Here is a 288,358-nt window from a genome sequence, read left to right as displayed (position 1 = left end):
GCCACAGCAGAGGGCACAGATGAACCCTGGCCCAGGGCACGGTGAAGACAGACGCAGCCATGTGGCACTGAACCTCCAGCCACTGAAGGAGGGGAGCCGAGGTCTGCGACAACAACCTCCTCAGCAAAGACTGAAGGCGACAAATCCGGGCCTCCGGCAGGAACACCTTTCCCAACACAGAATCGAACACAGCTCCGATGAAGGTCCTCCGAGTGGCAGGCTCCAGGTGGCACTTCAGCAAGTTGATCAAGAACCCGTGTTCCCTGAGCGTAGACATGGTCAAGAGAAGGTGGCAAGACATGATCCCCAGGGACGGAGCCTGAACCATCCAGTCATCGAGATACGGGAACACCGACACCCCCAGGAGATGGAGATGGGCCACCAAGGGAGCCACCACCTTGGTGAACACCCTGGGGTGGACCGAAGACCAAAGGGAAGGACGCAGAATTGCCAGTGCTGGCCCTCCAGGCAGAAGCGCAGAAAAAGCTGATCCCTCACAGCCACCAGGACGTGAAGGTACGCATCCTGGAGGTCCAGAGTGGAGAACACTCAACCGGACTGGATCAGCGGAATAATCCCCTGGAGAGTCTCCATCTTGAACGGGATCTTCTTCACGAACAAGTTCAGACCCCGAAGGTTGATGACCACCCGGAAGCCCCCTGTGATCTTTGGCACCACAAAGATGATGGAGTAGACGCCCAACCCTCTCTCCGCCATCGGAACGGGGACAATCGCAAGCTTGCTGACCAAAGAATGAATGACAAGGCCTGACGGCGGGAGGCATCCCGAGGAGAAGGGGTCACCACCACCCCGGAGGGGGGGAGGAGGTGACAGGAACTCGATCCGGTAGCCCCTCGACAAGACATCCATCACCCATCTGTCGGAGGTCGTCAGGCGCCAAGCAGGAAGGAACTGGCGAAGCCTCCCACCAACCAGAGGCGGACCACCAGCGACAACGTCCCCTAGGCTGGCATAGTCAGGAACGCTGTGAACCAGACCCGGCACCCCTCTGGGACTTCTTCTGAAACTTCCTGGGAAAAGACCGGCCAGTGCCACGCTGACTCCGAAATGAGGACTGCTGAAATCTGGAAGGCTGGCGGAAAGACCTGGCACCAGACAAGGAGGAACCCCTATGGGGCGGAAGATCATGAAAGGACAAAGAATGCTTGCGCTCCTTGAAGACCTTGTGCAGTTTCACCTCCAGTGAGTAACCAAACAGACGGGCACCAGTGAAAGGCAGCCTCAAAGCCATGGAACGCTGGGCCGCGTCTGTCTTCCAATCCCTCAGCAACAGATTGCTACGGGCAGCAACAGAGGAAACACAGGACATAGCAGAAGCCCTCACAGAATCAAAGGCGATGTCCAACAGGAATTCCGCCTGGTGCTCCAGAGACTCCAGCAACTCCGGACAACTGGCACCCTCCTGCATCAAAGAAAACAGGGACTTGAAATCGGTCAGCAGAGACTGGGCAACATATGCCCCATAAACGCCAGAATGAATAGCCAGGTGCGAGGCGGCATAAGATTTCTTCAGGGCAGAATCCACCTTCTTGTCCACGCCGTCCTTCAGAATGTTATCATCCGCCATAGAAGGACGACCCACAAGACTGGCCACAACAGAGTCCACAGGAACGGAATCAGGCAAACTCTCCGCCATATCCTGCAAGGGATAAAGCTTGGACATAAACCTGGGTATAGAAATATGATCAGGGTCCTTCCACTCCTTCAGCAGGACATCAGAGACAAAGGGATGGACCGGCAAGGAAGAGGCAACAGGCTTCCTAAACTGCGGCAAGAGCGAATCCCGAGAGGTACTGGGTGCAGAAACATCTGGAAACCCCATGTTAACCCTCACATGGGAAAGGACGTCAGGCAAGAGATCCCTGGAAATGTACTTGCCCTGAAGCTCAACAGCAGCTGAAGAAGACTCATCAGACTCAGAAGAAGATGAAATATCAGAATAAAGCGCAGCAGAACCAGAAAGACCTGCAGCATCTTTCTTGGACGCCTTGATATCAGAAAGAGTCTCCAGGATAAGGAGCTTAATCCTATCATCATCAACCCCCTTGGCACGCTTCACAGGAGGAGGAGAGGAGTCCCCACTGGAACCCGAGGAAGAGGGAGGCACAGGAGAGGAATGCTTCCTCTTGCGATGGTGTTTGCCTATGACTAATCAACCAAAGCACAAAGCAGGAACAAAGGAAAACACCACAAGAGTACACCCCCCCCCTCCCCCAGAGGACACATATATATATACATATGCAGGGCACACCCCAATTAACCCCCCACAGGGAGGACCGGGATAGGCCAAAAACAACCAAAAACAACCAAGACAGCCCCACAAAACAACCAGGGAGGCAAGTCCTGACCCCCCAGCCAACCAACAGGCTAGGCCGGAGAAGAGGGAGGGACAGGCAAAACAAAAAGAGAGCAGAACAGCCCTCGCGTCATAATAATGCACGACTCACCGAGGCTCCCAGCAAGCGGAAGGTTCACGCAAGAAGCGGGATGCAGGGGTGCCGGAACCGCCCAGGGTCCAGTGGCGGCGGCCCAACCAATATTGCCCCCAACGATCGGAGCGCCCGGAGCCCACCCGGGCGTCCGTCCATACCGAGGTCAGGCAGGAAATGCCCACAGAGCATGCTCGAAACAACGCATCGCGAGAGGAGGCCGGGCTTCCACACAATGAGGAAGCCCGGCCACAGCAAACCGGGAGGACAGAGCCGGCCGTCGGCACACTGCGAGTACCAACGCCGGGCGAAAAGCACCACCCCGGCCCCCATAGCACAGAGGGGCCCGGATGGGGGATGGCGGGGGACGGGGGGAGGCGAGAAATACGGAGAGGAGCGCGTAGAAACCAGCGCTCCTCAATCCAAGCACCACCCCAATAAAAACATCCCGGGCCCCCACAACCACAGAGAGGCCCGGGGGGGGGGGGGGGGAGGGGGTAAGGAACACCCCGGGGAGGAGCGCGCACAAAGCAGACCAGGAACCAGAAGACATCAAGAGCAGGATACCAGGAACGAAGTAGAAGGAGGAAGACCAGAGAAGCCCAGCAGCTCAGGTCAACCAATCCCAGGAGGAGACGGGGAAGCCCAGCAGTCCCACTCCAAAGAATCCCACGACGGTCCATGGGAGCCTCCCAGAGCCCAGCAGAGGAGGATCCACAGGACAAAGATGCAGGTAAGTGCCTGGCACCCACCCCAGCATCTCCCATCAAGTAATCCACCGACAGGAAACAAAACAGGTTGTGCTTCTAGTGGTTGGGTGTAATATAGCACCTGGCAGGAGGGGTGGTGGAGCCTAAAAGCGTTTCCTGTTTTGTTTCCTGTCTGTGGAATACCTCTTGAGTGATGACTAGGTCGAGGACGAGGGACGTAGAGGTAATGGACTTTTTTGAGTTTGGAGTGTTCTTAGAGATTCTATATTCTCTATTCTAAGAACATGATGTTTATTTCTTGCTGCTGAGTAGTAGCAATAAAGGAATTATTGCATAATGTTGGCCTCCGTGTCGTGCCATAAAATCTTCGGCCTTCCTTAGTTACATCATACTTAGAATCCCTAGAAGAGTCAGAATATAGAAATAGAAAGGGATGTGCTGAGAAAACTGGGTTGAATGCCAGATGTGTAGTGTGTTCTGAGAATATTAACTTCAATCAAAACAGAAATGAAAATGGCTTTACAAGACGAACACAGCAGTTATGTCCAAAGTCAGCAGACTTAAGTAGCATTCCTAAGTCACTGTTTGGAGCAGCATACTTAGTCAGTGCTCCGGAACAGACTTATAATTTTAGGGGTCTAGTGAAAAGTAATACAACGTATGTTCTGAAGTAGGATAAAGAAGTAAGCGCTCTTGAAAAGAATAATTGGTATAACTTTATTGCATGATTAATTAAAACCTTTGCAAACAAGTGAAATATTAATTCGCAAGATACAGCTTCTCCTTAAAAAAATGTTAAAAGATTACAAATATGTTGTAGTTCGTTAAAATTGCAAAGGAGTAAAAATGTATAGGTAAAATAGTTCTTCTTAGTAAAAAAGATAAGTCAGCATAGGGCTTGTTCTCATTGGCGGATCCACACCAAGAAATGATATTTGTGGAGTGAACGAGTCAGTGAGCTCACAGCCAGGCCATACTAACTGCTGGGAGCTTAGCAGCCAGGGAGGTATTCATAGGACTTAATCAAAGCGCTAGTAGAGACTGTTGTTAACCTTGGCACAAAGGTACGATAGCCATAGGACAAAGGCCGATGACTTGGGGGTCTTCCCGACTTAGCTTAGCGTTCGCTTCCCTCATAAACCGAACAAGGCTGCAGGAAAGACGGATGTTGCTGCCCTCAAAACAGGCCTTTACCGCTTCCCTACAGGATCGAACCTGACTTGCAATCAGGAGCTGTTTGAGAAACTGTCTCCTTTCCGCTCTCAAGTCGTTGCAGATGCATAGTAGATGTATTATATCTTCGTTTAAATTTCCACACAGTCTGCAGCAGTTGGTAGAGGTTGTGCGTTTCCATGGAGGAAGGTGGGGCTTTGCTGGTAGGATTCCCAACCTCAGATGAAGGAACCGTTCTTTTGTTGATCTTGCGAAACCTGTTCCTAGGTATGGTTGGGGCTTTGTTGACACATAGCTCTGAATTACGAACCAGCCGTGGGATCTCCTACTAAGGGCAGCTTTGTCTTCTGCGAGAGATGTGATCTTTACTGATTTATTTACCAGGACCTTAAAACTTTTCTGGGATGGGCATGAGTCCCATAGGTCCTGTAAAGCTAACAGCTTGATTGCTGATTGGAGGTAGGTCTTCGCTGGGCTTTCATTTCTCTTGGAGATTTCCAACCACAGGTATGAGTTCAATGTGCCTGGCGCGGCCCCCTTTATTTTGAACCAGCAATTGACGTAGGCCCCTTTCCGCGAGATTTCCTGCTTTAGCAGTCCAAATTCTAATCTTATTTGCGCTGGTGAGGTAAATTGCGGAAGATTGAATATTATTCTTAGGGCCTTAGCAACCACAATGTCCAGTGTGACTTCATCTCTACCTCTCATTGCTTCGCTTCCGTAGGTGATGGAGGGAAGGAGGCGCGCTCGAAGCACTTCTAGCAAGGGGAGAAGGCTAGGGCCAGTTATTTTTTGCTTGATGTTTTTTAAAGCAACTGCCAATACAGTTCCTCTGCCTTTAATAGAGGCTTTCTGTTTAGAAAATGAGCCGTTTCTTTCGAATATGATTCCCAAATACTTGTACTCCTCTACCAGGACCAGCAGCCGATTGTTCATTGACCATCGTAGGTAGGGTTTATTTGGACCTTGGTTTAGTACCATTACTTTGGATTTTTCCAGATTTATGGTCAGCCCTTTTTTATCTGCGAAGGTACTTGTGATGTTTATCAGATGCTGGAGACCGATTGGAGTACGGCTAGTAGGAGGTCATCGGCGTACAAGAGGTTCGATAGTGTTAAGCCCCCTTGGTTTGGTGCATGATTGTTACAGTTGTCCAAGTCGGTGGAAAGAATAATGAAACTCGTGTTCTGAAGAATGACAATAAAGCCAGAATTCTAAACAAGAAACATGATGCCAGTGTTCTCAAATGGTATATTATAAATAATACATTTTCAGGAGGGGAGAATACTGAATTCAGAGTTCTAATCAGAATGAATAACTTGGTGTTCTACAATAGGATAAAGAAGTAAATGTTCTAGGTAGGATGAAGATATCAATGGTCTGTAATAAGGTAAAGAAGTCAGTGACCTGTAGCTGGGTAATTAAGTCAGTGTTTGGAAGTGGGTAATGTAGTTAGCGAGTGCTCCTATGGGTTGTATGACGATCCATCGTACTTAATCGCATCGTGGTAATTTACATCGCCGTCACTACATCGCAATTGCAGTCACATCGGCCATTTTAGCATCGCACAATGTTGCAACGCAAATGCGGCCATGCAATAGGATCGTGTGTCACATCGGCGACCTTACATCGCGCGACATGACAACGCGATGGTTTAGCCCGCACGTTCAAATTCGTTATAGCCAATGGGTTGTTCGGGGGTGGGGGGTAAGCCCTGCTGCTAAGAGCTAATACTGTCCTATTACAATGATAGCAGTCCTACTGAGAAGTGATAACACTACCCCGCTGAAAGTGTGACAATCCTGCTGCTAAGAGCTAATACTGTCCTATCACAATGATAGCAGTCCTACTGAGATGTGATAACACTGCCCCGCTGAAAGTGTGACAATCCTGCTGCTAAGAGCTAATACTGTCCTATCACAATGATAGCAGTCCTACTGAGAAGTACTGGCACTGTCCCACTGAAAGCATGGAAGCCCTGCTGCTAAGAGACTGTCCCATTACTATGATCGCAGTCTCCCCGAGAAGTGCCAGCACTGCCCCATTGAAAGCATGGCTGCTCTGTAAAGACATCACATGGTGTTATGGATCCCTTCCATGTATAGGAGTGTCACTGCTGAGAAATGTGGCCGTATAGAGAGTCAAGTGCTGTGCTGCCCACACTGCCCCATTAAACATACGACACGACAGTGCAGGAACGGTCTGGATCAAAGGACAGAGTCTTGGTGATTAAAATCGACATTTCCCAAGTAAAGTGCTGGCATTGGTGTGTTGTGTTCTAGCAAAGTGTGGGTGCGGTCACATTACCAGTGCAGAGGACTTCCTGCGAAGCAGTGACACTGCCCCAAACACAGCATAGCAGTCCTGTTGGGATCACGTGGTGCTCGCCTGTGAAAGGCATATGAACCATCCCTGCTGAGATCACTAGTACTGTCCCAATAAAAAAATAGCAGGTCTGCTGGAAAGGGGGTGGGGGAGGGCTATTGACAAATTAAACAGACAGAAAGGATGAGTAATGTGTTTCTGCTGTCCCGTTCAGGGCACGAGTCGGGGTACCACGCGGGTGGACGGCATCCCCCCACTTATTTCTGAGGGTTTTTCAGGGTGGACGCCGTCCACCCTGCTAAATCAAAACCTGTCCACCATTAAAAAACGGGAGCGCAGCGCGCTTAAAGTAAATAAAGCTTTTCCGCATTTGTCCTTAATTTTAAACGGGCACAGCTTGCCCCCACCTCCCTTCTTGACTCCGATGCTGTATGAAAGCTCAGACCCCCAGCAGCACTGTAGAGGCACAGCGGGATGGCTACCCTCACACCTCCAGCCCTTGATGAGCTGTTAAAAGGTGCTCGAAGGTGACTGAGAGGGAGGGGCTGCAGCTTCGGAGCAGCGACATCTATTCACTTGCAAACAGCCCTGAATGCGTCTTGTATCTGCTATTTAGAGGGGGGCTCACACATTCCATTTCTACCCAGGGCCCCAAACATCCGAGACTTGGCCAGATTACACCCCGGATTACACCCAGGCACCACGTGGTTCTCTTCACATAGCTTAATTACTGTTACTAAATTGTAAGCAAACCTCGGTTCTTCAAACATGCAGGCTATAATGTAAGAAAATAAAGAAATGGCACAATCGCACCCACACTGATTAACAAAGTATGGAGGACAATCAGTTCAATCAGTTCTCAGAGTATCTCCTGTAAGTACTGTACATCACAGTGGGGGGTGGCATTTTGAACAGAGAGCCTGTCTTCTCGTTGTCTTGTGCAGGAGAGGAGCCCAAGATGATACTAGAATACTGCATGCCCACCCCTGTGTTCCCTCTCCTGTGATGGCTCCTGCCCTCCCCTCAGTGATGGCACCTGTCCCCCCATGTTGTGGCTCCAGTCCACCCCCACCTGTGATGGCTCCTGTCCCCCCCCCCTCCCCCCCCCCCTTGGTGGATCCTGTCTCCGCCCTGGGTGGCTTCTATCCCAGTCCTGGAACGGCCCCTGCAGCGAGGGTGAAGTTCTTGATGGGCCTCTTCTCAAAAGGGCTCAGCTCAAAATTAATATGGAAAGGTGGGCGTGTAAGTAAGTGAAGGGATGTGTGAATGGCTGGATGAATTAGTGAAAGGGTGAATGGATGAATGAAAGATTGAATAAATGGATAATGAGAGAGGATAGATGGATTGATGAGTGAGGGGAAGGATGGAGAGAAAATGTAAATAGCTGGATGTATGGGTGGAAGGGTAGCTGGATGATTGATGAGGGGAAAGATGGATGAGGGGAAGGATGAGGGACGGAGGGGAAGGATAAATGGATGAGGGGAAGGATGGATGGATGAAGGGCAGGATAAATGGATGGGATGGATGGATTGGTGAAGGGAAGGATGGATGAAAGGAAGGATGGATGAGGGGAAGGATGAAGGATGGATGAGGGGCAGGATGGATGGATGGATGGGTGAGGGGAAGGATGATGGATGAGGAGAAGGATGGATGGATGGATGGATGGAGGGGAAGGATGGATGGATGAAGGGCAGGATAAATGGATGGATGGGTGAGGGGAAGGATGGATGAAAGGAAGGATGGATGACGGGAAAGGATGGATGATGAGGGGAAGGATGGATGGATGGATGGATGATGAGGGGGTGGGTGAAAGGGTGGATGATGAGGGGAAGGGTGGATGGATGGATGATGAGGGGATGGATGGATGGATGATGAGGGAATGGATGGATGATGAGGGGGTGGGTGAAAGGATGGATGGATGGATGATGAGGGGAAGGATGGATGGATGATGAGGGGAAGGAAGGATGGATGGATGATGAGGGGAAAGGATGGATGGGTGATGAGGGAAAAGGATGGATGGATGATGAGGGGAAGGATGGATGGATGATGAGGGGAAGGACAGATGGATGGATGGATAGATGATGAGGGAAAAGGATGGATGGATGATGAGGGGAAGGATGATGAGGGAAAAGGATGGATGGATGATGAGGGAAAAGGATGGACGGATGATGAGGGGAAGGATGGATGGATGATGAGGGGATGGATGGATGGATGATGAAGGGAAGGACAGATGGATGGATGGATGGATGATGGGTGGGTGAAAGGATGGATGGATGGAGAGTGGGTGAAGGGATGGATGGGTGGGTGAAAGGATGGATGGATGGATGGAGAGTGGGTGAAGGGATGGATGGATGGATAAGTGGGTGAAAGGATGGATGGATGGATGATGAGTGGGTGGGTGGGTGAAAGGATGGATGGATGGATGATGAGTGGGTGGGTGAAAGGATGGATGGATGAGTGGGTGGGTGGATGGTGGATGGGTGAAAGGATGGATCAGTGGATGGGATGGTGGGTGGGTGAAAGGATAGATGAGTGGGTGCGTGGATGGTGGGTGGATGATGGGGGTAGGTGGATGAGTGAAATGATGGATGGATTGATGGATTGATAAGTGCAAGGGTGAATGAATGGACATAAATGTGAAAGGGTGGGTGTAAGGATGGATGAGTGAGTGAAAGGGAGGGTAGATGGACAAAAGGATGAATAGATGTGTGAAGGAGTGAAATGATAGATGGATGAGTGATAGGGGCAATGGATGGATTCATGAGTGGATGAGTAGATGGATGGATGGGTGGGTTGGTGGATGGATGGAATGAAGGCTAAGTGAAAGGGTCGATGGAGAGCGAAAGGGAGGATGGATGGATGACTAAAAGAGTGGATGGGTGGAAGGATTAGTAAGTGAAAGAATGGCTGGATTGGTGAATGGCTGAATGGATGAGTGAATGGATGGATGGGATGAAGAGTGGATGGATAAGTGTACAGATGGATAGGGTGAAAGGGTGGATAGATGGATGGATAATGGAGATGAGTGAAAGGATGGATGAGGGGATGGATGAAGGGATGGATGAGTGAAATGATACATGGAAGGATACATGATGGATAGGTTTGCGAATGGTTGAATACTTTTAGAAATGGCTGGGCTTACTTATATACTATTGCGCGACCTCTGATGTGTCTGTAAAACGTACCTATTGTCCTGAAGTTTTGTCCTAAGTTTTGACCTCCTGTCCTGAATTTGTGTCCTGAATTTTGATCCTTTGTCCTGAATTTTTACACTCACCGTCCTGAATTTGCACCAATGCCAGTTGGTCACCCTAATTCTTTGTGCGGTAGAACCGAGGCTCTTTAACACAGCAGCATGAGAGTGACGAGAGAGAAACCTGGCAGAGTGCTGCCAAAGAGCTCTCCCACTCAGAATATTTCATTATTCAAGTGATCGTGAACAATTAAGGGTAAACTGAGATGTGAAAAACTAAACACAATGCGATGCGGCTGCACGAGACTTGAGGAGTTAATTAAGTATTAGTACTAGCAAGTGTGCTGTAAGTTAAACTAAAACATTTTACATGCACTGTGCGCCTCATGCGTGTAGAATCAGAGTACCACTAGACCCGGCCCTGCCAATTAAGTGCCGGCGCTAAGCAATGGCACAAATTAAGCCCTGCATTGAACAATTGACACCAGGCTACAAAATGTAAGTAGTATGATGGTGTACCCTTGTGTGTTCTTCCGTGTGTCGCTGTTTCCACATGGAATGTTTAATGATGACAGCAACGCCCCCTTCTAGTTTGTGTTGTCGGTCTGAATTGTATAATTTTGTGGAATGGGGAGGAGTAGGATGGCGCTGGATTGTTCATTTAAACATGACTCCATGATGACGTCTGACTTGGCATTACGTATGTCAGTATATTTTTAATTTAGGCTCAATCCTGTCAGTGTTTGGATAATTGCACTACTGGATAGGGGGGCACAAAGTTTTGCAAAGGTTCTGCCCGCTTTCTTCAAGGGGTCCCCACAAAATGACATCATGAGCTAGGCCCACCCCAATTTTATAGTAAGTAGTCTCTGTAAAGGGGGAAACAACCATTACAAATCATGAGTCATAATCGGCCCTTTTTTTAGGAACTATCACAAAAATAAACAGTATTAATACAAAGTAAAGCAATGTTTATATTTTGTTGCACTGAAGTAAATGAAGGCAAATAAGTCAAACTAAAATATACCAAAACTAAATACATTTCCTAAAATAAATAGAAATAAATAAATCTGCTAAAATAAATACAATGGCCAGTTAATATATCTAAAATTTAGGCATTGACCCAAGTTAATGCCCCGGCAGCTCCATTGTCTTCAACCAAGATTCCCAATGTTAGACTAATGTTCTGATTTGTTACCTTTGCTGCAAATTGTAAAGCGTTCTGATATCCTTCAGGATCAAGTTCGCGCTATATAAAACTTTATAAATAAAATAAATAAATCTAGCCACAGCTAGAGAGAGGCAGCTGGGACAAAACTATGTAATACAGAGTCGCTAGTTTACAATAGGTGGGGAGATAACATATAACACTCATCGATAGAATAACGTGAATATGGAGCCCTAGTGTGTGTAATAGTCATTGTCGAGTGTGGGAAGCAGCCTCTCTGGGAACCTGTAATGTATACAAAATCTTGCAGTCAAACTTTCCTGTAGTGTTTTGAAAATGTGTTGATGTCACCTTCGCCAAACTTCATCCACATTTGGGCTGCTAATTCCTCCATACAGGGACCTTAAGTCACAGGCTTAAGTACCAAGCAGCTTCAATTGTTAAATCTTGCATTATATGCAAATGATAGATCTGCCTTACATGTGATGTCACTTCCTGTTGTGATGTCACTTCCTGTCGTGATGTCACTTCCTGTCGTGATGTCACTTCCTGTGACCACGCCTACCTTGGAGAGTCCCCCCACTTCTTTTTTTAGGACTTGTGCCCTGGTCCCGTTAGATGTATAGCACTCGCGCAGAGGGGCACAACAGCCTTTCGGAGAGGTACAGACATTGACCCCACAAATGTAAAGAAGACCTTCTGAAAGGTGCTGTTAATTACTCATATAAAGGACTCCTGTCCTGCTTCGAAGCGCTAGTTCTGTCCCTGCTGCGACCTGCCAACACTGTGGTAATATAGGCACATCTGTCTCACCTAGGCTGGCAGCTCTGTCCCATCAAGAGACGGATCTGCAGGGGCAGCGCCTGACTGCACCTGCCCTGCTTCGAAGCGCTAGTTCTGTTCCTGCTGCGACCTACCACTGCTGTGGTAATATATGCACATCTGTCTCACCTAGGCTGGCAGGTCTGTCCCATCAAGAGACGGCTCAGCAGGGGCAGCGCCTGACTGCACCTGCCCTGCTTCGAAGCGCTAGTTCTACCACTGCCGTGGTAATATATGCACATCTGTCTCTCATAGCAAGATGATAACTCTCGTGTTTAATAATGCAATTTAGCTTAGCTTCAACTTACTGAAATAAACTTAATTGCCATTTTACAATTTCCATTTTATGAAAACAATTCCGCTCGCATATGCGCTGATTAAATGAACTCTTGTGTTTAATAATGCAATTTAGCTTCAATTTACTCTTAAATAAACAAATTCTGAATCTGCTCGCATTATATCATATCTGTTTGCGCTGTAAAGTCTCTTAAATAAACAAATTCTGCTCGCATATGCGCTCCTTAAAAAACACAATTCCCGATTCACGATGCATCCCGATTCACGATGTAATCTTTAACGATGTATAAGGAAATGCGATGCACTTGCATGCGTCCTGATGACATGCGATGTGATGTCGTCTACGATGTAACAGCCGCGATGCAATGTCAGCGCGATGTGATATATCCGTTGTAAGCGGTGCTTCCCGCTCCTACGTGGAGACAAAAACGAAGGGTCTAGAGCAAGATCAAGAGATCTGTGTTGTGAAAGAGAATGAAGAAGTTAGCGTTCTGCAATAGGATTACGAACTGAGAATGAGATTCTGGAAAATAAGGACTCAGTGTTCTCGAATGATATAGAAAAGTTAGTGTTCTGGAATAGGATAAACAAGCAGGTGTTCTACAGTATGATTAAACAAAGTCAGTGTTCTGGAATAGAATGAATAATTCAGTTTTCTACAATAGGATGAAGAAGTAAATGTTGTAGGTAGGATGAAGATATCACTGTTCTCTCGAAGGTTAAAGAAGACAGTGGCCTGTAGCTGTGTAATTAAATCAATGTTTGGAAGAGGGTAATGTAGTTAGTGAGTGTTTCTAAGTGGGGAAAAAACTAAGGTTCCTGGAGTAAGATAAGGAAATCTGTGTTCTGAAAGATAAGGAAGACGTTTGCGTTCTGGAATAGGATAAAGAATCGAGAATGAGACTCTGAAAATTAAGAAATCAGTGTTCTCAAATGGTATTCAAAAATCAGTGTTCTGGAATAGGATAAACAAGCTGGTGTTCTACAGAATGATAAAATAAATGCACTGTTCTGGAATAGGCTATAAAACTCTATAAAACTCAATGTTAAGGGTAGAATGAGTCCACTCATTTATTTATTTATTTATAAAGTTTTATATAGCGCGAACAAGATCCCGAAGGATATCAGAGCGCTTTACAATAAATTGGTAGAGAGGACAACATGAAATAAACATAGTAATTGAGAAAAGGAGACAAACAGGCAAAAAAATGCTGAACAGTAAACAATGGTACAAATATAAGGTAGAATATTATGCAGAGGATGTATATTGTCTCGAAAAGTTAGGGTGTAAGATACCTGGAGACTACCGCTGGAATTGAATTGAGCTATAACTAAAAGGTAAAGTGTACTTTCTGTATACTATGTAAGGGATTCAACAATTCAATGTTAATAATCAGTTTTTTCATCATTTAATCAATCAATGTTTCATCAATCAATTAGTTTAAATAATCCCTTTTAAGGAAAGAAATTAAGCTATATGTACGACTTGTGATGTCTTAAGTCCAGAACATGGTGGTAGATGACACAAGTATGGGTGAGTGAAATTAGCAATTCTGGTACCTGAATTTTGCGTAGTTGACATACTACGCAGTCCATGAACGTGGCAATGTGTTGTAAACTCTCAGAACTTCACTTGGTGAAGAATTTACTCAAAAATACTTTTTTTGTGTGACAATGCTTTCCACAAGAAGTGAGTTTTGGTGAGACACATTTTTCCACGTAACCTACCTATACCCATGCTTTTTCACAAGTTAAAGTTTGTAACCTTCAAAAAGTTGCAAAGTATGCAACGTTTTGAAGAACACTTCACAAAGTTTACAAAATAAAAGTTTAGCAGCTCTGCACGACATGACCAGGCAGATCTCAGCAGGTTTGCTATCCCTTCAGTATTCAGAGGGAGGACATTGCCAAGGGTGGGCTATTGAGAATGTGTCTAATTTTGTAGAGACCTACACGCTCCTGGAAGAGTACCCCTCACGCTGGTCCCCTTTTAGGTCGTCATTGATATATCTCGTGCTCTTCTGGGCCGCAGCACTTGAACACATTGAATTACATTACAAGAGATGCCTGGCACTTTCATGGCAAGAAGTCTTACAGGACTGCACAGGAGTTGCCTGGCACTTTCAGGGCAAGAAGTCTAACAGGACTTGGCGTGCTATGAAGGGATCCCAGGTCACTGGCCTCGCATGCGCTTCCGTAAACTAGTTTGGAGCAGTTGCAAAACAGTAATATTTACAATGCACCAACCCACTCGTAAACCTTGTTCCACTCTGTAAATCAGAGGATGACATCGACATTTACAGATTCCACAAGGCGAGAGTGGTTGAGCAATCCCTGCGGATTTGGGGTTGTGAAAGAGGTGCCTACTCCCCTCGCCCCCCAAGCACACCCACCACACCTGCTGCCTCCTCCCACCAGAGAACTGAGTTCAATGTGGTGATCATATTTTGAAGTCCAATGAGACTGACATGCCCTTTCGTCCTTCTAAGAGAGATTAAAAAGTTCTACTTGATCACCACTGAATATTAAACAGCAGTGTGTACTTCGGTGTGTAGTGTGCACGGCTTCACCGACGGGCATCATTAAACAGTGACTATAATTTAAGAAGAGAATGCTGGGTAGTACGGGGTTCTCGGTGTGTGGTGTGTGTGGATGGTGGGCTTGTCCTATTGGGCCCTCTTACAAACGCGCTTTCATAGGTGAGCTTCAAGGACACCCAGGGGTCATTTAACCGTGTTTTGGTTTGGCCCATTGCGTTCAGTGCGCGCGCACTCCTTAAGAAGTAAGGAAGGCTGCAGGGGCCATAAAGCAGCCCCAACAAGTTGCGCACAGTCCAAGCAAAGAGGATTAAGGCTTTTAATGCTGAATGGTACTACAAGCCCCTCGCCCGCTGCCCCCACCCCGGCTCTGAATGGACGGTGGAGGCTTGTGCTGGGGTCTTAAGGGCAGCGTTTTTGTCCACCTTCCTCCTTTACAAATTCGCAAAGTGCACTCGAGCCGGAGAGGGCAGGGGAAGCGCGCAGGGGGAGGGGGCCCTGCTTCGCCGGATCCCCTCAGATGATTACACTGTGTGAATATTTCATGACTTTGACTGAAGGCTCTTGACAAGCTGTTACGAGGCTGGCGCCCATGTTCTAGTTAAAGAATTGATCCCGAGGTCAGCAGACAACGCCTCATCCCCTCCTCGTCATCATCCCCCGGCTTTGGCCTCCCTCCTCCCGCCATTCCGTGGCCCAACACAACCACTCCACGAACAAAAGGGAGTAATGGGATTTTAAAAGCTGGAGGAAAAGAGGCGACAGGGCCTCTCCCGTCCGGGGCCCCAGCGGGCTAGTTGGCGAGCCCCTGTCTCTGGTCCCCTTATCCTGGAAGGCGGAAACGCGTCTAATGATCTCTTCAGCTGATGGCTTCTGGGAGCTGCTGGGAGACCCTGAGGTGCGTCAAGGCCGGGGCGCTGTCTGTGTGGCACCAAGAAGCCTACAGCCTACAGCCTCCCTTGTGAGGGGCGCAGCTGGTGTCTGAGGGGTACAACGCAGCTCGGTAGGTGCTCGCCAAACCGGGACCCAGCCCAGCTCACTTGGTGCCAACTGCACAGGCAGGACTATGGTGGCTTTACTGCCATGCTAAACGTCAAGGGTAGTGCCATTGTAGAACGTTTAGCAGAAGACGTATGTGCCCCTAATGACACATATATGAAAGTCATGGTATTCTTAATTTAAATAAATAAATTAATAAATAGAGAAAGAAAGAAAGATAGGAAAGAAAGAAAGAAAGAAAGAAAGAAAGAAAGAAAGATAGATAGAAAGAAAGAGAGAAAGAAAGAAAGAAAGAAAGAAAGAAAGAAAGAAAGAAAGAAAGAAAGAAAGAAAGAAAGAAAGAAAGAAAGATAGAAAGAAAGAAAGAAGAAAAGAAAGAAAGAAAGAAAGAAAGAAAGAAAGAAAGAAAGAAAGAAAGAAAGAAAGAAAGAAAGAAAGAAGAAAGAAAGAAAGAAAGAAAGAAAGAAAGAAAGAAAAAAGAAAGAAAGAGAGAAAGAAAGAAAGAAAGAAAGAAAGAGAGAAAGAAAGAAAGAAGATAGAAAGAAAGAAAGATAGAAAGAAAGAAAGAAAGAAAGAAAGAAAGAAAGAAAGAAAGAAAGAAAGAGAGAAAGAAAGAAAGAAAGATAGAAAGAAAGAAAGAAAGAAAGAAAGAAAGAAAGAGAGAAAGAAAGAAAGAAAGAAAGAAAGAGAGAAAGAAAGAAAGAAAGATAGAAAGAAAGAAAGAAAGAAAGAAAGAAAGAAAGAAAGAAAGAAAGAAAGAAAGATAGAAAGAGAGAAAGAAAGAAAGAAAGAAAGAAAGAGAGAAAGAAAGAAAGAAAGATAGAAAGAAAGAAAGATAGAAAGAAAGAAAGAAAGAAAGAAAGAAAGAAAGAAAGAAAGAGAGAAAGAAAGAAAGAAAAGAAAGAAAGAGAGAAAGAAAGAAAGAAAGATAGAAAGAAAGAAAGAAAGAAAGAAAGAGAGAAAGAAAGAAAGAAAGAAAGAAAGAAAGAAAGAAAGAGAGAAAGAAAGAAAGAAAGAAAGAAGAAGAAAGAAAGAAAGAAAGAAAGAAAGAGAGAAAGAAAGAAAGAAAGAAAGAAAGAAAGAAAGAAAGAAAGAAAGATAGATAGATAGATAGATAGATAGATCCCAATGTTTTTCTTCGGAGCCTGCAGCTGGCACAGACGAATACCAGGGTACAATGGGACTGTTGGCATGCACGCGGATCTGTCGTGGAGGACCCCGTCCCAACTCTATTGGCCTTTACCAGGCACCTGCCTCTGAAAAAACGACGGGCCTCTCTTGGAAGCCAGCCTGTCTCTGTTCAAAGTGGAGGCGGATGTAGGAGGATGGCCCAGTGAAGAACATGGCAGCAGAGAACTGTTCCATGTATAGAGAGAGCAGACTGGTCTGAAAGAACTGTAACACTTAGGTCTCAAAATATTTGGCTTGTAAGTCGTCATTTAAAAACATGATAAAGACTCTGCAAAACTCTTCAAAGTGTGTCTCTTTAACTATAAAGTGTATCTCTTTAACATGCGAAAGTGTTTGACTAAGGACACACAATTTGCTCAAACAGAGAAGCCAGGATTGATCCCAGGTTCCCTGGCTTCATTCACGTTGTATAGTTTTTCTTCTAAATGAAGGGGCAGAAGAATTGCATTTGAATTTAGAGGGTGGCCTGAAGAGTAGAAAAGAGAAGCCGCATGCCACACGAAGGTTTGGCTCGTTTTTAGGTTTCGGTCCCAAATCGACATAATGTTTAACCATAGTCAGGCACCTGTCTCGAGCTTGGCTCGACCCTTCAGTGGCTCGCCCACCTGTATTATGAAAACAAATATCCATCAGGGTGGAGAGCCGCACCTGTCTCATCCTGCCGAAGTTGGAATAAAGGAATAATAAAAAAAAGAAACACATACGAAGAAGAGACAGGCTGGCACCAATGAATGGGTGGGAGAGAAATGCCACAGCTACATTCCTTCATAGGAGTGCCAACTATTTCACGAAACCAACACTCTCTTTCCTTCATTCCTTCAATCTTAAAATGTAATGTGTCGTAAAAGAACTGCCCCAGTTTGCTGTCTTCCCTCTCACCTGTATCTCTGCACCCCCACCCTTCCCTGTCAAACATTCAGTCTCCTGTCTCCAGTTGAGCAACATGGGTTTTTTGTAACCCTTTCTCTTTGCCTGGAGCAGTGACGTGGCCCTGCTTTGAACCTTAGACGGCAGTGGTTGTCTCCCCAGGCCCTATCTCGTGAAGTAGCAATCCCTGCTGCTGCCACGGACATACAGTGAGTGACGGGTGTCTAAAAACAACCCTTTGAAAACAGACCAATCAACTACTTTCTAAACTGGGCTCAGGGGCCCTCCTTCATGAAGACAGATCACTCCCTCAAGCCACAGGCGAGGAAACTGACTTCTCCTACTGCTGATTGGCCAGATTAGGTAGATAACTTTGAGTCACTCCCTCCTCTGCCACCCCCAATTTGTACACAAATCTTCTGTTAAAACCTACACCCTGTACTAATTACAGCACCCTAGTTTCTCCCTAGCTAGACACACTCTACAGAAGTTAAACCATTAAGGGCCGGAGTCACAAACTGCACTTTGCAGTAAGTTTTGTACTACACAACTTACTAAAAAGTGATATTCACAAACTGCACTTTTGTAGCAACTTACCGCTTTGTAGTAACTTTCATTGTTTTCGACTATTGTCTACGGTAGGGTGTCGCAGTACCAGTGGTTGGCTATACTGGACATACAAAGTGTAGCTACTACAAAAATGTATGTTACTACACAAGTGCAGTTTGTGAATACTGAAAATTAGTTAACTTATTCGAAAGTGTAAAGTTACTCGAAGGTGTATGTCACCTTTGTGATTCAGGCCCATACAGTGGTACATATAACCTCACTGTTAAGCTATCGGAAAGAGGTCTCAGTCTTGAACTATGCCATAGATACCACAAAGACAAGATCATTCAATTCTTAGCACTTAAATAGCTTTTGTGAGTAATTACTACCTTGCATTTTGTAGCTTGACACAAGTAACAAGAGCTTCCTCAAAGAAAAATTGCATTTGACACACAAATAGCACAAACACAGCAATAGCACTTCAACATCAAGGAAGTAAACATATTTAACCACTTTTTGTTACAATGAACAACATTTAGTGTAAAAAAATGTTCAAAATAAAATATATCTTATGTTGGAATCAGAAGTTATTACACAAGGACAATGGGGTGCTTTCTGAATCAAAGCTGGTTTAAAAATGTAAATAACCTACTGCCATATTCATGAAGTGAAATTGCGCCCGCAATCGCTGCGAAAATGCAATTGCGGGCGCAATTGACGTAATCGGCATTCAACATCAAAATAGCGAATTCGTTAACACATAATAGCGAATTCGCTATAAAAATCGCAGAATCCCGGTAGCCGATCATTAGCGAATCGGAAAATGCGACAAACCACGGATTCTGCGAAATAAATTGCGAATTCGCTAAATAATCGCAATCGCAATCGCCATTCATAAAAAATCGCTAATAGCGAAAAACCCAAAAATCGCTGTTTGCGCGGCGCAAATTAAGGAGAACTCAAAGCAGGTGGTAACCATAAAAGCCATGAAAAAATTACATTTGAAAAACCGTTGGCCAATCAGCAACAGGTTCAGGCCTGACCAAACACACATAAGGACATACAGCAACAGCATTTGGAGTGCCACAATGGCAGGAATGTACATGGTGGTGAGGCGTCGAAGGCTACAGCGAGCAACACAGAGGAGACGCAGGATCCAGGACAGAATTTTCCTCCAGCGGGTCACCTTGCTGGGCCAAACCAGAGAGCAGATATATGCTAAATATAGGCTGAATGGGGAAATGATAATGCAGCTAATACATGACCTTGACCCCCTGATGCAGCACCCAACAAGCCGTACCAATGCGGTGCCTACACATGTGCAGGTATTGTGTAGCCTGCACCTCCTGGCCTCCGGGAGTTTCCAGGGGATAGTAGCGGCTGCTGGGGGGATATCCCAGCCCACCATGTCACGCTGCCTCCACACTTTCGTTGACGCCATGCTCACCCAGCTACAGCGTCACATCAAATTTCCCACGAGCCAACAGGAATTGGACTTGACCAAGCTACAATTCTACAATGTAGCCCATTTTCCCCATGTACTTGGATGTATAGACTGTACCCACGTCGCCATCTGCCCACCAGCTGCCACAGAGTATATGTTCCGCAATAGAAAGTCTTACCACTCCCTCAACATACAGATGGTGTGCAATGCTAAGTCATACATCACTGACATTGTGGCCCAGTACCCAGGGAGTACCCATGACTCCTTCATATTCCGGCACAGCGGCCTCCACTCACGACTGGTCAGGGGAGAGTTCGGTGAAGGACACCTACTTGGTAAGTGCACTTTGTCAACAATGTCACATTGCTATGAAGTAACTGCGCAGCACAGCCAATCACCATCTGCTCCTCTGATTCAGGTGACAGTGGCTACGCCCTCCGTGAATACCTCCTGACCCCTTACTTCAACCCTGCCACACCCCAGCAACAGCGTTACAATGCTGCACACATACGGACAAGGAATTGCATAGAAAGGACATTTGGCCTGCTCAAGAGCAGGTTCCGCATACTGCACAAGACAGGTGGGGCCATGTATTACAGTCCAGCAGTGTGCTGCCGCATTGTGGCTGTCTGCGCAATACTACATAACATGGCAACCAAGCGCCGGATACCTGTTGACATCTCTGGCAGTGAATCTGAAGGGGACGACCGGCCACCTCCACATGTACGTCATGCCCGCGGAGAAGATCCTGCGGAAGGACACAGGCGCCGCAACCACATCACTACAAACTGTTTCTAGTGCACACATACCACTATCACAACACTGCACCCATGCATGACGAATGAAATAATGACATGAGTGTGTATGAAGTATGACCTTTCTTCTTTAATGTTACATCACAATAAATAGGCCGTCAAAAAAAAAATTGTCTGATGGGGAGTGTATTACTCCATACATCCCCATGCTGGGGTAGGTTGCAGGACTCGACTGCATGGCCTCCCTCATATTTTTACAGTCCTCAGCGATGTTGACGACAAGACGCCCCAAGTCGTCTCTCCGCATTCTCAGGGACGGTGTTGGCCCTACTCCCTGATGTTGGCCAGCTGCTGCGGCGAGGTGGAGGCAACGGTGGTAAGGAGGCACTGCTATTGGTCGACGCAGCCTCACTTGCGTCGTCACCACCCTCTGCTTCTTCCCGGCCAGTGGCCTGTCTGCCAAGCACAGCTGCAGTGAGTAGGTCGAGTGACCTGGCCACATCCTGGCAACACTGCACCATTTGTGCCTGCATAGCAAGTGACCGACGTGCCAGCTGAGATGTGGCGTGGCCAACAACATGGTTAGACCTAGTGTAGGCCGATAGGCGGGCCAGTAGTTGGCGGTGGCGTCGACGGGTCATGTCCTGCTGTGAGACAAGCAGCTGGTTGTTCTGTCTCACAGCTGCTGTCATCTGCGCAATATGTTGCCCATTTGCCTGCATCTGTGCAAGCATTGCTGCCATGTGGCGTGCCTGCGTGCGATGCACCGCCAGCATGCGGCGTTCAATGACCAGGCCTGGGTCTGGTGTTTCTAGTGCCCTGTCTTTGCCTGCTGGGGCCTGGCGCTGCTGGCGCCTCTGTGCGATGGTCTGTGACCTGCCAGCTGGTGTGTGCCTCGTCTGCCTCCGAGGCGCTGGTGGTGGAGCCTGTACCACTGCTGTGGCGGCACGGGGTGTTGGTGCTGTAGCTGGTGCTGGCTGCACTGGAGTGGATGCAGGGGTGGCCCTGTCGGCACGGGGTGTTGGTGCTGTAGCTGGTGCTGGCTGCACTGGAGTGGATGCAGGGGTGGCCCTGTCGGCACGGGGTGTTGGTGCTGTGAGTGGTGCTGGCTGCAATGCTGGTTGCTGTGATGTGCCAGGTTGTTGGGAGGACTGTCCCTCACCCTCAGTGTCCTCCGGGCTCTCAGCGATGTGTAGCGCATCACTATCGGTGCTGGCTTGATCACCTGCACCTCTAATGTGAAAGGGTGGATGATTAATGTGATGTGTCTTGCACAGGAAAATTTAACACATGCACGCAGCCTTGCTTTCCCTGACTGGGTTTTGTTTAGACTTAGCAATGAGTGCTCTGGCACTGTTGGGCTGACTGCGGGCTCATGATTACACTACAAGTACCACAATGCAATGGGGCTTTTTTGGTGAGCTTGGTCTGCATATTTGGGGATGTCATGGTGCTAGTTCAGGACGTATGGGCATTGTTAGGGGACTGGGTTGCAGTGGCATGGCACTTACCTTGACTTTGTTGTTGGCCGGGTCGAGAGGAGTCCAGCTGAATGACCCCCACGCAGGTTGCTGGCGCTATGGTCTCCTCTAGCTAGCCGGGCTGATGAGAGGTGTTACCTCAAAACCGGTCCGGTCCTCGGATGCTTGATTCCGTTCTGGGAAGGACATGGCTTTTGTAGTTCGGACTGGACTGCTCCCATGGGGTACAGGGTCAGAGCTGATTTGCATATCGCCATTGTCTAACCCAGGGTGGTGTGGAGTGCAAAAAAATGATGGATTTGGGCCCAGATCTTTGGACTGGGATGAATGTGACATTGATCCACATTCGGTCCATCACCTGTTTTGTTTGCAATTGCCGCCATAAGTGCGCTGGGGATGCCCAGACGTGGGTCCCAGGCACTCCACACCACTGGAGTCAAGCTAGCCGGGCTGATGAGAGGTGTTACCTCGAAACCGGTCCGGTCCTCGGATGCTTGATTCCGTTCTGGGAAGGACATGGCTTTTGTAGTTCGGACTGGACTGTTCCCATGGGGCACAGGGTCAGAGCTGATTTGCATATCGCCATTGTCTAACCCAGGGTGGTGTGGAGTGCAAAAAAATGATGGATTTGGGCCCAGATCTTTGGACTGGGATGAATGTGACATTGATCCACATTCGGTCCATCACCTGTTTTGTTTGCAATGGTCTCCTCAATCATGTTCTCCAATGGGGTGTTAGGTGTGGCTAATGCATCCCCTCCACCGGTGCCCAGTTGGTCCCCAAGCCGCAAAGCAATCCGCTCCTTGGAACGTCTGCGCAGGTCATACCAGCGCTTCTTGATGTCGTCGATGGAGTGCTGGGTGACACCGACAGAATTGACCTTGGCGCGGATGCGCTGCCAGATCCTGCGCTTCTCGGGCTCTGGCACCCTCCGAGAGTCTTTGCCAAACAGCTTCCCATAGTCATTGCACACCCCCTCAATGACATACTCCAATTCAGCTTCGGAAAATTTCATTTTCCTCTTCCTCTCCTGCCCACTGCTCCCTGCTGCATCCTGGGACATCTATCTGTACTTTCCTTCAGGCTGGGGTGCTGCAGGGTCTTGCTTTTGGAGCTCCAAACTTTCCTGCTGCCACTCCCTGGCTCTGTGTTCGGTTTGTGGGTGTGGTGAGCCTACTTCCTGGTTGTGATGTCATCAGTGGGCTCGAAATGCGCCTTCCCGTTTTTGCGATCTCGCAGTTAGCGAGATCGCTAATTGCGATATCGCTATTTGCGATATCGCTATTTCGGCATGGGAAATTGCCGAAACTGCGATTATTTAGCGATTGCGGCTAGATCGCAATCGTCAATTGCGATCGAATGCGAATCGCAATTTTTCCGCGCTTTTTATCATGAATGCCATTTTGCGAGTCTCAAATAGCGATACGCTATTTTTCGCTATTTGCTAATCGCAAAATGGTTGCTTCATGAATCTGGCTGCTAGTCCTGTGTTGACTGTCTTTCTCAAAAACGTAAATAGAAAATACACGAAACATACACAATTCATAGGAACATGAGTTAAAGATAAGTAGAAAAAAATTTGCTGATGGAAGCAATAAAATACTCATTTAGTCACTCTAGGTGTAGTCTGAAGATCCACCACATATATATTAATGCAAGATACATTTGCAACAAAAGGATATCAAAACAGCAAATCTGGGGCGTAGCTAGAGCTTCTGGCGCACGGGGCTATCCCCCAGATTGCCGCCCATTGCAGGTAGGGGGGTGCGGGGGAAAAGGACGGCGACACGATAAAAATATACATTAAAAAATGGAACGACGAATCGGTCAGTGCACACACACCCACACCCCTCTGTGGCATGAATCGTAACCTAGACAAGTTCCTACTGTATAGGTAGCCTGGAGGGAGAGGTACAAATTAAATGTCACTTACTTAGATTAGGGCAGGATAGTGTCAGTCAACCGAACCATCCTGGTCCACTCGTGGTGTCATACTGAAGTTGAAGGCGGCAGCTACTAACTCGAGGACAGTCACAGGATTTAAGGCTGGGGCTTGTGGCAACAGACAGTGCAGTAAGTGCACACAGAGTGGCACAGGCCAGCCAACCAGCCCAGTGCACGTGTGCGTGAGATCAACCAACCAGTGCCAGATAGTAGCAAAGGCGCAACTAGAGCCAAATTTCAAGGGGGGGGGCTAAGAAAAAATTCGAATTCTTCAAGTAATAGGCAGAGTGGAGATGCAGGGGCTCTAAGAAGGGGTAAAAAAACAACAAAGCCTCATTAACAAGCAATGGTCTTTTAAAGACCTGTGAAGTACTCGGCTACAGCTGTGTGTGTGCCAGGGAAGCTGTCACAGCCTGGGCTGCCACACACGACGAGGGCTGAAGCACTTTGAGCCCAATGGAATTTGTGCGCCTGGGACAGTCAGCAGTAGACAGACACTCAGACTGCCTACCAGTTGTGCACAACAGACAACACTGCACACTAGTCACTCTCAAGTGTGGAGGGGTCTCCTAGTCTCCAGTCTCCGACCATGATAATGACCCTCATATCACCGTGTGTGAGACTGTGCGGTACTCAGAGGGAGGGGCTACGGCCTAGCTCAGGCCGCGGGAAACACACTCACCAACCAAGCTCTAGTCATTGGGCAGGCCGCAGCCAGCAGCGCTGACTGCTGAGCACACAGTGCAACTCAAGAAGCCTTATGCACAGGAGGCAGCCAGGCCGCAGGCAAGGGCCAGGCCTGGCGTCGAGGACAAGGCGCGCAGTCTTGTCATGTACAGGTATGCCGAAGGCTCTTTCAGACTAAAGAGAAGTTGTTTCTTGAACTTGTGTGTCGCTTTAATACATTATTTTGCATCACGGGATAGGCATTGGCTCAAAATGACAAAATGTAAATATTAAGCCTCCCACTGCGCCACCCACCCAAAGCCCAGGCAGCACTGTCATGACTGTCAGACAGTTTGTAAAGTGAACTCTATAGATGTCCCCTATGATGCATGTGCGCCGCCACAATTGTCTGGTAAACCACAGTAAGATGTGATGTTGAATAGCACACACCCAGAACTGAAGCCCTTCAAAGTTCAAAGTGGTCTCAGATGTGATACTTACAAAAGTGTGGTATTCGAGGTGCAAACCATTCCTCCCACAATTCGCATGCAAACGAACACTCTCTCGAGCACATAACCGAGCAATGCAGCCGATGATAAATTACTCTGATTTTTCCGAAAACTGCTCTACATTTAAAACTGATGAAAGCATGTAGAGCAGCCATTGTGGCACAGTAGTAATGAAAAGCAAGTGTCTATATTTGTTCGAGACTGCTTTATAGCTCTGATACTTTGATAATAAAAAAGTGGTGCCAAATGAAGGAGATTTTATGAAGATCTGGTTTCTGAAGAAATGCATTAAATTAGTAGTTTCTGAATACAGTGGGGGAAGTGTTCTATCTCGCTGCATTAACATGCTTCGACACGTTGAAGCCACTTTGCATTACATTCTAAGTGATTGCATACATCAGAGCTTGTGCGCGGATTCCGCCGCAGTGGCAGATAAAAAAAAGTCTACTTGTGGGGATATTAAATGTGAATGTACACTGGAACTTTGATACGCAAAATGCAGGAAGGTTCCTCCACCCCACTCCCCGCTCCATTTCCCCCAGCAAGAGCTACAGCCATGTCGCAGACTGTGGGGCGCAGGCCTAGGAGGTTCTAACAATAGCGTAGTAAAGTGATTTGTGTGAGACTGGGCGGGCGGGGGCACTCAGAGGGAGCGGGTGCACCGGGATTGACACTCACCGACAACACCAAGCTCTTCTACTCCACGGCGTCATTGGGCGGGCAGGCAGGCAGCCGCAAGCAACTCTGCAAGTCTTATTCTGCCCAGTCCGGAGCCAATGAACTGCAACTTACTGACCCTGGCTCTGCACGCGCCGCGGGCGGCAGGAAGTCCAGCTGTCTAATAATGATTGGCGGTCAAATTGTTCCTGAAGCAGCTAGAGCTGCCTGCGAGCAGTTACGCCCAAGCCTGCCGGAAGCAGCGCGCCTCGACTCTCCAGTAGACTCCAGGCCAGCCTGAGCCTGGAAACGCAGGATTTGCGCTTGCACTTAAAACACATTTGCCGCGCCGCCCCAAAATAGTGCCGCCTGGAGCGGACCGCCCCCTCGCCCCCCCCTAGCTACACGGGAGCAGCAAATTCTTTCAGTTGATCACAAAGCAGTTATAGTTAGTTACATAAAGACTAAAAATAAAACATAAAGAAACTAGGGTACTAAAGAACAACATTTTTGGTGGTCACACAGTGCTCAAGAGATGTATGTCCGAACCACGCATTCCATTGTACTGAATGTTTTTACATTGATTATGCCTTTACCACACATGCCTTGGTAAAGGCACATCCATGGTAAAGGTTTCACCAGCAAATATAAGTATTTTACAGGTAAAATGCTCATATTTTTCTGGTAAAGGCATGCATGGTAAAAGCATATGATTGGTAAAAAATATACAGGTTGGTACAAACGCTTATTAATGTATTTATATATACATATATATATATATATATATATATATATATATATATATATATATATATATATATATATATATATATATATATATATATATATATTTGCATTATCTACTGGCAGTTGTCAGTAGATACTTATAGGCCTAGGTGCAGTTCGCAGAGTTTGCGGAACTTTGCGATGTGACAAAAAAAGTTCTGAAAATGGTGGAATGCGGCTCAAACTGCAGTTTGTGTTGATCTTCCTGCCGCTCGGGTAGAACTTACCGTTCACGAGCTGGAAAAAAACTCAGTTGGGCTGCGCAGAGTGGAGTTTTCTGCACTCCGCGAGCTCCATGGAGCGTGGAGTGCAGAAATCTCAGCAAGCTCCACGACCAGAGCGGTGTTCACCGCCCAGGCCTAGTTAGGGCCATGTTTCCATAGGAAAAGCATTTTTTGACTTGCCTATAACATTGGCTCAGTTTGACGAATCTTCCCAAAATGTTCCAAAAAGCACACCGGTTATTCTAGTTGTGCATTCAAAGTTTTGGGGCAATCCGTCAGGGGGGGCAAGAAAAAGGGGGGGGGGGGTCAAAAAAAGTATGTTTCCCATGTTAATTCCCATAGAAGTTTTGAACTCGACTACAGCCCGAAAAGCTGAACAGGATTACACCGAATTTGGCAGAAAGGTAGATTTTCGTTCGTAAATCATGCTTTCAGTTATCTGGTGTAAATCCCTTCAGTAGTTGTTGAGAAATTAAAGGAAATCTAAATTTGTATATCTGTGGCTGTGAAATTAGCGGCAATTTCGTGACGAATCGTGAATGCCCTTGCCAACAGGAATGCCGTGATTGGCTGGCCGCAATGCGAGCAGAGAGTTGCGGCCACCCTTTTATTTCATCGGAACGGTCTCCCGGGCTCAAATGAAATAGCAGAAAGTGGCATAAGGGGTCAGGTTGGATGTGCCTAGACCGCATGAGAGGAATATAAGGGTCTTTGTGGAACTCATGATGTGTATATTATGTAAAAAAACAGGTTTTCCCACTCATGATATTTGTGAATTTACTACAATCATCAGTGCGGTCCTCCATGTAAAGTTGTGCCAAATTTGCGAATATCAGAGATAAAATTAAAAAAATACATCACAGACTTATTCGGACACTAAAGCATTCAATTATAACATGCTCGGAGACTCCTGCAGACACTGACAGACCGACTCAGACACTTGCATACCCACACACACTACCAGTCTGAGACCCACATACCCACTCAGAGGCACATGCACCCACTCACATTCCCACTCAGGCACACATGCGCCCACTCACAGACCCTCTCAGGCACTCATACACCCACTCACACTCATTCACCTGTTCACAGACCCAGTTAGGGATTCACACACTCAGAGACCACTCAGACACTCACAGACCCACTTAGAGACTCACACCCACTCACAGATGCACTCACAGACTCATGGACCCACTCATAGACCCACTCAGAAACTCATACATCCACTCACAGACCCACTCAGGCACTCACGCACCCACTTACAGACCCACTCAGAGACTCATGCACCCACTAACACACCCACTCATACACTCATGCACCCACTTACAGACCCACTTGGGCACTCACATACCCACTCACAGACTCACTCAGGCACTCATGAACCCACTCACAGATCCACTCAGATGCACACACCCATTCACAGACCCACTTAGAGACTCATGCGCCCACTTAGACCTACTCAGTGATTCATGCACCCACTCACACACTAAACCAGATCCTCATGCACCCACTCACAGACCCACTCAGACACTCATGCAACCATTGACAGATCCACTTAGAGACTCATGCACCCACTCACATGCCCACTCAAACACTCATGCTCCCACTGACGGACCCACTGAAAGACTCATGCACCCATTCACAGACTCACTCAGGCACTCATGCACCGACTCACAGACCCACCTGACACCCATGCACCCACTCACATACCCACCCACTCATTCACCCACTCACAGACCTACTCAAGCCCTCATGTTCCCACTCACAGACTCACTCAGACACTCATGACCCCACTCACAGACCCACTCAGAAACTCACACACCTACTCATAGATCCATTCAGGCACTCATGAAGCCACTCACAGACCCACACACAAACCCACTTAGACACTCACACACCCAATGAGACACTTATACAGCCACTCCCAGACCCGCACAGACACTCACACACTTTCTCACACACACTCATTGAGACACTCACACTTGCCCACACACCCTTGGAGACACTTATTGGACTCACTCACTTACTCCCTCTCTAAGGTTACAGGTTACAGTTAGAAAACAAAAATAAAAAATGTTTAGAAATTCACTTAAAAAACGAAGGTTACAGGAATGTTAAAGTTATGAAATAGAATCTTAAAAAAAATAGAAACTCACTAAAAAAGCAAAAGGCCACAGGGACGTTATAGTAAGGAAACAGGACACTTTTGCGCACGCGTAAGCCAAGATAACGATAAGGGAAGAATGCATCTAGCAAAAGGCGTACCGCTGCTCGCTCCTGAGACCCCTAGGCCATGGGAGTGAAAGTTTAGAGAAAAGGCGGAACATTCATCCGTCTTTGGCTATTTGCGTGCTTTCATTATTGAAAGCCACACGCAAGGCCAATGGAATGTGTGGGAGGAGGCAGACCCACACGGAGAAGTATCTTGGAAGTCTGGAGTGATTCCAAGAGGCCCTCTCCTAGGACAGCGCATGCACATGCGCACTGCACTAGGCTCTGCCTATAAACCTAAGAAATTCACTCAAAAACAAAGGTTACATGGTCGTTATAGTTAGGCTCAGGTTTCTCTCATACAAAAGCATAGAAATTCAGCAGTTATAGTTACCTGAGGTAACTATAACTTACACCGCCGCAATGCACTGCTTACGATCTCACATATTACATAACTAATGACATGGTCGGTGACATCCCTGATGATATTACTGTTAACATTTCAAATCGCATCACTAATGGCATCACTGATGGTATCATCTACAAAACCACTACCAGACCCACTTATACCCCTATACAACCTCTCATACACCCACTCACACAACTCACATATCCATTCACACACAGACCCATACAAGAACTCACTCCTCCAAAGAGCTACTCACACACCCACTCACTTACTTATACAGCCACTCACACAACCATTCACTCATCCATACAGCCACTCATACAACCAGCCAATCACTCATACAGCCACTCACACAGCCACACACTGACCCATACAGCTACTCACACACAGACGTATTCACCTATACAGCCACTCACTCACTCACTCACTCACTCACTCACTCACTCACTCACTCACTCACTCACTCACTCACTCACTCACTCACTCACTCACCCATATAGCCTTTCAAAGCAGCCACTCACTCACCCAAATGACCACTCACACACTCACTCACATACCTACACAACCACTTACATACCAATTCATACATCCATACAAGCACCCCAACACCTGCTCACTAACCCATACAGACATCCACACGGAGAAACACTCTCCAATACAGTCACTGTCACACACTCACTTAAACAAACACCTACTTACACATCCACTCACTTACTCATATATCCATTCAGACACCCACTCACTCACTCACTCACTCACTCACTCACTCACTCACTCACTCACAGTCACTCACACACTCACTCATCCACCTTACAACCACTCACATAGCCACTCACTCACCCATACATCCACTGACACACTCATTCACTCACCAATACAGCCTCTCAAACAATCACTGACTCACCCATACAGCCACTGGCACATCCTCTCACTTGCCCAAAGAGCTACCTACACCTATACATCCATTCACACACTCAATCACTCTCCCATACACCCCTCAGACACTCACTCACTCAAACAGCCCCTCACACAACCACTCACTCACCCATACAGTCAATCATATAGCCACTGACTCACCCAAACAACTACTCACACACCAACTTATACGCCCATATAGCCACTCAGACACCGCCTGTCACATAGATACATACCGTCACACAGCCACTTATATAATATATGTTAGAAGTAGTGTCACTCATTAGTAGTACACCTAGTGTGCTAATTTAACTTTTGTAGTAGCTTAGTATATATGTTTAATAATCATAAACTGCTAAAAAAGACTTACACTCACTGGACTATGTCATCAGTGATGCCATCAGGGATGTGATATGAGATTTGGCATCAAAGAGGAGGAGTAATGGGCTATTACTACTCGGTACAAGTAGAAGGTCCAGTCACAGCGTGCACAAACGATATGTATTTACAAACATTACTGCGCACGAAATATACAAGCGGAAACAAAAGTAATTTGGTTCCTCCCCACGCCGCACGTTATTTTCGGCATCTTAACAGCGCACACACACTGGTATCACATACCGATTAAGGACATTCTTGTATACCCCTGTGGTTCCCCTTTTTTTGCATTCCGCACGCCTCCCAGTCTCAGTCCTGATATGTACCCGCTCAATATACTGGCATAAGAGATACCGGGAGAGTGTCTATCGCGTTTACCATCTAAGGGAAACGCGGATTCCATTACATACTCACCGAGTCTAAAACGAGGGGCTTTGTTTTTAATACCAAATAACAAGATATATAACGCTACTTACTTTGAGGTCTGGGCCACAATTTTCACACACGCCTTTGCACATTTTACTGCGTGGGCTTCTTTCTAAATATCCTGGTAACCAGTAATATATAAGCCAAACAATTTAGCTTATAACACAGCGCTCCCTGAGGCATTCCTGACGATTGGAATAAACGCCTTTGGGAAGACACTATAAGACTACCTAAGTCACTGTACATTGTTCGCAAGGCACTAAGATCTTTCCCTATACATAGCCTTGCGGTGGAAGATCTACCTGAAGCTTTACCCGCTGGACACTGTTGTTATCTGACTGTTGATAACTTTAGGTGAGTTTTGAATAACTGTGAGCTAACCATACCACTTTGGTATTTTTATTCCTTCTAATTTTAGTTGTTTATCGCGTACCACTCTCACTTAGTTTTCACATTTGAGAGTGCATGTTACACTTGTGCAATGGTGTGGTGACACGCCTGATTTTTACTGGCATGCGAACCGCACAAGGATTACAGTCACTGATGCAATTGTTTTCGATCTGTTTGTGATATGCTCTCCCTCTTTCCTTAACAGGTATTGGCAGTCACAATAGAAGATGGGTAATATAGTATTGTTCTCCCTTCACCCGTTAGTGTTGTAGCCACATGAGCACTTTAGGGTATTAGTGTAGACAGTTTTTTGCACCTTTAGATACTTGCTAAATAGTCATCTGGGTGCTGAAGAATCACTTGTTAATCTTACAGTAGCGAGAAACATGTTGACCGGACTATAACAAATTCTGGAGGATTTCTGGAAACATAACTTTCCATCACTCTCCTCTAGAAAACCGTTTTTAATTAAAGCAGTGGCCCTTCTTAATAAATCATTCCCGGTACCACTAGCTTTATTTTAACTCACTACTCCACGTCTACCCTCCATTTCTGGCCCCATACCCGCACTTCATCCATACGGCTGTTGGAAAAAGATCTCCGCCAAAGAGCCCCTCTATGAGGTGTTGCCCGTTGGGTATTGCACCGCCGACCAAACAAGGAGCAGGCCCAAATGATGAAGCATGACACCTGAAAGGGTGTGTGAGGGCATTAAATCCAACAAAATGGATTCCCAGGGTTACATTGCTGTCACCCTGCCTTAATCATTCGCATCACAGACTGTACCAATCCTTCCTCCCTCTCTCTAGGAACAGCACTGCAATTTTTGTAAATATGTGATATGAGATGTCATCAGTGATGTTACTTACCATGTCATGGGTGATTTATTACCTGAGGTCATAAGCAGTGCATTGCGGTGGCATACGTTATAGTTAGCTCCGGTAACTATAACTGCTGAATATCTATGGTTTTGTAGGAGTGAAATCTATATATTCTTAAAATTCCACAACTCCTCAACCCATACTCACCCTAAACACCCATACCCATCCTAAGCCCTAAAAATGATCTTATCATCCAAAAATCCATACCCACCTTAAAATTACCCTTGCCACCCAAAAAACGTTACCCACCCTAAACCCTAAAATTACCCTTGCACCCAAACACACACACCCATCCAAACTCAAAACATACCCTTGTCACCCAAAACCCCACAATCACCCCAAACTCTAAAATTATCCACTCTTTACAAAAAGTTTCCCACGCTTAATAGTTACCTACTACTTACATTTAAAGCGTATATGCCTTTACCATTCATGCATTACAATGAAATTTGTTGTACAGGCATGCGTGGTAAAGGCATATGCTTTGTAAACTCCTGCGTGGTAAAGGTAATGCATGGTATTGGTAATGCGTGGTAACAACCGCATTGCAATGGCAATGCGTGGTAACGACTGCATTGCCATGGCAATGCATGGAAAAGGCCGCATTGTAATGGCTGCCTCCCGTGCTCAAATGATAAGCATGGGAGAACAGTAAAAATAAAATCACACAAATAAAATAATGGGATATGGCAGTCAACTATTGAGGCATAGAGAGATAAAAGAATATCGCAATCAGAGTCTGTGAAAATATGCAGTCCTATAGACTGTCCATTCAATACTTTATGTCACTGTCTTCACGCCACTGAAATGATGTACAAGGATCTTCATCAGGACCTGGTCAAAACTAGCATAAAAAGCATGGAAGTATAGAAAAATAAAGACTGGTCCTATCAGTGTATTTCATACACTTTTAAAAGTCTGTTGAACTGCTGATTATTCTTTATAATGTGAAGTATACATTACCATACTTTCTCTGTGCTTACTTCAAACTACATGAGTTGAAGGCTTGTCTTTTGTGACCACCTTCACTTGACATTTGAACTAATTTGGACACATTCAGGCAATTTTCTTGTTTAAAAGATGCTGATGGATAAATGTGAAGATCTTCAAGACTAGGCCTGTAGCCATCCTCTCTGGTGGCCATGAAGTTCCAGAACTTTCATAGACGGCTCAGTGAACTCCATCCACAGGTTCGAGTTCGAAAATAGCTTTTACCCACCTTAAATAAGGTCTGCACCCAAAGGCAGAGCCTTTACTTGTCCTGCTGGTTTTCTTCCAGGCAGATGTTGCTTTCTCAGTCCTTAGGGTGTTCTACAACTACCCAGTCTTAAGGAAGAAGTCTGCAGCAGGCAGAGTCTTCTACTCAAAACAGGAGGTTTGTTTCTTAGTTCAGAGTTTCAAGGCAAAACCGTAGGCTCCTCTCTTTGGCCTTTCATCAAGAAGACTGGAAATTCTCTAGCACTTCGTATACAGCCTTCTATCTTATTCTGTTCCATCAGGTCTCTAACAGGAAAGTGCCAGAGCAGCCATTTTAAATCGACCCTTCAGCTGTGATTAGCAATAACCCATAACAAGATCATTCTAACACAGCTCCTGGCTCAGTGAAGTATTTTATGACACCAGGTGCTACCGAGCGTGCATGCTACAGAAATCCAAAATAATTGATCTATGTCTCACATACATTTCCTTCCCTCTTTGCCTAAACTCCTCTCATACCCAGTTTAATCACCAAAGGAGCAAAGAAAAATCTTAGCCCGCTTGGATATGATTTCTCTACCAGCCCAGATTGGTCGACTTAAAGGCAAACACTGTTACCTTTATAAATGTCTCCATGAATTATGTATGACAAAGGCCATTCTTCCTTGCAAGTCTGATTTATTTATTTATTTATTTATAAAATTTCTAGAGCGCACAAATACCTTCTGGTGTCTCGGCGCTAGAGTTCGTTGAGATTGCAGAGAGCTCCTACAGAACTTACTGGTTGAAAAGCCACGTTTTAATGTGCTTCCGAAATATAAGTAGGGAAGAGCTTGATCTAATATTAAGGGGGAGCTCATTCCACAATTTAGAAGCAGCAATTGTGAAGCGTTTATCGCCCCATGTTGCTTTCTTAGTGCGTGGAATATGAAGTAGCTGGGATGCCGCAGAGCGTAAGGAACGATTGGGTTTATAGGGAGTGATGGATTTTTTTAAAAAGTCCGGTCCGGTATTGTTCAATGTTTTATAAATGATGCACAAAGCCTTGAACTTTGTACGGCTTTACACAGAACCACTGAAATCCTCAAAGGTGTCCTTTTGAGATCTGAATATATGGCTTTGGGAGCAAAGTGCCCTGGTACAATGCGCTTGAATCAAACACAACAAAAGATAATCTCATATGTATCTGGCCAGTAAGTTTTACAATAATGTATCTTTTAGTTTAATCAATATGTGCATTTAAAATACATGATTATAATTAGTCCAATTAGTCTGATTTGCTAATTTTAGATGCTCTTAGTATTTATATTTCCAACAAGAATAATTTATTAATCAAATTTCCTAATAAGTAAAGATTTAATGCATCAGCGCACCAGTATATGAGTATATCTCATTTACCACAATAACTTTCGTGTATCAGATGCACTTCATCAGGAGCGTACCCGGTTGGGAACTCTTCTTCCCCATTACACAGGTATCTTTTCACATGTGCGATCTAGAAAGATGAAAAGGATGTTTACTAAAGACAAGTAGTCACAATGGTGATCTAATGGGGGGAGGATTTCTGGTTTATTACAGACTGCAGATCACCATGGCAGCCACATCGCAGTAGTGAAAACTTTTATTAATAACAGTACTAATTGTAGTAAGTACTACTAGCAAGAAGAGTACTCCTTACCACACCACTATTGTGGTGTCCAAAATGAATAAAGTAACTTGCATTGCTCTCATCGAAATGATTACTGATATGAATTAGCAAATCAAATTATAGAATGCATTTAGAATATTGAAATGGTGAATGGAGTTTGAGCAGGTTTGACATTACTGTTTGGGGCTGGTAAAATGATATTGTGTAGTAAGTATCATGTGTGACTTCTGCCCTAACTGAGGCGGTGAGTTAGAGTTTGGCCGAGAGTGTGGTGCATCACAAAGGCAAAGCAGTACCCTCTTTGCCAAACTCACAGTCAGTCCAATTTAAGGCTTGGGGACCTTAGGTATGTCCATGACGGAGCTACTCTGGCTCTGTTCCCAACATACTCCTCCGCCCGCCCGATGTAGTTTGGGCCTTCGAAGGCTAGTCATTTGAACATCCACCCAATTTAGAGTGGGTGGTTGGATGGCTTTTTTCCTGTCTCTCACCACCAGGTAAAACCTGGCAGTGAGGGACAGTAAACATAAGTAAGCATTGGCAAAGCCAATAGGCCTTGCCCATGCAAGATCTATTGGCTTTACCAATATGTTTTAGCCATATTGTACAACAGCATGGCTGCTGTTTAGCATGGCTAAAAGTTAGTGGCGTGGAGTGTCATAAAATGGAGTGTTGCGTGTTATGGAGTGGCGTAAAGTGGTGTGGAGTGGCATAGAGTGGAGTAGAGTAGAGATAAGTGGATGGAATGGAGTGGTGTGTTGAGTGTCATTGAGGGAGTAGAGAGTCGTAGAATGGAAGAGTGTGGAGTAGAGTGTCGTTAAGTTGAGGTGAGTAGAGTTTCATAGAGTGTTGTCGAGTGGAGTGGCATAGCGTGTCAAGGAATGGTGTAGAGCAGAGTGGATTGGCATAGAGGGTGATGTGAAGAGTAGATTAAAGTGTTGTACAGTGCAGTGGCATAAAGTGAAATAGATTGTCATAGAGTGGAGTGGCATAGAGTGAAGTAAAGTGGAATGGCATAGAGTAGAGTGTTGTTGAGTGGTGTAGACTGGATTAGAGTGTCATAGAGTGTAGTAGCATAGAGTGTCGGAGTGGAGTGACGTAGAGTGGAGTAGTGTGTCAGAGAAGAGAGTGAGTAAAGTGGCATGGAGTCGCGTAATGAGAGTTGCTTAGAGCGTCGTAGAGTGGAGCAGTGTCGTAGAGCAGCGTAGAGTGGAGTAGAGTGTTGTGAACTGACATAGAGTGGAGTAGAGCATCATTGAGTGGAGCATTGTGGAGTGGAGTGTAGTATAGTGGCCTAGAGTGAAGTGGCATAAAGTACAAAGTAGATTGGCTTAGAATGCAGTGTCAGAGTGCATTGGCTTTGATTAAGGTGGTGTAGAGCACATTGGCATACAGTGCAGTGACTCAGAGTATAGTGGCATAGAGTAGAATGAAGTACTGCAGCATAGAGTGCAGAGGCATCGAATGAAGTGGTGCAGAGTGGAGTGGTGCAGGGTGGAGTAGAGTGGCATAGACTGCAGTGTCGTAGAGTGAAGTGGCGTATAGTAGATTGTTTCAGAGTGAAGTGGCGTAGAGTGATGCAGGCTAGAGTGCAGTGGTGTAGGGTAGAGTGCAGAGTTGTATACTACAGTGGTGTAGAGTGGAGTGTAGTGGAGTGCAGTGGTGCAGAATATATATTATAGTGAGTGGAGTGAAGCAGAGTAGAATGGCATATCATGTAGTAGCGTAGAATACATTGGTGTAGAGTGCAGTATAGTGGCATAGAATTGAGTCATGCAGGGTAGAGTGCAGTGACAAAGAGTGCAGTGGTGCAGAATAGAGTGGCATAGAATTCAGTGGTGGAGGGGAACATCCATGACAACGCGGTCAAAACACTGAGCTGCCATTACGACGCGTCTTTTACAACGCAAGTTGTTACCACGACTTGCGCTGGAGGGCGCTCTAGACTAAGGAATAGTAGATTTACTATTCCAACACCTTCCCTACTGTACGTAGGCTGGTGCTGGAATAGTAAATCTAACTATTCCTAAGTCCAGCACCCTACAGCGCAAGTCGTGGTAACGACGTGCGTTGTAAAACCTGCGTTGTGATGTACCGCGATCTAAAAGATCGCGTTGTAACATCATACAACCGAGGTGGAGAGTGGAGTGTAGCAGAGACGAGTGTCATAGAGTGCATTGGTGTAGAGTGGTGCAGAGTAGAGTGGAGTAGCGGGCAGTGGCATAGAGTACAGTGGTGCAGAGTAGAATTGAGTGTCATAAAGTGCAGTGATGTAGAGTGCAATTGTGTAGAGTGGTGTAGGGTCCAGTGGTGTAGACTGAAGTGGTGTAGAATGTTGTAGAGTATAGTGGCCTAGAGTGCAGTGGTACAGTGTAGTTGGCATAGAGTGCAGTGGCGTAGAGTTCATTAGTTTTGAGTAAAGTGGGCGTAGAGTGCATTGGTGGGGAGTGCAATGGTTTAGGGTAGAGTGGCGTAGAGCACAGTGGCATAGAGTAGAATGACGTAAAGTAGAAAAGAGTGAAGCAGCATAGAGTGCAGTGGCATAGAGTGCAGTGGCATAGAGTGGAGTTGCACAGAGTGGGTAGAGTGGTGTAGAGAGCAGTTGAATAGAGTACAGTGGTGTAGACTAGATTGTTTCAGAGTAGAGTGAAGTAGAGTGAAGTAGAGTGAACATGTGCAGGTTAGAGTGCAGTGGGATAGAGTAGGGGCACAGAGTGTAGTGGCGTGGAGTAGTATAGAGCAGAGTGCATTGGTGTAGAGAGCAATGACATAGAGTGCAGTGTTGCAGAGTAGAGTGGCATAGAGTTGAGTGTTGCTGAGTGGAATTGTTTAGAGTGGAGTGGAGTGGCCTAGACCGGAGTTATGTAAAGTGCAGCAGCAACCTGTACAGTGATGCATAGTAGAGTAGAGTGGGGTAGAGGGCATTGGCATAGAGTAGAGAAATGCAGAGTAGAGTAGAGAAGCATAGAGTGCAGTGGTGTTGAGTGGTGCATAGTAGAGTGGTGTGGAGAGCAGTGACATAAAGTACAGCGGTTCACAGTAGAATAGAGTAACGTTGAATTCCGTGGCTTAAAGTACAATGGTGTAGAGTGGCGTAAAGTACAGTGTTGCAGAGTAGATTGCAGCACTATTTAAAATGTTTTAAATGTGCCCACACTCGACATTGGTGGCAGGGGCACTTAAAAAGTGATAATATACATTATTCCTATATATTAGGTACCCCCAGGTTCTCTCCTAGGTGTCCCAGTGGTGGGGTAGACATGTATTATAAGCAAGGTCCTTATAAAAGATGTGTTTTATGGACTGGGGATAGAGAAATTGCACATTTTAGTTTCCCCATTGTAGATGCCTATCCCCATAAGATAACACTGTAATAGTTTATGTACGCATAAATATTGTTAGGAATTGAATAACATATCATTCAAAGACTTAGGAGAAGGGTATTGTTAAAACCAACCGTATGCTATTGTTGAATTTATCCTAAATTGCACGGAAAAGAAGTTATAAGACTTTCTTGTCTGTAAACCAAAATTCAGCTTTCCTGCAGTCTTCCCTGATTGGCCAGAGTTAACAGGATTAGCCAGGCTGCTTTGATGAAGTGATAAGTGGCTCACCCGTGGTGAGGCTATCTGCTGGAGAGAGTACTGCTACATAGGAATGGCAGATCATGGGGGAGGAGTTGTAAAGCCTTAGGCATCAAAGATGGAACAGGCAGGGAATGCCAGATCTGCCACCCCTATCCCCTCTGACCCAGCCAGATGGGAGGCTTAAGGGAGGAGCCTGCAGATGTTAGGGGGTGGAGAGATATGCACACGTGCTATACTGAGGGTTGGTTTAGTTAGCTCTTTAGGCTCTTCTGATATTTCAGCTATGATGAATTTTGGCGTAATCGTGTTTTCTGGGAGAAGATTATGGCACACTTTGGAGGAAGTGGTCATTCTCTGGGGTGTTGCATTGCACCTCATTGGATAGGGGTGCTCTCCTGCTTGACCCCAGAGAACACTGAATAAATATGTCAGAGATGAAGAGCCTCTCAAATCTGTTGCTTGAAACTAAGATAAGAGGAAGGATTGCCATGCTGGAATCTTGATTTACACCACCAGACCCTGGATTCTGACTGACTGCACCTGCTGCACCATCTGAAACTATAACACTGTAAATGGACCTTACTTCTAAAGGATTAAAGAATTGACTCCCTGCAAGCTACAAGTTAACAGAGCTTACCTTCCTCATCACCTCCAAGAGTCCCCTGCCTGGAGTGTGTCCAGTGGACCCTTAAGAGTTTCGTCCAGGTGCATTGTGGGAATTGCGGTCCCAACCTTTCAAGGACCATCTTAGAGCTTCCAGACTCTTCGATGGTGTTTTGGACCCTTTGTGTTCTCAAGAGGAACTTCAGAAAGAAGTTTCAGATGTTTGGAGCAGCTTTGGAGAAAAGCTCCATAAGGTGACTGCCTCGGCCGCGAGACCCAACCTGGCCACCACCTTAATTCGCGACTCAGCCCAGATTCCAGGCTCTTCCCGCTGAAGAGCTCTGGAGGTCTGACTTCCAGAGTTTGACCAGAAGCTCCCTGAAAGTGAAGCCGGCGAACCCTCACCGAATCTGGACTGGTGAAGAGCAGCGAGTGCCCTTAGAAGAAAAAGCTCCAGAAAAGTTTCTAAATATTAATGTAAAATTTTGACTGGGGCCTCCCGCTTAGTGTATCCAAGCAGGGCTCCATTGTGGTTGGACTTGAGACTTTGACTTTGTCAAAGTCAATTGTGACGAGATGTCTTTAAGTGGCACCATAGGTTTCTAGGTGCTAGAAAGAGTTTAATCTTTAAAAATTCATATCTACTGTTCCCTACATTGTATTTTTGTAGTTTGGGCGTCATTTTAAAGATAAAAATATTTCCCATTTTTATAAATTGGTATGGGATTTCTATTGTGTGTTGTGTCTTTATTATTTACTGAATTTGTGTTTTTAAATGCATTACATACCTATCTCCTCAGTTAAGCCTGACTGCTCACAGCCAAGCTACCAAAGGTCGAGCATGAAAATAACGTATTGAGACCTATGCTGGACCCTAGACTGTGTTGGTGGCCTTATTGCCAGTGGTAGATGCATATTTACCACTAATAATATACACTTTCCAACAACCTTCAAGAAGCTCACATATTTATAGCTTGCACAGAGAAGGGGGCCCCACTAATGTGTTTCTTCTTATAAAGAGTGGTGCCAGTCCAAAGGAGACTATTAGACGGTCTACACAGGAGTTAAAAGCTGTAACTGATAAGGCCATGCAGGTGTAATACACATGTATTTATCCACCCCCACAAAAACTACAGAGCGAGGTTCCTAAGGTAGTGGACTCTGAGTTTTTGCTGAGTCAGACCTTCTTGAACTAAAATGTGTTCATGGCTCACAACAGATAAGATGCAACATTACATTAGAGATGTCAAAGATCCTGAATGAAATCCTGACTCTAATGACCTTATTAGCCACTGTTTGTGTTTTTTGGGGGACTTTATTTTTTATATAGCGGGAACTCGACCAGAAGATATCAGAGCGCTTTACATGAGCACCAGTTTTTTTACAGATGGACACATTCATTTTTGTTAGGCACGGGGAGATTAAGTGATTTGCCTAGAACCACAGGATGTTGAGAGTCGTTGCAGAGACTCGAAGCCCGTTCCCCAGCTTTGAAGTCCACTGCTCTAGCCGTTAGGCCACATCCTCAAGTGGGTAACTTCTGCATTCACTGGGCTATCAAGAAGCTCCTCACCCAAGAATGAAAGGATATTGACTGATCAAGCTTTCCAAGGGTTTCCTTTACCAAACATTACTTTCTGGAGGTATTTGCTACAGATTTCAGTAAACTCTCTGTTGGTAAGTACGTCAGGCCCCCTCTCCCCGTTCTATTAAACAAGTTAGTATAATGTGTTCTAAAAAAACTAAATATGGAAGATATGATGAAAAGGGTACTACATACCATTACTTTTTCTATTTGAACAGGGGTCTATTTGGCTTCAGTGGTTCACCACCGCCTTACAGAGGTCTTACAGATAGAATGGTAAATGAATTGTATCCATTTGTAGCAACTTCTTTCTCTGAGGATCGTTGCAATGCATCTTCCCTTTGTGATATGTGAATTGCTTGGGCCTGCTGCCATTACTTGCATCAACAACCAGTGCTTTTTGGTCAATGGGCTACAATGCCTTGCTCCCATCAACATTGCTATCTCCCAATATGGCATTTGTCAGCAAGCCATGTGGTTAGGGGGCTGCGTTTGCAGCTAGATCATAGTCCTAGGCCAGCCCTGAACTGTAGCTTCAAAAACATAATAGTGCTGTTCTTCTGGATCTCGGCTACCTGGCTGTTACTTAGCAGCTGTGCTTTTTTATTCTGAAACGAACATGCAATTCTAACATTAACAGGGGTACCAAGGAATCAGCTATGAATTACCAATTGAATTTATCACAGACAATCCAGAACCTTGAGTACTTCTAACTCATTTATCCATGTGTCAAATAAATAGAATAGCCCTTTTGGAAGTAATTTCTCAATGATGAGTTTGTCCTCTTCTCCAGCAATTGCAGGATGGATCGAGCCATCTCCCAGTGCCCAGAGATGAAGATGGTCACAGGGTATATTTTAAATTCCATTGGTGAATTCTGATGAATCCTAAAGTTCAAGGCTGGGAACACTTTTCTCCATCACTGTACATTCAAAATAATAGCCTTAATGTCCAATATTCCTCTCAACACATGAAACATTCTCATGATGTTGGACCTCCACAATGCACTCCCACGCCAATAGAGAGGACTCTACAGTGCTTCCTGAGATATTCAGAGACTAATCGTAAGTACCTGTGTCCCATCCTAACTTTGAAAATCTCTTTTGCCTGATGGCTTTTACATTGGTTTTAGCAATGGCAATTGACTTTCGGCATTTATAATTGGCTAATTTCTGCTTATTGCCTGACAAAGCTTGAAGTAGGCATAGATATATTGTTTATATCCATATGTGTGTTCAGTTTTATGATAGGTTTGGTGAAATAGCACCTCCAACCTGTACAAGGATTGAAATTCTATGGCACCTAGTTTTTTTTAGACTTAGGATGGGTGGTTCTTCATCCTGATAGTTGAATTCCTTTTCTAATGACCTATGTTAGGTCCCTTCTCAAGAAGCTCTTAACGTTGGCAAGGAACACCCTTAGGTGCTCACGGAAGTCACCACTCAGGTGGTGGACATGTTTGCAACCCCTGCTTAATGTTTAGGTTCTGACTTGCCTAGAGGTTGAGGCTAATATCACAATGAGTGAGTGGTGCGTATGGAGAAGTGTTGGCGGCAGAAGTCAAATCACCGGAATTTGGGAGTTGCTTTGTCTCCCCTTAGCCTGGTAGTCATGACAAATACCAGCCTGCATGGTTGGAGAATACCCTCGAAAACCTTTTTGTGAGAAACACCCCAGAGATCAAACTATCAGGAACTTCCCGCAATAGCCTACAATGTAGCCCAGGCAAAGCTGCTGTTGGTGAAGTCACATGTTCTCTCTATTTTAAGTTCTAATAATAAATGGGAGTCTGTTATCCCAGTATAAAAGCCCATCACTAATTTCCTTACTACAGAAGGCTTGTGACATCACCTTTTGACTGGTAATAATGACGTAGCTGCTCAACTGTAATAAGTTATTTCAGTCGAGTTGTGCTTGTCATAATACCTGCTGACAGCAGCCAAGATGAAAGGCAAATCACAAGTCATATTTACAGTTAAAGTTTGAAGAAAGCAGGAAAAACTGACTTTTCATACTTCTGAAAAGACAAGTGATGAGAAGAAAGAAAATATTCAAAGGAATTTGTGGTTTTTTTACACTCTAACGGTCAGTACAGGAAAATAGAATACCTCTGCATTTATCTACACATTGTGAGTCCCATAATTTTTTTAGTCTGACTCATATTAATTTATATTTTTGCAACAAATTACTAATTTATTTTTGATGTATTTAATTTTAAACTAGATTCCGCTTTTATTCTGTTATTGTGTCTGCAACTCTGCTTTCTCTTTCATATGGAAGAGCAGCACACCAAGGAATTAAGCGGTTTGTGGGAAATGTGATAGTGTGAGTGTCTAATATAAGGGATAAAAAAAACCCTCTGCCGTAAAATGTAAGGCTGTTAAAACTCAATTCGCAGTGCCATGGCTTTATGAAGGAACTTAGCCTTAGTTCTCATTCCTCTATGTTCTGCCGGAACTCCTCTGTGACTTCCAATATCTTTAAAATATATGACAGTGGCTACTTTATCTCACATATCTCTAGTGGAGGGAGGATGGGTTAAGCCGAGCCAAGCCAGGTAGTCCCATTCTAAGAGTATTATTCATATGCATTTTGACATTAGTTTGGGTGCCCATTTTTTAGCCCCATTGCCTAAAGAAAGAACACTATGGCCCAGTTTCTATTCTGGGAGATTTTGGGGTGGATGCCCTTTTCTTGCAGGGGGCAGCATGTCTGTTTCATGCCTTTCCACCATGTCCACGGGTCCCAGCAGTACTTAGGATGCACCCTCTTATGGGGTAATTTTAACAGCTTCCTATTGGCCATGACAGACATGGTCTCCCTTGGTTAAAACATCTGTCAGTTAAGGTTCTATTGACTCTGCCTCTGTCCAGACCACTGCTTCTTCACCCCACTCTGCTTGCTAGCTCCAGTTCTGTTCTGTCCTTTTCTGACCATGCATGAGAAAATTAAGCTGGTAGTTTTGAAGAACAAAGCCTGTTCAGTAGTAATGAACATGCAACTCCAAGTCTCAAGGCATCCAACAATAAGCAAAACATAGGCCTGCCATTACAAAGATTTCCCTAAGTAGCATTCATTGAAGGGTCTCCATCCACACAGATCCAGTCCTTCTTCAATTTTAACATTTTTAAAGCAGGGGATAACTTGTCCACGTCAACCAATTGGCATGAATAGGCACCAATCTGTGCCTTTTGTGAATGCTAAATGTAGGTTTTCAAAGAGTGCCTCTCTGACAGCATGATTTTGTAGGCCTGGGAGTAATAATAATAATAAAGCTGGAATAATCAGAGCAATTTGGGTAATTGGTAATTACTCGTTGACACAGAATTACCGATAATAACATGATTAAGCCTGCTCGTATAATTAAGAGTAAATTTGGAGGGGAAATCCTACCTCAATAGCACATTTAGCGAGCAGCTGCTCACGCTGCTGTTGATGTGCTGTTGCATTTATGGCTATTGCGCAAAATGTATCTTCATGCCCATTTTTGACACAAGGGTGCATTTTGCACTAAGAAACTAGAGCTAAATGCCTGGAGTACGTTAGAGGAATCTGCTACCCCAAGTGACATTTAGCAAGCACGAGTGGCTGCTTACGCTGCTATTCATGTTCTGTTGAATTTAGCACTATTTATATCGCGCATTGTATCCTCCCGTCCATTTTGGACGCAAGGAGTCATTTGTACAATAAGGAAATAGCGTTAAATGCAGAATTACTCTTCTCGCTTAATTCTGTGTAATCTTGCAGAATCTTTAGGTAACTCTGCATTAGTATGATATATGGAGTTACGTGAGTTATGCCCATCCCTAGTACTATTCACCATTTAGAAAACTGCAGGGTAAAGGTCAATTTATTAGTGTCTTGATGGGGTGTCTAGTTGGTTTTAAATGTTTTGAAATATCTTATAAGATGCTTGCCAACATCTGGAAGGCATTTCTTCCTCTTTCTAACCAGAAGAGATCTGTGCTGCTTTTTTCACTGTAAGTAGTAACAAGAGTGTACCCAGTATTTTGTATTCTCATCTTTATTGGTTCACATCCTTGTTGAAGCTTGTTCTACTTTTGTGAGAACTCATCTCTTACAATGTTGCCCTGTGTTGTCTTACTCTATACTTCCTTTGTTCCTCTTTGCCTCTCCTTGGTTCTCCCATTTTAGGAAGCAGAATGCATGGAGATTAGCTGTCTCCATAGACCTACTGCTCCTCTTCTATCACGTTATGACATGGCATTCTGCTTTTCGAGAACAATTACTTCAGTTTGAAGAACTGTTGAGAGAAGTACTTTTGTCTTTTTTCAAAATGGTGCTGCCCACTGAAACTTTTTTTTTTGTCAGAGGCTGAATCACATTTCAACTAGGATCAGGGTGTTGTCTTCATCACTCTCCCTCGATCTAGATCCCTTTGGTCTACTTTAGTGGGATCAAGTCATTAGGGTCTTCCTTCTGCACCTCCTTTCAGTTACTAGATTTGAATGATCATCCAGAGGCAAATAAAGGGTCAGATGTTCCATTTCTGACTAAGGCAGAACCAGGCCCTTTAAAAGAGAGGGGAGAAAGGATATTGAGAAGAGTCACAAGGAGTCTCACTTTTAGATATATTTGCAATGTAGCCATTTGGCCATCCTTAATCAAATTTGTCAAATACTGTAGGTGAGCGGTCGCTGATTCGGAGCCAGTGTCATTAAGCACGGTCATACTTGTTAAGGAGTACATGAGAAGTTTGCTGTAGTTGGGGTAGCCTCATAGAGTACGAATGATGGGTACTGATCGTGGCCAGGGAAACTGTGAGTTCCTGTAAAAATGTGATATGTTTCAGAATAATGTGGTTTTCCCTATATCTGAACCTCGCATAACTTTCCCATTCAGGGCTTTGACTGCAACCCCCACTAGGTCTCAGTGTTGTGGTTTGTTATTTGAGAACCTGTATGATAAGACAGACACCATATACTCTTGCTCAGTCTGATATTTCTACTTTTTCTCTCAGGACAAAAACCAAATAGGAAAAGCGGAAACTAGGTGGAAAGCTGAGATGCTTAATTTTAAGTTGACCACCTCACTCCATGTCATTATAGACACTATTTCCAGTCATGGCCTGTTGTGGGTCAGTCTAATGCATCCAATGTGTAATAGTTTTTTTTCTTCCATTGAATTAATTAGACTAACACAACTGATAGTATTGATTTGAAAGCAACATGTTCGGTGCTGGGAACACTGTTAAGATGTGGCATTAGGCGACCATCCTTGTTAGTGTAAAAAACCACAACCTACCTTTGCATAATTTACAAAAAACTCTGAAAACATACGTTATGAAAGAGACAACTCAAAATTACACTCTGATGGGGCTACCCCCACTACCTTCTTGGAAGGACTGAACCGCCTTTCAGCCATTTAGCACTTTCTTTTGTTTTCCACCTATCACTGATTTTCATGCAAGATCTGTGATGGCTGCCATGTGTCACGTTTCGCTCCCTGTGCTCTCGTACCCACCACCAGGGGGCCGCATAGTGGGACTTTCCAGTCTTCTAATAAGCTCCCAGACCCTCCCCTGCATGCATATCCTGATGTCCAGCCATTTGGACACTTACTGGAAATTGACATCCATTCCCAATCCATGCCGGGTTTTGTTAAAGCGAGCCTGCTTATACTTGAAGCCAGCCTATTCTTGCCTGAAACTCCAATACGCAGAATTCCCAGCTCACTGCTTTGTCTCCACCCCTGCAGCCAAGGATGGGTGGAGGAATTCAGCTCACCTGTGGCTGGCTGCTGCTAGCCTGCTCACACCTGATGCATATGATTACTGTGAGCTCTTTTAAGCCCCAGCTCCCTTCAGGCCAAGGTTGGTTGTTGTAGCTGTTTACCGGTGAGACCAATCCTCGTCTCCAATGCTCCCTGAGCTTTTTCTATCCTTGTTTCCAGTGTTTTCTGAGCTTTAGTTATGACTTGTTCCTGACCTGCTGCTGTTTTCCTTGTTCCTGAATTAGCACTGCCTGCAGTGTTACCTTGACCCCTCAGCTTTAGTATTCCTTGTACCTGAGCAGCAGCAGTTTTCCTTGTTCCTGAAATAGCACTGCCTGCAGTGCTACCTTGACTCCTGTGCCCTTGTAATCCTTGTTCTTGAGCTGCAGCAACTTTTCCTTGTCGCTGCAGCAACTTTTCCTTGTCGCTGCAGCAACTTTTCATTGTCCCTGAATTAACTATTCCTTGTACCCGAATTAGCACTGCCTGTAGTTCTACCTTGTTTCCTGAGTTCCTGATCTATAGTTATTCGTTGTTCCTGTTCCTGGGCTTCAGCTATTTCTTGTTCCTGATTTGCACTGCTTGCAGTGCTCTCTTGACTCCTTGACTCCTGAGCTGTAGCTATGTCTGTTTCTTGAACTAGCACTGTCTGTAATGCTACCTTGACTCCAGAGCTCTAGTATTTCCCTGTTCCTGAATTAGCTTGAAGCTTTAGTAATTCCCTGTTCCTGAACACACACTGCCTGCAGTGCTACCTTGACTCTTGAGCCTTAGCTTAATTATTGTTCCTACCCCAGCACTTCCTTCTATGCTATTTTGTTTTCTTGATTCCTTAACCTGCACTATTCTAGTATACCCTTGTAGCTGCCCTTTCTGTTTATCCTTTTCCAGTCCCTGCCTTTCTTCTCATTTCCTTGGTTCCAGTTCTGGTTTTCGGTCTTTCTATTCTGCTGTCTGGCTTCTGTTACCTTGTATGTTTGTTACCTACTTTCTGCCAAGTGTTCCCTGTGATTTCCTTCCTTTCCTGTTAAGCACTCTTCCTTGCTAGCTCCTTGTCTATTGTGCTTGTGTTTAGTTCTACCCCCTTGCTGTTACTGCCTTGCGGGTTCCTGTTTGATCGCCAGGATCCGTGGGCTCAGCTGACTACCTTGGTGGTGGTTCTTGTTCTCTGTGAGTATTGTCTTTGAGTTACACTTATAACATCACCATAGGTATAAGCTCCACAGACCCTGCCTTTGCATGCACATCCTTCATGTGGGTATTTGCCGTCAGTATCTGTAACAGCAATTGTGGGTGAGAAACGTAATGAGCTTCAATCTTACCATGTGGAGCTCCTGAGTGATTTACCCACACTCCGCTTTATTGTTAATGTTGTTTCATATATATCGCACACATTTGTCCTGGGTGTAGTTTTCCTGAATGCTAAATTGCCTTGTGAGTACCCTTCCTTTCTGAGTCTTAGCCATCTTGTTCACTTGTACAGGCTTCCCCTTTGGATCCCTTTTCCTCTTCTGTACTCCTCTGACTTCCTGTGTGATCCTGGGCAGCATTGTACTCCTCTGTGTACGTTTTCTACCCCATTCCCAGTCCTTGCCCAAGTTCCTGACTGTGTTCCTGACATAGTCCCGGACAGACCCTGACACCATGGTCCACCATTTAGCTCAATGAATCAACTATTGACCACGTCTCTGCTCATCAAGTGCTGAGAAGTCACCTTTGGTGAAATGCATAACACTATATATAATAGTCATTTAAGGTGGCAGAGAGCTAATGGCAATAATTTGAACTTGAGGTTGATAGAACGATGGAGGATTTTTGGTTTAAGGTGGCAAAATAAGACCCTTCTACCTATTTGCTATGGTTACTTATGTAACCCAACTAGCATGCAACATTACCAATTTTTGCCTGCAGGTTACATAGACTGTACCCCTATATACTGGACTCTGTATATAAAACTCTTTTCTTAATAAAATCATTTGAATTTTTTAAAAAACAGACCCTCTTCGAAATCCGCCAACTGATACTTTTTGCATGTGGAACGGTTTCACCATTTGTTTTGCAAATCTTTTCAGAAGTTTTTGTTACAGATTTCTAACGTTTTTGGGCAGATTGCTGTGCAATATTCGAGCTGCCAAACTTTCACTTCTACTAACAATTTTGATGGTAGTTTTGCAGATGCAATGTTAGTGAACTGGTGCACAGTTTCACACTCCACAAAAAAAAAAATCACCCACGGCTAGTTAGAAAGCTTAACTCTTTGCAACCCCACTGTCACTATGGGACCTTCTCTCAGTTGGTGGTGCACCAAGACAAGGCATTTCCAAGCATTTGTAAATCAGCAAGTTATAGGGAGATTACGGGTTGCATCACCCTTGGGTTCTAGATCTCAGGAATCGCCACATTCTTTGCGATGATGGTCGCTATGAAGTACACAGGACCTACCAATCTCAACGAATGAGAGCGACGCCATTGCATTCCAAGCAACAGAAAGATTAGCCAATGCTATTGAGTGTGCTGTCCAATGTGCCTCCTAATATTTCACGTGATGGTAGGTCCTAATGCCTGAGATACTGCTTAACACCTTCTGAGCCCATCCAGCATGCTAGTTTACTATTACCACTAACCATGCATGAGCTCCAGCTCTCCCACCTTTGTTTACCTTTTACTCTTGTCCACCTCTGTCTGCCTGGGACTCTTTTTTGAATAATCCATCAATTGTTTTTGACCCATCCACCCTAGTAGACTTTCCTGTGGAGCGCATGAGAATAAGAATAGTTGCATGACACTATATGGAGTTTTGCTTATATCGACTTACAACAATATCACAGCCACTTCATTGACCTATCACTACGTCTTACTCCAGCCAGTCTTACCTTGGATGGTAAGTAGAAGAGAAATTAAGGATAGTAACTGTATACTAGGGCTACTAGAATTGTGTCATTTTACCGCTGCATCAATTTAATACAGTTATGGATTTGCCTCATGATCCATATTCCGCAGATTTGGACAAAACAAGATTTTGTTTCTAGATCAAGCAAATCAAACGTTACTAAAACGCTGCAACATGTGTTGCTGTGCCCTGGTTAACTTTCTGTTCCTTATTGCTGTATTTGGGTGTCACACTGGTACAAATGAAGTAAACCATTTGCCCAGATAGTGTTAACACATCTAAAAACGACAAAATAATGAAGTAATTTTGTCACAAAATGTTGTGCCACACCATACTGCATAAACTGCCTTCTCTTGCCACATGATTTAGTAAACATTCCACATAATTTGTTGCTCCACTCCCGCATAATTCCAGTTGCCCTGCTATATATTTACCTTCGTTTCAACCGATATATTGCATGTGGTTAAGTGACCGAACATAAGAATACCTGTGCTCTCATGGTACGGTGACAGTTTTCCTGCGATGCCATTGTGCCTTCACCGGTCTACAGCGCTGAGAACTACCTTGGCGCTTTATGAATAAGTAATGGTAATGAAACCAGAGCGATTGAAAGCAGCGGGGCTGCAGATGGAAAACAGTTTAAATGAAATAAAGAAAGAGAAAGGAATGGAGACGAGGACTGGGTCCGCGCGCGGCCTCCCAGACGATAGAGTAACTTGGCAAGGCCTGGTGTCGCCGTACAATCTGCGGTGTAACAATTAGCACTTAAGCAGCACTCTCGCTAAACACCCGCAATGAGAGCGCTTCGGAGAGGCGGGGAGGGGAGGCCATGGGTCGATGGAAGGTGGCCACCTAATACTGCATTATTGATGGCCACAGAAGCAGTTGGAGTGCGTTTTCCACCACGAGCAATTAGCCGTCACGAGCTCAGCAGTGATGATGGTACCAGCCCCCCAACCCCTTACCAGTGTCCCCCAAGAGATGCCCCGCGACAGCGTCATTTGTCAGTGCCGCCCTGATGATGGTCACACTGGCGTCGGCGGGAGCGCGGGGAGGGTTCGGGGGCACGGTCCGGGCGTCGAAGATTGGGGGCCTAGAAGGAAGAGGGTAGAGCGTTGCGTCACCTCCCCACAGTAATACTATCCAGTAGACACAGAGTCTGTTGCAAGCGCGGGTGAAATTGATTGCAATGGTTTTCTTCGCAGTGTGGTAAAGAAGTGGCTGTTTTCTCGCCTCAGCTGTCTTCTCTAATCACACAGGAGTGGTAAGTGGAGGAGAGGCCAGAGTACAATGAAAGATGGGGTGGGGAGGGAAGGGCAGCGGAGGTAACTACAGGAAGAGATGCTAAGAAAAAAAGCATTGGCAAAGATCTTGCCTGCGCACAGTGACAGGGAGTAGCTTTAGGGGGTTGTTTGGGGTGTTACACCCCACCTAATAAATGTATTCTCTAGTAAATAGTTGGGTGCAGCAGCTTTCAGTCGGATATGGCGAGGTGTCTGTCAGATTTCACCTACGATGTTTACACGCACACACAAGACAAACACATACACACACAATCTCACTCTCTCCTCTTGTTTTTACAATCCACACTGCTCTCTATCCCTTCCCACTGCCCCTTAGCCCCCTCATGCTCAGCTTCTAAAATAATGCATTTTACAAAGATATGCCCAGCGTAGTTTCAGATTAGAGTGAAATGTCATAGAGCGGAGTGGTGCAGGGTAGAGTGAAGAAGTGCAGGGTAGAGTGCAGTGGCATATAGTAGTAGCGTAGAGTGCACTGGCATAGATAGAGTAGATATCAAGTCCCGGCACACATAAAACATTATTCAAAGTAAATCACTAGATTAATGAAACATTCATAACATATGTAGATGAGTTTAATGTTCTCTTGTAGTAGCTCAAGCCAACAAGTGTTTCGTCGATCAGGAAGAGAGACCCGTGACTTCCTCAGGGCTGTATATATACATCGAAATATGTTATGAGCCTTCTGGCTGGTTCTAATTCCGTCGCAGCCTAATCACGCCTGGGAAAATCCAAAGATCTGTAGTATTATAGTTCTCAGTGTATCAGACACACAATAATTAGTGTCGTGTCCTTTGGTCTGTATTAAGCGAAGTATATGGGTACGTTCGTATTGCGCTGTGTGTGGCAGCATCTATGATTTCTCCGGACACGGCACCTCAGTATGGCCATGTAGATAGAGTAGTACAGAGTAGAGTGCGTTAGCGTAACAAGCAGAAGTATAGACTGCAGTGTTGAAGAGTCGAGTGGCGTAGAGTGGAATGGTGGAGAGTAGAGTGCAGTGGCATTGAGTGCAGTGGCACAGAGTACAGTGGCGCTGGGTAGAGTGGCGTATAGTTGAGTGGTGCAGAATGCAGTGTAAAGTGTCTTAGAGTGCAGCCATGCAGAGTACAATAGAGTGCTGTGACGCCGAGCACAGTGTTCTAGAGTGGTTTGGAGTGCAGTGGCGTAGAATAGAATATTGTACAGTAGAGTGTAGTGGCATAAGTGAATTGGTGCAGATACGCTGGCATAGAGTGCAGTTGCCTAGAGTGCATTGGTTTTGAGTAAAGTATAGTAGAGTGCTATGGCATAGAGTGCAGTGGTTAAGAGTAGAGTGGTTTAGAGCGCATTGGCATACAGTAGAGTGGTTTGAGTAGAGCAGCATAGAGTGGAGCAACATAGATTGCAGTTGTGTAAAGTGTAGTAGCGTAGACTGGAGTGGGTTGGCACAGAGGGGAGTAGAGTGGTGTGGGGTGCAGTGGTGTAGAGTAGACTTTTTCAGAGTACAGTGAAGTGGCAGAGAGTGGAAGGGTGCAGGGTGGATTGTAGTGGTGCAGTGTAGAGTGCAGTGGCATAGAGTCCACAGACGTAGAGTTGAGTGGTACAGAGGTAGGGTGCAGTGGTATAGAGTGCAGTGTTATAGAGTGTAGAGTATAGAGTGCAGTAGAGTGGCGTAGAGTAGAGTGCAGCGGTGCAGAGTAGGATGGCGCAGAGTAGAGTGGATCAGAGTCAAGTGGTATGGAGTTGAGTGGCGTGGAGTGCAGTGTAGAGTGTCATAGGGTGCAGTGGTGGAAGGTGCAATGGCATAGAGTAGAGTGGTGCATAGTGGAGTGGTGCAGAGTAAAGTGGCACAGAGAGCAGTAGTGTAGAGTACCCCCTCCCTCCCGCCCTATTATAACAATTAAATTAGGTGTAAAAACAATTTAAAAGTAAAGGAAACATCTTACCTGAGATGCGGCGCCCGGGGCTCCCTCTTCCGCCTTCATCGCGACTTCAGCATCATAACTGCACATGCGCAAGCATTGCGCATGTGCAGTTTTAATGCTCCCTCTTCCTCCTTCATCATCAAAACTGCGCATGCGCGCGCCCACGCAGGCGTCGTTTTGAGGAAGTCGGGGATGAAAGAGGAAGAAGGAGACCCGGGAAGCCGCATCTCAGGTAAGGCGTTTCCTTTACCTTTAAATTGCTTTTACACCTAATTTAATTGTTATTATAGGCTGGGAGGGAGGCAGTGGCACGTAGGGGGGCTATGCAGAGTGTGCGGAGATTGCCCCCCCTCCGTGGCACTCAGCGTAAACCCACTTCGCACACTATGCCCACCCCTAGTCCCTTGTACAGTGTGTTACCGTAGTCCAGCCGCCTTGTGAATAGGGCTTGAGTGACAGTTTTTATCGTTCTGATGGAGAGCCATTTGAAAATCCTTTGGAGCATGCAGAGTGTGGAAGCAGGTTTAGGAGACTGGGTTGATCTGTCTTTTCATGGTAAGTTTGCCATCCAGGATGATGCTGAGGTTGTGGGCGTTGTCTGTGGGGGTGGGTCCGAGTTTGGCGGGCCACCAAGTGCCGTTCCAAGGGAAGGTATTGTTGCCAAAGATCAACACTTCAGTCTTGTCAATGTTGAGCAAAAGACAGTTGGCCTTCATCCAGTCAGCGACATTCGTGGTGGTGGGGTTTGCTGAGAGCGAAAGGATGAGCTGGGTATCGTCGGGTATCGCCTGCTTCAGATATGATGTTGAGGTTGTGGGTTCTAACGATGTCAGCTAAAGGTGTCAAATTGGGGTTGAAGAGGGTGAGACTGAGGGATGAACCTTGAGGGGCGCCACAGATTGTGCTCTTGGGCTCCAATTTGAAGGGAAGTGGTTGGATTGTCTGAGTTTGTCCCGTGAGGAATGATGCAATCCACCTGTGTGCATCTCCCTGGATCCCAGCCTCCTGATGAGTGTGTGGTAGGATACGGTGTCAAATGCTGCAGAGAGGCCGAGGAGGATCAGGGTCGTCGATTCTCACCTTTCGAGTTGGGAGTGGATGTTGTCAGTGGCGGCTATCAGGGCAGTCTTGGTGCTGTGGTTGGTGTGGAAACAGGATCTGGAAGCGTCTAGCAGGTTGTTTCTCTCCAGTTGTTCGGTGAGCTGCTGACTGATGACCTTGAGGATTTTGGTGGGTAAAGGGAGCAGCGAGGTGGGGTGGGGTGGGGTGGCAGTTCTGGAATTCGCTCGGGTCGGCAAAAGGTTTCATGAGGAGAGGCCTGATTTCTGTATGTTTCCATGCATTGGGAAAGGTTGCAGTGGTGATGGATGTATGGAGGATGGTGGGGAGTTGGATGCTGATATCTTTACTCCCTAGGCTGAAGAGGCGTTGGGCCAGGGGTCTATGGGTGCAACCGAGCGGATGGAGTTCATGATGATTGTGGTGTTCTATATGATTATCTGTTCCCATGCGAGGAGTGGCTGTTTGGGGTAGGCAACAGCTGGACTGAGGATGCTGTGGAGGGTGGCGGGCTGATGCTCAAAGTTCACGTAGATCAGTGGTTCCCAAATGTTTGACTACTGAGGACTCCCATTGAGTCACTACTGGAAGCAGGGAACTGTATTATTTACATTTCAAACATTAAAACAGTAATTCTCAAAAAATATACTAAGTGCACACCAAACAAATACTCAAATTACTAAATAATTTATTATTTATATTGAAAGAATTTGCTAAACTCCAAAACTTTGAATGAGAAGGTTGGAGCTGCATCTCGGCGACTAACTTTACAATGTTTGGTTTTATTTCACAGTACGAGGCTCCAGCTCCTGCCAGGGCTGAACTGGAAACCCAAAGCAGCCCAGTCACCGTAGAGTGCACACCAAGTGCAGTGAGTGAGCCTGACCACTACAAAGAGGGTTTTGCAGGAATCTCCCCCTGAGAAAATTAGGGAACAAATGGGGCATTCTACAACACATTTGTCATTATATATTGAATTGTATTACCTTTTAAAGCATAGTAAATGGTGACCTTACTGTGCACCAGTATATGACAATCTTTTTTAGGGCTCTTCAATTATTCCCTCACTATCACCCTCCAACAGTGCCTCTTAGCTCTCTGTAGCCCCTCCGTCATATGTTTTTAATTTGTTTTATGGCACCTCTCTTACCAATGTAAGGTGTCAGAGCACTTTACATTACGCACATACAGAGACAATGAATCATACATGTGTAAATCAGTGTATAGAAAACTTTACATAAGGCTAAGGGGACTACAATTTGTAGCATTCACATGCCATCCATACTGGTAGGCATTTTGTAAGAGTTCTTGAACTGGAGAAGCACAAACTCAGGATTCAGAACATAATACAGTAGTTAACGTTGACTTTAATAATAAGAATTTATTTCTACCCAAACAAACCTTTTTTAGCAGCATCAGGATAATGAAAGACTGGGGAAAAAACATAATTTAGTAACTTGTACTAAGCAGTTTGCATGCAGCTCTTTGATGGCAGTTCATAGCTCACTGTTTTAGGATAGGATTGTAACTTAAGAACTGCACAGTAACAACAGAATTTCTGTGACAAAAGCAGTTACCCACTGAGCTACGTTCATAAAATATTGCATTTTAAATGCATGGTACACATTCTTTGTAGCAGGCATATTAACCCTCTGCGCTACCTTAGATGAGTCAAAGCAGCCACTGGACAAAACTCCCATCTCTCTCCAGCAGGTACAACAATCACCAGAGGTATGACAACACTTTTATTGTTGCCCAAAAACTGCTGATTATACAAGGAACTTTGTAGAGTTTTTAAAACTGCTGCCTACGTACACCCTGGGAATGTGTCACGGACCCTTGCGGGTCGGCGGACCACAGTTTGGGAACCACTGATGTAGATGGTGGATATTTTGTTGTGGTAGTGATTCGCTAGAGCGTCGCAGAGTTCCTGCGAAGGAGGGATCATGTTCTCTGTGGCTGTTGGTGCAGAAGAATTCTCTGATGATGCTGAAGAGTTCCTTGATGTGGTTGGCACTTGCTTCGATGCAGTGTACTAGGGTATATTTTTGTGTGTATTTAAGTCATTGGTGGTATTTGTTGGGTGCGGACTATAAGGTGGCTAAGTCTGTGGTGTCTCTGCTGGAGCACCATCTTCTCACCTGTTGTTTGCAGCTGCACTTCATTGTCCTGAGTTCTGGAGTGTACCAGCTGGCTTGTTTGGTGGGTCTGTGGGTCTTGGCTGGTTTGATGGGTTTGACTAGGTCGGCGGCGTTGGTGATCCAGGTGGTGAAGTTCTGGACTGCTTGTTCCAGGTTGGTTGCGCGGTCGGGCTGGGTGGTTTTGAGTGCGTCCATCCATTGGGTCTTTGTCACTTTGTTCCAACTGCTGGAGGAGGCATGGGGGGTGTTGGTGGCAGTGCACAGGGATCCTGCGATGGTGAAGTGGGTGATGGAGTAGTTGGTACAGGGGAATTCACTGGCATGGCTGTATCTGACTTTGTAGCTAGACTTGAAGATAGGGTCCAGTGTGTGTTTGCTCTGTGTCGGGGGTCTGAGTGAGGCAGATATTGCCTATACGTTCCAAGTGGTTGGCAGAGTTAGTGTCTATGGGGTCGTCCAGGTGGAAGTTGAGCTCTCAGAGGAAGATGCAGTGCTTGGACTCCATGTTAAGTGGGGCGAAGTACTCTGTAATGGCATTGCAGAGGTTGGTGCATGGTTCTGGGGGTCTGTAGGCAAGGGTGCCTTTAATGGATGTTCTATTGTCGGTGTCTAGTAGATTGGTATAGAATGCAGAAGCATAGAGTGTATTGGTTTTGAGTAAAGTGGTGAAGAGTGCAGTGGCATAGAGTGCAGTGGCATAGAATAGTGACACATAGATCGCAGTGGCAGGGAGTAGAGTGGTACAGAGAAGAGTAGAATGAAGTCAGACAGGGTAGATTGTAGTGGCATAAAATGAAGTGGTGTACAGTGGAATAGTGCAGACTGGAATAGAGTAGCGTAGAGTGCAGTGATGTAGAGTAGATTGTTTCAGAGTAGAGTGAAGTGGTGTAGAGTGCAGTAGCATAGAAAAAACAGTTGTTGATTGAGAGTTGCTGATTAGACGAGAGTGGCTTAGAGTGGATTGGAGTAAAGTGCACAGGCGTAGAGTGGAGCAATGCAGAGTAAAGTGGCATAGAGTGCAGTGGCATAGAGTGCATTGGTGTAGAGTGGTGTAGAGTATAGCACAATGGCATAGATTGCAGTGGTGCAGAGTAGAGTATTGTAGCATTTAGTTGGGGCAAGTGCACAGTTGCAGAGTTGAGTAGTGTAGAGTCGTGCAGAGTGGAATGGAGTGGTGCAGGGTAGAGTGCAGTGGCATAGACTAGAGTGATGCAGATTAGAGTGCCATTGAGTGTAGTGGCATATAGGATATTGACATAAAGTGCCGTAGAAAAGAGTGGTGCACTGGCATAGAATACAGTGGGTTAAAGTGCAGTGGCATAGAGGGAAGTGGCATAGAGTGCAGTGCTCGAGAGTAGACTGCTGTAGAGTGCAGTGGTGTGTAGCAGAGTGGCACAGAATGTATTGGTATGGAGCAGAGTGACATAGAGTAGAGTGGTGCAGAGTAGACTGTCATAGAGATCAGTGGTATAGAGTACAGTGGTGCAGAGTAAAATAGAGTGGTGTAGAGTGCAGTGACCACAAGTATAATGATGTGAGTGCAGTGGCATGGAGGGTTGCAAAGTAGAGTATGATGACGTAGAGTGCCGTGGTGCAGAGTAGACTGGCATAGAATGCAGTGGAATAGAGTGCATTGGTTTTCAGTAAAGTGGTGTAGAGTGCAGTAGTTAAAGTAGAATGCAGTGGCATACTGTAGAGTGGTGCAGAGTAGAGTAGAGTAGGGTGGCGCAGAGTGGAGCGGTGCAGCATGTATTGCAGTAGCATAGAGTGCAGATGCATAAAGCAGAGTGTGGTGGTGCAAAGTGCAGTGGCGTTGAGTGCAGTGACGTAGAGTAGATGCTTTCAGAGTAGAGTGAAGTGGTGCAGAGTAGAATGGTCTACAGTAGAGTGGAGTGTTGCAGAGTATAATGAAGTGGTGCAGGGTAGAGTGCTGTGGTGTAGAGTGGCATAGATTGCAGTGGTGTAGAGTATATTAGAGTGGAGTAGAGTGGATTGGCATATAGTGCACTGGGATAGAGTGGAGTGGTACAGAGTAGAATACATTGGAATAGAGTGCAATGGCATAGAGTGCAGTGGTGCACGCCGGTAGAGTAGAGGGGCATAGAGTGAAATGGCTTAGACTGGAGTAGTGCAGAGTAGAATGCAGTGGTGTGGAGTGGTGCAGAGTAGAGTGGAGTGGGGGAAAGTCGAGTATGCATGGTGTGATAGCACACTGCCATTACAGACAGCACAACTTCAATTGAAATGACCATTGCATTTACAGTGCACAAACGATAATATGTGAAAATGTCATCACTTAGTGCATTGATTTGTTTTGATCGTATAAAAATATTTGTTTACACTACACTTCAGAATTACCAAAACATGCTTCATTTGTGCTTTTCCAATTCTGATATAATCTGAAATATCTGCACAATTCATTTACAGACATTCACTTTTTGTTATGGGCTTCAAAAAAATTGCCCTGTACAGCCTTTCTCCAGCACACCTCCAGTAACTAGCATAATTCTCACATAAATCCTCTCACTTTGAGGTCAGAGAGAGAAAAGTAATCACCAAATTCGACCTCTGTCTTTAAATGCACAGCAAATGGAACAAGATAAGAACAAGATTTAAAGGCTGTTTATAGAAATTGAACACTGGTGAAAGGATACAGTAAAAACTGTATGGGTCACGGAAGGGATGAACTCAAGCTGGACAGCCTAAAACAAATAAAGCCAGCAAATAGGAAGCAAGCAAATGTGAGTTACAAAATGCAAAGCCAATAGTAATCAATGGAAGTAATTCATTCCCAGGGAAGCTTTCCGTATGTTGTCAAGATGTTTTTAGCAAACCATACAGCTAAGCTGTTTGGTAGGTCTCGACCTAAAAAGGGAGAGTGGAAACAAGGTAAGAAAGAGCGTTAGATGGAATTGTTGGAGGACAGTAGGGGAAGTAATTGAAGACAAATTAAAGTGGAGAAGGGATATACATGAGATACGATAGGAGAAAAGAAGTGGAGAAAATGGAGAATGTGTGGAGCAGGGGGTAAATGACGGGAGGTCCTGGCCATGGGAGAACGAGCAGATATGGTGCCCTGGAGGGGATGCCGGGTGATTTGTACGATTAATGTATACCTACCTCAGCACTATTGAATGTTGACTAATTCTGAGAGTAACATGGACCTGACTTGTAAGCCTCACAATTTATGTTCACAGTTTGTTATAAATACAATAAAACTATTTTATAAAAATGGAGAATGTGAAGGTGAGTGGAGAATACAAGAAAAAAAAAAGTAAAGAGGAAGAAAGGGAAAAGAGAAATCGATGCACCGGAGATAGGAACAATGGGATACATAATATAAGTAGGGAAAGTGAAAAGAGGAAGTAAGGAAAGAGATCTCAAGAAGTAATGGAAGCGATGAAAGATGGAAGCAAAGAGGTAAGGCAGAAGAGAGAGGAAAGAAAAACGAATAAAGGAAAGAGAAGACAGGACGCAAGAGAGAGGTAGAAGTGAGGGAAGAAAAAAGGAGAAAGTAAGGCAAGGAAGAAGGTTATGTAAGGGTACAGAGGAAAGAAAGTAAGGTAAGAGCAAAAGGAAAAGTGGAAGTAAGAGAAGAGAATATACAAAGTAAGGAAGAAGAGAAAAAACATGGAAGACAGAAAATAATAGGAAATGGGAAAGTGAAAATGGAAATGGAAAGTAAGGGAAGAAAACAGATCATGTAAGGAGAAGAGAGAGAAGGTAAGAGGAAATAGAATGATCAGTAAAGGAGGAAAAAGCCCAATGTGCTGAACAGAAAGATAGAAGAATCGCTATTTTGGGCCGTTTAGAAATGCTAAACGGCCTTTTGATATGCACAAAGGTCAAATCGGGGTAGCATTTCTACCTGGTAGGAATCCCAAATTGCGACAGCGAGTTAGGAAATCTCAAATAGGGTTTACCTATTTGCGATTCCTAAAGCACATATATAAAGCATTTCCTAAATGCGAATTGGCCATTTTGGAAATGCTATTACCATTGACTCAAAGTCGATGGTAACCATGTGAAAAATTAAAAAATGCATTTTGTAATGTGAAATGTAGCGCACATATGCCAGTAGGGTATATGTGCATTTACATGTGCACTACAAATTGCCTCCAGCGGGGCCTTTAGGCCAGAGGCACCCTTGGGTTTGGATTTCCTAAATTGCAATTTCGTATTAGGAAATCGCAATTTAGGAAAAGCAAAACATTTCCTATTTGGCCCATAAGTGGGAATGTAAGAGAGCTTCCTATTTGTGATTTCCTAATAGCGATTTGAGGAATTGCTATTAGGAAATCGCAAATTTTGTACATATAATTTTGCATTTCCTAAATAGCTATTCCTATGGAATTGCTATCTAGGAAATGCAAAATAATAATTTCATACATCTGGCCCAAATTGTTTACAAAATATTTATGCTTCTAGTGGGTCATAGGTGAGTAGAGATATTGAGCACATTATATATATTTGTGTTTGTGTACAGGACTAACAGTGTTTACAGGTGAAAGTTGATGACTTGCGTACAAGTTTTTTGATTTAAAAAAACAGTTCGTACTGGTGCAATGATTGTATGGAGTAAATACTTAGGGGTCATTAAAGTCCGCCCGCCATTGGGACCGCCTGCCATAAGGGCAGGGGTCCCGTGGGGGGTATTAGGATGCGCCCGCCACTGTGGCGGGCGCATCCTGCATTGTTAGCATTGTGGCGGGCGGTGCTCTCAGCACCGCCCGCCACAATGCTAACAATGCACAAATGCATTTGCATTGACAAAGCGGCAGGCACCGGTCGGTGCCTGCCGCTTTGTTAATGCAAATGCAGGGGGGTACCACAGGTACCCCCGTGTGCACCCCCTACCTCTCCTTCACTCCGGGGGCCCGCAGGGGGCCCCCGAAGGGAAGACCGCATGCCGATGCCGCCACAGAAAGGCATCTGTTCTGGCCCATCCTAATATGGCTGGCGGTGTCTAATAGACACCGCCACCATGTTAGACCTTTTCCACCACGGTCGCAAGGCGACCGGGGCGGAAAAGCGGCGGACGGTCTTTCCGTCCGCCGCAGTCCCTCCACCATACTAATATGGCGGGGGGGATTTAGGTGAGGATGGCGGGCGGATTGCCCCCGCCAGGCCGGCGGTGGCTACCCCCAGCCTGGCGGTGGCAATCCGCCCGCCATCCTAATCGGCCCGTAAGTCTTGTAAGCACCCTTGAGTATTTTAAGGGAATCACCTCAGCATGACAGCTTCTTTACAGGACAGACAACTGTGTACACCAGGTACTTACCATATACATGTGCTTGATAAGCTACTGAAGCTCATCTATCTATAACGTTTTGAGCAGAGTATAAAGGGTGTGGATAGAATGACCTATGGCACCTTCAGGCATTGGGAGTTTACAGCGAGAAGTCTCTCTTTGGAGAGGTTTTGCATAGAGTAAACACTGTTCTTAGGAGATATTGTTTATTAATATGTGGAAAATTCCTCATGAGAATTTGGTTGTCTGTAAACAGTGTGGTACATGGTACACTCTCTGCATAGGGTACACTTTGTTTATACTATCCAGTATTCTTCTCATGTCTGCTTCATTTCTCTCAAGAGGTTTGCTCACCATGAAGGCTTTGATACAGGCTAAAGGCTGTCCATAGTAGGGCATTACTTAAGTAACAGGGCTTGAGTGTATGAGGGAAGTTATTTTTTTCTGAACAGTTGTATACAGATTGAGCACTGTGTGCAGTAGGGGTTACCCATCTATGTGTGGTTGATTGGCACCATGAGCTTGGTTACACACAAAGTATATGGTATAGGCTCAATGTTGCACATAAAAGAAGCTTGCTTCACCGAAAGGTATTGTGTGTGTGATGGCATTGATTATGCTTTATATTATTCTTAGCTATTTGGTACTTTCATACCTCGAATGCCATTCTCTATAGATTAATGTGTATAAAATTAGCTTACATTATATAATCAGTGATGGCATCAATTATGTCATTTGAGATATTATCAGTAATGTCATAACTTATGTCATAGAACAAGTAAAGAGTGACGTAATATGTTAAGTTATAAGTAGTGCATAGTAGGGGAGTAGGTTATAGTTAGCTCTGCATACTATAACTGGTGAATTTCTGAGTTTTTTTTAGATCAAAGCATTACGCTGACAGAAATTTTAACCTAACTATAACATCACTTTAACATCTGGAGGCCGATTCCGATTCGGGAAAAACCGCCCCGAATAGCCGTTCGGAGCGTTTTTCCCGTACGAATCGTACCCTGCAACGTCCCCCGTATGTATGACGAAGTATGATTTGTACCAGGAGCAAGACTCCATACGAGTCGTACAGAGACCGTACAACTCTAATCTCCGTACGATTCTCCCTCGGAACCCGCTGTACGCGACATCTGTACGGTCGCGGCTGGTTTTTATGACCCAGCAAGTACGAATCGTGTCGGGTACGCACCGTACGACCCTTTTTCTACGGGAGCTGAAAACAGCCGTAAAAGCAGAGTTTGCGCCGGAACAGGTACGAACGGCCCCCCGGGTATGGTGCGTACCCCCATGATCGCAGGGGTACGGTGCGTACCCCTGCGATCATGGGGTGTACACACCGTACCCCATGTACGCTGGGTGTACGCACCGTACCCCATGTACGATGGGTACACCCATTGTACATGGGGTACAGTGCGTACACCCCATGATCGCAGGGGTATGCACCGTTCCCCTGCAATCATGGGGTGTACGGACCGTACGGTGTGTATATGTTTGTGTGCTTTTCAGTACGACTCGCTCTTACCTGACGTGGACCATACGAATCGTGTCCTCATACCCCGGTCCGGATCGTACTCGTTGGGTCGTACGGCATGTGTACGAGTCGTACTGCATGTGTACGAGTCGTACGGTTCACTGTTTCAACCTTGCAATACGTACGGATCGCGACGATTCGGACGGATTCACGGAATACGGATCGTACGACACGACTCAGACAGACGGTACGATTCGTACGGAGAGGGCTCTGGATACAAATCGTACGGACGTTTTTTTTCCCGAATCGGAATCAACCCCTTGGTCTTTCAGTGAATTGCTAGGGAGACTCGGATTATGCATTTCTTCTTTATTTTCTGCTCAGCAGCCGAAACATCTTAACTACACAACACTGAAACATAAGATTAAATTCCCAATAGTCTTTTGTTCAAGAAAATAACATTCCACCAATGGCCTTGCTCCGTCCCGCATAAACACCTCATCAAGGAAAAGTACTTCCTCTTTCTTCGCGGCTCAGCAGCCATATAAGTGGGTTTTTTTATGAGCGTCTTTTCTGGGAGATTTGTCTTATTACAGGTACAATGTTTTCCTCTTACTGAGGAGCATGCATCTTAATAGCTCTAGCGGCCTTCCAGGGAAACTTGTCTCTCTCCAATAATTCTGGTAGTTCTGTTCCCAACAGTGAAGGGGTCTAGTTCCTGATTTTTTTTGGAGACGCGTCCCCCATTTCATGGTTTAAGGCATCCCAGCAGCAGTTTTGGCATCCTGTAGTGGCTGGGGGCCACAAGGCTCTTGCCGCATTACCACGGAGTCCAATAGGGCCACCAGAAGATGCGCAGGTGTCCTGAGCAGCACGCTAATCTTGCTGGTGCACTCATCCACTTGGCATAGTTCGGCAGCTTTGGGAGCTAATCGGATGAGCGTGCGGTGACTTGGGGCCTCAGGCTCAGTTTTTTCTTGATGTGCACTTTGACAGCTCCAGTCAGCAGTTGTTGACTGTGGAGTTCCCCTTTGCCTGATTTACAGTCTTCATTGGCATTTTCACTCACTGATTAGCAGCGTAGAGATTTACCATCCAGGGGGGGGCTTTAGGGCGCTGAGACTAGTGTAGCCGCAATGGGTGCTTACCTGGAGAAGGGGCACTGACCTTAGGAGTGATGCTGTGTTTAGCAATTGCTTACGATTTAATTTACGATTTAAAAGCACCTGCTGCTGAGTTCTTTGTGCGTCCAGCTTTTAGGAAGATATTAAAATGTCAAGATAACTCTTGTGATTAATGTTCCTGCAATAGAGAGAGATCAGAGTTTTGTCTAGTGGCAGCAATACAGTAGCATGACATGTTTGCTGACAAGAACGGATCTGTATTTAATGTGGATATCTGAATAGATTAATACAGCCAGCCTTTACTAGCGCTTTAAAACAAATGAAATGTATGTGAGAGAGGGGATGTGGAGAGATGAGGGGCACTTTTGTCAGGTGGTAGTGGGGGATCCGAGGGGGAGGGGTGGAGACAAAAAAGATTGTCGCACCGGGCGCCGCCAGTGCTAAAGCCCGCCCTGTCACCATTAAGCATTGGGAATCGTAAATTCTTTCACTATATATACATATATATATATTTGTATATGAGTGAAAGGGCTCCCAAATTGAGTTTCTTCTCCCAGGAACCACAAAAATGACTCGCACACCAGGGTCCGTGTTGGAATTGCGTTTATTGGCGACGCGTTTTGACCAGACGGTCTTTTTCGATAGCCAGCCACATATAAACACAGTCACCATTTTATACATAAAGCAGTGCTCAAGGGTAGTGGTGGAAACTGAGGTAGGACCACAGAATTAGCAATGACTACAATTCATGAAAACTACACATAGGGTAGAAGACAGACTAAGTAGTACGCGGTCTCATACTTAATACATTGCTGGAATCATGAATTTTTAAGTAAATCAATAATTTAAATTAAAATACATGAACACATTTAACGTGCATTTAAATTTTATCACACTTTTGTTTATGCAGGTCATTTTGATTTTTCATTTGTACAAGGTAACAAAATTAGAATGATACCAGTGATGTTAAAGATAAACACAATGACCATAATGGTGAAGGCCAAGTGGCCTATGATTCCCAGAATCCTCTTAGAGACCATATGTTACTGTCACATAATGTCCATCTTGTTCTGGTTGACCCCTAAGTTTCAATGGTCAAGGGTGAGATGGGAGGTGAGTTTCGAGTCTCGGCCAAGTAGCCAATTCATCCATATATTAATTATGAGTAGCTCAATATTAGTCTAAAGAGAAACTATGTGTCCCCTAAATGGGGATCCTCCACAGTTTAAATATCGGACTACTCCTGTGTTTGGAAGAGCCCCTCCGAAAGGATAGCAAAAATAAAAGAAAAATAAGGGTGAAAAAGGTGCCAAAATGCCTCTTTCGGCACCGTGAATTACAAAAAACGTGAACCCTGTGCTGACTGTGGTTCGCCTAGCCAGGCAAGCACCTGACAGTCAGTTTGGTGTGATTGTGAAAATAAAATTGTGAAGTGAGGACGTGCCTGTGAGGGAGTCGGGAAGAGTCAATTATTCTACTGGCGGTAGTGATGGGATGCTCTCAAGTGTGAGCTTGCCCACGTGTTGGCCAAAAGTGGTTCTGAGGTTGGCGTTAACGCTGGTCTTAGGTCTAAGCTTGGATGTGAAGCTTCCAACTATCTGCCCTGCACCAGAGAGAGCCCTCTCTGGGCGGGGTTGTGAGAAGGATAATGCAAACACAGAAGCTAGGGGAGGGGGATCCGGGCAAACAATGGACAAAGGGGCTGGTGGACAATTGAGGAACAGGTGCAGTGTTAAGGCAGATCTTCCGGCTTAACATAAGGTTCTCAGCCAATATGCACGTATAGTTCCTCATCCTCGTTTAAACCAAAAGGGTTTCTTGAATCCAGACGGATGATGTACCGGGATTCCAGGACACGTAGTTGTTTGAGACTTCTTCCACTATATATACATATATATATATTTGTATATATATATATATCTCCTAACAATGGCCTATTACCAAGAGCAGCAACAGGAGGTAGTGGAGGAAGAGCAGGTACTTTTTTCCCCTCCATGAAGGGATGGTTAACGTCATTGACAGCTCTTTTCAGTGCGTAATCTCATCAGCTCTAGGCGTATTAACCAGTAACATTTGCTGCGAGTGCCAAAAACCAGCAGTCTACCGGCCGTCAAATCTAAGGGTCCATCTTCCTCGGGGGGCTCAAGGGAATTTCGGAGATTTAATGGTAAAAAAGTAGGCCCTTAAGGACACTTCAACCCTCCCCCATCCGACGCATTTGAAAGGCTGCACCTAGCCTTTTTGAAACGACGCGCTGAAGCCCCGGATGACAGTAAGAATGACAATGCTGGGACTACCCCTGTTATGTTACATTATGTTACTAGCATTTAGAAAGCGTGCCTACACCAAACTGTTTCTTGGCGCTAAGTAACAGAACCGTTACACACTGCGCGCTCTTAAAATTATATGCTTGTTGAACAGCCATGTTTTCAAAAGTTGTCTAAATCTAATGTAGCAAAAGGTCATCCTAAAATGAAATGGGGGGAGTTTCAGATCCGGGGGCTAGTACAGAAAAACTGAAGCCGCTAAGTCTTTTTGTTCTTAAAGGAGTGAATAGAGTCAGATGAGTGGATCTCAAGTTACGAGTAGGTGTATATTTTTGGATATGAGTAGAGATAAACACTGAGCTCGTACCATACAGAGATTTAAAAATGATGCATCCAGTCTTGAATACAGTTTGCTGCTTTACCGGCAGCCAATTTAGTTTCCTCATCATGGGTGATGTGGCACTTTCTTGGCTGTTGGTAGATTAATCTGGCTGCCTGATGATGTTTTGTTCTTCCCCTCAGGAGATGATGCTGGAGAAGATTCAGACAGTGCTGAGTCTGGGGATGAACCAGGCCCCAGAAGACCATGGAGGCCGGATGTCAGCCCCAAATGTCCCAGAATCGACTCCGTGGATGGTGGTATTTGATATTCGATGATATTTCCAACCCTGTTCCCCAGATTGGACCCCAGCCACTAAAGTGGTGCAGTATGTGGGCAGTCATATTAGAAAGCCTCTGGAGAAAGATGTTCGGGGAAGGCTTAGAGCAGAATGCTCCAGGCCATCTCTAGCAGGGAAGGAAGTGTATACCCCCGAAATTGACCCCATGATGGCCACATTCATCACCAAACTCATCAAGGACCCGAAGAAGGGCCTTGACTGGTCATGGAAATATTGGCAGGACAAAGTGTTAGGCATTTCGGGACCTCTTTCAAAAATTTTAGACATGGCAGTAAAGGCTCAAGAGTCCAGTAACCATACTGATCCCGATATTCTATCTGGTTGGGCCCAGCGCACCCTGTACTTTCTGGGCAATGTAAAGTGTGCCATCTCAACTGAACATAGAAGATCTCTCCTTCATAAAGAAAGACCCTAAGCTATAGGAATTAGCCACCTCATAAGTAGACCAGCTGGCAGATGGCAGGCTTTTCAGAGACCCATTTATCAAGGAACTTTCGAAATTTGTTACAACCTTTTCCTCCCTTGATAAGGCGCAACAATCAATGAGTAAAGTTTTTGGCCAGAAAATGTTTGGTGAGGCAAGGAGAAGAAGAGGGCATTAAGCATTGGCAATCGTAAATTCTTCCACTATATATACATATATATATTTGTATATATATATCTATATATCTCCTAACAATGGCCTATTACCAAGAGCAGCAACAGGAGGTAGTGGAGGAAGAGCAGGTACTTTTTCCCCTCCATGAAGGGATGGTTAACATCATTGACAGCTCTTTTCAGTGCGTAATCTCACCAGCTCTAGGCCTATTAACCAGTAACAGTTGCTGCGAGTGCCAAAAACCAGCAGTCTACCGGCCGTCAAATCTAAGGGTCCATCTCCCTCGGGGGGCTCAAGGGAATTTCGGAGATTTAATGGTAAAAAAGTAGGCCCTAAAGGACACTACAACCCTCCCCCATCCAACGCATTTGAGAGGCTGCACCTAGCCTTTTTGAAACGACGCGCTGAAGCCCCGGATGACAGTAAGAATGACAATGCTGGGACTACCCCTGTTATGTTACATTATGTTACTAGCATTTAGAAAGCGTGCCTACACCAAACGACACCAAACTGTTTCTTAGCCAGTCCTTCAACTCAACCACCCACAAGCTCCAGACAAAGAGATTCATGGAGTGGCAAGATTAGAAGAGATTTCGAGTAGTCTTTCCCTCTTGTGGTTCCAGACATGGCAGAGGTGCCTTTAAAGGTATCTCCAACGTTCCTGAAGGACCCAACGGTAATGTTGTATAACATTTTAGGACCCTATTGTAATTTTCCCGATTCATGCCCTTGTATAGGTATAAATCACCATATCCTTATATGGGCATAAGAATCATAACCATATTTAGACATAGCTCATGCAGTCCAAATACGTCAGGGCTACTTCTACTAGTTCCGAAAATCTACAACGATTTCTTGGAAAACTCGGCTCAAGCAGCTAGGGACTTCCCCTTGCTCGAAAACTGACTTGTCCAAGAACTCATGGAGTTTTTAAAGAATTGAGACTCTTTGATGACGTTATTATGTCCACCTTTACGTCAAACTCGGTACCTTCAAGGTATAAATATGCCCACACTTGCCATAGCAAACACACGGTGGTTTGGAGCAGTTCAACTATATACCTGCCCGACGCAGCTCGCTACAGCAAGTGCCGAAGGAAGCCGACCCTCCAGCAGACGCACTGAGAGAGACGCTGTCTTTTCTTTTGCCGAGAAATCCAGCTCCAGTGTTTCCAAGCTACCCTTGCGGGTTGTTGGGAAATCGAGTCCTGAGACTGACCTTCTTCATTCTAAACCAAGGTACAGAGCTGATTAGACCCTAAGAGAAATCTGGGACAGATTCTTGGCAAAGAATATTACATTTATGCTACACCTCACTTACTTCTTCCCTCGTACTAAGCTTAGGTTAGGTACATCGGGGTAGGCGTATTTTAGAAGCACCAGTTGAGTACCTTTAGCCTCTGTTATTTATGTATGTATTTATCTATGGTCTAGGCACCATACAATGCTCTTACAGTATTATTTTATTCTACTCTTTTTACTGTATGAATTATATTTAGCAACCAGTTTTACGATTGTAGCAGTTCATTTCTTATGCTTGAGAAAGAAGACTGTTCAATAAATCCTTTAATTGAAAACACCCTTCTCCCTATTTCTCTACCCCTCTGTAGGCGTGGGCGGAAAATCCGTTCCGCTCGCGGATTTTGCGGATTTTCGGGAAATCCGCAATCCGCGAGATTTGCGAATTTCCCGCAAAATCCGCAAATCCGCGAGCAGCGGATTTTGCTCGCACTGCTCGCACTGTTCGCGTGAGTTCGCGCCCCGCGAATAAGTGCAAAATTGCAGAAATACGATCTTAGCAAAACTGAAAGTAACTACTTACCAGGTTCAAAAGTTCAGGCTCATCATTAGTAGCCATTTCCTGGAGTGCTTCCTGAGGGGCCCCTCCAGAGTTCAGTTGCCAGTTGAAACTAGTATGTGACCCTGCTCTGAACCTCAGAATAGTTACACATATGCCACAAAGGTCCTGAATTACAGCTAAGGGAGACAAGCAGGAGCCAGGCTGGAAGTTAAAATCCATTAATCAGCCCCTAATTCATTATTGTCAGTTGGGGCAGGGCAGGTGTTGTAACTAATTTTGCAACAATGAAAGCACTTAGCAAGTGCAAAAGATCACTAATCAGGGCGCACTAAGGAAGCAGGTGCCAGCTAAAAAAATATTCTGTGACACATGAATCAGCCCCAAATTAATTCAGGTCACTTGAGGCAGGGAAGGTGTGCTTTGCTTTGCCGAAAATAATGTACACTGGACAACCAGAGGGTGTGGTGATGAAACAGAGGGTGGCATGGGTGGGCCAGAGGGTGGCATGAGTAGTCAGAGAGTGGCAGTGGTGACAGAGAGTGGCAGTGATGAAGAAGAGTGTCCCAAACAGGCTGGACACGTAGAAACAACAAGTTCGCGAAACTTGCGACCCGACAGGTAAGTTCGCAATTTGCGAAAGTGTACAAAACCCTCGCGAACTGGCAGAAACACGGGCGAACACAAAAAAAAAAAAAATCCGCAAATTCGCGGGAATTCGCGGATTTTGCGGATTGCGAATCCGCAAATCCGCAAAATTCGCGAACGCGAGATCCGCAAAATTCGCTCATGCTTACCCCTCTGATGAAACGAAGCATGCACGATTGACTGAGTGAAACATCTATCTATTGTTTCCACGACTCTGAAGATCAGTTTTATCTTGGGGAAACAAAGTTGTCATGTTTATGCGGTTGTCAGAAACTAAATCCCTTCTTGTGAACTCGAGAAAGTTTCTAGTGACCTCTGAGCTAGCTGGCACTCACAATTAAGTCTAATATATTCCGATAGAGACCTAGTCGCCATAAGTCCTACGTCACATCTATACGATATATGATTCCAATGCGCAGAGCCTATTGGGAATATAGGAACTACACGACAGTAAGAAATACGATTTCTTCCCATGTAAGATGAGGTACAAGCTGAGATTGTTTCTTCACAATTGGAGAGCCCTAACAGGCAATGCTAGTGTTCTTCAGGCAGTACTAGGTTTTAATGTAGATTCTATGGAATACCCTGCCAGTTGAATCATCCCTTAACTTTGACTTTTGCCTGTGAGGCAGTGCAATTGATAGATCAGGAGGTGAGCGTTCTAATGAAGAAAGGGGCTGTATCCTCAACATGCCTTTGATAGAGCGCCATGTTATTTTAAAAATTGTAGGGGTGCATTATAACTGCAAGTAGTCAGCACCCACATATTTAGAGGACTGCATTAATGTGTGATCATTAAAAGTGTAGTGCTAAATTGAGTATATTTCAGTGTGTAGTAGTGTGCTCATATCATTTGTAGACTAATGTAATGCTTTAACCGAGAAAATGCCTTAAGGAGTGTAGGAATTATTGTTCCATGTATAAAATGCTGCATTAGGATTAAACGTGCCCCATAAAAAAAGTTGCACGTGTAGGTTTGCTATTCGTGAATTGAAGTAATGCTTTTATTAAAAGATGCAATGCTTAAGAAATGCAATGAGAAATAATTATTTTAGAATGATTTTGAATGTAATGCTTATGATGATATGATGGAAATGCATTCAAACGTGTAAAGGCCTGGTAACATGTAAAAACTGTACAGACTAAAATGCAGGGTGTTAAAAAAGAAGTTTTTAAGAATCACAGTGAGCAGCGCGATGTAGTGCGATTTAGCAATTAATCAGACAGCTTTAAAATACAATGCCCCCAAAAGGGCAGCACCAAGGATTATGTTTGTACTAGTGCCTGTCTATTTTCTGAACCTCTTGCTGAGGTGCTTGTATGTTCAGTTATTTCTGGCTTTGTAATAAATTTCTAAAATTTTATTTCGTTGTCAGTGGTCCTTTCACATTTTGGGTAAATTGCTCATTTATAAAAATTGTGATGAATTATGAATTTGGTGATCTTTCCTTCACACTTCTTAGCAGACTAACGGTCCAGTCGACTGTGGATTCTAAGGACTGGTAAGGTAAGGAAAATCCAGACAGAATCCTGGTTCCCTCAATTGGTAGCAGCAGAGGATGGTTAGTCTCTAGAGTAAGGGTAGATCTAGATTAGGATAAGAATTTCCCAAGGCCCAAAGAATTCAAGTGATGATTGCCCAGTGGATTACCAGCGGAAGACGGCGGTTCATGGAAACCGACGGAGAGTGATGGTGCAGCGAAAACAGCAGTTTGTAGGAGAGTGAGTATGAACAGGGTTATATGTTGTTAGATTGCGGTGTTTTATGTTGTGATGTCTTGCGGAGTTGGAATGTCTGTTGTGTGAAAAGAGATCAGGCTTTGAGCGGGCGCAGCACGGGAAAATCTTAGGCTCAACGAGTAGCTTATGTGGTTAGGGTGTAGCAGACACCCAGAGTAATTGTCGACCATTGTTAAGGGGTCGTGAGGTACCATAGACTGCCTGCTTTGACCGAGATAGGGGGAGCGAATGTGTGAGTGCGTGGTAACTGGCGCTGGTCGTGGGTTGCTGTATGTGGAACATTGAGCATTTGTAACCTATCAGTTGAGGTGATTGTCTGGTCGTTTCGTGGACAGACAGTTGCCAGTTGAGGTAGACAATTACACAAGACTGTGGACGTACAGTCAGACTGTGGACGTACAGTCAGGGAAGTGATTGCTTGGACGTACAAGCAGTTATTTCAGTGTATGAATGGGACGTGTGCGTGAGTTATAAATGAGTTGTGAAGGAGGGGAACTGCTGCGAGCGGAGGAGAGTGATGTCAGAAGGTGTCGCGTTGCGATAGGGCGGTTGGTGTGGAGCCGCACTGGTATTGATGGATTGTCATCAGGAAGCGAAAGAGCACTGCGAACAGAGAAAACGCTGGTTTCATCATGAAATGTTTTAAAGCTTTACGAGATTCGTTTAGAAAAGATAAGAAGTTAGTTGCTCGGGGAGGAGAAAAGGCTCCGCCCAAGGATACTCCAGCTCATTACATGGCTACGAATGTGGTGTTGCATACCATACTTTGGCTTGAGAACTGGTGTAAAATGACTGAAGGAAATGAGGAGTTGACCTTTCCCCGATATGGAACTTTTAGATTGGAAGTGTTGTATCAGTTAAATCGATTATGGCTTCTTTGCGACCTTTCAATCAATCAATCAGTGAATTTGTAAAGTGCACTATTCACCCGTGAGGATCTCAAGGCGCTGAGGGGAGGGGGTGCTGCTACTGCTCGAAGAGCCAGGTCTTGAGGAGTCTTCTAAAGGTAAGCAGGTCTTGGGTCTGTCACAGGTGGGTAGGGAAGGTGTTCCAGGTCTTGGCGGCGAAGGAGAAGGATCTTCTGCCGGCGGCTGTTCGTTGGATGCGTCGGACGGCGTCGATTGCGAGGCTGGCAGAGCGGAGCTGGCGGGCGGGGGTGTAGAAGTTGAGTCTGTTGTTCAGGTAGGCTGGTCCGGTGTTGTGGAGTGCTTTGTTTGCGTGGGTGAGGAGCTTGAAGGTGATCCTCTTGTTGACGGGGAGCCAGTTCAGGCCTCCTAGGTGGGAGGTGATGTGGCTTTGTCGAGGGATGTTGAGGATCAGGCGGGCGGAGGCGTTCTGGATGCGTTGCAGCCGTCGTAGGTGTCTGGCCGGGATCCCTGCGTAGAGTGCGTTTCCGTGGTCCAACCTGCTGCTGACGAGGGCTTGGGTCACTGTCCTTCTGGTTTCGGTCGAGATCCACTTGTAGATTCTGCAGAGCATGCGGAGGGTGTTGTAGCAGGAGGAGGAGATGGCATTGACCTGCTTTGACATGGAGAGGGAGGAGTCTAGGATGAATCCTAGGTTGCATGCGTGGTCTGTGGGTGTCGGTGTTGTGCTGGGGGCTACTTGTGCGAGGGGGGCCATGTAGACGTTGAATAGGGTGGGCTGAGGGATGAGCCCTGGGGTACACCACAGATGATGTCTGTGGCTTCGGATCGTAAGGGTGGGAGGCGGACTCTCTGGGTTCTGCCAGAGAGGAAGGACGTGGTCCAGTCCAGGGCCTTCTTTTGGATTCCGGCTTCTTGGAGGCGTGTTCTTAGTGTGCGGTGGCAGACCGTGTCGAAGGTCCAGGAGGATGAGGGCTGAGGTCTCGCTGCTGTCCAGTTGGAGCCGGATGTCATCTGTGGCCGCGATGAGGGCTGTCTCGGTGCTGTGGTTTCGTCGGAATCCGGACTGGGATGGGTCTAGGATGTTGTTGTCCTCGAGGTGGCGGGTCAGCTGTATGTTGGTGATTTTCTCAATGACCTTTGCCGAGAAGGGGAGAAGGGAGATGGGCCGGAAGTTCTTGAGGTCCTTGGGGTCCGCCTTGGGCTTCTTGAGGAGGGCGTTTATTTCGGCATCCTTCCAAACTTTCCGGGAATGCCGCTGTGTCGAAGGAGATGTTGATGACCTTCCGTAGTTGGGGTGCGATGGCTGCGACTGCTTTGTTGAAGACGTGGTGTGGGCAGGGGTCTGACGGGGAACCGGAGTGGATGGAGTTCATGACCTTGAGTGTCTTGTCGTCGTTGACGCAGGACCAGGAGGTCAGCTGGATGGTGTAGGGGGTGGTTGGGATGGGTTCTATGGTGGTCGTGGTAGACGAGGTGCTGAAGCTGTCGTGGATGTCAGTGATCTTGCGATGGAAGAAGGTGGCCAGTGAGTCGCACAGATCTTGCGAGGGGGGGATGTCGTTGGTGTTGGCGCTGGGGTTGGAGAGTTCCTTCACTATGTTCAAAAAAGTTCTTTGCTGTCGTGTGCGTTGTTGTCCAGGCGGGCTTTTAAGGAAGTTCTCTTGGCTGTTCTGATGAGGTGGTGATGTCTTCGGATGGCGTCCTTGTGGGCTGCGTGGCTGTCTGGTGTGCGGTCGTGGAGCCAATTATTCTCCAGCTTCCGGCATGTGCGTTTGGAGGTCTGGAGTTCTTCGGTGAACCAGGCAGCTTTCTTGCTGGAGTGGTCGATGGAGGGCTTCTTGAGTGGGGCGAGAGTGTTGGCACAGTCGTCGATCCACTGCCTGAAGTTGCGGGCGGCGATGTCTGGGTCGGTGGGAGGGTTCTGGGCGAGGGTGGAGGTCAGCTGGTCTTCTGTGATTTTGCTCCAGCAGTGGCGAGGCAGCTGTTGGGTGCGGTGGTGCGTTGTTGGTTTCTTATAGGTGAAGTGGATGCAGCGGTGGTCGGTCCAGTGGAGTTCGGTGGTGTGGCTGAAGGTGACATGGGTGCTTGTGGAGATGACGGGGTCGAGCGTGTGGCCGGCGGCGTGTGTGGGTTCGCTAATGAGTTGTCAGAGGCTGAGGTTGGCGAGGTTGTTGATCAGGGTGGCGGACTTGGCGTCGTCGTTGTTCTCGAGGTGGAAGTTCAGGTCCCCGAGGAGGATGTATTCCGTGGAGGCGAGTGTGTGGGTGCTGGCGAGGTCGGCGATGGAGTCGCTGAAGAGGGCCCGTGGTCCGGGAGGTCTGTAGACGCGAGTTCCTCTGAGGGTGGTGTTGAGGTCAGTGTGGATCCGGAACTGAACTTGCTCGGCTGAGTTGAGTGAGTCGTCTGGGAGGGTGTGGACCTGGAGGGTGGACATGTGGACGATGGCTATTCACCTCCAATTCCGTTGGTGCGGTCTTTGCGGGAGATCTTGTATCCGTCCGGGAGTGCTATGGCGATGTCAGGCGTCGAGGAGTCGTTCCACCAGGTCTCGGTCAGGAGGCAACATCTCGGGCGGTGGTGTCGAGCAGGTCCCAGATCTCAACGGTGTGTTTGCGTGTGGAGCTGGTGTTGAGGCGTATGCAGCGAAGGTGGTTGGGTCAGGTCCTTGGAGGTTTGGTGGTTCTGCCGCAGCTGAAGTTGCAGGTGTGGCAGGAGTAGGGCCTGTGGGTGCGTTTCGGGGCGGCTTGGAAGCAGCGGTGGTCTTGGCCGGTGTTGAGAGCGCGGAGGGTGTTGGCGTTGTATCGGAGTCTGTTGTTGTGGAGTGTGCGGGTTCCAGGGGTTCTGGCGCTGGGCGCGGTCCACGCGTGGACAGGCACAGACTGGCTTGTCTCTGGCGTGCCTGCTGAGCGGCCACACAGCGGCCGCCATTTAAGGCGGGGAGGGAGGGCGGGACCGCTGGGAGGCGGGAGTGGGGTGGCGAGGGGGCGGGCCGCAGGGAACTGCGGTGGGAACTGGGCAGGGGTAGCAGAGAACAAAAGGGGGGGAGCGAGGCAGACTATGAGGCGAAGGCAGCAAAACAGAACGATACAGTAAGAAAAGAAAAGCAGCTAGTAGGCTCAACAACATCTTAGCACAGACAACAGTACAGTGAGATTACAGACCACAGAGTACAGGCACAACAGAGGAGATACCTCGACACTGGGCAGTGGCAGGGCACGAACTCACAGCCTGGGAGGCAGCGGCAGCGTGGGAGGCACTTTGCGCACAGGTGGGGCTGTGTGACAGCAGGGGAGCGACCTGGCCTGCGAGCAGGGTCAGGGGTTGCTCCTACTGCCGCGCAGCGGCCGCCATTTAAGGCGGGGAGGGAGGGCGAGACAGCTGAGAGGCGGGAGCGAGGCAAGGAGGGGGCGGGCCGCAGGGACCCACCACGGGAACCGGGCAGGGGTGGCATAGAACAAAGGTGGGGAGGGGGGTAGGGAGGCAGACTACGAGGCGAATGCAGCAAAACCGAACAATACAGTATGAAAAGAAAAGGCACAGCAACACCTTAGCACAGGCAACCGAACAGTGAGATTACGGAGCACAGCGTACAGGCATAACAGAGGAGATACCTTGCCACTGGGCAGTGGCAGGGGACAAACTCACAACCTGGGAGGCAGCGGCAGTGTCAGAGGCACTTGGCGCACAAGTGGAGCTGTGCGGCAGCAGGGGAGCGACCTGGCCTGCGAGTTGGGTCAGGGCCAGGGGTCTCCCTTTGCCTCGGCCGACACAGTTTGAGGCACTACATGCATGGATTAGGGCGGTGCACGAAAGGAACAGGGACAGAAGACAGAAAAGAGTGAAAAGGTCAGTTAGGGCATTCCAAGATGCGAGGTGGGATGCACTGGAGAAGAGATGGAGAGTACAAGCGATTGGGGGGGATAAGTTGTTCCCACTGTTAGTCAAGACAGGGAGTACACAGAAAAAGAATGAAGACGAAGATGACAGTGATAACGGTGATAGCTTGATAGAAAGGCTGCTATCTGAGAGACGACCTCCATACAACCCAAAGTCGAAGGGGGAGAAATATACCCCGACAGAGGGAGTTAGGGAACTGCAAGCTCCACCTAGTATTGAAGTAAATGGGAAACTCTCAACAGGAGGAATGGGACTGCAGGATATGGAAAATTCTGGTTTCAAGACGTTTCCGGAAGCTCTTACGGTACCGGTTACCATTGGTCCCATAATGTCGCCATAGCCATCCCTGACGGCTACAAGATCATCCGGAGGGACTGCGTCAGCCAAGCCGGAGGTGGCATCGCCATCGCTCACAGAAACAACATCCGCATCACGACCAACACCAACAACACCCTCACCGCCGCAGAGCACCTTCACTTCCAGATACACACCGACTCCAAGACCACCCTCAGAGGGACCCTCATCTACAGACCCCCGGGACCACGCTCACATTTCAGCGAAGCCATCACAGACTTCATCAGCCCGCTCGCCCTTGCCTCCTCCGACTACATCCTCCTAGGGGACCTCGAATTACACCTGGAGAACAACAAGGACAACAACACCACCTCCCTACTGGACAACATCGCCAACCTCGGACTCAAGCAACTGGTCAACACCCCCACCCACCACGCCGGCCACACGCTCGACCCCGTCTTCTCCTCCAGCAACCACATCTCCTTCAGCCACACCAGCCAACATCACTGGACCGATCACAGCTGTGTCCACTTCAACTTCAAGAAAGCTGCGACCTACCACCGCCCGAAACAAGCACCCCGAAGATGCTGGAGCAAGATCACCACCGACCAGCTCACCACCTCCTTGAGCCAAAACCCTCCCACCAACACTGCGGACCCCAACGAAGCAGCCCGCAACCTCACACAGTGGATCACCGACTGCGCTGATGCCCTTGCTCCAATGAAGAACCCTCCAAGCAACCCCGACAGCAAGAAAGTCACATGGTTCACCAACGATCTCAAAGACTCCAAAAAATCCTGCCGTGCCCTCGAGAAAGCCTGGCGCCATGACCAATCAACAGAAAACATGACAGCCCTAAAGAACGCCATCCGCGAACACCACCAGCTGATCCACACCACCAAAAGGTCATCTTTCAGAGAACGACAGGACAACAACACCCACAACAGCAAGGAACTCTTCAACATGGTGAAAGAGCTCTCCCAACGCCAGCAACAACGACATCACGCCATCACAAGACCTCTGCAACTCTCTCGCCACTTTCTTCCACCGCAAGATCGCCAACATACACGACAGCTTCAGCGCTCAGAACACATACCCGGCCATCGAACCAATGCCCCCCACCACCACCCTATGCGCCTGTACCCCAGTCAGCACAGAAGACACCACCAACACGATGAACACCATCCACTCGGGCTCCCCAGCCGACCCCTGCCCACACCACATCTTCAACAAAGCCGACTCCATCATCGCACCCCAACTCCGGGACATCATCAACAACTCCTTCGCATCCGCCACTTTCCCGGAGAGCTGGAAGCATGCGGAGATCAACACCCTCCTGAAGAAACCCACCGCAGACCCCACAGACCTCAAGAACATCCACCCCATCTCGCTCCTCCCCTTCCCCGCAAAAGTCATCGAGAAGACCGTTAACAAGCAGCTGACTGCTTTCCTCGAGACACACGGCCCTCTCGACCCATCGCAGTCCGGATTCCGAGCGAACCACAGCACCGAGACCGCCCACATCGCAGCCACCGACGACATCAGGACCCTCTTGACAACGGGGAAACTGCCGCCCTCATCCTCCTCGACCTATCGGCTGCATTCAACACGGTCTGCCACCGTACCCTGACAACCCGCCTCCACCACTCCGGGATCCAAGGAAAGGCCCTGGAATGGATCACCTCATTCCTCTCCGACAGAACCCAAAGAGTCCATCTCCCGCCCTTCCCCGCAGAAGCCACCAAGATCATCTGTGGAGTACCCCAAGGCTCCTCGCTCAGCCCCACCCTCTTCAAAGTCTACATGAGCCCCCTCCCAGCCATCGCACGCAAGCACAACCTCAACATCATCTCCTACGCCGACGACACCCAACTGATCCTCTCCCTCACCAACGACCCCGCGACCGCCAAAGCCAGCTTCCAGGACGGAATGAAAGATGTCGCGGAATGGATGAAGCTCAGCCATCTGAAGCTGAACTCAGACAAGACGAAAGTCCTCATCCTCGGCCGCACCATCTCCGCCTGGGACGACTCCTGGTGGCCCCCTGCCCTGGGCACCCCCCCCCAAGCCCACGGACCACGCACGCAACCTGGGTTTCATCCTTGACTCCTCCCTCATGATGACCAGGCAAGTCAACGCCGTTACATCCTCCTGCTTCAACACCCTCCGAATGCTCCGTAAGATCTTCCGCTGGATCCCCACTGGAACCAGAAAGACGGTCACCCAGGCCCTCGTCACCAGCTGTCTCGACTACGGGAATGCCCTCTACGCTGGGACCACTGCCAAACTACAGAAAAGACTCCAGCGCATACAGAACGCATCTGCACGACTCGCCCTAGACATCCCCCGACACAGCCACATCTCCACCCACCTAAGGGACCTGCACTGGCTCCCCGTGAGCAAGAGGATCACATTCAGACTCCTGACCCACGCACACAAGGCCCTCCACGACGTGGGCCCCGAATACCTCAACAACCGCTTCACATTCTACATGCCCACCCGCCAGCTCTGCTCCGCCAGCCGCGCCCTCGCCACCGTCCCACGTATCCGTAGAGCCACCACCGGAGTAAGATCCTTCGCCTACCTAGCGGCCAAGACCTGGAACACCCTCCCCACCCACCTACGACTAACCCAGGACCATCTCTCCTTCAGGAAGCAGCTCAAGGCCTGGCTCTTTGAGCAGTAGTGCCCCCCCTCCCTCTCCTAGCGCCTTGAGACCCTCGCGGGTGAGTAGCAGGCTCTATAAATGTCACTGATTGATTGATGGATTGACCTTTGTCACCATGTTGGACACTGGAGACGCGAGTGTCCCTTGAATCCTGCAAATCAGTTGCAGCAGGAGGTAGAGAAAGCAAAATGACAAACGACGTGGTCGTGTGTTGAAGCTAAAGTGGTCGTGGAAACCCTATGGTGCAACAGTTATACATATTGTGACATATTGTGACGTTGTTTGTCATTTTGCTTTATTAAGTCATTTATCTTTTCCTGTTTATTTTTCCCTCCTTCCTTTCTTGTATATAATTTTAGCCCTGATGAGTCACATCTCCTTCACGGTGTGACGAAACACGTGTCGGCTGGCTACCTCCTCACTGTACTGTCAATTGTTTGACTTATAAAAAACGTTTTCACAAGAAATTTGAATCTTACGCTTCTTTTTCAACCTTTTACTCTGCATAAGTAGATAACGTAGTCCGCACAATCGGACCATCAACCAAACGTGCGTGTGCACAGGATTCATTCTCAGTACAGTTGGTCTAGACCTGCCGAGATCACATTCAGGGGCCTCTTTTCCGAAGGGTTTGTGTTCCCCTGTCCTGTCTTGCACCGCGTGCTTACTGCACACCATTCTCAGCTACAGTATCATACTGCTTAGAGCGCCACTACTTCCTACTCCCCAACACAAACCCAGTCTCCAACCGGAATTTTGTGCAGGAATTGTGCAGGATTAAAAATATTGTTATTCCATGTTCTCCAGTTTTAGCGAATCCATCTGTGATACTGTTTCAAATCCCATGTGAAGCGGAGTGGTTCACTGTGATTGATCTTTGCCAAGCTTTCTTCTCGATACCTTTGCATGAAGAGAGCCAATTTGTTTTTGCGTTCAAGCTGGAAAGCCGTGTCTTAACATGGTGTCCTATCCCTCATGGGTATACAGAGAGCCCATTGATCTTTAATCAGATCTTGAAAAAGAATCGTGAGAGTCTTGTACTGCCGCAGAACTCTGTTCTCGTACAGTGTATAGACGACCTCCTTGTTGCGTCAGAGACTGAGGATGCATGCAGGATTGATACCATCGCCTTATTGAATCACTTAGCAGAGAACGGACACAAGGTGTCGCCAAATAATCAACAGTACTGCTTGAATGAGGTGCAGTATCTAGGACATCGGATAGAAAAAGGCAAGAGGAAGGTGTCACCTGATAGGATGAAGGCAATTATGAATATGAGGGTGCCTTCTACACAGAGAGAAGTCAGGTTGTTCCTAGGAATGGTTGGCTACTGTCGTCAGTGGATTGCCAACTTTTCATTGAAGGCGAAACCCTTGCAGAGACTGACGCACAAGGATGTAAGTGATCTGGTACCATGGGACAATGACTGTATGATGGAATTCTTGGAGTTGTGAGAGGACCTTTGTCATGCTCCGGCACTGGGGATGCCTGACTACAACAAACCTTTTTCGTTATTCTGCTGTGAACGAGAAGGTTGTTCACTATCAGTCTTAGTTCAGGATCATGGAAGTGTCCGTAGACCAGTTGCTTACTTTTCAGCTACTTTATACCCAGTAGCTTCGGCGTTGCCCGGATGTCTCAAGTCTGTTGCTGCAACAGGTGTCAGCATTGAGAGGTGTGAAAGTATTGTCATGGGTCATACATTAATGGTTTACGTTCCACACTCGGTTGAACTGTTGATGACCAGGACCAAGACATAGCACCTGACCAATCATAGGCTCACACGCTACGAGCAAGTTATTCTTGCTGCGGAGAATGTGACCCTTAGAAGATGCTCTGTTTTGAATCCTGCCACACTGATGCCGTTGCCAAACACACTTAATGAAGATTGTGCGGACCAGGATTGTCCTGAAGTGACTGGGCTTTGCACCAAACTGAGACCTGATATTGTTGATGAATCATTGCCTGACCCTGATGAGATTTTCTTTGTTGATGGTTCATGTATTAATGACAGTGTTGGTCACTTGAGAGCACCATTTGCTGTATGCAACATTACGGGAGTGGTTGAAGCTGCGTGCCTGGAAGGAGTATACTCCACTCAGGTAGCTGAGATCATTACGTTGACTCGTGCCTGTTTGGCAGCAGACCAGATCCGTGTAACAATTAACACTGACAGGCCAATATGGGTTTGGTGTGGTTCATGATTTCGGACAGTTATGGTCACAGCGAGGTTACATGACATCATCTGGATCACCCATACGGAATGGTGAATTTGTGAGGTTGCTTTTAGAAGCCTTACAACGCCCAAAAGAGAGTGCTGTTTTTAAGTGCTCAGCTCATCGGAAGGGTACAGACTTTGTGTCGCTGGGCAACTGCTATGCGGATGAGGTTGCACGTTTCTGTGCTGAAAACGTTACTTCTTTACTGAGAGATACATAGGGGAGAGCCAAAAAAGAACCGAGTTCAACATGATGTTGGCCATAGCAGATACTTTGGACAAACTCAAGTGCCTGCAGGAACAGGTTTCAGAACAGGAGAAAAGTGTGTGGATTAGGTCAGGCTGTGTGAAAGGAGACGTGGACATTTGGGTTTAAAGTGATGGGAGCGCAGTGTTGCCAGATGACTTGTTGAATCCGATGGCAAGACAGATACATGGTGCGGTACACCTGGGAAGAGATGCGATGGGGCGGGTGTTCAGACAAACGTGGTACAATCCACGATTTCGTGCAGTGGCTGAAGCTGTGTGTCAGAGTTGTGTTACTTGTCAACAAATGAATGCAGGAAAGAAGACTATGGTTACGATGAGTCACATTGGGAGGTCTGGAGGGCCTTTCAATAGGATGCAGTTGGACTTCATTGAAATGCCCAAGTGCAACGGGCTGAGGTACATCTTGGTGGTGGCATGTGTGTGTTCTCAAGATGGGTGGAGGCTTACCCTACATGTAGGTGTGACACATTCACAGTGGCTAAGTTACTGTTGAGGGAACTCATACCTCGTTTTGGGATTCCAGCCTATTTGGAATCGGACAGAGGAGCAAACTTCCATAGTGAGATAATGAAAATGCTTTGCACAGCACTGAACTGAATGTTGATCAGAGACTCCATTGTAGTTATCGTCCAGAGGCTTCTGGGATAGTGGAGCAGATCAATGGGACTCTGAAAGCTCGAATGGCGAAGGTGTGTTCATCTACATTCCTGAAGTGGCCTGATGCTTTGCCTCTCATGTTGATGAGTATGCGCAGTACCCCAGACAGGAGAACAGGTCTTTCGCCTCATGAAGTGTTGATGGGAAGGGCTATGATATTACTAACAGTGCCATTGACAGCCTTGATAAGCATAAAAGATTATCTGATTCTTGATTATTGCAAGCGACTCGCAGATGTCATCCGTTCTGTGTCCCGTCAGGTGCAGGCTGCTGTGGTTCCAGCTTCAAGTGATCTCTGTCACGACTTGAGTCCAGGGGACTGGGTGCTGGTTCGGAAGCACATGAGGAAGAGCTGCTTGGATGCTCGTTGGAGAGGCCTTACCAGGTTATACTGGCAACGAGCATTGCAGTGCAGTGTGGAGGGCTGCCAAACTGGGTCCATGCTTCTCACACCCGTCGAGTTTCAGCACCCTTGGAAGAAACAGCTCCTCTCCCAAATGAAAATCCAGCTGAACTGGCTGGGCCACAGGAGGGGACAAGCCAAGCTGTGAGGGTGACTGATGAGGCTGGTTGCTCACCAAATCTGGCTGAGGAGGGTCACAACAACAGCGACACCGAAACTGCATCAGAAGGGGGAAATTGCTGTGAAGGTGATCCAGAATTGGACACAGTAGAAGAGAGTTGTGAGCAGGGTGAGCAGAGAGAAAGCAGGAGGAGCAGAAGAGCACTGGCCTTTGAGACAAAGGCGGCTAAATCTGAGACTGGTCTGTAAGAGAGATCTTGTTCCGGTGTCTGAAAACTCTGAGTCAGACGAAGGCGAAAAAGGGCAAGCTCATGGAGGTCTAAGGAGATCTAGACGAACAAGGGTACCTTGTCAAAGGTACATGACTCCAGAGTGGCATACATTGCGACTGATGCCAGAAATACTGAGATCGGGGAGACTGAGGGTAGTGAAAGTGGTTAGCACCAGTCCTAACGTGAAACTGGATGTGGTGTTGCTGGTGCCAGGACTTGAAATAGAAGGAGTACTGATCCTTGCAGTCCCAAATCCAGCGTTGCTGAGCAGAATTCGTGATTTGATTCTGAATAGATTGATATTTCCTATGTTTGGAGCTGAAGTGCCATCTCATGAATCTATTGTTCTTCGTCTTGAACTTTTGCAACATGTTCTAGAAGCTGTTGGAGCGAATCTTATTTTGGACTGAAGAGACTTTGTTGTAAATAAGTTGAAATAAGATAACATAGGTCCGAGTGGAAGAAGAAGACATTTAGGGGCTTCCCACAGAGGACAGAGAAGGGTTAAGATTGTCTTTGCATGGTGTAAATTAGGAACTGAAATCAAAGGGGGATTTCCAGCTTTCAGAAGTGTGCTTCGAGTTGGTTCACAAGCAACTGGAGAAGGAGAAAAGAGACCCTGAACGTTTGTTGCTGAACCGAGACTTTGAAATATTTCTGAGACCATGGAGGCTGAAACCCAAATAGAAGGTCCAGATGTATAGTGGGTACACTTGCAGGAGGAGTGATACTCTTCATAATTCTAGTAGTTGTAGTTTCATATTTAGCACCACATGCACAGGAAGTGGAGGTACAGGGGATACCTACACCTACTACTCCTAGCAAGAAAGAGGTCAAAATAGGAGACGAAAGAGCTTTGCTCCTAGAAGAGAGTCGTAGGTTTCACTTAGATCTTTCTAGAAGTGACTTTAAACTTAATGCTTATGCAAAATTGATGTATGAGTATATTGATGCAATGGATGCGAAAGATTGTTATGTGTGTATGCAGTTACCTGCTTCAGTGGATGAGGGTTTTAGATATCATCATCTTCCATTGACGTATTCATGTGGCTTGTTGCTTAGCATTTTCTATGGACGAAATCACTTTGAGTATTTCTTTTTGAATTATGATGCAGTGCTGCCTGAAGTACCAGCTTATAAGCATTTGAATATGTATGCCTATTATAAATCAGAAGATAGACTTAGAACATATTTCAAATCTACTTTAGAGTTAGATACAGCTTATGCTCATCGCCACAATTTGACGTGCATGTTGTCAGATGTAGAAAAGAAGTTCATAGATCAAGTAGAAGATAGATACAGAAAACAAAAACAGTTGCGAGATTCAGGAGAAGGTAAAGTTGATTGGACGGATGAAGAGAAGTTGCACAAATCGAAGGGGAGTTATGGTCCGATAGCTCTGGATGAAGTGCAAAAGGGGAAGTTGTGTATAAGGCGTCGCCAAACGTATTATGAGAATGTTGCAGTGGGAGAGACCACGGAGTGGTTCCGTCACGGCGCGTCTATCCCACCTCCGCGGCGTCAATTCCGCACCTGCGCAGCCGTTTTATTGAGCGGGTGGGGCCGTGACGGAACCACTCCGTCACAAGCACAGCGCGCCGTGGCTCGTGTCGGAGTGGTTCCGTCACAGCATGGCGGTGCGGCGTGGACCCCCCTCCCCCCCAGCGCCGCAGCGGAATTTCCATAGCGGCCAAGGGGTTAAAGGATTCAGCTAAGAGTTTTTTGCAAAGTACAGTACAGATAATTCCGACTGTGTATTTTGTTTGTGGGAGGAATACCTCTGTGAGATTGCCTGTGAAATGGTATGAAACATGTTATTTAGCGATCATTTTCCCTAAGATTTATCATGACGAATATTTGGAGCTTTTAGAAGGGGGACAACATGGAAGAGTGAGGCGAGGTGCCAGTGCAGCCGCAGTTGTTGAGATATTTTTTGGAGCAATTATACCAGGATTGGGAGTGATTTTGAATGATGTGAAGATAAGATGATTGGCGACTGTTGTGGATGAGTTGTCGATGAATACAGCTAAATCATTGGTGTTGATGGAAGGAGAGATGTTATCGATAAGGACCATGATTTTGCAAAATCGCCTTGCTTTAGATGTCCTTTTGGCCAAAGAGGGAGGAGTCTGTAAACTTGTGAAGGTCCAGGAATGTTGCACATATATTCCAGACAACAGCAAGGATCTGGAAAGATATATCAGAACATTACCATGATCCATCATAAGATTGAAGATTTGACTGAAGAAGGTGTGTGGGAAAAAGTTGGCAAAGAATTTACTAAAGTAGTAGGTTGGTTTGCGAGCTTGGGAAAAGTGTTCCTTGGCTATGTTTTGAAACCTCTTGTTATTGTTGTGGCATGTGTGATCGGATTGTGGGGTTTGATTAGAGCTGGCAAGTGGTATAAATCCAATAGGCTTGAGAGATCGCTGAGAGTGCAAGAGAGGCGAATGGAGAGACTGCAGGACAGTCAATATCAGGATCTTGAGAACATGGAGTTGCTCAGGAGAGGAAGAATGACAAAAAGTTCTGTTTCAGTCGGTTCTCCCCCAAGGATGGTATAGTTTGGTGATGACACAGATCATCAAAGGGGGGGACTGATAGAGTGCCATGTTATTTAAAAAATTGTAGGGGTGCATTATAACTGCAAGTAGTCAGAACCCACATATTTAGAGGACTCCATTAATGTGTAATCATCAGAAGTGGAGTACTAAATCGAGTATGTTTCACTTTGTAGTACTGTGCTCATATCATTTGTAGACTAATATAATGCTTTAACCCAGAAAATGCCTTAATTACTGTAGGAATTATTGTTTCACGTATAAAATGCTGCTTTAGGATTAAACGTGCTCCATATTAAAGTTCTACGAATTATGAATTTGGTGATCTTCCCTTCACACTTCTTAGCAGACTAACGATCCAGCCGACCGTGGATTCTAAGGACTGGTAAGGTAAGGAAAATCCAGACAGAATCTTGGCTCCTTCAATTTCATCCCAGTGGTTTCCTCAGCACACTATTTCTGGTAGAGAGGAATGATAAAGTATTTTGACCAGTCATAAATCTGAGGCAGTTCAACAAATGGGTGGTCTATTGTCATTTCAAAATGGAACGGATTGACTTTCTCAGGGATGTCCTAAAACTGCATGCCTGGATAAACTCTTAGACCTTCAAGATGCCTACCTAAGTGTTTGGATTTTATCTCCCCACCGCTAGTTTCTCTAATTCACTTGGGGGATCAGATCTATGCTTTCATGTGCCTTCCATTTGGCCTCTCCTCAACAACTTGGTGCTTCACCAAGATCATGCCACCAGCCATGGAAAGGCTGCATGCAAGAGGGGTCCGCCTTATTGTCTATCTCGATGATATTTTATTCATGCATCAAGACCAATATTGTCTAAGGGATCAATTACAGATGACACGTTCCTTATTTCAGAGTCTAGGGTTTGTCAACAATGAGCAGAAGTCAATCCTGCTTAAAGGATAGTATTTTTGGTGTTTGTAATCGATTAAGTTCAACAATCTCTGAGATTGCCACAGAAAAAAGATGGCTCTGATTTTCAGAGAATTACAGAGGACTTTGAGGAAGGAGAAGGTTTCCTGCAACATCTGTCCAGAATGGTAGGACTTTTGGCTTCTTCCATCCAGACCATTTTTCTGGGACCCATAGATTACAGGAGCTTGCAAACAATAAATGCCATGCACCGCATAAAAGGACTCTCATACACAAAGATTTCCCTCAACCTAGAAGCCAGGGAGGAGATTCTATGGTGGTTAGAACACATGCAAACCTAGAATGGGAGAGCCATCTTCGGCTCCTTGTAATAGAATCGGACACAAGCCAACTAGGTTTGGGAGCCAGATGTGGGGTTGCTATCACAGGAGGACTTTGGTCTGGAACAGAAGAATCTTTACACATCAACAGTCTGGAACTCCTGGCAAGATCATTTTTAGTCAAGAGCCTGATTTCAAACAAGGTGTCCTGTTCCATTCTGCTGAAGATGTGTAGTATGGCTTGAGGCCTGCTTTGCCTGCATGTTATGTTAGCATGGCTTATTAGATGTTTAACGCCATTTAACCTTTTGCTGCTTTTGCACACAACACTGCACAGCTGTTTTTGTAAGTTAGCCTTCACAAAGGTCTACACATCAGACAAGGTTTGTTTTCGACATCTCCAGACTTACATCATACCCCTAGTCTGAACAGTGAGTGCTGAAGCCGTCAAGTTTATCAAAACATGTTAGCTGTTTTTCGACATGTTTGAGTAAAGCTTTCTAAACACAACATTTTGGCAGCTGTGAGCCAAGTTAGATTCTGCTGCCTTTATTATTTCACACTTGCCATGATTTCACACACTTTGAAGATTTCCGTTTCCAGGGATGCAGAGGGCCTATGCTGATCCAGATGTAATTTACTCTTACTGAGCGGAAAGGTAACGGAGTCGCCCACACAAGCCTAAGAGACCTTCTATAGTTTATAATACAAAGTTCCTATATAGGGAGGGTGTTAAAACTAGGCGCTATAGGACCTGTTTTCACCATCATTGTAATATGATTTCTCCTTTTGTATTTTATGGAATTGTAACCGTGTTGACCATATTATTTTTAATCATATGTCTGCTTATGTTGGCTCAAATACTGCACATGAGATCACGTCGTAAAAATAAATATTTTAACCTTACTGTGTCTCTTATTTACTCCTGTTGTGGACTGGTATGAGAGTATAACAAAAGAGTGTCCGACGAGGATGATGCAACCACAATACTTATTGAGGAAAACGTTCGAAATGCCATCACCCTGAAACTAGGGTGGCTCAGTAGAATTCATGATTGAGGCCTACGAATCATATTGAACAGAGGTATTTTATTCATGGGTTACATTTCCAGCAGCAAATGCAAGAACAAAAACATCTTACTACTACATACGTATGAGGACATTGAAGTTTTGCTCACTTACTAGGAGCATTTGTACTGGTTTAAAGGCGCCCTCCTCCATACAAGAAATCATCAGTCATTAGATGTGATACCAGATGTAATAAGACAAATACAGAATGAGTGTGGAGCAGAACCTGCTCTGAACTTAGGGATAAAACTACTAGGTAATTATGCACAGGTATCAGCTATACTATTAGCAAATATTAAAGGTGAGGCAGCATCAGTGGAAATCCACCAACGCCGAAGGGAGTTCAGACCTTTACAACAGGAACAAGACCTACCAAAAATAGTTGAAACTGCGTATGCTGAACTAGGCAGGGATAGTTTGGGTAGAAAAGCATTAAAACCACAGCTGATGGGTAGTCCTGAAAAGGCCACCTTAAAGCAGACACCTGCTTCGTCAAAGAAGCGGAACAATAACAAGAAAACAAAAAGGTAAAGACAGCGGATCTCAATCCAGAGGTAGGTCTCCTCAACAGGAGCCTACAGAAAGGAGGTACAATTTTAGGAATAGAGACAATATTAGAAAACCTGATAGCTATCAGGATACTGATACAGGTTCCTTTCATTCCTTTCAGGGTTCAACGCGAAACTCGGACAGACAGACAAGAACAGTGTACAAAGTCTAGAGACAAGCACCACACTCAAGATTATACTTTCAAAAAAGAAGATAAACCAAAACCAAAGCTACAGTTCAAAAAGAAGAAAGTTACAGGTCTAAAGGTCAGACATGGCCAGAAATCTGAGGACTTAACTAATGAACAGGGAATGGGCTCTGACGATGCTAGACAGTGCAGCAAAAGTAACAATAACTCGTCAGAACCTGCTGGAATTTCTGGTGACAGCGAACTAAAATGATTATATCACGGTGGAAACACCTGGTAAGCGTCCCACTTAAGTTATATGAAATATAACACTCCAAATGGAGGGGGACAAGCCCAGGATAATGAGATGTATCTTTTTGGAGAACCTGACGTTTGGCTATGACATTTTTCTATCTGAACAAGATTGGCTGCCAGCATTCGTCATGGACTGCCCTCGGGGAGAAACAGTAATTTTGCGAGCATTTTCCGACCCTGTTCCCAAATATCTAAAATATACATATGCACAGGAGTGGGCGGTAGTCCTGGTCCCAGATTTATACAAAACCATGTTGGATGGGATGAGTATTTAACCCACCACATAATTCCATTAATAGATACTCCGACTGCACAGAGGCAGTATCCAATAAAGCAAGAAGCTGAAAAACCGGTCAGGGAGATCTTAGATCAACTTGAGTACCAAGAAGTAATTGAAATTTGCACCTCTCAAATGAATTACACTTTGTTTCTGGTATCAAATCCTGACAATTCATATTGCTTAGTTTTGGATTACAGACATTTAAAAACTTGCACTAAGACATTTGCTGTTCAGAATTAATGAATAACATTATGCGGAAAAAATACAAAACAACACTCGATATCTCAAATAGATTTTTTGGCCAAAATATAGCGCCTGAAAGCCGGTACTTAACCGCATTCTTTGCGTTAGGCTCCCAGGGTCAATTTTGTCAACTCCCCTAGGGGTTTAAGAACAGCCTGATGTTGTTTTCAGCCAGAGTAACTGAATCACTTCAAAATTTGTATGAAGAGGCATTGTCCTATGTGGATGATATTTGGATGATGACCCAGAGGAACACTTGAACAGAGTAAATACCATAATTTGGGGGTTTGCCTTGAGGGATACTAATTCAACTTTAAAAAATCAAAGATAGCCCACCTCAATGTCCTTTTGATGAGATATGAGCTTTCAAGTGAAGAAAAAAGCTTGGCAGCTAACTTTTTAGAAAAATGTGCACTCTCCAACCTCCGAAATCATTAAAAAACTTACAATCAATCCTGGGATTACTGAACTTGGCAGAACATACATTTTGGATTACACAGAAAGAGAAAAACCTTTCCACGATTTAATAAAACCTGACTTTTCAGTTAGACAATGGACACAGGAACACACAGATATCCTGCGTTCCCTACAAGCTGGTACGATAGCTTTAAAACTCTCACAGAAACGCGCAAATGTACGCAACTTAGTGATCTGCTTAGTTGCGGGTCAATCAGGATAAACCTACCTAACATATAATGAAGGTGAAACGTACCAATAGCATACACATCACATTTGTACACAAATGCTGAAATGTGTTTTGTATCAACGGAAACAATTCTGACTGCAGTACAGACTGTTGTAGTAAGAGAAAGAGCACTGACTCAAGGGAAGCAAATAACCCCAGTACCAGCCTTAGAGGCTGCTACGAAGGCAAGCGTTCCCAACGCAAAAGCATTACATCCGAAATGGATACAATGGGCTCACTACAACAGATGTAGAATATAGGTACGACCCAAGTCTGAAGACACAAGCATTTCTGCAATACGAACAAGAATATCCTCTACCAAATTAAATTATGCCTCTGGATCAGTATGAATATATAATTTACACTGACGGTTCTACTCAGGCGGCCATAGGAAGTAAGCAGCAATACAGCACTGCATGCGCAATCGTTAAAGGGCACATGCAGGATGGAAAATGTCATCACATACCTCTTTGCCGCATTGTCCCCGGGCTGCCCTCCTCCTCTTCCTCACCATTCAGATACTACTTAAGAAAACTGTGCATGCGCGGGCTTGCGCCGGTCTGCCCTCCTCCTCTTCCTTGCCATTCGGATACTGCTTAAGAACACTGCACATGCACGCGCGCAGGCGCAGTTTTCTTAAGCAGTATCCGAATGGCGAGAAAGAGGGAAGACCGGGGACACCACAGTAAAGAGGTAAGTGGTTTTTAATTGTGTTTAAATTACTGCTAACGTATATCTTACATAGGGGGATGGCGGCGTGCGGCGTAGCAGAGCAACGTGGAGTGCCACGGAGTTTATTGCCAACTCCATGGCACTCCGCTTAGCCCCGATATCCAAACTACGCCCAGGGTTAGTGTTTATTTGGACCACTGCGGCCCCTTACAAACAGATGGGGCTTACAAGTACATCATGGCTGCAGTGGATTTCTGCTCTAGATTCCCATGGGTGTGACCCCAGCACTTGGCTGACGCTAGAGCTGTTATAAAAGATTTACGAATCTTCATAGGGACATACACAATTGGCACATTACATTCTGACAGTGGCTTACAAGGAAGCCATGGGAGTTTTGGGTGTAGCATTACAGTACTCCTCTTCGTACCATCCAGAGGGAAATTCTGTTGTGGAGAGAAAAAAATGGGACTTAAAGCAGTCTTTAACAGCTAGAGTATTAGGCTTGTGTGTGAGTTGGGTAAAACATCTGTATGGGGTACAAAGAGCATTGACTAAACATGCCAAAAAGTTCTCTAGAGGGTGTCACTCCTTATGAGGTCCTATTTGAGATGAGAATGTGGGTACCTGATCTTGATCCTCAAGGCACAGTGGCGGATGAAAAACCTTTTGACATCCATAAACGTTAGGCTGTTTTACAGGAGCTAAATGAATCCAGGTCACTACAAAGCAATGTCCAGGTAAGGCGAACCGCCACTGGGGAAGTCAAGTCTGTCACAGCAAGACCTGTCTGGGTCCCTTAAGTCGGGGACCTGCTCAGAGAAAAAATAGCGGACAAAAAAATAATTTGAGCCTTCATACAGAAAGCCTGTACCTGTCCTGGCAGTTGAAGGAACAAGAACTGTACTTCTGCCTTCTCTTGCCCTTAAAAGGGAGAACAGATTTGTCTAAATTGACCTAATCAAACCACACATTGCGGCTGATACTGAGTAGTAGGCTGCGTGGACTCCGGAGTAACAGACACCCTCCTCTCGCTACTATATAAGAAATTCAAACAGAAAGACTCATCACGTTTGAAGAGTCACCTGTACGAAATGATGGGCTATGCAACAATGCCATGGAACCCGTTCCTCTTGAAACTGAAGTTCAAACACAGAACTTAAAGGAAAGACAAATTTCAATTCAACCAAACAAAGATATCTACATCAACATGCCTCAACAAGAGAAAGCTACAGTTTCCAGAAGACCTGGCGAAATACCGAAAATTGATCGAACTGCATCTGCTATTTCATTGACTTTGATACTTTTTCTTTGGATCGAAGTGAACCTGAAACGTTGTCAACCCAAAAATCTGCGAATTAAAGATTTTTTGAACCTTGGTATCACCTTGCGTGGAACTCTAGGTAATTACGGGGATACTTTTCTTTCTTTTCTTAATAGGCTTAACTGTCTTAGTATGCCTATAAATAGAACTTACCTTCGAGAAAGCTCTGCAGCACAAAAAGTGAATGTGATTCTGAAACTGCATCTATTATCACATCGTGAAAAAAGAGACCTGTCATCAGTGAACATTACAGCAGTTCCTATACCTGATGGTATAGTGTGGGACAAGGTTGATTACGATATATTTGGTCCAACCAAACTTTTAGAAATACCACATTTATTTAAAATGTCATTAAGTGATATTTTTAACTCCATTACATTTTCAGATGATTGGCAAACAATCGATCAATCAGTCAATCAGGACATTTATAAAGCGCACTACATACCCGATAGGGTCTCAAGGCGCTGCGGGGAGGATGCCACTCATCGAAGTGCCAGGTCTTGAGGAGTCTTCTGAAGGCCAGTAGGTCTGCCGTAGGTTGGTGGGGAGGGTGTTCCAGGTCTTGGCAGTGAGGTAGGAGAAGGATCTGCCGCCAGCAGTCATTCTTCGGCTGAAACTATAAATAATATGTTGTTTGATTTAGAAAAATCTGCTGCCTTTTCTAATAGTGAAATGTTTGAAGACACATAAAGTGTTGAAACGATGTATTGCTATCAACATTATGGTCATCCTTTTCTGCATAAATCTGCTAATCCCAGAAATGTTTTCACATACCACCAATAAGAACATTGCCCAATATCGTTGAAAAGCAGTTCAAAGACATTTGCACAGAAATGTTCATATTTTCGTATATTGCCGGCTGCAGTTGCCACAGATATAAGCCACCCCTGGGCTGCTCCTCTGCAGGGGCGGTATGTGCCTCGTGCTGTCGTGTAGCTTCTATAAAACTGTACAGGATCGGCTTGTTTGGACAGCATACACTGTAGGATTGGTGTCAGACTGATTCTGTGCACCCCCACCGGGTATGTTGGCCTTCTGTATCAGCTAGCTCACAGTGCCACTAGAATCTTCTCTTACCAAGGAGAGAATAATTCTTGGCAACCATCGAACATGACAACCCTCATCCCTCAGGACCGTGGAAACAATATACTACCTTTCTCTCAGTCACTCGTGCTTAGCTTACTATGTCTCAGAGAGATAAACAGAATAAACAGGCTGGGCGTTTTCAATAAGTATTTATTGAACAGTTGTTATTCTGGGGTAGAACAGATGAGCTGCAACAACCATTAGACAGTATAAAATATAAATGATTAGAAGTACTATGAAAGGTAAATGGATGGTAGAGCTCTACCATCTTGCAATAATCATGAATATATACAAGTATATAAAATACATGATAAAAAGTTGTGCACTCCTACGATGCCTCCCTAACTAGATGTACCTAAGTGCACCTGGCATGTGTGTAGGTGTTAAGCCAAGAGTCCCTCTAGGATAAAGTTAACCCCATTACCTAAAGTGAGAGACTGTGGGATACTGTCCTGGTCTCGAGTTGGACACCCAGCAAGGGATGTTTTAGATCACTGCAGCTGGAGTGTCTGCATGCAGGAACCTCAGCGTCTCTGGTCAGTGTGTCTGCCAGGAAGTCTTGTGTCATCTGTCTGTCTTAGCAAGATGTGATGCATATATAACCATAGGTCTCCCCAGGGGTCCTACCTAGCTGTATTACTGTGTCAGCCTAAGGATGACATCAGGCATGAACTTTATATGTAGATTTTGTAAAGGAGATGGTAGTCCTGCTGTGCTTCAGAGAATTCTCATGCATAATGTATGAGATTTCGAACTAGAGAAAACCAGCATTCTGAATGCAGTGTAATATCTAGGTAAAAGGTCAGTCCTTGTAAACCATGACAAGTGTAATGTAGGGAGAGAATATAGGTGAAGGGTAATGAGTTTACTGAGTCCTATATTATGGTACCTATATGGAATATAAGACTACTGTAGGTTCAGTGGCTTGTTAGGCAAACGTAGGGTAATTACAAACACAACTGGGTGGGCCTTATATAGACCTACTACTGTTGAAACTGTGAATCCTGAGGATATTCCTTGGGTAAATATACTTTCATACAAGGTTTCACCTCATTGATCTACAAGTGTAGATTCTGTAGATTATTATTATTATTGTTATTATTAGCGGGTTTGTAAAGCGCTGGAATCGACTGCACAAGGGAGTATCTCTGCGCTGTTGGAGCCTTCTTAAATGGTAATTGTGCATACGAAAGACCAAGACAAAAAAGCATAAAGAGAGAAAAGAAGAATATCAGAGAGAAAAAGGTAAACACAGAGGGTCTAAGCAGATGAAAGCCTCAAAACAAAAAAATTCAGATCAGCCCTGGAACAAGAAAGTTTTCAATTTACTTCTAAAGCTGAAATGGTTCGCACATTGTCTGAGGGAAAGGGGAAGATCATTCCAGAGCGTAGGACCAATGACAGACAGCGCCTTGCCTCCCTGTCTTGCCTTTTTTATCCTAGGCACCTTCAAAAGCAACTGATTGCTAGATCGTAGACACCTCATAGGAGCATATGAAACAAACTTTTCTGCTAAATAGGAGGGCCCTAAACCATTGATTCCTTTATGGACAATACAGCAGACCTTAAATGTAATCCTCTGACGGATAGACAGCCAGTGGAGCTTGGTCAAAAGGGGCTTTGAAGGGGTTCTGGGAGGAGCATTTAAGACCAGTCTGGCAGCAGCGTTCTGCACTACTTGAAGTCTATCTAGTACTCCTTCGTTGACAGATGCTAAAAGGCCATTACAGTAGTCAATGCGACTTAATGCCAGCGCCTGCACCAGGGTCTTTTTAGTGGAGTCAGGCAGAAGAGGAAATACCTTACGAAGAAGGCCAATCATGTGAAAACAGGTCCCAACTATGTGATTTCCCTGCTGTTTAAATGTTAATTCCTGCTCCAACCGTACACCAAGGTTTTTGATCACAAGTTTTGGCTCCGTAATGGGCCTAACTCGGTGGGCCACCAATCAGGGGCCCATAGTAGCTTGGCCTCACCGAAAAGCATAAGTTCTGTTTTAGTAACATTACACTGGAGGAAATTTGACGACATCCAGCACGACACTGCTTTCATCCCTTCAGAGAAAGATCGTTTCACCTCTGTAGTTAGAGTAGTAAAAGGGAAAAGCAGTTGAGTGTTGTCAGCATATGAGACTGGACTGAAGCCAAATGCTCTCATGATCTTAGCAAGGGGGGCCACATAGATGTTAAAAAGAGTGGGGCTCAAACAGGAGCCCTGTGGCACCCCCTTAGAGATCATGGCCTCAGAAGAATAAAAGTCCCCCATACTGACACGCTGAGAGCGTTCAGAGAGGAAACTCTTCAACCAGTCCAGTGCAATGTCCTCCAGTCCACTCTCAGCAAGGCGATCGATAAGAATAGAATGAGATACCGTATCGAATGCTGCCGATAAATCCAGCAGCACCAGGACAGCCGAAACTCCCCTGTCCTGGTACATGCGGAGGTCGTCAGTTATCGACAGCAAAGCAGATTCGGTACTATAGTTCGGCCTAAAGCCAGACTGAGAGGGATCCAAACTTCCAGATTGTTCCAGGAAGTTGGAAAGATGTTTGTTCACATGCTTTTCGATTAACTTACCCAAAAAGGGGAGCAAAGAGATAGGACGTAGGTTGGCAAGATCAGTCCAAGGTACGGAGAGATTTTTTCTAATAGGCCTAACCAAGGCCTTTTTCCATTCTCTTGGTACACACCCTGTGTCTAACGAGAGGTCCACCAATCTCAAAATTTCAGGACTCAAAACTTTGCCAACTACACCCATAATACGTCCTGGAATTAAATCGGACGGACTACCACTTTTGATAAGGTCAATCAACTTTTCCACCTCCAGCAAGGTTATATTAGGGAAGCTAGAGAGGGTGATCTGACGGGTGCTTCTATTAGCCTTGGGGAAAACAGTACATGGGTCAATAAGTGCGTTTGACACCACGATTTTGCTGTAGATGTTTTCAATCTTCTCGGTGAAGGGTATCAGTATGGTAACCTCACATCCAAATCTGATTGGACCCCATTGACCTATTGTTATAGGATCTGTGGATCATAGGTCTATTGCTAGGCTAACTTCACTTCCACATTTGACTAGACCTCATTGTCTCACTACCAGAGGTTCTCTGGCTTGTGAGGCTACAGCTAAGATAATCACACTTTCACCTGATGAGCCATATAGGCCTACTGCTGTCAGTTCTGTGGATGGTACGGCGTTTGCTAGGTTAATTACACTTCAACACCTTGATGAGCCTTTTAAATTCATCACTGAAGATCTTAGCTTGTAAGGATACAGCCATGATAATTACACTCACATTTGTGTGGAGCATTTACAAACCTACTGTGGACTACAGGGTTCAATTTGGTGTCATCAGAACAGCAACACCATTGCCTGTGGGTGGGCTTCATTGTCCTGCCACTGTAGGTTATTTCTCTTTTAAGCCTCTCTCTATGGTAAAAATATCTCCACTTCTGGGTGGGCTTCATAAGGCCTACTATTATAGGATACATGGCTATGTAGGTAACCCTAGGATAGTGACACATTCACCACAGAGTGGGCTTCACATTCTTACAACTGTTGGCTCTGTGGCTCCATTGGATATTCTCAGGATCGCTGCCACACAATCACTGGTTGGACCCTTAGACCCACTACTGAGGGCTCTGTGGTGACCCCATAATATAGCTATATCTCCAGATCTGTATTGACTTCATATGTTCTGGGGTTTAATAATGACCCCCTGGATTTCGTTTTAATTTAATATATTTTACGTTAGGCTCTTTTAATACATGGGACACACCAGAAAAGTCCAAACCTTGTGATTGTGATAACTTTTCAATACAGGACACGCAACACTTCATGATGTTTTGTGATCATTATGCAGAAACCAGGAAAAAATATTTGCTGCCGATCCTGAGAGAGGTCGGTTTTCTCCAGGTGAGGCCCACTCTCCTGTTTCTGTAACTCCTATCTAGCGCACGTGTCACTTTCCATGTAGCAAGCTATTTGGTTGCATGTGCCTGTATTAACAAGAAGCGATGTAGGTTAAGGGGTACACCTTTTAGTACATGATTTAATTGCACATTGGTTATTCCTGTTTTTAAAATGAAATACTTAGAAAGTTTTTTAATTATGCTAATTTTAACTCTTGTGTAATTTATATTTATTCTGTATTTGTATTCGAGGTTCTGCTGCTGTTTTTACCCTGTGATGTATTTGTATCTATGTCTTTTTTTGATTTCTAATAAAATAAATAAATAAAAGTATTTTGACTGATTGACTGACTGACCCCCTGGATAGCAAACAACACTACACTTTAACCTAGTGGGCTTTTTATAGTAACTTGTATGAAGAAATACCACCAGTAAACACTCACCCCCAACAGAAGCCATGTAACGACAGGCAAGCCCCACAACATTGGTGAGCAGATTACCAACAAAATGTCACAACGAAAGAAGAATCAAACTGTCTCTCACTCCTACCAGCTCACATCCTGCTACATTTATCACATCCCTCCTACTGCAATATTACCATCCCTCCAACAATCTCACTTCTCAGCATTCTCCTACCCATAACCCCATCAAACCTCTACTTCTTAGGAGGAACTCGATGAATTGGCTCAACAGTATACCTGAAGAGCCTGCCACAGCTTCCAGAACAAACCCAGGAACAGTCTACCTACCAAGGACCATCCGTCATATAATACAGGGATAATATTGCAAATACCTCTGTCTCTCAGGAAACCCTTGCACTGTTTCTTCTGATTTGTATTTGAATCGTCTATGCCAGGCATTGCATAGTGGGCGAAAACACACAATGTTCTGTAGTGTGGCAGAAGAAATCAATAGTGGCTGAAATTATTTCAAGTATTTCTCCGATCCATTTTTTCGTCTTTTTTAGTGCCCAAAGAACGATCATCAAGATTATGGATAAGCTTCTACTATTGGACGTTACATGGTTACATTGATCTGTGCTGTGTCAAGCATGATGGGAGATCTGTTTGTCACACTGACTCGGAGCATCTACCCAGGTACACATGCAGGTCCTCCAAACATCCAGTACATTAGTTTCCATGGGCCTTTAACTTGGTAGCAATAGCCAGTAAAGTGAAAGCAAACCTATCAATACTCTTGTCCATTTAAAACACCATGGGCCAGACTTGCCAGTTTCTCACGCTCTGCAGTGTTGCAGCCGCAAATGCTGCGCTGGGTCAGAAGGAGAGAGCAGGAGAGCACCACATTTACAGAAATATGGTACTCTCCTCCCCTCTCCCTAACAACAGCGCAGAAATGTGCCGCCATGTGCCACGGACACACCTTTGTACGTGTGCCGCACAGTGCAGCACACATGCAAAGTCAGATAAAAAATAAAAGCATTTCTCCTTCATAGAGGCTGTCTGTATTGGGCGCTATTTTCTGACTCTCGACTAAACCTTTGTCTACTTTTTTAAGTAAATAGAGATTAGCATCAGAAACCTTGGGTGGTTTCTTGGGAAAAACAGGTTTTATGCTGGAAAGTAAATAGGTGAAAAAAGATTTAGCGTCGTTTTGCATCACTTTTGTGACACACACACAGCAATAAATCTTAATACATGTCTTACTGTGCGCCCCCCTAAGAACATTTAATTTACTCTGTGTGTCCCTGAGTGTTTCCTAAAAGGCATTTAATAATTCTCTGTGGCACTGTGCGCTCTTATGTATTCATTTTAATAACTCTGCATCCATGTATACCCCATAACACTCACTTCAATAACCCATTTATCATACTTTATGTGGCTTGGGTAATCAATTTCAATCACGCTTTAGAAATTTCAGATATGTTGTTATATTTTAGAATGGATTGTTTGCTTTGAGATGGCTGGTAGAGAACAGGCTTCACATTCTCAGGTACATGCATCATTGGAGCCGTTTGCGATTCCTTAATTGCGAAAATTGAGGAATCGCAATTAAGGAATCGCAAACGGCAATGCATCAAAAAATCGCAACTTTTTAAGCGATTCCTTATTTTTCCTTAATTGCGATTCACATTTTGCGAATCACAATTAAGGAAAACCTTCCCATTGATTCCTATGGGTCAAAAGGCCCATAGGAATTAATGGAAAGGCATTAACATTTTGCGATTTTCATTTTGCGAATCGCAATTTGTTAATGCATTTCAAGGGTGCTGAGGGGGGTCCAAAGGACCCCTCCTGCACCCTTGAAATGTTATTGTAAGTGCAAGTTACACACACACATGTCCAAAGGACATGTGTGTGTGTAACATGACACTTTCAAAAATGCATTTTTGAGCATATTTGAAAGATTTCGCAAATTAACACGAGGTTCAACCTCGTGTTCATTTGCTCCCCCTAATTGCGAATTCGCAATTTTTTAAACATTCTTGCATTGCATTTAAGGAATCGCAAAAATGCCATTCCTTAAATGCAAAAAATAGCGATTTCTTGTACTTTTGCATTGATGCATCCCAAAGAGTGATTTTGGAATCGCAAACGGCCGAATTTTCCGATTCGCACAGTTTGCGACTCCAAAATCGCTTGATGCATGTGGCTGTCTGTGTCTAAAGCAGCCATTTTAATGAGTCATTTGCCAATAGAAGGTAAGGCATTCACTATCATACCTGTGTGCCCCATTTACCCTTTCTCTCTATCTCAGTGTCTCCTTCAGTACTTCCCCTTTCTTTCTGCCTCCTGTCTCCATCAGTACTTTCCTGTCTCAATTTCAGTCACCTGTGCTGTCTCCCTGTGTTGCCCCTGTGCCTTTATCACTCTACCTCTGTATCTCAAAGTATACCTCCCTGGATCCATTTCAGTCATTCTCTGTGCTGCTTCGTGTCAATGTCTGCTCATTTAATTCTGCCACTTGTCTCCATGTGCGTCTCCCTCTATCCATTTCCATCACTCCCTCTGCTTACTTGTGCGCCCCAAAAATTGATTTTACTCACCCTCATTATTTCACTGTGTCCCTCCCTCATCTCATTTCATTCACCCTTAGCGCTTCCTTGTGAGCCCCCACCCTGGCTATGAATGGTGTATTAGGCACAGTGGCACTGACCCAGATGTTTGAGGGGCCAATTGAATCCCAATTATTGTTTCATATCCAACTAAGGCCCAAAAAACACATTTCCCTGGCTTGTATTAGTGCTTTGGCTCCATGCTTCCACATGTGCACCTTCCTCTATCCAATTCAATCACACTCTGTAATTCCTTGTGTGATTCCTATCTCCCCATTTAAAAAAAACTCAATCTCTTCCCATCAGCCTCTATCCCTTCCAATCATCAGTACTTCCCTGCTTCAATTTTAGTCACGTGTTTCAATTCCGAAACTCAGTGCAATGAAACACAGCTGCAAAATATTAGAAAGAAGATGGTGCACCAGCAGAGGTGACACTGACCGAGCCACCTTTAATTCAGCCCTCAACAATTACCACCATCAACTCAAGGGCAATAAAAAAGCAATAACTGCATTGAGGCTCGAGCCAACCACACCGAGGAACTCCTCAAAATCATCTGGGAATTTGCCTGCTCTACGGCCAACGAAAATTCGATCCATCCCTCACAGGAACTCTGCGACACTCTAGCAAATCAATTCCACAACAAGATTTTCCCCATCTACAGAAATTTCGACCCACAACCCACTGACCTCCTCAGCCTTCTAGATCCTATGGAAACCGCCCGACCACCACTTCACCATGTGGAAGCAGCTCAACACACCAGACACCACAGTCATAATGAGCTCCATCTACTCAGGAGCACCCACCGACCCTTGCTTCCACCGCCTCTTCAACCTCGGAAGCAACAAGATCAGCCACCAACTCACCACCATCCTCAATATATCCATCGCCGAAGCCACCTTCCCCGATGCTTGGAAACACGCTGAGGTCAGGCCACTCCTCAAGAAACCCTCCGCAGACCCCAGTGACCTCTAGAACTACCCCCCAACTCCCTGCTCTCATTTCCCGCCAAGGTCCTGGAAAAGGCTATCAACCTGATATCACTGATCACCAGGAGAGACATAACCTGCTAGACCCCCAATCGTGTTTCAGAGCCAACCAAGGCACCAAGCCCGCCCTGATCACCTTCACAGACGACATCCACACCCAACTCGACAGAGGCGATTCGGCCGCCCTGATCCTTCTCGACCTGTGTGCAACCTTCAACAACCTCTCCCACCACACACTCATAAAGAGACTAGACTAGATGGAAATCAAAGGAGAAGCACTCAGATGGATGGCATCATTCCTCACGGTGCGCATACAGAGAATCCATCTCCCCCTTCACCTCACAACCCAAGAGCACCATCTGCAATTTCTCTGAAGGTGCATCCCTCAGTCCCACCCTCTTCAACATCTACATTACATCCCAAGTCGATATCTTCAGATCCCATGAAATCATATGAATGCCAATGACAGCCAGCTCGTCCTCTCGCTCTCAGCAGACCCCACCACAACGAAGACAAACTTTCACAACTGCATGAAGAACAGCGCGGCCTGAATGAAGGACAACTGCCTGAAGCGGAAGACGGACAAGACAAAAGTTTTGATCTTTGGAAACAATGCTCACCTCTGGAATTACACCTGGAACTAGGATCCACTCCCAAACCTTAAGACCAGTGGCGGCTCCTCCACTAAGGACAGGAGCGGCGCCGCACTGCTTCAACTGCCTGCTGAATACAAAAAATACATTGATAATAACGTTCATTATGATAATTTTGTTTTGTGTTTTCAGCTTGAAGCTAAAGCCCGGCGGGCATGGCTGGGCTCCCAGTGTCACAGGGGGAGGAGAGGTGACAGCACCTAAAGTGTGCATGATGCTTTGGCCGGCCATCTCGGGCTGGCCAAAGCATCATGGTCGCTGTGCATGTTCTCCACTCAGACTGCATTACAGCCTGGGTGGAGAACATGCACAGCCTGCCAGCCCCTGTCTGAGTGCTGAACAATGGTGCTCAGACCAATCACAACGCAGCTGTAAGGCAGCGTTGTGATTGGTCAGGGGATTATGGTAGGCAGGATGCTTCCTGCGGAGTGCATGAGGATATGGGAAAAGAAGAGGTGGAGCACGCAATCGGCAGTATAAAGGTAATTGCTATTTTGCTTTTGTATTTTTTCCCCCTCCCTGTATCCCCTCCCCCATTTCCCCCACCTCACCACCCCTGTCGGTAGCAGCCGCTACTGCTAAAGACCACACCAGCAACCTCTGCATCATTTTGGACACCAAGCTCACCATGAAACGACAGATCAACACAGTCTCTTTGGCCTGCTTCCATACGCTATTCATGCTCCAAATAATCTTCAAATGGCTCCCCAAAAGCACTAGGAAAACAGTCACGAAGGCCCTAATCACCAGCCCTATGGACTCCAGCAAGGCACTGTATGTAGGTACCACCAGCAAACTCATGAGAAGGCTCCAGATGATACAGAACTCAGCAGCCAGATTGATCCTCAACGTGACCCAAAGGACCCACATCACCTTGCACCTGAGAGACGTCCACTGGCTCCACATCCAGAAAGATGCCAATTCAAGGAGTGCGCTGCCATCGGATCAGTGACTCACATCTACAGTGGCGATCCATAAGGAAGGGAAACCACCAGAGCAATGCGATTCCTACCGCCCTATTTCTCTGCTCAATACTGAGGTCAAGACACTGGCTAAACTCCTGACCTCCCAACTAGTCCAAATAATATCTACATTAGGTCACCCAGGCCAATCCGGCTTCATGCCAGGTTGAAATACTGCACTACTGCACTTAACCGGCGCCGCCTACATGGGGTGCTAGGCAGAGTAGACACCATATGGGAAGATGCAGCGATACTGTCCCTAGACACCCGTAAAGCCTTTAATACAGTAAAGTGGCCATATCTATTCGCTGTCCTGGAAAGACTAGGATATGGACCTGAAATATTTTCCCTGGCTCTGATTGTTGTACACCTCTGGTGCAGGTGGCGGTAAATGGCCACACATCGTGTTCATTCCTTCTTAGTCGGGGTACGCGACAGGGCTGCCCGCTGACCCGGTTAATTTTGCTTTAATTCTCGAAACACTTGCGACGTGGGTTAGAGGGGACCCGTTGATCCAATGGACAGCTGACTGGGAGGACCGATTATTTCTGTATGCTGATGACGTGCTACTATATGTTACAGCATCTTGTTCCTCCATCAATAGGATTATTAACATCTTCACCAATTTTGGCAAATACTCTGGGTATAAGATCAATTGGTCCAAATCCACGGTTTACATATTACATGGTCCGGCCCCTGTTCTACCAACAGAATGTGAGGTAGTTGTTGTGACAGAGGGCTTTCGATACCTCAGGATGTCCGTAACCACAGAGACTGACCTCTTCAATATCCATAATTTGTTAAAACCCCTGCAACGATTCCAAAGAGAAGTGAAACATTGGAAATCACTACCGCTCTCCTTACTTGGGTGAGCAGCTCTCTTTCAAATGATGTATCAAAAGGAGTGGGGAAACCCAATATACCCTTGGATGTTTGAGCGATAAAGCTAGAGATAAGTTAAAAAGTGCCTACAAGGGATTTCATATTTAAACTTTGTTCAATAGTTGTATCTAGAAAGACCATTTACTGTTCAACCCTGATTAGTGGTGAACTATTGATTAATCAAACAAAAGAAGGGAACAGAAATAATTATTTTTCAGGTGGACAATTGTCTCATAAACATTAATTGGGTAACACGAGGTAGACTTTTCTTCAGAAAAACATATATTTAATATATACACAAATACGAACAAGGGAAGTACAATTAGAATCAACCAAACATAATGCTAGAGGTGTCAAAAATTAACCTGCTGTGCAACTATGCATACATCTTTTCCATCAATTAACTAAGAAAAACGATCTGAGAAAACAGAAAACGGTTCCTTAAGATCAACAAATGTGTGAAGAAATATATGTTCCAGTTGATGTTTCGGCCTGTGTTGGCAATAAGATCATCAGACCATCTTCAGGATGTAGGGTTGATTGTGAAACCAAAAGAAATCCTTCTATAATTTCTTTAAAAGGAGTTGAACCCAGAAGACTCAAGGTACTTGGACGCGTACTCCGTCCGGTTTGGGAAATATCTCATGCGACCAGTTTACATGCACGTATTTAGTTAAACCATGCAAGCAACAGCTAACGGCCAAAGCGACTTATCCAGTGGGATTTTGACTCCTGAACAATATCCTTTATTTGTGCAACATACAAAGTTCCAGTCAGGCTTTCAGTTCCACACGGACGGAGTACGCATCCAAGTGCCTTGATTCTGAGCTTCTGCTTCCACAATTGACAACATCACGGCCCTAGCTATCCTGTCATCAAGCAGTTCAAAGAAGTCAGCTTTCCCTCTTTTGCTGCATTATAGACTATAGTGCCGCCTTCGACAAAGTGTCTCTTAACACTCTTTGGAGGAAATTAGACAAGTGGGGGATACAAGGGAGTCAGCTCGGAGCCCTAATTTCCTTGCATAAGAACACATGGGTGTGTGTTATAACAGGCCCTATATCTGTCTCTGCAAAAATCTCTACATCAGACGGTGTACAGCAAGGAGATACCTGTAGCATAGCAGTCTGATTCCGCCACAATTGGGTCATGCAATATCGAATCTGCACATTTTACAATATGCTGATGACATCGTCATATTAGACCGGGCAAATCTAGCCTTCAACCAGCCCTGCGTAAGCTTGATGAATACAACAAAGCTAACGCCATTAAAATCAATCAGGACTAGACTAAGATCCTGACTTTTGGCCGCTGCAAAAAAAAGAAAATTCTAACATGAAACATCGGGTCTGCAAAGATTAAATCTACAACAAAGTACAACTATTTGGGGATATGGTTTAGTGGGTCTTCCGGACCATTACTCCACTTAGCTGCCCTGTAAAAGAGAGCCGGGGCCATAACATACAGCCTGACCCGACTCAATCAGTCCCTGAGCAGTCCCTGAGCAGATCCTATTCTGAAGGTGATTAAAGCCACCCTGATTCCCGCCCTAAGCTATGAGCATCAGACCTTTCCTGATGCATGTACAGCCAGTCTTGACCATGCCCAGATTACTACTTACAATAAAATCTTTCGACTTCCGAAATATATGCATAGGGCAAGACTACGACTGGAGTTGGGCCTTACAAGACAATCTCTCTCCTGTGAGGCAGACACCCTGAAGTATTACATAAGGTTATTAAAAGTCGCAGATAACACCCTTAAAGCCCGTCTACAAGAAACCTTTGCTAGTTCTGGGAACCCATGGAACCGACAAATTGTAAAGGCCATAAGATCCCTACAAATTGAGGAATCATCACTAACAGCAGACTCTGTTCCCTACACAGTCTGGAAAAGGGTTATAAATGAGCAGGCGAGACAAATCTCATTCCAGATGGAACGCCGGACCTTACAATTTTCTACTATTCTGCTCCCTTTGAACGATTTGTACCTCCCAGGGCTTCCGCAACCATATCTCTCTGACATTTTAAACGCATAGACCCACAGAAACATTATGTTTATGGGTCTTCTAGGCCTGCGATCCACTGGTTCTAACCATTGGGCTCCATGTGGTGAGGAGGGGACTGGTAGAATGTGCAATAACAGGTCTGAATCATGGCTATATATTCTGTGCTGATCTTCTGCCTTGGATGCCCCTAGAAGAGTACTTTTAAAGCCATTATATTTAAAAAGGGGCATTAATACATGCTTGGATGCATCTGTTCTCTGTTTTACACGATCAGATAGTCAAATGCTTGGAAGGTCAGGAAAATATTTGAGAACCTTGCAAAATCTATTCTCTCCTCCCATTGCTTCTTCTCACTTGGTCTCCATTTCTCAAAAACTTATCACAGACTATTTTGCACCACGTCTCATGTTTCCCCACTTCACTGAGTCAGAATGTTATTTTATCTTCGATTCTCATGTTTTTACCAGGGATTATGGCTATTGTATAAGATTGCCTTGTCTGAATAATGTGTTTCAAACGTGATGGTCTGCTCCGCCCTGCTTTTAAAGATGTAAAGATGTATCTGAGGCATTTCCATTGCAAACAGCAAACAACGCATTTCCAACGCAAACAGGCAGTTTCTCAACAGAAGCGGTTGCGAGTATACGGGATCACTCGCAATGAGAACCCTGACCCCCCTGCGTTGAGAAATCTCACCGGGAGGTTTATTTTCCATGCTTGCGCTCGCCTACTCGATGTTGACGTAGTGGCGTAGTGTAACAGCATACTGTGGAGTGGTGTAGGGTGGAGTGTTCTACAGTGGAGCGCTGTACAGTACAATAGCATAGAGTGGAGTGGCAGAGAGTGGAGTAGCATAGAGTGGGGAGGTGTAGAGTGGAGTAGCATAGAGTGGAGTGGCATACAGAGAAGTAGCTTATAGTGTAGTGAAGTAGACTGGAATAACATTGAGTGTTACTGGCAAACAGTGTAGTGACGTACAGTGGAGTGGTATGCAGTGGAACAGTACAGTAGAGTGGCATTGAATGGGTGTCATACCCTCTAATAGGACAGAGTGAAGTAGGGTAAAGGGGATCTGGTACATTGGAGTGGCGTAGAATGGAGTGATGTACAGTGTAAAATCGTATAGTGGATTGTTGTAGAGGGGAGTATCATACAGTGCAGTGGAATAGACTAGATTGCCATAGAGTGGAGTGGTGTAGATGGCATAAAATAGAAAAGCTTACAGTAGAGTGTCGTGCAGTGAAATTGAGTGCAGTGGAATTGTGTATTGGAGTATAATGTAGTAGGGTACAGTGGAGTGGCATTTAGCGGAATAGCGTACAGTTGACTGGCATAGAATGGAGTGTCATATAGTGGGATAGGGTAGAGTGTAGTAGGGTAGAGTGGCTTGGTGTAAACTGGAGTGGCATACAGCGGAGGGGCATAGAATGGAATGGCATACAGCGGCAGGGAGTAGAATGGAGTGATGTGCAGTGAAATGATGTACAGTGGAATAGCGTATATTAGAGTGGCAGAGAGGAGTGGCATTGAGTTAAATAGAATACAGTGGCATGCCGTACAGTGAAGCTGCAAAAATTGAGTGCTGTAAAGTGTAATGGTTTAAAGTGTAGTAGCTTACAATGGAGGGGCAAAGACTGGAATGTTGTACAGTTGAGCAGCATATAGTAGAATGCATAGTGCAGTGGTTTCACTGGGGCATGTTAGAGTGGAGTGGTGTACAGTGGAATAGGACAGAGTAGAGTGGTGTATAGTGGACTGGTGTAGAGTGGAGTGAGGTACAGTGTAGTGGCATACATTGAAATAGCATAGGGTGGAGTAGTGTAGAGTGGCATGCAGTTTAATACTGTACACAGGAGTGGGCTAGAGTGGGGTGGCGTAGAGTGGAGATGCGTAGAGTGTAATAGCATTGAGTGGAGTGTTGTACAGTGGACTAACATAGAGTAGAGTAGCATAAATTGTAGTGAGGTACAGTGTAATGGCACACAGTGGAATAGCATAGACAGGAGTGGCATAGAGTGGAGTGGTGTACAGTCTAGTGTTATAGAGTGAAATACCACATTACAAACACTGCCTAACCTGCCGTGAGGGGAACGGCCAACTTGGTTTGCTAAACTTACCCCTGCTCAGCTCCAGAACCGCGCCGTGAGGGAAACGGCCAGCGCACACACCGCCATCCACCCGGTGCAGCAGCAGCTGGGGAACTACATCACCCAGCTGCCCCGGGGGTGGACGCGGCGGGCGTGACGACGGACACGCGCCAGGAGGCGCTTCATTAGCAGGGAACGCCTCTCGCCCCGTGAGTCGCGCGCGGGAGAAGCCCGGGAAAAGGGCGGGCCCTCTACAGCCCTCATCGGCACGAGTAGGCCAGGCTAGGCCACCTCCCTAAAATTCATCATGGTGCACCAGGGATCAGCTCCAGTCAGTTTATCGTGAGTGGTGGTGTTAATGCCTTTGTTTGTCCGCCTCCTAAGTCCTAGTTATCCAGACGGGGGTCGGTAAGTAGGCTGTATAGCTGCTACCGAATCGCCCAGAAGCTTGGAAAAAGGAGGGGGCCTTCGTTGATAAGTTGTTAGCAGATAAACACCTCTACGAATCAGGAAACGAGTCCGCTGGATATCTGCACAAGGCCTTGAAGTAAGACTTTTGTTTTAATTTTGAGAGTAATACCTTGTTACTTTATTGAGCTGTGGGTGTAAGACTATCGCACACCTTTGTATAATTATGACTAAAAGAAATCATCACATGGCATCTGAAACACCAAAGAACACTATGGAAAACTACCTTGTTCAAGTGGTTAACAAAATAAACAGTGAGCGCAGACAATCGTTGGGTCTGTCCCAATCACCTATTCTCCCTCCCATGAGCCCACCCACTTCCTCGCAAACTAATGAGTCTCTGCTATTAGACTCTAACAATGATGCCCATGAAACAGCTTCCCCAGTAAACGCCAATATTGATACCAGTGCAGCCAATGTGGCGGACATTGAGCCACAAGCGGACAATGACTTAGATGCACAGGTTGTCATTGAGGTTGAAGAAAATGATGAAAAAGAAGAAGTGGAGGACGAACCACCTGTAAAGCAGTCCTCAAGGGCAGTTTGAGCCTGTCGCAGACTACAAAGCAAACGTGGGGGGGCACGTTCAGGAAAAAACAAGGTTACTTCACCGCTAAAGTCAAAAAGTACTTGCCAGAACAATGAGGAGAACAATCTGAGGGAAACATTGGATGAGGACCTAATGTCAAGAATAGCGGAGCTGTTAGAAATAAAAATTCAGACAATTATTAAGCCACTTATTAGCAAGATTGATAAACTCTCTGCAGAGATAAAGAAATTGGGAGGTACACAAAATGTATTAGCAGATGCGATAGGTAATGTTTTAAGTAATGTTAATAAGGGCTGTGACTGCCCAAAGGAAGATAATGAATCTGGGGTAACATCAGATGCTACCCCTCCAGGGCCAACTCTTCCAGAATGCCCACAAACTGGCCATATTACCAATGACTTGCCACTAGAAGCCCCAACTGTTCAACTAATTGATCCACCACATGTCACAGTGCCCCCTAGTTTTGAAGAGAATTCGACACAATTTGTAGTTGAAGCATCACCGCTGGTGTTAGTGCTAGCCAATACACCAACCCTACCACCGGGTTAAACCGAGTCAGCCTCGTCACTAATAAGCAAGGCACTATACTGGCTGTCAAATAATATGCGGATAGCACAGGGGGGTGAACAACGGCTGGCTGACTAAATTAAAATGGCAAGGAGGGTTGGATGGATAGGAAATAAGCAAAAAAAATGGAAGGGCGAATGTGTGATATTAAACTTTTCAACCCCAGCTGCTCTTCCTGATATTCTATCCAATATTCTTCCACCACAAAGAAGAAGTAGTTCTATAATCCCCCTTACATTAGAATTCTTTTATAATGAGTCGCAAAAAGCCAATAATCATAAGCCCCTGAAGCCAGCTTGGTTAGCGAGAGATAATGGATGGGGTGGGGGACATACAACGTTTGACACAAACTATGCTTCTAAAAACAGGGCAGGTCCATGGCAAGTCAACCAACACAACACTCCTCGTCATATTACTCCAGGGCAAAACTGGAACCTAATGGGTAGACGAGGGCCTGGTATACTAGCTAACAATTGTGGGACCTTAGGTAATGGCAATTATAATGGAGGATGGCCAGGTATGCAGCACAATTTATTGTATCCTAATACCCCAGCACCTATAGGCAATGGCAACTATAATGGAGGATGGCTGGGTACTCACCAGAATCCACCCTTTCCTATTACCCCTGCACCTAGATGGAATGCTCCTGCAAATGGTTGGGGTTTTGGGGCCCCATCCTACAATTGGGGAGTCAGCACCTCAAATAGGTTTGAGGCCCTAGCTGGTTTAGCTGATTGCGATTGACTTGATGGAGAGGCTTCGACAATGTTATGTAGCATAAATCACACATACCCTGGTTTGCATCCTGAAGTTGCATCAAAGCAGATTGCACTTGTTAAAAACTCCCAACAGCTACTGCATTCTGCTGACATAATGGCACGAACACCACATTCAGATATAAATGGGTCAACTACACTACACCAGGTAACAGAGAAACTAGGTGTTCTAGGAACCACAAAAATCATCTGTTGGAACATTGCAGGTCTGAAAAAAAATCTTTCAGACCCAGCCTGGCATGACTATCTGGATAGTGGGGACTTAATTTTGTTCCAGGAAACCTGGGGGCTCGAGAATTACTTTAAGGTTGATTATAGATCTTTTTTCATCCCCGCAGTAAATACAAATGGGGGAAGACCCTCTGGCGGCCTAACAATTTGGGTGAAAATTACTGGAGGCCTGTCCTTTAAGCAAATTGATACAAACAATCCCGACCTCTCATTACTTGAGCTAAAAAACACTAAGGGTTGTAGCATTTACGTGATCAATATCTATAGTAGACCACATCGATCATGTAAAGAATCAACAGTTGTAACCCACCTGAGTAATATTGTGGCGGGGTTTGATCAAAATGCAAAAATGATTATAGGTGGTGATTTTAACAGAGGTTTTGAACCCATAATAGGTTTAGAAGACATCTATAAGGATGAGGACAGTGCCAACAATATCCCTTTAGTTGACACAAATTATAAAGCACCTTGTACAGTGAGTGCCTTACAACTATTGAATTTGACTCTAGAGTCAGGCCTACGTGCTTGCAATGGGCGGTTGCCATCAGACTGCCCCAGCAAACCAACATTTACCAGAGGGGCAAACCCCAGCCATTTAAATTATTTGTTAGTTTCTCTGAATTTATGGCCCATGACCATCGACCTTACGGTGGATGATCGCACGGAAAGCGACCACTATCCTTTGACCTTAGTTGTCCAGACCCAGATTTTTAAAACCCTTGACAAAAGCGTTAATAGTACAGTTTCCTTGCCACAGGACCCTCTAGTGGCAAACAACCGTAGATCCCTGAAGTGGCCAGTGGTACTAGACAACACAAAAATCATTAGCCAAATCTATAATGCATTTGTGAGGCATATGTCTTCTCTCTTAGGAAATAGTACTGTCATCCAAAATCCTTGTCTGATAGAATCCCATGAACATCTAATTAACCAACTTGGCGAGATCCTGACTAGGGCGGTAAAAAGATCATATAATGCCCAAAAGAACAAACAAACAGGGATCACCTGGTACAACCAGGAATGCCGGAAAGCTAAAACAGACCTAATTACAGCGGTCAGGGGGGATTCAGCGGATATTGTGAGAATTAAGAGAGCCCAGTATAAAAGAACTTTATTAATGGCCAAAAAAGAGTGGGACGAAAGGGTTTGGTCAGATTTGTTGGACGCATGTAAGTGTAAAGACCAGACCTCCTTCTGGAGCCTCATTGCTAGAGGCACCAGAGGGGCGACTGAATGCAAAGACAAATTCTTAGAGGAGAAAACATGGGTCGAGCACTTTACCTCGTTATACTCCTGCGAAAGCTCAGGCGAGATTGAAGGCTGGGATAGTTTGCAGGCTCCTTTGGCAGCGCATGACACACCTCTTGTCTTCTCCTTGACAGAAACAATTCTAGCAATCAAGGCAGTCAAGCCAGGGAAAGCGCCAGGCCCTGACAAAATACCAGGTGATCTTTGGAAACACGAGAACTATATTTGGGCCCCTTATATCAATTTATTATCTAATGATATTGCTCGAGGAGCTCCTGTTCCGGAAACCTGGAAGGGGGCGGAGATTGTAACACTGTTCAAGAAGGGTGATAGGTCAAATCCTTCGCATTATCGGCCTATCAGCCTAATTGACGTGTTGCAAAAAGTTTTTGCCCGACAAGTTCTTAGTCGGCTCTCCTCTTGGATTGAAGAACACTCTATCTATACAAAATACCAGGCAGGTTTTAGATCAAAGATAAGCACTGTAGACCAGGTTTTTTGATTTTTATGTTTAGTCTGGAAATATACGATCATAAGAAGTTCCCACATATACGTGGCTTTTGTTGATTTGAAGGCAGCTTTTGATATGGTTCCAAGGGTAGCCCTATGGAAAACATTAAATAAGATGGGCGTCCCTGGGAATATCCTTCAAATTTTAATCAGACTCCACGAGAATAATTACGCACGAGTTAGATGGGGACCAAATGGAGAAGTCAGTGAGAAAATAAAAATAGCAAAAGGGGTAAGGCAAGGGTGCGTAATGGCACCTACCTTATTCTCTTTATACGTCAATGACATTCCCGATACTCTTTTGGGCTGCGAGCATGACTCTCCCAAATTGAGCGGGCAAGCCGTTCCGGCACTATTGTTTGCAGACGATACCATTTTAATTTCCCAGACACCTAGGGGGCTCCAAAACCTTTTAAACACATTCAGTTTGTATTGCCACGACAAGGAATTAGAAATTAATTCCTCAAAAACAAAAGTTATGACAATCAACCCTCATAAAGGTTTTAACAAGGTTTTTAAGATAAACAATGAACCTATTGAAGAAGTCCCCAATTTTAAATACCTGGGTATTATTTTAGACAGCCACGTCACATGGAAAACACAATTGGAGAACTCAAAATTAAGGCTGACCCAAAATCAATGTCCGATTTAAAAAAAGCATAAGAATAGCCATTTCAAAGCAGTCTCACCAGCCATTGAATTATTCAAATATAAAGTGCAATCATCTTCACTTTATGGTGCGGACCTTTGGGCCTATGCTTTAAAGGATACTTTTCGAGTGAGGGAAAATTCCTTCATTAGGCAGCTTTTAGGGATACCTGGGTCAACACCACTGACACCCGTATTATGGGATCTTAACTTTCGACGTACAGATGACTATGCTTCTCTTCGTCCACTGCTCTATTGGGTCCGCTTATGGTCCGTTGAGGAGCTGGCTGATTATAGAGAAGCATTGAAAGAGATATTGGCTATAAGGAATACTACGCATTTGCCATGGTTAGAGTACATCAAAAAATGGTTTGAAAAACTAGGGTTAAGTGATTTCTGGTTTGACCCTGATTCCCTCACAAACAGCTCAAAAAAGATCTTGAAGCAAAGGTACTGGGACTATATTAGAGATTCAGTGTTATCAAACCCCAGAACAGGGACTCTAACCTCGAAATTCTTTGAAATTAAAATGACTATGCAATTAGAGCCCCTTATGGATGAAATTCATCCTCCACTGGCCAAAAGCCTATACTTAAAGTTCCGGTATGGTATTCTGCAACTAAAAGAAAGGACAAATAGCTGGAACTGTAATAAGGGGTTGGCCGGGGCCGCTGGCTCTGATATATGTGAGTTTTGCGAGATGGGGCTGAAAGAGGATGAGTCCCATGTTTTATTTATATGCCCAGCTTACCTTAAAGCCAGGAAAAATGGCTTAAGCCAATCTGCAAAAGGTTAGGCCTCAGACAAATTAAGGTTGGACTTAGAATTTTTAAAGGAGACACTGCACAACCGATTGTGTTCAGCCTAAGTCGTTTTCTCTTATGTGTAGCCTTGATCAGGAGGATGAAAAATCAAAAAACGTAATGAAATAGGCTACTTCACCATGTTATTTTTTTTTTTTTTTTTTTTGGGGTTCAAATCTGCTTTATTGAGAAAAAACATAGTAAAATACACAGCTTGGGTCGCCTACAACCCGGAGGCCGGCAGCAGGAGAGGAGCTACAATACACAGCCTGTTAGCCGGCATCCCGGGGGCCCGGCGGCACATTACAGATTGATACAGCGTCACATCCGTATCCGGTGACGTAGGCCAAGCAAGGATGAGCAGCAGTCGAACAGGTTTTTTTGAGCGAGAGAAGTGTCTCACTGCTGTTTTGTAGGTTGTGTAACAAGAAACAAAAAACACCCCAACCAGGTTACAACTAAGAGGTAGTGCATGACTGCGTAGTGGTAATGTGTGTCAAAGGTGTATTGTGGCGGTCCTAGCAGGTGGCGCCGTGCGGGGAGTAGTGTGTCCAGTGCTTATTCTCCAGGGTCGTTGGAGACCGTGGAGTGTCAGTCTCAGAATCCGCGGGGTATGAAGGATACAACTCGCCAGAGGGGCGATCTCGCATCGCAATGGCAATGGGGACGTATAGGCACGGAGAGGAGAAAGAGGGCAGTACCGCCTAGACAGGGCAGCTCACCCTACGAGGAGTCTACGGGGGCAGAGAGGCATGTCCAAAGAGGGAAGGCAGCGAACCCCACCCGAAGCTACAGGACAAGTACCGGAAGATTGTCATTGGCGCTGGGGAGTGGCAGGCTCGTCATCCGACTGCGCATCGTCGTTTGAGCGTTTAAGCAAGTAGTGTACCAGTGGATCCCAAATGTCCCCGGGTCGGCATGAGAGAGGCAATAGTTCAGCAAAAGTGGTATGCTGATCTTGGCAATATGTTAAGTCAGTTAGCCAGTCCTTGAACTTGGGCGCTCTGCCCCTGCTCCAACGGCAAGCAACACGCCGCTTGGCCAAGAGCAATGCCATGTCAATGAATTTTCTGCATTCTCTAGGCAACTGCTTGGTGTATCCGAGGACGGCTACCAGAGGGTCTGCAGGAATCTCCTCATCCACCATTTCCGCAACGGCCTCGATGACCTGTCGCCAGTAGTCAGCAATCTGGGGGCAGGACCACGCCAGGTGGAGAAAATCAGCATGTTCAGCACGACATCGTTCACAGCGATCATTATCGGCCAGCCCAAATCTATACTTCCGGACCGGCGTGTAATATATCCTCTAAAGGAATTTGTAATGTATAATTTTTAATCTGCAACTGGCAGAGATGCGGGAAGTCAATGCACAGCAGTGCTTCCATTGGTCGTCCGAGAGATCCAGTCCAAGCTCCGCAGACCAGCGCAGTCGGGCTGCAGAGATTTGTAACGGAGCAGCACTGCGGAATTGGCGGTAGAGCCCAGAGACCAAATGGGTCCCATCCTGTGATCCTAAAAGGAAGTGTAGTGGTGGCAGGATCGCAGGCTCATCAGGGTAGTCGGGTAGGATGTCTCGCATCCCAGCGCGTAGCCGAATATAGTAAAAGAGTTCAAGGGGCGTATGTTCGTGCGTTTTAAAAAATAGATCAGCCGATTTGAAATGACTGTCATGAAACAGATCTCCCCAGCAGGTGATAAGGAGTTTGCCACAAAGCTGCTGGAACCCCAGCTCCGATAGCAAGGAAAGCCACGGGTGATAGGTAAGCGGTAGTCTGGGGGAGTAAGGCAGTGTGCACAACAGTCGCCGAGCAATGCGGCGCCATGCATCCAATGTGCAGGAAACCGAGGTATCCGAAGTGATGATGGAAGTCTCGGGACAGTGTAGCAGGCCGTTCAGCGGGAGTGGGTGTACTATCCAGTCCTCCACCGCTATATGTGGCATGAAGGGAGTAGGAGCCATCCAGTGATAGGCAAAATGCGCCTGTGCGCACATATAGTATGTTTTCAAAATCGGGGACATCGAACCCCCCCTGGTCATAGGGAAGGGTCAGCGTTGACCACTTTAATCGGGTAGATTTGCCACCCCAAAAGAGTCTGCGCAGCTCTGTGCGGAGTGTCTTGAAGAAGAAGGCACCAGGGTAGTAGGGGATATTGAGGAAAAGGTACAGGAAGCGGGGCAGTATCACCATTTTTATGAGGGAGGTTCTCCCAGCCATGGAGAGTGGCAACGTGATCCATCTATCGACGGAGGCAGTCAGTTTGGTTATGGCTACTCCATAATTGGATTGGAGTGTCTCGTCCTTATCACGAGCGATACGGATCCCCAAATAGCGAAGATCGTCACGGCACCATACCAACGGATAATCAAGTGGGAAGTCGTGCACCGCGTCCGTAAGAGGAAAAAATTGCGATTTAGACCAATTGATGTGAACACCTGACAACCCTCCGAAAAGGACGAATTCACGAAGCAGGGGATTGAGGTGTAGGGTCGGGTATTTGACGTACAGCGTGATGTCATCCGCATAGAGGGACACATCAATTTGCCGCTGCAGGCATTGTACCGCTCCCGCTCGGTGTAATTGACGCAGGCGACAGGCCAGAGGTTCAACCGCGATAGCAAATAATAGAGGCGAGAGCGGGCATCCTTGGCGGGTGCCTCTCGTAAGGTTGATAGGTTGCGACAGTTTTCCATTTATCAGTACTTTTGCCGTAGGATCCGTGTATAGGAGGCGCACCCAGGCCAAGAACATTTTAGGGAAACCCATGCTGGCCAAGACCGAGAAGAGGTAGGGCCATTCGACAGAGTCGAACGCCTTGGTGGCGTCCAGGAACACAGCCGCCACTGGGACGTCAGGGTGGACTGTACGGAGCAGGGAGAAAAGGGTGCGGAGATTATGGGATGTGGATCTGCCCGCCACGAAGCCAGATTGGTCGGGTAGGACAATTCTGGTCATGAGCAACGAAAGTCGTGTGGCTAGAATCTTGGCAAGGATCTTGACGTCACAGTTTAGAAGGGAAAGTGGACGGTAAGAGTCACAGGAGGTGGGTTCCTTATCTGGTTTCAGAAGAGAGGTGATAACTATCTCGCGAATAGAGCAGGGTAGTATCCCGTCAGTTAGGGATTCGGTAAAGACTTCTCTAAGCACGGGCACCATAATATCGATATAGGCTTTGTAGAATTCGGCTGGGATGCCATCAAGCCCCGGAGCCTTAACGTTTTTGAGGGACATGATGGCCTCGCGAACCTCGTCTAGCTCGAAAGGCGCCGCTAGAAACTCCCTATCTCCATCGCTAAGCCAGCAGAGCGCTACTTCGTTTAGATATTCGGCGTAAGGTGCGTCCGCCTCTGCCGTGGATGTGTACAGTGTCGAGTAGTGTGTCGTGAAGGCAGTGAGTATCGCATCTGAATCTCTAATGGTGGCACCGGTCGCATCGGTAAGTTCTAATATAGTGTTGTGTTCTCGTGGTGGACGTGTGAGTGCAGCTAGCACTTTTCCAGGCCTATCCCCTTCACAGTATCTCCGGGCCACCCAGTGTTTGCCCCGATATTTCGCTTCCCTGGCAGCCTCCTCCTCATATTTGGACAGTGTCTCCCTAAAGGTCACCTGTAGGCGTGGGTCAGTATCCGCCGCCATTTGGAGCTCCAGATCCCGCAGCTCTCCCTCCAGTGTGGTGATGGTGCGCAGGATATCTCGTAGTACCCCGTGGCTTTTGGAAATGCAGAACCCCCTGATAGTGACCTTGAAAGCCTCCCATATGTGCTCAACTGACTCCACTGAGCCCTTGTTTCTAGGGAAGAAGTCCTTAATCTCTTCACCCAATTCTGTGCGGAAGAGATCGTCAAGAAGCACATCGGGGCCTAGCCTCCACTGTGGTCTCGGACTGTCCGACCCTGGAGTCTGGAACTGCAACCTCACAGGGCTGTGATCTGAATAGGTTCTGGGCAAGTGGTCAACTCCTAACAGTCCCTTAGTGATGTCCCGGGTGACCAGAAAGTAATCTAAGCGCGCCCATGTCCCGGTGTGAGATGTGAAGTGTGTGCCCTCTCGTCCTATGGGATGTAGGTGTCTCCAGGCATCGAACAGTCCACCCTCCTCCACCACTCCCTCCAAAGCTTCCCTGGCACGAGGCTTGTAGGAACTTACACCATCCGCTCTGTCAAGGGGGGGCGCTAGCGCCAGATTAAAATCACCACCCCAGACGATGTGTCGCGCCCCAATGGAAACAATCTTACCCCACAGTGTGGAAAAAAAGGCAGGTGAGTCAATATTCGGTGCATACATTGAGACAAATAAATAGCTGTCATGCCCCACCCTACCCCACAGCAAAACATACCGCCCCTCCCCGTCCACCTCCTTCCCAAAGCGGTGGAAAGGTACGCCACGGGCAATGAGAATCGCCACACCCCTTGCATAAGACGAATAGGAGGAGAAGACGCGGGTGGCAGCCCATTTCAATGCAAAAGAGGTATCCCTTCGCATGGGCATATGTGTCTCTTGCAGCATGGCAACCTGTACATGATGTCTATTCAAGTAGGCAATAACATTCCTGCATTTTTTAGCATCGTTCAACCCCCGGACGTTCCATGATAGACATGTCAGTCGCGCAGTTGTGTTCATAGCAGCCATGGACATAGTGACAGTAGAGGCGTAAGTGCCCGAGGGGGCCAAATCAGGAACCCACATCCGCCTCCGCAGGACCAAATCATACACCAGGCTAGCAAATAAATGTACAGTCTATGCAGTTTCAGCCTCACGAAATCCAACACCCCCCCACCCACCCCAGCATCCCAAACATGCCAGTAGCCATGGATCCCCCTAATGTGACCCTCCCCCCTTCCCCTCCCCCCAACTGTAGTGAGGCAAACAGCCAAACAAACAACAAGTCAATGGGGAACACCCGACAGGGGTACATCAGAAAGTACGCACTGCCACTATCCGGCCCATAGCTCCAGAACTATTCCGCCCTCGGTGAAGTCTAGGGCCGAGAGAGTGGTCCTTGGTATACGTTACCACTGGGGTGCAAGGTCCAGACAGTTCACCGCTCTTGTATCTCCCCAGCTCTCAAGTGGTGAGTCGTTGCCAGCCAGTAGGTCGGTATGCTGCGTATATAGCTCAGAGTATGGAAGGTCTATCAGTCTTCATGGTGCGCTGGAGGTAGGTCGGCATTCTCCTGTTCGTCCGCAGACACATGTTCGTCCCTGCGTGCTCTTCGGATCGTCTTAAGGAAGTCCTCAGCCTTTTGCGGGTTGGTGAAAAAGCGTTGTTTGCCCTGGTGGGTAACTCTGAGCTTCGCAGGGTATAAGAGGGCATAGTCTATTTGGGCCTCCCGCAGTTTTTTTTTCACTGGAAGGAATTTGCGCCGCTCATCCTGAACCATCGGCGTGAAGTCGGGGTAGATGGAGAATGTGATGCCTTCATACCGCAGTGATCTCTGAGTCCGGGCAGCCCTGAGGGCCGTATCACGATCACGATAATTTAGAAGACGAGCAATTATAGGTCTCGGTGGCAGGCCAGGTTGGGGCATAGGCGCCAGGGATCGGTGGGCCCTCTCCACGATGAACTGGGACGAGAAAGCTTCCTCTCCGATTGAGCCCTTGAGCAATTTCTCCACATATAACTCCATCCTGCCCGTGGCAGTGGACTCCGGCACATTTGTAATGCGAATGTTGTTCCGGCGGCTACGTGCTTCCAAGTCCTCGTTCTTAGCCGCTATGATGCGGAGGAGATTGTCCATTCTCGCCAGCTGCGTCGTGTGGGCCGTGGCGGCATCAGTGTTGTCGGAGATTCTCTGTTCCGCAGTTGTGAGGCGCTCTGCATGGCGATCCACCTTGTGGACCAGGGCGTCCAGTCGAGCCGTGACGCCATCCACCTTCTCCACAACGGTGGCGAAGCCCTGACGCATCTCCTGTATCAGGTTGGTAAGGTCCGCAGCAGGAGCAGAAGGTGGGGCAGGCTGCGGAGGCGGTACGCTGGGCCCCGGGTTCATCTGTGTCGATGTGGCGCTTTTGCGAGCGCTGTCGAAGCTCAGCTTAGGCTGGCGAGTCTCGGGTCGCCCCATGGCAGTGGCCGGAGTCAAGTGAGACGTCAAAAATGAGGGATGGCAGAGCACTACAGGTAAGAATCAGCCAGCAGCAGGCAGTAGGTTTTCGGGCTCGGTATGCTTCGATAAACCGCAATACGGTCGTTACCAACAGTAGCGCTGTGTGGTTTCCAACCGCTCAGTGGTAGTGGCTGTATGTCCAGTCCTGGGCACTCGGCCGCAATATCAGGCACTCGCTGCGTGGAAGCCAGGTAATGTATAGTCCAGAGCATCGGCATCCAAGGCAGGCTGCAGGGTCAGATCCAAGGGAGCAGGCTATGACACACAACGGCGGGGCATCGCGACTCACCGGTCGGCGCCTCTCAGGATGGTAGCTGTGTGCCGCGTGTATAGCCCCCAGCGCACCCGGCTCTCAATGTTGTACAGCAATCCTCAGGCGGGTGGTGCGGGAAGCGACAGTGGGACTCCGCACATCAGGGGGCAGCCCTAGCCCCCGGTCGACAGTTCTGGCGGACAGCGCCGCGCAAGCCCGGGTCTGCAGCGCTATGGGCGACGGGTATAGTGACTTAAAGGAGCCGTGGCAGCAGGCGTCGCAGCAGGAGTAACTCCCTCTCGGTGCCAGCGAGATGACGGCTGGGGGAGGGGGGGGGAGACCCAAGGCGAGTTTCTTTAGCAGCCGCCTACCTGCACAGCTCCCTCCGCATGCTGTCCCAAAAGGATCAGGAAGGTGAGGTCTCGATGCGGCCTGGGAGCCTCGTGGCAGGCCTCGGGATCGCGTAGTTGCAGTGATCGTGCGTCTGCCTCATGCAGCTCCAGAGCGAGAGCCGGGCAGTTTTCAGCAGCCCGTAACTTCGGCTCCAGGGCTTGCAGCCACTCCAAACTTGGGACGAGTGTAGAGTGCACCCCCCTGATGCGAAATCCGGTCTTCTGGGGGCGATGTGGCACCCCGTGGCGAAGGATCTAGGCAGGATCAGTTACCAAGGAGCGGGAGCTGCAGGTCTAGGCAGCCATTCCGCAAGCGCGCCCTCTAGCGCCCTACGTCACCATGTTATTGAGTCAACTGTTAGCTGCTAAAGTGCTGCTTGCTTTATTGTTCTGGTGTATATCTTTTTAACAAAAACAGATGTTTAATTTATTGTTTTATTATTCTGTACATTTATTTAATGTTCTGTATACTAGAGGGGCCGATTAAGATCTAGCTAACCCCAAGTGGATGATTTGGAAAATGAATTGAATTCTATGTATTTTATGCAAAGGAGATGTGCTGATAGTTTTATCCACCGCTATTTCACTATTATGTATTTATATTGTGATATGATGTACTATGATTGAATGTATTGCATCTTATAAGGTTTTTTAAACCGAATAAAGATTGAAATGAAATACCATAGAGCAGAGTGCTGTAGAGTGAAATGGGGTAGAGCAGGGGTCTCCAACCTTTTCTGTAGTGAGAGCTAATTCTGCTCAAGGAAAGTCCTGCCGAGCTACTAGCATATTTTATCACTATAAAATGCTCATGATATGTATTAACATTACACTGTGACCACCCTAAGCACGATTATCAGTAGTAACCACCCAAACATTCAAGGTGAATTTATCAGCAGAATGCTAGGAAAATGTTTATCAATAATAAATACTTGTAATGAAGTAACATTCAAATCATCGCTTGCTGGGTGCCACAAAGGGTATTAACACAGCAATAAGTCTCCCCAACTCAAAACCACTTCCCACTTTGAGCTATCAAAACTCAATTTTACCCAGAAGAAAAACCTTTTCTGAAAAAGCATAGTTTTTTCTTCTGAAAAATCAAATCAGTTTTCATTGTTAGAAAATACACAGTCCCTAAACATCAGCTTTTTATTTTCATTGAGTAGCGCCATGTAAAATTGCCTCTCATGGACAACTTCTGCTTCAAATACACAAGTATTGGAATCATAAGCCCTGCTTGCTTAGCATAACACTAAGAATGCCTCTGTTATGCTAATAATGCCCACCATTGAACCAGGGCTACCACTGTGCCACAGCTGGGTGCCCAACATATATCAGTTATGGGCATTATTATGGGAGAAGCGGTTGCCACTCTGTCAGGAATGGCTAAAAGCAGGCCAGTCATGCTCGTAAATATGTCAATGATGGCAGCAATTATGTAATTACTAGACTTGTATGCCCAAAATAGTCAAGGAGTAGCTTTAAGGAATCAACACTGTTTAATAGGGAAGGACACAATGTCATACACCCACACAAAAATGAATGTGATGCTTCAAATTTCTCTGCCCTGGATGCATACTCTCTTCTCCTCAGCTCTTTGGTTGATCATGCTACCAACTAACACATTTTCATTCTAGTCCTTGCAGTCACACACTTTGGTGGGTCAGCCCTGGTTACAGCTGCCACTATTCTACACTACACTATTCACACACGGTTCACCTGATACAGCAGGGCATATAACATGGCCAATCTCCTTCTTAGGTAGATTTAAAGTGGATAAAGATGGTTCATAGGGCAGACCCATAGGCCAATGCTGTAGCCTCCACATGCTTCAACACCCTCTGCATACTCCACAAGACCTCCAAATAGATCCCCCCGATTATAGAAAGACCGTCATCCACGCACTCATCACCTGCAGGCTGGACTACGGGAATGCCCTCTAAGCCGGAATCAACAAATCTCTACTCCACAAACTCCAGACCGTCCAGAACGCCACAGCCAGACTCATTCTCAGCATCCCATGACAAGACCACATCACCCAGCACCTACGAGACCTCCACTGGCTCCCCGTCAAAAGAAAGAGTGAGTGAGTGACCTTCAAGCTGTTCACACATACCTACAAAGCCCTCCACAACACCGAACCCCAATACCTCAACAAAAAAACCTCTGCTCCACTGACCAGTCCTTGCTGAAATCCCCCACATCCACAGAGCCAGAACAGGAGGCAGATCCTTCTCATACATCACGGCCAAGACCTGGAACAAACTCCCCCTCAGCATCAGATGAATCCCAAACCTGCAAGCATTCAGGAAGAGCCTCAAGACCTGGGTTTTTGAATGACCGGAGCTGCCCAAATCTATACCCCCAGCACCTTGAGACTCTCAAGCGTGAGTAGTGCGCTCTATAAATCCCTAATTGATTGATTGACCAACACAGTGTGTGTTTGAGTATTATCAAGAGGCCCTGCCATTGGTTTGGCTGTCTGTAACTCTTACGGATAATGAAATGAGCAGTGCTGCCTTCTTTAATATACACAGAATCTCTGAGACTGGCTTGGTTTGGCTTCACCTCTGACAGCTACTTTGAGGGTGCTAGTGAGCTACCAGTAGCTCCTGAATTACTGGTTGGAGACCCCTGGGGTAGAGTGTATTGGGGTAAAGTACAGTGGCGCACAGAATAATAGAGTACTGTGGGGTGGAGAAGAGTTGAGTATGGTACAATGGAATAATATAGAGTGTAGTGCACTAGAGTAGATCGGCATAGAGTATAGTACTGTAGAACGGATTGATGTAGAGTGCATTCAGCAGCACACACAGAAATAGGAAATCACATCCATTCTTTGTTTTTGTTCAGGAAGGTGCCCCTTCCTGCACAACAACAATCATGCCTACAATCCAGACATCCTTGCACCATGGTGCAAGGGTGCCTGTGTTGGTGCATTGCAGACATATGTGCCCCAGCGCTATGGAAGAGGTCAGGAATGTACGGTATCTCATGGATACGGTGCATTCATACCCTTTTCTTCTGACGTAGGGTAGTGCAGCGGGAAAGCTTGCGACATTGCCTTACGTGAAAAAATTATAAATTACTCCCTGAATGTCAACCTTTTAACTCATGTGAACAACTGACATGGATCGCCATCAACATAAATCTTTTCAGTTTCAGTGGATGAAACACCAACTCATGACTAGCTGCATGTCATGGATGCGGATCCTGCCTAGGACGACAGACTGCCAACCCTCGACCCCCACCCTGAGACCTTTACTCCGAGGACCTTCAAATAGACTTCCAATATCATATGGTAGGAGCGCAGTGAGAGCTGGTACATTGGGTGCGGGTAGCAAGGAGACAAGGGCAGGCACCCTTGAGGGAGTCCATAGGTGCCTCAGTTCCAACAAAGGCACCCCAGAGGCTATAATAGGCACCTACCCTCCACTTTATGGCTTGGAACAGTCCCTGGCTGACATCACTGGTGTCATGAGGCAGAGGCATGATCAAATGCCCTGTCAAAGTGGCACCAGTGAGGTTGCCAACCAGCTGGGGACAATAGCAACATCCTGGATTCCATGGAGTGGAAGCAGGACTCCTAAATAACAACAATGGGTGCCTACCACAGCAAGGCTGCTACTGAGCCGACAAACTGTGTTACAGCAAACAAATGATGGACAGAATGCTGACAATGTAAACATTCTCCCCCAGTCAAAAGATCTGGTCTGAATCCATTGTTCTTTTGCCCACTACGCCATCCAAGTTTTGACCCAGCCATATGCAAACCAGTCTTGTCCCTGTGCCCCATGGGAACAGTCCAGACTGAACTGCCAGTCCAGGTTCTAACTAGACAGGATACAAGCATCCTGGGACCGGTTTCAGGGTATGTCACCCTTCTTCAGCCAGGCTAGCTTGAGTCCAGTGGCACAGTGAGCAAGGGACCCACATCTGGCCATACCCATTCCACTTAGTGAGAAAAGTGTTACAGCAAACAAATGATGGAGGGAATGCTGACAATGCAAACATTCTCCCCCAGTCAAAAGATCTGGGTTAAATCCATCGTTCTTTTGCCCACTACGCCACCCCAGTTTGGACCCAGCATATGCAAATCAGTCTTCACCATGTGCCCCATGGGAACAGTCCAGACCAAACTGCCAGGCTAGGTCCTCCCTGGACCAGAAACAAGCATCCTGGGAACGGTTTCAGGGTATGTCACCCTTCTTCAGCCAGGTTAGCTTGAGTCCAGTGGTAAAGTGAACAAGGGACCCACGTCTGGGCATACCCATCCCACTTAGGGTGAAAAGTGTTACAGCAACCAAATGATGGACGGAATGCTGACATTGCAAACATTCTCCCCAGTCAAAAGACCTGGGTTAAATCCATTGTTCTTTTGCCCACTACGCCACCCCAGATTGGACCCAGCCATATGCAAATCAGTCTTGACCCTGTGCCCCTTGGGAATAGTCCAAACTGAACTGCCAGGCCAGGTCCTCCCTGTCCATCAATAGTTCTTTTTGCATTTGTCACCCGAGTGGGACGGAATGCTCAGACGTGAGTCCCGTGCTCTCCATGCCACTAGAATCAAGCTAATCTGGCTGAAGAGGGGTGAAACCCCGAAACCGGTCCTAGGATGCTTGTTTCCAGTCCAGGGAGGACCTGGCCTGGCAGTTCGGGCTGGACTGTTCCCATTGAGCGCAGGGTCAAGACTGATCTGCATATGACTGTGTCCAAACTGGAATGGCATGGTGAACAAAAAAACGATGGATATAGGCCCAGATCTCTGTACTGTGGTGGATGTATGACATTGCTCTGCATTCAGTCCATCAATAGTTCTTTTTGCATTGGTCACCCCGAGTGGGACAGGTATGCTCAGACGTGAGTCCAGTGCTCTCCATGCCACTGGAATCAAGCTATCCTGGCTGAAGAGGGGTGAATCCCGGAAACCGGTCCTAGGATGCTTGTTTCCAGTACACGGAGGACCTGGCCTAGCAGTTCGGGCTGGACTGTTACCATTGGGCGCAGGGTCAAGTTTGATTTGCATATTGCTGGGTCCAAACTGGAATGGCATGGGGACCAAAAAACGATGGATTTAGGCCCAGATCTCTGTACTGGGGTGAATGTATAACATTGTTCTGCATTCTGTCCATCAATAGTTATTTTTGCATTGGTCAGCCGAGTGGGACGGGTATGCTCAGAGTCCTGTGCTTTCCATGCCATTGGAATCAAGTTATCCTGGCTGAAGAGGGGTGAGACCCTGAAACCGGTCCTAAGATGCTTGTTTCCAGTCCAGATAGGACCTGGCCTGGCAGTTCGGGCTGGACTGTTCCCACTTGGCGCAGGGTCAAGACTGCTTTGCATATGGCTGGGTCCAAACTGGAATGGCATGGTGAGCAAAAAAACGGTGGATTTAGGCCCAGATCTCTGTACTGGGGTGATTGTATGACATTGTTCTGCATTCTGTCCATCAATAGTTATTTTTGCATTGGTCACCCGAGTGGGACGGGTATGCTCAGACGTGAGCCCCGTGTTCTCCATGCCACTGGAATCAAGCTATCCTGGCTGAAGAGGGGTGAAACCCCGAAACCGGTCGTAGGATGCTTGTTTCCATTCCAGGGAGGACCTGGCCTGGCAGTTCGGGCTGGACTGTTCCCATTGGGCGGAGGGTCAAGACTGATTTGCGTATGGCTAGGTCCCAACTGGAATGGCATGGTGAGCAAAAAAACGATGAATATAGGCCCAGATCTCTGTACTGGGGTGAATGTATGACATTGTTCTGCATTCTGTCCATCAATAGTTCTTTTTGCATTTGTCACTCCAAATGGGACGGCTATGCTCAGACGTGCGTCCTGTGCTCTCCATGCCCCTGGAATCAAGCTATCCCGGCTGAAGAGGGGTGAAACCCCGAAACCGGTCCTAGAATGCTTATTTCCAGTCCAGGGAGGACCTGGCCTGGCAGTTCGAGCTGGACTGTTCCCATTGGGCACAGGGTCAAGACTGATTTGCATATGGCTGGGTCCAAACTGGAATGGCATGGTGAGCAAAAAACAATGGATTTAGGCCCAGCTCTCTGTACTGGGGTGATTGTATGACATTGTTCTGCATTCTGTCCATCAATAGTTCTTCTTGCATTGGTCACCCCGAGTGGGACAGGTATGCTCAGACGTGAGTCCAATGCTCTCTATGCCACTGGAATCAAGCTATCCTGGCTGAAGAGGGGTGAAACCCCGAAACAGGTCCTAGGATGCTTGGTTCCAGTCCATGGAGGACCTGGCCTAGCAGTTCGGGCTGGACTGTTCCTATTGGGCGCAGGTCAAGTTTGATAAATGATTTGCATATGGCTGGGACCAAACTGGAATGGCATGGGGACCAAAAAACAATGAATTTAGGCCCAGATCTCTGTACTGGGGTGAATGTATAACATTGTTCTGCATTCTGTCCATAAATAGTTCTTTTTGCATTTGTCAGCCTGAGTGAGACGGGCATGCTCAGACGTGAGTCCTGCGCTCTCCATGCCACTGGAATCAAGCTATCCTGGCTGAAGAGGGGTGAAACCCCGATACCGGTCCTAGGATGCTTGTTTCTAGTCCAGGGAGGACCTGGCCTGGCAGTTCGGGCTGGACTGTTCCCATTGGGCGCAGGGTCAAGACTGATTTACATATGGCTGGGTCCAAACTGGAAAGGAATGGTGAGCAAAAAAACGGTGGATTTAGGCCCAGATCTCTGTACTGGGGTGATTGTATGACATTGTTCTGCATTCTGTCCATCAATAGTTATTTTTGCATTGGTCACCCGAGTGGGACGGGTATGCTCAGACATGAGTCCCATGTTCTCCATGCCACTGGAATCAAGCTATCCTGGCTGAAGAGGGGTGAAACCCCGAAACCAGTCGTAGGATGCTTGTTTCCATTCCAGGGAGGACCTGGCCTGGCAGTTCGGGCTGGACTGTTCCCATTGGGCGCAGGGTGAAGACTGATTTGCGTATGGCTGGGTCCCAACTGGAATGGCATGGTGAGCAAAAAAATGATGGATATAGGCCCAGATCTCTGTACTGGGGTTAATGTATGACATTGTTCTGCATTCTGTCCATCAATAGTTCTTTTTGCATTTGTCACTCCGATTGGGACGGCTATGCTCAGACGTGCGTCCTGTGCTCTCCATGCCCCTGGAATCAAGCTATCCCGGCTGAAGAGGGGTGAAACCCCGAAACCAGTCCTAGAATGCTTATTTCCAGTCCAGGGAAGGCCTGGCCTGGCAGTTCGGGCTGGACTGTTCCCATTGGGCGCAGGGTCAAGACTGATTTGCATATGGCTGGGTCCAAACTGGAATGGCATGGTGAGCAAAAAACAATGGATTTAGGCCCAGCTCTCTGTACTGGGGTGATTGTATGACATTGTTCTGCATTCTGTCCATCAATAGTTCTTTTGCATTGGTCACCCGAGTGGGACAGGTATGCTCAGACGTGAGTCCCGTGCTCTCCATGCCCCTGGAATCCAGCTATCCCGGCTGAAGAGGGGTGAAACCCCGAAACCGGTCCTAGGATGCTTGTTTCCAGTCCAGGGAGGACCTGGCCTGGCAGTTCGGGCTGGACTGTTCCCATTGGGCGCAGGGTAAAGACTGATTTGTATATGGCTGGGTCCAAACTGGAATGGCATGGTGAGCAACAAACTATGGATTTAGGCCCAGCTCTCTGTACTGGGGTGAATGTATGACATTGTTCTGCATTCTGTCCATCAATAGTTCTTTTGCATTGGTCACCCTGAGTGGGACAGGTATGCTCAGACGTGAGTCCAGTGCTCTCTATGCCACTGGAATCAAGCTATCCTGGCTGAAGAGGGGTGAAACCCCGAAACAGGTCCTAGGATGCTTGGTTCCAGTCCATGGAGGACCTGGCCTAGCAGCTCGGGCTGGACTGTTCCTATTGGGCGCAGGTCAAGTTTGATAATTGATTTGCATATGGCTGGGTCCAAACTGGAATGGCATGGGGACCAAAAAACTATGGATTTAGGCCCAGATCTCTGTACTGGGGTGAATGTATAACATTGTTCTGCATTCTGTCCATAAATAGTTCTTTTTGCATTTGTCACCCTGAGTGAGACGGGCATGCTCAGACGTGAGTCCTGCGCTCTCCATGCCACTGGAATCAAGCTATCCTGGCTGAAGAGGGGTGAAACCCCGATACCGGTCCTAGGATGCTTGTTTCCAGTCCAGGGAGGACCTGGCCTGGCAGTTCGGGCTGGACTGTTTGCATTGGGCGCAGGGTCAAGACTGATTTGCATATGGCTGGGTCCAAACTGGAAAGGCATGGTGAGCAAAAAAACGGTGGATTTAGGCCCAGATCTCTGTACTGGGGTGATTGTATGACATTGTTCTGCATTCTGTCCATCAATAGTTATTTTTGCATTGGTCACCAGAGTGGGACGGGTATGCTCAGACGTGAGTCCCATGTTCTCCATGCCACTGGAATCAAGCTATCCTGGCTGAAGAGGGGTGAAACCCCGAAACCGGTCGTAGGATGCTTGTTTCCATTCCAGGGAGGACCTTGCCTGGCAGTTCGGGCTGGACTGTTCCCATTGGGCGCAGGGTCAAGACTGATTTGCGTATGGCTGGGTCCCAACTGGAATGGCATGGTGAGCAAAAAAACGATGGATATAGGCCCAGATCTCTGTACTGGGGTGAATGTTTGGCATTGTTCTGCATTATGTCCATCAATAGTTCTTTTTGCATTTTTCACTCCGAATGGGACGGCTATGCTCAGACGTGCGTCCTGTGCTCTACATGCCCCTGGAATCAAGCTATCCCGGCTGAAGAGGGGTGAAACCCCGAAACCGGTCCTAGAATGCTTATTTCCAGTCCAGGGAGGACCTGGCCTGGCAGTTCGGGCTGGACTGTTCCCATTGGGCGCAGGGTCAAGACTGATTTGCATATGGCTGGGTCCAAACTGGAATGGCATGGTGAGCAAAAAACAATGGATTTAGGCCCAACTCTCTGTACTGGGGTGATTGTATGACATTGTTCTGCATTCTGTCCATCAATAGTTCTTTTGCATTGGTCACCCGAGTGGGACGGGTATGCTCAGACGTGAGTCCTGTGTTCTCCATGCCACTGGAATCAAGCTATCCTGGCTGAAGGGGGTGAAACCCCGAAACCGGTCGTAGGATGCTTGTTTCCATTCCAGGGAGGACCTGGCCCGGCAGTTCCGGCTGGACTGTTCCCATTGGGCGCAGGGTCAAGACTGATTTGCACATGGCTGGGACCAAACTGGAATGGCATGGTGAGCAGATAAACGATGGATATAGGCCCAGATCTCTGTACTGGGGTGAATGTATGACATTGTTCTGCATTCTGTCCATCAATAGTTCTTCTTGCATTTATCACTCCGAATGGGACGGCGACGTTCAGACGTGCGTCCCGTGCTCTCCATGCCCCTGGAATCAAGCTATCCCGGCTGAAGAGGGGTGAAACCCCGAAACCGGTCCTAGGATGCTTGTTTCCAGTCCAGGGAGGACCTGGCCTGGCAGTTCGGGCTGGACTGTTCCCATTGGGCGCAGGGTCAAGACTGATTTGTATATGGCTGGGTCCAAACTGGAATGGCATGGTGAGCAAAGAACGATGGATTTAGACCCAGCTCTCCGTACTGGGTTGAATGTATGACATTGTTCTGCATTCTGTCCATCAATAGTTCTTTTTGCATTGGTCACCCCGAGTGGGACAGGTATGCTCAGACGTGAGTCCAGTGCTCTCTATGCCACTGGAATCAAGCTATCCTGGCTTAAGAGGGGTGAAACCCCGAAACAGGTCCTAGGATGCTTGGTTCCAGTCCATGGACGACCTGGCCTAGCAGTTCGGGCTGGACTGTTCCTATTGGGCGCAGTTCAAGTTTGATAATTGATTTGCATATGGCTGGGTCCAAACTGGAATGGCATGGGGACCAAAAAACAATGGATTTAGGCCCAGATCTCTGTACTGGGGTGAATGTATAACATTGTTCTGCATTCTGTCCATAAATAGTTCTTTTTGCATTTGTCACCCCGATTGAGACGGGCATGCTCAGACGTGAGTCCTGTGCTCTCCATGCCACTGGAATCAAGCTATCCTGGCTGAAGAGGGGTGAAACCCCGATACCGGTCCTAGGATGCTTGCTTCCAGTCCAGGGAGGACCTGGCCTGGCAGTTCGGGCTGGACTGTTCCCATTGGGCGCAGGGTCAAGACTGATTTGCATATGGCTGGGTCCAAACTGGAAAGGCATGGTGAGCAAAAAACTATGGATTTAGGCCAAGATCTCTGTACTGAGGTGAATGTATGACATTGTTCTGCATTCTATCCATCAATAGTTCTTTTTGCAGCTGAGCTGGCAAACAGCAGGTCCTTCTCAGCATTTGCTGCCTTACTTGTTGTTGCATAGAAATGCTGCTGAGAACAAGGGATCCACATCTTCAGCCCCTGATGTGTGTGTGCCTCCGTCTGGCTTCGGGACCCTCAACACCACCCTCATGGAGGCACCACACACATCAGAGGACGAAGATGTGGACTGCAGTTCTTTGCAATGAAAATCTGCCCATTAGCATATCTCTGTGCCACATTGCCAGTTTCTCCAATTACCCAGTGTACCTCTGAACAGGTACTGTCCTCCATTTGCTTTGCTTTCCCACCTGTTTATCTTATCAATGTGTGGACTGTCTATGTGGACTTTCTCTCCTAATGGCAATTTTAACCACCTCCTCACTGAAACACTCCTCTCCTCAACATGCCCCATGACATGTATTTCCCATGGACTCTGTCTGGACATCCAATAGCTCACAAACTATGTTCGGGTTTCTGCCCAAAGGACTGACACTTGCTTCTTTCTTCTTGTGTGAAAAAAAACTACTTCCCGGAATCAGCATGTTGTATTCCTAGTCAGGATTGGAGTAAGTAGACCATGTTGGATGTGCTTACTCTTAAGACACTACCTAACATTTAAAGAAAATGTGTTTCTGTGACCCAGGGGTAAATTTGCACTGTGCATACTAAATTGTTTATGTGATCCCTATCTGCTGCTAAACTAGCAATTACCCAAGCTTACGTGCATGAAGTGCAACTATTGACAGTCAATGGTAAGAATGAATGTTGATTCTGCCCAGGTCGGTGATACTTTGATGCATACTAGCCAGCAAACAACAGAGATGTAACTACGAGATGATGCTAGGGAGAGTGTGTAAGTGACTGCCATCAGGGTAGCACCAAACGCAACCTAGATTTGTCACAATGGTTTGACTCTCTCATTCAGACAAAACATGCAGCATCACATACATACACAGTGCTATGCTATGTTAATACCTGTTTTGGACTGTGTGTCCATTCACAGCAAGAGTGCCACTTACAGTCAACAATCACATTTGAAGATAACTTAAATGACTCCATTGCTAACTTGAAATTATCCTATACTTCACATGTTCAACAACAGACAGGTTAATCATCAACCCCTCGACTCTTAACACATTTGCACATGAGACTAACAGAAGCAACTCTATGCTCAAACTACCTAATCATTAAAACATAAACAGATATTTGTTTTGTATTTTGTTTTACACATAATAAACATTAACCCCCCACCCACTTAACATCCTACCCACCCATATCCCAGCTAAAACCAGATAAATAGTAAAATCTATATAAACACCAAACTAACGCTAACCTACCACCATGCTAACAACTATCCTATCCTATGCTAAAAGTCTATATTCTAAAACAATTAAGAAGAACTAGAGAGGGCCTGAAAGTTGGAGGGAGGGCCTACATGTCATATTAAATATGTTCCACAGTCTGCTGTAAAGTCTTGACCATTTGCATGAGGGTTGCCACTTGCAATTGAAGTCCTGCCAACTTCAAATTATTCTCCTGCTGGCCCTACAGCAACTGCCTCTCTATCTCAGTTGGCTGCTATTAGGGAGTAAACACCACTTATGACTTGTTTTTAACGTGTCCACTATCACTCGCGCTTGTTGATGATGCCACTACCATCCACAGCTTTTTAATCCCGCAGGAGACACCACTGACTACCTGTCTTCACAAGTTCACTCTCACTCGCGCTTGTTTATGATGCCGACATCATCCCTTTTAGGAACTCTGTTCTTGACGGCAAAACCTCACTTTCATGATGTTTCACTTATCACGTCCTCTTATCACGCGCCCCACATACGCCGCTTTTAACTGTCGCGTTTTTTCACCTCTTCACTCGCCGTTTGTGATCAATTCACGCACTATTATGAGGTCACAATTAACATGCCTGAAATTCATGTTTATTATTTGTTTTTCCCTCCCTTTCTCTCCCATGTAATTATTTTATGTGCAGTAAATGTGCCAAAAGGCTTAGTGCTAATAATTTATGTTCAAGACAACAATGATGTTATTCTCTGTATCAACCATGTTGGCCTGTATACATTGCTAATGATTCCACATGGCACTTTGGCCTTGTCATTTGCACATGCAACTTTGTCCTACTTCTGTAGTAAATCCACATGTAAGAGTGATGATATCCCTTGCACATTTCACTGCAACCCATTTCATCAAACACACACAATCCATACAGATCACAGAAACAATGAGGTGACGCTCACTGGTAGCATTGGTATATAGGAATGTTGCCACCTCACCAATGGTCTATGGGTTTGGCCCACCGACAAGACAAAACACATGGTAAATTACTCTGTGAATTCTGAACATGTACACTGCATACATATGATGCACAGTGCATTGACTTCACAAATGCCTGGTATCGTCTGTACTTTGGACTTGCAGCATGAGGCCCAGTTGGGATGCCCTCATGATGACTGGTTCTCATTGGCCTTGAAATTAGAACTGGGAGAGGTAAGAGCACTGGAACTGAGGTGGCGTAGACATTATGATGCCACCGCCCGTAATACCTATAGGTCAGCGAGACGGAAATATCATGCTGGAATAAAATCTGCTAAGAAAGCCCATTATTTACAGGCCCTTTCCTCGGCAGGCCAGGGACAAAAAGAAATCTTTAAGATTGTAAAGGACTTTATGAATCCATCAGCTCTATCGCAGGAGATTCCCCCGTCCCAAGATCTTTGTAATGCGATATCTGATTATTTTGACAACAAGATCCTTACCATCGTGAAGACTTTCCCTGCTGGACCAACTATGTCGGTGGCTTCTGAACAGACAGGGGAGATGAAGACCTCTGCCCGTCTGGAGGAATTTGCCCCGGTATCTCTTGAAGACACCTCTAAGGCTATCTTGGCCAGCAAATCTGGATCCCCTTTTGACCCCTGTCCCCCTCTAGTGTTACAGACCCCAGTAGAGATGGTTAATCCTATAATCAATAGGATTATTAACTCATCTTTAGCTACCGCAGACATCCCAAATGATTGGAAGCTTGCAGCTATCAAGCCTCTCCAAAAAAAGGCACTAGCTGACCCTACCACTCTTTCCAACCTGCGCCCTATCTCCCTGCTTTCTGTGCTGTTCAAACTGGCAGAAAAGTTTGTTAATAGTCAACTGACAAGCTTTCTGGAGAAGAACAACATTCTCCACCCTAACCAGTCAGGGTTTCGGTCGGAACATTCTACCGAGACGGCCCTGCTATTCACAGCAGAGACCCTACGAGCGGCCATGGATCAGGGAAAGAAGGCTGTCCTTATCCTACTTGACCTGTCGGCAGCCTTCGATACGTTGGTGGACCGGTTGGCTGCCGCAGGGGTAGGGGGGCAGGTCTTGGCCTGGCTCAGGAACTTCCTTAGCAACAGACGCAAAGTCACTGTGTTGGGTCAATACCAGTCTGAAGCAAAGGTCGTCAGCTCAGGGGTCCCTCAGGGCTCGAGTCTAAGTCCTGTACTTTTTAATCTGTACATGGTACCTCTAGTGGAACTGATCGCTTCATCCCAGATCAGTTCAATATCATATGCGGACGACACCCAACTCATCCTGGTGTTGGATAGGGAACGGCCGGGTGCCGAGGAAAATCTTAGGGAATGTCTAGCAGCAACATTTAAATGGATGACTAACAATCATTTAAAATGTAATTCTGGAAAAACAGAAATTCTGCCATTTGGGAGTCATAATCTGTTCTCCCCACAAATGTGCCCCTCCTAACACAATCACATCTGCTCGCAATTTGGGCATCAAATTTGATGACCAACTGTCTTTTAAACACCAAGCAGGGGCAGTAGCTGGGACTTGCTTCCAGATCATGAAAAGCCTTGAGGAAGTTCTTCGATCTTCTCCCGTTATCGGCCAGAAAAACAGTTGCAGTGGCCTTAATAAATTCTAAGTTGGACTATTGTAACGGCTTATATGCTGGAGCTAACAAAACTGTCCTCCACAGGTTACAAATGGTCCAAAATGCGGCGGCCCGCCTTGTATTACGTTGGCCTCGCAGATCCAAAGCCTCAGCAGCACTTAACACTCTCCACTGGCTACCAATAGGTAAAAGAATCCTGTTTAAGATCCTCATAATTACCTTCAGGTCATTCCATCAGCAAGGTCCAAAATACCTATGCAATGCAATGGCTTTAAAAGATACCACCCGACACGCTGTCTGAGGTCTGCCAGTCAGAATCTACTTACAACCCCTCGATTCAAGTTGGCAACAAAAGGGGGTAAATCCCTTTTTGTACTAGGTACCAAGGCCTGGAATAAGCTTCCGCCTTTTCTGCGAGCACTGTCCCAAGAAGCCCATTTCAGGAAGGCACTAAAAACTTGGGTCTTCTCCGTGTCCAATGCAGCATGTAGGGAGTTGGTGTAGTTTGTGGCGTGATGTGCAAGTCATTCTTTTTCCCTCCAACCCTTCCATCTGGGTTGGGTGAGCGCCAAGATACTCCCTGGAGTGAAAGTAGCGCTATAGAAATGTCTTTTACATTACATTACATTACATATGATTGCCACGTTGTAGTGTATTCAGATGATAGCAGGCACCTCTCATATGAGGTGCACGGATGTACGGCTTCACGACGCGTACTTTTACAACGCGTGCCGTTACAACGTGGTTTTTTCAACGCAAGTCGTTACCACGACCTGCGTTGGAGGGGGTGCGGACTTAGGAATTTTTTTATTTACTATTCCAACACCAGCCTACGAACAGTAGGGAAGGTGTTGGATAGTAAATTAAAAAATTCCTAGTCCTGCAGCGCCCTCCAGCGCAAGTCGTGGTAACGACTTGCATTGAAAAGACCGCGTTGTAACGGCACAGCGGTGTAACAGCCGCGTCGTAAAGGCTGTTCCCCGAGGTGCACAGAGTGCAGACAAGGTACAAAACTAGCCTAGCTTGCAACATGGTGCAAAAGTGTCAGACTTTTGATGACTATGTTAACAGTACAATTTGAATTACCACACTCTGCATAGCATGACAATGCTGGGGCCTTCTCAAGTTCATACATATACTTTACCATGCTACACACATCAGACAGTACCCATCCTTGTTTGTCTCCTTTATTAGACTCCTTTCATGTGACCAGTGCACTGTAAATGAACAATGGCCAATCAAGGCCCTTGCATGCTCTTAAAGGATTATGTTTTTATGTAAAAGAGATGTATTTATGACCATTTGGAGAGGGTAACAAACATCCTGTCCCACCTGATGACATGTCAGTGTGCTCCCCTGCAACGTAAATGGCAGGTGGCCTACACAGTTCTGAGCTCTGATACTCCCTGCACAGTGTGGGATGGGTTCCATATCACCTATGGGCCTCCCATGCACTGTATGGTCTGTTTAGGCTATTTTAATTCCCCTATGAACAGGCCCTGGTGATATATTTAGTATATGTAGGGGAGGTATCCTGTATCATGCCATAGTAACCTATGTACATATCTGGCCCTTCCAGAAACAAAACCATTAAGAGTTTTTTGCTATAGTCACACAGCTACAAACACATGGTATATAGGAATGTATTGATAGCCCCACCAACTTCTATCCACAGGTGATCCAGGAGCTCCTGCTCCTGACTGACGATATCTGCCCACTGATGCTTGTATTGGTGGTCAGTCAGCTCGACACCAAAAACTCAGCTCATCTGATACTGCACCTTCTCCCACCGGTGCTGCCTCTCTTGGACTGGGTAGCCTTGGCTAACCCTGCCTCCACTTCCTATCATGTTGGGCAAGGACTTGACCAACAGCCACATCAGGGCCCTGAACTCCTCCTCCATCAGGTTCTTGGCTCTGCCCCCTCCCAACATCTCACTACCACCACTAGCCTCCCTAAACCTAACAACAACAACACTATCCCTCCCCCATCCCTATAACCATTAACCCCTGTTGAGATAAACTCCCCATAGTTCACTATACAACACAACCCAAAACACAATCACAGGACAAATGTGACAGTTTTAGGACATGACAGAGACAGCACCGACACAACCAAGACCCAGAAACAGCACCAAACTCTCCAGCAAACAACAAACCCCTGCACCAGTCAGCACAGACAAAAAGACAGTAACTGAAAGTGAAAGGAACTTCACACTTCCTGGTTTGCAGAATAGCTGAGATATTGCATCATTTCCTGTGTGGATGCAACATATTTCCGACATCACGGTTCCTACTAAAGCGTACTTAGAGAAATAGCCAAATCGTGAGTTACACTATGCCCAATGTATTGTTTTGACGGTTTAGCATTGATGCGTGGCTTCCGCACGACGCTCTTACCACTCAAGCATCACGTTTAGTGGTAAAGCATTACTTTTCCTACAAAAGCATCATTTTTTCTTCTATAAAGTGACCTTTCCAAGAAAAATGTCATCTTTCCTATTAGAGTCTCACCTTTCCTACTTAATCATCACTTTTAGAGGTAAAGCATCACTTTTCCTGTAAAAGCGTCGCATTTACTACTAAAAAGTCACTTTTCCTAGAAAAGTGTCACCTTCCCTACTAGAGTCTCACCAATCCTACTCAAGCATGTTTTTTTACTGACACATTCTTAAGGCAATGGGCAAGGCTCAAATGAAACACAGCACATGACAATGCACAGTGCATGGTTTCTGAAGCTTTGACTTTGATGTCTGGCTGATGACCTGACTGTAAACTTCTGAGGGCCCCTTCTAGTTGATGAGATGAGTGTAAGTAAATGTTTCCTGGGACTGTGCCCTTAACACAAAGACAAGTAATGGTTTCAAGCATTTATTGTTATTTTGAACCTTCCTGATATGTTGCTTAATGTTCACTTCCTGTACATGTGGATCAACTAAAGAAATGTTGCACAACGTGTGTGTGTCTGCCATTGACAACAGAAATGTTTTGGATGTCTCCACCATCTGCATCCTCCTCTTTCTTCTTGATCGGGTCCTGCTGGTGTAGATTCCCGTCCCAGGCGACATTAGTCTGTACACATATATTGTGCAGTATGGCGCACAATTGGGAGGGGGTGGTAGTAGAGGAATCTACCCCCTGAAATGTCCAAACAGTGGAACCTGGCCTTGAGCAGGCCCAAGGTTTAATCAACAATATTCTGTGTCTTGCTGAGTGCCTGGTTGTAGGTCTCTGTTTGGGGGTGTGCATGTGCGGTCATGACCCACGGCTGAATCCCATATCACTGGTCAGCTGAAAGTGAAAAGAAAGGATAACTGTCAATACTTTTGCAAACTGTTACTGATACATGTCAGGCCATGTGTAGTATGTGCAGTTACATTTTGATAGAGATTTCTAACATTGTTTTCACAATATGTGTTAGTCATACAGTTGTTCATAGGTTTACACATTTCTCTTCTAGTACTCTGTGTTATAGCAAATGCTGCGTATGCGCTGATACTTTGTACACTTCTACATCCTGACTGTCATGTTGTACCTGCAATTTTATGTGATGTCTATTTGAAGATGCTCCTGATCAGTGTATGTAATGTGATCCCACTACATGTGTGAAGTGGATGACTGTGGATCAAATATTTGGGTAGATGGGCCTCCTTAGGTAGGTAATACCATAAAAGACATGCCTTACACTGACACATGCATATGTCAATCGTGAACCACAGATGTCTGTGGTGGGATACATGACATGGCCGGTGAACCATGGGAGTGGCATGTAAACACCCCCACAATCCCCCTGGAATCCCTTCCTTGTGCACAGTGATGCTACACAGCATTTGGCCCAGCAATGCATTGCTCTGTTCCCTTCTACCATTAAACAGCAACCACAGTGGCTTTGCGTGTCTAGCCATTGGTAACGTGTGGGTTTACATGGCACATGTACCATAATGAATGGTGCATTTATCAGCCACACCACTCTTATGTTCCTATATGTGTCAACAGACACAATGATGGGTATTATGTTATCCATTTCTAACTGTTAGTGGGTGTGTTAGGTTTTTAGGTTTTCCTTATATTGTCCATTCTGGAAGCAGTCATTTATGATAAAGTGCCTGAATATGTATGTGTCATGCACACTCCCAGGGTATTTGGCCAGCACATTGGTGAACAGTGATGGATTGGGTATGTTTCCTGTTCAGATAGATATGGGATGTTGCAGCAAAGGGAACCAGTTGCACATATGTGCAGTCCATGACACCCAGCACATGTGGGAACACAGCAATGGCATAAAACCCTTGGTTTGTCTCCAGCTGCAGTTCATGGGTGTTGGGGAAGTGGAGGTGGTAGGCTGTCAGATGGATGATGGCATCCAGGATGGAGGGAAGGAATGAGGAGAAAGTTGGATGAGAGATTCTGGCTTCTTTAGTGGCTGCTATGTAGAAGTACCCCAATGCCAGCATGTGCAGTACAACCATAAGCTTCACCAGTGGAAAGATTGTGCTAGACCTGTCAGATGTTGGCTGGAGTCTTGGTCCAATCAGGTGTAGCAGCTCTACAATGGGCTCCCTCCTCCGCCGAGTAATAGGTAATTTCCTCATCCTCCCTGAGTCCTATTAGAGTAGTCCCCTGGAGATAAACGCTCTTCCTTCTTCTGCGTTGCCCTAGTGGTGATGAGGGGTGGGTAGGGTGGTTGGGGTGGGATGGATTGTGGTGATTATCTCCTTGTGACTCCCATCTGCAAAATGAGTGCCTCTATGGTATAGCTGTGGTTGCAACACTGTCCTGTCCAGCTTCTCTTTATGTGGCAATATCAATTTGTCATTTCCTATGCATAGGTTTCACAGGTGCAGTATTTGTGATGTCATCGGACCTCTGCGCCACTCAAGTCGCCGCTGTGTCACTTTGGTAAAGTCTCATAAACATCAATGCGTCATTGTTACAGTGGAAATTGCGACAGAGGCGGTTCCAATGCAGATTCCATTTGATGCAGGACTCCAACAAGCGACGCAGCCTCCAAGATACATCACCTTGCAAATATGGAGTACTGACTGCACTGCCAATGCATCAAAGCATTTGATGCATTGGCGGTGCAATCTCCTTGTAAATGAACCCCAGGGTCTGGGCAGTTGTGCCCTTTTGCTTATTCCACCCAAACTAGTCTAGCCAAAGTCTTTTGTCACAAGTGTGAGCAGGAAGTTGGGGTGGAGCTGGGAGTCTCCTTTCACACTTCACTACATGTTAACCAGTTGGTGGTTGTCGAGCCAGATAATAATGAGCCTGGAAAGCCCACGAGAAAACTATTTAGCTTCCAAGGGGCCCTCTGTCTCCTCTCCATAACACACCTCAGTCTGACCTACTACAAACAATCCCTGGAATGTCCTGGAGGAAACCTAAAATTCATGTATGATATCTGTGGTCTCCAACCAACCTTCCATCTTAAGTATCTATAGAACATAGCAAACACAAATTGGAAACCAGTATGGCTATGAGCACGTGTCATATGCACTCCACACATATTGCCTGCACACACAATTATTGTAAAGAAGCATGACATTCGAATCTCACATAGATAAGTGAATAATCCTCTTGCAGGGGATGCTGGTTGGCCTGCCTTTCTATCAGGCAACAGGTAAAAAGCCCTGGTCTACTTCTATAATCATTTCACTGCCACCACTAATAATCTCTACACTCCAGTTAGACAACAGGAGTCACACTAATCCAAAGGACAGTGCACACGGTGTGCACCTCTGACCACAGAGCCCCATCTAATCCTTGTTGTAAAAGTGCACCCAGGTGCCCACGCATGATAGTAACTTGTCTTACAATGAAGGCTGTAAGCACTTGATTGTGATTTAAGCAGAGAAGAGCCTTCCCGCAGGAGCATGGAGACGTAGTCTTTGGAAGGGGTCACCTAATATTGCTCATGTGGCACAGTGTATTCACTGTGCCTGTGTACAGAAAGCTGATTGTATGTGACACAATGAGACATACTGTCAAGTAGCTGGCTTGCCTCAATGGTGTACGTTTCACCAGACCATGCAAAGGGTATTCTATCCGACATATGGAAGTAGTGTGTCTTGGTTGGTGCCAGACTTAAAAAAAACTCATTCCCATCTACCTGATATACAATTCCTGTTACAAAACCTATTTACGATTGACTTTTCCATTTTGGGTATTTACTTTATTGCTTTTTGATCAGACTTAGAAACAGCTACTGCAGTCTCACCCGCCTCATAGTTTCCAAAGAATGTTTATTAGCAACATACATGCAGGGCTTTCAGACAGCCTCTGCCATCCATTTGTCTGTTGACGTGCCAATCTTATTTTGTGTCAGCCCACCATGGCATACAGCATGGGGCCAATGAGTCAGCCCTTTCACCAATTGGGCCCTATGTATAATGAGTGTTAGGCCAATCGCATGTGAACAGCAACCTAAAAAGGAGTGGGCTTTACTGCTAGGGTTGAAATGCCTGAACTGCTGGTCCAATCCTTTATTCTTATATGTTTTATAATGTTGTCACTGTTTATAAATATTTCATATTTTGCAAAGAAATAATAATTGCTCGCTTTGCAATATCAGGCACATTGGCTTTGCCAATGCTTGTTTGTCTGTGGTCATCCACAAGTGTAGGACACTGGCACTCTATTTAGTGAAGGTGTTTTACATAAAATACAAAAAGGGATACCAATGAATGGTGTTGCTTTTCATCTTGTTCCTTCTCTTTTTATTTATTACCGTCTCGATTTCTGAGTTTGGATTTTCTTTATATGGTCAGGACATCTTCATTTAATCATGTCTTCTATTGTTTTAAAAGATCGTTATTCCTCTCTGGTCTATTTCCCTTTTTTTCCATCCTAATTATTCCGCTGGAAAACTCCAGCCATCAACTTGGAGCCATCTGAACAGCTCAGCCCTGTAGACTGACCCGGGCACGAGGCTGTCCTCTGCACTGTGTTTTTAATTGGGGCCTTGTCTGCCTACCAGCCACTTCCTAACTCCAATGGCGTCGGTCACCTGCGGGCTTTCACAGGGCAGTCTGAATGGACAGGCTGTGGCCGGCAGGGTGGTGGGGAGGGATGCGAGCGGCACGTCAGAGCCGTGAAGCTGTCGTGGCCGCTCAGTCACCGCTGAGGAGAAGCCGCCTGCTTCTTGAACCTGTCCGTAGCTAATGAGGCCTCTCACTGCAGACGGCCAATGTTTCCTGACCACACCTAAGGGGCAGATATCTCAGCACTTTCTCTTCTCCAGTAAGGGGTAACTGAAGTGACAAGGGTGGTTGCATGATGCAATGAGAGATTAATTAATATTATCATGAGCTTCATGATAGTATTTAGGTCAGGTTCTGATTGTGACAATATAAATACAACTTTATCTCCTTCTTCCACTACTATGCTTTTGATTTCCTTCTCTCGTCATTTCCCTCTGTCTTAATAATCTTTTGGTGACACCCCATGATTTCTCTTTGATTTTATGCCCTGTTTTCTCAATCAATAGAACTTTATTTTACATATTATTAAAAAATCATAAAGGTTAATAATAACATACAATAAGAATGTAAAAATGCATGGAAATGCGACAACGTACGAGAGATTTAAAAAAGAAATCCACTGGTAAACGAACTATCCTTTAACATCTGCAAAAAACACTGAGCAGGTCTGTATTTGGTCAAATTGTAGCGTTTTAGCAATAGAATTAAAAACCTCTTAGTGTAAACTTTGTAACATTTTCAGAAAAAGATACAATACAAAAGTGACTGAACAGAAAATCCATCGAAAGGGCAAACACAGACACAAGAACTGTTGTGGCATTGCCCTAAAGGGGAGCACAGCATATGGGGAATGGAATCGTTCTAAATCTGAATCATAGGGACTTTTTCCCATCCCACAAGTACGGTCCAAAGCAAGGAGTGGTCTGCAAGACTACATATGGTCTCACCAAATAATTTGTAATCTTATGACCTCTCACAAGGTGCCTGTTCTCTGGAAAACTACGCTTGATCCTGTGGATGTTCTGGATTCACAAAAAGAGAAGGTCTACCCAACCCCTCAAAAGTCTGATTTACGTAGACTAACCACAGAATTCTTAAGCCAATGTCACAAATCCAAACATTTCAGGGGCGGCTCCTCCGACACACCCGCAGAAGGATTTTTACAATGGTAAACTTCTTTAGCCTGCATGCTTCCTGCATGTAAGCCACATTGATTGTTATGTTTTTTATTGCACTTTGGATAAAGTCTTTTCACCGTCCTGTTCCACTTTGCCAGTAGTATTCACTTTCCGCATTCTTGCGGCAGTTTTCTGACCAGCCGTTGCGTTGAACCACAGGTCTTTGAGTTTCCTTCTACATTCTGTTTACTCAATCACACTGAGCTTCACCTGATATTATGTTGAGTTCACCATTTCCTTTGTTGAATGACGTTTTTTAGTTTTCATTTATACATAGTTCACACAACTGCATGAAGTCCTACTCGACACACTGTTAAATTTACCTTTGTCTTCGAATGCTTACACCTGCAAGCAAGGGCATAATTCACTTCTGGTCTACTCATACTCGGTGGCTTAGTTAACCATATGTCCATACTCCTTTTTGATCTAATACCGCTTACAATTTTTTATTAATTTTTTATTTTCTTCATGGCCATGTTTTTCCCTTTTACAACATGTTTTTCACCTCGAGTGCGCACCCTTAGCATGTTCCACTTCCAGCACGTCTTGTTCCACACCCATCTATATCCGATGGTACTCACTGTTTCCTGTTTCATTTTTAGACATATTTCCCATGATGAAGGGCTGCGCCCGAAATGCATTGGGTCTGTTTCCATTAATGTGCATACTTGGAATTTATTCATCTACCATGTTTTGAAGGTTACCTTTCCTTTGAACTGAATTGGAATGCCAACTATGAAGTCACATTGAAAATTAAAATGTACTATACCTGAGCAAACCTACTTCGATGTATTGGATTAATTACCTCACCTGGAGGTGGGCTGTGCAACTGGGGGACGTTATCTGTTTGGATAACGCCTTCTTGTACGTCTTTGTCCTACGTTGGGGGTCAGCCAGCGATACCCCGGCTGCACACAGAGTTTGTTTACTAGTTGGTTTACGGACTACATTTTTTACAAGAGGTATTCATCTACCACATACCTCATCTACAAATCCAAACAATCCCTAATAATACATTGATTAAAAGTGGCATGTGGATTCATTCAAATAGGTGACCATAATAACACTGGGGCAAGTTTGATCTAATCTTTGAGATAAGAAAGCCCCAACTCCTCATTGTAAATAAAATGGAGATGCACGAGGGAGAGAAAGGAGGCGGCAGCAAAAAGGATTCCCTTCTGTCTCCAGATGACGTCTGCAGATGATAACAGATAGCATAGCCCCAAACCCCTGCACCAGATGTTGCAGTTGGAACACAGTGTGACTTGCACATTTCTAGCAAGGGGCTATTGGTTTGCCACAGACAGAGGAGGATATATTAAACAAAGCACTCAATGAATGGCTCAGTTTTTAACTTCTGATTGTAAGATTAGTACTCCATTCGTCAGGAGAGTAAAAACCTTCCCCGAGCTAGGGGAACTTGACAGCTTTTCAAGCTTGGAATTTTTTTTTAACCTTTATTATTCAAGTTAAGAAAACCCAATAGAGCAGTTGCTAAAGAACGGTGTATAATACATGATAGGGTGTACATGTCGAGACATACCGTCGATTGTTCAATACCCAGATGACTTGTCAGATCCAACCCATAGCTAGACCTAGCACTCCCATCTGACAAACAGGTTGCTTTATCACATTTTAAGACCGAGTCGCAGCCCTCCCCTAGTGGATGCATTGCCCTCACTCCCATCAGTGGCATCACTGTCAGTGGACTCAGTGTATGCATATGGGCCTATGAGCATGTCACAGAGGTCCTGCCATCCCCGAAGGTCTTTCTCCATTTTCTCATCCCACCTACTCATCTTCATGTTTGTCGCCTTTGCCAGTGACCACTCCGGTACATTCCTATGCCAGTATTCAAGCTCGTGTTTATGCTGGCCCATCCAAGTGATGGTGACTCTATGCCCGTCTAACACCAGCGTCAACTGGAGAAATTTGTAGGACATCTTACGGCCCTTCTGCCGCTTAACATTACCCAGTAGGCAATTTAAAAGTGTGCTGCAAATCAGAAGTGTGCCATCTGTTTTGAGATGAGTATCTCTCTTTAAGTCTGTCACCACCTGAGTCCAGTAGTCCTGCACTGTCTTGCATTGCCAGGCCGGTGTCCCACACTGTGCGGACCCAAATCGGGGGGGGGGGGGCGCTGCATCCATTCATATTGCCTTGTACAGCAGCGCGATCAAATGCCATCCTGCACCAGGACAGCAAGATGTCCAGGGAATGGGTAGGTGAGGGAGCACTGGGGTAAGTGGGACAGGTCAGTCTGACCATCTCTGCTAGTACCGCATGATGTAAGAAATGCCCGGGCCCGAGAGCAAATTCATCACAAGCTTGTACAAAGGATATGAAGAATTCACCAGGATATAGGTCTCCCAACAGGATACAACTACCCTTCTTCCACAAGCTTGGTATTTATAAAAAGATTTGTGCATGCTCCACCTATCAGCATCACAAGACATTATGTGGGACATTCTACAATTGATTTTTCAAGGTTTAAATCAGACATAAAGTTGGTGAAAACTGCAACCAGCATTTGTGAGTAGAATAGGGACATAGCTTTCATCACCATTCATTTTTTGACAGGTGGGAACGCCCCCGGAAGTGACGTAGGAGCCGGAAGTCCCGCCCCGGAAGTCCCGCCCCAGGAAGTCCCGCCCCCGGATGTCCCGCCCCAGGAAGTCCCGCCCCGGAAGTCCAGGGCCGGAAGTCCAGGGTCTGAGGTCCCCCCCAGAGGGGCAGCGGTGGAAGTGGGGAATGTGTAATGTGTGAGGGCCTTCACACAGGAACTAATGGATATGTATGTGTGTCAATGGCGTAGAATGGTGGTGCGGGATGCCTGTGGCTATCTGCAAGGCCGCCAGTAGGGCCTACAGGGTGTTTAGGGTTATGGGTTGGTGGGGAGCAGAGACTTACCTATGTGCGCCATGTTTGTTGGGTCAGCAGGGACATGTCTGGGCATGTTCAGCGGGTAGTTGCGACCGCCGGCTGATGTTGCTTGAGCAGCGTCGAGGTCCAGCTGTGGAATGGGAGCCCTAGAGTGTTTCAGGGTCTTTTTGTTTTTGAGGAGCTAGGCCAGCCCTCTAGGAGGCGTGTCGGATGCCTATGGCGTTCCTGAGTGGTGACCTGGGCTGTAGGGGCTAGCCATAGTCAGCAAAGGGCAGGAAAGACAATGGCCCTAAAAGAGGCGGGAAGCTAGACCATTGGGTGGCTGCGGCAGTAATTTTGCTGCCTAATTTTAAAAGGTCTCTGATGAAAAATGAGCCCCTTTATGAAATGGAAAAATAAATAAAAACAAGGGGTGTGCAAATGTGGTTTCTTTCTATATGGGTGTAATGTGATGGGGGTGATGAACATTTAAAAGTGTATAAATCAATAGTTTGAGCGTGATGCAGTAAACCTGGGATGGTAGTTTTTCAATGCAATATTGTGTGCAGCCTAACTTTAAAATCTTTGGTGTAAAATGAAGCCTGTTATGAAAGGGTAAAATAAATAAATAAATAAATATTTTAAAGTCTCTGATGTAAAATGATGCCTGTTATGAAAAGGTCAATAAATAAAATAAAAAATAAATATAGACAAGTGTTATGCAATTGTGGCTTCTTTCTACATAGGAGTAATGTGTTAGGGATGATAAACATGGCCATCATGTAAAGCAACAGCCGGGGTCTGGCAACATGTCCAGGCATTGTTCTGTAACATGGTGGAGCATGCTGCATCAGCCTCAGACTGCTAGTTTGCCAGGACAATATTTTGCACAGCCTAACTTTAAAGTCTCTGGTGTAAAATGATGCCAGTTATGAAAAGGAAAAATAAATAAATAAATATTTTAAAGTCTCTGGTGTAAAATGATCCCAGTTATGAAAAGGAAAATAAATAAATATTTTAAAGTCTCTGATGTAAAATGATGCCAGTTATGAAAAGGAAAATAAATAAAATAATAAATAAATAAAGACAGGTGTTATGCAATTGTTACTTCTTTCTACATGAGAGTAATGTGTTAGGGATGATAAGCATGGCCAGCATGTAAAGCAACAGCTGATGGGTGAGCAGAGACGTACCTGTGTGTGCCATGTTGGTGGGGCAAGCAGGGACATGTCTGGGCATGCAGGGACATGTCAGGGCATGTTCAGCGGGTAGTTGCGGCTGCAGGCGGGTGTTGCTTGAGCAGTGGCGAGGTCCACCTCTAGAATGGGAGCCCTAGAGTGGTATCGGGTCTTTTTGGAGGTAGACCAGCCCCTAGGAGGTGTGCCTAATGCCGATGAGTTCCTGAGTGGTGGCCTGTGGCGTAAGGGCGTAGCCATAGCCAGCCAAGGACGGGAATTCCAATGCCCCCAGAAGAGGCGGGAAGCTAGACTGTTGGTTTGCTGGAACAGTAATTTTGCCGCCTCATTTTAAAAAGTCTCTGATGGAAAAGGAAAAATAAATAAATAAAGACAAGTGTTATGCAATTGTGGTTTATTTTTACATGGGGGTAATGTGTTAGGTATGATGAACATGGCCATCTTGTAAAGCAGCAGCCGGGGTCTGGCAGCATGTCTAGGCATTGTTCTGTAACATGGTGGAGCATGCTGCATCAGCCTCAGACTGCTAGTTTGCCAGGGCAATATTTTGCACAGCCTAACTTTAATGTCTCTGGTGTAAAATGATGCCAGTTATGAAAAGGAAAAATACATAAATAAACACAATATTTTAAAGTCTCTGATGTAAAATGATGCCAGTTATGAAAAGGAAAAATAAATAAATAAATATTTTAAAGTCTCTGATGTCAAATGATGCCTGTTATGAAAAGGAAAATGAATAAAATAAAAAATAAATAAAGACAAGTGTTATGCAATTGTGGCTTCTTTCTACATAGGAGTAATGTGTTAGGCATGATAGACATGGCCAGCATGTAAAGCAACAGCCGGGGTCTGGCAACATGTCCAGGCATTGTTCTGTAACATGGTGGAGCATGCTGCATCAGCCTCAGACTGCTAGTTTGCCAGGGCAATATTTTGCACAGCCTAACTTTAAAGTCTCTGGTGTAAAATGATGCCAGTTATGAAAAGGAAAAATAAATAAATAAACACAATATTTTAAAGTCTCTGATGTAAAATGATCCCAGTTATGAAAAGGAAAATAAATAAATATTTTAAAGTCTCTGATGTAAAATGATGCCAGTTATGAAAAGGAAAATAAATAAAATAAAAAATAAATAAAGACAGGTGTTATGCAATTGTTACTTCTTTCTACATGAGAGTAATGTGTTAGGGATGATAAACATGGCCAGCATGTAAAGCAACAGCTGTGGACTGTGTAACAGGCCAGTGCATGGTTCTTTAACAGGGTAATGGGTGTTGCCACAAACCTAGACTGTAAGGTTGCTGGTGCAACATTATGCACAGCCAAGGTTGAAAGTCTCTGATGTAAATGACACTAATTATGAAAAGAAATAATAAATAAATGATATAAATAATGACAAGTGTTAGGCACCCCAGACTATGCTTTATGTGTGAGTGAGGGGCCAAGGCTGATAAACATGGTAGTATTGTAAAGCATGCGGAAGGGTTCAGTAACATGGACAGACATATTTTTGTAACAGTAAAATAGGCTTACAGCCCAGAAAAGGCTGGATGGCGCAAATTCCACAAAAGACTGCTAAGACACAAAAAGGCTTCTACATAGGAGTCAGCTGTCAGGGACTGATAAGCATGAGAGTCTTGCAAAAAGTGGCGCCGAGGGTCTGGAAATATGCACAGTCATGATGTTCCTAGACAGGGAGAGGTCGGTGAAAGTATGACACTTTTAAGGAGCACTTTTTACACCTTAGGAGTGCGCAGAGAACAAATTGAAATAGGGATGTAACTACACTTGCACTCTGAAATTTGTTGGAGCACCTAATTGTATCTATGCGGGTAAACAGTCTTTTAGGCGGTTTGAAATTAGGCGCTGAAATTGTTACATCAGCAAACTTATATTTTAGTTTTGCCACTCTTATGAAACTCTTGTTCGTCCCACTCTTTCTGTGATAAACAACATTTTTTTTTCAGCCTGTTACAACTCCATGACTGGTTTGCCACCTTTTGTGGAATTTGCGCCATCCAGCCTTTTCTGGGCTGTAAGCCTATTTTACAGTTACAAAAATATGTCTGTCCATGTTACTGAACCCTTCCGCATGATTTACAATACTACCATGTTTATCAGCCTTGGCCCCTCACTCACACATAAAGCATAGTCTGGGGTGCCTAACACTTGTCATTATTTATATCATTTATTTATTATTTCTTTTCATAATTAGTGTCATTTACATCAGAGACTTTCAACCTTGGCTGTGCATAATGTTGCACCAGCAACCTTACAGTCTAGGTTTGTGGCAACACCCATTACCCTGTTAAAGAACCATGCACTGGCCTGTTACACAGTCCACAGCTGTTGCTTTACATGCTGGCCATGTTTATCATCCCTAACACATTACTCTCATGTAGAAAGAAGTAACAATTGCATAACCCCTGTCTTTATTTATTTTTTATTTTATTTATTTTCCTTTTCATAACTGGCATCATTTTACATCAGAGACTTTAAAATATTGTGTTTATTTATGTATTTTTCCTTTTCATAACTGGCATCATTTTACACCAGAGACATTAAAGTTAGGCTGTGCAAAATATTGCCCTGGCAAACTAGCAGTCTGAGGCTGATGCAGCATGCTCCACCATGTTACAGAACAATGCCTAGACATGCTGCCAGACCCCGGCTGCTGCTTTACAAGATGGCCATGTTCATCATACCTAACACATTACCCCCATGTAAAAATAAACCACAATTGCATAACACTTGTCTTTATTTATTTATTTTTCCTTTTCCATCAGAGACTTTTTAAAATGAGGCGGCAAAATTACTGTTCCAGCAAACCAACAGTCTAGCTTCCCGCCTCTTCTGGGGGCATTGGAATTCCCGCCCTTGGCTGGCTATGGCTACGCCCTTACGCCACAGGCCACCACTCAGGAACTCATCGGCATTAGGCACACCTCCTAGGGGCTGGTCTACCTCCAAAAAGACCCGATACCACTCTAGGGCTCCCATTCTAGAGGTGGACCTCGCCACTGCTCAAGCAACACCCGCCTGCAGCCGCAACTACCCGCTGAACATGCCCTGACATGTCCCTGCATGCCCAGACATGTCCCTGCTTGCCCCACCAACATGGCACACACAGGTACGTCTCTGCTCACCCATCAGCTGTTGCTTTACATGCTGGCCATGCTTATCATCCCTAACACATTACTCTCATGTAGAAAGAAGTAACAATTGCATAACACCTGTCTTTATTTATTTATTATTTTATTTATTTTCCTTTTCATAACTGGCATCATTTTACATCAGAGACTTTAAAATATTTATTTATTTTCCTTTTCATAACTGGGATCATTTTACACCAGAGACTTTAAAATATTTATTTATTTATTTTTCCTTTTCATAACTGGCATCATTTTACACCAGAGACTTTAAAGTTAGGCTGTGCAAAATATTGTCCTGGCAAACTAGCAGTCTGAGGCTGATGCAGCATGCTCCACCATGTTACAGAACAATGCCTGGACATGTTGCCAGACCCCGGCTGTTGCTTTACATGATGGCCATGTTTATCATCCCTAACACATTACTCCTATGTAGAAAGAAGCCACAATTGCATAACACTTGTCTATATTTATTTTTTATTTTATTTATTGACCTTTTCATAACAGGCATCATTTTACATCAGAGACTTTAAAATATTTATTTATTTATTTATTTTACCCTTTCATAACAGGCTTCATTTTACACCAAAGATTTTAAAGTTAGGCTGCACACAATATTGCATTGAAAAACTACCATCCCAGGTTTACTGCATCACACTCAAACTTTTGATTTATACACTTTTAAATGTTTATCAGCCCCATCACATTACACCCATATAGAAAGAAACCACATTTGCACACCCCTTGTTTTTATTTATTTTTCCATTTCATAAAGTGGCTAATTTTTCATCAGAGACTTTTTAAAATTAGGCGGAAAAATTACTGCTGCAGCCACCCAATGGTCTAGCTTCCCGCCTCTTTTAGGGCCATTGGCTTTCCTGCCCTCTGCTGACTATGGCTAGCCCCACCAGCCCAAGGTCACACCCAGGAACGCCATAGGCATCCGACATGCCTCCTAGAGGGCTGGCCTAGCTCCCAAAAAAAAAAAAGACCCTGAAACACTCTAGGGCTCCTATTCCACAGCTGGACCTCGACGCTGCTCAAGCAACATCAGCCGGCGGTCGCAACTATCCGCTGAACATGCCCAGACATGTCCCTGCTTGCCCAGACATGTCCCTGCTGACCCAACAAACATGGCGCACATAGGTAAGTCTCTGCTACCCACCAACCCATAACCCTAAACACCCTGTAGGCCCTACTGGCGGCCTTGCAGATAGCCACAGGCATCCCGCACCACCACTCTATGCCATTGACACACATACATATCCATTAGTTCCTGTGTGAAGGCCCTCACACATTACACATTCCCCACTTCCACCGCTGCCCCTCTGGGGGGCTCCCTCAGAGCCTGGACTTCCGGCCCTGGACTTCCGGCCCTGGACTTCTGGGGCGGGACTTCCTGGGGCGGGACTTCCTGGGGCGGGACTTCCTGGGGCAGGACTTCCTGGGGCGGGACTTCCGGGGCGGGACTTCCGGGGCGGGACTTCCAGCTCCTACGTCACTTCCGGGGGGCGTTCCCACCTGTCAAAAAATGAATGGTGATGAAAGCTTTGTCCCTATTCTACTTTTGTGAACATTGGGAGTTCGGCAACAAAACAGCATTGCCTGCGTATTATAAGGCAGGCATAGGTTTAGACTTAATCATAGGCACCTTCTGATAACAAGTGCCCAATACTTTGATATAAAGAATAAATGCAATTGGAATGATGACGCAGCACAAGTGGAAACGATGCTCTAGTTCAAAAGAATGGGAACGCTCTCTGTTGGGTCCTAATCTAATCTTATCTGTAAGGTTGGGATGCAGATCGGAAACACAGTTTGCCTGGGCAGCATCTATGCCCAATTCCATTAGAAATATACATAATATAGGGAGATTAACGTGGTCAAATGCACAAGACAAATCCGCAAAGGCTAAGTACAAGGGGCAAAGCTTGGCAATATTATATTTGTTGAAGTCAATATGGAGATTTAAGCATTGCTCGAATGTACCAAGACCTTCTCTGAAACCACATTGCCAGGGGCTAAGACTTGTATGCTTGTTAGCCTAATCTCTAATCCTTTTAAACATATTACTATACATTATTTGAACAGTGGAATAATAGAGGTATGATCCTATACCAGCAGGGTGCAAGTCCATTTTCTTACTTGAAAATGGGACCCATCGCTGATTTTGACCAAGAATGAGGTAACTGGGAATAACATATACTGTTAAAACACTGGTGAGCAAAGTAGCCCATAAATCTATTTACATTTTAATAACTGCAGTGACACACTGTCTGGCCAAAGGGCTTTCTGGAAGGACTTTCTTGGAGGGCTAATATTACCTCATGATAATCAAATAATAATCTGTTTGCTGTATCAGAAGACCTACAAAACTAGAATAGTTGTTATTACTGGAACTCACACAATAAATACTCACAAATGTGTAACCCATTGATCTGCGTGATACGGCTACTCATGCTAGACGATTCACTGTTGTTAGACCTAATCGAATTGACGGCATACCGAAATGCCTTAGCAATATTTAATTTACAAGCAGGTTACAATTCTTCCCAGTTACTCCGCTTCAACTCAATTTTCCTGTTTTCTGAGGTGGCGCAACAAGCAACATCCTTGTCTTTAATACTTGGCTTTGTAGAGAATACATTAAGCAAAAGCCTATTGGAGAAGGAGCAGGCTGCGTCAAGTCACCTGGGGGATTAAGACTCTGTTTGGTGAACAGGTTTAAGGAGTGTGGTATTCATTGTTCTAAACAAATCAATAAAAGATGCAGAAAATTATGTCAAAATCTGCTGTGTCCAAAAGTCAGACTTTAAAAAGACATAAATTGTATTTAATCCGTAGAAAGGCAATAATTGTCCCCAGAAATCTCTATGCACTTTAGGAATAATGGGCAGAAGTGCAATAGTTAGTGGAGTATGTGCCCCATAATGCGTGTCTCTCGTGTCACAAGACACAAAATAGCTTATGGGTCAATTATTCAGGCACATCACCAGTCAAACAATGTAGATATTGGCTTATTAGTATTATAATCACATACATAGATGTTAATTATATATTGTTCTAGGATAGAATTACCAAATGTAGAACCTGAAGAGTCTGGTTGGTCAGAAATGACAACATTTAATTGACAGGGGTCATAACGGTCTAGATCAGAAGTATATACACTAAGTTTAGCTTTAAAGTCGCCACAGAGATGGAAGTTAAACCCTTGCTTTGGGAGTTTACTGCTATTAGACAGATTATCAATTATATTAAATAATGCACGAAAATTACAGCTATTGGAATATGAAGAATCCTCATTATAAATATTTATCAAATAAAAGCGTGAAATCGCTAGCAACTTTTACAAAAGGCACCTTAATTTCATTACTATGTACATCAATAGGGGTGATGTCAACTTTTAAAATGAGTTTAAACCAGATCAAAAGGCCCCGTTTGCTCAGCCAGAGCATGATGACACATCAGAGCCCGAATGGCAAGCATCTCCATCTTCAATAGAATCAGCACTCAGATTTGGAACATTTGCCAAAATCAGGACATAAGGACAAACTATATCTGGTAAGCGAAGGTTATTTGATGAACTAAAACCCTAGCAGAGTTCTTATCCTTGGAGTGTATTAAATCATGCTCATCATGCAATTCCCCACAGTTACAGGTTGCAGGTGTAGGAATGCCATCTAGAGGTGGGTGAGCCAACAAATTAACTGGGAGAGCCGAGCTAGAGCCGAGCCAACGGTCTGGCTTGACTCTAAGGGCCAGATTCATCAAACAAAAATCCGCTCACAAAGGACCAGATTCTGAGAATCTGGTCCTTTGCGAGCGGTATTTTTGCATTTGGGATGCATCATCCCAAATGCAAAAATCGCAATTTTAGAAATCGCTAAATTGCGATTATTTGCATTTAAGGAATCTCAATTTGAGATTCCTTAAATGCAATGCATGAAAGTGTATAAAATAGCGAATTCGCTAATAGGGCACGCAAATTACCATGAAGTACAACTTCGTGGTAATTTGCAAAAACTTTGAAAAAGCACTAAAGTGCATTTTTCAAAGTTCCATGTTGCGCACACACATGCCCTAAGGGCATGTGTGTGCACAACATATGTGCACATATCAATTTCAGGGGTGCAACTGGGTGTCCTTTGGACACCCCTGCACCTTTGAAATCGCAATCTCAATTTGCGAATCGCAAATTGAGATTGTCTTCCCTTCCCTTCCTTAATTGCGACTCGCAATTTGCGAGTCACAATTAAGGAATTCTAAGAAATCGCTATTTTTTAAGTGATTTTTTGATGCATTCCATTTTGTAATTCCTTAATAGCGAATCGGTATTTTTCGCTATTAAGGAATCGCAAATTGGTTTGTTAATGCATCTGGGGGTAAGAGCCTTACATGAGCCCAGTCCAGAAAACACTTGGCATGAACCTCATGCAAACAAACCATGTTAAAATTTGATGAAGTTGCTTCAAAATTCAAAGGAGTGTATTCTTTAACATGCGAATTGGTTTCAGTACTTCAGATTATATCACTGCCTTGAGATATATTTATTAAAAGTGAACGTTTTTAAATATTAACTTAAAAGCATTCCTGCCCCCGACTACCCTTCCAACAATGTCATTAGAGAACTATAAGGCAAATTAGCTGTCATGTGTTCCCTAAATATCTGGTGCAGATTTGTATTGCAGGCGGAGCAAAATTGTAGTCTATTAAGCAAAAAGCAAGAGGTTTTTGTATGGTGCATATTCTGAAACTCACTATGTGAAGGCTGTCTCAAATGTGATAATGAAGAAAAAGGAATGTTAGTAAAATAAAATATTTGCCTTGGATCAAAAAAAATTGTCATATGGGGAAGCCAGGATTTCTTATTTTACACTTTGTAATTTGGCCACTAGATGGGTATCTGTTTCTGTCTTGCCCATTTTACATTAAAGCTTTGTCATCAAACCTTTGTCTTTAATTCTTGGTGCATGAGGTGACCCCATCAGCAGCAAGCAGCAGGCACATGAAAGAGCTGCTCGTTTTGGGCTTGAGCGCATAAGAGGACCTTGAGCTGAGCCAGAGACGGGCATCAAGCTCGAGTCTTACTCAAGCTTTCACAGCCTCACCCACTTCTAATGCTATCAGTGGATACAGAAATAATCCTTAATGAGAAAGTCTCCACTGCTATCGCTGGTAGACTGATTGAAGCTACAGACAGTAGAAGCGAAGACAAGTAGACTCTGGCAACTTGATAAAACAAGCATTTGCAATGCAATAGGTCTCGGATTTACGAGAGGTTCAGCTATTGGCATTGTAAAGTACAATGCCTTTTATTTATGTTTTGTTTTTAAAACAGGTAAATGAAAGGCATTGTCATTTACAATGCCAATAGCTTAAACTCCGGCCAATGCGAGACCTATTGCATTTCAAATGCGTTTGTCACCTGGACTATACATTTTTTTTTTAAGCCTTAGGAGAGAACGTGTCCTGCCTGCAACGGCAGGCAGGATAAAGCTATTTGAGAATTGATTGCTCGGAGGCTGTAATTAAAGTCTACCGAGTAACAACACATGCAACAGGGGGTATCGCCATGGGAGGTTACAAAACGAGACAAGGCAGCACTAAGGAGAGACTACTAAGCCTTTTGACCAATGAGCTACAGTTTACTGTGGACAATGAAGACACACGCCAATAAAAAATATGGGCAGACAGTGGGCGGAGCATCAAGTCCCTAACTGAATACAGCATGCCTCGCAAAGCAGCGCATGTGCTGCCCAGGCTCGACCTAAAAATTTGATTCAGATGAAATCAGTTTTGAAACCATATTCAGATTAGATTCACTAAATACCAGTCTGTCATACAAAGGTTGCAAATGTTCCCTAATTATGGCACCACATCTGAGGCACATTTTCTCCAATAAAAATGATTCAGGAGGAGTAAAAAGAGGCAAATCTGTGCTGGTATTTATGCTTTTGTCTGTGGTTCTAAATGTGTCCATAACCCTTTTTTTAATTTTATTTATAATTTTAGTGAGTTACAACAATAGAAGCATGCGTACTCACTGTCATCTTTGCATTCAAATAAAGTATGCATGGATACTGATCAATTAGAAGGCAATGTAGCGATTGTTCGATAATAAGGAAGAAATAGAATATAATTAATAAATGCAGTCCCAGCGGGATGTCCAAGTCCATGGGGAGAAAAAGCACGTTTCCCCCAGCACAACCCCCATCTTCCCACCAAATAAAAGCAATGCTCAACAATTGAATAAAATCAAGACAGTCAATCTTAAGAAAGTACATTTCAACATAAAGAAACAGGTTATTGTGTTGCATACGCCTCTCATCCCATTCCGCTAGGGACTATGCCTATTTCGAGTTGCGAGGCGGCTGATTGACGTGTATTCCCGGTATAAGCCCTGAATGGTCCTCAGATGTCTTTGGGGGATGAGGAGCGAAGTAATGTGGTGGAGTAAGCTTTGCTGTTGGTGTTGCAGTATGCTAGGCTATACAGCCAGTTTTGTAGCATGGGAACTGTTTTGCGGCCCCAATGTAGTGCGATTTTCCTTTTGGCTAACGGCAAACCAAGGAAGGCAAATCTCAGAATTCCTTTAGGGAAGTTTACCACATAGCCCAGGAGTGCGATCTCGGGGGTGGGGGCTAGTGTCAATTCTGTCATATCTCCCAGTGCCTTGTGTATTGTTTTCAAATTTGATTGTATCTTAGTATACGTCCTTGTGAGATGGGCGAAAACCGGGTATGGAGCATTGCATTTGCGACAGTTGTGTAGTCTGGCCGGGTCCCTTTTTTTATACTTGACTGTGGGCTCAATAGAGAGTGAGGTAGTAATGCCTGTTGCACCCAGGTGTGAGCTAAGCTTATCAAAAACATCAGTGTTAGCACAAGTGACAGATTCTAAAGCACATGCTTGTTGACACACAAGCGCTCCCTTCAAATGAGAGTCTTTTTTCTGTGAGCTCAATTTCCTTACTTAGAGTGCAGCCAGGGCGCTCAAGAAAATTATCAACAGGTCACCCATTAGTAGAAGCGCTTGAGCTACGAACAGTTTTCTGTTTGCCCCTTTCGGGAGATGTAAATTTAAGATGGAAAGGGGAATGCCCTTCTTAGCCTTCTCAGGGGGCTGACAGGTGCAGATGGTTCTAGTCTTGGCCCGATCTTCGACTGGGCAGCGCCCAGGCGCATCCCATGAGCTTATGTACCGCCAATGAAGTGGGAGATAGAAGTGTGATTTTTAGTGCCTTAGCACAGGGCCCCACCTCCTCCAGACAAACCGCGAAGCAATCTTGCCTTCAAAGTCTTCCTTGGCCCCCAATTGTGTAGCAGCGCGCTCCCTGTATTCTCCTTCACTGCCATTCCTGATTCGCAGAGGAGCAGTTACGTGAAAGGTGGGAAGAAATGCATAAAAAAGAAGGGAATCAGTGAGGCCATGAGAAAGAGAGGGATGAAGGAAGGAAAATATCTGAAGAAACAACTAAGGGAGAAAATAAAATATTCCATCAAGAAGGGATGTATCCACTGTAGCACGTAGTTTAAGTTGGCCACTGGATAACCAAGTAAAACGCCTGTGTCACTTTATCTGATGTCTATCTTCAGTAGAGGTAACCGGAAGCTAAAAGACCCATCACCTCAGGGAATTCTTAAAAGGAGGGGCACGTGGGTCTGGGGCAGTTCTTTTCAGTCTGTTGGAACAAACTCATAAAAAGATCCCACGCGTGAAGATGAAGTTATGGCCCAACGAAGAAACAAATGTCAGAAGTTTCATGTAATACAAGAGAAAACAGATGAAAAACAGGCTAAACGTCTCTGACACTGCACAGAATAAAACACATCAATTGTATATTACTGTAGAAACATATCTGCGAACATTGTTATAAGTCTTAGGTAATATTTTGCATGTTTGGGGTATTAAAAAGAAAAGCATTAAGCTAAAGTTGCACAGGGAGTGTCCTTAGAGGTAATCACGAGCAGTAGCCTTGTTAATCACATTTAAAGTGTCACAGAAAGCTGCTTCAGCACTGTTGGAGAATGTGCTACATCAATGTTATTATCGTCATCATCATCATCAAAAGAGGAATGTGGTGTTCCCCCCCAAAAAAAGCTCTCTTCTAGCAAGATCAGTGCCCGAGAAGGATGTATGCCTTGGACAGAATGTACTGGTGCCCACTATCAACCAAAGGCGGGCTCCTTAAACAAAAAAATAATCTAAGCAATCAAATTTGCTGTGGGGGGCCGAGTAAAAGGTGTAACTAGGCTCAGACGGGCGCAACTTCTGCCAGACATCAACAAAGGGGTGCTCATGGCTAAGCCCACAAACAGCCTTGAATGTCTTACCTTTCCTCCCAAGGTACAGAGCATTGTTATATAGGTCAAAGTTAGAGTTCAAATGAATGGTGAAATCACCGCACAAAACTTTGGGAGAGAACCACTGAGCGAATTCAATGCTCAAGAAATTCAAGATAGAAGGGTCATACAGATTGGAACCGTACAAAGAACAGATGGTGTTTGGAGATCCCCTAATCAATTTGTCAGCAAGAGCCCACCGACCAAAATTATCCACCTTCACTTGCTTAATGACACAGATACCTTGCCTGGCCATTATGGCTACACCCCTGGTAGTAGTAGCTTGCCCGAAACAAGCAATCAGATCAAGACCCACTTCCCGCAGCCAGGCTCGGTTGTTCCAAGGGACGTGTGTCTCCTGCAAGCATAATAAATCTATATCCAGATGCCTGACAAGTTTAACTAAAACACCCCTCTTTCTTCTATCATTTAATCCAACAGCAGTTTAAAGAACAGATTTGAATAAAGTTATGCCTACCCATCATCCTTAAAAACAGTCCAAACCGACCAGATACAGCCCACGCCCATCAGTCCTATGTCACTAATTAAGGTTAAATTAACCAAGAAATGCTTTAAGAAAATGTTGTATTGATTGCCATGCCTGTCTTTTGAAAGAGTAATTTGAACCCCCACCACCAAACACGCCTTGACCCACCCCCTCTCCCCCCTTCCCCTTGACCCTTTTGCCCCCTGAATCCCACCCTACCTACCCCCAACATCAAAGGCATGGGGACCAACGGTCCCTGGTGATGCTGAGCTGAAGACCCCACTCTCTCACCACTGCACCCTAAGTGTACTCAAAGAATGTCTTACAGAAACAATGACGAACCACTCTATAAAGAGAGAAAAGCAGATGTAAGCCTAGGAAAGCTGGAAAAGTCCAGGTCTGCCGGAGAACAGAAAGGAGAAAATGGGGGACCAAAAATTAGTTGCAGAGTCCATTAGAACAAAGTCAATCAGATCCCAGAGATATAGATGTTCAGCAATGCAAATTCCAAGGGGTCTTAAGGATTCGGTCAGTGGCTCTTTATCCTGTCTTCATAGTGAGTAGATACTCTTTAGCCTGAATCTCTGATTGAAAAAAGTGAGTTTGCCCTTTAAAAATCACCTTTAATTTGGACGGGTTCAAGAGAAAGACCTGAGCCCCCTTTGCCTGGAATTCCGGGATCAATTGCCTGAGGTGCCAACGCACTTCGACTGTCTTCTGACAGAAGTCAGGGCGCACAAAAACATTGTGGCCTTTCCCAGCCTTTTTGCGGTCAGGCCTGGCCAAATCGTACAGGGATTCCCGGGCCAAAAAGTTATTCAGGGAGATCTAGATGGCACAAGGACGATTATCAGATTGAGCACCTGTGCTACGTTGGTTGAATGGAAAGCGGTGCACCCTCTGGATTTGAGTCTTTCAATCCCATTGAGAGAGATCCCAGGAAGGCTTCCTGTTAGACGGACCGGGAGGGTCGGCCGAGACTACGGGGAGAGGTCTCCGGGGAGAGCCGTCTCCAACGACTGTACAGACGAGTAACTTCCCCCCCCACAGACGGACACCACACAAGGTTGAAGGTTAACGAGACTTTATATGCAATTCTTAGGTTACGATGATATGATACAAGGAGGTCTGGACTCAGGGGTCCCCTCGATTCTAGTCTCTGGTTTGGGGAAAGGGTAGCGGGACAGTCTTGTTACCAATGAGTGAAAAATGGCTCTCAATCCTCGAGCTCGGCGTTCTAGATGATCGGGCCGCGGCGGAGCCAGGCAGGTCCCGAGATGGACGAAGGAAAACGACGGTCCGCGGCGGAGCCTGCAGGTCCCGGTGAAGATGACGGTTACAACGGTCCGCGGCCACGCCAGCAGGTCCCGACGACGATGAAGGTGATGAAGGTTGCGAAGGCTGTGGCAGCGCCAACAGGCAGGACGATGGTGCACAGGACAGAGCTATGGCAGCGCCAGTAGTCCGTCTAGGATGAGTTCCTCTTTACGTCTCTCGACTCCAAGATACAACTGCCTTCCTGCTCTGGAGCTGCCCCAGTTATAGGGCTGGAGTGCTTTGATGTCCGGACCTTCGCACTTGGAGGTCGGGAGGTCCGGGATGAGGGGGTCCAGACACCCAGCAGGGGGGTGGAGCCAGTGCCCGGGGAGGCGATGGGCGAGCGGCACTTGGCGGGGGAGAGCCATCGACACCTCTTTCTCCCATTGACTTGCCAAGTAGCCCGCTCACCTCCTGGGTGGATGGTGGTGCCGGGATGTCTGAGGCCTGGCCAGGCCCAGGGTTGAGGTCGGCCGGGGGCCAGGTGGCCACGTGGTGGAGTGTCCAAGATGGCGCCCCAGGATGGGCGCGTAGGCTGGCAGTGGATCGGACCCACGAGGTTGACATGCTCGAGGGCAGGGGTCCCTGAGGGGACGGAGGACGTGCAAGGGTGGTGTGTGGTACCTGCGGGACCGGGCTCAGGCCGGGTCGGGCCGGGGGAGAGCGGCCTTTCATGTGGCCTGTCCAACATGCGTCCCCCCCAGCTGAAGGCGGGGAGAGTTACCCATCCTCTTGGGGACTCTCCTCGTCGAGGCGGAAGAACCGGGACAGGCCATCCGCGTTGGCGTGATCTGGCCCAGGCCGGTGTTCGACTGTGAAGTCCATACCTTGTAGGGAGATGGACCAGCGTAGTAACTTCGGGTTTTCCCCCCGCATCTGCATCAGCCACTGCAGGGGTCGGTGATCGGTCTGTACCCGAAAGTGTGTGCCAAAAAGGTAGGGCCGGAGCTTCTTGAGGGCCCATACCACAGCGAAGGCCTCCCGCTCTATGGTGCTCCAGCGCTGTTCTCGTGGTAGGAGTCGTCTGCTAATGAAGGCCACCGGTTGATCAAGGCCTTCGGTGTTCACTTGAGACAGGACTGCCCCAATGCCATGGTCGGAGGCATCCGTCTGGACGACAAACTCCCGGCTGTAGTCGGGGGCCTGGAGTACAGGGGCGGAACACATGGCGGCTTTCAATTGTTCAAAGGCAGCTTGACACTCTGGGGTCCAGTTGACTTTCTTGGGCTGGTTTTTCGACGTGAGTTCTGTGAGGGGTCCCACTATAGTACCATAGTCTTTCACGAACCTTCGGTAGTAGCCTGTGAGGCCCAGGAAGGCTCGTACCTCAGTCTGTGTGATGGGGGGCTGCCAGGACTGGATGGCGGCAATTTTTAGCTGCAGAGGGGCCACCAGGCCGCTTCCCACCTGGTGCCCGAGGTAGGTTACAGACCCTTGTCCAATTTGACATTTGCTGGCCTTGATCGTGAGGCCAGCCCGCTGTAGGGCTTGCAGCACTGCTCGGAGGTGGTGGAGGTGCTCGGACCAATGGTGGCTGTACACAGCGATGTCGTCTAGGTAGGCGGCGCTGAATCCTTCGAGCCCCGCCAGGACCTGATTGACGAGCCGTTGGAATGTCGCTGGGGCGTTCTTCATGCCGAAGGGCATGACTGTGAAATGGTAATGGCCATCGGGTGTGGAAAAGGCAGAACGTTCTTGCGCCCGGGGTGTGAGGCCGATCTGCCAGTAGCCCGCCGTCAGGTCGAAGATACTGAGGTAGCGGGCAGCTCCCATGCGGTCGATCAGTTCATCTGCCCGAGGGATGGGATGTGCGTCTGTTCGGGTGACCGCGTTCAAGCCCCGGTAGTCGACGCAGAACCGAAGATCTGGGGTGGTGCCGGGGGCAGCTGCTTTGGGGACCAGTACTACCGGGCTGGCCCAGGGGCTGTCTGAAGCCTCGATGACCCCGAGTGTGAGCATCTTGGCTACTTCTTCCTGGATGCAGGCCCGTACCCGATCTGGCACGCGGTAGGCCCGGTGGCGGATAGGGGGGCTGTCCCCCGTGTCTACATCGTGCACACACCAGGAAGTGACACCTGGGGTGAGGGAGAACAGGCTGGCGAACTGTGATAGGAGAGCTTGACATTCCTGACGTTGCTCTCCGGTGAGGGTCTCCGAGAGTCGGACCCCATCCACGGAGCCGTCTTGCTCCCGAGTCCGTAGGAGGTCAGGGAGGGGCTCGGAGTCTTCTTCAGCCCCAGTGTCTGTGGCCATCAGGAGGCTGAGTTCTGTACGCACAAAGTGGGGCTTTAGTCTGTTAGCGTGGAGGACCCGGAGTGGGTTCCGGGAGGATTCCATGTCGATGAGATAGGTGGCAGGGCCCTTGCGCTCGATTACTTTGAAGGGCCCCGTCCATTTGTCTTGTAGGGCGCATGGCTCGGTGGGGGACATCACCCATACCTGTTGTCCAGGTTCAAATTCAATGGATGAGGCATTTCGGTCATACCACTTTTTCATGTCCTCTTGACTGGCCTCTAGGTTGGCTTTTGCCAGTTCCCGGAACCGCCGGGTCTGGTTGCGGAGGGTTAAGAGATACCGGAAGACATCTGGAGGGTTCTTTAACGGAGGCATCTCCCAGCCTTCTTTGACTAGGCTGAGCGGCCCTCGCACTGGGTGTCCATATAGCAGTTCAAATGGGCTGAAGCCCAGGGACTTCTGGGGGACCTCTCGATAAGTGAAGAGGAGGCACGGCAGCAGCACATCCCACTGGCGACGGAGGGGCTCTTCCAACCCCCCGATCATCCCCTTTAGCGTGCGGTTGAACCGCTCAACGAGTCCGTTCCCTTGAGGGTGATAGGGGGTCGTGAATCGGTAGGTGACCCCGCACTGTTGCCAGAGGGATTTCATGTATTTAGAAATAAAGTTCGTGCCTCTGTCGCTGACGACTTCTCGGGGGAAGCCCACACGGGAGAAGATCCCCATCAGAGCCCGGCCGACTACCGGGGCGGTCACAGTCCGCAGAGGGACAGCCTCAGGGTAGCGGGTGGCGTGGTCCACCAGCACCAAGATGAATCGATGGCCTTGTTTTGTGCGCGGGTCCAGGGGCCCCACAATGTCTATTCCGACCCTCTCAAACGGGGTAGTGACCACGGGAAAAGGTTGTAGGGGAGCTTTTAGTTTGCGGCCGCTCTTTCCACTGGCTTGGCACGTGGGGCAAGATCGGCAATGCTGGTGCACATCGTTCCGCATTTTGGGCCAGAAGAAGTGGGTCACTAGGCGACTGTAGGTTTTATCTTGTCCCAGGTGTCCTGCCAGGGGGACATCGTGGGCCAGGTTTAACAGAAAGTCTCTAAAACGGAGGGGCACCACTAATACTCGGTTGCTCCCCAGCTCGGCGATTCTTTGCTCGCTGTACAGCAGATCATTGTCCCAGTAGACCCAATGAGTTCCGGAGGTATCTCCTGCGCTTTGGGCGAGCGCTTGCTGGCGGAGTCCCTCGAGGGAGGGACAGGTCTTCTGTTCTTGGCGAAATTGTTCTTGCGTGGGCCCCCCCTCTTGAGGCCACTGGTCGAGGTTAGCGAGGTCGGAAGGTTGAGCTGGTTCGGGGGGGATGTCACGGTCGGTGTTTTCGGCTGGGGCGACCGGAGGCGGTGGCGCCGGCCATTCGGGTTCTTCTGGGCGGTGGTTGGCACGGGCGGCCATGGACCGGGTGGTGACGCACGCCCAGTCCGGGACGCCTAACATCCCCAGGTGTTCTCTTCGCTCCACGGCTGCCCACGGAGAGCTTTCAAGGTCATTTCCCAGGAGGCAGTCTACGGGGGCATCGTCTCGGACCGTTACTTTCAACATGCCGGAGACCCCTCCCCATTCGAAAGGGACGCAGGCCATCCGACACAGACTTTCCGAGTTATCGGCTGATCGTACAGGGCAGAGAATGTTCGGTAGATACTGTTCTGGGGTCACCAGGTGACAGCGGACGGCTGTTACACTGGCCCCGGTGTCACGAAGGGCTTCGGCCCGGCGTCCATTGATGCTCACCCACTGGCTGTACTTCTGGGTGTTAGCGGGTAGGGGGACCCGCGGGACCATGTCTTTCCCCCCTAAGCATGCTAGAGCCATGGCGGCTGGCTCCCACTCTTGTTGCTCTTGTTCGTATTCTACCTGCTCCTCGGAGATCTGTTCTTCCCCTAGGGCTGCAGCGGCCACTTGGCGGGGTCTTGGGCTCTGGTACTGCGGGCAGTTTGGGTCGTTGGCATAGTGGCCGACTCGTTGACATCGGTGACACGTGACATTGGCTCTGTACCCCGGTCGCGCCGGGGTGCTGCCCCGGTTGGCCGGGGGGGTGGTGCTGGTAGCGGGGGTGACCGGAGCGTTGTCTCTTCCTCGTCCTTGGCCCCCTCCTCCTCCTCTGGGTCGGTGCTGACCATTGTTGTTCCGGTTCTGTTCGTAGGACCCATTCCGGCCCACTCTGGTGATCTCCCACCGGTCAGCTTCGGCTGCGAGCTGCCGGGGATCCGTTAACTTGCTGTCGAGGAGGTGCTGGCGGAGTTCAATAAAGCAATTGTTCGACAGGTGCTCCCATACTATCAGATTGAACAGTTGTTCGTAGGTCGTGACGTTGCTTCCTCTGATCCAGCCCTCGAAGGCTCGGCTAAAGTATGTTACATAGTCCACCCAAGTTGTACCCGGGATGCGGGTGCAGTCTCGGAACCTCTGACGGTACATCTCGGGTGTGAGGCCATAGCGGGTGAGGAGTGCCGCTTTCATATGGTCATAGGAGGTCATCTGGTGGTCCGGGAGCTGTAGCAGGGTGTCGCGGCCCTCGTTGAGGAATCTCCCCCATAGACCGGCTCCCCAGTCGCTTCTATCGATCCGGTGTGCAGTCATAGCGATTTCATAGGCCTTAAACCATTGCTGGATGTCGTCCTCTCGGAAATATTCTCGGACCACATCCTTGGGGATGTGTACCTTTTTCTCTGTGGTCCCTGAGGTGTGGGGTCGCTCGGGCACCCCTGCTTCTTTATTCTGCTTGCGCAGGTTGATTTCGGCTAGGTTCCGTTCGTGTTCGTACGCCAGTTTTTTTTCCTCGAGCTCCCTTTGTCTTTGTTTCTCCTCTCTTTCTTCTCGGAGACGCAGGTGCTCTAAGTTGATTTTTTGTTCGGCCAACTTAAGTTCAACGTCCATTTTGAGTCGGACCATTTCCAGCTCGTGTAGTCGGGTTCTTTCTCTTTCCTGGATCTCGTCTTGCGAGAGACCCGTTCTTTGCCCTTCAGGGGCCGTGGTGGTTTTTTCTGCGGTGCTTTGACCGGGGGTTCCGGCAGCCCCAGTCTCTGCCCAAGATTCTAGGGCATGCTTAAAATCGTCCTTGGTGCTTAGTCCGGTGGTAGCGATACCTAGTTCGATGCAGAACTGTTTTAGTTCACGATGGCTGTACTCCTCCAATTTCTCCATTTGGAATTTCTCGGTTGATCCGCTTTCTTTAGTTGTCATTGTGATTTCGTCGTGGGGTGAGCTACTCTCTGTACGTTTACGCGGTGATTCGGATCGCGCCGCTGGCCACCAATGTTAGACGGACCGGGAGGGTCGGCCGAGACTACGGGGAGAGGTCTCCGGGGAGAGCCGTCTCCAACGACTGTACAGACGAGTAACTTCCCCCCCCACAGACGGACACCACACAAGGTTGAAGGTTAACAAGACTTTATATGCAATTCTTAGGTTACGATGATATGATACAAGGAGGTCTGGACTCAGGGGTCCCCTCGATTCTAGTCTCTGGTTTGGGGAAAGGGTAGCGGGACAGTCTTGTTACCAATGAGTGAAAAATGGCTCTCAATCCTCGAGCTCGGCGTTCTAGATGATCGGGCCGCGGCGGAGCCAGGCAGGTCCCGAGATGGACGAAGGAAAACGACGGTCCGCGGCGGAGCCTGCAGGTCCCGGTGAAGATGACGGTTACAACGGTCCGCGGCCACGCCAGCAGGTCCCGACGACGATGAAGGTGATGAAGGTTGCGAAGGCTGTGGCAGCGCCAACAGGCAGGACGATGGTGCACAGGACAGAGCTATGGCAGCGCCAGTAGTCCGTCTAGGATGAGTTCCTCTTTACGTCTCTCGACTCCAAGATACAACTGCCTTCCTGCTCTGGAGCTGCCCCAGTTATAGGGCTGGAGTGCTTTGATGTCCGGACCTTCGCACTTGGAGGTCGGGAGGTCCGGGATGAGGGGGTCCAGACACCCAGCAGGGGGGTGGAGCCAGTGCCCGGGGAGGCGATGGGCGAGCGGCACTTGGCGGGGGAGAGCCATCGACACCTCTTTCTCCCATTGACTTGCCAAGTAGCCCGCTCACCTCCTGGGTGGATGGTGGTGCCGGGATGTCTGAGGCCTGGCCAGGCCCAGGGTTGAGGTCGGCCGGGGGCCAGGTGGCCACGTGGTGGAGTGTCCAAGATGGCGCCCCAGGATGGGCGCGTAGGCTGGCAGTGGATCGGACCCACGAGGTTGACATGCTCGAGGGCAGGGGTCCCTGAGGGGACGGAGGACGTGCAAGGGTGGTGTGTGGTACCTGCGGGACCGGGCTCAGGCCGGGTCGGGCCGGGGGAGAGCGGCCTTTCATGTGGCCTGTCCAACACTTCCTCAAATAGCTCAATCACAAATTGGCGAATGTTTGCACCTTCATGACCCTCAAGTTGTTGCGCCTAGCCCGGCTCTCCAAGTCAGTCAGTTTGAACACTGTGTCGTCTCTGATCAATTGTATATTTTCCACCTTAGATTGCTGCACAGCTAAGTCATCTTCAAGTTGGGAAATCCTAGTTCCAGCTTCTGTAATTCTGTAGGAGAAGTGTGAGCAAGTCTTTGCGGTCCTTTGGATGGAGTTTTGTAGTTTCCTAGAGGCCCCTTGTGTTCGGGAACTTTCAGCCTTCGACTCCTCTCAATGTGCCATAATCACCTGATAAATAGTAGAAAGCGTGATTTCTTCTGGGGAAAGTGGAGGCTGTAACATTGCTACCAGGCACTGCACCGACCCTTGTGTCGTCTTTATCTCCCAGGTCTGATGAATACGAATAATCCCAAAACATAACTACCGTGGTCACCTCGTTCAGGGTAGGGCAAGCAGAGATTGCTCCCAATTTGACAGTCTCTGAACTCAGCTGACATTGATCGACATCACCATCCCAGTGAAAACTGCTAGTATCACTGCCATCACCGGTCCAATCCTTGTCCTGAACATCCTCTTCTGAAGAGTTAAAAACATCAGATAGGGAGAAAAATGTGTCTGCTGTATCGTCCTCCCTATTAGAATATAAGTCTTCCTTTTGACCACTTGAGACTAGAGTTTTACATGCCCCTGCATCCTCTAGCTCCTGTATTCCAACGAAAGGGACTACAGTACCCAGCATACAACTGGTTTGCTGGATGACAATAGAGTCAATTTCTGATCTTTCTAGTGAGGCAGACACAACACAACCGGAATCTGGGACTGGCTTTTTACAAGCAGAGATAGAAGGCTCTGCACCTCGAAGTGTTGATTCACTTACCGGCAGAGGCTTAGGAGCAGAAGGAGCCCCCCACTTACACAGGCAGCCAACGCTACAGCACTTCCAGCTGAGGTGGGAGGTAAAGATTTTGATGAGCCAGAAAACCTGACCACAGCGGGAGCACTAATCGATGACTTGGCTTTAGACGACTGCGCTTTAAACAGCGCAGGTACAGTCTGTTTAACTCAACCAGCGATGTGGTTCTTGCCGGTCTCCACCGCGTTAGTAGGCGCCGTTTGAGATATATCGACTTCCTGACCCTCGGTGCTGGAATCGGTTATGGGGTCTTCGCCACGGTGCCTGGGGCAGATGTTGAGCCGCAGCCCCTGCTGGTTTTGACAGATCCCTTTGGCGGCATAGTTGAGGATGAGCGTACCACAGGCTGAGTGGCTAGCGCGGCGACTGCAGGGCTGGGTCGGGACCAGGATGCCAGGTAGCAAGGGAGCAGAGTGTACCACAACCAGGACTGAAAACGCCAACTCATCCAGGTAAGCGATCCAAGCGTTAGTGATCACCCGGCTTCTCTCAGTGCAAACAGCTCAAACAGCGATGTTCTTCATTGCCTAGAAGGCAGGTCAGCTGTGCAGAGTGGGGGGAGCAGCTCACTCAGACGTCCATGAGGCCACCATCTTGCCCTTTTTGTTTCAGATTCGATTCTTGAAGGTGGCATTTGTGAGTTACACCCCAGAGTAATCTTGGATCAAAATCCACTGATTCTGCAATTTCTGTCTAGGGGTATAAAACCACCCGTGACAACCTGGACATTTGAGAGACAATAATTGCTCGACCAAGAGTATTGTAGTCACATGACAAATTGGATAATAGATTTCTTTCAGAGAAATAATGGGTCAGCCCCCGAGTTAATTGTTTGGGACGCCTTCAAGGCAGCAGTGAGGGGGGAGACTCTCAGTTTCTTGCTTTATCGCCAGAAGGTGTTTAAAGAGAGGTTCAATTGTAGGAGTAACCAGCTGCGAGAAGTAGAGGAAGAACTTATCAGAGTCATTGCTGATCAGGCAAAAAGAGAGGGACGTCTACGGCAGATAGCTATTTGCAGAAATAGAATATATCAACACTTTGGGGAAGAGCTTTCTGTTAAGTTTATTCAGCATAAAATAGACATTTATGAGTATGGTGAGAATACTGGCAGACTGTTGGCCAAAAGACTACAGCACAAATGGGTTTTAAATCGGATATGTCGCATTAAAGATAGAAAAGATCAGATTCAGGATCAACCGGACAAAGTGCTTGAAGTCTTTCAAGAATTCTATAAGTCACTTTATTCCTTAGACGGGGATGATGAAGCTTCTTCGGGGGAGGAATTTTTTGTGTGATTATTTAACATCGAAGATGACACCGGAACAGTTGAGTGTGCTCTCCTCCTCGATCTCTAGGGAAGACCTGGAACTAGCGCTAGTGTCACTGGCAGCGGGAAAGGCGGCTGGCCCCGACTCATTGCCCCTCGAATTTTATTAAACATTCAGGCATATTCTACTCGGGGAGCTCGAATCCTTGTTTGCACTTGCTCAGAATGGCCAGACCCCCGATTCATGGCATAAGACAACTATTGTAGTCTTTAGAAAGAAGGACAAACCAGAGCTCAGCCCTTCTTCCTATCGCCCGATTTCTCTAATCTGTGCTGATAGTAAAATTTATGCCAAAATCATTGCACTCAGGTTAGGAAGGGTTATTGCCCCCTGGTCTCCATTCGCCAGCATGGCTTTATACCTGGCCGAGACACTTCAGATCATATCACGCGGGCAATAGCATTATTTGTTTGGGCCCAGGTTAGTAAACAACCCTTGGCCATGATCCTGTTGGACGCCGAAAAGGCGTTCGACAGGGTCTCCTCGGGCTTCCTATGGGAGTTGTTAAAAATGAAGGGATTTCCACAGGGGTTTATTAAAGCCATACAAGCCTTATACATTTACCCAGAGGCCTCAGTCCATATCTCTGGTCAAGAGTCACGCCCCCTTTCTATTAGCAGAGGAACTCGACAGGGGTGCCCTTGTTCTCCGCTTTCATTTTCAATTTATATTGATCCCTTCCTGAATAAATTAGACAATAACCTAAGGATTAAGGCGGCTATGGTCAATGGTGTGGCTCACAAAACACTGGCATACGCTTACGATGTTGCCATTTTTACGAAGGATGTGTGTTCTGCTCTCCCGGTAGTCTATGATTTAGCTAAACAATTTGGTGCAGTTTCTGGCTATCGGCTTAATGTTGATAAAACACAAGTTATACATTCGGATTTCTCAAAACCGGTAGGGATCCCAATAACCTCATTCGCAACCTATCTGGGGGTGAACAACCCCGTATGCCCACAATATACACTCTACCAAAAATCCATAAACGAATGGAAAATCCTCCAGGCAGACCCATCATATCAGGATGCGGCTCGCTTTTAGAACCACTATGCAAATTCATCGATCATTTCCTCAGGCCCATTGCCATTGACACTGTTACATACATCAGGGATACTATGGAAGCCATTAATGTGGTTGACAACCTTTTCTTCGACTCCAGTAAGGAATTATTGGTCACGATGGATAGATCCTCGTTATACATGAGTATTCCTCAGGAGGCAGCCATGGATGTGATCAGAATGGCGCTAGAGAAACGTCCAAAACCCACCAGAATTCCTAATGATTTCATCCTCACACTATTGGACATTGCTATGAGCAAAAATGTCTTCATGTTTCAGGACAGGTATTATTACCAGACTAAAGGCGTGGCCATGGGGGCAAGTTTTGCCCCAAATTTGGCCATCATTTTTATGGACGCTTACGAACAAAGACATGTGCTTAACATCCATAACCCACATAGGAACAACATCACTATGTGGCATCGTTACATCGACGATGTGCTAATGGTTTGGCAAGGAACTGAGACTCAACTCAACACCTTCCATGGCTGGCTCAATAGCCAATCTATCGACATACAGTTTTCCTTAGACTATAGTCGGGATAAAATAAATTTCCTAGACATTACCATCAAGGTCGAAGAAGAGAAGTTACACACTACACTGTATAGGAAAGCCAGTGAGCGTAATACACTCCTGAGATTTTCAAATCACCACCCTCGGAGCTTAAGAGACAACCTGCCACATGGCCAATTTTTAAGGGTCAGGCGTAATTGCTCCAAGAGGGAAGATTACTTTTTTGAATCCACTGACCTACTCAATAGACTGAGAGACAGGGGATACCCTATCAGGCTCCTCAAGAAGGCCCGCAAAAGAACGTGGTATAACCACAGGGAATTTCTTTTAACACCCAAAGAAAAGCAAAACACCACGCAAGAAAGGCTTACATGTGTCACACCATTCTGCACTAAGAGCAACCAAATCAAAAAAACTATTAATAAACACTGGCATATGGTTGCTGACGATTTCAACATGATCGAACCTCCCATGCATGCATTTCGGAAAGGCAAAACCCTAAGGAATACACTGGGCCAATCTCTTCTCCCGTCCAAAAAGATGAATGCCCAGATTAACCTTTGGAATATTCCCCCCATCAAGGGACACTATAAGTGTGGGTGCTGTAAGGCCTGTCCCCTAACGAAAGAAACACAATCATTCACCCATAACAACTATACCTATACCAACAAAAAACACACCAACTGTAACTCCTCCGGAGTTATATACGCCATTCAGTGTCCCTGTGACTTTCTGTACATAGGCCAGACCACACAAAAAGTCAAGTGCCGAATTTTACAGCACTGTAGTAAAATTAGATGCGCCACACAAGGAGCACCACTTGTTGAGCACTTTACGAAATTTGGACACACTGCAGAGAGCATAAGATGGTGGGTCATCGAGAGGGTACATACTAATCCTAGAGGAGAGAGCCTTTCTCACAATCTGAACTACCGTGAATGTAAATGGATCCATATCTTTAACACCGTACTCAAGGGACTCAACGAATATGAGCAATTCTCATGACAAGCAGCTAATCTTCATTTTGCTTAGTCTAGTGATACCCCCTCCTATTAGCGAGGCCACATTGTCTCATTTAACATAAGGTCACCATTAAGCTGCCACTCCACAGTGGCTGATTCACAATGGTTCTCCCTCTATGATAGGGATGTATCCAATAGCCATGTCCTTAACAATTGCAATGATGCTACTATATTGGGTTGCAATTTTGTGTTTCACCGCTTATGGTCGACCACTGAATTAGCGGCCCTTTTGATACACTACCAGCTTGTAAATATGTATATACTCTGATTATCACTGTATCCAGTAGCAATGTATATATCAACCCTCCAACCAGGACATTCATGTTGTTATATGGTGTCTTCAATTTTTGACTGTGTATCACTTAGCATAACGGTAGGGTGTCAATGTGTATAAATATATACTGCTTATGGTCGACCACTGAATTAGCGGCCCTTTTGATACACTACCAGCTTGTAAATATGCACATATTCTGATTATCACTGTATATAGTAGCAATGTATATACCAACCCTTCATCCAGGACATTCAGGTGGTTATATGGTGTCTTCAATTTTTCACTGTGCATCACTCGGTACGGTTTCAATATGTATAAATGTATATAATTCGACTGTCACTTTGGTACAATGTAGCTTGTTTTAATGCACGTATCGTAACCATTGTATACAACACTGCATTGTGGACATTCTGTATCTGTATTGTATATATAAATGTGTACTGTGGGTACTACCTTGATGTACAGATACCCGCCGTGCGAGGCGGTCTTATTCTTCACACACCATTACCCACCAGCATACTGGAAATTGACTTAAGGGAGCGTTCAATCTGGTATCGCTTCCCTTGGCCTTGAACTGGGCATCCATCTGAGCCTCGGTCTTCCTGACACGGCAACGTGCATGTTGCTTACGCATGAACTTGCGTCCTCTTTTAACGGCGCCGCCCGGTGTTCATTCCTTGCCGAGCGAGCGCACGCAGCAGGACTGGGTGTCGAGAGGCCCTTCAGATTAGGTAACTTTCTTCCCCTGCCGCACCCCCGCTATGCGTGCCTGCAAGCGGCTTTCTTTAATAGCCTTGTGATTCACCGACCTGCAAGGGTCCCGGTAGACCACAGCGCCTGGACACGACAGTATGGGGTGGGCAATATCACATTGATATCGTTTTATATTATTGTCTGCGAGGGTTACTGGTTGCTCGAGCACACATCCCATATAAGCGTAATGTGGGGGTATTACAATGTCACCACACATCCACCAGATCGGGGATCCACATAACTTGGTCCTCGAGTATTGGTCACCACGAACTAGTGCATAGGTGGTTGATAGGCCCTTGGGGAGTGTCACCAAGGGTAACGGGGAGCCCGGCCCACGCACTAATCAGCTCATTGTGAGTGTCTGTGCCGTACACCAACCGCATCAAGTAGTCCAAGAGACTTTTATCCTCAGTTATGGGTGTATTATCTTGCCCCCACCTCCGGAAATGTCATACCTGACTCTTGTTTTTCACATCCCATAGGATATGGGCCCTTGCAACAATTATTGCTGAATTAAATTGAAGGGGACTGATGCCCTACCAAACTACTGGAACACTGGTATCCTTGGCGACATTGAGCCCTGTAACCATTATTGGAATTGTATACCTGAGTAGCCAGGTTTGGCACCAGGCTTAGGTTAGTACACATTGCTTTACTCAACCTAAGTACCACACACACACACAGCGCCTGTTCTAACCCAGCATTTTTAACCACAGGTTGCCACCTTCTGTCCTGATGAAGACTCGCAGCTGAGGCCCCAAAGCTCCCTCCTTGCATCAGCCGAGTTGAAACGTTGACGCTGCCCCCCTGAACAAGACCTGTACCCATATATCCCTCCTGTTGTATCATGTTAAAATGTATTGATTGCATACTACAATTTACAGATTACGTGTAAATGAAAGTATTAACCAGGAGAGGTCTCTAGAGTCTGGTCTTGGTTACCAGCGACTTTGAAATATCTGAATGTCTTTACCTTCATCTCTATGATTTGCTCTTCCCCCTACCCACCACCACCACCCTACTATTTTCCCTCCTTCTTTTCGCGCGCAACCTAGGAGTATTGCATAATTAACTCTTGATCAAATACATATTATGGTTGTAAATTCATCTTACATTGTGTTGCTTTTTCCTTGTGTATTTTTGTCATATGCATGTATATAAAGTGATTATTACATGTATTGAATACAGCAATTTAATGTTTGGCTCTGTGTAGTTAGCAAACATCAGTGCTGTAGTTAACTTACATAGCACCGAATTTGTTATGATTGAATTGAATTCATTATAATATATGGTCATGGACCGTTTTTTCATTCCCGTACTGTGCCCAGGTCCGGTTCTGACCGTTTGAGTTACCCCATTATTATAGAATGGTGAAGATCACTCCGTCAGTGGCTGAGATACCAGAAATTAATATTTTGCCGATTATTAAAAAGGTAAATCAATCGTTGGAGAGATTAAACCATCTCCACCTCTCACTCCATGGTCGCTCCAATGTCATAAAAATGTCAATACTCCCAAAATGTTTATATCTATTTCAGCCTATCCCTATTGAATTCCCAATGCACTGTATTTCCAGCGCCAAAAGGGTTTGCTCAAGATTTCTATGGGGTTATCATAAAGCCAGAAGAGCATCTAAGTGGTTAATACTTCCTAGATCAAGGGGTGGTGAGGGTTTACTCTCCCTAATGTTATACCATTGGGCGGCACAGGTACAGCAAATGGGATTTTTATTATCCGGAAGGAAGGCTGTGGTGCCGGAATTTGCCAGACCTTCAATCTTTGAGATATTTCCTGGGGAAGACGCTTGTAATTGCTTGGTTAGGAACGTTGAAACGAGTTATTATAAGAAAGTCACAATTAAGGTTATACAATCCGCTTATTCGGTTTGGAAAAAAAATTGTCGACGATCTGGCATTCCAACTATCAATGCATATACTCCCCTGGTGTCTTATGGTCTCCTGCCCTCGATCTTTCAGGATTTGATCACATTTAGTTGGGGCATTCTAGGGATCAATGTTTTGGGTGATTTTTTTGGGGGGGGCAATTTGCTTCTTTCGCTGATCTTCAAGATAAATATGGGCTTCCTACCAGACATGTTTTCAAATTTCTACAAATCAGGAGCTATCTCCTGAAGCTTGTAACTGCAGGAGCAGATAAGTTTGTGAGAATCCGTTTGGTAGGGCTTACTGAGAAGAGATCCAGGATCGGGTTGATATACCAAACACTCATCTCCGATCTGCCTGATGATTTAATTATTCAAAATGATAAGCGGGATAGGAAATTGGGACAAGAAGGGACTGACCTGGCAGCCTCTCTGGACCTGGCCGGCCAGATGCTAATCAACGGTAGTTTAAGGTCCCAACACTACATGGCAGCCTTTGATGTATATTATACTCCCAGGAAAATTTCTAAATGGTCTAATAACAGAGGGAATTTGTGTAGCAGATGTGGAACCTTGGCTGCTGACACAATTCACATGTTTTTTCCTGTCCCAAACTGGCTAAATATATCGAAGATATTGAGTTGTTTCTTGCTCAGATAACTTGTAAAGCTCTGATTTTAACACCTGCCTTAGTGATCTTGGGGGTTGACCAGCCACAAAATGTGGTTTTGCGAGTAAACCCGAACAAGGCTTTTTGTTCATCGCTATGTCTATCTTTAGAGTATGTATTACTTTACAATGGATCAGTCCTGACTCCCCCACTTTTATTAATTGGAGGGCCCGATTGCTGACAATATATAATATGGAGTTAGCAGTGTGTAGATTAAAGGACGTAGAAAACAGGAAGCGGGCCGAGAAATCTGGGCTCCGGTCACGGACTGGATAGGATGAATTATCTCTGGTCTCCTATTCTTGTGTTTTCTTCTTTTTTTTTTCTCTCTTTGTGTTACCCCGTTTATTATTTGCTTTGTCTTATTGCGTGTTCCTTTATCTGGGACTATTCTGTGTTAAATTTGTGTAAAACTTTAATTACTGATTGCCATAACTTATGTTTGTAAGATGCATTCAAAAAACTTTTCTTTTAAATACATTTTTTTTTTTAAAAGGGTGGGCTACTTTGGCCGAAGGACCTGCTGCCCAGTAACAACTGAACTGTGAGAAAGATGTGTTCACTGTGTTGAAGGACTTAAGGCTTAGCATTAACCGAAGTATGAGATAGATGCGCTCATTGGGTCGAAGGGCCAAGTAACTAGTATCACGTAAACTATGAGAAAGATGCACTCATTGGGTTGAAGGACCCGGTGTCTAGTATTAACTGAACTGCAAGAAAGGTGTCCCCCCACATTGATCATTTGATGCTGCAGTGGAAAGAGGAGCTGTAATACTGGATGCAGAAGGTGGCCTATATCAGACTAATAAGTGACAGGCAGTCACTGAAGGATCAAGCATGAGTGCAGGCCATGATTACACAAAGGCTGTCACACAGCAGTTATGGAAAAAAGACTTTCCTAGAATCAAAACTAGAGGGAACATTATTTCTCAAACACTGAACACACAGGGACCCAGAGTGGATAAGACATAGTGTATGATGTTAAGGTCCTATGAGCACTGGCATTTACCTGAATTTCATTGTATATTGTTATTTCTTTTATGTTATTTGCACAAAAATCTGATTATCTCTTTTGTTTGCCACTTGTCTTTCAATGTCCTTTTATCAGGATAGGGTGCCTGGCTTTTAACTTGTGCCAAACTGACAACCAAGTTTGTTTCTGTTTTATTCTCCATTGTATTAGTTTATTGGTGCACAGTTTTTTCAGTTAATTTATTATTTTAGTCATTTCTGTTTCATTGCCTATTGGTTATTTTCTCCCATTTCCTTCCACTCACCGTTTTCCTTAGATTGCCTGTACATTGGATTCTTGAGATCAGGTTTTATGCCCTCTTGGCAAAGTCATGCCCACCACACAAAGCTAGACCCCTGTTCTCTGCTATTTTAAGCAGCAAGCGGTGCACCTGCGCTATTATGGAAATATGTTATCACCATCGACACCTGTGATCGTTTCGATGCCCACTGAATAGAGCATCCATAATAAATGCATGCCTAAGGAATGCCTAACTGGGCAAATTCAGGGCTGAACTGGACCTGGGGCCAAGAACTTTACCCAATCCCCCTGAATCCGCCTGTGTTTCCAACGTTTGTAGATACTCTAGAAAACTCTTACTCACACTGAAGAAAGGAAATCTAAGCTGTAGCCTGAAATAGTAAAATGACAAAAAGAACTAAACATATTCCTTGGCACTAACAAACCCAATAATCCCAAATTAGGAAGAAATAAGTCTCCACGTCCAGAAATTGCATGATCAAGGCCTGCTCAATGGTAAAAAATTTGACAGAGATTTTAGACCTCATATCTGATTAAAATTTGACATTATCAGTATAACAGAGACATGGTTTAACGAGACATGGTGGTAGACATGGTCTACCTCCCTAGTAGAAACAATTCCCCACAGCTACTCCTTCATTCTGAACAACCATCCAGGTGAGTGACAAGAAGTGGGAGTCAAAATCATTGCGTTATATCCTGCCACATTTTTTAACATCCTGTGATGCGAATTATTTGGAGCTGAGATAATCACCTCTTCGCTTATAAATTTGGCATCTCTCCCGCTAGCCATTCTTGTCACATATTGACCCCTCCCATGTGGGGGGCACTGTCAATTCGCCATCCTTCTCTTTTTTTAGTAAAAGTACACAAAGAATTACACTGGGAAACTACCTCTTCAAGACTTCTATTACTCAGTTTTGTCTTGTCCCTTTATTAAATTAATGTTTTTGTGCAACTGCTAACTGTGTTATTTTAAACCTGAGGTTTAAAGTTCTACCCCTACACTCAGAAAACCCAGCTCCTCTTGTGCCTCAATAACTTAAAAAAATTAACTACTGTCCTTAGACACTGTCCCTGTGTGATAAAACTATTTTTGAGTCTAAATTGGTTAAAACTCAATTCCAAATTCCAACAAGACAGATGTTCTGGTGGTACGAAGTTCTCTTACACTATAAACTACTTCATTGTGGCTTGGAAAATATGGTAACACCTGTGACACATCTCATACTGTCAAACGCCTCTGCGTTGGACTTGAGGAAAACCTCAACATGGCCACCCAAGTAACATGAGTTGTAACAGCCTGCAACTTTTATTTTCGTAAACTTCAGAAACGTAGTCCCTTATTGACAAAAGAGGGCAGCTGAACTTTAGTGGCTGCCCCCAACGGTTCTAGACAGGACTAATGCAAATCAGTATATCTTGGTGTTGGAAAACCCCTGGTCCGCTTAATACAATGCATCCAAAATCAGTCAGCTATGCTATCCTAGTTCTCTATACTTTGCGCTACTCTATAGAGCAGAGTTTTGGTGTAACGGCCCGAGCGGCAGACTCAGGAGTGTGGGGTTCACTGTTTGAACCTTGGTGCCGGAGGCAGCTCAGCTCAGCATCATGTGACCCTGGGCAATAGCTCACTTAATCTCCCCAACGGCCCCCAGCGTCTAGATGCCCTTAGGGGTGATAAGTTCTCACTTTACAAATGTGGAATTATTTTTACTGCATCACTTGCACTGGCAGCCAGTTGATGCTAGAATCCATTTAAAGTTGTTTTTGCCTTTGACACTCTACTATCCACTCTTCCTTTCCCCATGCACTGTCATCCACACACAGCATTATTGTGGTATTTTCTACTACGTAGTAGAACTGTGGGATATCATTGGCTATGTGAGGTATGCATCATGGTATGGAATGTTTGGGATTGATATGGGGGATATGAATATTATCACTTCTGGCTGGAGATCGCTGTGGATGGTCCTCTGTTGCAGAGCTGAACAAAATAAAGAAGTTACATTTACCTTTGGATGGAGTGATCCTTTTGAATGTTGTAATTACATAGTGTTAAGGGAGATGTGCACTCCAATCAGTTGTTGCTTCAGTTCGCCAGATTACACATATCCACCATAGGTGGAAGATCCCTGTCTGGGCTGCTCCAAAATCTGGGATGATGTCCCTCTTAACCCTAGAGCTATCACGTATAGCATCCAAGAAAAAAATAAAAACCTTCTTATTTAGAAAATTATTTTGCTAATAAAACACCCCCTGTGTTTCAGCCAAGACCAATGGTCCTATAAAACTTCTATAGCATAACCCATCAAAAGCCCAGAATGGAGTTGCAGTTCCAAAGTAGATGCATAGCATGAATGGATATGCCTAGAGTGTTAATGTAGGCTTGGTAAATTTGGGGGCTATAGGAGGCAGTAGTGGGAAAAAGCTAAAGTGAATATCCTTTGTGATTTTTTAGTTTGGTGAAATCGTCAGCAATGTTGGGCAATGGTTGATAACGGCATTCATGATGCCCAAGTACTGTACACTCAAATGAAAAAACATTGCATTATCTCCAGCATATGACTCTGGTTCGTAGGAATGATTAAAATTGTTGTATATGGAAATAATATTTATATAAAGCACAATCAGTAAAACATATTTTTTACTGCCCCGGCACCCATCCTGGAATCATTGTTCAAAGAATAAGAGGTAAAATGAACAATAGACAAAACATTATTGGACTTGCACTTGAGGCGCACTCCCCCCTCATCACCGTCCCCCCCTCGCAATAATTCTAACAAGGAGTCAGGCCTCACAGCCTCAAGTTGTAGAAAAGCAGCAGTATTACATTTTGTACTTTGTATATTCTCTACCGACTCAGCATCTTGATGCTTGGTGTAAGATGGAAAATGGGTCTCCAGAGCCTGCTTAACTCACCCTGTTAACTTTCTTGGACAGTCAAAGACAGGTTAGCGGTGTTAATAGGCTAGAGCGTGATAGCGTACAACACAATCATTATATACATAATCATTATATACACAATTATAACTTCAAAAGAAATAACACCTTAAGAAATGACTCAACCGTGTTTTATAGCACAACTGAGAAAGAATGGTGGCAGTTTCACATCTTTAACAATACTCATTAAAAGTATATTGTAGAAGAGTACATTGTGGTTCCTGTTCCATGATGTATTTTGGTGGAACACCTCTCACAGGAAGGAATGTTCCAGTGTTAATCTATGAGCGTTCAGAACCATGGACAGGATCAAAGTTGTCCCCAGTGTTAAAAGTATTTATTGCATAAGTGTAAACAGTTGCAGTGGAGATATGGTGGATGGAGAGTCAAATAACGTTGATTATAAGGTTATACAAAGTTGGATACAAGTTCAGTTATACAACTTTCTCCTGAATGCGTAGAAATATTTTACTTTTTCTATGGTATTAGTACTCAGAGGTACCTCACAGTTGGGGGTCTAGCATAACTGTATGCTACTGGGGAAAGAGACTCAACTAACCATTTACATGAAGTCCTCAAACTTTCTTTGATGCTAACAAACCCAATAAACAGTGTCAAAGAATCTCTACACTCCCTTTGCCCCAAGCCCTTTCCATCAAACCTCCTATTTAATGCAGTTTTGCTATTCTATAGGATTGCTGGTTAGTATGAAGTTTTCAGTTCAAGGTTTGACATTTCACTTGTGGCATCCTGAGCTGTATCTATGAGTGTTGCAGGTAGCATCATAATGTTCAACTTAAAGGGGATGCCTTTGCATTCCTACACAGCAGGGTCGTTGTGCAGATGTGGAAATAGCTGTGTGATTTCACATTCCCCAGGCTTGTTTTGGACAGAACTTAGCCTTAAATTGTTTTGCTGGTACCTGGGATTTGGGATTGGATTTTTTTACTGCCAGCATCTCTACGATTTTTCGCTATCTTGTGAGGGTCCGGAAAGCCAGAAGCTGTTGGCTCTGGGTCAAGATCCTGAAACATGCCTCCAAATTGAACACCTCATTCCTTTCCCTGCTTGCTTCCTTGGCAAGCAGGAGTTTGTTGAGCATGATGGTCCTTTGATGTAGGAGCTGCTTGTGCCCAATGAATGTAAGAGCCGATTTACATTTCTTCCTTCCAATCTTCTTGCAAGCAGAGCTGGGCTGATGAATTTGAATTTTGAATTTAAAATTATTTCTAGAGCGCGCATACACCAGCGGTTTCTTGGCGCTACAACTAACAAAGGACCGGAGCTGGATAAACAAAGGCAAACTGCTGGAGGGTTAATTGAAGGACTTCATGAACAGATGAGCCTTGAGCTGTTTCCGGAATTGCGGGTACAGGGTTAATGCTCGGAGCTCAAGGGGCAGAGAGTTCCAAAGGAGCGGGGCGAGGGTCGCGAATTTCGAACCTCTCCATTTCTTTCTCCGGTAACGTGGGATTGTAAGAAGGGACTGGGTAGATGAGCGTAGTTCCCTGGTGGGAGCGTAAGGGGTGATCTCGGATGAAATGAAAGCCGGTGCCGTGCCCAGTCGAGCCTGAAAGGTGATGGAGGCAAGTTTAAACTGGACACGGGCACGAACAGGGAGCCAATGCAGAGACTTCAAGAGGGGGGTGGTGTGGTGAAATTTCGGGAGTTTGAAGACCAGGCGGGCCGCCTGGTTTTGGATCTGTTGTAGACGCCGTAGGCGTGGCTCACTGTGTGGCTCACTGGTTAGAGGCGGCAGACCCGAGAGCAGAGGACGGCCCGGGACCAGGGTTCGATTCCCGGGGCGGCAGGTTTCTGGACCAGGGTCAGCGGACTCGATAATTCTCTCGCCTCGGTGCCCACTCTGATCAGCGATCACACTCGGCAACTCTGGGCATTAGCTTGCCTCATCTTCACTAACGGCCCCACCAGACCGCCGGGGATGCCTGGTCTCACCCTGGAGATACCCATTAAGGGACCATCTCTCAGGGAAGCCAGGAAGGGTTTCGCAGCGGTCGAAGCGCCTTGGGACCCTACAGGTAAGTAGTGCGCTATATAAATGCCTATACATACATATACATACATATACATACAGGCTATATGCAGGTATACCTGCATATAGGGCGTTGCCGTAATCCAGGCGGGAAACCACCATGGCCAGGGTGATCAGTTTGAGGGCAGCAAAGGAAAAAAAACGGGACACCCTGCGTATAGTGCGCAGTGATAGGAAGGAAGAAGAAACCACAGAGCTGACCTGGGAGTGAAGAGTGAGTTGAGAATTGAGTTTTATGCCTAGTGTTTTGACTGAGGTAGAGGGGGTAGGTGAAGGGCCGAGAGAGTGGGGCCAGAATAAAGAAGACCAGGGGCTGGATGAACCACCCGTCAACACCAGCTCGGTCTTGTCTGGGTTGAGCTTCAGATGGTTGTGGTTCATCCAGTCCCGGATATGGATCATGATAGTTTGGAAATTTAGAACGGAAGAGGGGGAAGAAGACAGATTGAAGACAAGCTGGAGGTCATCCGCATAGTTAAATACGGCGACCTCCATTTGTTGCAGAGAGAAGATAAGAGGGGCGATATAAAGATTAAACAGAAGAGGGGAAAGGGAGGAGCCTTGGGGGACCCCGAACTGAACTTTCCGAGCGTCCGCAGTGAAGTCACCCAGGTGAACAGCCTGGGTGCGGTCACTCAGGAAGGAGGATAACCAGACCAGAGCGGTGCCCCCGATCCCCGCCGCCTTGACGGGAAAGCAAGATGGTATGATCCACCGTGTCAAAAGCGGCTGAGAGATCGAGGAGGACCAGTGCCTGGGGCTGGTTGGTATCCATGCCCTCCCTGAGGTTGTCCAGGACCGAGAGGACTACGGACTCCGTAGAGTGTGCGGGGCGGAACCCGGCCTGGCGGGGGGCAAGAGCTCCATACTTCTCCACAAAAGAGCTCAGAGCGCAGGTGACATGGCGCTCGAGCACCTTTGCCAGGAATGGCAGGAGGGAGATGGGGCGAAAGTTGGCAGGGATTGAGGGGTCCGCGCCCGGCTTTTTCAAGATGGGTACAATTATCGCTGATTTGAGTGGATTAGGCACCACACCTTGAGAAAGAGAGCTATTGAGGAGGTGAAGGGGGGGGTCTGGACAGGTGGTGAAGATATGACGGAGAATATGGGCAGGACAGGGGTCTAGTGGGGAGCCGGATTTGACGAGGGGTATTATGGAGGTCAGGGATTCCTTGGTTAGAGGGGGGAGGGTGGTGAGTTCTCCCTTAGGAGGGGGACACTGGGGGTCAACAAAAGTGGGGGAGGGGGAGGGATATTGGCCTTGATGGTGGCTATTTTCTGAATGAAATAGTTATTGAGGGAATGACAGAGTTCTTTGTAAGGGGCGGGCTTTAAAGTTGTTCTATCCGAAAACGCCAAGTTGTGTACGATTGAGAAAATTTCCTTCGACTGGTTTTCTGCTGCGAGGATTTTGGAGGAGAAATAGGTGGTTTTAGCCTCCAAGATGTCTTTTTTGTATTGGGTCAAGATGTTGATGAACTCCGATCGTAGTAAGGGGCAATAATTTCTCCTCCAAGCCCGCTCCGCGCGACGTACCGCTAGTTTGGTGGCCTTGAGATCTTCGTTGAACCACAGGTTGGCGTCCTTCTCCCGCTTAGAGGTGATTCGTTTTAGAGAACAACAGAATCGCAGCCTGAGGAGAGCCATTGTTCAATGGCCTTAACCTGGGAGAGGGTGGAAAGGCCTTGAAGGGAAGGGAGGGAAGTGGTGAGTAGGGAGGATAGGTTATCCGGATCGACTCGTCCCCAAGCGCGTACCCAGATGTTTTTGGGGAGAGGGGACTTGACCGGAGGGTGGATGGGAAGGGCAAATGAGATCAGGTGGTGGTCGGACCACGTGCAAGGCGAGATGGAGAGGGACTCTACAGGACAGTTCAGGGACCAGATCTGGTCTAAGATGTGACCTTTGATATGGGTAGGAGAATGAATATGAGGTGTGAAGTTGAGGGATTGAAGGGTTTCTGAAAATTCTTTTGAAGATGGACATTCTGCTGGGTCAGAGGGCCAGAAATTAAAGTCACCCAGAAGTAAAATAGAGGAATTGTTAACGGTGATCGTGGCCAGAACTTCCAAAAAATCAGGAAGAAACAATAAAGGGGATTGAGGGGGGCGATAGGTAAGAATGCAGGTAAGAGGGGGCGTGATGGAAGTGGTGCGGATAGCCAGATACTCGGTGGTAGCGATGTCTGGCAAAGACAAAGTTTGGAAGGGAAGGTCGGTACGTGCGATGACCGCCACGCCGCCCCCGGCTCTGCCAGTAAGGCGATCTGCACGGAGGGCGTAATATGGGGCTGGTAAGGTGGCCAGTAGGGCAGGGAGGGAGTCATCACAGAACCAGGTTTCCGTTAGAAAAAGAAGATCTGGGGCATGAAGGTCTAGCAGTACCGAGAGTTTGTGCGCGTGGGCTACTGCAGACCGGGTGTTGAGATAAAATGCTGCAAGGGTTTTGGAGGTAGCAGGAAGAGCATTGTCTCTAGAAGAGTGGAGGGGGGCGACTAGAGGAGGGGAAATATCAAGGGGAGCAGCTGGAGACAGACCAAGAGACGAAATGCGAGAGCAGGTGGAGGCAGGTAGGGACCATGGTCCCCGGAGGCTGCGAAGATGAGCGGGGGAGTAGATGGTAAGTGGGAGGGGGGCGGGGAGGTAGTCAGTGGCAGAGTAGGCAGCTTACAAAGCCAGCAGCTCCGAAAGAGAACAATTTGGATAAACCCATACTTGGGACTTTCCTATGCAGGAGTGCGGGTGCCTACAGTAAATGTCTGTGAGCTGTGCAGCAGGCTCTCTCTATATCACCTCCTGAACACAGCAGAGTTACAAGGCCAAAGCAAGCCTTTGTAGCACAAACATAGTGAGGGAAAGTGTTCTTGCCTGATCAACACTAGCAGCGAAAGAAGTCATGTGTGGAGTTATACACCATGGTGCCACGTACACCTTGGCAATCAATGAACAGATAGACACAGACAGTCGCAGGCAAGATACAGTCAGGCATTGACTGAGCAGCCAAACGTAGGTCCTCAGACAGTCATTGAACAACCAAACTCATGTAAGGGCACAAATACATACAGTGACATACACTCAAAACAAGAACAACACCCTCTCAACCACATACACTACACGGTGTAGCTTGCTATCCCTGCGGGATCTTGCTATAAGTGCTATGTAAATACCACCCTACAACGCACATTGGTTCTTCCAGAGCAGAGCATTCACACAAACACACAGAATCCCCCCCCCCACACACACACACATAGGGCAGTAGACCAACACAGACAAAGTGCATCCACACAACACACTCACACGTGATCACATCATACATAGGGATTTAGAAACCAGCCACGTGCAGGAAGTTTTAATGGTGCAAGCCATGATACATAGGTAGTTACAGCGCGCACAGGCAATTCAGCCTTCCATGAGTTAATTCATACACCTAAAGGAAAGAGAATTCAAGGCCTCCACCGACTAATGAGGAAGACCGCTCCCTGAAAGTGCTTCCTCCCCTGCGCCCCGGTGGGACGCTCCTGTGTCGAAGTGAACGGACAAGGCATGGAGTCAATAAGGAGGTATTAGAGAGAGTGCGTGTGGAGATTGCTCGCAGCAACGTCGAAGACATGGTGATTGCAACAACTGTCCAACCAACCGCAACCTGGAGACTCCACTTAATCTAAGTGAGTGTGAAGGCGGCCTGGAGACGCAGGAGCCCTCTCCCCCTCCCGCTCATAACTGCACACACTATCGACAGCTAATTGGCGCCAGTGGGCTGGCGCTAATTGTGCTAATGCAGTCCTGCTGATGGGGGAATCATTTGAGAAATAGGCCGTCCGAGGAAAGCAAGGGACTGAGTGGGGGAGGAGAGCAGCACACAGCCCTCGTAAAAGTGAAATTGTGGGTAAGGGGGCGCGCTTTAATTTCTTTCTGTCGTGCATAATTGACCTAATGGGGGCCCACCTGGGAGCGGCAGCAGACAGAGAGAGGCAGCGGCGCTACTGTGTCGATCTGCTCCTTGCGGTTGGCCGCAAGAGCCTGCGGGGATTGGACCCCCTCGGTTGTTGTCGACGGGCTGCGCTTCTGTTTAATTAATGGTGAATTTTTAATGCCCTGCTAACACTGATCAGTTTTCTCGGAGTTGCAGGGGATGGCGCTAGTCGCCTGGTACCAGTCATTGCTTCGGGGAATTGCTGGCAGTAGTGGGTTGCAGCAGGTGTGTGACTTAGGTTGGGAGTGTTGCGGCGCCTCTTCGGAGAAAAAACAACTGGGTGACAGACTCCCTCAGACTCTCTGGGACAATCCTGCAGCTCGCACGACTGGAACTTCTGTTTTTAAATACGTGCACTCTGGTTATGTCTTGCATTCATGGTTGTTTGTGAAAAATATAATGTATACATTATAAAAATAGCAGAAGTCTTTAAGGAGATGAGGTTCCTTACTGCTCTTCACATAGATTAGTATCCAAATGGGCAAATGAAAATATGATTTTGGACTCATTCATGATTGTTTACAGAGCAGTACTTTAACTATTGAAGTCCATTTCCAAAATACAACTGTCAGTCAGTCAAACAAAACTTTATTTGGTTTGTTACAACCATAAAAGTATACAATTTACCTCTTATCATGACGTTAAAAACATAAACACGGCAGTATCATAACAAAATATTGCACATCTCGACACACATAATTTAGCTTTCCCTTTAAAATAGGAGTGTTATATAATTCTAAATTATTAAAATCTATTAATTCATACTTATACATCAAATCCTTCATATATATGACAAGCAATACTGTAATCCCTTAATAGCGCAACCTCGTATAATCCTAAGGGGACCACTTACAATGCTTACTCTGTGCACTTGAGGAACACTTTAACTTTATTCATATATTTCCCTATAGCACAGGCTAAGTTCACCATTCCCACCAAAAGGTTAACAGCTTGCATCCTATTCTTGATCCTATATTTTTTAAAAATCGGACATAAAATCTCCTTTTGTATGTCTAAAATCTTCATACAATCTAGTAAAATGTGTAGAATATCACAGGGGGTACCTAGTATACAAGTGCATCTACCATTGCAATCTATCATAAGGTTTCGAACCCCATTGTTCGCATAACATGGGTTTATCTCAATTCGCATTTTTAACACTTCCCGCCTTAAACGGTAACTGGGTAACCGGTCCACATAGGGAAAATGTTGATTATTCTCCCAAGCCAGGGTCATATGGGCCACCAAGGTTTTTCGTGAAAGGTACTCCCGATCATATATGCGAGACATATCAACTCCCAAAGACCTTAGTTCTTTCTTGTCTATTATCACATGGTTTTGCTGCGAGCACACCCTCAAACCAAGCACCCCATATGCTTCGCGTATTGATGCTCTAGTCTCTTTCGCCCAGGGCAGATCACTAATGGCAATTTCCCCTTTAGACCATTGGGAAATTTTAAGAGACTCCCCTGATCCTAAGCGCTGCCAGGAGCGTATTAGGGCCATACAGGCAGTTATAGCCCTGGAGGTAATTCCCAGCTCAAGTCTTGCTGCCTGTACCATTGATGATTTAGGCATAAAGAACAAGCTTTTTACGATATTCCCCTCCTCTTTATCCCAGGAGTTCTTATCATTTAAATAAAGTACCTTGGCTTCATATAGAAATTGTGGAGGGACCATTGCTTGGTAGGCTTTTATGATCGGCCTATCCGACATTTCTCCGTAGGTAATATTATATCTTTTCAGGCCTTTCACAGAAGCCGATGCCCTCATTTTTTAAAGCTTGCAACTGTGTATACCATTTCAGGGTACTGGTGAACCACATTCCCAGATATCTATAATCTGTTACCCTCTCGAGCAATTCTGTGCCAAGATACCATGAGAACTTCATTTTTCTCCTCCCGAAACATAACATTTTAGTGTTCTCCATGTTCACTACAAATGTTTTAATTATGCAGTATTCTTTAAACCTGTTTAATTTTCTCTGAAGGCCTATCTCCGTCTGGTCCATAATCACCAGATCATCGGCATATAATAGACAGGGTATATGATTTCATCCCAATTTCGGGCTCGCCCCTCTAACCTCTCCTAATTTTAGAGGTAGATCAGCCAAGAACAGGGAGAAGAGTAAAGGGGCAAGTACACACCCATGCCTCAGTCCATTTCCAATTGGAATCCTCTCAGTTAATCCTCCCTCCTCATCCAAGATTATCTGAGCCCAGTTTTCTGTATGCAATGCTTGGATCAGGGCTAATAAATCACCATGTATTTCACACCCTACCAGGGTTGACCACAGCTGCTCCCTGTCCACAAGATCAAATGCTGCACGGAACAGCAAAATAAGTTACCCCTCTGATCTATCGACTTTCGTGCAATGAACCAAAGAGCAAAGCAGTGGTCAACCGTTGAGTGACCTTCTTTAAACCCACCCTGTTCTAGGGGTACTATCTGTTTGTCATCCGCCCACTCCTTTATCAAACCTAGAATTACTTTGGAGAATACCTTTTCACCTATGTCCAGGAGGTTTATCAGACGATCATTTTTAGGAGAGTTTACATCACCTTTTTTGTGAATTGGTCTGACAATGGCTCCTTTCCAACTATCTGGGATAATGCCAGTTTTTAATATCCCCTGGAACATATTCGAGAAGAAGTCGGCCCACCATTCTGAATTTGTTTTTATAATAACTGCTGGTAAGTTATCTGGGCCAGCAGCTCGTTTTAAATTTAGCCTGGTTATTATGCTCCTAATGTGGCCTGGGGAGAAATGCTCTTTTACCTCTTCCCTTACTCCAGGCCAGCTATTGGCTATTGTTTCCACCCTTCTTGGCCATTTACCATAGATTTCCTCAAGATAGGTCACCCACTTATCCTCTGGCACAGAGCACTGCAGGGTCCCTAGAACTTTCCCCGTACATTCTTGTATTAACTTCCAGAAGCCTTTTCACATTTTTTTCTTCAATTACTTCGAGTAGGTTCACCCAACATTTATCTTTATACAATCTTTTTTTATCTCTAATAATTGCCTTGTATTTTATCTTTAGTTTCCTAAATTCTAATGCTGCTACTTCATTGTAGCTACCTCTAAGGTGTCTCTCTTGTTTGTTGCCTAATACCGGCCTTTACTTTCTGGCAATCATCATCGAACCAGGGTTTATTATTAGGATGTAATTTAGCTTTACTTACTAACTTGCATTTACCATCTTTGATGTTCATCCTGAGGCATTCAACCAGTTGCCTTATTATACCCTCATACCAGGGTATATCCTCTCCTGGTAGTAGGTTATCCAATTAGACTGTTACCTGGAGTGCACTCAGTTTCTTTATATATTCTTCGCTAATTCAGGTAGTAAGTCGCTAGGGGTATTCCACCTCTATTTGTAGCACTTTTTTCTCTGCGGGGAGTTATTTACCTGTAATTCTACCAGCAGTGGGTAATGATCACTACCCTCCACCCAAAGTATTTGGAACTGTTTAATTGAGTGGAAGTTCCAAGCCTGGATAAATGCGTAATCTATAGGGCACTTTTGCTGCCCTTCTTTAAAGGTACGCTTTGCGGGCCGATCCGCTTCCTTTCTTCCATTAGCGCAGATCAGGCCCATAGCCCCCAACAGCTGACCAAGCTCGTCGTCTTATGTTGAGATGTCGCAACTAGGAAACTTAGCGAACTCTATATTATATACTCTTAGCAGATCACTGTGCCAAGAGTCCGTTTTTTGGGGGTTTAATCTATGGTTAAAGTCCCCCAATATCAAGAGCACATCTCTTGGGTAACAATCACATAGACCCTCCAGGTCCTTTTTTAAGCGTTCCAGGTCAGCCTTATACTCATTTATTTTTCCTTTCTGCATATACACATTTATAATGCATAGACTTTTGCCCTCTAACATATTATTTAAAATCCACACTCTACTACCTAATGCCCATTTGCACTTGAGGTCGAGGGGTTCTATGTCTCTAGCTATCCTTGTTGAGACCAACGTCATCTGACCACCTGAGGGTCTGCCTACTATGTTCTTTCGTGCAGGTTTTACATGGTGAGTGAAGCCTTCGGTAACAGGGGTTTCGTCGCACAGACAAGTTTCCTGAAAACAGATAATATCGTTTTTCCTAAGGATGTTTTTAAAGTCTTCCTGTACCAATATTCTTTTATATCCATTAACGTTCCAAGACAAAATGGATAGGCTGTGCGAAGACCCTACTTCCTAATCAATATTACTCAAGTACCCATCTTCCTCACAATTTATGGATGCCAATTCTCTATATCTATTCCCGGCAAGGACATCTTCAACATCCCCCCTCCGATTTGTTGGAATTATCGTGATTTCAAGGGCGTCCTTCTTACCCCGACCCAAACGAATCATTTTTATTTGTCGTTCACCTAACACTGCGTGGTTCATGAGGAATGATTTCCCTTGTTTGTCCATCAACACTTCCTCCCTTTTTAGTATTCGAATTCCTTCCCAACGCATCTCAGCTTCCGCCTTTTCCATTGCATCTTTTATTAGAGCTGAATGAAGTAGGACCTTTGTTATTTCACCCCCTTACTGTTAACCATAAACCCCACTTCTTTTAGATCATTGGTACTAATATATCTTAAATTAGGACATTTTGCAAATGAGGAGAGGAGCTGGGAACGATTCAAAGTGTTTAGTTTCTTAATTCTTTTCCTCCCTTTTCCCTGTCCTATTGGTTCAACAAATATACAGGTGTCTGCAGGCCTTTCTAACTGTGAATCTTGAAAGTTTTCATCTGGCGTTTCTTCCCTTCTATGTCTGTTTGCTTCTTCTCTACCTCTAATCCTGAGACCCTTCCCGGGGATTGAGTTACTAGGCCCTGCACCTAAGGACTTCTCCATCCCCCAATCTGGTGCTGCGTTCTCCTTTTTTCCCGGGTAATTCCTCAAGGTAAACTTCTCACTTTTTCCCATACTTTTCCCTGTTTTCCACCTGGGTTGTTCCTCGGGTCTACCGGTGCTTGCTCCTATATCTGCGAACCTTAACTTTTTAATTTCTTGCCTTACTACCTTATCCACTGTGTTTTTGTTCTGGTGTTACCCCCTCCTGTACTCCTGTTGCTTCACTGGTTGGCATTTAGATGGGGCCTTTTCCCCTTTCCTTCGCCACATTGTATTTTGCTTTATGTACCTGTTTTCTCCGTACTGCCTTATAATCATGGGGCAACGGGATATATATTCTGTTGGTACATCCTCTTTAGGACTACTCGCCCTTACCACTACTTCCCCCCTATCCACTTTATTTTCTTCCTGGGCTTCTACTGGCCTTACTAGTGAGGGCATCAAGGTTTTGATCTGTGCCAACTCCCCAATTATATCCTTAAACAGGTTGCCTTGTGTTTTTAAGATGTCAATATTTAAGACTGAGACCTCTAAGATGCTCTGCAGGGTTTTCTGGAGTATTAGCATGACCTCAAGCATAGATAAGCTGGAGGAACCCGTCACCTCCAGACTATGTAGAGGCAGGCCTGACAAGTCGGATCGAACAGCATATGAATATTCCAGTCTTTCTTTTCCATTAGAGCTGGATTCCCTCCCGGCGGGGTCTTCCTCACCCAAGGATTTACTTTGGTTTATTCTTTCGTCCTCCACCACCTCTACTCCTATGTCCTGGGTAAATATCGACTGAAACAGCCGTGGCGAGGAGGTCAAGCGAGGTTCCATCGGTATCTCAGCATTATAAAAATTAGACTGGTTCAGAGCTTCCATGCTTATTGCTACCGAGTCTTCAATGATTTGAGGGGTCTCTAGCACACTTATCTCCTTGTCTGATGTCTCCTTCACTTTGAAATGTTTACCAATAAAATCCTTAATAGATTTTGAAACTGCCGATCCCCCTTTTGCGCCTGCTGACTTAGAGGTTGTCGGCGCTATCTGTGGGGTTGAGCCCGGTGAGGGGGTAGTCTCCATGGCTGCTGCTCTTCTACTGGTGGGTGTTGCTGTATCCACATTTGCGTAGTTCAGGCCTTTCGGTAGTTTGATCAAATCCTCTGTCCCAGTTTTATTTCCTGATTTTTATTAAGGTTTTTCGGAACTTTACAGGGTTTAGATTTCCCTAGGGCCATTGCCTTTTGCCTTTACTTTCCTTAACTCCTTCTTCCCGGCGTACACAATGTTAAAATGGGCTTCACCTTCACCTTATTTAACTTCCACAGCTCAATGGGTGCGCTACTACCCCCACTCCATATGCACTCCCCCTTATTATTTTTTTTATTAAAAGGGGAAAAATTGTCTCGTCCACTTACCTCTGTTTCTGTGGACCCGCAGTCTTGCCTCCACCACTTCCCCCTTCTGCACATTTAAACTGCTGCAAACTCCAAGTGGCTATATTCGCCCCTTCACAGTTCCCTATATAAGGCTTTTGTCCTCCTGTTTGTATATGCCTGCCGCTTATATGTATATTTTCTTTTTGGGCTCTGTCTCCACCCAGGTTAATCTGCTGACCGGCTGCCACTATCTCTGCACCACACACGACCCGCGCTTCACGCGCCTGATGCGCCTCCCGTGGTGTAGCTCGTTCTTTTCCGGCCTTCTGGCAGCCGCGGAGGATGCGGGTTCCACACCCTCGCTGCCCCCCCGCGAATTACACTCGTCGCGGCTCCCGCACACGCTGCTCTCTTTTTGCTCCGTGTGGCGGCGGTTGATTCGGCTGTCGATGCGGTGCTGAGACCGGAAGTCGGAAGTGGGGGCTGGGAAGTGAGAGGTTCCACAAGTGCACATAGCCAAACAGAAACAGGATAGGATGTGATCTACAACTGAATTTCTTAAAAATACGTCTCTTTACTAATTTTTTACTTCCAACATGCTTCCGCAAAGAACAAAAAAATCAATCTCCATGGCTTTTATAAAGTTTGACAATGTGGTCCTGGCTGCAGCAACAAAGTACCTCGATAACTTAGGAAAGACTCCCTAGACAGGAGGAAAAACATACTGGAAATCTTAAAGAGGCCTCTCCCATTGGGAACGGGAAATGCAATTTACTTATTTACTTAATCGTGCTCTGGGGTTTATGGTTGGGGTTCATGCAAGGATGCGATTCGCTAAGCGGCACTGATGTTCTCAGTGTGCCACAAGCCTTTAGTTCCATGGAATGAGCATATGACGTGCATTTTGAGTAATATGCCTATGTGTCCACCAAGCATGCTCCCAGAACTTAACTTCCCTTTCTCTCCTCTACACCCTCCCCCCTTGAGCCCAATCCACATTGAGGTCGCTAAATGAACTTACAAGCATTAAAAACAACAGAATTGGGAATTTCGTGTGGTTTTATGAGCTCTAAATACAGTCTCAAAAGTAATTTTCCATCCCATTTTGATTGCATTGAACTTGTGGCGTGTAACTCCATGGTACTGTTTTATCTGTGTGTGTATTTGCCACCGCGCCACCACTGTGAAACTCTCAATCAGCCCCTTAGAAGTTTAATTTGCTTGTTTTTGAACAAATGGTCCAATAGTTTTTATACAAATGTTGATCATTTGGCCTACTGAGACATTGTTTTAAATCTAAGAAATGTAAAATAATAAGACCAGTTTACCTCTGCAAAGAGAGTCTGTCCTTAAGAATGTGAACGGAAAGTCATCTCTCCTGCCTGTGCCAAGCACACACCACCCATGCCCCCTGTCCAGGGACCATTGATTTGCTCTCAGCCTGCTCCTCTTACAGCTGCCCTAACACACGCCACTGCTGTAGCCATTGAATATTTCATGATGCAGACAAGTGGTGTGGAGAAACCTTCGAGTCTCTCTTTACAAGCGGCGTTGGTGTGTCTGCATGTTGAGGTTTCTGTGGGCGACACTGTCAGTCCCACGCTGTCTGCCTACGCAGCTTCTGCTTGTTAATGTAACTGTTGTGAGGGATAATGTTACTCGAAGGCCCATTATCAGTTCCAGGCTTGGTGGTTAAATTTTCAATCTCGCCCACCCTTATTATAAGATCCTAATGATTTAATATCAGGAGAATCATACAGTGTGTCTGTGCACCAGAATCCTAATCTGGAGCATCCAATTAATTTGACTTTTGGAACCAAACAGTTACCTTTCCCGATTTTTAAAAAATCATATTGTTCCTTTGCTATGACCACCAAAAAGCGTGCTTTCCACCTTACCTCTGACTTACAACGCCTCTCAGTATCCAAGTCAACCACCAAAAGCAGGAAAAAAATTATCAATCTCCAAAAAGGGATTCAAGTTTTCAGATTTCAGTGTTGCAGTAGAGTTGGTCTACATGATCTAGTACTCTTATACACAATTCATCACTACGGTCCATCAAACAAAAAGGTAAACAGAGAAAATCCACAATGAATTACAGCCATGTCTATTGGTTCATCAAATGCCTGTCTTGCGTTTTCGTACACAGGTGCTCTTATAATCAATCTCAATGATGCTAATTAATAGAGGTGGGTTATAATCTCTGCTCCACCAGCGGAGTTCGCAGAGTTTTGGCCACTTCACATTATGCCTGTAATGCAGAGTTCCAGCAAAACTCCGCCACCCGCCACTTGGTTGTGTTTTTTGTTGCATGCAGTTTGCCTTTGTTAAGTTGGCGAGTGCTAGCAAAAATGTGCGTCCCCTCGTACTATTTTTGGGTGCTAGAAGGCCACCTGGCAAGATTGTCCCAACGCGGACAGTCACAGCAAGTTGCGACCGTTCGAGTTGAGAAAGCTCCAGCACGAGAGGAATATCTACTCGAGCATTAGAAGGAAGCTGTGCCCTTTGACACACTGGGTGGCACTGTTTGCACTGATTTTACATTGCACAACAAGCTCGCTCAGCTAAAAATCAGCGCAATGTGGCGAATTGTGCCCACTCCCGGAACTCTGAGGTATCACACTGATTTTTTATGTAGCTCCACCAAAAAGGTCAACAGTTTCTGCTCACCCCTACTAATTAATCAATGATATTTAGATATTGTTCAGTAGTTAATAGTTGTAATGTGAAATTCATATACAACGTGAATACCAGTATTGTGATTATAGTTTGTTGAACATTGTAGCGCAATGTGTGATTTTTGACATTAAAAGATGAAAACAAGTCCATAGAGACAGAGGTACATTTTGAGATAAACTTCAATGTCCAACAATCATTTCGACCCATAAATGATGGATGCTATGTCTCCACCAGAGTTAGTAATATTTTGAATAAATAATCCTTGTTGGATTGCACCAATGGTGGAAGGTACCTAAGTAGTGTCTGGAGTGAAATACCAAATTTGCTTGTAAATCTTGGTATATCATCAGTGTCAATTGGCTTCGAAGAAGTGATCGGAAGGCATGGGAATAATCCTGAAAATATTTTCCTCCAAATGATGGTGCATATCTTAATCATTTGAAATGTTTCATCATAGGATTTCACAACAGGCGATACCCTCTGTCATTCTGTTTACTGTGCGGAGATCAGCTGCTTCTCGGACCACCCAAATATTTAGCCATCGTCAGTCGGCTCACTGAATCTTGCACTTAAACACCCTTTGTGTTTCCAGGACCGGAATTCACAAATTTCAGGCGGGTACAGTGCATCAAATATGTGCTGCAACAAGCAATAAGGTAATGGAAGGGATGTTTGAATTCATCTCAGCCACTGGCAATCACTTGGGCCACCTTCCAGTACATCTATTTTGATGCACTATGCCACACTAGATAAAGGTCTGCTTTTTTAAATCTGTATCAACCCTGCTCCGCATGGAAAGAGTCCCTTTTGGACTACCATCCGAGGCCCCCTCCAGAAGGAACTAAAAGCAACCCCAGACCAGTTTGATGGTAGTTGGGGCTCGTCAGTAGGGTGTAGCTTTACTCCTGTAGCACAGTAAGAACCGGATCCATGTCTGGGCATACCCATCACACTTAGGGTGTGAACTGCAACAAACAAGATTGTGATGGATGGAATGCTTGACTTAAGCTCAGCCACTGGTGATAGCTCAGGCAGGATTACAGTCCATTGTTTTCACCCACAGTGCCACACTAGGCAAAGGGCAAATTATGTGCTGATCTGCAGCATATTAGGTAGTTGATTACAAAGGATGACATACACCTATGTTGTTGCAGCACAATGAGGGCATGATTCACAAAGGTAAACTTTTACTCTTTGTTGGTATTCACAAACAATGTAATAGTAATTTAACGATGGCGGAGAGTCTGCAGTCGGGGGGAGAACTCTGCACATAAAAAGATAGGCCTACCCTATATTTTTAGGTGCAGAGTTCTCCCCAACTGCAGAGCCTTTGCAGTAGTAAAGTTACCATTAAATTGTTTGTTTGTAAATACTGAAAATGGGTAAACTGGCACAAACTTGTGCGTTTAACTTTGTGAATTGGGCCCCGAGTCTTTGACATTTTTACAATTAGTATTCATTTACATTTTAATGTTCAGTTGCATCCATATAGCGCTTCATATCTCTGATGATGTGCCAAGTGGATTGCTAGCAAGCTACTCGATGCTTTTGTACTATAAGTGAGATCTCAGTGGGATGAATAAGAACTTTGATTCTCTGTCCCACATCCTACCCCTAACAAGGTGCTGAAGTGATTAAAGTGGTGAGTTACCATGCTACTTCATACATTTTGTACCATTTTCCTCCATACAAATAAAGCAGGTATGCTACATCTTCCAATGATTCTCAGTTTTAACTTGTGGTATTCCACTCAGCTCCTTTTCCAGAAACATACATTATATATATTGTATTGTAATTCCATTTATATAGCGCTGAAACCACTTGTAAGAGATACATAATATAACGGTTTTAGCATCTCTGTGTATTTATGGAGCTGGCAACCGAGGGAACTGGCCTAAAGTGCAGGCTGTACACATCTTCAAATTCACTCCTCTGCCTTCATAATCCTGCTCTGCTACATCCAGGAAGGATGATGCCTGGGAATGTTTGCTACTGATATTATTGAGGTAGGGTATATTGGAAGCCATACCCCTGTATGCCCTTGCATGAAGAGCCGAGGAGTGTATGAAATACAGGGGATTTGTTCTAAATGTGAAGCACAGCAGAAAAGCAGCAGGCGTTCAGGTAAAAGAAGCGAATCTGGGGGTCTCAGAGGCATCATAATGTTACGCTGCATGTTCTTTTTATATATAGCGCACCTTTACCTATTACATGTCCTCTTAGCACTTTTCTGCATAATGACCAAAAATAAGAGCAGGGTAATTATGAAGGTCATTGTCAGATACGATCTGATTCACAAACTTTTTTTCGAACCGAAGAAGTGCTTTAATGAACTTAAAAAAACAACTTGTAGAGTCAAAGTCCACATCCTGAGTCACAGAAATTTCTGATCGTAAATTACACTTACAGGGAATTTACCATTGTGGTTGTGGTCGATTTTCCAACATTGTAAATCCAGATTAAGGAGTGATACGGGTCTATTTCAGGAAGACCACCCTGAAAAAGCTAGTGAATACCCACAAAGTCCTAGGTTTGTTGGTATACCCCTTGTATGTAATTTCCCACTCTGGGAACACATGCAAATATACACCTGTTCAGGGCAGGACTAACAGCCAGATTCATCAAACCAGAATCGGCTCGCAAAGGGCCAGATTCTGAGAATCTGGCCCTTTGCGAGCGCTATTTTTGCATTTGGGATGCATTATCCCAAATGCAAAAATCGCAAATGTAGGAATCGCTAAATTGCGATTAATTGCATTTAAGGAATCTCAATTTGAGATTCCTTAAATGCAATTCATGAACCATTTTAAAATTACGAAATCGCAATCTGGGGCCGCTATTTACCGCGAAGTCTAACTACGTGGTAAATAGCAAAAACTTAGGAAAATGCACTTCTTTAGTGCATTTTTCTAAGTTGTATGTTACACACACACATGTCCCTGGGACATGTGTGTGCGCAACACCAGTGGACATTACCATTTCAGGGGTGCAACAGGGTGTCCCTTGGACACCCTGACACCCTTGAAATTGCTTCCTTATTTGCGATTCGCTAATTGCGAATCGCAAATAAGGAATGACTCCCCATTCATTCCTATGGGCCTTTAGACAAATAATGAAGCTGTAGAAATCGCAAAAATTATTTCGATTTCTACATGCATCCCGTTTTGCGAGTCTTTAATAGCGAATCCTTAAAATTCGCTATTAAGGACTCGCAAAACAGGACTTTGATGAATCTGGGGGTAAGTGTTTTTCCACCATTGGAAAGGGAAGGAGAGATCTCATGTTTAATGGGGGAGTGTGAGGAGAGGTCTCTATGCCGAGCAAACTTATTTCCCCATAGAGAAAGACAAAAATGTTAATGGCACAAAAGCACAATTCTGCATGCACTACTAGCTCACGTTTCCATCCACTCGAAAATCTGTGTGAGTAAAGTTTCTAGAAGATCTGGTATACTCTTCAAAACCTATACTTGGGGTAGATTTCTGTCAGGACCCAAACACGCTAGCAATTCTTTGCATATCCAAAGAAAAGTATTACTTCACTCTAAATATAGAAGTCAACATACAGTGGTAGATTTTTGACTTGCAGCCACTGGTAAAAAATAACTAAAGGGGAGGTCCAGCTGATAGGGGAGTTCGGTTTGCCAAACATCCCTTAAAGTATCTCACGGTCACGTCCAGCTGGAATCCGCAATTCTCTAGATCTAAATCTGAATGCACCACCAATGTACCTTAAACTGACTGTGCTGGTGGGTGTTGATTAAACTAAGAAGAAACGAATAAGACGAATAGGGAATTCAAAGATCATATTCTCTTCACAAAAATTGAGAAATTCAAGAAGGACCTGGATACATTTTCGTTTGAAAAAGTCTATCCCTACACTAGCGATAGCTATGTTCCCCCTGTCTATAACAACAAAGGACAGAAATTGGGATCGACGTATGGTTCATCCTCTTCAGACGCTAACAACTCCAGTGATTCTGATACATCTGTACAGGGTGGCCAACGTGGTAAATGGAGAGGAAGGGGCACTCAACAACGATGGCGTGGAGGTCCACCTAATCAGTATCCTCCATGGTGGCAGCCGAACCCATGGCAACCTCCTTTTCCTCCAGGCCATATGGGACCAATGGGTCACTTTCAACTCAACCACTCGGGCAACTTTCAGAACCAGCCTTTTTTAGGGTTTGGTCGAGGGAACCCAAGAGGCAGACGCAAGAATCAAAGAGCTCAGGTTCACTGGAGCCCTCCATCATCGCCACGGACGCTTCGGAGTTCGAAGAAGAAACAAGGGGCACAGGCGGGACAAGCGGGAACCAGTGCGGAGTCAGATTAGTGATTAATCTGAGTTTCCAGACATAAAGTACTGAAGAAGAGCAGGTTCTCAACAGGGGACTGGGCTTTGTGACCACCACTGCTGGTGACCCCTTTGGGATCAACTGGGAAATAGCAAACTTTTTCCGAAAGGTGAGGTTGCATTTCTTCTTCAAAAACAAAAATGAAATGATTGAACCAATTGACTCCAACACAGGATTAAGACAGAAATCCACTTTTAATCCACCTACTCACTTAGTCCCACCGCAGGTTTTGACATTTGAGAAGGCAGTGAGTAATGATCTTTCTGTGATCCTGGAGAAAGAACAGAGGAAATTCACCAACCTGCCTGGAAAAGAACAGTTAGCTCTACATGGCATTATGTCGGACTCTACTATTACTATAAAACCAGCCGACAAAGGCGGTGCAATAGTTATCCTAGACACAGAGACCTACCGAGAGGAGTGCTTGAGGCAACTAGGAGTGAGAAGTGAGTATCGCCCTTTGAAGGAAGATCCTACGGAAAGAATAAAAAACAACATCTCTATTTTGGTAGAAGAAACTCTCAGTGAAGGCTGGATTACAGCACAAGAAGGGGTCTTTTTACAAACTAAACACCCAGTGATGCCCTACTTCTATATTCTCCTCAAGGTGCACAAGCCCACTAGACCACCAGTGGGTCGGCCAATAATATCTGGCATTGGGTCACTTTTAGAACCCCTGCCCACATTTGTGGATCATTTTCTTAACCCAATGGTTAGAGAGAAGTGCCTACCTTTCTGCAGGATACTAAGGACGTGTTGAGGCTATTACCTGACATTGATTATGACTACGAGACGGATCTTCTTGTCTCATTTGACGTGGAGTCACTATACACGTCTATACCGCAAGATGAGACATTGGATACAGTCAACATACTTCTGGGACAACATGATCTCGACTCAATATCGCCAGTACACTTTTTCATGGCTTGTGCGCAGATCGCTATGAAAGATAACTTCTTCAGATTCGAAGATACTATCTATCTCCAAACCTCAGGCACGAGCATGGGAAGCATTTTTGCTCCGAGTTTGGCGAACCTTTACGTTCATGGCTTTGAACAAGAGCATGTACTCAGCCAAACCAATCCCCATCGTGAATCAATACGCCTGTGGAGACGTTACATTGATGATATTTTGGTTATCTAGCGAGGCGACGTAACAAGTGTGAATACGTTTCTCCTCTGGTTGAATAGTCGGAATAACTTCTTGAAATTTACAGTTGAGGTTGCTAAACATAAGCTGCCATTTCTAGATCTTCTGATCGTTGCCTCCCCCAATGGCCTCCAAACAGAGTTATATACTGAGCCCAAGGCTAGGAACTCTTTGTTAAGCTTCAAAATCCATCATCCGAGAGCAATGAAAGATAATCTACTGTATGGCCAATTCCTGCGGCTGCGCAGGAATTGTTCCACTAAAGACACTTTTAAGAAACATGCAGACACTCTCACGGACCATCTGGTAGCAAGAGACTATCCTGTTAAGCGCTAGTTCGGCGCGCAGCCAAACATGCGAGCAACAATAACCGCGACAGCCTCCTGGAACCTTAAGTCATTAAGGAACCAACATCTAGACTAACGTTTGTTAACACATTTAGTACGGCGTCAAATTACATCAAGAAAATCGTACCTCGACATTGGAAAATACTGAATGTGGGAGTGGACAGTTTACCCGTCCCTTTTTTTGCGTTCAAGAGGAACAGCAACCTGCGTGACAAATTGGTTCACACCAGGCCACGGAGTGAAGTCCCTCAAGCGCCAGATACAATATGGGGTTTACCACCAGTCCAGGGTCATTTCCCTTGTGGCACATGTAAGGCGTGCCCGTTAACTAAGAAATAAAAAACAGTGGACATCGGGACCGGTCGTCCGTGGGTACAGAAAAACTTTACCAACTGTAACAGTGAAAGAGTGGTGTATTTAATCATTTGCCCCTGCGATTTGAAATATGTAGGGATGACCACCCGGAAAATTAAGCTAAGGATAATGGAGCACATGAGTACTGTGAGGTGCAAAAACCAGGCAACATGCCTCACAGCACATTATCTGGAACTTAATCATCGACCTGAAGAGATGGCTTGGACCATATTAGAACAACCATTCATCCCACAACACGTCTCTGATATATCCAAATTCCTTCTACTCAGGGAACAAAAATGGGTGTTCAGGTTAAAAAGCGACAAAGTGGGATTGAATGATGCCATTCCCTGGTCAAGTCTGTAAAATGTATGCTCCACTAGTCCTTTCCAGTCGGGTAGAACCAAGGACGGCTCTGCAGTATTTGGCCTCTTGAATATGGTAATTCTAGTATTCCCCTTTTACTTGTAGGAACATTGTTGCAATATAGATGCTCCATATGACATTATGTAGGGCGTCTTTTTCTCTATAGATTGGGTTATTGCACACACCCTTTTGGTGTTTTGTTTTATATTCGATGTATGCATTTTACTTAACAAACTGCATTTCCCAGCACTCTAGGTATTTTTAGTAGTTCCCCGCGTGATCTCATGTGATCTTGTTTGATACTAGGCGAGCCTTGTCTTCTCTGGGGCGATAGATATTCCCTCCGGTAGGCTTTTGTAATTCCAACTATAGCCAAAGCCTTCCTTCAGGTGGCTCCCATAAATGTGTAAGAATTTAATTTACACGAAGCGCGCACAAACGAACTACATTTCCCATGAGCTTTGGGGATTGCCAGTAGTTCTTTGCGTGCTCTCGCGAGACTACGCTCGTGATCTCGCGCAGCTTGCGAAACAACGAGGAAGTGGGAAGAGACATGAATGCAGACTGGGACTCTTTATGAACACCGCAGAAACCACCGATCGGTACCTCCCCGACAGCTTAGATGATCGCCTGAGGTACTGACGGTTAGGTGAGTGCATGCGCGTGTTTACACATTAGGATGTTTTGTCCTTTTCTATTTCACGGGGCTAACTGTTGCTCTGTTGTTCTGGTGCTTATTGACAATGGGCTGCATAATATCTTGCAGTTTTGAAGTTAATTTGCCTGGTATATATCTTCTTTGGGCAGATAATATATATCCAAGTTATGATTACCTTAACCTAACTGAGTCAGACATATTGGGGCTTAGTTTTAACAGATACATACCGATATTGTCACATTCTCTAACACGACATATGACCACAATATTCCACGGTGGTTGATGTGTTATGTAAAGGGAGAGAGTGAGTTCCTGTGAGTGATGAGGATTTTACTTCACAATTGGGCACTATGGGTGTGTTTTTTAATGTGAAGAGGAGTCGATACACCATAGTAAGTTAGGGTTGGTGGTTTTGTCTCTTCTCCAGAGCGGTGCCTCCTTCGCCCTGAGATGTTGCCAGGTGGGGTGAGGCTTTTCCTCCATACCCTTGAGGTAAGACTCATTGGAGTGTGTTTAAGTTACTTTTTTAAATGAATCTGATGGCAAATTATAGCCACATAGATTTCTTAAAGACAAATTACAACTGTGTTCCAAGACTGTTCTATGTACCTCTTATATCTCTTATAGATTTTTCCAAGAGGCAAGAGGCATGTTGATTGTGAGAAGCTATAGTCGCAGCGTATCCTTTTTTGTTTATCACTTCATCACATTACTGTGTTGTATGGCAGTAGCATTCTATACTCAAGAGGTCCTGACGAAAGCACTAGGTTAATTTCTACCTGCTTGTGCTGAAACATGTTGACCAATTCTTGTGAATGGACGGTTATCTGTTGAATCCGCCCTGTCTTTTGCACGGTTTTTAATGTTTGTTCGGATCAGACAAGACTATATAGTCTGATTCTGCTTCAATTTTAGATTCACATCACATCTTTCTTGCACTGCATTTTTCCTTCCCATACACCCTTTTCATCATATTTGCTTGCATCTGTATTGATTAATACTTTGAAAAACATCCTTGGGCTCCTCCATCACTAAGGTGGAGTGCTAGCCCTAAAAAGGAGACCCAGATGTGTGGAAAATTAAAACGGTTTGGTAAACATTATCTGCGTCATCTTGCCCTTTTTCCCCCGAATGCCACACTTTTTGTCGTGCACACCCGCCATTTTTTGGTGCCCTGGTCAGAACCACACGCCGCTGACCCCTAGCACGGCTCTTCACCCTCACAAGCACACCCCCTGCATGCTGCCAGCCCCCGCTCTCACATGCCTTGGGTCATAAACCCCTCTTCCACGCAGCTCTGCCTCGAAACCCCATCCTGTTCCCAGCGCGACACTTCCCTCCATCCCTTTCATGGTCCCGGATCCCTTGATAACACCCCTCTTTCCTTTGTGCCCGTTTGTCTCACTCGTTCCCAAGCCGCCACCTAGCCCTGCGGGTACTGTCATTGACCCCTTCCTCCTGTACAGTAGGAAACACCCCCCTCCCATCAAAGGATCCTTGAGCTAATCAAAGCCCCCACCCCATGAGATCTGATCAACCTCACACATTCTGTGAATCGGCGGAATGTCCAGCTGCGCGATAATCATCATCCGTTGTGACCGGGGTGGGGACTTCAACTGTAAATGTGTGTGGGAACGGGCCTGAAGCGGGGATTCCGAGGATGTCTTTCCGTACATCAAAGGGTTGACAGAGATGTGTTTTATGCAATAAAGTAATAAACCTGTGTATAAGAGGCCAGGCCTCTGAGATGCAGTTAGAGCACCTCGTGACGATACTTGCTGTCCGAACTGATGTGTTTCTCCTCCGGAGAGAATAAACTTCTGTTTCCTGCCTTCCAGTCTCCAGCGCCTGTCTCTTTGTTTGGTAAACTTAAGTGGGTATAGAGGCGGCTAACGCCGGGCAACTTCGGAAAAGGTCTCCCGCCTGTACCTTTTTCAACAATTGGCGTCCCAAACGTGGGGCCCATCAGCGACACGTGGATCCAGTGGGAGAGGTCCTGACGACAGAGTGAACGACTGCAACGATCGGGAGAGCTCCTGCCCAATAGACCCTCGTCTGGCAGCCGATCATCCGAACTTCACTGGTTCCGAGCAGACCTCTCTCGAGTGATCTACGGTCCTGACTGGGAACCATCAGGAGTGCCGCGAGGAATACGAAGAAAAGAGGACAATCGGGCGCTGGATTTGGAAGACAAGAAACTGACCATGCGGTCCGGGTAAGGTCGTGTAAACACGACAAATTGCGAAATGATTGTTTGATTGTTTGGAAAATACTAGTATTACTCTTTGTTGATTTGTTTGGCGGTTCGCTGTCGGCAAACGGAGAAACAACCGGCTCTCTCTTTGCAAGCAGTGAAGGATAGGTAACGCAGCCGTCGTGCCTATCTTTCTCCCCCACTGATTGATTGTTTGAACTCGAACTACGGTTCGTGGATTGTTTTCGGGAGATTTCCCTCTCCCACACTGATTAATTGATTGAACCCGAACTACTGTTCGCGGATTGTTTTCTGGAGATTCTCTGTCTGCAAACAGGAAAGAACTGATTCCCTCTTTGCAGATAGTGAAAGGGTAGGTGACGCAGACCTTTGCGGGCCTACTTATTCTCCCCATTGATTGTTTGATTGACCGAACATTGACCGTTTGATATTGGTTCTTGAGGTATTCACCGCGTGCAAACAACGTAGAATAGAAATATTCTGTCTAGTCTTTGCACGCAGTGATAAGATAGGTAGTGCTGACTTTTGACCCCATTGTGATCCGTCATGTCTATCTTCTCCTCACTGATTGGTAGCTGGTTCAACCCGGACCGTTTATTAGAGGTGGACCATCTAGCTCCACTGGAAGGCACCCCTAATAAAGACATGTTCACAAAATATGGATTAGTTACCATAGCTTATAGTAAGCTATGGCACAAGTATACCAAAGAAAATCAAGAGAAACAGTGGCCACTGATAGGATCCTTCGACCTTGACAAAATAGAAACGTTAAAAATAGCCCTTTGTAGTAGTAAGACAACGCCTATTATGCTCGACAGTCTCGGTATGTGGCGCAAAGAAGCAATGCTACGAAAGGAAAGAGACGAAGTCAGAGTAGGTAAAGAAACGCGACAGACAACCTCCCAAGCATCTGATAGGCCAAAGGAAGGGATAGCGGCGACACGGTTCCAAGGAGTAAAACTAGGAAGGGAACGGTGTAAAGGGATATATCGACAGGACAACCCCAAGACACGACGACCCGAACGTAATCCTCCGACATTACGCGCAGGACGAACAGACTTAGGACAAAATCAATGTGCTTTTTGTAAATATTCCGGGCACTGGAAAGCCCAATGCCCGACTCTACTGAACACGGGTAAGAGCAGAGAGCCGACAGAGATAACAGGCCGGCAGAAAGGGAAAAAGCGTGAGACAAAGATGAATCAGACTGACACAGACAGGCCGGATAGAACCACCACGTTTGATTACGCCCGATGGCACAGATTTCGCCAGACCGATTTCAGCGACCTGTTTGAGTTCTCATAGATCGAACAGCGCTGAGACGGGAAACCCAGTCAAGTTCTAGGTTACCCGGTGACGAACCCGATACCACCGCTACTATTCCCGAACACAAAAGCCACCCTTTCGGATAACATGCATCAGGCTCGCTGCGTGCCGCTCCAGATTGAGCTAAACTCCGCAGGCGAAGGCCGGGAGTAACTTTGTTTTAAAACTAACTTTTAAAATTGAAATTACTTGTATTCCTTGTACTTTGGCATTCTGAACAGCCTGGGCAGCGTTCCTAGCGCCGGCTGCAACGTAAACATTCGCGCCACTCCGCCGAGGACGTAGGCCACGCCCCCCTTGTAAGCCACGCCCCGAATCCGGGTATAACATGTGCTGCCACCGGAAGCGCAGCGGACGAGCGCAGCGGGAGCGCCGTTTGCGCGCCGAAGGCGCGCCTAAGGCAAGCCCGTCTGCGCCCGTCCGCGGCAGTCCGGGGCTTGGGGCTAAACCCCCTGGTCAAAATTACTGTTACTCCGCTGCTTCGCTGCTGTCACTAAGACCTGCTGACAGCACCACCTTCCCCCCGCCCGCTCACGCTTTAAAGCGCGCCGCCACATATGGCATACTAAAACCTGACCTCATGCTTACTAAAACCCTTAAGCCCTTTCCACGCTCTACCCTCCCACCCCCACATGTGCCTCAGACTACTTTAAAATGTCTATACCTAAACACCAGGTCCATGGTAAAACATCACCTGGACATCTTTCTTCTGCTTCAGGCCGATCAACCAGACCTTCTATGCCTATCTGAGACTTGGCTTAACGACGCATCCCTACCTGATATCTTGGCGGCAGTCCCCGCTGAGTACTATATACTGCATGTCGATAGGCCAGCTGGTAAGAGGGGCGGAGGGGTCGCTGCGATTATTCGCAAAAACCTTAAAGTCTCTCTCCTGCCATCCTTTGATCTGATAGGATCAGATAATGTAATCTTTAAAATGGATGCGGACACTGGCTCTCTTCTCGTGATCCTCATCTATCGCCCCCCTCAAAATATGCCTACCTTTGCTGCATCTCTATCGGAACAACTAGCCCCCCTTATCATCTCCCACGATAAAATTCTACTCCTGGGCGATCTCAATTTCTGGCTGGATTCAGCGGAGTCTGATTCTCAGGCAGCCACTCTGAAGGACACTCTGTCTGATCTTAATCTCATCCAACACATTCACCTTCCAACACACGAGAAAGGTCACAGCCTTGACCAAATCTGGTCTCAAAACACCCCCCTGGCGGTGAATTCCATCCTGCCTTGCATTTGGTCGGACCACTTCCTTATTAATTTCACCATAACCATTGCTAAAAACAACAAACCTTCGCCTCAACAAGGCGGGAAGGCAAGAATGTGGAAAAAGGTCGACGTTCCGTCCTTCCTCCAAATGTTAACCTCTACTTCCCCCTCACTCGATCTGGACATAGAGAAATCAGTAGCAGTCTTCTCCGACTGGCTACTCCACGCAGCTGAAGCTCACGCCCCCTGCGTTAACTTCTCCCGCTCCCGCCCCAACGATGCTCACAGATGGTTCACACCTCATCTAAAAGCCCTTAAACTTAAAACTCGTCAAATGGAGCGCAAATGGCGCACAGCCTACTTAGAGCATGACAGAGCCAACTTCCGTAAGGCCCGTAGGGAATATCAAAATCTCATCCTCAAATACAAAACTGACTACTTCTCAGATAAAATTCTCAAAGCCCAAAACAAGTCAAAAGAGTTGTTTAACATCGTGGAAAATCTCAGCTCTTGCGACAGAACCTCCCTCCCTACGGTTCCTACCCAAGAGCTCTGCAACACACTCAACTCTTTTTTCTATGATAAAATTTGCAAGATCAAGCAAAGCATTTCTACTACTCAGTCCCCTCTATTATTTGCTGACACCTGTTATAACCCTGCCACTTTAGACTCTCTCCCCCCCATAGACGATATCAAGCTACTCAAATTACTAACCAAAGTCAAAACAGGCTCTCCTGATGACATTTGCCCCCCTCACATCATGAAAGAAGTGGGCACCAACCTCCCTGAGTGCTTACTTTCTTTACTGAATGGGTCACTTGCACAGGGCAAAGTCCCACGCAAACTGAAAAAAGCTCTCCTCGTTCCCCTCATAAAAAAGGCAGGAGCCAACCCGCTAGATCCCATCAATTACAGACCTATATCGCTGTTACCATACTGTGCCAAGCTGCTGGAGTCACATGTGTGCGAAACTATCTCCAGCTTCTTGGAAAAGTCTGAATATCTGGCACCGAATCAAGCAGGATTCCGCCCTTGCCACTCCACCGAGGCGGTCATCCTCTCGGTGTTAAACACTCTGAGGCGGAATGCAGACGCAGGAACCCACCAGGCGCTTGTACTTTTGGACCTCTCTGCTGCGTTCGACACGGTCGACCACACCATCTTGGTGGACCGTGTCGAGCAGGCAGGTCTCAGGGGCCCTGCACTGAGCTGGATCCGCTCTTTTATCTCTGACCGCACACAATCGGTCAGACTCGGCTCCTTCACCGCTCCCACTATACCCACCACCTGTGGGGTACCACAGGGCTCCTCGTTATCTCCCCTTCTTTTTAATGTTTACTTACGCCCTCTTTTGCACTCCTTGCGTCATACTAATGTAACCATCTTCAATTATGCGGATGATTTGCAGCTCATCTTCCCTCTCAACAACACTGACTCAGTGGACGTATTCCAAAGAACCATGTCCCATATACTGAGTTGGATGAGCTGCAATCATCTGAAGCTCAATCCGGGCAAGACCGAGCTGGTCCTGCCCGGACAGAGCCCACTAAGCTGGAACCCTAACTTCTGGCCCACTAACATGGGAGCCCCCCCTACTAAATCTTCCGTGGTTAAAAGCCTAGGCATTTTTATCAGCGAGGATCTCTCGCTAAAAAGACAGGTTGGAGCGGTGGTATCTTCCAGCATTTTTCAATTGAAGAAAATAAGAAAAATTGCCCGCTTTTTCTCCTCAGCAGCCCTTACACAGATTGTCCTCTCCTTGGTTCTATCCAGGCTGGACTTCTCTAACAGTCTTTACCTCGGCCTCCAAATTGGTGAGCTTAAACGCCTCCAGCTTGTTCAGAACCAAGCTGCCAGGCTGCTGCTGAATATACCCAGGAGGCAATCCATCAGACCTGGCCTTAAGCAACTACACTGGTTGCCAGTTGAGCAACGTGTGGCCTTTAAGACTGGGTGTATTCTGTTCCGCTCTCTGAACGACTCTGGCCCTTCCTTTATCAGAGATCTTTTCAAAAAATACTGCCCCTCCCGTCACCTTCGATCCACCTACAAATCACTCTTGACTGTGCCTCCTTTCAAGAGGAAACGCCACGGAGGCAGCTGCTTCGACCACCAAGCTGCTGTACTCTGGAATTCGCTTCCTCTCCATATAAAGCAGATTGATAACATACTTAGCTTTAGGCAATCGCTGAAGACCTGGCTGTTTTCTCAAGCTTACTACCGATAGCACTGCCTGTCCTTTGACTGTCCTGTTTGGCTCCTTCTACAGCGCCATGAAGCCTCCGGGCGTACGAGCGCTTAACAAATCCCAACTAACATTGTAACATTGTAACATTGTAACAACACACAGAGTAGTTTCGGACAGATTAGTACGCATTCCATTAATGAACTCAAACTTTGAGCGCAATGGGACTGATTACTCTCTGCTGCCCCCACTCTGTGGACAAAAGCAATCACAGGCCTGCATAGACAACCCCCCGTTCAGGAAAACTGTTCTTGTGGACACCCCACCCCCCATTACCCAGGCATAAATACCTACCCCCACTGCAGTGAGGTTCTCGTAGTAAAAAGATTCAAGAAAGCCAAGTCTCTGTCAATATAAGTTAAGATTTAATTCCAGTAAAGTAAAAACCATACTAATAGGAGCAATACAATACATATTACACCCACTCCGGAAGTTCCCAAAATGCAACAGGTCACCGGTCACGCCCATCCGGAAGGTGAAACACTCAGCACGTGTGGGGCGGGGTCCTGCCGACAGCCAGCAATCACGGAGGTCGCCGGTGGGATGCCCAGAAAGCACCATGGGCCCGGCATGTCCCATCCTCTTCTCCCATATGGTCTAGCGGTTGAGATTCCTGGTTTTCACCGCCGCGGCCCGGGCCACGAGTAGGGAGGGGGCGGATGCAGATGACCCCCGCCCTCGCATCTTCTGGTCCGGCCATCACGACTACCTCCGCTGAAAATTGGCGCAGGGTGGGCTGGGAGAGGGAGGCGACGCGAACGAGCCTCCCTCGCCTCCCCAGGTGGAGGTTTCCCAGCCCCGGCCCGGCGCAGAGGTCCTCCAGCCGGGCGACGACCCTACTTGCGCAGCACAGAACATGGAATGGCTGGCCACCCTACTTGCGCAGCACCGGACACAGAATGGCCCGCAAACCGTACTTGTGCAGCACAAGACATACGATGGCCCTCAAGTGTACTGGTGGAGGCATCACAGCTGCACCCTAGCGCCCCAAGCCGAATGTCCTGCTCCTACAGCACAGTTCCATTTTTTCGCCCTAAGAAGTCTATGTAACTAGGACGCTTGCCCCCCTGGGCACGAGTCCCCACCTCCGACAGCATCTCCACGACCTTGAAGATTCTACAAGAGTCCCAGGAGCCCTCGGCTCCTACAGGCTTCCGGTGGGGAACAACTGCTTTGATCACTAACGACGTAGCCACAAGATGGTGGTGCTCTCGTGTCAGCGCCAGCTTCAGTCTGAACCATCCAGAAAGATTGTGGGCTAACAAATTCGAGCAAGTTCCGGCTGAACCTCAACGTGACCCGGTAGGGGAAAGTTTGCTTCCCTCCCCACCCCCCTTTTTTTTTGATTGATGGTCCACATTGCCTGCCCCTTCTGTTAGCACAAGTCTTTTTGAACTACCGAAAGGAACTCTGGTCCAACCGCCGGTTGTTGGAAACATTTTGCCCTTGATGCTACTTCCGGCCTCGCCCAAAAATGGCGCCGGTGTCAACAGGAACTCACGAACACCTCGTGGTGTTTTTTTTAGCTAATAAGACTTGATGTTCAGAAATATGTATATGATCCTTTGTACACTTGACGAAAAAGAGGGAGGGTTCACTTGGCGAACATGTAAAAAGATCCCGTTGAAATGTTGGTTTCAATGTACGATTTATTATGATTTTATTGTAACTGATACATAACGTCGCTTATGACACACGCCCACGGTATGCATCTAGGAAATTTGATTGCCACTAGTCTAACTATGCTTCCAATTATGAAACGAATGCCCCCTGATCCCTCAACTATTGATAGACGTTTTATTCTCCTGCAAAATGACAAAATAAACCCTTTTTAAATGTTTTATTAATGCTGCAAAATAGCCCCATACTGTACGTGCTTCAACCAACGCCGTGTCCGGCCAAATACGACTGCACTCTCATATTTTACATGCTGATCAAATCGTGTTAATAAAGGTTTTTCAAACTATGAACAGGTATCGCATACTTTTGTAAATGTGGGATCAGCGGGAAGGTTTTTCTGTGCGACCTGTTTTGTTCTCTTTTTAAGGTTATTAGAAGATGGTTGCTCAGCCCCGGATTAATGATCAAATCTAAGGCACGATACGTTGCCTCCAAATGTGCGACTGACCCAGGAACAAACGCGTGAAGAAGGACCTCGACTTCTGAGAACGGGTAAAGTGACACGGTGTAAATGATAAAATGTTATAAAGGCATGGTGCTCACAGGTACTAAGGAACAGGGTTGGCCGAAGAGCCGATATGCCTTAGGACATCACCGCATGGGGAACGATTTAAGGATCCCGATAGCTGGATACATCTACGAACTAGATACCTCACACTAAGCGCCTCTGATTTTTTAACGTTTCCCTACACATGACCTATAAATGCCACGCTCGGACCGTCTCCCTCATGAACAACCTATCGCTTGCCACCCTTACCACACTGCCCGCGCCCCTGGCTTCAGAAACCAAGACCCTAGGGATTATATCCCGGGGGGGGGGGGGGGATAAGATGAGTATGTGGTAAGTAAAGAATTTTTCGTGCCCGTACATTTGGTATGCTCGAATGTTGTCCCCCCTCCCTTCCCCTCTTTTTCCTCCCACTACAGGTTACATGGGAATCACGACTGGGGTATAGTGAAGATCCGAAGCCACGCCATGTCTGATACATGAAGCAGACGAACGCGGCAAGGTGGCACCTAAAGACACCCACACACACTGCTCTTGTAACGAAAGAGCCAATCATTGTATGATATGATGAGACGCGATCACCCCTAACCCGTGTTGCGTGAATGAGCAAAGACCACGTATGTCTGAAACTGAGAAAATGTTTTCTATGTGACTGAAGCATTGACTTAACTAGGCAAAAGACTGAGAGTGCGAGGAGTGCGACACAATGGTGCCCTTTTACTCAATGCATGTCTCTTTGTCAAACTGCATGCTTTCTAAATCCTAACCCAAACCCGTAATGTCTCATGTCGTGTAATGCGCCGAATAGCCTATCCTAGTACACGACCACTCTCCATGTCTCACGTGTACTGTTTAGCCTATTGTTGCATCTCTCTCTCTCTCTCTCTCTCTCTCTCTCTCTCTCTCTCTCTCTCTCTCTCTCTCTCCTCCACACTCTCACTCTACAACGACTGGCACCTAATTGGCCAACCACCATCCTCGGTGCACCACCCAATTGGCTCCAAATACCGCAAGTATTTGCACAAATTTGTCTTAATAAAATCACATTGATGCCATGTTACTACCTCTCCTTTCTACTAAATATTGATAAAACTAGATTGGCCAGAGGAGAAAGGACAGGTAAGACGACTGAGGTTCCCTAATCTGACCCGTAATCAGGGAACTGCATGTCAGTGGCCTCTATGATAAAATGCCTCAGGTAACGCGACCTTCCCCGTCCCGAATTGTCTCAATGCCCAAACAGTAAAAGTGATCGAAGTATCCCCGTCCTCCCAGGACGCCCCCAGTTTTGTATCAGCTGCCCCGAACGAGAGTTTGAAAAATGTGGCTCACCCCTGGCTGTAAGAGATGGGTCGACTTACGGCAGACCCAGGCCAGCCGTTGCTCCTAGAAATGATTTGTTGATGAACAAGCTACAAAGTTTAGAATTTGAGAAATGTCCCTGAACGCTTACCAACTGAACTGTAGCCTCCTGCTAGATAACGCTCTCGTGACTCGAAGCAAGACGATAGTCCCTCACCCCAGTTTGCTATGTTCCCAGTTGTTTTTCATAAGACCCCAGTCACCCCAAGGATGAGTCGAATAGTTATCGCAAAGCCCCCCGCGTTTTTATGAAGTAGCCAGATTGTAAGAGACTATGTAGAAATTAGAATGATATTTGCGAAGTTAAGATCAGATTGAAATGAAGAAATTGTTGCAGTAAACCCTGTTGAGAGTAAAATATTTAGCTGAAAGATAGGATGCATTGATATAATGGAAAATTGTTTAGCCTATGTTCATTCCTCAGAAAGATACCTATCAGACCACGGTGATAGCACGTTGCACTTTTTGTAAAATACAAAGCCCTGAAGGACGTTATAGCTTTGCAAGACTCGTACTGGAAAAGTGGGTCTCTGCCAGGAGAACTGACGTGACTGTAATAAACAAATGCAATGAATAGGTACCAGACCTTGTACCACGACAATGAATGTAATGCCAACAAACGCCAAAGAAAATAAGATACAAAGGAAAGTTGTAGGGAATCCAGCAAACCTATCAACAATTATTTATACGTTGGTCACAAACCCCCGTGTAACGGATGTTTCCCCAGTTGCTTGGAGTTGGGAGAGAAATAGACTTATGTGATTACCTTCCTATGCCAATTCTCTAAAGACTGTCTTTTCAACCTCATTTAAGGGTACCACCGTTGGAGGAGAGAGAGACCGGATGTGGGAGCACGCGGCCTGACTGCAGATCGTGGAACATCTGCGACTTTGACCAAGGCGGGACCACAACAGTAAGGAGTCGCAGGACGAGGCATTGTTTCCGACCAAATGAAAGGAAAGGGCTGACCTGATGCCCCTGTTCGATGATCAACAAATGCCGAAAGTCCCCGCCCTCTGAGCCCGATCATGGGCCCACCTACCTGAAATTTTTCGTCCCCCTGGTCTGTCCCCGATCTGGCCCTGCTCCATCCCCTCTTCCTCCGACCTACCCTAAGGACCGCTCACACACCCCCTTCTTCCACCTGAACTCTTTGACAATCGACTCGAGAAAGAAAAAGAAACTGCAATCAGATAGAATAGGGTTTTGTTGCGAACTAAAATGAAACTCGGGTGCCCTGTCTAAAGCACCCGTGAAAGAATAGTTAGGACACAGGGCGAAAAAGGACCTTTTTGACCAGAAAACGAAGAAAAGGTCATGCCCTGCAACGCAGGACCTGGAATAGAGCTGAACGCATAGCTCCACCGCCGGTGCTCAACAGTACCAACAGAAGACGACAAGGAATGCTGAGAACTCACTAATAATGGCCCACGACAATAAGACACTGGAAAAACAACACCCCTCCTCTTCGAACAACGACACCCCTGATTATTGTTTTTACTACGTCTCATTTCTCTCCCAGCTACCATTGTATTGATTATGCTCCAACCGAGTACAAAAAGAACTTATGTATTTAATAACCTATCAGTTCATATTCCGAATGACTATAAGCATTTATGAAATGTACCCAACGCTCTCACTACAGAATCCTTTCTGTCCGATATTGCATTACTATGATTTTCCTGCAACGAGCTTAACGATGGGCCCACCTCCTAAGATGAAAGATTTTAAATGAAATGTTTACGCACAGCTCCTGCACCTGGGTTCCTACTTCTTTACTTATGACTGCCACAGTAGACATGGATAGGAAATAGGCCAGCAAGATGTCTTGTGAATGTTAAAGGGAGGACTGTGGAAAATTAATACGGTTTGGTAAACATTATCTGCGTCATCTTGCCCTTTTTCCCCCGAATGCCACACTTTTTGTCGTGCACACCCGCCATTTTTTGGTGCCCTGGTCAGAACCACACTCTGCACGCCGCTGACCCCTAGCACGGCTCTTCACCCTCACAAGCACACCCCCTGCATGCTGCCAGCCCCCGCTCTCACATGCCTTGGGTCATAAACCCCTCTTCCACGCAGCTCTGCCTCGAAACCCCATCCTGTTCCCAGCGCGACACTTCCCTCCATCCCTTTCATGGTCCCGGATCCCTTGATAACACCCCTCTTTCCTTTGTGCCCGTTTGTCTCACTCGTTCCCAAGCCGCCACCTAGCCCTGCGGGTACTGTCATTGACCCCTTCCTCCTGTACAGTAGGAAACACCCCCCCCCCATCAAAGGATCCTTGAGCTAATCAAAGCCCCCACCCCATGAGATCCGATCAACCTCACACATTCTGTGAATCGGCGGAATGTCCAGCTGCGCGATAATCATCATCCGTTGTGACCGGGGTGGGGACTTCAACTGTAAATGTGTGTGGGAACGGGCCTGAAGCGGGGATTCCGAGGATGTCTTTCCGTACATCAAAGGGTTGACAGAGATGTGTTTTATGCAATAAAGTAATAAACCTGTGTATAAGAGGCCAGGCCTCCGAGATGCAGTTAGAGCACCTCGTGACGATACTTGCTGTCCGAACTGATGTGTTTCTCCTCCGGAGAGAATAAACTTCTGTTTCCTGCCTTCCAGTCTCCAGCGCCTGTCTCTTTGTTTGGTAAACTTAAGTGGGTATAGAGGCGGCTAACGCCGGGCAACTTCGGAAAAGGTCTCCCGCCTGTACCTTTTTCAACAGATGATGAAGCATGTCACCGGGACCGGTGAGTGATGAGAATCCGTACACATTTTGCGTATTTTTGTGGATCAGTCTAGGCAGCCATATAGTTGTTCTTTGTTTTTATGGGTGTTGACTGCAGGATATTTCTTGTATTTTCATGTATTTTCTGGGTGTTGATTATCTGCAAAAATGATGTACATTTGTCGAGCTCCTCAAATGAAGACGCATATTTGTAGAACTCACTGGCGTAACGAAAAGTGAGGGGGCCCCCCTGCACGGTACTTAGGGAGGCCCCCTCCGGGCTCAATCAGGAGCTCTTCCGGCCAGAGTTCAGTGCTGAGGGGGTCCCTTGGAGCTAGGGGCCCCCCGCAGCCCATGCCTGTGTTACGCCCCTGGTAGAGCTGTATGTTTCACACACAGTTCTTCAAATGTACGTTTTTTTTCTGACAATCAGCATCCACCATCACCATTCTGTAATGGAGCAGACATAAAGGGGTTTCACTTTATGAACCAATCTTCACTCCTTGAGCTTATCTGACACGTGCACATCATCTGACGGCTTTCACCGAGCAAGAGACGCCTCAGCGAGTCACCCCACCTTTTGGGCTGTCAACACTCCCACTTGTCCTGAAGAAGATCCGCCATGACATTTCCAATAACGATCTGTCAGGGTCGAAACGTTGATGAATATACATGGTTCAGATCAACCAAATCTCTAGGTGTCAAATCAATATGCAAACCTGCTGTTTTCCAGAGTTGTTGCCTACCCTCATTCTGACCGCATTCTAATTCTTTGTGTAAATAAATTGTACATAAGATCACCTTGTATATATGCACTGCACCACTATCACTGAGCACTTAATGTCACCGTACCACATGTCACCTTTGTCAGTATTTCTTGTATTTACAGCCTTCTGATTACTTGTAAATATTGACTTAAGCTTAAATTGATATAAAAGAAGAGTCTTTTGCAAGCATTTACTAGTAGGTGTTTTGCCTTAATCTGTGTTCCAAAGTCATTTGATGTACGTTCCAACGTCATTTGATATGCGTTTCATGATTTACCCAATGTAAATGCCATACTTGTCATACTTATTTAATCGGAATTAAACAACTCTTCCTGGTTCTCTCATTTTATTTTTTCAAAGCAATTGGGTTCTCCAGATAGAACCATAGTAGCCTATTATGTACATACCCAGGTTCTGGGGACACATGGTCGCCCCATTGTTGCTATACCTCCGCCTTACACAGAACCACCTCTCCTTCAGAAAACAACTCAAAACATGGCTGTTTGATAAATAGCGAACCCCCTCCCTCAAGCGCCTTGTGACCCTCTGGGTGAGTAGTGCGCTATACAAATTTTAACTTGACTTGACTCTGTGAGCACAGTCCTACCCTTCATCTGCTGTCCACACTTTTCCCTTCCAGGTCCGCCTGAATTTTTCTCCACTGGGCTGCATCATCAGGACCGCCCATAATTAGCTATCATTATCCTCTGTCCTCAGCATTGCTTATGACCTCTGACCTTCCTTAGAGCCCGTGCAGAGCCTACATGGGAGGAGGCATGGTGCCCCGTTGTCAGACATGAGTCCTCACCACTCTGTACTGTGCCTGGAGACGGTGGCGCTTTGAAGACAATGAGGCGGAAGGCAAGGAGCCTTTGACATAGTTGTGACCCAAGCTGCACGTGGACACTTCAGAGTGCCTGGGCTTGGCTTCTAGCAGCTACATATCTATATACACTGAGTGCCTCCTGACTAAACAGGGATGAGGAACAACGTATGTGATCTGCAGCTGCACCGACATCCACCCTTAAGCAGATGTCATTAATTATCACGGAGGAATTGATTTCTGACAATACTTTTCTTTACAGTTGTGAACACAAGACCCCTTTTGCAATGCAGCTCCGGTTGGTGCAGCAGGCGCAGAGGCACCAAGTCCCACAAGCCTGAGAGGCCTCCTGAATCATGATTATCATTGCATTTCACAGTTCAAAAATGCCAAGGCGCCAATCGGAACTAGGGCCAGCCGCACATATGACAGTTATGCCGGTCTCCGAAGTAAGGGAGGGCGAGTGGGGGTTGCGTGCATGGTGACGTGGCTATCGATTGCCCAACCTTGCTCCATGATTGGGCATCACAGGGTTTGGCCCCAGAAGCACTCAAGTGCTTCCGGGGCAGGAGGGGAGTGAGGTAGGAGGTGGTGTGTTTCTTGTTCTCCTCCTTAGTAAAGCCTATTTTGGGTGGAGCGGGGGAGTTGGTTTTAAGCCATTAGTACAGCATAATGGTTTATTCAGCCCCATTGAGTGGGGGAGTTAATCTGTTTAATTGGGGTTGTGTGGAGCCTAGTTGGAAGCAGTGCTTTACCGAGTTTTGCTAGTGGCAGTACAAGGGTAGGTGCTAAGTATTGGGGCCTGTGGTTGTTGTTGAAGTTGATTGCTTAGCATAAATAGTAGAAGCTTTGGTTCAGTGTCCATAGATTGTGTGTCTGTGGAGGCACAGCTTGTGCATTATGTCACCACAAGCACAGAAGGTCGAAAAGGGCTCGCGTATGAAGGAATTCATGGATGCCATGATGCAGAGGATGGATGATATGGGGCAGTTCTTAGTGGATTTACGCAGCAGAGCGGAGGGACAGGATGGAACTGAGGAGAGGCCCAGGCGGTCTGGGGTAGCTCCCAGAGCGGCATTCCCTCCAGTGCCAAAGAGGTCTAGAGCCAGGCGAGTGGGGGTTGGGGGCCCCTCGCCCACGAGGTCACTTGATACTGAGGCTGCAGGGCTTTTGGCCACGGTGGGTGAGGTCCCACCTGATGGAGGGAGTGGGGCAGTACCAATAGTTTCTTCACCAGAAGGTACTGGGGGCAGTCAACCAGTTCCGACCACCACCATTGCAGGGGGAACCTGAACCAGGTGGTACCTGTTATATGTGAGGGCCCGTCCGGTGGTGTTCCTGGGCACCCAGACTTGGTAGCCAGCTTGGCAGCACTACTTCCCTGGTTAGCTAAGGCAGGAACATGGACCCCGGCAGTCAGCTGTGGATCTTGGCTGGATGAGGGTGATGCTTTAGAGAAGGCCAGGAAGCTGGTGGCAAAAGTTGAAGAGTCTAAACAAGGGCAGGTGCAGAATGTGCCAGTAGGGCCGGCAGCTGCTAGTAGTACATTGACCGACAAGAGAGGACAAGAACCTCCGAAAGCAAGTACAACATCGGAGGGTGACCAGGCCAAGAAGCAGGAGGCTACAGCAACAGGTATGGCGCAAGTGTTACCAAGTTTAGGTTTGGGTGAATTGCGATCCTCCATGGAATGGCTGGGTAGGCATATCTCACAAGAGATGAGAGAAAAAATCTGGAAAGGGGAGTATGTTAATATGTTTGCTTTGTTACTCGATAACACAGATAAGGAAGAGGCGAAGAAGAGTAAAGAGTGGGTGCATCCCAGGGAGTGGACCAGTTGGTCTTACAAGAAAAAGATTGAGGAAACTCTGGTTAACTGAATAAAACAGTTCTCTAATCACCAAGCGATAATGGTTGAACGTTTCACTGATTTAGGCGCACAGATGCCATGCTATCAAAATAGAATAGCTTGTGCGCATGATGAATATGGGGCATGGGATAGAAAGAGTATGATAAAGAATTCAGGAGGGCAAAAGCAACTGACTCTGGCCTCACATGGGATCAAATTAATGTAATCATGTGGTTGTGACACATGAAAATCGTGAGCCAGGACAGCATGCGAGGGCGGTCCTTTCGGTCAGGCCCCCTGGCTAACACGGGAGGGGGGAAGGGGCATGCTGGAATTTTAAGAGACGAACCTGCACCAGACCACCGGGCTCATGTAAATTTAGACATGTCTGTTCCTTTGCGGTCACGCCTAACATCCTGAGTCCAAATGTTTAAAAAAATCAAAGGACAGAGGGAGTTAGAAGCAGGAATGAGAGTGTAATCCTCACCAAGGCACCCTCCCTAATAAAGACAATTGCTTTGATCACATGGCTAAATAAGTACAGCTGTCCAAACTCTGCCCAGATCCTATTGAAGGTTTCAGGGAGGGTTTTAGGATTCCAGCACCTGGGTATTTAGGGGGTTCCACATTGCCGCAATCAGCTTTCTGTAAGGTCCAATAAAGAGATAACAGCAGCAAAGTAGCCAAGAAACTGAGGCTGGGGAGGGTGGCTGGCCCATTTGATGAGATACCGGTGGAAAGATTTGTTTGCTCACTGCTTGGGGTGGTGCCCAAGAGGAACCCGGGAGAGTTCCGCTTAATCCATAACTTATCCGCTCCCAGGAGTCAATCATTGAACGACGCCATTGAGGGTGCCCTGGGCACTGTAAAATATGCATCCTTGGATCAAACAATAGAAATGCTACTGGGGGCTGGACCAGGCGCATTATTAGCAAACGCTGACATTGAATCCGCTTTATATTTATTACCAGCGCACCCATAGGATTTCTATTTTTGGAGTTTCCATCTGGAGGGGAGATATTACATGGACAAGTGCATGGCCATGGGGTGCTCTGTCTCCTGCTCGTATTTCGAGAAATTCATCTCCTTTCTTGAATGGGTTTTAAAGCTGGTGATGGGGCACCAGTTGGTGCTTCATTACCTGGATGACTTCCTTTTCTTAGGCGATACTGGCTCCCTTGAGTGTGGCAGGGTTTTACAGGGTGTTTGCGCGCTCATGCGTGATTTCAGCGTCCCCATAGGACCGGGAAAGACAGTTGGGCTGGTCACTGAGATTGAATTTCTGGGCACAGAATTGGATTCAGTAAATGGGGTACCATGACACCTGCAAGTTCAAGTTGTGGCTTTCACTTTTGCTTTACAGGAATGCTTGAACAAGGAGGAGGTTACCTTGCATCAACTGCAGAAAATGATTGGGCAGCTGAATTTTGCATTAAAAATCATCCCCATGGCACGCCTTTTCTTGCGTTCTATCACCACACCCGATTGTCTGCCGAGTCCGGCAGGATATACAGATTTGGATGGCATTCCTGCATGATTTCAATGTCACTTTAGTGTGGCCCAGCACATCTAGATCCAGATGACAGATGCTGCAGGAAGCAAATGGTTTGGTGCCGTTCTTGGCCCGGCGGGGTCTGTACAGCATTGGTGGGTGGAATCCGGCATGACAGGTAATGTTTAAAAAAAAAAAATGTTTTATTTACATTTGATTAAGTAACAACAGTACAGTCATGTCATCATCGGTCAACCCAGCCTGTTTCCTGACCCCCCCCCACCAAGTCCCACCATTAAAATCAACATAATGTTATACAGAACAAACCTCCTCGTGAATGCACTACCAGTACCAAATCTGAAGCGCCTCTTCACATTACCATACAGTGCGCCCATGCCCAAAAATGTGTCCATCTCCAATGTCCAGTTTCATAGCCCCCCATCGAGCCCATGATATTTCCGCCACTTGCCCCAAACTCTACCAAACTTCCTAGGGTATCCCCTTGCTTTATACGCAACCCTTTCAGCTGCCATGTAAAGATCTAGACCCCTCCGCCACTCCTCCACCTGCGGTGTATCGGCAGCCCCCCACTTCTTTGCCACGTCCCTCTTAGCGACCACCAGGGCCAGAACCAAGGAGATCAACAGCGGACATGCAAGATCCACATCGTTGATCATACCTAACAAGACCATTTTGGGATCCAGCTGCAAGGTAACCTCTAGCACCTCCCCCAACTCTTTCAGAATCTTCGACCAGTAAACCTGGATTCTCGGACAGGACCAAATTATGTGATAAAAATCTCCCCCCTCATGACCACATCTCAGACAACTCTTATCCCCTACTCTACCCATATTTTGTAGGCGTACCCTGTCGAAATAAGTTCTATGGAGAATATTAAATTGTATGAGCCTCAGCCTGGATTTAATAGCTACCTCCTGTGGGTGCATGAGAACTGTTTCCCAATCAACCGTGTCCATATCTCCCACCTCTGCCTCCCACCTACGTCTGAGAGTGCCTAGGTCATCAGTCATGTTATTCATCAGTGTCTTATAGGTGAGCGATACCGCTCTCTCCATTACTTGCTCTTGCAGTAGGCGGCCTTCTAGAGGTGAATATTCCGGAAGTGTGTCCCCTATGAGTCCCTCCGCTCGCCAAGCATGTCGCAATTGCGCATATTTAAAGTATTGTGTACGGAGCAGTCCGAATTCCGCCCGTAAGGCTTGGAATGACTTCAGTTCCCCCTTTGCAGTTTCGTTGCCTAACGCCGAGATCCCTATGTGGTCCCACCTCTGAAACCCTTTTAGTTTATTTAATTCGCGCAGCCAGGTACAGTTCCACAGCGGTGTTTGTCTAGTGGGTCTTTTTTCCCAACCCGTGATCTTATTCGCTCTGTTCCAGACCACCACCGTAAGTCTGGTGGCTGGCAACATTTTCCCCGTTCTCCTGCCCCCGTATATATATAATAGTCGTATGGGCGGGTGCCCATTGTGTGCCGTTCCAGCGCGTATGTGGGATGTTGAGCCGGGACGTGATACCAATCGTTGACAGGCACCAAGTGTTCTGCCCAGTAGTATGCCTCAATGTTGGGAAGTGAGATCCCTCCACTGTATTAATGCCGCTGAAGGGAGGCCAGTGCTACTCGCGGGTGCTTGCCTAACCACAGAAAGGTTTGTAACTCTGCATTTATGTCCGTATACATCTTGCGAGGAAGGGGGTAATACTCATTTTGAAATGCATACAGGAGCTTGGGCAGTGTCATCATTTTAAACATAGCCGGACGACCCAGAATCGTGAGGGGTAAGAGGCGCCATCTGCTCGCATTTTCCGTAAAAGCCTGTTGATCCTTTTACTATTCTTGTCATACGAGCGGCCTCTATCTAGCGTCATAAACACTCCAAGATAGGTAAAGCCCTCCAAGGTGGTCTGCATTCAGTCTGGGAGTCTCGTCCACTGCCCCTGCCCCTTTGGGTCATAGAGGACCGACTTGTGCCAATTTATCCTATACCCAGCGAGGGCTCCGTATTTTTCCAGCTCTGCGAACAAAGTTGGTATCGTCGTTTCCGGGTGTGTTATGTATAGGAGGACATCATCCCCGTAGAGGGATATTTTTTCCTCCTCGGCGTCACCTGGCCTCAGCTGAAAACCCCTAATGTTCGTGTTTTGCCGAATTGCTACCGCTAATACCTCAATCGTCAGCGTGAAGAGCAAGGGGGACAGGGGGCAACCCTGTCGGGTCCCTCGCCTCACTGGGAAGTCCCAGGATAAAACCCCATTTACCTTGACCTTTGCTCTGGGGTCTGTATATAACAGTTGGACCCACCTCTGGAATTTAAAACCAAACCACAGTCACTCCAGGACTCCCTCCAAAAAAGGCCAATGCACCGCGTCAAACGCCTTTTCTGCGTCAAGGGACAAGAACCAATGGGGGTCCTGTCTCTTGCTTACCTCCTGCAACCAATTGTGGGTTCGTCGGAGGTTGAATCTAGTGGCCCTATTCAGGAGAAACCCTGTTTGGTCCAGGTATATCAGATCTGGTATCACCCTCCGCAGCCTGAGCGCTAGGACGGTCGCCAGTAACTTTACCTCAATGTTTAAAAGGGATATAGGGCAATAAGACGCGCAGTCGTCTTGTGGTTACCGTCCCTATGGATCGGGATTACCGTGGCCATGCTCAGGTCGGGAGGAAGCTGTCCTTCCTCAACCGCCCCTTCAAAGAGTCCTAGGAGGTGACGCGCCAGGATATCCGCTGTTCGTTTAAAAAATTCTGCTGGGAAGGGGGACTTCCCGGCGCGTAGTTTCGCAAGGGCCCTTTTTTTTTTTTTTTTTGGAGAACCTTTATTATTACTTCAAGCAGTTACAGGTATGGGCCTACAACCACCCCGGCCGGCTGCTAGTCAAAGCAGAAGAACAGCAAAGCAATGTGAAAAATAAGAACAGTTCGAAAACTGGGGTGCTACAAATGTATAGGACAGGAGTCATATGCAAGCGCACAAGTCTGAGTTCAGGATTATGAAGGTTCATTTTACAATAATGAATAACTAAATAAGAGGTGTCATATGGTCTTACATGATCCTGCAATTACGAGAATAAATCAGGATATCCGCACATAGTATAAATACAAGTGAAGTCTTGGGGGTAAGGGGACGCAAATCAGGATAAATGTAAGCACAAACGCGTCCAGTAGCAAAGCTGAACCCTACCCCTCAAAACGAAACATATTGGAGGAGGCATGAAGAACGACAACACCAAAAAGGGAAAGAAGACTAAAGGGCCATAGAAACAAATAACGAACAATTCGACAAACCCCGCCCCCCTATCCCCCACCCTGCACCCCTGCAAAAGGCCACGGCCTACCCCCCCCAGCAGCGTGCCTATCGCCCTAATGGAGACCCGAAATATAGAAAGGAAGAGGGAGATAAAGAAAAGAGAAAAGCGGAGGAGGGCCCACGATCTTGCCACCCGGCCCCACCTCGCACCCCTGCGCCCAGGAGACATCCCATAGGCAAAATCAGAATATCCATGGAGAGCATCAATTACCGACCACGCCAACAACATAATCCCGGCCGAATGTCCCCCAAACACCGCAGTCAAACAATAAGTCCAGTAGACTTTGGACGTTTCATCCCTGGCCTTGTCTATCAATGGAACCAACATACGTCCACTTATCAATCAGTATCCAGAGCGGCGTGGAGGGTCCAAGTGAACCGAACAGGCCAGGCCGAGGTTTCGCTTCATAGGACTTCAGCAACCCAAACCCCTCCGAACATGTATGGCGGAAATCCGTTCGTGTCGATATTGACCCGGAAGACATCTCCAAGTCCGAACACAGTCTCACCATCCGAGGAAAGAGAGTCACACATTCCGGCAGGCGCCGAGTCGTCGCCGGGGCAGCCCAAAAAGTAAATCGGCATTGTTTCCCCAGGCGCCATTTAGACACGTGCCCCAAAGAGACACTCTCATGTACAACAGAGCTATCCAGAGCGATCACATGAGCCGGGTCTTTCAGCGGCTCCAGGAACCTGGGTGTAGCTGGAGCACCCTCCACGGACCTAGAGGCAGGCACGTCGGCATTCCGTTGAGATCGAACTGTGCCCGCATAGAACGGCGGGACAACAATGGCGGCCATCCTTCTTCTAAAGTCCCGGGCATTACAGATCAGGGTCTCATGCAAAGCCGTTAGAGCAGCCAATATATCTTTGGACAAGAGCTCCTTTTCACGCCACCAGTCCCCTGATCTCACCTGCACGGCAACTGTTCGACCTGGGTGTGGTCCGCGGAGGATGGCGCCGGCCGCCATCTTAGCTGATCCGGGCTCGTCCATCTTCACCTCACCTCAGGGACCGGGCCCTGAACCAGGTCGCTACAGGATTCACAGCCGGGACTCAGAAATGTAGGGCGGGCTCCCCGGAGAAGAGTCACAAAAGGGCTAAACAAAATCCCTGCCGCTCCCCGGGAGCCGCCCGCCAATTCCAGGGGCAATCCTTGATTACGCCCGGACACAGAACTGGGAAGGGGGGGCAGATATCGCGCACTCCTCTCAACCCTGCTTTGCCACGCAGCCTCACGAGGCACTCCGCTAGGTGGACTGGATCATCACTGTCGCCATCGGCCCGTCAATTCACCGGCACCCTCCGGCCGACTCCTCACACCACCAGTGGCCGCTGTTGTCGCAGTCGCGGCCGGCTGCACCAACCACTCGACACCCCGGTCTCAGCACCGCGAAGGCCTCAGAACAGTCAAGGACATTTCTCCGGGTCTGCCGCTCGTAGAAGCCTCCGGAGCAGATGGTAAGTGAGAGTTCTCCTTAGCCCACTTAAATATGCTGGTACGGCTCAGGATAAATGCCAGGATATGCGTGCGGGGTGAGAGGGCTCACGGAGCTGAGCGTCTATGCGGCCATCTTGGACGCTGGCTTGGCTCCTCCCCCGCAAGGGCCTTTTTAACCTCGTCCAACGTAATGTCCATTTCTAGATCTGCAGTGTCCTCCTCGGCCAACACTGGGAGGTCTAAATGCGCCATGTAGCCCAGGGCATCTTCCTGCAGCCCTAAGTCCTGTGCCTCATAGAGAAGTTGGTAGTGTGCAGCAAAAGCCTCTGCAATCTTTCTGACCTCACTACGTTCCCCATGACATCTCGTACCTTCTCCACCCACCTAGCATCTTTTTCCTTCCGGCTTAGCCACGCTAGCAGCTTCCCTGATTTGTCCTCCACATCGTACACACTATATAGTGTCGCCAGCGCCTGCGTTTTGGCCTCGCCTGTGACTAGATCCCTATATTGAGATTGGACATCCGTCAACGTACGGAGAATCTGAGCGGCTTTCCTAATCTGATATTCCCTCTCCAGGTCCAGTATTTGGGCTTCCAATGACTCGATTTCCTTCTGGACCTTCTGTTTCTCCTCCGCCAGTCTATTCTGTGCCCTATCTCTCAGAACCGCTTTGAGGGCCTCCCAAAAGACCACCTTGGACGAGACCAAACCTTCATTCTCTGCTGTATACACTTTTACATCGGCCCTTAGGCCCTTCATAATGGTCGGGTTTTGGAGGTCCCATGCCGACAGTCTCCAAGACCCACCCTTTCGGTCGTTCCTCCTCCCCACCGTCACTAAGAGCGGGGAATGATTGGAGATCCCCCTGGCCTTATACTCAGCTGAGTCGTCTCTCGACAGGACATGGCGGGCAAGGAAAATATAATCTAGTCTAGAGTAGACCCTGTGTGCGCCCGAGAAGAAGGAATACGCCCTGTCCGCAGAGTGCAACCATCTCCACACATCCGTCAACCCCAGGGTATCAATCATCTTAGCTAGGGAGGTCGGGGTCAAGTCCCTGGTCCTATCTCCTTTTCTGTCCATCTTCGGGATAAGTACGTCATTAAAATCCCCCCAGTGTCTGTAGAGTGTCGGATGTGTTCAGTAGGATATCAGTGACCACTTTCAGTGTGAGTGTCTGCAGTTTAGGAGGGGCATAGGCTGAGACAAACGTATACTCCTGCCTCCTCCAGGTACCCCGAACTCCTACATATGACCCCTGGGGATCCTTCCAGACCTGTGCCACCCGGAATGGTTGGTCCTTTCTAATCAGTATGGCCACCCCTCTCGAGCCCTTAGTGAATCCCGTGTGCGCTAAAACTCTGTACCGCCCTCTTGCCAGAAAGCCGCAGTGCTTGCCCTGTAGATGTGTTTCCTTTAGCAGGACAATGTCAGGGCCCCTCCTTTTCACATATGCATTTACTAGGCCACGCTTAATCTTACTTCCCAGGCCATTCACGTTCCATGTCAAAACCGTAAGCCCCTTTAGATCTTGTAAGAGCTCTGTATTGTCAACCAACATTTTGTCCTGCAGCTCGATATGTGGTGTGCAACCTCGGCGTCAGTGGAGCGCCCGGGCGCTGGCGTGTGCGACCTTTGTGACATGACCCATTCCCCCCCTTTCCTCTGTCCCGCCCATCTCTCCCCCCCCTGGACCAAACCCCCCCAAATTCCCTGAACTCTGAACAGAATCAATTCCCCCCTTCGCCCCCCACCCCACCTCCCTCCCCCTCCAGTCACATCTCCCCAAAAACAGAGAAAAGGGCTGGCAGCGGAGAAGGCCTATCGCCCACCCACACTACTCACCCCACCAAACCGGGGGCAATCCTTGATTACGCCCGGACACAGAACTGGGAAGGGGGGGCAGATATCGCGCACTCCTCTCAACCCTGCTTTGCCACGCAGCCTCACGAGGCACTCCGCTAGGTGGACTGGATCATCACTGTCGCCATCGGCCCGTCAATTCACCGGCACCCTCCGGCCGACTCCTCACACCACCAGTGGCCGCTGTTGTCGCAGTCGCGGCCGGCTGCACCAACCACTCGACACCCCGGTCTCAGCACCGCGAAGGCCTCAGAACAGTCGAGGACATTTCTCCGGGTCTGCCGCTCGTAGAAGCCTCCGGAGCAGATGGTAAGTGAGAGTTCTCCTTAGCCCACTTAAATATGCTGGTACGGCTCAGGATAAATGCCAGGATATGCGTGCGGGGTGAGAGGGCTCACGGAGCTGAGCGTCTATGCGGCCATCTTGGACGCTGGCTTGGCTCCTCCCCCGCAAGGGCCTTTTTAACCTCGTCCAGCGTAATGTCCATTTCTAGATCTGCAGTGTCCTCCTCGGCCAACACTGGGAGGTCTAAATGCGCCATGTAGCCCAGGGCATCTTCCTGCAGCCCTAAGTCCTGTGCCTCATAGAGAAGTTGGTAGTGTGCAGCAAAAGCCTCTGCAATCTTTCTGACCTCACTACGTTCCCCATGACATCTCGTACCTTCTCCACCCACCTAGCATCTTTTTCCTTCCGGCTTAGCCACGCTAGCAGCTTCCCTGATTTGTCCTCCACATCGTACACACTATATAGCGTCGCCAGCGCCTGCGTTTTGGCCTCGCCTGTGACTAGATCCCTATATTGAGATTGGACATCCGTCAACGTACGGAGAATCTGAGCGGCTTTCCTAATCTGATATTCCCTCTCCAGGTCCAGTATTTGGGCTTCCAATGACTCGATTTCCTTCTGGACCTTCTGTTTCTCCTCCGCCAGTCTATTCTGTGCCCTATCTCTCAGAACCGCTTTGAGGGCCTCCCAAAAGACCACCTTGGACGAGACCAAACCTTCATTCTCTGCTGTATACAATTTTACATCGGCCCTTAGGCCCTTCATAACGGTCGGGTTTTGGAGGTCCCATGCCGACAGTCTCCAAAACCCACCCTTTCGGTCGTTCCTCCTCCCCACCGTCACTAAGAGCGGGGAATGATTGGAGATCCCCCTGGCCTTATACTCAGCTGAGTCGTCTCTCGACAGGACATGGCGGGCAAGGAAAATATAATCTAGTCTAGAGTAGACCCTGTGTGCGCCTGAGAAGAAGGAATACGCCCTGTCCGCAGAGTGCAACCATCTCCACACATCCGTCAACCCCAGGGTATCAATCATCTTAGCTAGGGAGGTCGGGGTCAAGTCCCTGGTCCTATCTCCTTTTCTGTCCATCTTCGGGATAAGTACGTCATTAAAATCCCCCCAGTGTCTGTAGAGTGTCGGATGTGTTCAGTAGGATATCAGTGACCACTTTCAGTGTAAGTGTCTGCAGTTTAGGAGGGGCATAGGCTGAGACAAACGTATACTCCTGCCTCCTCCAGGTACCCCGAACTCCTACATATGACCCCTGGGGATCCTTCCAGACCTGCGCCACCCGGAATGGTTGGTCCTTTCTAATCAGTATGGCCACCCCTCTCGAGCCCTTAGTGAATCCCGTGTGCGCTAAAACTCTGTACCGCCCTCTTGCCAGAAAGCCGCAGTGCTTGCCCTGTAGATGTGTTTCCTTTAGCAGGACAATGTCAGGGCCCCTCCTTTTCACATATGCATTTACTAGGCCACGCTTAATCTTACTTCCCAGGCCATTCACGTTCCATGTCAAAACCGTAAGCCCCTTTAGATCTTGTAAGAGCTCTGTATTGTCAACCAACATTTTGTCCTGCAGCTCGATATGTGGTGTGCAACCTCGGCGTCAGTGGAGCGCCCGGGCGCTGGCGTGTGCGACCTTTGTGACATGACCCATTCCCCCCCTTTCCTCTGTCCCGCCCATCTCTCCCCCCCCCTGGACCAAACCCCCCAAATTCCCTGAACTCTGAACAGAAGCAATTCCCCCCTTCGCCCCCCACCCCACCTCCCTCCCCACCTCCCTCCCCCTCCAGTCACATCTCCCCAAAAACAGAGAAAAGGACTGGCAGCGGAGAAGGCCTATCGCCCACCCACACTACTCACCCCGCCAAACCAACACTTACAGACTACTCAATGAACATGAAAACAATCCCATCAAATCTGTACACAAAGTCAAAAGGACAATACGTAAAACAATAGGTAAGGGGGGTGGAAACAAATTGCATGCTACCCAGCGATGAGCTGGAATCTCTTCTGCCCAGCCAGACCCCGTTCATGAATGTGAGTCCTGGGTGTCTGCCCTTGAGCCCTCTGTTTGTCTGGCCGTGTTCTGCTCCATCTCTCAGATTGCTGCTACTAGCGGGTGCAGTGATCTTGTCTCTTCTTCCTCTCCACCGGAGGAGCGGCCCCCAGTGTCCTCTTCTCCTTCAGAGTGGGCCTTCCTCTCCAGGCAGCGAAACCTAGAGCCCGCCGTGTTCCCCACTCCTGGTGACGACGAATTCCACCTCCTTCGTCCAGCCGCACTGCTGTTATGATACGGCGTCATCTGTAGCTGTCCCCTTGCTCTCAGTCTCCTCCGCCTCTGGGTCCACGGCTGCCCCCACTGGAATCCACAGGCGGACACAGCGTTGACCGTTCCTCTTCTTTCCCCCTCCGGCCCTCGTGGTGACGGGCGCTCCTCCAGCTATTGGCATGCATCGTCCGGGTGGGCGAAGAAGTGCGTCTTGTCCTTATAGATCACTTTCAGCTTTGCCGGGAAGAGCAGCATATATTGGATCCCAAGGTTAGGTCACGCAGCATGTCCTTCACCGAGTCGAAGGAGCGCCTCTGTTTTTGTACCTCTTGGCTATAGTCCGGAAATATCATGATATGTGCATTTTCCAGTCGGATTTCCCCCATCTTCCGTGATGACAGGTAATGTTGAGTTCTTAGATCTGTTATCCATTTTTGTGGCTTTGTCCATTTGTCCTGAACAACTTCGGAATCAATCTGTCGTCTTTTGGTCCGACAACATGTCGGTAGTAGAATGCATTAACCATCAATAAGCTAAGTGTGAAATGATGCTGTAACTGTTAAAAGAGATAATACTCCAAAGCATGAGGTTGAATGTGCTGTTTAGGCCAAACATGTCCCAGGAGTGTTCAATCATGTTAAGATGCTGGTGTTCAGTCCTACTACCCGGGAACAGCAGAAAATCCAACGCCCTTCCCAGACCAGCTATGGTAACTTGGTGCCCTGACCTACCGGACCTCCTGGCAGCTAGCCTAGCACCCAGGACCAGGTGGGCCTATGAGGGGGCTTTTGGCGCCTACTGTAATTTCCTTGGGGAAGAATGGGAGAGGGCCTGGCATGAGTCATCGGTGGTGGTATAATTACTGAGGTCATTGAGCGACGGGGGCACTCCGTGGCATGTGCAAAGCGACACATGGCTGTGGTTTCCTTTTTTGCGAAAATGCAAAGTAAACACAATCCCACCAGTACCTTCATAGTGCAAAGAGCACTAAGGGGGTTGCAGCGTTTGCAAGGTCCCTAACCATACGCCAGGCTCCCGATTAGTATTGACACTTTGACAGAGATATTAGGGGCTTTGGAACAGGTGTGTAGATCTGCAGTGGAAGTTCATCTCTTTAGGGCAGCATTTACCCTGGCCTTCTACGGCACCTTCAGGGTTGGGGAACTCATGGCGAGGAATAAGCAAGATTGGCACGTGGGGATTCAACTTGGTCATGTTCATATAAAGAGGGGCTCTCTGTTCATATCTATCCCTAGGTCAAAGACTGACCAGAACGGCAGGGGAGACTAAATTATATTGCAAAAGGTACAAGGAAGATTTTGCTGTCCTGTTAGCAACCTCAAATCTTTCCTCATATACAGACCACGAGGGTCCACTTCTAATTCATGCCGATGGGTCTCCGCGTACCAAATTCCAGTTTAGTATAAATCTGTGTTTAGTCTCAGGGCAGCTAGATTGGATCCATCAAAATTTGGTACCCATTTCTTTTAGGATTAGGGCTGCCACCAAGGCCACTGCCAGAGGCCTGTCGGGCGTGCAGTCCAGAGGATTGGTCGTTGGTCTTCTGGTTGTTGCCAGCATTACACATGCTTTGAAGGCTGATATGTTTAATGGCGGTGTTTGTTTTTGGTTTTGGTTGTCGCAGTTTCCTTGTCCTGTTTGGCAGGAAGGAAGCTCGGCACGGTTCGTTGGTCGGTGGAATCTCGCCCTGCCCAGGTCCCCACCTGGAGGCCAAGTGAAGTGGGAGTATGGATAGTTGGTCATTCATTTGTGAAAAGGTTGAAGCAATATTGTTTTGCAGGCAATTATGCCTGTTGGGCCGATTTCAATGTTTCTTTCCATAGGTGTGGGGGTTTGCATCTGGGGCAGTTGAGGGGTATGTTGGAGGTTCTACTGGGTAAGACTCATATGCCCCACGCAGCTGAAATTGTGCATCTGGGGGGCTACAACCTGATGCTCCTGGGTAGAAAGGTCATGGTGGAGGCTCTGATCACCGAGATTGGTTGGTTGGCAAGGAAATGCCCACAGTCAGTGATGGCATGGTCCCACATCATCCCCAGATTCCAATTGGGGGGGTGAGTCAGTATGGGCATTGAACAACTCGATGAAGAGAATTAATAAGCGGATTGATAAATTGTTTAGATCCCCAAAACTGCAGACAATCTTGCATGGGTGCATCAGGGGGAGAGGCTTTTTCTACAGGATGGTGTTCATCTCTCTAAAATTGGCAACAAAATGTTTCTGGAAAACTTACTAGTCTGGTTGGAGGGGGCAAGGAACAGGGCATGACCCTGGAATGTGAGGCGGGGGTAGATAGTCAGGCAACTATGCTTGCTTGTGACAGTAAGGTCATGATTGGTGGGAAATCTTTACAGTTCATATTAGGCATCACCATTGTCAATGGGGATTCCTGGGGTGTGACAGGGGTCTCTCATGGAACTCCAGGGGGCGGTTACAGCCGAAAGGCTGGAAGGTGCGGGGGAGGGGAAGTTGCGCTTCAAATAGGCCTTTGTGCCAACCCCCGCAAAAGCGCATGGGCGCGAAAGTTGGCATAACAGTACAGCCCCTTGGAGATAATATTGAGGGTGTAGGGGGTGCCTTCTGGGGAACTGGTCCTCCTGCGCAAGGTCACTCCGGTAGGAGGGGGTGGGACCTAGCACGAAGTTGGACCAGTCCTGATCTTGCCTTTAGGCTCAATTCGGGATACGTAGGAAAGCAATAATGTTTATAATTTAGTTTATGTCAGGAATGGCTTTGTATTAGATCACATGTTAAGGTTACCCATCTGTAATAATGTGTATACAATGTATATGAATTTTGGTGTACTAATGTAGTGGTTTGAGGGATGGAACTTTTCTGTGTATTGTAAATGTTGCAAAGTATGGAATCTTAAATTTGTTTGTATGTTTTGAATAAAATACGGCCGGGGTTTTACGACCCCTAACCCAAGACATTGTGTTGATGTGCATTTAAGCCTCGGGGTGGAGCAGAGGGAGTTGGGATCCCTATGAGGGCTTGGTTGGGGAGAGACTGTCAATATTGGGAAGGAGACTCAGCACTACCTGGCCATTTAGCTAGGGGGATTGTGAAAAACAAGGACCCCCAGAGTAGTAGTGTAAGCAGAACTCCTAGGACAGGGATAACAATATATGTGAAAACATTCCTAGGCAGTAACACATTGGAAAACATGTAACCTAAAATGACAGCAAGAAAAGAACCCAGGAGAAATAAGATAGATAGAACCATGAATTTAATAAACACGTTTTAAAAATCATATAGTTTATTACAAACTATAAACTATATGATAACAGGGCAATAAAATCAAAATGTATACATTTTAATAAAAACAATAATCACCAACATATAGACAGCCTAACCGATTCTGTCAATAGTATCCAGACAGGAGGTGGCGAATAAAATCGACGCGCGTTTCGGCATGGAACACGCCTTCTTCAGGAGCCACAAAAAGTTTGTTTATTAATCTGAAATATACGTAAAAAAAGAAACCATCACAAAATTATTTCTTCACAGTATTACATCCTAGAGTGCACTTAATACTCTTCAAATTACAATAGTACATCAGGACATTTATAAACTGTCATTTTAGGTTACGTGTTTTCCAATGTGTTACTGCCTAGGAATTTTTTCACATATACATATAGCTAGGGGGGTAATTTCCTTCCTTGCACTATACCCATGACACACTGGCTATGCCAAGGAGATAGCAGGGGTATCAGTTAATGTCCCTTTGAATTGTGAAACCCCTGCCCGACACATTCATCCCCCAACATGCTTGAGAACGTTATTTTTTGGTAGCTTTATATGGCACTTCCTTGACCAGAAGGTATCTGAGCACTTAACACGCTGACACATTCATTTCTTTTAGGCACGGGGAGGTTAAGTGATTTGCCAAGACTCAAATCTGGTGCCTCTGTTCAAAAGTCGGCAGCTCTGGTGTTTAAGCCACATCCTTTCCAATTATGCCGGTTTGTCGGGTACACCTTCCCCTGCCCCAAAAATTATGTGGTTAGAGTTTTCTTGGTACTTTTTTGTGATTATACATTTCTTGCCTATGTGGTAGGGATTCTCACATGTTGCCGTCCCTCTTGAGTATATGGCTGAGTTAAACCTGTGATTGTAAACCTGGTGGACACACTGCTGTCTAAAGGCCTTGTTCCACTGTCACTGGAAAGGGCCCATGTAACATGAAGGTGTTATTGTCACATACTTCTTCAAAGGCCAAAAAATACTCCTGTCACTCTGCATCTGCCCCAGTAGCTGGGGGTTCCCGCTGATTCTAGACCCTCACAAAACTGGATTCCATAATCTCAGACTGCATTCCCCATTTGCAGTAATAGCGTCCAATACGAATGCTAAACATTAATCACTGCAGATGGGGAATCGAAGAGAATTTTGGCTCTTGCCGTTTTTGGGAGGTTTTGACATGTTGCTTTACACAAAACCACCTTAAGAGGGTCAGATAGAGGTGATTCTGTTTTTGTCTCGTGAAGAGGAACAAATAGCTGATACATATAATCTAATTACTGATCTGTCACCCAGCCAGTAGGCTGAGATGAGTCTCTCTCATGTAATCAGCATCCCATTGATAACAAGCCCTACCTTGGTGAAGTGGGGCCTCAGTGCCTTTCCTAGAGCAGACAGTGTCACCATTTCTGGTGATGAATCTCTAAACAAATCAGAGTGATTCCTGCGGCGTAAAAGAAAGCCAGATTGCTGGTGCACTTGACAAAGGGTTCTATCTCTAGAGCATAGAAGAACAGTGGCAACAGGTGACTATCCCAGAACTGGAAGACTATGAGAATTCCCTCTGATATGAATACAAGTACAAAGAAGAACTGGAGCAGAATGGAAGCCTTTCCCTGGAGACGTAACCAACCATGCATACGCCTCAATTGTCAGCACATTCCATGAGAAACTTGGCTTACACAGACACAAATCTAGGCTGGCCATATCACTGTAGTGGTATCAAACCTCGTTATGCTCTAAATCACTCAAACCGAGACATCACTTCGAGAGACATGGTAATATCTATATATGTATGTTTATCATAAGTGGTGTTTTAAAACATATTATGTAGGGAGGCATGACGAGAGCGACGCATAAGATTGCCACCGGTTCTTGAATTTCCAGAGTGGCTCAGGCTGACTCTCAGGAGCACAGCTTTCCTAGACGCCAGTTGCTCTCCTACTTCTTGGCATGTAAAGTGAGAAGGTGAGCATCGCATATTTTAAAATTATTTACCCGCTGCATTTGCCTCTTTTCTTTCATGCTGCGCTATGCACTTCAGGAGGTGCTGCCATCTTATGGTTCGCTTCTCCCCTAACGGAAAATCCATGCTGCGCCACAGCGGTTTCGAGGGAATTACTTTTTCATTTGGTATTCCCCATTTATGCAGCAACTATTTCATTGAGGTAGTTAAACTCCTTATTCTATTAACAGTAGTTTTTTGATATGGTGACTGGAACGTCGTTGCCATAAGAAATACTGTCCTAATGTACATGGAATCTATTGATCCCACAGAAGATGACAAATCTTTAGAAGGATATTTATAGATCAGAATCTCTGCACTTGCATTCTCTCCTTCACTACTTTTACCAGGCTCTCCACCCACCTGCTGGTCATATAAGTTAATTATTCTTTGACTCCACAATAGGATCCTTTATGTGGTTTCTGCAGGTCACAGCTCATTGTGTAGTATATAAATGCTCTTGCTCACCTTCTTTCCTTGTTTTAATGGTTATTATTAAATTTTTCAACTACTCCTCTATGGGCAGATCTTTGAAACAGAAGAAATTGGCCAAACCTCTCCTCTACTCCAATAATCTCTCCATAAAACATAAATTTAGTCAACGAGACCTTGCTCCCAAGAATATCTCAGTTCTCATGGAAGGTACGAGTGAATATGGGGTGGGTGGTGTTCCCTCAGCTTCAGGAACTTTGTCAAAGAAAACCTCTGGTTCAGTCAAAACACACAAAAAGTACTTGGATTCTCTTTCCAAATCACCCTTCCACCTCACCTTTGAGGACATCATGGAAAAAATAAGAGCCTTAAAACCCTTAGTTGTTGAAACCAATACATCCCTTCAATGAATGGAGGAGAAAGGGCTCTTCCATGATCAACGTATTATTGCTATTGAACGGCAAATCATTAGTGTGGAGCACTCTATTCTGAATGTGGATCAGCTGACAAAGGAAATTGATCAACTTAAAAGATTACTGAAGATTTGGTAAACAGGAATCCCTTGAGCCAACGAGCTGACGAGCTCTTCTGGGATGCACCAGTGTGCCTGTGGAGAGGTACTGTGCCCTGTGAAGACTTGGGCACCATTTCAGCAACCCCTGATGACTTTTTTCTGCTTCTTAATACTTTTTGCTCTCTACTTATGACGGGCTAAACCCAGAAACACGTGTCTAGAGATACCAGCACTACCTGCACCAACTTTGGTGAAACACTACAGTAACTTTGAAAGTAAGCGTACTGCATTTACCAGGATGTAATGGGGTAAACTGTGCTGGGATGAGAGGCAGTGTGCTCCCTCCCCCTCCTGTTTGCAAAAGGCTCCCTTGAGCCAACGAACTGACGAGCTCTCCCGGGATGCACATATGCACCCTGTGGAGAGGTACTGTGACCTGTGAAGACTTGGGCACCATTTCAGAAACCCCTGATGACTTTTTCGGCTTCTTAATACTTTTTGCTCTCTACTGATGATGGGCTAAACCCCAAAACACGTTTCTAGAGGGTTGTATGTTGGAACAACGAGTTCCATAATCACTACTTCTCAAACAACGAGGTCGCAATCACAACCTCGTCTAAACCACATGTTATTTCGTGGTATAGGAATGCGTGTTAAAAAAATGCTTTACATCTAGTTTCCCCGATTCCCCCACCCCTTAAAAACAAATTACACCCACCCTATAATTAGACATGATTACCCACACACACGTTGTTCAGGATGTTTCCCGTTCTCGTCGGCATGCTTCATAGTGAGCTGATGACCCCATAGAACCACAACGATAAGAAATGTCTGCACCCGCGGAGCAACTTTCATCAAAGCGCTCCGAAAGTTGTGTAATTGCAATACAACCCACTACAGAAATTAATCTAACTGCAACTCCCTCCTTTGACAATGGTGTGATCCTGGGCCAAACTCACTGGGCATGAGTCTCAAAGAAAATGTATTTGAAGGAAATGCTGCATGCGCTTTTCATACATCGTTTCCCTCAACCTGCGGGTCCCAGTCACATTATTTCCTTACAGCGCTTTAGTACTTGTGATGTTTTACAGCTGTACGAATAATATGAATTAAACATATACACTGTTTAATTATTTTTCGCATAAAGATGATGTCTTACCTGCTACCTAAGTGACGGCCCCTGCCTGGAAGATTAGCAGAGCTCTGCAGATTAAAGCCAGCATCCTTCTGCAGATTCTCCCTTCATCCCCAGAACAATCAGTAGCAGAAATATTCTGAGATGTTGATGAATTTAAAAAGTAGGACGCCACATGCACAAAGTGTTTAGCACATTTTCTTTCGGCACTGAACAATCAACGAAACAGCTGTATCTTCACACACTTTAAAGGATCCGAGTCAAATGCAGGATTCCCTTCATCAACGTTGACAGAAGGACATGGAGATTTGCTCCACTGCTAAGACATAACTGTTACTTCTAACACACTTGAATGAATTCATGTATAACCTTGTTTTTCCTTTTTTTAAGCATTACTTTTCTTTCAGAGCACTTTACTAGCATTTCAGCAGCAGAATGTTCTGGGGAGTTTTCTGTTTGTCTTCATCATCCCTGCTCTAATGTTGTGGTGTGGTGTAACAATACTGTCAAGCCCTCAGATAGCTGGAACCTCCTGAGGCACAGCCGGGACTAGAGTTTGCTCGTGTTTTTTTTACTGTATGTTAAATTGATTTTAAAAGTAACTCACCGACCCCCTTAGCACCCGATCTACTTGGTGCAGGCATCCCCGCACGGCGGATCTAGCGCTGACGCGGGAGAGTCTCTCTGTCTCTCTTGCCGCCATTCTCCAAGCCTAGCCACAAGACACGCCCACTTGTTTGGCCACGCCCCCCCCCCCGCACCAGGTACTTAACGCGCGCTGAATACAAGCGTCTCATTAGATAGCTGGAACCTCCTGAGGCACAGCCGGGAGTAGAGTTTGCTCGTGTTTTTTTTACTGTGTGTTAAATTGATTTTAAAAGTAACTCACCGACCCCCTTGGCACCCGATCTACTTGGTGCAGGCATCCCCGCACAGCGGATCTAGCGCTGACGCGGGAGAGTCTCTCTGTCTCTCTTGCCGCCATTCTCCAAGCCTAGCCACAAGACACGCCCACTTGTTTGGCCACGCCCCCCGCACCAGGTACTTAACGCGCGCTGAATTCAAGCGTCGCGTTAGATAGCTGGAACCTCCTGAGGCACAGCCGGGAGTAGAGTTTGCTCGTGTTTTTTTTACTGTGTGTTAAATTGATTTTAAAAGTAACTCACCGACCCCCTTGGCACCCGATCTACTTGGTGCAGGCATCCCCGCACAGCGGATCTAGCGCTGACGCGGGAGAGTCTCTCTGTCTCTCTTGCCGCCATTCTCCAAGCCTAGCCACAAGACACGCCCACTTGTTTGGCCACGCCCCCCGCACCAGGTACTTAACGCGCGCTGAATACAAGCATCGCATTAGATAGCTGGAACCTCCTGAGGCACAGCCGGGAGTAGAGTTTGCTCGTGTTTTTTTTTTTTACTGTGTGTTAAATTGATTTTAAAAGTAACTCACCGACCCCCTTGGCACCCGATCTACTTGGTGCAGGCATCCCCGCACAGCGGATCTAGCGCTGACGCGGGAGAGTCTCTCTGTCTCTCTTGCCGCCATTCTCCAAGCCTAGCCACAAGACACGCCCACTTGTTTGGCCACGCCCCCCTGCACCAGGTACTTAACGCGCACTGAATACTAGCGTCGCGTTAGATAGCTGGAACCTCCTGAGGCACAGCCGGGAGTAGAGTTTGCTCATGTTTTTTTTTACTGTGTGTTAAATTGATTTTAAAAGTAACTCACTGACCCCCTTGGCACCCGATCTACTTGGTGCAGGCATCCCCGCACAGCGGATCTAGCGCTGACGCGGGAGAGTCTCTCTGGCCGCCATTCTCCAAGCCTAGCCACAAGACACGCCCACTTGTTTGGCCACGCCCCCCGCATCCTCTCACCGCCCCAATAAGTATGTGCATCTACCGGAGGCGCAGCGGACGAGCGCAGCGGGCGCGACGTTTGCGCGCCGAAGGCGCGCTTAAGGCAAGCTCGTCTGCGCTCGTCCGCGCCCAGGGCCATACCCCCTACATCTCAACCTCAAAAGACCAGGCAATACAGCGCTGAAACTCTCCACAGTATGAGGCCCCCGGATTTGGACTGCTCCCTGCATTTCTACCACGCAGAAGACATTCCACATACTTGTCCAAAATGTAAATCAAGCCTTAAACCTAAGCAGGTCCAAGAATTGTCACAAGAGTACTGTATGTTTATGTTAAACTGCAGATTCCTGCCTAAACACAGGGTGGAAATTGCCCTGCTGTTAGAAGAACGCATGCCAGATGTAGTATTCCTAACGGAAACGTGGCTCGCCACAGACTCCGACCCTGCCCTAGTAACAGCCCTCCCGCCAGGCTTCCAAATTACTCGGCAGGACCGACCTGAGGGGAGAGGAGGAGGCCTAGCAATCATTAATAAAGAACAGTTCCACTACCGAGTTACTCCGGAAGCAATCCCTGATTGTGAGAGCTTAGCCTTCAGCCTGGAACACTCTCCTAACAACTGCTTCTCAGGAACACTAATCTATCGCCCCCCAGGCCCTCCTAAGCAGTTCCACAATCATCTTTCTTCGATTGTGACTGAACGCGTTAGCACTGCATCTAACTTCACTCTGTTAGGCGTTCTCAACCTTCATTTCGACACTGCGCTGGATCATACAGTCACTACGCTTGTAGATGACCTAGCTGCCTTGCAATTAACCCAACATGTCAAGACCCCAACTCATTTCAAGGGCCACTTGCTGGACCCTGTGTTCAGCAACTGTGTAGACCTTGTAGCAGGACTACCAATTCCCCTCCCGTGGATGGATCATTTACTGGTTCCTTTCACCTGGACCACGCTTAAGGCCCCACCCACTAAACCCACGATAAGACACACCAGATCCTGGTCGCGCCTCCCAGTCGACTAATAGACCATTAAGCTCGCCAGCAACCAACCCCTCCACAATGAGGATCCTTGTCTAGCCAATCAGGCTTATGAAGACTGGATCACACAAACCCTGGAAGCCACTCTCCCTAAGAGTAAAACTACGCTAAAACGCTCCCATAAAACCGCCCCCTGGTACTCAGAGGCTCTCAGGGAAAAGAAACGCCTATGCAGAAAAACAGAAAGACAATGGCGTCTAGACTATTCTTTGGAGGCAAAAATTCGATACCGAGACTCAATCAATGACTACAAAGCAGAAGTTAAAGCTGCCCAATCTGTATACTTCTCCAACAGAATTATTCTAGCCAAATCCAAACCCAAATTTTTTTTTTCAATTCTTGAAAAAACTTACCAATCCTCCACCATCTAGCCTGCACGGCAAAAACAACAGCTGTAATGACGTAGCAGAATTTTTCCACCAAAAAGTCAATATAATCTACGCATCCTTTCCCTCTCTAGCCACCGCCCCTTTAGCTTGGGCCAATACGAATCTGGTAGACACCCCACTAGAGCCTCCACCTATACTGGATCACTTCCCCCTTCTAGATCTTGAAACCTTAGAGTCCGTGGCTCGTAAGGTAAAATCTGGATCCCCTGACGATCCGGCTCCGCCAGATGTCATAATGTCAGCATCCCAGATCACCTTGCCAACGATAATGGACCTCCTGAACGTATCCATCACCGCTGGCACTGTCCCTCCCGTTTGGAAACGGGCCATGGTCTGAGCCCTGTTAAAGAAACCCAATCTGGATCCCTCAGATTTTAGCAACTACCGGCCTATCTCCCTGCTCCCCTAGTTGAGTAAAATCCTGGAGAGATACATCAACCTCCAACTGGTGAACTTCCTGGAAAACAACCAACTGTTAGACCCCACCCAGACGGGTTTTAGACCCAAACACGGAACGGAGTCCGCCCTCCTTGTAGTCACCGAGGAATCCAGAAAAATCCTAGATCAGGGAGGATCAGTGGCAGTGATCCTCTTTGACCTTAGCGCGGCATTCGACACGGTCAGCCACGACATCCTGCTGAACCGTCTGTCTAGTGTCGGAATAATGGACAAAGCCTGGCTTTGGTTCGAATCCTTCTTGAGGGACAGATCCTTTCAAGTATTTGATGGTGAGTCAGTGTCCACTAGTAGACCATTGAGGTGTGGGGTCCCACAAGGCTCCTCTTTAAGCCCTGCGCTTTTCAACATCTATATGAGGCCACTGGCTGAGGTTGTTCGTCCATTTGGGGTTAAGATTATTTCTTAGGCGGACGACACCCAGCTGGTGGTCTCATTGGCGCAGGAGGCCGACATGCCAATGTCAGGCGGGCTTAGAAAGTGTTTAGAGGAGGTAAAGAGCTGGATGTCCTCATCATCCCTCAAGCTCAATGGGGACAAAACGGAGCTGATGCTCCTGGGCCCCTCTAACCCCATTTTTGTCAACTCTCTGTGGCCACCCTGTCTAGGCACCCCTCCAGCACCCAAGGACAACATCAAGAGCCACGGGGTGTGGCTGGATAGGACCCTTTCCTTTAACATCCAGGCTACAAAACTCTCGGCTACTTGCTTTGGCCTTCTCAGGATGTTAAAGAAAATTCTCCCCCTTCTACCCATGGAGGCTACGCAGGTAGCCATCCAGGGTTTGATACAGACCCGCCTAGACTTCAACAACGTCCTCTACCTTGGTGCTCCGGAGTACACCCTGCGTAGACTTCAGACAGTGCAGAACTGTGCGGCTCGCACACTGCTACAGCTCCCAAGCAGACAATCAGCCAAAGCTGGTCTGATCAGCCTGCATTGGCTACCAGTGCATAAGAGAATCCTCTTTAAGGCCATGTGCATTGCCCACCAGGCCTTCTGGGACACAGGTCCTATGATCACCCGCGACCTAGTCAATCACTATCAACCAAGCAGAAGCCTTCGATAGAGCCAGGCCTTTATGGCTACTGCTCCGAGAATAAAAAAGACAAGGTCTGGCGGCAGGACGTTCACCTATAATGCTTCCAAGACCTGGAATACACTCCCCCTCCATCTTAGAGCCAACCCCAAGCTTTCTTTATTCCGAAAACAGTTAAAGACTTTCCTATTCAACCTCCCTCAGTTATCTCTGCTGCAACTCTGCCAAGCCTCCTCTGTTGGTTCCTAGCGCTTGGACGCCCCCGGGCAGCAATCGCGCTTTATAAATTTACTTTTCATTTCATTTCATTTCCTTTCTGTCATCTGTGGTAAGTTTAAAATTAAGTTATCTAGCCTCACATTGCATATTTCCAAAACAATATTTAATATTAGTGGGGCAGATTCACAGAACTAATCTGAGACAAAATCCTAAACGTGCTACTTTTGGTATTCAGAGAAGACATTTAGTAGTAGTAAAGTTAGGATTTTGTCTTAATTTAGGATTTTGTCTTAAATTAGGATTTGTCTTAAGTTAGGATTTTGTCTCTTCAGTTAGAATTTTGTTAAGTAAAACTAAAAACTTAAATTTGTCTTAAGTTTTGGTCTTAAGACAAAATCCTAATTTAAGACTACATCCTAATTTAAGACAAAATCCTAACTTTACTACTACTAAAAGCCTTCTGTGAATACTGAAAGTAGTAAATGTAGGATTTTGTCTCAGATTAGTTGGGTAAATCAGCCCGTAGTGTCTATTCTGGCTCCCCTCCCCTTATCTTGTTGCATTTTGTATTTTGTCTTTAATATTGGTAAGTATCCTTTTTTATGTTTGTCAGAGCCGGAACTGATGCATCTTATTTAGGCGTTCCCTACCCTCTTCATCCCTCTGGGTGGTCTTATGTATTATTATGAGTTTAACTGCAACCAAGGAAATTTCTTCCTGTGTTGCTTCCTTGTTCCATCCACTTTTAGGGTCTTCTTTTCCCTATCAATTTCATGTCATCTTTCTTTACTCTTCATTCTTCCTCCATCACTTCTCTGTCTCCCAATTCTTTGATTTCTATGCTCAGAACTGTGAATATTATACATTATATTAGTGTTTACTAATGTCTTCTTCACAAATGAATATTAGAATCTCAACACAGTATGTTAAAGGTTTAAAAAAACTATTAAATGCCACCATGGTTTATCCCATCTATCTAGACTGAAATGACATCTGGCATTACTTCAGGAAGCACACCTCATTAACATAGTTATTACTACTGTACTGACGGGCTGAAAATTCGTTCCGCTCGCGGAATATGCGGATTTTCCGCGATTTGGCGATCCGTGAATCTTGCGAAATCGTGGTAAAATCCGCGAATCAGCGGGACGAATTTTCAGCCAAGCACTTACAGGGTTACAGCAGCAGGTGCAAAAGTAGAAGCTAATTTTTTGTAACCTTGTACAAAAGGGTTACAAAGAAATTAACTTCAACTTGGGCACCTGCTGCTGTAAGCCTGTAAGTGCATCCTGGCGCCTCGTTGCCTACTTGCAACTATTCTCTGACCCTGCTCTGACCCTTGAAGCAGGGTCAGAGAATAGTTACAAGTAGGCAATGAGGCGCCTGTCACGAAAATTAAACCTCAACTGGAAGCACTGACAGATATAAAAACAAGCATTTGCAATGCAATAGGTCTCGCATTAGGAAAGCTTGAGCTATTGGTCTGGTAAATGACAATTTTTTTTATTTATTTGTTGGTTTTGAAAATAGCTAAATTAATAGCTTTGTCATTTACAATGCCAATAGTTATAACTTTCGCAAATGTGACACCTATAGCATTTGTAATGCAACATGTTTTGTATTTACGTGACTTAGATGTATTGATATTACAAATTACAATGGCTTTTAATTTTTTTAAATAATTAATACTTAAATAAAAGTGATTTAATTTATAATGGCAATAGCTTAAACTTTTGTAAATAACTTTTGTGAAGATTATGTTCAGTGTATTTTATTGTGACGAAACTCCAAGAACAGAAGTGAAATATTAGCATATTTTTGTGACATTTGTAATAAAGCTTTGAACATTGAGCGAACATATTTGAACCAGTTGTTGTTGAATGGTTGCGCAGATTGATGCTGGAGTGGCGCTGAGTGGTGCTGTGGTGGTGCTGAGTGCTGCTGTAGTGGTGCTGAGTGATGCTGTGGTGGTGCTGAGTGATGCTGTGGTGGTGCTGAGTGGTGCTGTGGTGGTGCCGAGTGGTGCTGTGGTGGTGCTGAGTGGTGCTGTGGTGGTGCTGAGTGATACTGGGATGGTGCTGAGTGATGCTGGAGTGGTGCTGAGTGATGCTGTGGTGGTGCTGAGTGATGCTGTGGTGGTGCTGAGTGGTGCTGTGGTGGTGCTGAGTGGTGCTGTGGTGGTGCTGAGTGGTGCTGTGGTGGTGCTGAGTGATACTGGGATGGTGCTGAGTGATGCTGGGGTGGTGCTGAGTGGTGCTGTGGTGGTGTTGAGTGATGCTGTGGTGGTGCTGAGTGATGCTGCGGTGGTGCTGAGTGGTGCTGTGGTGGTGCTGAGTGATAATGTGGTGGTGCTGAGTGATGCTGTGTTGGTGCTGAGTGATGCTGTGGTGGCGCTGAGTGGTGCTGTGGTGGTGCTGAGTGGTGCTGTGGTGGTGCTGAGTGATGCTGTGGTGGTGCTGAGTGATGCTGTGGTGGTGCTGAGTGGTGCTGTGGTGGTGCTGAGTGAAAATGTAGTGGCGCTGAGAGATGCTGTTGTGGTGCTGAGTGATGCTGTGGTGGCGCTGAGTGATGCTGTGGTGGTGCTGAGTGGTGCTGCTGAGTGATGCTGTAGTGGTGCTAAATGGTGCTGTGGTGGTGCTGAGTGATGCTGTGGTGGTGCTGAGTGATGCTGTGGTGGTGCTGAGTGGTGCTGTGGTGGTGCTGAGTGATAATGTGGTGGTGCTGAGTGATGCTGTGGTGGTGCTGAGTGGTGCTGTGGTGGTGCTGAGTGATAATGTGGTGGTGCTGAGTGATAATGTGGTGGTGCTGAGTGATAATGTGGTGGTGCTGAGTGATGCCGGGGTAGCGCTGAGTGATGATGAGGTGATGCAGAGGGCAGACAGGCACAAAAAGAAGTCTAACAAAGGGCAGAAGGGCAGAAAAACAAGGGAACAAGGGAAAAACGAGTCTAATAGAGGGCAGGAGGGCACAAAAAACAGTCTAACAGAGGACAGAAGGGCAGAAAAACAAGGGAAAAATGAGTCTAACAGAGGGCAGAAGGGTACAAAAAAAACAGTCTAACAGGGGACAGAAAGGCACAAAAACGAGTCTAACAGAGGGCAGAAGGGCACAAAAAACGAGTCTAACAGAGGGCAGAAGGGCAGAAAAACAAGGGAATAACAGAGGGCAGAAGGGCACAAAAACGAGTCTAACAGAGGGCAGAAGGGCAGAAAAACAAGGGAAAAACGAGTCTAACAGAGGGCAGAAGGGCACAAAAACAAGGGAAAAACGAGTCTAACAGAGGGCAGAAGGGCACAAAAAACGAGTCTAACAGGGGGCAGAATGAATCCCGCCCTGCGTGTTTGTCCATGAAGATGCCACCGTTTTGTGCAATACCTCTACTCAACTGGAGTACTTTCTACTGTCTAATCAGTAAGTGCTCCCTCGTTGGCTAAATGTATAGGGGCAGATTCACAATAACTGGCACATCCTCAGGGATGCGCCAGTTATTGTGTGCCGCAGCTCCGCCACCCATGGTCCGCCGCATTTACAATGCGGTGCACCATGTGGCAAAAACAGCTCAGATGTGTCACGCATCTGTGCCGTAAAAGCAGCGCATTGCTGGAGCTGCGTCGCGCTGGGGACGCAGCTCCCTTGCGCCTGCTTCAAGCAGGCGCAGGGTTTTTGACGCAGCATTGGCCTAAAAGTGACTGAGTGAAATCTTGTAGATTTCACTTAGCCACTTTTAGGAGGCGTTCCTGCGCAGGAACGCCCTCCCCTGCGCCGGAACGCCTCATGATGGCACAGGGCTTTACAACGTGACGCATCTCTCAGATGCGTCACGTTGTTAATACCCAGCACCATGGCGCATCTTTTGTGCTGCCGCTGCGTCACAAAAGTGACGCAACTGCGGCGCAAAAGAGGCGCAAGCGGCTTGTAAATCTGCCCCATAGTGCTTTTACTACACTGTAGCTGCGTAACGGGCCAGAAGATGTGTCTCCAGTGACCATGTGTGCCTGTGTTACAGGCACACATGGTCACTGGAGACACATCTTCTTGCCCTTTACGCAGCTGCAGTGTAGTAAAAGCACTGTACATTTACCCAATGAGGGAGCACTTACTGGATTAGCCAGTAGAAAGTACTCCAGGGCAAATCGCAAATAAATCTGCAATTTCGCGGGAAAATTCTCGAATTTGCTGATTTTTTTGGCGATTGCACAGGGAAATCCGCGAATTCACAGAACGCGAATTCGCAAATTTCTCCCATGCTTATATACTATACTTAAAATATAATGGATCGACAAACTCTATTTCTCCCCTTCTGTTCTTCATAAAAACAGTGTGGTTATACTGTTCCAGAAACATCTAAATATTTCACTTGATACCCAGGAAAATGATGACAAAGGAAGATGGGGTTTTGTTTTCAACTTAACATTGAATATACTATATCTATAATACTGCGGGGCCGATTCCGATTCGGGTCGGGAGGGCTCCGAACCACATTTGGAGCCCTTCTGACCAAATCGGTACGTGTCGGACAGATTCCTTTCCGACCGAGCCATTCCGATGGGCTTGGTCGGAAAGGAATCCGACTTGGATTTCCGGATGGCCTACAACTGGCTCGGAGAGCCCGTCTGTCATCCGGAAATCCTCCAGTACTCCCCCAGTCGCCTCTTTACGATCGAGGGAGTACGATGGCAGTTTTTCACTGCCTTTTCGTGCCGTGTGTCCGGCACAAAAAGGCAGTTGGAAACTGTCTCTGGGGCCCCCCAGCAGGGCCCCCAGTGGTGTGTGGCTACCGAAGGGCAGCCCAGGGGCACATATGGTGCCCCTCCGTTTATGCCTGCACCCGGTGGCAGGCACCTTGGGTTGCCGGTCACAGGGGGCAGGGATGAACCTCACCCAAGCATGCTTTCCGGTCGGAATGGATGCTTGCATTGTGAACCATACGAACGCACCGAACAGGGTTTGGTCACATCGTACTAGCAGGGCCGTAACCGACCACAGCAGGTCAGTCGGTTACGGCTTCTGAACGATGTCTGACGGACTCAGTTCCGTCCAACATCAGAATAGACCCCTGAATATTTACGGCCCCACACACCCAGATTCAGATTTTTGAAGGTAGATTTCTCAAAATGTTGCACCATACTCCACTGAGAACTTCATAATGGGTGGTGTTTGCAATCAGATCTTTGAACCTTTTCTTGAATGGCATTCCACTGCTTGATTCACTCCACACTAAGCCCACAAAGCATTCAAGCACACTATCAAGCAACATGCTTTATCAGACTCCTGGAGTTTATTTAATCCCACTCTCAAAGAATTCTCCTTTTGTTTGGTCCCTCACAATTCCCAAACCAGAATTGATTATGTTATTTTTTTGTAAAAATCTGACCGAACATCTGGTTAATTCAGACATTGGTTCAAATTTGAATCAGATCATTCTCCTATCTGTACTGATATCAATATTCTTTAAGATAACTCAGCCAAAATTCACTGGTGATTCAATAGTACATTAGTTCCTGACAAGGCTTTCCTCACTTCCTTTGAAACCTTTGTGAATGAATATTTTGAGAAGAATTAATTGAGTAATTTTTCTCTCACCCTAAAACCCGCAAACCCACACACATAGATTTGAGTTCAATTACAATTAAAGGGATTGTTTTCAGCAGTAATATGTCTTCCATTTGGAAAGGCATAAGGTCCTGATGGTTTTATAATAGAATTGTATCTACACTTTTCGAAATATTTACTCCTCAAGTTATTCAAATTAGTTATTCATTTTCTTTAGTTGAATTACTCCTCAGGCTCTTTTCCAGAAGAGTTCCGAAAAAAGATTGTGATTTATTCCTATGTAAAAGTTATCATCCTATATCATTATTAAACACGGTTGGCAAAATGTTTGCTAAGGCAATAACCATGAGATTAAGAGATTTAGGGGAATATTTACACGCCCCTTTCACCACCACAGTACCAGTTTTCAGGATGTTCAGTGGCGATAGGGGCTTTGCCTTATTCACAAGGCAGCATTAAGCCACTTAACGTGGCATAACTCTGCCTTGTGAATAAGGCCCCTTTTCACACTATACTTAGTGTGAAAGGGTGGCAATGGGTGTTATGGTGGGCGTTCCACCTCAACACCCATTGATTTTGATGCTTCTCCATATTTACAAGGTCAGATTAAATATGGGGCAGTGCCAAAATTAAAAACAGGGAAAACCAAGGCGCAACGAGGAGACATGTTTCATTTCTCCTTGTTTTCTATTTGTGCTGCATTAAGAAGTTAGAAGTTACAAAACGCCATTTAAAAATTGTTTATGGGCAGGAAGGGAGACCTTCCAACACATAAACAATCTTCCCCTTAACGATAAGCCATCGAACTACTGGGCAAATCAACTCAACACCCCACTAAGCGAACAGGACCTGGCTCAACTCTGGGCCTCCCCCTCATGTAACAAAATCTCCCCAGTGCTATCCCAGACACAATTTTGGCTACTTCACAAGATTTACTGGACTCCAGCATGGCTAGCCGCGATAGACCTCAGGGAAACCTACATCTGCTGGAACTGCAACAGGTAAAAGGAGGACCTAGCCCACCTCATCTTCTACTGCCCCAAAATTCAAATCTTCTGGGAAAAAATCTTCGTTCTCATAAAAAAAAGCGATGGGGTGCACACTGAAGCCAGAGTTCTCTACTCTTACCACCGCATTCATGACCACAGGACTTGAGTCACAACAGGACAGGAATCTGCTAGAACTACTACTCACCTCGGCAGTGAAATTGGTCCTATCCAATTGGAAGGATACAGCTAAGTTATCTTTCAAGGCTGGCTCAATTGGGTGACAAACCTCAGGGGCGCTGATAGCATTGCACTACAAAACTCACCCTGGAGACCAGCTACTAGGGGGATGTGGATATCTTCTCTCTCTCTTCTCTTCCCTTTCCTTCTCTTCCAGCTGTCCTGAATCTTCTAACAGGACATCAGAATGGGGTACAGTCTAACATGTATATCACCTAAATGTAACCAAAACAACTATAACCAAGAATGACTTGTACCCTGTAGCATAAAAGCGAATGTACCTGTATGAAAAACTCAATTAAATACTTTGAAATAAAAAAAACTATTCTTTCGCTGAGGCAGCTCTATCCTGGAATCCTAGCAAGATAAAATGTCTGGGGATTTTGTATTGTAATATTCTCAGAGACACATTGAAATTCAATATCGACTTACCTCTTCCCAGCGTTGCCAAACTTACGCAGGGTTGGTCACCATTATTTTTGTCCTGGTGCCACATGTCTTGGTGCCACATGGATACCATCAAATTGATGATATTTCCAATTATTATTTTTTTTCTTATGATGATGCCTATCATAATTACCAGCAAGTATTTTACTGCTCTTAAGAAGCTGTTATAGATCGCTTGAAACTCCCCAAATCCTTAGGTGGAGTGAATTTCCCCAATTGTTCCTCTATCATAAAGCATTTGTCATTAAGAAGTTCCAAGGCTGCTTTTTGGACCCCCTTCATCCCCCCAACTCTGAATCTAAATTGTGGTTTCACTTGGAGTCTGCCATGAAATCTTCTTTTGCCCACAAACACAGGATCCGATTCACAAAAGTACTATGAGTCAAAATCCTAACTTTACGACTTTCGGTATTCACAAAATACATTTAGGAATAGAAAAGTTAGGATTCCTAACTTTACTACTCCTAAACTGAGACAAAATCCTAACTTTATGACTTTCGGTATTCACAACTTTACTACTTTGCTACTCCTAAATGCCTTTTGTGAATACCGAAAGTCGTAAAGTTAGGATTTTGTCTCAGTTTAGGAGTGGTAAAGTTAGGATTCCTAACTTTACTACTCCTAAATGTATTTCGTGAATACCGAAAGTCGTAAAGTTAGGATTTTGACTCATAGTACTTTTGTGAATCGGAATCCATGCTTTAACTTCCACTTGAGTCTGTACCAATCTCTCTCATTTAGGGTCGGGATTCGCAGATCACTTCAATCTCCATTAACATTCCTTCTAAAACTTCACTCATATATAAAATATTAAGAACACCTTAGACTAATAGGTCAAAACCCAAACTGGAACTTTTATGAGAATCTGACTTACACTGTAAATTTCAAATTTCAAAATTACTTTATTCGGTTAACATAATAGAAAACCATAAAAGTTACAAATCTGCACAAAGTGTATACAAACTACATACTACATAAAAAAAATATATATATATATATATATATGTACATTGTTTTTACACATATAAAAAAATGTAGGAACACTTTCACTACAGATTAAAACATAAATCCATAGACAAATAAAATACTGTAATCAACTTTTTATAACTCTAGACAGTTCCGATACCTTAAAGAACATTTCAAGAACCCAGCCACAAATGGGATAACTGTAAAAAATAGAGAGCAGGGCGGACCTGGTTAAAATGTAATTTTATTAAAAGTGATATTTAAAAAAACAAAGTGCAGCAGATCCTGGGGAGACCCTCTGTCGCAGCCACAGGGTGCAAGCACTTGTCCTTTATGACACCCCTTCGGAACGGCGAGTAAAAGATGGAAGTAATCCATTCTTAACCTCGTCAGCAAAAATTGTTCATGAGCTGAAAAGGGCCACGATAAGTATGGCTCCATGTCTGGGGTAGATTTGAGCATCAAAAATGTACGCACGCTAGTTTTTGACAATTCTATCCCTTCTCTTTTTAACTTTTTTTTCCAAGATAAATGTTTGTTTCACAAAAGCCACATCTTTTTTAGTAATTTGATCAGGATTTAAAAATAGTTCCGGACGCCCCATCTCGCCAAAGCAGCCCTTTAAATATTTTATCCACGGAATATTAATCATGTGGTCCAGGCTCAAAATTTCTTTTAATAACAGATCAGTAAGACCAAGATCTTCATTCAGCCAGCAATTGAGCCAAAAAAACAAAGGGCGCATAGCCAGTATATCACAGATAAAAGTTATCCCAGTCTCTTCGTGGACTATTAGTTTCGAAGTTCCTCTAGGTACCCCTAACAACTGCTTTAGGAAGTTATTTTCTGCCACCTGAATTCCCTCCAATGAAGCATAACCCCACAATTCGCTACCGTAGCTTGCAATCGCTATACTATTTGCCTGATAGATTTTCAGCATAGCCGCTATCGGACGCTTTCCCATTCTTGCAGCGAAATTAAAAATCGCTGCATTAGTACTTATCACCTCCCCCCTTCTTCTCCGGATTAAAGGCCCCCAGTCTTACACTGTAGTTGGCTCATTCCCTTATTGGATAAAATATGGGTGAATATCCATTCTACTGCTCATAGAGCTAACCTTACCCAAACCTTATGTTATTTTTACAACTGATCATTTTCAACTCCAACACACTTATTTAAACGTAAACCTATCAAACGAGATGTCTGGTCGCGGTGCAACATCAATTCTGGTACCTATACTAATATGTTTTTCCTATGCCCTAACATATCTGTATTCTGGGTTCATATCGAGGTAAGAATTGGGGAAATTACTGGCATTTCTACACCATACTAATTTTCAGTTTTATTCCTTGTTGGCTTAAGCAATCTTTCATCTCATAATAAAATGCTTGAAAAATTGGTTCATCTTCTAATTGCGATTGGCTTGCGTGTGATTACCTCTAATTTGAAATCTATGGACAACATCACTATTCAACAGTGGTGGAATTTAGTTTGTTGTAATCATAGACTGGATAGGTGTAATTGACATTCTCATAATTTATCTGTTAAACGTGATATACAGTCGTCACCACTTACTTGATATCTGTCTTCAATTGCAAATCATAATAAATTTTCATTGGTTTCCAAGGTATAACATATCAGTTCCTGGTTTGTTTTTAGTATAAATTTCATTTCTTCTGTTGTTTTCTTGACTTCTTTACCAATGTTAAGTTAAAGATACTGTCATAGGACGATTTTAGTGTTTTATACTCTCTTCTCTCCCGCTGACGTCTTTTCCTTTCTACTTCCTCTTTCTTTCTTCCAGCTTTTATTATAAATTATTTACTTGACTGCACTTCCTTTAAGGTACATTTAGTAATATTCTCCATTTCTTTTTTCTTTTTTAAATTTGAGAACCATATATGCTTGCTTGAACTCTTCACTCTATAATATTTTTCTAATGGAATGGAGTGCTGGCTCTTATGTAAATGTTGCTCTCACTTTAATAAACATGTTAAACTACAAAAAATTATTTCGTTTAAAAGGAATCTGAAAAAACATTAAAATCCTAAAGTTGAAATTTTATATTATCTGGGAGAATAACATAATAACCCTTTGCAGTGGGACCAATCTCTAGGAGTAAAATCTGAGAAACAGGGAAGGAAAGGGGCCTATTTTATCAGAAAGATAGTCCTCTTTCTCACTGGTATTTAGTTCTGCCTTGAACTTTCCTTTTGGTTCAGGCAGTCGTACATTCTGGAAAGTGGTCTAATTGTCCTAAGAGCCTATTGAACATCACCAAGAAAACTCAAATGCAGCCTGGTCACTTTTATTAAGGTTTTTGGGATCCTGTGTAATGAAGCTGACTGGAGAGTCCTGGCTGGTATATAGGACAGAACGAGTGTCTTCATGTAACTCAAGCTACTCTTCTTGTATGGCTTATGTATCATGCAGATAACTTTAAACTTTCTTCTCTCGTCTAACAGTAGCCAATCAAGTGTTTTAATTCAAGCTTTGTATCTCACACTTGTAGGTTTTAGGCACAGCCTTCGCTGCATGATTCAGTAGTTGTGGCATTTTGGCATTTTATTAAAGTCCTGTATACAACACACTGCAATAGCTAAGCCTTGCTATTCCCAAGGATCTTGTCAGTTCCATCCTCATTGGCAAAGTGGAGTAAGTGCAGGATGTTTTGGACAAAGGATCCACACCCTTGACCACAGCAATGATTTGACTTAAAATCAACGTGCCACAGTGCATTACAATTCCAAAGATTTTTGCCTTCATGGATGTGCAGGGTGGGTTTTCAGGTTCTGTGGCCATTTGAAGGGGATGAATTTCTGGTCCATGTGTTCCTTCATCCATTCATGCACAGATCATTTTCTTGCTTCCACGGATATATTTGTTTAAAGCAGGTTCTGATTTTATTCTGTCCTTCCTAGAACCCCTGCTGTTGGATTTGCATCGTAGCGTAGGCTTAATACATTTGAAACTTTACCCAGTGTAGTCTTATGGCCTGTGATTCCGGTCCATTTATATGCTGAACAATATTGGTGAGAGTGCAGAACCTTGAGATACTCCATAGCACACTTTTCAAACTGATGATGTTGAAGAACTAATGTATGCATGTTGTCTGAGATCACAGAGGAACAGGACCGGCCTGAGAACCCAAAGCAGTCCCGGGGAGGGAGGAGTGGAGGAGTGCAAGTGTGAAGCACTTCCGCATTTGTTACTGGGGATCGATATTGCAGCCAAGCTACGAAACTGGCCCCCAGTAACAAACCGTCCCGACTGATCTAAAACCAGCCCTCACCCTTCCAGCCTCCTGGGGAAATGCCTGGTGCCCACTACGGCCAATCCGGCCCTGCTGAGGAAGGAGCTGATTTAATCTATGCCTCTTGCGATGAACCTTGCTCAATCTTGGAGTTGATTCAATGCGTGGTCAGGCATATTGTATGTAGCAAAGAGGTTGTGTGGACTCTGAGATACTTGCTGATCTCCATCCATTGCACTGAGGAGTTTTGCTCTTCTACAGATTGAAGATGCTACCCAAATGTAGATAACATAGCATATACCTGTGAGTTACTCCTGCATATCAGGTTTTCTTTCCATAAATAAACATTGTCAAAAGTAGGCAACCAATGCCTTGGGATTCACTTATTTAGTATTTATTAATGACTTGAGCCTAATCTTATGACTGGATTTGTATATGTATGACTCTTTGTGCTTTTCCACTGGTGCTTTTCTCTCGCAGTACAGCCCAGGCCGACTACTCACCCTCAGGAAGCACCATCCAAGACCACACCAGTGTAAGAAAGCGACTTGGGTTTTGGAGAAAAACTAGTTTTAATCTGATTAATATCCCCATTCAGATCTAAAACGAATACACATCCACCATTCAGTACAATATAGCAATCCTTAACTCATGCGACCAACACACCTACCTACACACGCCTACGATAACCCATATTTGGGCTTCCATCTGACATACAACAGCACTCTACAGTCAACAATAAGACCACACACCATATTATTGTTCCTGTCTCACCATTATGTGCACAACCTGCGACAAAAATCAATAAAGTTGGCAAAGTGTGGCAAAATGAAAGGCACTGTCACACAATTCACCAATATACATCCTGTAAACGTGCAGATAATATTACTAAAAAAAATAACACACCCTCACCACCATAGCCCATCATAAGATACTGATTTGGCCCGTGATGCTTGCATAGAAAGCACTGTAATTTGGCCAAGCAAAGGACAAAATGTTTTGCCCATTAAAATGTAAAATAAGTGATGCTTTGACACACCCACCTGTACATAAAAATCTCCAGAAAGATCTTCCACATCGAAATCGCTGAACTTTCTCACCTCCAGTACAAAACATTTCAAATCTAAACCCTATAAATACTCTGCTAACTAGATTCAATCACACACTAACATAACAACAGACACTGTTAAAGGATGGCTTCTCCAGTTTGACAGATGGCCAGCACAAAGTGCGCACAGATAGAGAATGTATTACAATATCAAAACAATGGAGACTTTCGCTACACAACATACCCAATAACATAACATCCCTGCTCCTTCTATTCCTTTCCCTCATATACGTATTGCTGATATATGTAGGCCTGGTGCCTACATGTTCTTGTTTTTATTACACTCTTCTGAGTAGAGGTGGGTGAGCCAACAAATGAACAGGGAGAGTTGAACCAGATCCGAGCCAAGGGCCTGGCTTGGAATTTAGAGCCCATGAATGAGCCGAACCCTGAAAATATTTCTATGTAAATCCTACGACAAACATCACGTAAACTATTATAAAGTCTGTTCACATTATTTATAAAAGATGTATTCCTTAACATGTATAAGATTTGACATTTTTAGGAACATTATAGCACTGAACTAAGAAGTGCTGAACTAAGAAGTGCTTATTTAAAGTGCTTGTTTTGTACAACTGGTTGTCTAAACCCATGTATTTGAAAGTGCTTTCAAACTGGACAATGAAGAAAAAAAGTTTTGGTGAAATGAAATATTTGCTTAAGATCACACAATTTAAGCAGGTAAGACGTGATTTATCCTTTGTACAACTCAGCCAGTAAACGAGTTTTTAGTTGTCTTTCCTTATGTTAAGGCTTTGTTTTTAACCATACAGTGCATTTCTCTGTAGTTCTTAAAATATAGTGTGAACTCGACCTGAAGATCTTGGAGAGCTTTACATGACTGCCAGTTACCATACACATGGTCACATGCATTGTTCATAGGCATGGGGAGATTAAGAGATCTGTCCAGAATCACAGGATGTTGAGCTGACGCTGAGACTCAAACCTGTTTCCTCAGTTGGCTGCTTTTACCGTAATGCCTCACCGTGTGCAGAAGCTACATGAATGCTCCACTTGTTATGGGCTTGAGGTTCTAACAGGACCTCGATTTGAACCAGAGCCAGGTTCCAGGCTTGAGCCTGGATCGAACTTCCATTGACCCGCCCAACTCTACTTCTGAGGACGTCTGGCTTCCGCTTCTCCCCCTAATGACAGAGAAGTTACCGATTCCCGGTTCTTTAGGCTTCCATCTGCACAGAAAGGGGACTTTTGTCCATCTCCCAGTGCTTGAAATTGCTGATTCTCTGGAGAATCCCTTGTGCTGACAGATCCTTTCTTTGTTTTTGGGACAGCTGATGAATACTATTTTCCATTACCACGACTCACTCTTTCCTGCACTACTCCCCCCCTCTCGTCTTTCTCCCAGTTCTTTCAATGTACTTTTTCTCCCCACCGTTCTCACAACCTTCTTATCTCCCCTCATCCACTGGTCTAGGTTCTCCTATCTCGTTGGTTTCTCATTGTCCCCCCCCCTCTCTTTTCTTTCACTTCTTCACTCTTTTCCATTTTACACTTTTATTCTCCTCTCCATTTTCTCTACTCTTTTACTTCTTTTCCCCCTTTTCATTGGGTCTTGCTTTTTTGTGCCTTCCATCACCTTATGTTATGTTAATATGTATTTATAAAGTGCCAAATCACCAACGGTCTCTAAGCGCTAACACATTGACCCAGAACCCAAATGCCCCCTACTGCCAGCTGATCAAACAAAGGTGTGGAAACATCCAAATGCCTCAGTAAACCGGATGGTCTTCAACTTCTTCCTAAAAGGAAGTAACGTAGATTCTCCACGTAGGCTCTCCGGAAGCTTATTGCAGAGCTGGGAAATTACCACAGAAAAAGACCGCCCTCCCAACGTAGCTATGTTGAAGCCCGGACAAGTCAACAGGTTTCTCCCAGATGAGCGGAGACCCATACTTGGATATACAGCTTCTTTTATATAACTGGAAGCTGCTCCATACTGAGCTTTGTGTAATCCACGGGCCCTTAAACCTGCCCCTCTGCTTAATCTGGAGCCAATGTAATTGCTGTAGAAGGGGTGTGGCGCTAGATCTTCTTGTCAGCTTAAAAACAGTCTTGCCGCATCATTTAGTGTCACCTGAAGTTTCCCCAGAAGTTTCTTGGGGGGGCCAAAGTAAACTGCGTTGCCATAATCCAAACGGGATAAGATTAATGCGGACACAATGGTACGCCTGGTGGAAAATAACAGCAGAGGAACCAATTTCCTAAATTGTCTTATAAGATTTGCACAGCTCCCCACAACCGCCGCTACCTGATTGTTCATTTTTAACTTGGTGTCTAACCTGATGCCCAGGCTCTTCCCAACTGGCACCGGTATTGGAGTGGTGCCAAGCTGTTGTGGCCAGAAAAGACTGGACCATGGGTCAACCCTTGTACCAAGGGCCAACACCTCAGTCGTATCTGGATTTACCCTGAGCGAGTTGTGGGTCATCCATTTCTTAGTGAACCGGAGGATATTCTGTACATTGAACTGCTCCTGGGCAGAGTCATCCATGCACACAATTAGCTGAGTGTCATCGGCATAGTTAAACACCTGACAGTCCAGTTTTGACAGTGCTTCTACCAATGGCTGAAGGTAGATGTTAAAAAGCAGCTGTGACAATGCCGAACCTTGCAGCACACCACAAGGCAGAGCGCCATGCCTAGATGCACAGTCACCCAATTGGGCTTTTTGGGACCGATCCTCCAGGAAGGAGATAATCAACTTGAGGACTGTCCCGGTCACTCCCAGCCGTCGAACACGGTTTACCAGAAATGCGGGGTTCACCTTTTCGAATGCGGCTGAGATGTCCAATAGGATCAATGCAGCCGGGCTTTTCTTGTCCATAGTGAGCCTTAGCTCATCTAACACCGAAAGCATCACCAGCTCAGTGCTATTATGAGCCCTAAACCCGGCTTGCCGGGCATGTAGCAGCTGGTGATCTTCCATAAAGGACAAGAGCACTTATTGTTCGAGAACCTTAGCCATAAAAGGAAGCCTCGAAATAGGTCTAAAGTTTTTTAAATACTTAGTGTCTGCCCCTGGTTTCTTTAATAAAGGAATCACCGTTGCTTCTTTGAACTTGTGTGGGACTTTCCCTGTAGTCGAGGACACGTTTAATAGGGACAGTACCTCTGGCCCAGTTACTGGAAGGCTCATTTTAAACACTCCTGGAGGACAGGGATCCTCTGGAGACCCCGATTTAACTTTAGCTGTTATGTAGGCTAAGTCATTGGGATCAAGGGCAGGGTAGACCGAGAGTGTGCCACCCTGAAAGTCTGGTAGATCTAACAGTGGAAAGGGACAAGGGCTTAGGCGGGCGCTAACCTATTTCCTTAATGATGTCTTGGAACTTAACTAGGAAGAAATCTTGAATTTTCTCAGTCATCCTGACTGAAGACCGCCCTATGTTCTTTCTTATGGCTCAGCTCTTTCAGTACTCTGAAAGCCTCTTGTTGAAGGTTAATAGCCTCCCTGATCTTTAATTCATGGTATATAGATTTAGTTGTAGTAATTAGATCTTTGTAGGAGGCTAATTTTATTTATATTTCTCATACTCTTCTCGATTGTATCGCTTCCGCCACTGACTTTCACCATTCATTGTTCTTTTCCTCCGAACAGGGGTCACAATAGCAATAGCAGTCCTCAGCCATTGAGTGAGTTTCTTGTATCCTGATCTGGGTCACTGACCTGAGTCCCTGAGTGGGCTGTCTCACACAGTGCTGTCCTTAGGCTGGTGTCCTCTATCTTACGCCAGTTTCGTACTGTTCTCCACATAGGGGGTAGCTAAGCTTGTTTACTATGTGCCAAGATTTCAAAATTAATCTGATAATGGTCTGACCATTGACCTTAATTCCCTCATCCCCCTTATCTTCTGTACATTGCTTTCCTTAACCCCTGTTGCATGCTGAATTCTGTACAACCCTTTACTTTTCCTTTCTAGATCATCCACCTTTTCTTGTTTGCTCTCTCACCTCCATTCTCTTACCATCCCATCTTCTCCCTTTCCTGCTCCGTTTCTTTCTCTCTCGATCTTCCCCAAGTTTCTTCTCAATTCATTTCTTTCTCGTGCATTTGTATTCTCAACAAATGTTCACGTTTTGATTTATGCACTTCTCATTCTTATGGGCTCTCTCCTGTTCCCCATCCTTATCTCCTTACCATGTCATTTTCTTTCACTTTGTTAGACAACCCCGTTTCCCAACTCTTTTTTTATTTCCCTTCAACACTTCCTTCATTTAGTTCCTCTTCTTTCCTCTCTGCCTGACAGCTCCCTCTCTCTTTGTCCATCTTGTAACTTGTTTAATTTTGTGTTTGGATTTAACCCCCACCCAGCATAAGGCCTACCTGCCAGCTCATACGGTGACACAGTGTGACACACGATATTGGCTCCCATCACACTGTCACATGGTGAGGAGCTGATATCACACTGTGGCAGTGAAAACGAGCTGAAAACCACTGTAAATAAAGGTTTTCCAGCTTGTTTCCGAGGCTTTGAACTGATAAAGTCCATTAAGGGGTGTGAAAACACCCCCAGGACATTGATACCAGCCCCAGCAAGCTTTTTTAGGTTTAGCCTGGCGTTCACTGCGCAGCAGTGTCGCGCAGGCGAAATCTTTTGATCCCTAGTATGGGGCTTTAAAACCGCCTCTCTCTTTCATTGGCTAGCTCCATAAATTGAGGCTAGCCATTGGAAGAGATGTGTGTCAATTACTCTTTTCCCTGGCTTGATGCGATCCGTGGGCGTTTCTGTCTCTTTTTTTAAGTCCCGCCCCCCACGCCTCCCTCTCGCCGAGGAGTTACACCCCTCATTGTCTGCGTTTTCCATCCTCCCGCCCTCCTCCCGTTGTCAGCGATCCATTTGTTCCCGCCTCCTCCCTGTTGTCCATGTTCTCTATCCTCCCCTTCCTGTTGTTGTGCCTTGTTTATCCCCCGCCCTCCTACCGTTGTCCGTGCCTTCTACCTCCCGCCCGCCCACTGTCCGTGCCTCCACCCTCCCGCCCGCCCACTGGCGCGCGGTGATTTTTTCCTAGCTCCGCCCCTTTTAGAACGTCATGCAGCGGTGGGCGGTGGTTTATTTTGTTTTTTAAAGGTTTGTTTTGGTCATTTCTCCGAAGATGATGCCCGGGCACTAGCTTCGTATTCGAACAGCTACCGACCCTTCTTCTAATATGGCTACAGAACGGGATACACAAGGCAGTTTCACTGCGCAAATGCAACGGCAAGCCACGGGCTGGTGGGCTGTATCAAGAGGGGGTGTTGTGATCCATCATGGCGGACGTTGGATAGCCGCCAAAGCTGTCCAAAACAGGAGAAGAAGCAGGGTCGGGAGGCGGTCACTGAGGCGTCCAGAATGCCGTGTTCGGACCAGCAGTTAGAAGGACGAACACAGACCATTCTTGCTTTTAAGCATAGACAGGCGACCATATCAAGTATGTCTTAAGTACCCTGTTCAGCGAAATGCGCGTGCGCAGTTCAGAGAGCACTTCATGAAGCCCTCCTCCCGCTGTCCGTGTGCCAGTTCCCCTCCCCCTCCCGCTGTCCGTGTGCCCGTTCCCGCCCCCACCTCCCGCTGTCCGTTTGCCCGTTCCCACCCCCCTCCCGCTGTCCGTGTGCCCGTTCCCGCCCCCCCTCCCGCTGTCCGTGTCTTCTGGATGTGCAGTGGATTGCATGCACACACATGCCCTTGACGACCTTGAGCGAGCATGCACCAGCTCCTTTTCCTCCCACGCATCACGTCCCCTTACACCCATGTGTCCCCACCCTCCCCTTGCAGGTTTCCATTTAACATGGAACCGTTGATTAGTAAGAGTGTGACGCTTTACTAGTCTCGCTACCGGACACATCGCGGACCCTTGAAACAATACCTTGCAGGGCCTGATCGGATTTCTTCCCCGTCCTGCAGACATCGGCATCCCTGCTGCCGATTAGAACTTTCTCCTAGGTAAGCTTACGATGCCCCAGCCAGTACTTTCCAGTGTGCTTCTGCCATACGCGCTGGTAGTTACCCCGGGCCGTTTGTCATCCCTACTCCCAGATTGGAGTCCCACTTCGCATCAGCTGCCTCCTTTGATGTGGACTGGATCGAATCATTCGCCGCCCAGCCACCTCGGATTTACTCGCTACAGGTAACCGCTTGGCTGAGATTTACCTACCTTTTCACGCCGTGTTCCCCTGCCCTACCCCTATTCCTTTCACCGCAGGTCCAGACTCATGGTTTCCTGCTCCCGCCCTCCCCGCACGGACTTCTCTGCCCCAGTGTCAGCAGGTACCCAATTGCTGTCCCAGGACACCCTGGTTTAATTTGTTTTTCCTTCTTGGCTCTATCTCTATTCATTATCCCTCCTCGACTCCTCCTGATTCTATAGAGCACTTTTCAAGAATTTTTGTAACCATGGTCCATTTTTGAGAGATTAAGCTATTGGCATTGTAAATGACAATGCCATTAATTTATCTGTTTTCAAAACCAACACATAAATAAAAATGTTGTCATTTACAATGCCAATAGCTCTAACTTTGGCAAAGGGGAGACCTTTGCATTGTAAATGCTTGTTTTTACTTTTTGGAAGGAGGGGCTTGGGGGCGGGGTGGGGTTCAAAAGTGCCTCCTAGGTACTTCTTGGCACGAGGCCCCACCCCCTCATCACACTGTGAGATTGTTCTTCAAATTTGCACGTATGGTAATGCAATGTGCTGTTTGCTTCAAAGCAGTAGCTGACTAAAACAGGCATTTGGGGTAATGGGCATGGCTGTCAAATTGCCCCATTAAATAGGGCAATTTGACAGACATGTCTCCATAGGCCACATTATATAAATGAAGAAGTGGTGCAAACAAAGGGCAAATGTTCTTTTACACTGCCTGCTCTGAAAGAAATTGAACCAGCAGATTGTTGAGGAATGATTGCAACAATGCACAATGCCTATTTTTATCATTAATGAATTTCAATGCGTAAAGTTTTAGTATGTCCCCTTTTACTCTTGTAGCACTGTGTGCTGGTGATCTGCAACTTAAAGCGAAAGTGAGTGAAAAGAGAAAATCGAATTCTCGTAGTCAAGCTTGCATTATCAATTATCATCAACAAAATGGGTTTCAGATTGGCCTTTTTTATTCGATGATGTCAGGCTGGGTTGCAAAACCTATCATTTCATTCATCCCCTTGATGGCCCTTTTAAAGAGTGAAGGGACACATGCATCAAGTTTGTTTCTGGTCGCAAATGGCCCATTTGCAGAATCGGCTCGTTTGCAACAGAAAGAATCCCTTTTCTGATGCATGGACCCATTTCCATTCGTAAATTACGTAATCACAATTTTTTTGTGATTACCTACATTGTGAATTGCAAATTGCAATGCCCTAAAGGCATGCATTAAGCCATTTCTAAATGCAAACTCTGCATTTAGGAAATGCTAATTACCATCAACTTCCAGTTGATGGTAATTTGCTAATTTTTTGAAAAATGCATAATAGTACGTTTTTCAAAGTGATTGGTGGTGCACACACATGCACTTCGGGCATGTATGTGTGCCACATGTGCACACTTACCTTTTTGGGGTGGTGCATCAGGGGCGCCTGAGGCCCCCTAGCACCCTTAGAATTGCATTCTCAATTTAAGATTACCAATTTGGTAATTGTGGGCCTATTGGCTCACAGGAATGAATGGAGGGACATTACTTAATAGCGATTCGTAATTTGCAATTCGCTATTAGGTAATGTTTAGGAATTACAATTTATTTTTGCGATTCCTACATGCATAAGGAATTGCAATTCCTAAAAAGCGATACCTTAAAAATCACTATTCAGGAATCGCAATTCCTTAAATTGATGAATTTGGCCCATAGTTCTTTTCCACAATATTAACACTGTAGCGGTTTGACTTCTTTGTCTTACAGGAGGGCCTTCTTGAAGGAGAATGGTAGAGTATATTTAAACATTGTCTATTAAGTCTTACTCCTTTCTCTAATGCTTTCCACAGCTTTGTGTCCATTATTGCAGGGGAATAGCCCTTCCATTAGCTTTTCCAAAGCTTATAGCTAGAAGTTGGCTTCTTCCTCTTGAAACATGCAGTGATCTACATGGCAGAAGTTCGAAACCTGCCAGAAACTGTGTTCCTACTAGAATGTTGTTTCAGAAGATGGTATGAAATGCTGTCTTAAAAATACAAGCTATTTTTAGGTCTCGTCTATTTGTCTCTTGTAAAAAACGACCTGTTGTCCACAAATTCTAAACTTAAGAGTGGATTTCTTGTACTTTTTTTACTTTCCTGTCAAGCTCATTTAATTGCCTCTTTTTAACTAGCTTTCCTTCCACTTGTTATGTTTATCCTTTCCTTGGAACATAACCTATTTACTATTTTGACTGGATGGGAGAAAGGTTTATATTTTTTGAGACACCCCGACAGCTGTCATTGGGTGCCTGGCCACTTTCTTTTTAAAAAACGCATTCATGGCACATTTTTTTTCTTCATATTTATCACTCCAAGTGGCGCCAACATATTGGTACCGTAAATAAAATATTAACCAAAAATGGCAGACATGCCAAGCCATCATCAATCCTTCTTGGCTGCTAAAGCACCATGATGCATCACATCACTTTTTTCATCCTTTGCATTTTTTTGACCGGTGCTCCATAGCATCCGAGAAAAGGTATTTCTTTCTTTTTTTACCACGTCACACAGAACGTCTGCAAAAAGCTTTGCCAGAGCCAATACATCAAAATAGGCGAGACCTATTGACTTTGCTAATGCTTGTTTGTACTTTACTTTTCAGTTCAGTGTGGTTCTTCCGCTGGGCAGGAAGTGTTAGGCGGACTTTGAGGGCAGGAGCTCTTGTTAGAAGCCACTTCAATAAATGTTGTCCTTCTCAGCAGGCCACGCTCTTCTTGGCCGCCGCCGCCCATCTTGCTTATCTCCGATCTCGACTCGGCCAGATTTTTTGGATGAAGTTTCTCTTTAGCGCACGTGCCCCGCGACGCTCTCTCCTCTAGCGCCACAAAGGCAGCGGAGGCCGGCCCTTCACCGCTAGGCCCCCGCGCCTCCTGGCAGGAAACTGGCCCTCGAAGCGCGCTTCCTGCGATTATGCCTTCATAACAGCTTTCCTTCTTGATTTAGGTGTTGTGAGCTGGCTAAAAATACGCATTGACACTTAAAAGGGACCTTTATTGTTTTCCAAATCTGTGAAGAATTGCTTTTTCTGTGGCGTTGTTCATAGCAGGGTCAGACTGGAGCCACTTTATTGTTGTTAAAATTAGACCTGGGGCTATATTTGCAAGCGTTGGCCGCTTGCCTTGGCTTTCACTAATCAGACCAGGAAGTGGAGGCCTGTCAGCCCTGGGACTTTGGGTGAGAAATGAAGCCTGATTGTCCAGCTCATTACACGATGTACACACCATGGAGTGCTCTGTTCTAATTCACGACCAGTCTCTCTATTGCCTGATCTGCCAAGGTGCTATGTGATCTTACATGTGGTAGCAAGCGCTATGCAGATGCATATAATACAACTTGGCATAACACTGCCTGTGAATGTCCTATGAGGGCTCTCGGTGCACAAAATATTCCATTCGATGGTAGTACATTTGATTCCTTTTACCTATATAAGTCCAGGTCTCCTATTGGTGCTTTTGAGTAATCCTTGTCTCATGTGTGTCCTCACAGAGCAACCTTAGTGTGATCCGTGACTTTAATTCTTTTGTTTCTGTCCTAACCCTCACTAGACCATTGCAGCAATAGCTGCTACATTTACATGTGTTTTTTTTATAGCATGGCACTGGCAAAGCAGACAATAAAGCGCTTTAGAAAAGCATCAGCAATGCAAGGTAGGCTTGCGGGGTTATAGCTTGCATGTTTGGTCCTACTAACTAAAGTTGCATAGCAATAGTTGGTACCTCTTCATAGAGAACTGCACACCTCCGTGGACCATTTATCTTCTCTAAGGAGTAGCCTGTGTCTTGTTATCAGTATTTGTTTATCACATTTCTGCAATTTGTATAACCTTGTAGGGTTCTCTCCGTCCAGAGGATCCTTTCCACATCATTCTGTCTGTCTGGAATCAAGATGCCCTGGCACCTTTTTGTCATGGTTCTGCAATGATGACTCTGTGTGTGCTTTTTAAGGATTCTGCCTGGTTTAATAGTGGTCACCTGTGTGTGCCAATTGCACCTGTATTTTTTGTTTGTTTGGATGGTTGAGACCTAGGATTCTTCACTTTCTTGCTTTCTCGGGTGATGCAACGGTTGCCCATTTCCCACGAGTTTGAGTGGGGTTGTTGTGCCCAAGTCCAAACGGCTCAACTCCATTTTAGGCAAACCAAGTCTCGATCTTCTCCATTTCTGCAGAATCATTGTCGTGTCTGCCACAATCGCAGATGTCGTCTGACTTTATCTTTCTAAGAACTGTGTAAGTGTAAAATCATTTAGACAGTCACATAGACAAAGCATCAAATGAGACAACAATCTGGAGCAAGTATCTTATTATCACAATGCCAGGGTCAAATAAGAGCAAATAGAGACAAATAGTCAAAACAGTGTAGTCTGAATTCACGTCCATTCACCGTATATGATCATCAGGATATGTTAGGTACACACACCTTGATGCAAATAACCTATGTCAGAAGTTCCTGAATTTATGTCAGAAATTCCAATCCTTAAGAAGAGACAGTATTTTCGAGGCTGCCCCTTGACCACTTGTTAGGACAACTCCTTCACCCAGATTATCACGCACCGCCCTTCCTTCTCGGGGGTGTCTCCCCTCTTGTTCCTGCATCACTGCGCTGAGAGCGCAGGGAGCACCTTTATACCCCCTCCCACCACCAGACGAGACCAGAACTCCCTTTCACAGCAGCCTCAGAGGCAGGGACCATCTGGTTGAGCAGATTTTTGCTCCAATAAAGACGCCAATAAAGAGTCCCGTGGCTCCCGCATCGTGGAAAGCTGTTCTCCGCCCTTCCCTGCAGGAGGTGTCTCCGTCCTGTTCCTGTCAACTGCACCACCACACTGAAAGCACAGAGAGCCCCTCGTACCCCCTCCCACCACCAGATGAGACCAGGACTCCATTTCCCAGCAGCCCCAGAGGCGGGGCCAGCTGGTTGAGCAGATGTACGCACTCCCGGCGCCAGAAAGATTCTCAATAAAGATTCCCATGGCTCCCACTTCGTGGAAAGCTGCTCTCCACCCTTCCCTGCAGGAGGTGTCTCCCCTCCAGTTCCTGCCACCTGCATCACCGTGCTGAAAGCGCTTCATGCCCCCTCCCACCACTGAACAAGACAATGAATCCAACTTTCCAGCAGCCCTGGATGCAGGGCCAGATGGTTGCGCAGATATTTGTGGCTCCCGCAGATTTTTGTGGCTCCCGCTAGCACTCATCAGAGCCCTGAGGACGCTGGGCTGGGCCACCCCGCTTTCATCTGACCCCAAGCTTAAGGTACTGTATCCCTGCCTTGCCTGCTGTCCTGTGCTGCCTCCTGTCCCTGTGATGCCTGTCGTCCCTATCCCTGTGCTGCCTGCTGTCCCTGCACTACCGTCTGTCCCTACCCTGTCGGACATTCCTGTGAAGCCTGCTGTCACTGCACTTCATGCTGTCCCTGTCCTTGCTCTGCCGGCCGTCCCTATTCCTGCACTGCCTGCTGTCCCTGCCCGGCGCTGCCGATTTCCAGACCCCTGCACAGCACCTTGGACCTACTAGCTGGACCACTAATGGAGGCTGACGCACAGCCATGCAGCCAATGAGCACAGCGACACGCCGCAAACGCACCACCAGTTGGACAATGTCAGCACAATGACCACTGGCCCCACTGCCACCCGCCGTTATACCGCAAAGGAACTCCTGGACCTCGGATGCCGAAACAACAGCTGTGTCTCCTCCTCTTCTGACACTTCCACTTCTCCTCTAAGATAACCTACGAAAGATCCTGCACCACTCCTGCACACAAGACCAAGAACATTCGCAACTGATCCATTGCATGCTGATCACTGCCCACTCACTCGGCAAACACCCCGCGGAAATCTGGGACATGGACGTTGCCTTCGTCACCAAAATGTGGCTCAACCCCTCCTCAAAGCCCAACATCACCACCACCACTCCTGAAGGCTGTAAGATGATACATCAAGACTGCATCAGCAAATAAGACGGAGACATCACCATCATCTTCAAGGAAACCATCAGATGCACCATCACCAACGACAACCCCATGCCTCTTATTGAACACCTCAACTTCCTACTACAAACATGCACAAAAACCACAATAAGAGGCCCCCTTGTCTGCAGACTACCGGCACACAAGCAACATTCTGCAATGTCATTGTCAACCTCTTTCACCGCACCAATCGACTGTCCCTGTATTTGTGCTGCCTGCTGTCCCTGCTCTGCCTGCTGTCCCTGCGCTGCCTGCTGTCCCTGCACTGCCTGCCACCCATGAGCTGCCTGCCGTCCCTATCCCTTTGCTACCTGCTTTCCCTGTGCTGCCTGCTTTCCCTGCATTGCCTGCTGTCTCTGCACTGCCTGCTGTCCCTTCCCTGGCTGCTGCCCCTGCGCAGCCTGCTGTTACTGCACTGCCTGCTGTCCCTGTTACTGCGCTGCCTGCCATCCCTATCCCTGCACTTCCTGCTGTCCCTGCCCCTAAATTGCCCTTTTCCAGACCCCTACCCAATGCCTAGAACCTATTAGCTGGACCACTAATGGAAGCCGAAGCACAGCCATGCAGCAGATGCACAAAGCAGACATGCAACCAATGCACCGCCGGTTGGACAACGGTCAGCACGAGGTCCCATGACCCCCCTTCCAACCGCCATTACACTGCCATCAAACTCCTGGACCTGGACCTCGGATGCCGAAACAACAGCTGCATCTCATCCTCTCCACCAAAGGACCCTCAGCAGACACTGTCACTTCTCCTGCAAGATAACCTACGGAAGTTCCCACACCACTACTGCACACAAGACTAAGAACACCCACAACTGATCCATTGCATCCTGCTCACTGCCCACTCGCTCTGCAAACACCCCACAGGAATCTGGGACACCATCACCACCCTCTCCACGAACATTGCCTTCATCGCCAAAATGTTGTTCAACCCCTCCTCAAACCCCGACATCACCACCACCATTCCAGAAGGCTGCAAGACGATAGCACAAGACCGCAGCCAAAAACAAGGCGGAGGTATCACCATCATCTTCAAGCAAACCATCAGATGCACCATCACCAACGACAACCACATGCCTCTTAATAAAAACCTCTACTTCCTACTACAAACAGACGCAAAAACCACGATAAGAGACACCCTTGCCTACAGACCCCAACACCTGAGCAACATTCTGAAACGCCATCCCCAAACTCATTGCTCCCCTAGCAATTGACACTCACCACTATGTCCCACTCGGCGACCAGAACTTCCACAGCGACGACCCCAACGACAACAACTCCATTGCCCTCCTGGAGAATCTGAATAACATCGACCTCACTCAACTGGTCACCTAAACCACACACACAACCAAATGTACACCATCCCATTTTTACCTCCAGTTTTGACAACAAAGATAAAATAATCTATAAACAGGCATTGAAGTCTTATTTTAATACAGCATATGAGGCGAAAAATACTCTTTTCCCAGCTAAATTTAAATTGGCAACTAATACAATGAAAGACGTTTTTAAAATTGTAAGAGAGTTCTCCGAGTGCGGTGGCTAGACCTTTCACTCCCACTGAAAGTATGGACGAATCATTTGGCCTCTTATTTCCATAAAAAGATAAAAAATATTCAGGACACTTTCCCTGGGCAGCCCCTGGTTCAGGGAGAATGTCTGGCATGTCTCTGCCCTCTCACCCAGACTAGAGGATCGTCTTTTACACAGTTCCTGCCTATTTCCATGGACAAATCCTTGGAACTGATGAGAACCCTTATATCTGGATCACCTTCTGACCCGTTCCCAGCAAAAGTTCTCGCATCAGTACCGGAGATAATTAACCCTGCGGTGAACCTGATTCTGAATACTTCATTACAGATTGGGCAAGTCCCGGACAGGTGGAAGAAGGCAAAGATTCTCCCCCTATTAAAAAAGCCCCTTTCTGATCCCGAGACAGCCTCCAATTACAGGACAATATCCCTTATTCCATTTTTCCCCAAGACTTTGGAAAAATATGTGAATCTCATCACTTCCACTTATGTTGAAGCCAATCTAATGCTCCACCCACCAAAGCAAGTCTGGCTTCAGGGAAAATTTCAGCACTTGAACAGCACTTCTGAAAGTCTCTAAGGTCATTAAGGAAACTTTGTACAAAGGTGGTAAGGCGTGTGCTGATAATATTGGACCTATCTGCGGCCTTTGATACCGTGCCTCATGACTGGCTCCTGCAGAGACTCCAAGAGTGCGTTTTCGGGGGCACAGTACTCCAATGGCTCGCCTCTTTTTTACAGAACCATCAGCAAACATTCTGGTCTCTGCCTTTTGCTGCCCCCATCCCTCATACTCAAATAGGGGTCCAGCAGTGCTCGATTTTAAGCCTGACACTTTTTGACCTCTATATGACTCCCTTGGCATTTTTGGTAGAGGCCCATGGAGCAAAAATAGTGTCATATGTGGATGACACACAGCTGCTTTTCACATGTGATGAAGACAATGTTTTCAGAGGAGACTCAATCAACACCTGCCTATGGTGTTTTCCTGGCTACAACGGAACCAACTCAAGTGTAACTCTGAGATCCTTTTTTGGGTCCCCCTCCCAGTGATGTGTGGCGAGATTGGTGGCCGGTAGACATGTCCCCTCCTACATCCCTTGGTAAGATAGTCAAAAATTTAGGGGTCAAGCTTGATGAGAATTTGTCCATGATAGCTCAGATTCAAGCTCTAGTGGGGTCCTGCTGGTATGCTCAAAATGCTGAAACAGTTTTTGCCCCTTCTTCCGGTCAGGCACAGGAAAACAGTGGTCTAGGCTTTGATAGTATCTAGGCTGGACTATGTTAACATTCTGCACCTGGGAATACCGGAATATCTACTAACATGTCTACAAGTGGCCCAGAATGCAGCGGCAAGGGCAATTCTTATGCCCAGCCCCAGAACACAGATGTCACGCCATCTGAAATCCCTGCACTGGTTGCCAATCTGTAAGCGGATCAGTTTTAAAACAGGCGTTCTGGCCTTTAACTCCATGGCTGCTAAGGCAATTTCCCTCCTGTGCTGGAAATTGCCAATTTGCATTGTTTTATGACGAGCTGGGCTCGTCATCAGCGTGCGAGGAGGCTACACCATGACGAGCCCAGGGGAAGGGGTTAAAGCCCTCCATGGAACAGGTGCTTCCTACATCAGCAAAAGAGTCCAGAACTACTGCGCACGTCAAACTTTGAGATCATCATCACTGCAGCAGACAATTATCCCCAAGTTCACCCATGTTAGAATAGGCAGACGCTCCTTCCAGGTGCAAGCCCCCCAACTTTGGAATAGTCTGCCTCTGGTCCTCAGATAGATGCAGCATCTTTTCACTTTCAGAAAGGCACTGAAAACTTTCTTATTTCAGCAATAGTACACTATTCAAACCCTGGTCAGCATTTTTGTCAGCCCCGTCTAGAGGTCTTCATCGCCGGGACACTCGATTGAGTAGCTGTACTCTTTACAAGTACCTAGATAACATAACATAACATAACATAACATAACATAACATAACATAACATAACATAACATAACATAACATAACATAACATAACATAACATTACATTACAGTGACAGAATCCAATTCAGCCACACTATAGACCTCACCTGGACTTACCAGACTATCATACACTTCACCATCACTAGCCCACAATCAGCAGGCACCAGATCTCCCCCCACCGCATTGGAGCAAGGTCACCAAAACACAGCAGTCATGGGCCCTCGCCACCTCCCAACCCAATGTCTCTAGAAACCTTTACCAAGCTGTCCATAACTTCACCACCTGGATCACAGACAGCACCAACAATGTCACCCCTCTGAAAACTACTAAATCCAGCAACTCATCCAAACAGGCCAGCTGGTACACCCCAGATTTCAGGACCACCAAGCGCAATTGCCACCAACTTGAGAAATGATGGCCATCACCAAGAACCCCACAGACAGAGCAGCTCACAAAACAGCCTTTAGCATCTATCACCGGCACATCAAAGAAGCCAAGAAAGCAGCCATCACCACCCACATTGACTCTGTGGCCCACCACACAAAGACACTCTTCAAAATACGCCCTCAAACGGATCGCCTACATCCTTCCTGGACGCACAGAGAGCATTCATCTGCCTCCCTTCACCTCGGAACCCAAAGACATCATATGCGGCATGCCACAAGGATCATCCCTCAACTCCACCCTATTCAACATCTACTTGACCCCCCTTGCAGATGGTGTCATATCCCATGGACTCAACATAATATCCTACACAGTTGACACTCAACTGATCCTCTTCCTCAGCATGGACCCCTCCAACGCCAAAACCAACTTCTGCAACACCATGTCCAATGTAGTCAAATGGATGAGAGACAAGTGCCTCCAACTCAACTCCAACAAAACTGAAGTTCTGATCTTTGGGAAAAACACCTCCGCTTGGGACCACAGCTGCAGAACTTGGACCTACACCCACATTGACAGACCATGCACACAACCTCTGCATCATCCTCTACAGCCAACTGACCATGAAACGACAAGTCAATGCAGTTGCCTCCTCCTGCTTCCACACATTCCACATGCTCCGCAGAATCTTCAGATGGATATCAACCAACATCAAAAACACTATCATGCAGGCCCTTGTCACTAGCCGCCTCGACTACAGCACCACCCTCTATGTTGGCATCTGCATACAGCTCCTCAGAAGACTCAAGGCCATACAGAATGCTGCAGCCAGACTCATCCTAGACCTCCCCAAACGTACCCACAGCGCCCCCTACCTGTAAGACCCCCCACTGGCTCGCCATCGAGAAAAGATTCCAGTTCAAGCTCCACACGCACACCTACAAACCCTCCATGACTTAGGACCTGACTACATCAAACACAGAGTGAACTTCCACTCTAGATACCTGCGCTACTCTTCACTCGCCCTCGCACACACCACCTGCATCCACTTGCATCCATCACTGCCAAGACCAGGAATGACCTTCCACTCCAGCTATGCATGCCCCGTGCTGGTAGAGAATGAGGCCCTGCTGGACACAGTCCTCCCACTGCACATCAAGATGTATGGCAAACCAGAGGAGCAGGTGAGTGATGATTACAGTGCATTGCCATTGAACATGTGCAATAACCATGCATTAGTAGCATTAGGAATCTCATTAGTAAAAATATAATTTGGGTTTCATCAAGTTTAGTTGTGTGTAGGGAACTTTTCTGGGCAGGTACACTACTGTAGAAGTATGTATACTGGGACAAACATATCATCACTGTTCTCATGGGACCAAGCTGTCAAATAACACAGAACTACTGCACATGATGCCATATGCATTCCCCTTAGACATTTTTGCCAATCTGACCATGACCTATGTATAGAAGCGTCTGACTCATGTAGCATCTGAACAAAGAGACTTTCACCATGTCATCTTTATAGGTCAACCTCCTTAAGAAGGTGAAGTGCATCCAAGATGGCCGCCTGGTAGGAGCTCTTGATGAGAGCTCCTAGTGCTTGGGATCCCACTTTTGGAAATATCCCTGTTAACACCTACCGTTTTGAGGAACTTAACATACATAAGTAACTGGATTTCAACAGCAACTTTTCCTTTCTCTTCTTACCTGGTTTGCGGATGATGGAGCCTGTTGAAAGTCCTGCCGTCATCCGGGAAGCTGTACTGGCCATCGGAGGAGTCTGAGTCGTCTGGATGTGTCTCTGCTCACCCCCACCTACACCGGACTGCTGAAAACTGGGTCTGCACCCTTCTAGAGTGCTAGCAACGATACCCAGGAGAAGCGTCTTAAGTTGAGGGGCAAAGGCAGACTGGACAGAGTCTCCAGGAATGGTCCTAAGGGCTCTCGCTGCCATCCCCTATCGAGACGAGCTGAGCACCCGATCAGACGCCCTTGGTGTCTCAGTGCATCTCGCATCCATCTACGCCTATCTGTTATTCCTCGGTTGATCACGGAGCGCTCCTTGACACCGCACCGCCTTGGCAGCAACCTGTGGTATCATCCTGCCCCCCCCGGCTGCCTGGTACCCGCATGGCCGTTCCTGACGACGGCACTCAGGAGGAGCGTCCGGAGGGGAGGGACAGTGGCCGACTGAGTCTTCACGAGCAGGTTTCATCCTGCCCCTCCGGCTGCTCGGTGCCCGCAAATTTCCGATCCTGGTCTCGTGCGACGGTACTCAGGAGGGGCGTCCTGATTGGAGACCGACTGGACCCAGTCTCCACGAGCGAACAAACGTCCCCGCTTTCGGGGTCTGCTTACCGAATTCCCCTGGCTGTTTCGGGACCATCAGGAGCTGCCTCGGATCCTCAAACTATTTCCGATGATGCACACAACGCTACCAATACTTTCTGCTGTTCTGGGACCATCGGGAGCTGCCTCGAAACTACAAATATTTCTGATGACGCACACAATGATGCCAATGCCTTCTGCTTTTTAGCTGCCTCCAATTTGGATTGTACCCCAGCGTCATTGATACATATGAGGATTTCTGCAGCGACAAGGTATTGTTTCTGCTTTATTCTTTGTTTTTGTCCATCTATCCCTCTGAGTACAATGGCTCAAAATGGCCGGGGCCATAAACTGCAGTAATAAATTGCCTCAATTACACTCTGACCCTCACAAAGGCTGACTAACAACACTGCCTGGCACTGGGATCACTAAAATAGATATAGGACTTGACTTCCCCATTAAGCAAACTAGAAACTGGACTAGCTCGATCAGCCCTGGATAGAAAGCGAAACTGGTCTACTCCCCTGGTCTCAAATCATGAAAACAAACAGAGGCCTGCATTACAATTCTCTATCTTCCCTAATTTGTCGGCCATCCTAGGCTAGTCACTCCTCATTACTTAACCATGCCTAAGGAGTAGGCCATATTAGACTAGTCACCTTCACTATTCCTACATGCCCACTATTTAAGTTTAACCACCCACACCCTACTTGCAATTACAACAGCCCTGAATCAACACTTACCTACACAATCTCCTCTACTTTCCTACACCTCAACTCTCAACATGGAACCCACGGGCATGCACACATATAAAATAAATGACCCCCCCCGAGCTCCCTAAAAAAACGCCAAACGTTTTAAACACAACTTCTTGAAGTCCCACCCTGAAACTCCCTTTGTGGACACTTACTTCTCACTAAACAATGGAGTCAAGAGCACAATATTATTTTCTACACTATACGTAGAGCGCAATGGAGGAAAACCTTCCTCACCTTACTCGCAAGAAATATGACCTGCAACAAAAAGAGAGCTATCGAAAGGCCAGAAATAGCTATCATTCATCTTGTATGAAAGCCAAGGCAAGCTATGTGACCACCACTATAAACACAGCTGTCAACAAAGTCCAGACACTCTTCAATACAGTGAAGGAGCTGGCCGGAGAAAATTGTAGAGCGGAGGCGGCTCCACTTAACCCCCAGCAGTGTCAGGAACTGGCGGCTTTCTTCACTGATAAAATTGAGAAAATTGTCTCCAATATTAACATGATGACCAGCCCAAATACCCACAACCAAAACGACACTCCTCTAACCCATAAAAGTAACTGCCATCTCGATACCTGGCCCCCCATCACACCTGACCAATTGAGGAAACTTTTAAAAACCATTAAATCAGGTTCCCCGCGCGACCCTATTCCCATTAGCATTATGAGTCAACTGGAGGACTCCACCATGGTGCCTATTACTGACACACTTAACGCCTCTATGGAACATGCTTCAGTCCCTGCTCTTTGGAAACACGCTATTGTCAGCCCTTTGCTAAAAAAGCCGACTGCCGATCTAACGATTTTGGCCAATTATCGGCCTATATCGTTACTCCCCGCTTTTTCTAAAATACTAGAAAAGCACATCCATGAGGCACTTTCATCATACGTGGAGAAAAATGATTTACTTCACCATTCCCAGTCGGGTTTTAGGAGTGGCTACTCCACTGAGACTGCCCTGCTTGGGATCACCGAAAAGATCAGAGAGCTTAGAGATGATGGACAAACGGTAGCATTGGTCCTGTTAGACCTCAGTGCGGCCTTCGACACCATTTCTCATACCAAACTGCTTGTCAGGTTGGAAGAGTGTGGTGTCGAGGGCAGGGCGTTAGAATGGATCAAATCATACCTATCCCTACGCACCTTCCAGATCATCTCTGCCGAGGCCAGCTCCAATGTCTTCTGTTCTCCCCACGGCGTACCACAGGGATCTATCCTGAGTCCCTTATTGTTTAATTTGTACCTCCGTCCCCTAGCCAACCTTGCTGAGAATTCTGGTCTTATTTTGATGACATATGCCGACGATTCCCAGATTGTGTTCTCTCTTTCTAAGTCCGATACGTCGGCTCCATCTGCACTCAAAATAGGCCTCCACGAGATATTCCGCTGGATGTCGGCCAATCAACTTAAATTAAATGGGGACAAAACAGAGGTCCTCCTTCTTGGAAATAATAAGGACCTATGGAGTGATCCCCATTGGCCGACCGCATTAGGCAAGCTACCGCCTCCAGCCACCCAGGTTAGAAATCTTGGGGTCATCATTGATGACAACCTTTCAATGTCACAGCAAGCTAACAAAGTAGCAGGCATATGTTTTACGATTCTTAGATGTCTCCGTAAAATCGTTTGGATGCTGCCACTCCCTACCCAGAAGACCGTAGTCAATGCCTTAGTAACTTCCCGGCTTGACTACGGTAACATCTTGTACCTGGGCGCAAACAAAGCAGTAGTAAGACGCTTACAACTGGTGCAAAATGCCGCAGCCAGAATGCTTTGCAGAATACCCAAACATGCCAGGATCACAAAACATCCCAGGGACCTACACTGGCTCAGAGTCGAAAACAGGATTCGTTTTAAAACGCTGAGCTACTTGTTTAAAATTAAAGCCGGAACTGCACCCAAGTATCTTCTAGATCTTGCCAAACTCCATGTCCCCAATCGCAACCTTCGCTCAGCCACATCAGCAAAGTTTGCGGTTCCCAGGTATAAACGAGCCAAAATGGTGGGAGATCATTTTCTTATTTGGGCCCAACCCTGTGGAACACTCTGCCCATTCAAATACGCAAAGAGGAAAACTACAGGATCTTTAGGAAAAACGTAAAGACCTGGTTGTTTGACCTATAAGTACCCTGGACTCCCTCTCTGGTTAGCTGGCTCGTGATCCTCCTTTTGGCGCCGGGAAACCCTTTGTGGGTAGCTGCGCACCTTACAAATACTATAAAATAAATAAAATAAATTACTCACTATCTCCGCCACTAGGAAATCCGATCATGGCCTAACACTTTCCATTGCACCATCCCAACTCTTCCCAGCGAGAGCAACCATCACTATCTACAACAACGGTATTATCTTGATTCAATCTAGGGACCGGAACCTTAACCTGTTTGACAACTTGTTCCCCACTTTTAAAGAATATGTCTCCAATCCTCCGACTCCTACCCATCTGACCTCCAATCCTAACACCCACGACTCCACAGCGCCTCCTACCACTAGTCCCCTAACCTCCCCCACCTTCCCTCCTTCTAACCTAGCACAGCATCATAATGACACACCCCTCCTCCCTCTCCCCAGTATTCTCACCTCCCCACCTTCCCTCCTTCTAATTTAGCACAGCATCATAATGACACACCCCTCCTCCCTCTCCCGAGTATTCTAGTTACTCACTCACCTGTTATAGTAACCTCACACACCCTGCTTCCAGGCGTAGATCACTCCTCTCCCTACATAGACCCCACCCTCACTCCCCCATACCCCCCTCACACTGCCAGCTGGACACTCAGAACACCCCACCTCCCTCAACTCCACTTCCCCACCCCACAACAGGATCATTTCCCCTCCCAGGACCTTCTCCCCTCCCATTCTCAGACCCCACTACCACATTTGCACCCCCGTCACCCCTAGCCCACACTCCTCCCCCAACCTCCCTCCCCCTCCTACCACCAACCCCCTCACTAATTCCACCAACCCCCTCACTAATCCCACCAACCCCCCCACTCCAGTACCCTTGACAATTATACACCCTCAGCTCCCATCCCCAACTACAACACCATTCCTCATTCCACGTTGGACAAGATTATGTCCACCCTCCTCCAAATCAAAGAGGATCTTCACACCTTCAAAGAGTTACTCTCTATGCAACCCAGACAGCCCTTACCCACCACTACTTCCTCTCCTAACAAGTCCCTCACCCATCCTACTCACTCTCTCACACAAAACTCCCCACACTGTACCTCAATCCCCGCTCGTAATTCCTCCACCCGCACTCGACGTACCATCAATCCACTCTCGGAATACGACATGCGCTCCTTCGCTCCTATGACCCCGTTCTCCTGAACCAGATAGCCACCACACACCTTTCCATCCCCACTATTCACTCCAACCCCTTTAGTCCCCCACACACAACAATAGAAGCTCCATCCCCGATAACCTTAAAAAAGTCCCCCTCACTCTAGAACCCTCTTCCCCCATTATCACCCCACGACTCAAGTGCACACTACTCAACTGCAGATCAGACCCTAGACACTCCTCCGACATAGCTGACCTCATCTAAGCACTGGACCTTGACCTGATCATTCTCACTGAAACCTGGTTAACAGAATCTTCAACGCCAATCATTGACATTCTAGTTCCCCCACATTATCACATCATTAGACTGGACAGGACTGGCAAGACAGGCGGTGGAATCGCATGCATTTACAGGAGCAACCTCTCAGTTACTAGAGCCACTTCCCCTACACTTACCTCCTGTGAATACATCTGCCTCGATATCATCAGCGAGGGCAAACCTGTATCTACACATTATTTACCATCCACCTGGGGACAACCTCACCTTCACCCAACAACTCATGGACACGATCACAACCGGTCGTCAAAACACTCAAATATTCCTTGGTGATTTCAACCTCCATTGGAATGACCATAATGACGCGTTGGTAAATAGTCTCAAAAACTTCCTCAACGCTCTTGACCTCATCCAAATCTGCAACAGCCCCACTCATGACCAAGGCTCTATCCTCGACCTAATCATCTCCAAAGAGGATTCTACCCAAGTTGGGTCAATCCAACCCTGTGACTGGTCTGACCACCACATTATCACATTCTTCATCAATGAAAATGTTAAACTCAACCTGGTTCAATCCACCAAACCTAAGGTCTGGAAAAGAGACCTGCAGAAACTCAACCCCAACTCATTACCTTTCCCCAGCTGCAATCTTCTCCTTCCCCCTACTGGTGCCTCAGACGTTCAACCTCTCACCGACCATTACCTTAACTCTATGTCCTCAATAATCAATGAGGTCGCCCCCTTGCAACTTAATAGAGTCTCCGCTAAGAACTCTAAACCTTGGTACGATGGTAGGCTCAACGAAGATAGACGAGCCATGCGACTGGCAGAGTGCAACTGGAGATCAGCCCCCTCGGCTTTGCACCTTAAAGCTCTTAAGAAAAAGAGAAACACCTACTTTAGGAAAATCAAACGCTCAAAATCAGATTTCTTTAGCCACCAGCTAGACCAAGCAAAAAACCGGCCAAGAAAACTGTTTGAGCTAATCAAAACACAATCCAAGGAACAACCCCAACAATCACATAGCACAACGAGCACTATACCGTCTTGTGAAGAATTCTCTGCTTTCTTTAATCTAAAGACAGACAACATCAGGAACGATCTCCTCAATGACCTAAGCCTTTACTCTAGCCCCCACAGCATAACACCCACTGAACCAAAAATCAATGCCACATGGTCGTCCTTTGACACCTACTCAGAAGAAACAATTGGCAAACTGCTCAGTACTTTGAAACCTTCTAATCACCTCAATGACCCCCTTCCTGCTAACGCTGTAAAGGACTTCATCCCACTGCTCCTCCCACTATGGACAAAAATTATTAACAGTTCACTTCAACAAGGACTCATCCCCGACTCCCTCAAAGTGGGACACGTTTCGCCTATACTCAAGAAACCCACAGCAGACCCTACTGACCTAAACAATTACCGTCCTATATCCAATATTCCCACCCTGGCCAAACTGCTGGAAAAATGTGTACAACTCCAATTGACAAAACACATTGACCAGTTTGACCTCCTCAACCCTCATCAATCAGGTTTCCGAGCAGGACACAGTACGGAAACAGCCATGACACACATAATTGATGACGCCCTCCATATCTTACATCAGAACGATACCTGCATCCTCATCCTACTTGATCTCTCATCAGCCTTTGACACCGTCAAACATGAGAACTTACTCAAGCTGTTAAATATCAGAATGGGTCTATCAGGGACTGTACTTAAGTGGTTTACCTCCTTTCTGCATAACCGGTCTCAGAAATTCAAGAGCAACAACTCAATTTCCTCGGCCTTCCTGTAACATTAGGCGTCCCACAAGGATCTTCCTTATCCCCAACATTGTTCAGCCTAGTCATGGAGCCACTCACCACTTTGCTACAAGCATCTAATGTACACTTTCACATGTACGCTGACGACACCCAACTCTACCTCAAAATACAATCCCCCGAAGACATCAAACTTCTCAACTCAATGCTTAGGAAAACACAGACATGGCTGGCCAAGAATCACCTCAAGCTTAATGCTTTGAAAACTGAGTTCCTTCTCATTTCACCCCGCTAAAATCTCTACCACTCAAACCTGGCTTAAACACCTAACTGCACTCAATGTCCAACCTACCATCGTGGACTCTGCAAAATCCTTAGGCATAACCCTTGACGCCAATCTCAATATGCAACATCATATCAGCAAAGCAACTGAGGGAGCTAATTTCCAAATCAATACTTTGAGGAAACTAAAACCCTTCCTGCCAGCTAAGGACTTCCAAACTGCAGTACAAGCCCTAGTTATTCCTTGGATGGACTATGAAAGCATCCCCCTCTGCGGACTCCCCAACAACTGCACCCCTAAGAACCTCTTTGAACGCTGCAGCGAGACTTATCACTGGATCAAAAAAACACTTGCACATTTCACCTGACTTAAAATCACTGAACTGGCTGCCTTATGAAGCTAGAATCCATCTAAAAATCGCCTGCATGACACACAGGGCTGTACACCACAACTCACCTAGCTACATCACTCAGAAGCTGACAATCTCAGGTGGCTCAAGAGCCACTAGAAGCACAAAAAATCTTCTTCTGAAACCTCAAAGATTCCGGAAGGAAAGAACTTATAAATGCTCCTTTTCAGGAATGGCACCCAGGATCTGGAATGCACTCCCTCTAGAAACCAGACTTATCTCCTCCACTGCGTTTTTCAAGAAGGAAGTAAAAGCAATCCTCATGGCTAAATTCACCCGAACATTTACTTTGGATTTTTTGAGACTCTTCACTTATACTTCTACTTCTTGTCTTGTCTTATCTACTATGCTCCTTCTTTTACCTATCCCATTTTGTTATCCATTTATAACCTACAGCTACTATGTGCACAAAAAGATTGTTAAACATTTGCTCGTTTTTCTTATCCCTGTATTTGTAAAGCGCTCTGATATCCGCAAGGATCTTGTTCGCGCTATATAAAACTTTCAAAATAAATAAATAAATAAATAAATAAATGTAAATTTTATTCTCACTGTTCACAACATGACTAATTGCTGTTTTTATGACATTCTGGGCCCGATGTAGGTAAATCTACATTTACCACTTCATAAATACCGAATCATACCGAATCGGTATTTATGAAGTGGTAAATTAGAGGGGGGGAGATGTAGGTATTTCAGATTCGGTAAATACCGAATCTGTAAGATTCGGTATTTACCGATTCTGTAAATACCGATGCGGTATCCCCTATTGCTTCCTATGGGCCTTGAAGCCCATAGGAATCAATGGGCATTACCGAATCGGTAATTACCGATTCGGTAATTACCAATTTGTGCAAGGGTGCAGGGGGTGTCACTTTGACACCCTCCAGCACCCCAAAAAAAGGCGTGTGAGCCATGCGGCACACAGACATGCCCTAAGGGCATGTCTGTCTGTCACATGGCATAGGTGTGCATGCACACATGTGCATGCACACCTGGATTCGGTATTTTAACACCCAATTGGATTGGGTGTTAAAATACCGAATCTGAAGGGCCTGTGGGACTGAAAGTAGTCCCACCTACATCCCAAATTTAAAAAATCGGTAAAATTACCGATTCGGTATTTTTGCGATTCAGTAATTTTACCGAATTGGTAAAATACCGAATCGGACAAACAAAGGTCCCCTACATCTCAGTAGGCCAAATACCGGTCGGAAACGGCCGAAATCGGCCGTTTCCGACCGGTATTTGGTACCTACATCGGGCCCTCTGTGTGGTTATTTTAGATGTGCTGAGAAACAGGTTTGCCCTGTTGCAATAAATGCTTTTAGATAAAAGTGTCTATTCTTCTTAGTACCATTTGTGTGTGTGATATTGTAAATCGATGAAATAGGTTTGTTTCTGTTACCTCAATGCCCCAGATCCTAATTTAGGGATTGTTGTTTATAACCCAAAAGCAATGATTTCACTTCAAGAATGTATTGGGTGAGATTCTGCTACAATAACCTGACTTCCACATACAGAGTTGGTGCGTTGAATAAGTTCACAAGTGTCACACGTGGGTGGGAAGCAAACCTTGTAGAGCTATGCTTAAGTTATAGTTTACACCGCAGCTGGGGCCACCATGTTGTCAACTATATTCCTCTGGAGCTGTGTTTTGTGCACAATAGTACAGGTGGACTAACTAATGGTTTATGTTGTCCCTATAAATGTTGGTATGCGTGAGGAGTGTGGTGTACTGCTAAGTGCATTATATTTCTAGTTGCATGCATTTTGTGCTCTGCTGTGCACAGGAGGGCTTCGAAGGGCTATATAATGTTTCTTCTTGTATGTCTTAATGGTGGTAATAGAATGAGGTATACATTTTACACCCTCTCACCGCTCACTTTACGGCTTGGGTACTTATTTAACAATCTCCTTTTTTTTAAACGCTCAACTACGCTTGACAATCAGACTGTCATCTCTCAAAGTGATTTGACAATCGCAGACCATCAGCTCACAAAGATTTTTAAACCATCAAACACCTGCAGCTCTCAAAGATGTCTAACTATACCACACTGACATCTCTTAATCAGGGAAACACATACCAACATCTTACTAAGATCTCTAGAAGTCACATCCCAATATGTATCAATCATGTTTAACATTCACCGACTGGCACCTCTCACAGGTCTCTCTATATCCCTTGCATGACACTATAGCTAGGCCAGCGATTGCAGCCTTAAATTATATCGCACATAGTACATCACATACCAATACACTGTCACAGTAAATGCATTATTAATAATTTTACCTTTACGTTCTCTACCAAACCTTGTTATCATTGTAGCCCCTTATTGTGCTTGCCTATACTTCTATTGGGATATAGCTCTATGATGATGTAGTGGATGCAATATAATTGTCTGGTGATATAATGTGTGCATATACTGGGGGTATAACCCAATATCAATCATCAATATTACCCAGTTTCCCGCTAGGGAATGTTTTGCAGTTCGAGCCTAAGACACTTTGTCCTCTTTCCCTATAAGCATCATAATCTTTGCCACTTTCTGATCAGAATGTACATGAATGTCCTTTAAGCATAGCCAAGTATACCAGCTGCCTCTCTGACTATCCTTTTCAAGGCTCTGATCCTGCTGCCTTTGGCTTCAGGGGCATGAAGCCATCATGTGGAGGAAGAAGTAAATGGTTTTGAAAGTCCTGCAAGCTATCTGTAGTTTGCATCCTTGCCTTTCCTGCAGACCCTCAGTACCAAATAAATTATTGAGGGAACAATGGTGGGAACAAAGGCAGTGATTAATTTGAGCCGGTGGTTGCTGGTGCGGTTCACCAGCGCTCACTTTTGAGGACAGCACTTATTTCTCCACGTTAGATTTTGAACCAGAGCCGGATGGAGAGAAACACACAAGGGGTAAAGAAGGAGGAAGCGAAACACGGATTAACTATGACAAAGAAGGGAGAAAGCAGGGATCAAAAAGCACGGCAACAGTTTGATAAATGGGCAAGGAGTGCCTGGTGGTGGATAAAAGAGTCATAAAGCGAAATCACGATAAGGTATATTTGTTAATTTGCACACCTCATTTAATATCACCAGATGTGGCCTACTGAGCACTTTGGGCCTTTGCACTTATTTAATTTTACAAATGAACTGACCTACTCCGCCCATGCCTTTTTTTGCTGTATCCACGTTCATGTGCATATACACATTCAAAGTTCTCAATTCTTTCGATTTTATTACAACTTCATTCTTACTTCGTAATTTTGCAAATACATGTTTTCGAGTTGATGGGAGGCAGAGAGAAAAGGCCGGCCTTTGAGACTTTTATTAGTACTGCTGTAGCCAAAGAATCTGCTGCAGACGACCAGTCTGCACACTGCTCCCTCTCCACCCATGCAGAGTGACGTTCAAGGAACTGGCACAATGGAGGATCCTGTTCCCTGCCGCTCCCATCAGGAGCCGGCTACACGCGCGACTCACAATAGCTATTCTTCAGAGTCACACTTTCCTTCTTCCAGGGTGTTGGAAGCCACAAAGGCCAAGAAAGGAAACAGCCCCTTATGGGGCTTGGAGGCTTCTGACCTAATCACAGCTTGAAGTGGGGGTGTTGGCGTTATCTCAGACACAATTCACAAACTATCGTGGTCAGTAAGAGAGCCGGAGGCCCTTGACACAGGGCACCCACACAAACACGCCTTGTCGTTTTTAGGTCTGGCATATCTTGCAAGCATAGATTTCCCCCCCAAACAAATCATAATAAATATGCATACATAAATGCATATATATGGAGGCTTTTGGTGAGACCCCCTTCATCTACTGGTTTGCTCAATTGTAGTCACATTTTGCTTCCGCCCACCACTGGATACAAGGGTCAGCCTTCTCATCTATGGCTGCCTTGTACTGACACAGTGAGTCACACCATTTTCCTCATATACGCTCACAGCCACTGAAAATTACTACCCTTTACTCCCAGGTCTGGAGTACCTTCGATGCTGGACATGTGCTTTATTTACTTTTATATTTAATCTTTGTTTACGCATTTCTTTTAATATTGCATATGTTTGCAAAAATAAATACATACACAAACCACAAATGCCGAGGCAAAACTGTTGGCTTTGCCAGTCCTTGTTCATTTCTGAATTCATGATTCAATTTTGTGTTTGCAAATGACTTTACACCCTGCATTGTTAAAGGACTGGCATCAAACATGCATTGGCAAGTCTCTGGTTCAGTATTCCCTCCCCTGCCTCTGAGAAGTTTCATTTGCATTTGGCAAAATTGTGTGGATTGAATTACCTAAATTGCTGTCAGATTTGTTCACCCTAGAAGCAGCACACCATGAAGAGTTAATTCTCTGCTCTGCCAATCTTGGGCTAATGAAGATGTTGGTAATGTCTTACATAAAAAAAGAGGAGGCGTAAAGAGTAGTCTGCTACTTAATTCTCAAATACACCCAATATAGATGGATGAGTGGGAGGGCTAGAAAGTGGTGAGTGAGGATAGATTTTTAAACCAAGGAGGTGTAGGAGATGTAGGAAGAGCGAGTTGACACACTTTACCCTGTTTGCTGTGTGTATTTCGGTTCAGATAGAAAATACTGGCCTTGCACACCATAAATGGGTGAAATCATGTTGCAGGGAGGATTGGGAAACATTCAGGATGTCCACAAGAGTTCTGTTGAAAACAATGTGGTGAGTGGAGCTTTCATACATCTTGGGTGGGAAAAGAAAAGAGGGACAGGCGTGCCACAAAATGGTTGGATTTGTCCCCCTCTACTACACACGGAGAAGTGGACATGGGTAGTTAAACACCTCTGCTCGGTGAGAGGAAGTGCTTTTGGGTTCCACCACTAGTACTAGGGTGGTCTTTCATAAATCTCAGAGAGGTGAATGTTGACGTATACATAGAAATTTGTACTTGGTATTCTGATGTGTGCATATTTAAAAAAATCTATAGACCGCAGTGGAGGTTCTTTCTTCTACACCAGTGCTTCTTAAACAGTGGTACAAGGACCCCTGGGGGTCCATAATGACCAATCAGGGGGTTTGTGACTGTTTAGAAAATTAAATAATACTAGCAGATTAATTAAATATATATACATGGAAGCTAAACTTAAATTGACATCCTTAACTTGATATGTGGGAGCAGCGCAAATGCAGCAGGCATAATCTGGTATAGATTATTGGTGGCCCCAATTGAAGCACTGGTGTGCGTCGCCAAAAAGAGAGGCCACATTAAGAACAAAAAAGACAAAGTGATATGTTAGAGTCTAGCATATCACTTCGTCTTTTAGAAATAAAAACTTATTTTGAAAAACTCCGACCTTTCCATTAAAGTAAAATTCAGTTTTAAAAAAAATATTTGTTTGTGAATTATATAAATATTTTGTAATATGTGTATTTAATGTAAACGTGTTTTTCATTGTTTATGTTATCTTTTTTGTGCTGAGCTCTTGAAGCTCCACAATTATGAAGGTTAAGAACTGCTGTTCAAAATCATGGATACGTAGGCGACTTGCTGCATTTATTAACAATAAAGATTGGATTACTGGGTCTACTGTTGAGCCAAAGAGTGTGGGATGATATATGTCTCACCGTCCATGAAAGTAATGGTTGCCTTTTCCCTTCTTCCACCATGAAAGGTGCTGGTTATCTTTTCCCATCTTACCATATAAAGGTGAGGTGTGTTTGTTTGCTCTTGGCTTGGATGCTCTTTAATACAGCTTCAACTTGTACTTTCTCAAATACCTTGCAGGGGTATGAAAGGCAGTTCAGATCAGCGAGTGAGACAAAAATGTGCACTTTGTCATACTATATGCCATCATAATGTCAGGTATTCACTGCTATCTTAAATCAATGGATACTTTGGAGTCCAGAGGGGTAGATCCAGATTTTGACCATGTCCTAATCCTCTGGGGTTTATCAATTTCCTGGATCTTCCTCTGATAGAGCACTGGGAAGAGCTTGATATAGATATTAGACAAAGAGAGGGTGCCTTTTCAGGGTTGCAATGTCATCCCACAGCCTAGCTCTGAAACACTCACTTTACCTTCACTGATAGCCATGGGGTGCACACTAGTTTAAGGTGCTCCATCTACACTTTCCCAGACTCCTTCCCCTCTTTTAAATCTTCGGTGAATCCTCTACAGATTTTCTTTGCTCGTGTGGTTCACCCTATTTTCTATTTTAAAAGCGGAGGATGGTGGTTTCATGTAATCTGGTCAATCATTCTTAAAATTTCTCTATCTCCTTATTACAGATTTACGTGCCTCACATTTGATTCTTAGTGATAGAGGAACGCTTACTTGGTGCCAGGTGCAGATTGAAGCAGTTTTCTACCAGATTTCAGTGACTTTAAAATTTTAACAAATACAATTATTATTCAAGCCTTTTTTGCACTGCATATTAGGTTTAGGCAATATGAAACAATAAGGCATGAGTAAATACACTAATATACCTGTGATCAAATGAGTAATAGCCTGTAATGCGGTTAAAGAAACATATTTTTGATGGGGACCTGTTGTGCCACACTGTGACATTAATTGATCAGAAGACACTTTATTTTCCACGTAAAGAAATGTGTAACCCTATTACCTAGTTAGTTGTCTTACCCATCATAACATTTGAAACTTTGTCCTACACCAAGTTCTGTTCTGTGAATGCTCAGCCCTTCCAATGTTGTAGCTCTCTAGTGAGATTTCTCCAGCAGACTAATTAAGGGTCAAAATGGAAATCTAAGTTCTACATAAAACAATATTGATTATTGGTGCTGTTTTCCACACTCACCGCTTGGGCAGGAGTACTTCCCCGGGAGAGCCTATGGCCTGGAGAAGGAGAGTGTGCCAGAACGGGCCCACCTGCGCCTGTCCATGGTGATTGAGGCAGGGTTCTTAAAGGAGATCTCCCGCCCCCAGGCTGCTAGTAAGCATGCCCTTTATCTGTTTTTAATTCCCATTGCCACACCAGACTTTATGTTGTTTCTTTTTACCTCTGTTTGACGAACATAGGTTTATCACTTAAGCCATGGGGAAAAGTAAGGCTGCAAACCCTAAAACCACACTAGCCCCCAAATGCACAACCATCAGTAACTTCCTGGCAAGAGCTAAGGAGGTTATCACCAAGGAAATTAACTTGACCGAGAGACGTCTTTCCTTGGATATTGTTGCTCTTCTAGCCTACCTTTGCCCAATGACCCAAACCCAGTCACTGATGTGCTAGGAGTGCCTCCAGAAATACTGGATACAGTGGCTATTCCACCCCTTGCCCCATCCGAGGAACCATTAGCTCAGCTGTCGATTTATAACTGCAGCCCAGCAGTAAAACGTAAGAGGAGGTCAAAACATGTCACCCTTGGCTTGGAAGTTGACGGTACAAATGCCATCACTGGCTCCACTATTTTACTGAGTGACAAATAACCTGGTGCCCCTGGTGACCAAGGATGGCTGTTCAGGTTAATCAAGTTGTTGCAACCCTTAACAACTGCCTTGCAGCCTTGATTGAAAAGCTTGCTAAAATCGGAAGTCACAAAGATATTAACTTCTGTCAATCCCATCTTACAGTGGCCTCCTGTGCTGTTGCCTCAGATTTTTGCACCCATTCTTGGACCTGAACCCACCGTGGCCAGGGATATTCCTCTCCTCATATCATTTCATATCATATCATATCATATCATATGTTACTTTACTTATATAGTGTGGCTTATCACCCGTGAGGATATCTAGGCCCTGGGCTGTGGGGTTTTGTCGAAGAGCCAGGTCTTGAGCTTCTTCCGGAAGTCTGTCAGTGAGGGTGCTGTTTGGAGGTTTGGGATGAGGGCCTTCCAGACTTGACAGCAAAGCGGTAGAAGGAGCATCCTCCGGTGCGGGAGCGACGGTTGCGCAGTGTCTGTACTAGGGTGAGGTGGGCATAGGTTTCTGGATGTTTGGTGGACGTTTGAGCGGTGGTTCATGTATGCAGATCCTTGGTCATGGTGGGTTTTGTAGGCGTGGGTAGTGGCGTAACGAAACTTGAGTGGACCCCCCTGCAATGCACAATGAGGGTGCCCCCCCAGCGGCCCGGCCCACCACCTACCACTTTGCCCTACCGACAAAAATAAGCAGTCATCTAAAGCCGGATTTTCAGCACTTATCTGTGCATACTTCGAGCAGCAAATAGAAATAGGATGTGCTTTAATTGTGTTCTAGGGCTGCCTGAATGATCCATGACTGATAATTAAAGGGAACAAAGACAGAAAAGTCACATTACAAATGAATACATACATTTTTATTTATTACCCTATTTAGTGTCAAGACGAGGTCTTTCAGGGTCTTTAAACCACACATGCCTGACATTTTTCATTTGGCAACCCTACTTTATATTCCTTTTCATGAAATGCATTCTCACACTACTCTCTCCCTCTCTCTCTGTGCCCCTCCTATCATGGTATCACCTTGCCTGTGTTACCCCATCTCACTCTGGATTGCTCGCTGGCCTGAATTTCTGCATGTAGGGCTCCCCGTTCTCAGCACATTAAATGCCGCCCTTACCAATGGATTGCGGAGTCTTACAGTCTCCCAAAGCAGCTTCCTGTACTTTACTGCCTCCGGTTATAAAAGTACATATTGTCTCAGCGACTCCTGTTGTCATCCAGCGTGCCCTTAAGTGTTCATAGATTGGCGACTCACTGGGACAGAAAGTAAGCCTGGCACCAAAATAAAAGTGGCCCTCATTAGCAAATCAGACAGCTAAAAGAGCGGCCCATTTGCAAATAGGGATAATTTTTATCTTATCAAGACATGCTCTATATGTGATTTCAAGGTATGGTAGACTGCATGAATTTATGCTTGCTGCAATGGAAAGTTTATGGTAATATAATGGATATCAACAGTAAAACCCATCATACCAGGTTCAACAGGCCGACAAACAGCCTACAAATCAGCCCACTCTCTGAGCTGTCACATTTACTCTTTTGGGGACAGTACTAGCAGAGGGAGAGGCAAGGAAAAAGAAAGCTCTTAGCTGAAGGCTGCCACTTGTTTAGCAAGGAATGTGCGCCTATGTTTATTTAAGGATACTTCAGGCAAGGTTTGTTGTATCATCCAAAAATCACCAGTAAAACCAGAGCACCAGACCATACAGGCTGAAATAAGCCACTTGACGCACTGACCTGAAAAGCTACACCACAGGACTGTACTGCACAGGTGGCAGGCCGGCAATGAAAAAGGAAGCTGCCAACCATATGCTCTATATATGTTTTATAACTTAGGTATGAGAGATGTCGACTCTGCATTTAAGCTTGCTCCGGCTTAAAGGTTTATATAGCATAGAAATAAGCA

This window comes from Lissotriton vulgaris, chromosome 11 (assembly GCF_964263255.1).
Source record: "Lissotriton vulgaris chromosome 11, aLisVul1.2, whole genome shotgun sequence".
Classification (NCBI taxonomy): domain Eukaryota; kingdom Metazoa; phylum Chordata; class Amphibia; order Caudata; family Salamandridae; genus Lissotriton; species Lissotriton vulgaris.
This window is presented reverse-complemented; position numbering follows the sequence as displayed.